The 272,570-nt window shown below is 47.7% G+C and overlaps 22 protein-coding genes, 1 long non-coding RNA gene, 1 other non-coding gene and 1 pseudogene across 67 annotated transcripts in view; 12 read left to right on the top strand and 13 right to left on the bottom strand.

Moving 5' to 3' along the window:
• SDHC (succinate dehydrogenase complex subunit C) overlaps positions 1-17,857 on the bottom strand; it is a 27,834-nt gene extending 9,977 nt beyond the window's left edge. Inside the window, exons 1-4 of the mRNA XM_027095386.1 lie at positions 17,790-17,857; positions 12,490-12,546; positions 10,163-10,264; positions 309-370 (exon numbers count right to left, since the gene is read on the bottom strand). Of these exons, the coding sequence (XP_026951187.1) occupies positions 309-370; positions 10,163-10,264; positions 12,490-12,546; positions 17,790-17,809 (241 nt within the window). The 5' untranslated portion in view covers positions 17,810-17,857. The remainder of the gene's footprint in view (positions 1-308; positions 371-10,162; positions 10,265-12,489; positions 12,547-17,789) is intronic.
• A 69-nt stretch (positions 17,858-17,926) lies between these two features.
• On the top strand, positions 17,927-26,035 carry MPZ (myelin protein zero). The gene is given in 7 exon segments (XM_027095384.1): positions 17,927-18,015; positions 21,075-21,170; positions 23,499-23,665; positions 23,874-24,087; positions 24,330-24,465; positions 24,623-24,683; positions 24,785-26,035. Coding segments are annotated over 6 exon segments (939 nt in total). The 5' UTR covers positions 17,927-18,015; positions 21,075-21,103; the 3' UTR covers positions 25,079-26,035.
• A 9,577-nt stretch (positions 26,036-35,612) lies between these two features.
• Positions 35,613-57,771, bottom strand: PCP4L1 (Purkinje cell protein 4 like 1). Its single transcript, XM_027095114.1, has 3 exons — positions 57,551-57,771; positions 37,344-37,398; positions 35,613-36,726 (listed from the first exon to the last, which is right to left on the bottom strand). Exons 1-3 carry the CDS (start codon positions 57,557-57,559, stop codon positions 36,584-36,586), a joined length of 207 nt encoding a protein of 68 aa, XP_026950915.1. The 5' UTR covers positions 57,560-57,771; the 3' UTR covers positions 35,613-36,583.
• A 10,109-nt stretch (positions 57,772-67,880) lies between these two features.
• LOC113613899 (uncharacterized) lies at positions 67,881-73,577 on the bottom strand. 2 transcript variants are annotated; one of them, XR_003430404.1, is made up of 4 exons: positions 73,136-73,577; positions 72,874-73,049; positions 71,170-71,975; positions 67,881-67,929 (listed from the first exon to the last, which is right to left on the bottom strand). It is a non-coding gene; the product is annotated as an uncharacterized LOC113613899 (long non-coding RNA). The 2 variants fall into 2 exon arrangements; XR_003430403.1 differs by having other exon boundaries at positions 71,170-73,049.
• Positions 69,258-75,085, top strand: NR1I3 (nuclear receptor subfamily 1 group I member 3). The gene is given in 16 exon segments (XM_027095015.1): positions 69,258-69,711; positions 69,714-69,786; positions 71,216-71,277; positions 71,280-71,330; positions 72,502-72,582; positions 72,585-72,669; positions 72,893-72,921; positions 72,924-73,034; positions 73,250-73,307; positions 73,309-73,393; positions 73,657-73,702; positions 73,705-73,754; positions 73,756-73,795; positions 73,975-74,095; positions 74,955-75,039; positions 75,041-75,085. Coding segments are annotated over 16 exon segments (1,053 nt in total). The 5' UTR covers positions 69,258-69,680.
• On the bottom strand, positions 74,271-78,905 carry TOMM40L (translocase of outer mitochondrial membrane 40 like). 2 transcript variants are annotated; one of them, XM_027095013.1, is made up of 10 exons: positions 78,787-78,905; positions 78,316-78,566; positions 77,957-78,024; positions 77,563-77,655; positions 77,190-77,291; positions 76,937-77,042; positions 76,625-76,747; positions 76,384-76,460; positions 76,089-76,191; positions 74,271-75,949 (listed from the first exon to the last, which is right to left on the bottom strand). In XM_027095013.1, the coding sequence occupies exons 2-10, from the start codon at positions 78,428-78,430 to the stop codon at positions 75,810-75,812; spliced, it is 927 nt and encodes a 308-aa protein (XP_026950814.1). In that variant the 5' UTR covers positions 78,431-78,566; positions 78,787-78,905; the 3' UTR covers positions 74,271-75,809. The 2 variants fall into 2 exon arrangements, with proteins under 2 accessions (XP_026950814.1, XP_026950815.1); XM_027095014.1 differs by lacking the exon at positions 76,625-76,747 and having other exon boundaries at positions 74,278-75,949.
• A 1,720-nt stretch (positions 78,906-80,625) lies between these two features.
• On the top strand, positions 80,626-82,998 carry APOA2 (apolipoprotein A2). Its single transcript, XM_027095317.1, has 3 exons — positions 80,626-81,023; positions 81,289-81,421; positions 81,806-82,998. The coding sequence occupies exons 1-3, from the start codon at positions 80,972-80,974 to the stop codon at positions 81,930-81,932; spliced, it is 312 nt and encodes a 103-aa protein (XP_026951118.1). The 5' UTR covers positions 80,626-80,971; the 3' UTR covers positions 81,933-82,998.
• Positions 82,999-84,276: 1,278 nt separating this feature from the next.
• FCER1G (Fc epsilon receptor Ig) lies at positions 84,277-87,743 on the bottom strand. The gene is made up of 5 exons (XM_027095413.1): positions 87,392-87,743; positions 85,444-85,535; positions 85,248-85,283; positions 84,796-84,816; positions 84,277-84,641 (listed from the first exon to the last, which is right to left on the bottom strand). Exons 1-5 carry the CDS (start codon positions 87,729-87,731, stop codon positions 84,579-84,581), a joined length of 552 nt encoding a protein of 183 aa, XP_026951214.1. The 5' UTR covers positions 87,732-87,743; the 3' UTR covers positions 84,277-84,578.
• Positions 87,744-88,075: 332 nt separating this feature from the next.
• NDUFS2 (NADH:ubiquinone oxidoreductase core subunit S2) lies at positions 88,076-97,448 on the bottom strand. Of its 4 annotated transcripts, XM_027095408.1 has the most exons (14): positions 97,132-97,448; positions 96,221-96,327; positions 93,244-93,434; positions 91,596-91,716; positions 91,305-91,417; positions 90,976-91,050; positions 90,728-90,805; positions 90,515-90,600; positions 90,191-90,310; positions 89,348-89,477; positions 88,973-89,068; positions 88,710-88,793; positions 88,509-88,566; positions 88,076-88,317 (listed from the first exon to the last, which is right to left on the bottom strand). In XM_027095408.1, exons 1-14 carry the CDS (start codon positions 97,224-97,226, stop codon positions 88,280-88,282), a joined length of 1,392 nt encoding a protein of 463 aa, XP_026951209.1. In that variant the 5' UTR covers positions 97,227-97,448; the 3' UTR covers positions 88,076-88,279. The 4 variants fall into 4 exon arrangements, with proteins under 4 accessions (XP_026951209.1, XP_026951211.1, XP_026951212.1 ...); XM_027095410.1 differs by lacking the exon at positions 88,509-88,566 and having other exon boundaries at positions 97,132-97,262; XM_027095411.1 differs by lacking the exon at positions 88,710-88,793 and having other exon boundaries at positions 97,132-97,262.
• ADAMTS4 (ADAM metallopeptidase with thrombospondin type 1 motif 4) lies at positions 97,408-108,651 on the top strand. The gene is made up of 9 exons (XM_027095407.1): positions 97,408-101,615; positions 102,720-103,043; positions 103,295-103,427; positions 103,979-104,149; positions 104,860-105,146; positions 105,254-105,440; positions 105,694-105,869; positions 106,795-106,970; positions 107,465-108,651. Exons 1-9 carry the CDS (start codon positions 100,992-100,994, stop codon positions 107,889-107,891), a joined length of 2,505 nt encoding a protein of 834 aa, XP_026951208.1. The 5' UTR covers positions 97,408-100,991; the 3' UTR covers positions 107,892-108,651.
• Positions 108,652-116,041: 7,390 nt separating this feature from the next.
• On the top strand, positions 116,042-122,127 carry B4GALT3 (beta-1,4-galactosyltransferase 3). Of its 4 annotated transcripts, none has more exons than XM_027095232.1 (8): positions 116,042-116,207; positions 117,034-117,179; positions 117,525-117,799; positions 118,331-118,566; positions 119,512-119,702; positions 119,811-119,933; positions 121,122-121,226; positions 121,360-122,124. In XM_027095232.1, exons 3-8 carry the CDS (start codon positions 117,538-117,540, stop codon positions 121,631-121,633), a joined length of 1,191 nt encoding a protein of 396 aa, XP_026951033.1. In that variant the 5' UTR covers positions 116,042-116,207; positions 117,034-117,179; positions 117,525-117,537; the 3' UTR covers positions 121,634-122,124. The 4 variants fall into 4 exon arrangements, with proteins under 4 accessions (XP_026951033.1, XP_026951032.1, XP_026951030.1 ...); XM_027095231.1 differs by having other exon boundaries at positions 116,137-116,207; positions 116,632-117,179; positions 121,360-122,127; XM_027095229.1 differs by lacking the exon at positions 116,042-116,207 and adding an exon at positions 116,215-116,775 and having other exon boundaries at positions 121,360-122,127.
• A 92-nt stretch (positions 122,128-122,219) lies between these two features.
• PPOX (protoporphyrinogen oxidase) lies at positions 122,220-126,203 on the bottom strand. 8 transcript variants are annotated; one of them, XM_027095220.1, is made up of 13 exons: positions 125,984-126,203; positions 125,717-125,811; positions 125,423-125,557; positions 125,174-125,289; positions 124,862-124,994; positions 124,418-124,562; positions 124,118-124,308; positions 123,398-123,458; positions 123,096-123,214; positions 122,908-123,018; positions 122,659-122,808; positions 122,522-122,564; positions 122,220-122,438 (listed from the first exon to the last, which is right to left on the bottom strand). In XM_027095220.1, exons 2-13 carry the CDS (start codon positions 125,801-125,803, stop codon positions 122,296-122,298), a joined length of 1,434 nt encoding a protein of 477 aa, XP_026951021.1. In that variant the 5' UTR covers positions 125,804-125,811; positions 125,984-126,203; the 3' UTR covers positions 122,220-122,295. The 8 variants fall into 8 exon arrangements, with proteins under 8 accessions (XP_026951021.1, XP_026951022.1, XP_026951025.1 ...); XM_027095222.1 differs by having other exon boundaries at positions 122,221-122,438; positions 122,659-122,827; positions 125,984-126,186; XM_027095221.1 differs by having other exon boundaries at positions 125,717-126,200.
• An 843-nt stretch (positions 126,204-127,046) lies between these two features.
• USP21 (ubiquitin specific peptidase 21) lies at positions 127,047-133,713 on the bottom strand. 5 transcript variants are annotated; one of them, XM_027095206.1, is made up of 13 exons: positions 133,007-133,713; positions 131,576-132,195; positions 130,726-130,785; positions 130,447-130,567; positions 130,112-130,223; positions 129,789-129,944; positions 129,218-129,282; positions 128,858-128,961; positions 128,589-128,675; positions 128,225-128,303; positions 127,887-127,994; positions 127,666-127,780; positions 127,047-127,425 (listed from the first exon to the last, which is right to left on the bottom strand). In XM_027095206.1, the coding sequence occupies exons 2-13, from the start codon at positions 132,173-132,175 to the stop codon at positions 127,335-127,337; spliced, it is 1,698 nt and encodes a 565-aa protein (XP_026951007.1). In that variant the 5' UTR covers positions 132,176-132,195; positions 133,007-133,713; the 3' UTR covers positions 127,047-127,334. The 5 variants fall into 5 exon arrangements, with proteins under 5 accessions (XP_026951007.1, XP_026951009.1, XP_026951008.1 ...); XM_027095208.1 differs by lacking the exon at positions 133,007-133,713 and adding an exon at positions 132,521-132,851; XM_027095207.1 differs by lacking the exon at positions 133,007-133,713 and adding an exon at positions 132,525-132,851.
• Positions 133,714-133,827: 114 nt separating this feature from the next.
• Positions 133,828-151,235, bottom strand: UFC1 (ubiquitin-fold modifier conjugating enzyme 1). 3 transcript variants are annotated; one of them, XM_027095249.1, is made up of 7 exons: positions 151,047-151,235; positions 137,193-137,315; positions 135,489-135,556; positions 135,188-135,251; positions 134,818-134,894; positions 134,475-134,565; positions 133,828-134,272 (listed from the first exon to the last, which is right to left on the bottom strand). In XM_027095249.1, the coding sequence occupies exons 2-7, from the start codon at positions 137,313-137,315 to the stop codon at positions 134,192-134,194; spliced, it is 504 nt and encodes a 167-aa protein (XP_026951050.1). In that variant the 5' UTR covers positions 151,047-151,235; the 3' UTR covers positions 133,828-134,191. The 3 variants fall into 3 exon arrangements, with proteins under 3 accessions (XP_026951050.1, XP_026951049.1, XP_026951048.1); XM_027095248.1 differs by lacking the exon at positions 151,047-151,235 and adding an exon at positions 137,473-137,488; XM_027095247.1 differs by lacking the exon at positions 151,047-151,235 and having other exon boundaries at positions 137,193-137,349.
• A 442-nt stretch (positions 151,236-151,677) lies between these two features.
• DEDD (death effector domain containing) lies at positions 151,678-162,784 on the top strand. Of its 6 annotated transcripts, none has more exons than XM_027095237.1 (7): positions 151,678-151,822; positions 153,534-153,566; positions 155,713-155,816; positions 159,874-160,262; positions 160,466-160,573; positions 160,885-161,031; positions 161,587-162,784. In XM_027095237.1, exons 4-7 carry the CDS (start codon positions 159,938-159,940, stop codon positions 161,961-161,963), a joined length of 957 nt encoding a protein of 318 aa, XP_026951038.1. In that variant the 5' UTR covers positions 151,678-151,822; positions 153,534-153,566; positions 155,713-155,816; positions 159,874-159,937; the 3' UTR covers positions 161,964-162,784. The 6 variants fall into 6 exon arrangements, with proteins under 6 accessions (XP_026951038.1, XP_026951040.1, XP_026951043.1 ...); XM_027095238.1 differs by lacking the exon at positions 151,678-151,822 and adding an exon at positions 151,966-151,982; XM_027095239.1 differs by lacking the exon at positions 155,713-155,816.
• Positions 162,785-163,063: 279 nt separating this feature from the next.
• NIT1 (nitrilase 1) lies at positions 163,064-165,981 on the bottom strand. 3 transcript variants are annotated; one of them, XM_027095235.1, is made up of 7 exons: positions 165,881-165,981; positions 165,258-165,353; positions 164,741-164,995; positions 164,526-164,629; positions 164,180-164,313; positions 163,886-164,011; positions 163,064-163,610 (listed from the first exon to the last, which is right to left on the bottom strand). In XM_027095235.1, coding segments are annotated over exons 1-7 (984 nt in total). In that variant the 5' UTR covers positions 165,883-165,981; the 3' UTR covers positions 163,064-163,343. The 3 variants fall into 3 exon arrangements, with proteins under 3 accessions (XP_026951036.1, XP_026951037.1, XP_026951035.1); XM_027095236.1 differs by having other exon boundaries at positions 165,850-165,954; XM_027095234.1 differs by having other exon boundaries at positions 165,564-165,934.
• Positions 165,982-165,988: 7 nt separating this feature from the next.
• Positions 165,989-176,597, top strand: PFDN2 (prefoldin subunit 2). The gene is made up of 4 exons (XM_027095250.1): positions 165,989-166,110; positions 175,356-175,444; positions 175,583-175,706; positions 176,296-176,597. The coding sequence occupies exons 1-4, from the start codon at positions 166,036-166,038 to the stop codon at positions 176,470-176,472; spliced, it is 465 nt and encodes a 154-aa protein (XP_026951051.1). The 5' UTR covers positions 165,989-166,035; the 3' UTR covers positions 176,473-176,597.
• A 413-nt stretch (positions 176,598-177,010) lies between these two features.
• On the bottom strand, positions 177,011-185,534 carry KLHDC9 (kelch domain containing 9). Its single transcript, XM_027095228.1, has 5 exons — positions 185,085-185,534; positions 178,308-179,322; positions 177,865-178,024; positions 177,575-177,773; positions 177,011-177,306 (listed from the first exon to the last, which is right to left on the bottom strand). Exons 2-5 carry the CDS (start codon positions 179,177-179,179, stop codon positions 177,140-177,142), a joined length of 1,398 nt encoding a protein of 465 aa, XP_026951029.1. The 5' UTR covers positions 179,180-179,322; positions 185,085-185,534; the 3' UTR covers positions 177,011-177,139.
• Positions 185,535-189,041: 3,507 nt separating this feature from the next.
• NECTIN4 (nectin cell adhesion molecule 4) lies at positions 189,042-205,706 on the top strand. Of its 8 annotated transcripts, none has more exons than XM_027095213.1 (10): positions 189,117-189,433; positions 195,730-195,767; positions 198,042-198,401; positions 199,677-199,967; positions 201,061-201,181; positions 202,119-202,267; positions 202,513-202,672; positions 203,093-203,168; positions 203,543-203,617; positions 203,875-205,705. In XM_027095213.1, the coding sequence occupies exons 1-10, from the start codon at positions 189,399-189,401 to the stop codon at positions 204,172-204,174; spliced, it is 1,605 nt and encodes a 534-aa protein (XP_026951014.1). In that variant the 5' UTR covers positions 189,117-189,398; the 3' UTR covers positions 204,175-205,705. The 8 variants fall into 8 exon arrangements, with proteins under 8 accessions (XP_026951018.1, XP_026951014.1, XP_026951012.1 ...); XM_027095214.1 differs by lacking the exon at positions 189,117-189,433 and adding an exon at positions 190,090-190,754; XM_027095217.1 differs by lacking the exon at positions 195,730-195,767 and having other exon boundaries at positions 189,042-189,433; positions 202,516-202,672; positions 203,950-205,706.
• Positions 205,707-205,825: 119 nt separating this feature from the next.
• ARHGAP30 (Rho GTPase activating protein 30) lies at positions 205,826-221,276 on the top strand. Of its 5 annotated transcripts, XM_027095204.1 has the most exons (13): positions 206,749-206,855; positions 208,143-208,292; positions 211,845-211,947; positions 213,717-213,857; positions 214,709-214,791; positions 214,962-215,069; positions 215,789-215,916; positions 216,400-216,571; positions 216,651-216,754; positions 216,833-216,910; positions 217,182-217,583; positions 218,514-218,779; positions 218,872-221,276. In XM_027095204.1, exons 6-13 carry the CDS (start codon positions 214,978-214,980, stop codon positions 220,477-220,479), a joined length of 2,850 nt encoding a protein of 949 aa, XP_026951005.1. In that variant the 5' UTR covers positions 206,749-206,855; positions 208,143-208,292; positions 211,845-211,947; positions 213,717-213,857; positions 214,709-214,791; positions 214,962-214,977; the 3' UTR covers positions 220,480-221,276. The 5 variants fall into 5 exon arrangements, with proteins under 5 accessions (XP_026951003.1, XP_026951004.1, XP_026951001.1 ...); XM_027095202.1 differs by lacking the exon at positions 208,143-208,292 and having other exon boundaries at positions 205,826-206,855; positions 213,713-213,857; positions 216,654-216,754; positions 218,872-221,233; XM_027095203.1 differs by lacking the exon at positions 208,143-208,292 and having other exon boundaries at positions 205,826-206,855; positions 213,713-213,857; positions 218,514-218,608; positions 218,872-221,233.
• Positions 221,277-222,172: 896 nt separating this feature from the next.
• Positions 222,173-228,052, top strand: USF1 (upstream transcription factor 1). 4 transcript variants are annotated; one of them, XM_027095245.1, is made up of 11 exons: positions 222,173-222,302; positions 224,395-224,487; positions 224,861-224,910; positions 225,075-225,159; positions 225,449-225,550; positions 225,790-225,985; positions 226,236-226,323; positions 226,460-226,518; positions 226,665-226,759; positions 227,009-227,137; positions 227,295-228,052. In XM_027095245.1, the coding sequence occupies exons 5-11, from the start codon at positions 225,452-225,454 to the stop codon at positions 227,382-227,384; spliced, it is 756 nt and encodes a 251-aa protein (XP_026951046.1). In that variant the 5' UTR covers positions 222,173-222,302; positions 224,395-224,487; positions 224,861-224,910; positions 225,075-225,159; positions 225,449-225,451; the 3' UTR covers positions 227,385-228,052. The 4 variants fall into 4 exon arrangements, with proteins under 4 accessions (XP_026951046.1, XP_026951044.1, XP_026951047.1 ...); XM_027095243.1 differs by having other exon boundaries at positions 225,075-225,190; XM_027095244.1 differs by lacking the exon at positions 222,173-222,302 and adding an exon at positions 222,790-223,070 and having other exon boundaries at positions 225,075-225,190.
• A 169-nt stretch (positions 228,053-228,221) lies between these two features.
• On the top strand, positions 228,222-229,744 carry TSTD1 (thiosulfate sulfurtransferase like domain containing 1). 2 transcript variants are annotated; one of them, XM_027095251.1, is made up of 4 exons: positions 228,222-228,434; positions 228,643-228,765; positions 229,282-229,444; positions 229,548-229,744. In XM_027095251.1, the coding sequence occupies exons 1-4, from the start codon at positions 228,359-228,361 to the stop codon at positions 229,597-229,599; spliced, it is 414 nt and encodes a 137-aa protein (XP_026951052.1). In that variant the 5' UTR covers positions 228,222-228,358; the 3' UTR covers positions 229,600-229,744. The 2 variants fall into 2 exon arrangements, with proteins under 2 accessions (XP_026951052.1, XP_026951053.1); XM_027095252.1 differs by lacking the exon at positions 228,643-228,765 and having other exon boundaries at positions 228,236-228,434.
• Positions 229,745-245,585: 15,841 nt separating this feature from the next.
• Positions 245,586-268,454, top strand: F11R (F11 receptor). Its single transcript, XM_027095387.1, has 10 exons — positions 245,586-245,738; positions 264,006-264,074; positions 264,241-264,348; positions 264,536-264,682; positions 264,975-265,177; positions 265,353-265,455; positions 265,594-265,701; positions 265,931-265,943; positions 266,251-266,299; positions 266,436-268,454. The coding sequence occupies exons 1-10, from the start codon at positions 245,675-245,677 to the stop codon at positions 266,469-266,471; spliced, it is 900 nt and encodes a 299-aa protein (XP_026951188.1). The 5' UTR covers positions 245,586-245,674; the 3' UTR covers positions 266,472-268,454.
• Positions 268,455-271,294: 2,840 nt separating this feature from the next.
• On the bottom strand, positions 271,295-271,425 carry LOC113614128 (small nucleolar RNA SNORA18). Its single transcript, XR_003430458.1, has one exon. It is a non-coding gene; the product is annotated as a small nucleolar RNA SNORA18 (small nucleolar RNA).
• A 130-nt stretch (positions 271,426-271,555) lies between these two features.
• LOC113614090 (small nuclear ribonucleoprotein G pseudogene) lies at positions 271,556-272,020 on the bottom strand (annotated as a pseudogene).
• Positions 272,021-272,570: the final 550 nt, after the last annotated feature.

Here is a 272,570-nt window from a genome sequence, read left to right as displayed (position 1 = left end):
GTTCTCCGTAATGACAATAAACATACTATCAGGACATGCTAGGGATGATTTAAAAATTGGCTAAGAAAAGATAAGAAAAAGAATTAAAAAAAGAAAAAAATTGGCTAAGAAAAGAACCTAAGCATTGTGTGAACTCGTAATTAATTGTTAAAGAAATGAACAAACAATAAGCTTAAATAACTTATCATTTTCTCTAAATCAAGTTTCTGAGGAGGCATTGCCAAGAGCCAAAGAAACAGCAAAGTTTTTCAAAGCAGTATGTGTGTGTGTTTGTGTGTTCACGTGCGCATAAAAACATACATACATACCTGCACTCAAGGCAATACCAGTGCCACGGTGGCAAATGGACATCACCATGGGAAGAGACCATCTGAAAAGAAACACACAAAAGCAATTTAAAAAAAGGAATAGGACTTCCCTGGTGGCGCAGTGGTTGAGAGTCCGCCTGCCGATGCGGGGGACACGGGTCCGTGCCCCGGTCCGGGAAGATCCCACATGCCGCGGAGTGGCTGGGCCCGTGAGCCATGGCCGCTGAGCCTGCGCGTCCGGAGCCTGTGCTCCGCAACGGGAGAGGCCACAACAGTGAGAGGCCCGCGTACCGCAAAAAAAAAAAAAAGGAATAGATGACACCATAGTAGAGAGTCCGTCTTGGCAAAGAGAATATAAACCACTTCGGAAATAGGCAACCATTTATCACAAAATAAAAACAAACAGCTTTCACATTCCTGTGTTTCCACTCTCTAATTTGAAAATAAGAACAATGATTTATTTAAAGAGATGCATTACTCCCTTTTCCAGACTGCATCACTAACAGAGCTGAAAGGAGGAATCAATTAAAACTCAAACTCCTCCTTTCATAAGAAGAAGGAACATGGGTCAAAAACATCAATAAAAGTTGCATACAGTTAGAAAATAAACACTAGATTACAACCACCTGCATCCTTCCATTTCTCCAGTCATAAGACAGAAGTAGAAGAAAACCTGAGTTTTATTTATCCGCTGTTTCATATAACACAGTCATCGTGACCTTTCTTATTATATACCCCAAAATATCCAAATTGAGCATATCAGTCATTCCCTAATAAGTTACCTATCCCAAATTTAAAATCCCATTTTGCTGGATTTAGTATATGTTCTTAATCCACAGTAGTTTTAAAATACTTTGTCATCAAACCACTTTTTAAAGCATGTTCTGGAACCTCCCTGGTGGCGCAGTGGTTAAGAATCCTCCTGCCAATGCAGGGGACACGGGTTCAATCCCTGGTCCAGGAAGATTCCCACATACCGCAGAGCAACTAAGCCCATGGGCCACAGCTACTGAGCCTGCGCTCTAGAGCCTGCGAGCCACAGCTACTGAACCTGTGCACCCAGAGCCCGTGCTCCACAACAAGAGAAGCCACCACAATGAGAAGCCCACGCACCACAACGAAGAGTAGTCCCCACTCGCCGCAGCTAGAGAAAGCCCACGTGCAGCAAAGAGGACCCGACACAGTCAAAAATTAATTAATTAATTAATTAATTAATATAAATAAATAAATCATGTTCTGATTTGTCTGTCTGCCAAAGCATTTCCACTGAAGGACAACCAACACTGCTACATTCTGGACCTAGTGCTCATGCTCAAGAGAGAACTGGTTAGTGAAATGGAAAGAACAGGCATCTTTGGATAAAGTTAACATTCATCCTGGAAAGTCAGCTTAGATAGAGAATGCTGAGCATAATCAGACCACGTACTCCATACTCTAAAGGGAAGCAACTCAAGTAGGTTGAAAGGACCGCAAAAGGAAATTCTATGTATTAAAAATGGTCACAGTAAGAAAGGAGTAATGTCTAAAGAAACCAAAAAAACTGGCTAGACACCACTCTCATTAACTCAGACTAACAAGATAAATATAAAAGGCAGAAGAAGAGCCTCATAACAAAGGAAAAGCAGAGAACAATGGCATAATTTGATTAGAAGAATCAGGAGACTAAAACCCAGAATGAGCTGAGGCTTGCAAAAATGTCAAGGACAACAAGGGGCTTTTAAAATTGTATTCAGGGAAAGACAGCCTCCTAACTGGGGTTGACAATTTTATGTTAATGGATGACACAGTGCAAAGCAGATTGCTCAACTATTTTATTTGTCAAAGAGAATGATTATCAGACTGAAAAAGACAGAACAAATATTGATTTGAAAGAAAAAAAAAAGTCGGGAAATTATAAGACATTGCTTAGCATTCCAAGTGCACTTAGGGCTCCTGGCAAGATCAATTAAATCCCAAGAGCTAACACATGGAATATATGCACTGTTCTAGTAATCTTTTAGACATATTGAAATGGAAAATGGGAGTGATAAAGTCAAATATTACCCTAATTTAAAAAAAATGGTTAGGCTTCCCTGGTGGCGCAGTGGTTAGGAATCCGCCTGCCAGTGCAGGGGACACGGGTTCGAGCCCTGGTCCCGGAAGATCCCACATGCCGCGGAGCAACTAAGCCCGTGCGCCGAGCCCGTGCTCCACAACAAGAGAAGCCACCACAATGAGCAGCCCGCGCACCACAATGAAGAGTAGCCCCCACTCGCTGCAACTAGAGAAAGCCAGCACGCAACAACGAAGATCCAATGCAGCCAAAAATAAATTAATTAATTTAAAAAAAAATTTTTAATTAAAATAAATGGTTAAAACCATAGCCTGGTTAGCCTAGTACTGAGTAGGTAAGGGAGATTTTATTTTCCAAACAACCATGGTATTATTTCCAGTCTCACATGATCTTCCAGAATCTTGTCACTCCTTATCAGGCACTATTTATATTTAGCGCCTTGACTCTGGGCAGGACTTCATGACTGACTGCCTCAAGATATAGAATGCAGCAGAACTGACACTGCAGGAGTTCCAAATCACTTGCCCTCCTTCTATCCCTCCATCCCTTCGTCCATCCCTCTCTTATGCAATACGGAAGCCCAAAATAGCCTCAGCAGAGAGATCATGTAACAAGACCCATGTAGAGAGAAAAACGAAGTCCCCTCTAAGAGCCAGAATCAACCCAAAACATGTAAGTAAACGGATCTTCAAATTATTTCAGTCCCAGCCTTGTGTTCTCTAGTTGAGGCCTCAGATATCATGGAGCAGAGACAGATCATCCCCACTATTTCCTTTCAAACATTAGATAAGAGTCAAGCACAGAAAATCAAGATTGTTTAAATTCACTTACAGAAAAGATGATCACTAGGAGCCAGTATGATTTCCCTTTGGAAAATTTTTTTTCAGGAAATACTGAGATCCTTTTGAACACAGATAATATCTTATTCATCTTTGTATTTCCAACTCCTAAAAAAGTACCAAGCACACTGTGAGCAATTAACAAATATCTACTGATTTAAAGTGTGTTAAATTTTTTTCCTTTTTTGACTGTTAGTAGAATGTTAATCAAGGAAAAGCTAGAGACATAAGATATATGATTTTCAGCAAGTGACCTAACATCACGCTGCAAACAATACCACCAAAAAAGTAAAAAGCAAAGAAGATATATAAATGGCCAGTAAGTATATGAAAAGATGCTCAGCATCACTAATCATTAGAGAAATGCAAATCAAAACCGTAATGAAATACCTCTTCACATCCATTAGGATGGCTATTATTAAAACAACAACAACAAAAACAGCAAATCACAAATGTTGGCAAGGATGTGGAGAAACTGGAACCCTTGTGCACTGCTGGTGGAAAAGTAAACAGTGCAGCCCTTGTGGAAAACAGTATGTTGCTTCCTCAAAAAATTAAATATAGGGACTTCCCTGGTGGTGCAGTGGTTAAGAATCTGCCTGCCAACGCAGGCGACACAGGTTTGAGCCCTGATCTGGGAAGATCCCACGTGCTGCGAAGCAACTAAGCCCATGCGCCACATCTACTGAGCCTGTGCTCTAGAGCCCACAAGCCACAACTACTGAGCCCATGCACCTAGAGCCCATGCTCTGCAACGAGAAGCCACCACAATGAGAAGCTATGCACCGCAACGAAGAGTAGCCCCCGCTCGCCTCAACTAGAGAAAGCCCGCGCACAGCAAAGAAAACCCAACACAGCCAAAAATAAAGAAATAAAATAAAATTATATTAAAAAAATTAAATATACCAGATTACCATATGATCTGGCAATTTCACTTCGAGGATATACCCAAAAGAATTGAAATCAGAGATTCAAAGAGATATTCGTACACCCATGTTCATAGCAGCATTATTCACAAGAGCCAAAAGATAGAAACAACACAAAAATCCATGGATGAATTAATGGATAAGCAAAATGTGGTATATATGTAAAATGGGATATTATTCAGCTTTAAAAAGGAATTAAATTCTGACACATTCTTCAACATGGATGAACCTTGAAGATGTTATGCCAGATGAAATAAGCCAGATACAAAAGGACAAACATTATATGATTCTACCTTATGAGGTACCTAGAGTAGTCAAATTAATAGAGACAGAAACTTGAATGGTGGCTGCCAGGTGCTGGGGGCAGAGGGGAATGGTAATTATTGTACAGTTTCAGTTTGGGAAGATGAGAGGATTCTGGAGATGAACAGTGGTGATGGCTGTACAACAATGTGAATGTACTTAATGCCACTGAACTATACACTTAAAAATGGCTAAACTGGCAAATTTTATGTTATATACATTTTACCACAATTTAAAAAAAGTAAAAAGACAACCCAACTTAAAAATGAGCATATGGGCCTCCCTGGTGGCGCAGTGGTTGGGAGTCCGCCTGCCGATGCAGGGGATACGGGTTCGTGCCCCGGTCTGGGAGGATCCCACGTGCCACGGAGTGGCTGGGCCATGGCCGCTGAGCCATGGCCGCTGGGCCTGCGCGTCCGGAGCCTGTGCTCCATGGCGGGAGAGGCCACAGCAGTGAGAGGCCTGCGTACCGCCAAAAAAAAAAAAAAAAAAAAGAGCATAGGACTTGAATATACATTTCTCCAAAGAAGATATACAAATGGCCAATAAACACATAAAAAGATACTCAACGTCAATAAAGGTTGTCAGAAAAAAAAATGGACTTAGATCTATTTTATATGGTTCAAGGTAGAACTAGAACCACTGTACAGAAGATATAAGTTGTAGTAAGTTCAATAAAATGAGGGTCTTTCTGATAATAAGAGAAATTCCCAAATTGGAAAAGGGTGATAGTTCCTTTTCTCTGGAGGTGTGCAAGCATAGGTAGACATCCTTTTATGAAAATACTGCAGAGGAAATTCACTCATTAGGTACAACAGTGGCTTTTAAACATTTTTATTTTTATTTTTTTATTATTATTATTTTTTTGAGCAGCACTCTTTCTTCAAATGCAAAATCCTTAAAGTCACGTTGCTTTGGTTATCCAGGACTAAGGGCCTACAGTGCAATCTGCATGTTGGCCAGCCCCACACGACTATCCGCAGAAGCTTAATGGAATATCCAAAGCCCCAAGAAGCAGTCTTAAAACCAATGAGGTTGAAGAATAAATTAAAATTTAAGAACGTTTCTAACTCTAAGTTTTTAAACTATTTTCTAACGTCCTTTAGAATGACTTGTTTTCCCAATAATGTAATCCCTCTATATACTTTTGCTTTGATAAACTGACTTAATTTATTAAGAGATAAAGAGTACTTCAGGGACTTCCCTGGTGGCACAGTGGTTAAGAATCCGCCTGCCAATGCAGGGTACATGGGTTCGAGCCCTGGTCCCGGAAGATCCCACATGCCGCAGCGCAACTAAGCCCGTGCGCCACAACTACTGAGCCTGCGCTTTAGAGCCCATGAGCCACAACTACTGAAGCCCGCATGCCTAGAGCCCGTGCTCTGCAATGAAGAGTAGCCCCTGCTCACCACAACTAGAGAAAGCCTGTGTGCAGCAACGAAGCCCCAACGCAGCCAAAAATAGATAATAAATAATTTATTTTTTAAAAAATTTTAAAAAAAGAGTACTTCAGAAAGGGCTAACTTAACCATATACTTCCGTGCTACCTCCAAAAATCTATAAAAGTTAGCAACAGAAAATATATGATTCCAGATATCTCAGAAATCTTTCCCAGACATTTCACCTTGGAAACAGCTCTATGTTTCCTGTCTAGAGTTTCATAACCAAAGAGCAAACAAGGTAGTTTAAGTCTCATCTCATCAGCTTATTACTGTTTGTTATATGAGCTGTGAAAAAAGGCCAGGGCTTTAAATATAGACTCAAAATAATTTGAGAAGTTCTTCATCATTATAATCCTCACCCACATCCTTCAGCTCTTAAAAATACGTTTTACCATAAAGTAGCAAGGACTGAGATCACTTATTAATCTTCTGTTTTAGTAGAATGTCCAATTTCTACTGTTCAATCAGAATTATTTCTGGAATCTGGCTTGGAAAAAATCTGAAGGGTTGTGGTATTTGTGGAGGTGGTTAAAATATGATCAGCCTCCCTGGCAGGAACCCAAGTAAAGACGGTAGCTCAGCTCAAGATGATTTGCTGAGTTAGCTAGAAAGGAGCAGATCTATAGGGGTTTTTGGGGAAGACACCAGCATAACGGCCATCAATGCTACTTCTGAAGACAACAAATTAACAGAAATAGATGTACGTATGCATATGTATATACTCACATATACACATGTACATGTGTGTATTCATACATATATCTCATAGATCTATCTACTGAAACAGCCTAGAAGCAATGATATCCTGGTAGCAATGAGCACATCTAGCGCCCAGATCTTGATTTCACAGGAGCCATCTTGAAAGAACTCCCACTAGCTAAGGCTGGGACAATCTGAACAACAAAATAAATCAGAGTAACAGTGTAACTCTTTGGGCAAAATAGGAATTGTGCAATAATAGGAAAAAAAAAAAATATATATATATATATACATATTTTTTAAATTAATTAATTAATTTTTGGCTTTGTTGGGTCCTCGGTGCTGCTCACGGGCTTTCTCCAGTTGCGGCAAGTGGGGGCTACTCTTCATTGTGGTGCGCGGGCTTCTCATTGTGGTGGCTTCTCTTGTTGTGGAGCACGGGCTCTAGGAGTGTGGGCTTCAGTAGCTGTGGCATGCGGGCTCAGTAGCTGTGGCTCATGGGCTCTAGAGCGCAGGCTCAGTAGTCGTGGCTAATGGGCTCAGTTGCTCCGCAGCACGTGGGATCTTGCCAGACCAGGGCTCGAACCTATATCCCCTGCATTGGCAGGCACCACCAGGGAAGCCCATATATACATAAATATATACATATATATATATATAAAAATATCTGTTCCTAGTTTCTGACACAGTGCTCCTAAAACCCTTATTAATCTCCTGAGTGATAGGGGTGCTAGGAGTATCTTTTTATTTGGTCTTTGACTCTGGTTCCTGACACACAGTTCCTAAATCCCTTGGAATTTCCTGGGTGGTAAGAGCGATCTTTGTTCTAATGAGGTGACTCTGGATGGGGGTTGGTCCCCAGAAAGACCAAACCATGACCAGAAGCTTGGAACTTTCAGCCCCACCCCCACCTCCTTCCGGGAAGGGAAGGGCTAGAGATTAAGTTAATAATTGATCATGCCTACGTGTTGAAGCCTCCATAAAAATCCCCAAAGTACAGGGTTTGGGAAGTTTTCAGGCTGGTAAATACATCCATGACAGGAAGGGAGTGCACCGCAACTCCATGGGGACAGAAGCTCCTGTGCTCAGGATCCTTCCAGACATAGAACTAACTAAAAGGGCACCTGGCTATCCATCTGTATCATTTGTAATATCCTTTATAATAAGCTAGTAAATTTAAGAAAATGTTTCTGCGTTCTTTGAGCCATTCTAACAAATTATTGAATCCACAGAGGGTGTTATGAAAACTCTTGATTTATAGTTGATTAGTCAGAAGTACAGGTGACAACCTGGGACTTGCGATTGGCATCCGAAGTGGCAGGCAGTCTTGTGGGACTGAGCCCCTAACATGGGGGGGTCTGTGCTAACTCCAAGTAGTAAGTGTCATAACTGAATTGTTGGACACCCAGTTGGTGCTGGACAGTTGAAAAATTGGTTGATGTGGGAAAATCCATACACATTTGGTATCAGAAGTATCGAGAGTAGAGAGGAAACATTAGTGTCTTTCCTTTAGTTGGTGTCATAAGAGTAGAGGAGAAGAGTTTTTCCTGTTAGAAATACTGGAGAAAGAAAGAAAGAGAGAGAAAGGGAGAGAGAGAGAGAGAGAGAGAAAGCAAGCTTTACCTTATAGTAATAAACAAGGTATGATGGAATTAGAAAAATCACAATTTGCCAACCATCACAGTAATAACTGATTCAGGCAACTACCATCGAAAGATGCTAATGGATAAACTTCTGATGAGAAGTAGAATATTATACTCTCAAGTACCTCCCCACAAAATAAGAATTAATAAATACAACATCATTTTTCATTAACTTTATAGTGGAGAAACCTAGCAGACACACCTTAATCAGTGATAAAAAGTTACATCACCAACCAGGGACTTCCCTAGTGGTCAAGTGGTAAAGAATCCACCTTACAATGCAGGGGACGTGGGTTCGATCCCTGGTCAGAGAACTAGGATCCCACATGCTGTGGGGCGACTAAGCCCGCACACCACAACTACTGAGCTCGAGTGCCTCAACTAGAGCCTGTGTGCCACAAACTAAAGAGCCCATGTGCTTTGGAAGCCATGCATCACAACTGCAGAGCCCATGCACCCTGGAGTCTGTGCGCCACAACTAGAGAAGAGAAAACTCGCACGCCACAACTAGAGAGCAGCCCGTGCACCACAACGAAGATCCCACGTGCTGCAACTAAAACCCGATGCAGCCAAAGATAAATAAATTAAATAAATAAATAATAAATAAATCTTTAAAAAAAAAGTTACATCACCACCAATGGGATAAATCATCATCCTGTGTCACCCTCTGATAGGATGCACTAAGAAGAACATGGCATCACTTCAGAGGTATTCCTGCCAAAACCGCATAAACACAAGAAAACATCAGATATACCCCAAACTGGGAAACATCCTAAAAATGTCAAGATCATAAAAGATACAGAAAGGCTAAAAAACTGTTCCATACTGAAGGAGATTAAAGAGACAACTAAATGTAATACATGATCCTGAGTTGGCTCTTGGACCTATAAAGGACATTACTGGGACAACTGGCAAAATCTGAATGGGATCTGAGGATTAGTTGGTAACACTGGATCAATGTTAATTTTGACTGTGATGGTTGTAGTATGGAGAGTTTCCTTGAATTTAGGAAATATACACTCAAGTATTAAGCGATTGTGGTAGGCAGAAAGATGTCCACATTCTAATCCCTGAAACCTGTGAGTATTTACCTTAAATGGCGAAGGGGAATTAAGGTTGCATGTGAAATTAAGGTTGCTATAAGCTCACTTTAAGATAAGGAGACTATCTTGGATTAGCTGGATGGGCCCAATATAATCCTTTTAAAGTCCTTAAAAGTGGAAGGGTCTGGCAGAAGGAGGCAGTTAGAGGAGAAATGTGACAATGAAGCAGGTTCAAAGTGACAGGATGGGAGAACTTGACCCACCATTGCTGGTTCTGAAGATGGAGGAAGACCACAAACCAAAGAATTCGGAACAGCCTTCAGAAGCTGGAAAAGGCAAGGAAACAGATTCTCCCCTAGAGTCTCCAGAAACGAATGCAGCCCTGCTAACACCTTAATTTTAGCCCTGTAAGACATGAGCCAGAGTTTGACCTACAGGACTGTAAGATAATAAATGTGCTGTTTTAAGCTACCAAGTTTGTAGTTAACTTGTGACAGCAGCAATAGAAAACTAATACAGGAATAATGGGGTATCATCATCACTGCACTTGTTCTTAAATCATTCAGACATGTTATAACACATTGGGAATCTGCAAAAGGTACAGTGGAACTGTACAGTGTACAGTGTACAGTGTACAGTGGAACACAGTGCACTACTTCTGCAACATTTATGTAAATTTGAAATTGTTTCAAAATAAATTTTTTTAATTAATAGGAATTACATTTTGACTTACCAGAATTTTCCAAATAGTAGTTTTGCAGGCTAGATTACCCTTCTAAGGCCAGAAGAGAGAATTTAGTCATCTTGTTATAAAAAAGGCCTAAGGGAAATAATCAGGGAGGCTATGGGCCAACCTCCAGAACTTTTATCCACTACTACTAAATTCCCTGGTTCCAGAGCCCTTACCTGTAGATAGTGACATGGGGAGACAAAGGACGGTTTGAACCAGTGTTCTTATTCCAGAACCTCTCCATCTCTTCTTTGGCTGTGGTTCCCAAAGGAACAGCACTAAAATAAAACCAAAAGGTTTTAAAATGATTAAAAGTAAACTTGGTTTAAATTTTCACATAACAAAAAGTTAACATATAAAAAGGTAAGCTGGGCTAGATAAACCTATGTATTAGGAAAACATGTTTGTCCACTCACCTTATCTTTCTGCCAAGGTTGACTCAGTTATTAATAACCTCAATCACCCAATGAGGTCATATCAGAGGATAACTCTTCTTTCCAATCCCCCAACACACAGGTCCAGTAACGGAGGCTAAACTTCTTTCTTGTTGGGCGGCAGGGCAAATATAATATTTCAAAACCATTTACATAAATGGATTACCCTTTTCCCAGGCCATGAGTGATATCTCATACATTACCACCTGCTCTCATCTGGCTCTTCAAGAATCCTTTTTAGGTTCTCAAAAATCAAGAACTGGATTCAGCTCAGTACCTCTGAATAGCTTCTTGGTTTTCCTTGTCACTGGGCTAGGCTGAAGCCAACTGTTTTATTCTTTTTCTTTTCTTTTTACTTTTTTTTTTTTTTTGGCCGCACTGTGGGGCATATGGGATCTTAGTTCCCCCATCAGGATCAAACCTGTGCCCCCTGCAGTGGAAGTGCAGAGTCTTAACCACTGGACCGCCAGGGAAGTCCCTGAAGCCAATTGTTAAACAGCTGTGTTCAACAATTTAACTTTCTAGGTGCCTATATTAAACATGATCTATCCCCCTCAAGAAAATATTTCCCCATAGATTACTTATTAATTGCAAAAGTTAAAAACAGTAACTCCATACTGGGAAAAAACTTAGCAGACATTTCTGTATTCAAATGATCAAAGTTAAAATCACTAATGGGACAAATGACATCACATGCCCCTGATGTGATGTACTGAGGATACAACATCATTTATGTATTACACTTGCCAAAAATGGATAACCTGAATCTAGTCATTAGAAAACAATCAGACAAACCTAACTTAAGAGACACTCTACAAAATAACTGACCTGTATTCTTCAAAAATGTCAATGTCATAAAAGACACAGGAAGGCTAAGAAATAGTTCCAGGTTAAAGGATACTACAGAAATATGACAACTAAATACAATATGTGAGCCTAATTAGATCCTGGATGGGGGACAGGTGGACTGTATTTCTATAAAGTACATTATTTGGGACAAATGGAAAATCTGAAAAACAACTGTATATCAGATAAGATTACATCAATGTTAAATTTGCCAAATTTGATAATTGCATTTGTATAATTTTACTGTGCTTTATAACATAATGCTCTTGTTCTTAGAAGAAGTTGTGTTTTTTTTTGGCCACATCACACGGCATGTAGGATCTTAGTTCCCTAACCAGGAATAGAACTGGTAGCCCCTGCAGTAGAAGCTCGGAGTCCCAACCACTGGATCGCCAGGGAATTCCCTTAGGAGAAGTTTTTAGAAGTAAAAGGTCATGATGTCTGCAACTTAATCTCAAAGAATTCAGAGAAAATAATCACAATAATTAAATTGTGCTGAATCACACTAAATTGTCAATACTAGGCCAGTTTTGACCCACAAAAATGGCAATTTCATATAGCACAACCTAAAATATATAGAGTGATAGGTAAACACAGCAAAATGTTAACAACTGATGAATGTAGGTGAAAGGTATACAGAACCTCCTTGTACTATTCTTCCAACTTTTCTGAAAGTACAAATTATCAAAATATTTCTACTATCTCTCTTTTTTTTTTTTCCCGGCAGTACCACACAGCTTGCGGGACCTCAGTTCCCCGACCAGGGATTGAGCCCGGGCCGCGGCAGTGAAAGCACTGAATCCTAACCATTGGACCACTAGGGAACTCCCTGGAAGTACAAAATATTTCTAAAATTAAACGTTAAAAAAAAAAAGAACCACAAAGAGACAATTGTTGAAGTCAGTAGACTAGAAATGAATATAGCAGAAAGAAAGAGAGATAAAGACTAAGGCCTGGGAGCTGCCCAAAATGCAAATCAATAAAGTTATATATAGCAGAAAAGCTTAAAGTGAGGAAAATTGAGAAAAAAAACAAAGATATATTCTTATTCTTCCTTCTTCTACTACCAGCTGAGAAAAATAAGGACCACAATCACTAAATTTTCAGCCAACCATCTACAATTACCTGCTTTCGTACATATCCCCAAAATATCAGTCAACCTACTGCTTTTCCCTGATGAAAAAAAGGTTAAATAATAATAATCTCCATATTTGGAAACTTACTTTCTGATACAGAGCAGAGGACTAAGGTGGGCACGGAGGCAGTGATGGCCAGCACGTCTGAAAGATAAGAGAACCAACAGTCAATACACATTTCGAGATGTACTTCAGTATATCAACTTCTCTATTTTTGTACTGTATTAGACTCTGGGTGGAGGGGAAAATTAGGAATAAGATAAAAACAATGACAGTATCAGGATCTTTGAGATTTTTTCTAGTTGGAAAGCTGCAACTTTAAATAACTTGAGAATAATCACAAATATTACTCACAAATGCAAAATAAGATTTTAGCTGAACACAAATAATATAAGGTAAAAGAATAACCAGAGCTGGTAATGTTCAACAAAGAAATACAGAAAGCAAATTTTTTCAAGCTAGATCTTAAAGGAGGTGATGTTTAAAAGACAGGGGTTTAAAGAAAAGAGAGGGGGACTTCCTTGGCGGTCCAGTGGTTAGCACTCCTCACTTGCACTGCAGGGGGCAAGCGTTCAATCCCTGGTCAGGGAACTAAGATCCTGCATGCCATGAGGCATGGCCAAAAATAAAATAAAAAATAAAATAAAATAAAATTTTAAAAGGGGGGTGGGTACAGAATAAGCCAGTGGCAACACCAAGTACTACACAACTTAGCCAAAGCAGACACCTGATGCAAATGGATGAATTTAGAAGGTTTAAAGAACAAGGGGTTTGAGGAGGCAGGGTCCTCAGTGTTAAGCTGTCATTCTAGGAACTACCAACAAGTTCCAGACAACCTGGATGAACTTTAAGTGAAAAAGGCTGTCATATAATAGTGCAAAAAATATGAGAATGTAGATTTCTTTACTACCCACATGAAAAGGTACTTGAAGTAGGTAACACAAGTTTTCTACTAAAAAGTTACTATTTTTGAAACGTATATATCAATACCGGAACTGCTTTTCAAGTCTGAGACTAAAATGTACCCAGGCATTCTATCTAAAGAGAATTTAACTGATCCAGCATTTACATGGTATTATGAAAAACACATGATCACTACACCCCTTTAACTCACGTTATATCGAATCTTTCCAAAGGTATTTGAGAAAGTTATCAGAGTGAAGCTCTGGGACCAAATACATTGAGATTCTACAAAAGTTTATTGTATATACACTATGTGCAAGACACTGTGGGGATACAAGATCACATTAAGATCCAATGATCTTCTAAAAAAGCTCATGATGTCCCTCATACCATTGATATTAGATGCATAAATATTTCAAGAACCTTACACTCTACACTAGAACACTAGAAGGGCCCACTATTTGAAGGAAAAATAATCCAACCAACACTTCCTTCAGCTCTTCCCTCTTTCCAGCTTTGGAGGCAAGAGATGAATACAGACATTGTGTACCCAAGGCTCCCAGAAAGAAAGAAGTGGGAACAAATCTCTTTAAATCAATTGTGACTCTGAAGTTGCAGGGCATGCATTCCTCACACCAGGCTACGTCCAGTCACTCAGCTACCCAGCAAGAGTTTGCAGATGTGGGTTGGAATCTACAGCACTCTCTGTCTAGTGCTATTGTCTCCCAGACAAATACCAACGTAAACTTTCCACAAGGCCCTAACAGAAACTAGTTGCACAACTGCATAACCTTATTTGAAATATGACAAGAGTAGATATCTAATCTATCCTTGCCTTTCATGTGAAACCAGGAACCCTGAAAAGATTTCTTTTTCCACCCAGGAAGAGTTACATGTTATATGTTATAGCTAGAAAGTAACAGTACTTTATTTTATTTTTAATTAACAAGCCAGAACTGATTTCTAGTTAGGGCCTGTCCCTTTCTAAATGCATTATACATGTCTCCCCCAAAATGTAATCATGGCTTAAATTGTTTTTGAAACTCTTCTCTGTACTGAGGCAACAACAGTAATGAAACAAGAACACTTGACAAAGTAAAACAGCCAGACTGGAGGTCTAGATCTGCATAAGTTGTGTAACTTAGTGAGTCACTGAGCTTCAGCTTTTTCATTTATAAAATAGGATTGATAATACCTACATTATTGGTTGTTGGGAGGACTGCAAGAGAAAATGTATAGGAAAGCACTCTCTAAACTGCAATATACCCCATACATGTAATTTAGTAATATTTCACTGGTCTCCCAAAGGTCTTTAGAATTCATATCACATTCTTTTTAAAACTCTGCAGTGTAAAAATATTCATCTGCTGAAAATGGATTTGACTTTTGGAAGAAAACAAAAGTTATTCAAAGCCAAGTCTATGTGATCAAATTGAATAAGATCCACTTTTGGTCCAAAACAAGATGTGACTATAATATAATGAATTTCTCTTGTATGCCCTCTAAACTTGATCTGATGGCATGTCAAAATTTAGTTTCATAAATGAGGTAACAGGAACATTAAAGTATTTACATAACCTTGAAGGACACAATGAAGAGCAATCATTTATATATAGAATTTCTGATTAATTGTATGAGCACCCAACTAACTCCAAAGATACAATGTTAAGTCATTCTTGATTTCTTTTCTCTTACATCCCCCCATATATATGCAAGGCATCACCCAATCTTACCAATACTATCTAGAAAACTTCAGTCCATTGTTTTAGTCTGTATTCTCTTCATTTCTCACTAGGACTGTAACAGGAGCTCCTGAATTGATCTCCTAGCACCAATCTCTTCCCTATCATTCAATATTAGCAGCGTTAAATTACTGAAAAATAAAGCTGACTTCATCAATCATCTGCCTGCAAGTCTTTAACAGTTCCCCACTACTTATAAGGTTCACACTGCAGTCAAACAAGGCCCTTCTCAACATGACCTGATCCAATTCTCCAGAGCTATTCTCCCACAAGCTCCCTTCAGCCCTCTATACTTCTACCACACTGAATGTTACATTGCCCCCAGACAGAGCATAGTTTCTTTTGACCACATGCCTTTGCTCAGGCTATTCTCTGAGTGGACCTCCCTAGCAGCCTGATAAACTCATCCTTTAAGATCCAACAACTCCCAAATGGCAACTTCACCACTCCTTTAGCCCTATCTGCTGCACCTGTCATGCTCCCACATCACTTGTTCATATCTCTAAATCAACATTCTGTTGCTTATTAATTAATCCATTTATCTCCTTTGCTAAATTTTGAGCTCCTCAAGAATAGAACTGGAATACTTTGCATCTATAGCACCTATAACAATATGACAGAAGAGGCTCAAAAAAAATGATTTGTGAATTAGTATGCTTATTTTAAAAGGCAGTCTTAAGAATTTAGACTTTAAATAAATTAAACCTTGTTTTTGGAGGTGCTTCACATGTAGCATTTAATATGATGAGCAACATTCGGAGGGTTAATGACTTGGTGGCTTTGTGCTTAAACTGCATGAACATTACTAGATAGAAGCCTAGCTGTTCTTAGCTTAGTTCTCTATCTCAGTCTTGGCTTTGGCAAGTCATTCCCTGACTGACTGCCAGTGGAGTCTGTGCTACTTAGCTGGTTACTCCTCCCTAGCTAGCCCATGAACTTTAGGGAGTCTACAAAATATAGAGCACTATTCAAAAGCCATGACATACAATACTGTGATAACTAATAATTTTTAGTTAACCAAGCATTAAAAATGTTTAGCCAATATTTCTCTTAAGTGAGTTCAAGTTATCACTACTTTCATTCACAAGTGAAGAAACCACAATCATGCAATCAATGACCTTGACTTGTCCCAAATAAATGGAATTAGTGACACTACTAGAACTAGAAACTAGCTCCTAGAATTTAAGGTGCCCTTTCCATAAGAGTTTTGTACTACCACTAATGAATCCTAGTGATGACAGTCCTACACAGCTCAAAATGATACAGACTGGACATACTCAATGTGTACAGTGATCCTTGGTTTCTAAGCGCTAATCATGAAACTCCTAAAATGAACTGTTTAGACCCAATATGATCATTACAAGCTAAACGTTAATTCCACCAAAAAGTCTGTGACATCTTCTAAAATATGATATATCAAAGAATTCAAAAGCATTCAATTATGGTCAAACTACTTGTAATAAAGGAGGCAATCTGGCAAGACTAGCCCTGACACGCTTTAGAAAAAAAGACACAATTGTAAATAAGAGTCAGGGAGAAAAACGAAGGATTAAGATAAACCATTCCTGATCTCAGCTCCAAGAGGAATCATTTTGTCACAGAGAAAAACTAAATAAAGTCCGTCTATTTTTACACTGGGTGATTGAAGTGGAAAGAGAAATGAGAAGACATTTGGGGAAATCAGGAATTAAATCTCAACTGCATTAAAACTAACTTTCCATAACAAATAGTTTCCAAAAATAGTGCTGGCAGGAAACTATGCTGGGATTTGTACCAACAGCGTCAAAAATCGCTATGGCTAGAAAGGCTCTGAGCAGAGAACGAGGCCTTGTCGACAATGGACAGTTCATAATGGAAGACAGTCTAGGGTATTTCTCAGGACAAGGAGTTGACACTACAGAGAAAAACTGGGGCATCTATTCCCCTCACCCACCAAGTAAAAAAATAAACAAACTGAAGTTCCTGGCTGCTCTGAGGCAGCAGAGCAACCACTATGGGCGCTATTGCTAATCGTCACCCCGATAGGGGTCTAGGCCTCCTGCACTCTCTACGAGGGGCCCGTTAGGAACTGGGACAGTGCCCACTCATTGCCAGCAGCTGGTGTTTGCAGGAGTAAAACGCAAAGGTAAAGTACACCAAGATCCTTCTCCTCGAGGCCCAAGCCCTAAATAAGAGAAGTTAGACCTACTTATTTTCTTGGAGCTCGGCTCTCGCTGCAGCCACAAGAGCAATCTGGGGAAGAACTATTTTAGAAGTGGGGAAAAACTATTTTAAAAGTGGGAAAGCTGGGCTTCCCTGGTGGCGCAGTGGTTGAGAGTCCACCTGCCGATGCAGGGGACACAGGTTTGTGCCCCGGTCCGGGAAGATCCCACATGCCGCGGAGCGGCTGGGCCCGTGAGCCATGGCCGCTGAGCCTGCGCTCCGCAACGGGAGAGGCCACAGCAGTGAGAGGCCCGCGTACCGCAAAAAAAAAAAGTGGGAAAACAGAAGCGGCGAGAGCCCCGCGACCCATCCGCAAGGAGTAAGGAAAAGATAATCGGCCAGGGACCCCCGAAGCCCTACATGGTGCACAGGAGACGCTAGGGGAGGGGAAGGGTCTCTAGGTTTCCAAAGCGCGTGGCCTCCACCCACAGGTCTTTCCCTGCCGAGGCACGGGGTAAACAGCTGTTAGCAAGACGTGAGGGGCCAGTGCAGCTCTCCCGAGAGCCGCCGGCACCGACTCCCACCCCACACTAAAGTCACCTCAAACAGATCGCAGCCATCTTGGGTTCCGGCCTGGACGGAAGTGACGCCGACGGCCCCACCACCTCTGGGCGAGGGGAGGGGCGGGGCTTCTGTCACGTGACGACACCAGCTCTTTCTGAGGATTGGGAGGCTCTCCGGATCAGCCCTAGTTCCGACTCTTCGCATATCTTCTGTGCGCAGTTAGTCTCTGACCCCTCCTCTTTCAGCTGACTTCTAAAAAGTGGTAAGTTTTCCGCAGAACTGCCGCTGGGTCAAATTCTGCAGTCTACGTTTTACCTTTTTGTTTTCAGAGGTGCTTCACAGGTAGCACCTCTAAAAACACTCATTTTGTTTAGCACCACAAAGCAGAGGGCTTGCCCAGATTCTTCACTGAGGACTTCTCAGTCTAGTTTCACGCCTTCCCCCTCCCAGGTGGGACTAAAAAGTATTATAGGGTGACTGAGACATGCAGGGAAAAAGATACTTTCGGCTTGCAGCAACATGGATGAACCAAAAGATTATCATACTAAAGTAAGTCAGAAAGAAAAAGACAAATAACATATCACATATATGTGGACTCTAAAATATGGTACAACTGAATTTATTTACAGAACAGAAACAGACAATAGAAAACAAACAAACATAGTTACCAAAGGGGAAAGGAGGAGGGATAAGTTAGGAGTTTGGGATTAGCAGATACAAACTACTATGTATAAAACAGGTAACCAACAAGGTCCTACTGTATGGCACGGGGAACTATATTCAGTCTCCTGTAATGAACCATAATGGAAAAGAATATGAAAAAGAATATATATATGACTGAATCACTTTGCTGTACACCAGAAATTAACACAACTTCGTAAATCAACTATACTTCAATTAAAAAAAATTTTTTTTGTAAAGATACTTTGGGCTCCTTCCCATTCTTATGTGAACCGTCTTCACCAGTACAGAGATAGTGCACAAGTTGAGATCCGTGGGGGAGAGAACCTCTCAGAGCACCATCCGAGGATGGGGAGCGTCCTCTAACCACCTCGATTAGCTTTATGTCTCACAATTCCTGGGCTTGAGCCGCTGCATGAGCTAGATGCCCACTAACCAAAGACAACGCTCCCTTGTTTCTTGTTTCAGGGCTATGTGGGTGACACCCACTGCCAGAAGAACCTGGGGTACGGGTGGGGGAGAACTTGCTTTGATTTATATACATAAAAACAGTTTTGAGCAATCACTTCCAGAGCACTTATAAGGGAGAAAACAAGCAAGTGGAAAGGAACGGAAAAGCGCAAAAGTTCTTGAGCCTCTTTTGAGGAGGAAGGGTGAGGAGAAGTGAAGCAGACAGCCAAAGCAACTCCTGTTCAGCAATAAAAACATATTCGTTGCATTAATATTCAGATCTTATTTATATTTAGCGCTTATGTACTTTTCCTTTCAGGACTTAAATAGCACAGATTCATTTATTTCTACATCAAATGAATATACTATTTTGCATTTCTATAATGCTGGCAAAGAAAGCACTATAATAAACTTCTAGACTGGAAGGGACCTTACAGGCTCTCCAGCCCGATTTTCTCTCCAGTGTAGGAATCTCCTCTGTAGCGCTGCTGACAGCTGATTTTCAAGAGTGTGTTCTAACACATTGGCTAATGGGTACCTCAAAAAACAAGTTTCATTTAGTAAACAATTTAGTCATTAGGAAGTTGTTACATTAAAATACAGTTTTCTGCGATTGATCTTCCAGTCATTGATCTTGCTTTGGCCCTCGGAAGCTTCACATTAACAAATCCAATGAATGCCTCTTTCACTTAGTTCTTCCAATGTTTCATGTAACGTGTTTGTCTTAAAACTCAGCTCTGACCATGTAGACACTCCCATTCCTAACCCCAAATACCATCCCAAAACCATCAGCAGAATTCTTATGATGTACCGGATTAAATCCACCCCCTTTGCCCTGTCATTTAAGGCCATCCACAAACTGGCTTCAACTTTCCTGTACAGACTCCTTTCCTCTGATGCCTGTTCAAGATCCCCCAAATAGAGTAAAAATGGAGGACACCAGATCTACCCTGAATATTCCCAAAACTTCACAAACCTACCCACCCCCCCCCCCCCCCCCCCCCCACACACACACATACACACTTTCTTATCTCTTTGTCTTTGCTTTTGTTGTTCTATCTGCCTAGATACCCTCACTAGGTACCTCTCCTTTTCAAAATGGCATGCATCCTTAAAGGTTGGTCCACATCTAATACTGCCTTCTAGACATGACTCCCTCTTCCTCTGAACTTCATTTATTAAATGAAAGTTATTGATATTTTTGTGTTTAATCTCTGTTACATAACTTAATTTTCCTAATGTAGCTCTATGTGCCCTCACTTATACTCTCAGCACTTTGTTCATCAGTCTGCTGCATCATGGTTTATTATATTTCATTGTTAACGGGTTTGTCCTCTGATTCTCCCCTCTGCCTCCCCAAACTAAATTTTGAACTCCTTGAAGGAGGATCTTAATTTTTATTCCTCTTTCTATTACTCACATACCCACATATTCACATACTCATATATGTAGCTGGCTGGCACTCAATATAATTTTGTTGCCTTGCTTTTAACTGAAATGGACTTAAACTGCAGCGTGAGGCAGTGAAGGACTTCCTGAAAAAAAGGGAAAGATCAAGGGATTCTTCCCTGGGTATTTTCCCACGGAAAAAAAGTTTTTTATCTGGAAAGAATCACCCAAGATGCAGAGAGATAGGAAAAAAAAAAAAAAAGACACCCAAAGGACTTAGTCATCTCAAGAAGCCTGTAATGTAGCCCACAGTAGTGAAGATAGCAGGGATATCCTGTTTTGAAAGTTCTCTGGGGGAAACCCACCTCTAACTCCTAGAGCCCTAGGGGAGCCACTCTCAGGCATGGAGGCTAGGGAGGAATCCCTTTTCATAGCCTTAGGATTCAGGTTCCTCCACCCATCTGTCCCTCAGAGAAATGTGTTTGTGTCCCTTTTTCTGTCCCTCTCCCTCCCCCCCCCCCCCCCGACATTCCAGCCTGAGGCAGGGGGAGGCCAGCAGACACAAAGCCCTCAGTGTATGGGGTGGTATGTGTCCCCCCCCACCCCTCTACCCAGAGGACACAATGCCCCTTCTGCTCCCTGTGCTCTGCCCCCCTCCTCACCACCTCTCAACTGCACATGCCAGGCTGCAATTGGCTACTGGCTCAGGACAGCCCCCTCATACCGGGACCCTGGGGGATTTTAAGCGGGTTCCAGGAACCCCCGCTCAGTTCCTTGTCCCCCACTCTCCCAACCCCGCAGACGCTCCGGGCCCTAGCCCTGCCCCAGCTATGGCTCCTGGGGCTCCCTCTTCCAACCCCAGTCCTATCCTGGCTGCGCTACTCTTCTCCTCTTTGGGTAAGTTGAGCCACCCGTCTGGGGGCCCCGGGTCTCAGGTTGTCTCTCAGCAACCTTCCCCCTGCCTTCACTGCGCTCCTCACTGCAATCAAAGAAAGAGGCAGCAACAGCAGGAAGATGCTATTCTATGCAGAGAAAAAATATATATATAGTTTGGAGGGAGGCTGTAAAGGTAAAGGTATTCTGTGAAGGGAAAAGGGAAAAGAGTGTAGAGAGCTTCCCTGAGGTGGACCTGACCGGAACCGGGTTGGAAACCAGTAACATGCCCCCAAAGCAGTGGTGAAGGCCTACTAGGAAGCAGTGTTAGAGCTTGGTAAGGAACATGTTCAGACATCTGGGTTCTGGTCCCTACTCATTCCCTAGTCGTGCAGAAGGTACCTTAACCTTAGTTTCCCTGAAGAGAGAAGTCAGGGAATGTGATCTAAGGAAGGAGCCCAAGGTTTGTGGCCCCAACTCCTCCGATCCTTTGTCTCTTGGTACCTCAGTTTCTCTTTGTGGATCTGTTGTCCATTATGTGGGTGAACAGAGTAGAAGGGAGGTTCTGTGAGATTCTAGGGTCTTGTCTCATCTAAAGCTATCTTCCACATAAGTTGACCAGCCCCTTCCTTGCCCCACGGCAGATGTTGGGTGAGGAAGAGAAGTTCAAAGCAGGGTTATCTGAATGGATTGTTCCCTTCTCCAAACTGCCCTGAAGCCTAGTGCAGTGAGTGAGAAGTAGGGCAAATGAGGGGAGGGGAGGGAGGGCTGGTTAGAATGTCTGAGATTCTCTGCGGTCAGCTCCTTGAGTCCTAAACCTAGCAGCTACACTCTTCTGGACTGTACTGGACTATTCAGAGGTATCCTGAGAAAATGTTAAGGATAGGGAGTTGGAGAAGGGCGTGGTGAGGGAAATGGGGAGAGGGGATCTTGGAGTATAAGAGGGAGAGAAAGTTCTGTCCCACTCATAGCACCATTGAACAGAGCTGAAGGGCAGTGGTTGATATTTGAACAGGAGGAATAGAAGTTAGATCCAATGAATAACCTTCCTTGTTACATTTGGGATACCCAAGAAGGCTCGAAGGCTCAGTCCCAGGAGGTGAGTCATTGGTATTGCATGCTGAGGTGGGAGATTTGGGACTATGGACCACGGGCAGGGGTGCGGGGGGCAGTGAGGGGAGGGGAGGCATGAGCCCCCAACACTGGTCAGTGGTCAGACAATGGGTCTCTATTTATTTGATTGCTTCCTCCCTCTCCCATAGAACAAAAGGGTCTACAGTTGCCCCCAGCCAGGGCCAGCCCACACACATAATCTCCCTGGAATGGCCTTGTGTGGGTGAGTCTTGGGAGTGACCCTGGGCCAAAAGGGCCAAGAGGAGGGTGAGGAGGGTCAAAGCAGAACCACAAGGGGCTCAAATGCAGAGTCATCTGAGCTTTGGGCTTGGGGGTGCTGCTCTGAATCAAGCTTCCCCTGAGAGGGATATGAGGGCCTTCCCTCCGTGACCCCCCCAGTCAAGAGCAGCTGTATGGCAATCAGGGATTCAGCACTGAAGACAGCTGGGTCAGGGAAGAAGACTTACATTCTCTAGTTATCTTCAATTCTTCTGCAAGACATTTGAGTTTGTTGTACTGTGAAATACTATGTAGCTGTTAAAAATAATATTGATCTGTACGCATCAAAGTGGAACACTCCCAACAGATACATATATTCTTTTTATACATATATTCTTAAGCCAAAAAAAAAGACTATAATGCAATGTATGTTAAAAAAGAAAAGAAAGCTCCACAGAAAGAAACTATTTCTTATAAGTATATGTGTATCTTGAGTTTATGTTGAGTCTGACACATAGAAAATGGTTACACATTAAACTGATAACGTTGGTAATATCTGGGAGGGGACTACAGGAAAGGAATTGGTCAAGAGAGACTTTAGCTCTCTTTATCTCTATTGCTTGAATAGTTATAAGAAGAATGCACTATGTGTTACCTGTATAATTTATAATAAGTTTTAAAAATTGTAAAGCCTGCATCTAAGGGATAGCTTAAGAATTAGATACTGATCCAAAGGGAAAGTTAGACTTGGAGACAGAATTCAACTTCTGGAAGTCCTCAGGGGAATTCTGGTACTGCTGATTTCATTTCCTCTATGAACATGCCGAAGAGCTTGAACCAACACAGCATTTCCACTCATCTATTCAATTAGGCAAGAGAGACCTGGACCGCAGAATTCGTCATTTCTGTCCCAGTCTTCGCTTTGGCCTCTGACTCAGGCTTGACTTCCTATTGATCTCACTCCCTCTATATCCCTTTTTGGGCCCACATGTGCATCTGATTCCCCCTCTATGTTTGCAGTGCTCTCCCCAGCCCAGGCCATTGTGGTTTACACGGACAAGGAGGTCCACGGTGCTGTGGGCTCCCGGGTGACCCTGCACTGCTCCTTCTGGTCCAGTGAGTGGGTCTCAGATGACATCTCCTTCACCTGGCGCTACCAGCCAGAAGGAGGCCGTGATGCCATCTCGGTGAGTGCCTGGGGGGAATCCTGAGTGTGCATAACAGAAAGGGTGTTTCAAAGAACCACAGAAAAGAGAACTTGGGCTAAGGAAGGGGAGTAAGTGGCAATCTTTGTCACACTGACTAGGGCTGAACCCCCTCCCCAGCATTACCCTCACCAGCCCAGAATCCCTCACCCTGAAGCTAGAAATACATGCTTCCCCTCATTCCTCATAGATCTTCCACTATGCCAAGGGACAGCCCTACATCGATGAGGTGGGGACCTTCAAAGAGCGCATTCAGTGGGTAGGGGACCCTCTCTGGAAGGATGGCTCCATTGTCATACACAACCTGGACTATAGTGACAACGGCACTTTCACCTGTGACGTCAAAAACCCACCAGACATAGTGGGCAAGACCTCTCAGGTCACGCTCTATGTCTTTGAAAAAGGTGTGAGAGGAGGTGGGATGTGGGCATGGGAGGGAGTTCAGAGAGGGGATCGGGCCTCCCTGAGAGGCTGGGGGAAGGGGCAAAATGCCGGGGCTAATGCCCCTCAGGCTCTGGGAGAGTGGGCAGAAGACAGCCTTGGTTGGGATGTCTTACAACCCAAACCGCAGGGAATAAGTGTGGGGCTAGGAACCAAAGATACTTGTCCCTGCTCATTCCGCCACTTCTTTTCCTTCCCCTTTTAGTGCCTACTAGGTACGGGGTGGTGCTGGGAGCCGTGATCGGGGGTGTTTTGGGGGGTGTTCTATTGCTGCTGCTGCTTTTCTACCTGATTCGGTACTGCTGGCTACGCAGGCAGGCGGCCCTGCAGAGGAGACTCAGGTAAGGCGCGGAGCCGACTCCCCTTCCCCAACCCACTACTCCCCATGTGGGCGGAGACTAATCCAATGGGTGGGAGGGCCAAAGGGAAAAGGAAGCCTTGACCCCTCCGTGAGGGGCTCCAACAGGGCCAAATCCATAGCACCCCCTTTCCCTGCAGTGCCATGGAGAAGGGGAAATTGCACAAGTCTGTGAAGGACTCATCGAAGCGCGGCCGGCAGGTTAGTGGGACTTGGGGTGCCTCCAGGCAGCAGTCGGGGGCAGGATGGGAACAGTCAAGCCCCACCTGACCAGTGACTGATGCGTGCACTCCTCCCCACAGACGCCAGTGCTGTATGCCATGCTGGACCACAGCAGAAGCACCAAAGCTGCCAGTGAGAAGAAGACTAAAGGGTTGGGGGAGTCTCGCAAGGATAAGAAATAGCGGTTAGCGGGCCGGGCGGGGGGTAAGGGGTCAGGGGCGGAGGCTACCAAAGGCTCTCAGATGGTGGTCATAGAGATGGAGCTACGAAAGGATGAGCAGAGCTCGGAGCTCCGGCCTGCTGTCAAGTCCCCCAGCAGAACCAGCCTCAAGAACGCCCTCAAGAACATGATGGGCCTGGACTCAGAAAAGTGATCACCCCCTCCCCCCACCAAGGCCCTGCCAGAAAAGGGGGACCTAGGCTCCTCTATCCCCCGTCTAGGTGCTTTCCTCCTTAGCTCCCCAGCCCTTGCCCTGCCCTCACTTCCCTTTGAGATGTAAGTTTCATTCCAAAATTCATTCCCCAAGCACTTCATATTCTCCCCCACCTTCACCTCCTGGCTTTCTGGAAGCCCAGGGCTCCATCTTACACTCCACCTGCCCCAGGGACTGTGTGTTTGGTGCCCATTCCTCTGGCGCTGAAAAGAAAGGGACCTTGCTACCCCCTGCCTCAACTCCAGGCCACCTGATATTCCCATCCCCTGCACCACCTAGCCTGTCCCTCTGACCCTCTTCTCTCTGACCCTCCCTCCCCTCCATCAGGTGGCCCAGCTGCAGACTCTGCCCTCCCAGCTAACACCCAGGTCACCCAGATCAGATTCTCCTTCAGGTTTTATTTAGGTTGTTAGTTATTTTTTATTTTTTAATCCATTCTTGTTTGTTTGTTTATCTGATCTGTGCCCATGCTCTACCCTCCCCCCATGACTGAGTACCAATGACGTCATGTGGCTTTGGCAATTCCCCACCCCCCATTAAATCCTTAATGGAGAGCCAGCCCAAGCAGAGGGGCCCCCGATCCTCAAACCTCAGCTACAGGAATGGTGCCCCCTGATCACTTTGGAGCACTGTTCTGGGACTCAAGGTCACAGGAAAGGAGAGGGAGAGACAAAGGATCTTCATAGGTGAGGGGGCTGAGGAGGGGACAAATGAGCCTTAAGAAATAGCTTTTAAATAACCAAAGAAAAAGCAGGAAAAACAAATGGGAAACGGGGGAAAGGGAAGAGGCTGCACTCCTAGCCACAGGGGATTCTTAGGATTTTTCTACATTCTGTATATTTCTTCTCAAACCCCCAAATCTCCTTAAATGTTTAATAAACACTGACATTTCCAGAAGCTGTTGCCTCCATCTCCAATTTCCTCATTCTTCTGGGAATAATCCCTGCCCCTTATCCCATCCCCAACCTCCCACCTTCCCCAAACCCTCTCCTCCCCCAACTCCTTCTTCTCCCCAACCGGTTTCAGTTGTTAAGAATTTGATTTCATGGCATGGATTACATAGTATTATGGAAAGAACTCTGAAATAGGCTCATAAGACACATTCATACATTCAACAAATATTCAGTGAGTTTGTACTATAGTACACAGAGTTCGTACTATGTGCTAAACTGTGTGTCAGGCTCTGCGTTTACATGGGTTATAACAGATTCCCTCTTCACCAAGATCTATATTTTTAAAATACCCCAGCCACTCACAAGCTGACCCAGGGCTAGTCACTTGGCTTAGGTAAGCCTGTTTCTGCATTTGTAAACAACTGAGATAATGATACCTGCCCTACTGAATTCCCAGGATTCTTGTAAGAATCACATGATTCCATCCTGTGTATGGAAACCTTTGTAAACTATAAATTGATATACAACTAAGATATTGAGGATCAGTCCTTTAAAGATGTTTCTCAGTCTTGCCTAAAGGATTACACTTTACAAACTAGCACTAATCTCATTCACCCCTACAAACTCATGCACACACAACTTTGTTTTGTTGGTGCATTTTAGGTATAATATTAATAGCTCATTAGCTGGTTTGTTGGTATGCTAATGATACACCATTAATATCCTGGAATCCTTAAATAATTATGGAAAAACATATATATCTTTTTCCCTTGGCAAAAAACCCAAGATTCTCACAAGTCAATTCTTCACCTTGTTAAGAGGTTAAAGATAAGATTTTTTAACAGCAGCTTTGCCAAAACCCAGAGTGCTTCCATTTATTTCAAGGGCTGTCTTCCACTTCTCTGAAAAAAAAAATTAACCCAAATTCATGTTAATAGAAAAGCTAATAGATTCCATTAGGTAAATACAAATGAAAACTACAATGAGATACCACCTCATCATACCCATTAGGATAGCTACTATCAAAAACAAAACAAAGTGTTGACAAGGGTGTGGAGAAGTTGGAACCCTTGTGCACTGTTGGTGGGAAGGTAAAATGGTACAGCCCCTGTGGAAAGTATGGAGGTTCCTCAAAAAAATTAAATACAAAATTACCATATGATACAGCAGTTCCATTTCTGGGAATATATCCCAAAAAAATTAAAATCAGGATCTTGAAAATATATTAGTACACTCATGTTCCTAGCAGCATTATTCACAATAGCTGATATGTGGAAGCAACCCAAAGGTCCCTGGACAATTGATGACTGGATAAGAAAATGTGGTATATCTATACATACAATGGTGTATTACTCAGCTGTAAAAAGAAAGAAAATTGTAACATATGCTACAACATGAATGAACTGAGAACATTACGCTAAGTGAAATAAGCCAGGCATAAAAAGACAAATACTTTGATTCCACTTATATGAGGTACTTAGAGTAGTCACAATCATAGAGACAGAATGTAGAATGGTGGTTGCCAGCCGCTGGGGAAATGGGAGAATGGGCAGTTATTGTTTAATTGGGATAGAGTCTCAGTTTTACTAGATGAAGAGTTACGGAGATGGATAATGGTGATGTTGCAAGACATTATGAATGTACTTAATACCACTGAACTATACATTTAAAAATGGTTGAGAGGTAAATTTTATGTTAATTGTATTTTACCACATTTTTTTAAATTGGAAAATAGAAGCTAATAGAGTCTATATAGCTTTTTCAGGGTGGTAGAGGAAGCTGAGTCACAACTCAATGAAGTTGGGAATATCTAAGCTAAAGAGTCTTTATCAGTAGACCAGAATACGGAGCCCAGAAATGCAAATAAGTGTGGGAACATATTTTATTATAAAAATAACATTCTAGTTCAGTGGTAAATTAATGGATTATTTAACAAAAGGTATTGGTGCAATTGACATATGTATAGAAGAAAACAAGGTAAGATCTTTATCTCATGCCATATATAAAAATAAAATCTAAATATTAAGAAATAAAATACAAGTATCTGAAGGAAATAAGCATATTCATTTAATCCTCAAATGGAAAAGGCCTTTAAACAAGACAGGAAGTCCAGAAATCTTAAAGGAAGTACATAAAATCTTGAACCTCTTTAATGGCAGAATATATTATAAATGAAACCAAAAGACACTTGGTAATTGTGGAGAAAAATACAACACAAATGAAATATCTTCCTACACATAACAATTAAATATCTCCCTTATTCGCATCTTCAACTACTGTCCCAGTTCTCTGCTCCCCTCTATAGCAAAACTTCTTGAACAAGTCTAGGGCACTATCTCCTACCTCCCATTCTCCCTTCAACACACTGTCCCCATCCCTCTACTGAAACTGCTCCTGTCCAAGGGCATTAATGATGTCCATTTCGCCAGATTCGATGGTCATTTTTCAGTCCTCCTCACCCTTTCAGCAGCATTTAACATTAATGGCCACTTCCTCTTTCTGATAACACTTTATCTCTTGGCTTCCTTGAAACACGCTAATGGTTTTTCTCCCACGTATTTGAAAACTGCATGACTTTTTTCTTTTTTTTTTTTTGAGGTACGCGGGCCTCTCACTGTTGTGGCCTCTCCCGTTCCGGAGCACAGGCTCCGGACGCGCAGGCTCAGCGGCCACGGCTCACGGGCCCAGCCGTTCCGTGGCATGTGGGACCTTCCCGGACCGGGGCACTAACCCGTGTCCCCTCCATCGGCAGGAGGACTCTCAACTACTGCGCCACCAGGGAAGCTCTGCATGACTTTTTTAAAGTAGAGATTGAAATAACCAGGAAGACATCTTTTGTTCGTCCCACACGAAGCGTGTTTGTTTATTTAAATTAAGGCTACATTTGAGCGTCACAGGGCAACAATCATCTTGAACTGAATATAGTTTTTTTCCTCTAGATAGGGCCTGAATTCTCACTACTCTCATTTCCTTACCTGCCCAACCACCCTTAACATGAATTTGCTGCTCTGCCTTAAAACATCTAAGAAATTGGACAAATATTTATGTGTGGGAGTGAAGTTGGAGAAGGGAGTTAAAGTCAGACTACAACACAGAGCTTTTCACATTTCCTCAAACAGGCCACCAGTCATCATGTCCATCTCTGGCTATATTAGCTACTCCTTAAACCCAGAGTTCCACTGAATTTTTTGTTACCTAAAGATTAAATTGTGAAGTTCACTTCCAACAACTAGTATAATAACATAAAAATGGGAAGAAAGGGAGAGATGAATAAAATGGTTAACTTAGACAAATACATATCTAAAACAAGCAAACAGAAAATATGCCAAGTTACCACAGTCCTCATTTCTGTAATTGGTCAAGAAGCCATAATTAATATCTATGAACTGCTTCAACTACTCATTCCATATTTCCTATGTCTTCAGCCAGAACTTCAGATAGTCAGGGTTCTTTACCTGGTAGAGTGATCCAAACTTCCATTTCTGACTCAAGGTCTGTCCTGTCTTTTTTTTTTTTTTTTTGGTTGCTATGTTAACATTTACTCTTAGGCAAGGAAGTACTAAGTGATGCCCCAGAGAATCTCCTGGGTTCCAGAAATAGCTCTCCTTGCTCCCATTGTGTAGCAGCATCCCAACTTCCCCTAGGTCATCAGGATATATCACACCAGCCAGCCAAGTAATCATTTTTTTTTTGCCTCTTGGTTCAGTGATGTATAGAGCCCAAAATGACCAGGTGGCAGTCTCCTCTTCTAATTCAATGGAACCATTGTGTCTAATGGTAGAAGCATTCTCCTTTTGGAGACTAAGTCCTCCAAACCAGTCGAGCTCAAAGTTGCCAGGAGAAACAAAAATTCTGTGAGTTGGTTATTAGGTGTCATAGTGAAAAAGCCACCCGCACTTTTACCCCTTGACTCTGGAACCCTTGTATTCAGGTCATAGAGGAGAAAACACCATGTAATGGTCTCTGATTCAAAGCATATATTGCATCCTGTAAGCCAGAACTTCATTCTTTCAGGGTTTTGTCTCCCAATTGCTGCTGTGAATCTTCAGTAAACCATTCCACGTTTCAAATAAGCTTCTGCTTTCAGATGATGGGGTACATGGTAAGACCACTTAATTCCATGAGCACAAGCCCGTTACTAAACTTCCTTTGCTATGAAATAAGCTCCTTGATTAGACATAGTACTATGGGGAATGCCATAACTATGAATAGGCATTCTGTGAATTCCCCCAGTGTTGGTGCTGGCAGGAGCATTATGAGCAAAGAAGGCAAATTCATGTCCAAAACGTCTATTCCAGTGAAGACAAATCTATGCCCCCTCCATGATGAAAGAAATCCAATGTAATTAACTTGACATCAAGTGTCTGGCTGGTCCCCCCAGGGAGTAGTACATATTAGGGACTCAGTGTTGGTCTCTGCTGTTGACATATTAGGCACTCAGCTATGGAGTCATCTAGAAGATTTGTTTGTTTGTTTGTTTAAAGCATTTTAAAATTTTATTTATTTATTTATGGCTGCATTGGGTCTTCGTTGCTGAGCGCAGGCTTTCTCTAGTTGCGGCGAGCGGGGGCTACTCTTCCTTGCGGTGCGCGGGTTTCTCATTGCGGTGGCTTCTCTTGTTGCGGAGCACGGGCTCTAGGCGCGCGGGCTCAGTAGTTGTGGCACTCGGGCTTAGTTGCTCCGCAGCACGTGGGCTCTTCCCGGACCAGGGCTCAAACCCGTGTCCCCTGCACTGGCAGGTGGATTCTTAACCACTGCGCCACCAGGGAAGTCCCTCTTTGCTTATTCCAAAAGAACGAAAAATTAGGAATGGTCTAAAGAAGGAACTCACCCCTGTTTTTGGCAACCTAAAACACGGATCAAACCAGTCCTGCTTTAATTCCTGTTGAAGCTCTCTGTGACCTGGGACAAATCACGTGACTGTGGAAGCTTGAGTTTTGTTAAGTTGATATCTATCCTATGGTGCACTTAAAAGAAGAAATTGAGAATATATGTAAACCATGTCACTAAGTACTTGGCATAGAGTAGAAGCTCCATCCACGTTAGTTCCTAGTCATACTCTTCCTCCCTTTTTTTCCTCTGTTCAGTTGAAGCAAGTGGGGAACCTCTCCCCCAATACATATTCAGGCAGGAGGGCCTAACTTGCCCACAGGTCAGATCTCTATCTACTACTGTCTGCTTCACAATTCAGACATCATCACAACACAGACATGACCCTTTTGTCTTGCAAAGGCTTTTCTTTGTAGGCATTAAGTGTGGCTTCCAGCTGAGTCCCCATTGTTTATCCTGTGGTCCCTCTCTAAGTGTCCAGCTCATGGTAAAGACTTACAGCTTGGCAGTAAGGTTTGGGGGCCTCTTTTAGAGAAAAAAGGGGTGGAGGCAGGGGAAAGATGAATTCCTGAATCTTCAGGCTAGTGCTGGGCATGGCTTTCCAAAAGCTTAGAGCAACAGTTCCCAAAGCCCTCAGACACAGTGCCCGTTTTACTATCCAGGAATGATATTCATATGTAATATAAACTATAAACATAATTTCAAAAAGTAAATATAATACTCTAACCATATATTATAAAGGTGAAATAAAAGATTAATTTATAATAAAATTGTCTGTATTTTAATATGTAATGTTCAGGCATAACTACACTGGAAGCATAAAACATAGTAGAGACTTGAACCTACACGTAGAATCACTGTAAATACAACAGCAACAAATGCAAACTGATAGGGGCATACGTATCAGTGACTCAAATACCATAAGCAGTATTGTCATCGATGACGTGGATTTCTGAAACGGTAAGCAACTCATGATAAAGTTCTGAACAAAACACATTATAAGTTCCTTCAATCTACATGTTAGTTGCATTTCTGAAAATCCAGTGTTTAAAATGGTGCAAAAAGTACTTTGTGTTCGTATGTAAAATGAAGTTAGGTTCCAGGTACCCTCAGATTATAACAGGTTTTTCACATTAATACACAATGGTATTTTTAAAAGACATGAGGGATGTGGGACAATTTTATTTTGTGCAGCACTATTCTGGTCATTGCAGTATGGTTAGCATCTTTCACCCCTGAATGCTCAATACCAGGAAACCCTCCCTCATCCCCACCCCACCCCCTACATATCATGACAACCAAAAAGATACCCCCATGGACTTCCAAAACATCCCCTAGAGGGCAGTACATCCTCCTGTTGAGAACTGGCTTGGGGAATCAGTGAGACCTGGAGCCCTCCCAGGAGTTAGAGAAGAGTTTGGTTTCATTTCCTGATGCCCGCATCTCTTCACCTTTATACCCTAATGTGAGTCTGTTGACCCTTCTTCCTTTTCTGGGCATGCGTATCAGCCCTACCCGCCAAGTTCTGTGCCCCATTTCTCTAGCCATTTCACTTCAAACCACCTTTAATTCCAGAGGGCCTGCCCCTAGGTTCCTTGGAGCGCCAGGGGAGGCAGCTGGATGCGATCAAGCCACTGATAGAATTCTGGGAGGAGTCTAGCGGTACAATCAGGTAAAGCCAGAGCTGGTGGTCCCCTAGAAATATGGGGGACCACAGAGGGTCTAGGTCTTACTTGTGTGGGCCATGAGGGACCAAGTAGATATGCCGGGGCTCAGCTAAGGGAAGCTTGGCCCTCTCTGCCCTCTAAACTAGGCTGAACGACGTCCTCGACAACAAAGCTCTCCACTCTTCAGTCATCCAGTCCCTTATCAAGGTGGTACAAAGAGCACAGATGCTGGAGGCAGACTACCTGAGCTCTGATACTAACTCACCTATTCACTTGCTTTGGGAAGGTTATTTAATCTCTCTGTGTCTCAGTTTCTTCATATGTAAAATGGAAATAATATGTCGTAGGGTTGTAAGAATTAAATGAGTTTACATATGTAAAACTGCTTGGAACGTGGCCTGGCACACAGTACTTTACAAATCTAGATATTACCATTGTCATCACCATTCATGCGCTGCAGGTAGCATAAGCCTAGGGAGTTACCCCAACTTGGGAGATGAACATGATGAAATCTATGTCAACAGAACATTATGTACAGGTAATACTCAAGTGATCTAGGGGATATGACCCTCTTGCTTTATTCTTGAAGATCTAGGTGATTAGGGAATAAGAAAGGCCTATTAGTAGTAGCAGTAGTGTTATACCAAGGGGAGACTAGAATCCTGAGAGCAGGAGGGAGAGCGGTCAATGCCACCCTAACCCAATGGCTGGAGGAGGGAAGAAGTCAGGGAGGGAATGAAGAAGCCTCTGCTGAAGACTTGGGAACAGGCTGACTTTCTGAACATCCGTGGATTGTGAGTTTCTGCCTTTGCAGATCTGGACTCAGGGCTACCAGCCAAACAACCAGAACAGTAGGCACCAGTGATGTCCGTCTTAACAAACCACCGGACCCACAAAGCCTCAGTTTTCAGAGGCACAGACAGCAGAGGATTAAAAGTGGAAGACAGCAGCTCACTGGAGAGTGATTCCAGTGAGAACTTGTTCTCAGGGATGAGTACGGCCCCTGCTCAAAGAAGCTGCCAGGAGTCACTCCCACTGAAAACAACTCCAGAAATAAGGGAAACACAGCAAGGGTAGACAGAGAGAGGCAGAGGTGGACAGGAAGGGAAGCTCCCAAAAAGGACATTAGGACAGGGGTTAAGTGTAAGAGTAAAAGATGGAAGAGATCAAAGTGGAAAAAGATGGCTCTATATTGGGGCAAGTTCAAGGAGAGGTCAAGAGCCCTACCCAGCAATGACACCAAGTCCCTGAAAGTAGGTTGTCCAGGGAAGCAGGATCCTTGTCCTTTTAGCCGCCTGAATTTCTCCCAAGACTTTCACCTCCAAGTTTGGGCTTTGGGAACATATTTCAAAGTATCTCCCGCTCAGATCTCCAGACCTCTTTCACTTTTGACGAGACTCTACTCCCAGCTCTGCCACTCCTACACAGAGAAAAAAGTACCAAAAGAGTTATCAGTGATATAGATGTGACAACTGCATTTGCTTTCTTCCTCGACTGTTTCTAATGCGTGTGTCTTCTGCTAAACCACTTATTATGAGAGTATTCACCGATCCCTCAAAGACCTGTGGTTTTTGCTCCACAGAACAAAGCACTCGGGAATAATTTCTCAGTGATCAGTACTCAAGGATCGTGTCTCTGGCAGAGAGACAGAATTCTAGGGCCCCAAGGAGGAGTTACAGATAGGCCAGAGAGGAAAGGCTCAATCTGAGTGCCCTATGGTAGAAGTAAGTAGCCTGGGCAGAGAGAAACCAGCTTTCAGAACTTTTACTGAGAACTACTACTGGTCCAGCAAAAGATGCCTAAACCTTTCTTTCCAGTTCAAACTATCTTTCCCAAAGCAACAGACTACGTTTTTGCTACCATGCACTTTCTTTAAAATACACATGAGAACAGGAATAATAGCCTGGAGCTAGTAGTAGTGAAGGGGGAAAAAATCATGCTCCAGACCAGTGTGGCAAAAACCAAATCAGCAGGTATCCCCCAAGCAGCAGAGTCTATAGGAGACGGCTGGTGACAGAGAATGCCACTATTGCCCTAGCACCAGCCAACTCTCAGAAGCTCATATCACCAGGAATAGGAAGTACCTGTTTTACTTTAGTGTTAATAGGGGCAGACCAAGGTGCAGTACAGTTAATCCCCATCTTGTGTCCACGGAACCAGAACACAGGGAATCCTCCTGTTCTACCAGGACATACTGGACACACACCTAGTGTGGCAATGAGGTTATCCTTTTATTTGCCCCTGAGTCCAGGACTAAAAGCCACCATCATTACTATACTGCACTCAGAACAGATTTCAAATGTAAAATTTCCTTCTCGTCTCTGGCAACAGGAGAAGAGGGCCTTCCCATGAATTACTGTTTAATCCTCCTGATAGTCTATAGCCATGGCTTGTTAGGCATGGACGAAGTTTGTAATATAGGTTGCTTCCAGGGATATAGTTCCTTGCTTCCTATTCAGAGCTGCTGCATGGTTCCAGCTTCCGTATTCTTAAATCAGTACTAAGAAGTGAGGAGAATGGGGGAGAGAGAGCGTTCCTTGTTCGACCTTCAAGCATTTGGCTTCTGGTTTCAATGTATAGAAATCATTTCTCAGCAATGTAAGCCATCATTTTATTCATGGTTTAAAATCTTCAGCGTGACAGTGGTGCTCTCTATTGACCCAGAGTCATCTGCTTCTTCTCCTGTTTGATAAAACAGTGGGAGGGGAGGAGGGTCGTGGGAGGAAGACAAAGCAGGAGGGACAGCTAACACAGGTCATTTGGGGAGAGGGAGGAAGGGAAGATGGGGTTTGTTTTCAGAGGCAGATCCACCAAGCGTGTGCTCGCTGGAAGGGGAAAGGGAAGGAGATGAGCACCCTTGTAGGGGAGCATCGGGGGTGGAAATAGCAGCAGGTAGAGACAATGTGGGTGGTGAATCAAGGTGAGGACAAGGTCAGGGAAGGAAGGTAGGAGAGGGCTTCGGTCTGTGTTAGTTTCCTGAGCCATCATGTAATCCGCGCAGTTGCTCTACCACCCTCCCTGAGGCCAGCTCAGGCTTATATTCATATTCCTCCCAAGAAAAAACAGAAGTAGAGGTCAAAAGGCCCCACTTGAGGATTTTGTTTATTGTTTTCATAATTATTAAACATGCTAAAATCACATAGAGTGGCTGTTCCACTTCTGCTCTGACTCCACCATGGGGCAGGTGGGAACTACAAGGGTCACTTGGTTTTTGTGGCCTCTGGGGGTGGCTAGGCATGAGGGGTTAGAGGTAGGCAGGTTAACAAAGCCCCAGGAATCCTTCATATGGTACACCTTTACCAGCAGTAACTTGTGTCCTTAGAGATCTCCTCCTCCTTCACTTTTCTTTTCTTCCCAAATCAACTGGCGATTTCCTTCCCAAATCTTCCCATTTCCCTGCCTGCGGCCCCTTGAACCTCTTCCACTTCTGCCCCTTACGGTTCTAGACTAGACGATGAAGGAAACTTGCCCTTGTCTCTACCAGTCCCAGTCGGCCTTCCTTGGAACTAATCTACTCAGCATGCACTAACATGGGAGCAGTTTGATTTAGGTCTGCCCAGGAGAAAGGGAGGCTCCAGTCTCCACTGTGGCTTAGCTCATAGGAGGGAAGTTGAGGTTCTGATGAGAAGGATGTGAAGGTAAAAAATGCTACCTGAAGTGTGAATGCTGTAACCAGTGGAACATATGCCCCACCCTCGGGCACCCTACTCTGAAGGCTTTTCCCTCCCTCCCACATCGTCAGGGGTCCCTCTCTCAACCTCAAATCCTCTTGCTCTTCAGCCTCATAGAGCAGGCACAGGTACTGGTCAAGAAGCTGTATCCCAAGGAGAAAACGTTCCACCCTTAAGCAAGTGGCTGCCTGTTGAATTCTTCATCTTCCCTGTGTTCCTTGTGCCTCTGCGGCTGCGATGGCTTGAGAGGCCAGAGAAAATAATGTATAAGTGTTGAACTTGCCTCAACGAGAAGCTTGAGGGACAAGGAGACAAAGATACATGGGAGTCAGAGCTGTGGAGAAGGGGAGGGAAGGGAGCAAGGTGAAGGGTAAGGCTGGTTATTCAGGAACTGGAATCCTTTTTCTTTTTCTGGAATCGCCGGAACTTGCCCTGAATAGCAAGGGCAGCCTTCTCTGTTTCTGGTGCCGTCAGATCAATGTCAATCTCCTCCTCCTCCTCAGCCTTCTTGGCATTGCCAGCTCTCCCTGCAGATAGTTGAGAGATTCATTAATGAGTAAACCTGAATTGCCCCAGCCCCTTTCCCAGGCCCCAAATACAGTGGTTAAAGTCCACTTTCTACTGGACTCTGTGAGGTCCCCCAATCTTTGCTAGGACCCGGAATGCCTGATGACTCTCCCAGAAGCTTGAGTCAGGGTACCTAGGCTGAGAATTAGTTATAGTAGGTACTCAGAAGCTTTGCAACTCTTGAACCAAGATGACGAATGTCTTCTATCACCACTTATTCCTAAATCCTACAGTTCAGAGTCCCACAGCACACTCACTTTCCCCTGTTTTCCCTAAAGTTCTGATTGAGACAGGGGCTGGGATCATTTGATGAGTTTCTTCCTATCACTGTACCTGTTTCCAAGCATTCCAGAGCCAGTTTCTAAAATCAAAGCGTAAATTCTAGTAGGTTTACTTCTTAGGAAAAACTGGAAGGAAGTTTATAGATATAGTAGTCCTAACCTAGTGCTTTGTTTCACTTATCACATTCTTATTCCTGTTACATCTGACTTTAGGAGCTTCCAGGCTTCCAGCCCTACTTGTCTTCATGTCCCTATATTTACCTGCCCTACAAACTGCTTAGCCCACCCCCACTCACCCTTTTCCTCTGGGCCAGCTGCCTGGTTGGTTGCTGGGGATGTTTTGGTGTTAAGCTGGAAAAGAAAAATCAGAATATTAGATATTCACAGAAGTATTAAGGTGCCATCCCCGTAGACTCACCATCATCATTTTCAAGCCCTCCTACTACCAGGTCCATCCCTTAGTCTTTTTTTTTTTTTTTTTTTTTTTCCGGTATGCGGGCCTCTCACTGCTGTGGCCTCTCCTGTTGCGGAGCACAGGCTCCGGACGCACAGGCTCAGTGGCCGTGTGGCTCACGGGCCCAGCTGCTCCGCGGCATGTGGGATCTTCCCGGACCGGGGCACAAACCCGCGTCCCCTGCATCGGCAGGCGGACTCTCAACCACTGCGCCACCAGGGAAGCCCCATCCCTTAGTCTTTTGAAGAAGTGGGTCTTGAGATCAGAGAGAGGGAGAAGAGTCATCAAAATTTATTCAACAAGTATTGATTGGTGCTAGGGAAATTGTAGAGGACAAAACAGAAAAAACCCTGCCCTCATGGAGTTTACATTCTAGGATATAGATAGACAAATGAATAAAAAAATTATTATTATGTTAAGTGGTGATAAGTGCTATAGAGAAAAGACAGGGAAGGGAGGTAGTGACTGCCAGGTGGGAATGGAGAAATACAGTTTTATACAGAGTGGTCAGGAAAAGCCTCTCTGAAAGGTGGTACCTGAGCCAAGAGCTGAAGGAGATAAGGGAGTAAGGGCTGTAGGTGGTGGGCAAGAGCTCTCAAGGGCCCTGGGGTGGAAGTGTGACTAGCGTGTTTGAGCAATAGCATGAGTCCAACGTAGCTGGAGTGAACGACAGTTGGAGATGAGATCAGAGATAACTGGGAGTTGGGGCAGACTCCGTGGGACCTTGGGAGTCTTTTTAAGCCTTGGGAGTCTTTTTAAGGAGCTTGACTTTTATCGTAAGGGTGATGAGAAGCCATTAGAGACCTTCAATTGGCACATAAGGGGCATTAGGGAGGAAGCTGAAAAATCTGTTAGGCAATTATTGCAGAAAACTAGACAGGAGATAATGGTTGCTTGGATCAAAAAGGTGTCAGTGGAGGTGGTGAGAAGTGATCTGATTCTAGGTATACAATTGTCCCTCAGATTCCGCAGGAGATTGGTTCCAGGACCCACAAGGATACCAAAATCCACAGACGCTCAAATACCTTATATAAAATGGCATTTATTTGTATATTGGCAAGTATTTGCATATAACCTATGCACATACTCCCACATACTTAAAATCTCTAGATTACTTATAATGCCTAATACGATGTAAAGGCTATGTAAATAGTTGTCAATACAATGTAAATGCTATGCAAATAGTTGCTGGCTTGCAGCAAATTCAAGTTTTGCTTTTTGAAACTGTCTGAAATTTAAAAAATTATATACTTTCAATCTTTGGTTCGTTGAATCCACAGATGCAGAACCCTCAGACACAGAGGGCCAACTGTATTTTCAAGCTACGACTATTGGTTAAATGGCATAGTGACACAACTCAAGGATAGCTCCAAAGTTTTGGGGCTGAGGAAATGAAAAAAAAATGAATTGCCATTTCCTGAAATGAAGAAGACAGCAGGAGCAGCAGGTATTAGGGAAAGGATCAGAAGCTTGTTTTTGGACAAGTTTGAGATTGCCTACCTAGTTATCCAGGAGGAGTTTTTTTTTTTTTTTTTTTTTTTTTTTACATCTTTATTGGAGTATAATTGCTTTACGATGTTGTGTTAGTTTCTGCTGTATAACAAAGTGAACCAGCTCTACGTATACATATATCCCCATATCCCCTCCCTCTTGAGCCTCCTGCCCACCCTCCCTATCCCACCCCTTCTAGGAGGTCACAAAGCACTTGATCTCCTTGTGATATGCAGCTGCTTCCTACTAGCTATTTTACATTTGGTAGTGTATATATGTCAATGCTACTCTCTCATTTTGTCTCAGCCTCCCCACCCCGTACCCCCTGGCCCCCGGCCCCCCACCATCCTCAAGTCCACTGTCTACCAGGAGGAGATGTTGTTATAAGCTGTTGGATATTCAAGATGAGTTAAAGAGAAGACTCTTGCCTAGAGATATAAATTAGACAGTTATTAAGATGTGGTTGGCATTTAAGCCATGAGACTGGGTGAGATCACCAAGGGAGTGAGTTCAGATAAAGAGGAGAAAAGGGGCAAATCCTGGGGCATTCCGGTGATTAGAGGTTGTAGAAATGCGGAGAAATCAATAAGAGAAGTTGAGAAGAAGCCAGGAGAAAAGTCAAGAGATTATAGTACTTTAGAAGCCATATGAAGAAACTATTTCAAGGAGACAAGAGTGATTAATTGTGTCAAATTCTGCAGGTAAGGGACTTCCCTGGTGGTCCAGTGGTTAACAATCCGGCTTGCAATGCAGGGGATGCCCGTTTGATCCCTGGTCAGGGAACTAAGATCTCACACGCCATGGGGCAACTAAGCCCGCGCACCACAACCGCTGAGCCCGCGCGCCACAACTACTGAAGCCCGCACGCCCAGAGCCCATGCTCCGCAACAAGAGAAGCCACCGCAGTGAGAAGCCCGAGCACCACAACAAAGAGTAGCCCCCACTCACCGCAACTAGAGAAAGCCAGCCTGCAACAACGAAGACCCAACGCAGCCAAAAATTAAAAAAAAAAATAAAGTAAAACCAGTCAAGATATTGTCCCTATCTTCCAGGCTGAGTGAGGAGATAAGACAAGTATCCAAATAATACTTCCTGAGCATTTATTATGGCCAAACCGTATCCCATTTAATCCTCTGAAATCTCTGAGATGTCATCCTATTTTATAGTTGAGGAAACAGGCTTAGAGATGTTAAAGATCTTGCCCAAGGGCTTCCCTGGTGGCGCAGTGGTTGAGAGTCCGCCTGCCGATGCAGGGGACGCGGGTTCGTGCCCGGGTCTGGGAAGATCCCACATGCCGCGGAGCGGCTGGGCCCGTGAGCCATGGCCACTGAGCCTGCGCGTCCGGAGCCTGTGCTCTGCAACGGGAGAGGCCACAGCGGTGAGAGGCCCGCGTACCGCAAAAAAAAAAGATCTTGCCCAAGGTCAAGCCACACTACTAGAAAACAGTGGAACTGGCTCTGGGACCGAGGCAGACCAACTCCACACTCTTAGCCACTGTGCTATGTCCACAAGATCGAATACCGTCGCATGCTGACACAAATATGCTAATATATTCACAATTACTGAATCTAGCTGGAAAAGATATGGATGTGCATTGAACAACTCTTTCAACTCTGATAAATTTTTCTAACAGAAAGTTAGGGGGAAATAAGAAAATAATAATTTAAAGTAAAATAAAAATTATTAAGATAAAAAACGCTGGGGGCTTCCCTGGTGGTGCAGTGGTTGGGAATACGCCTGCCAATACAGGGGACACGGGTTCGATCCCTGGTCCAGGAAGATCCCACATGCCACGGAGCAACTAAGCCCGTGCGCCACAACTACTCAGCCTATGCTCTAGAGTCTGCGAGCCACAACTACTGAAGCCTGCACACCTTAGAGCCCGTGCTCCACAACAAGAGAAGCCACGGCAATGAGAAGCCTGTGCACCGCAATGAATATAGCCCCCGCTCACCACAACTAGAGAAAGCCCACGCGCAGCAACGAAGACCCAGTGCAGCCAAAAATAATTAAATTTACAAATAAAAGTTGATATGGTCCAATTTTTGTAAAATATATTGATTGCTTATGTATGTATATGTACATTTTTATTTAAAAATCTGAAAGAACTTGCACAAGGGTGTTCCCCAAACCCTATGGAATTCCTGCTAGTCCCCCTTTGACCAAAAAAAAAAAAAAAAGTTTCCATTAGAGGAAGGGTTGTTCCTGAGACTCTTGGGAGACTGGCCACTCATTATTCTTTCTTTTCCCATGATCTTCCTGTAGTCTATCTATATATATATATATATTTGGCACATGATCAATGTAGTGACCCAGTAGTTAGCTAGGTGACGCTTTCCACACTGGCACGCTGTCATCACAAGAGGTCTGTCCACACTGCAAAAGCATGAGATACATGGGGTGTTTAGTAATAGGATAATAGTCAATAGTCCTGACAAGAGGGTCACGGGTCAAGAGGCAAGTTCTATAGTCCTATGATCTCTGACTTCAAACCCTCCTTTTTTTATTGCCAGCAAATCCCTGAATCTGATCCTTGCTTTAACCATTATCCCTCTCTCTCTCTCTAAGCTTGTTCCCTTAATCCACCAATTCTTTTCTTTCATCCCTCCCCTTTGGAGGAAAATCTGGACCCCAGTTCTAAAAATCTTCCCTCGAGTAACTGCCCCTTCCTCTGCCTTCCTTCTCATATCAGCTAACCTTGAGAATCCTCGAAGCAGGAATATTTGCCAGGGCTGAACCACACCCGCCACCCCTTTCCCTCTGCCCTGCCAGCTGTCACCTTCCTGAGTCTCTCCTGAGATTACTGACCCTGGAATGGAGCCATGGCTCAGCTGCTGTCTAGCCACCCAGGGGTTCTCAGCTCCATTTGGCCGAACTTTATGAGAGGTCACTACGGAGACTAGAAAAGGATTCTGTAAAGGAGAAGAAAACCCCTATTACTAACAATGCCCCTTGAAATCTCTCTCACACCTTCTGCTAAAAAGTAATACGCTGGGGCTTCAACCTGCTCCTCCTCCCTGTACCCTCTCCAGCCAGTTCTCAAATAGCTACTCCGAACACTATGGATTTCTGGATTTAGTGGTTAGTGATTTGCTGAGGTGGGAGGTGGGGGCAGTTAGATCACAGGTTGTTAGCTCCCACCCTCTACGTCATACTCAGCCCTTTCCTGGTCCCTGGTCTCTGCCCCAAGCCTCCTGTGTATCTTCCAGAAACTCAGCAATTTTAGATGAATCAAGGTCCTCTGGTGCATCCATCTGACAGCCATCAGATTAACCATATTTCTGGTAAACCAAGGAGGCACGGAGGTCCTCTCTGGATGAACCAGAAACCACATGTGCTGTAAGAGTGTCTCTTACAAAAACTCGCAACTCCAGAGGATCAGTGCTCACCCACAGAGCTGTGACAGGTGAGCGTTTCTCAGCCGCTCTCTCTCAGCCTCTCATTCTAGCCAGGTATGGATTACTGGAAACTCTCAGGTGCTCTTCTACTTCTTTCAACCCTGAGCTCTTCTGACCAGAAATAACAACAGTGAAATGGTTTAGCAAATCCTTCCTTTTCCTTATGGGACCCATCTAGGGGAACTGGAAGAAATCAAGGACTTTAGAATGCCACCCCACCTCATCTTATTAATAATCATATATATTGATATAATACTTACTTTGTGCCAGTCACTGTTCTAAGTACTTTAACATGTTTAATTCTTACAACAGCCCTATAAGATAGGTATTGTTACTAGTCTCACTTTACAGATAAGAAAACTAAGGGCCAGAAGAGGTTAATTAACTTGCCTAAGGTCATATAGCTAAGAAGTAGCAAAGCCAGGATTTGAACCAACGCGGTCTGACTCCAGAGTCCACCCTCTTGAACATTATGCTATGCTGTATCCGTCTCCAGCCAAAGGCGTAAGCACGTGTATGCATGTGGTACATACATACCACATGAGAAGGATGTCCAGTGTGAAACTGATTTAAATAGACAAGTGCTCCCACACAGCAGAGCAATCCCTAGGTAAGAAGGAAAGTCCTAGAGATCATGATTTCCTTCCATTCCCACAGTTAGGCAGCTGTATTCAAGGACCAGTCTCTCAATCCATAGTCCCCAACACTTGCTTGATATATACTCTAGAGGGTCCTGTCCTCCCAATATGGGGAAAGCTTTCTTGTAATTTGAGAACCTGATCCCAGACCTTGCCTACTGACTCAGATTCCTGCTCTGCTAGTTGAGCTGGCCATGCTGATTCTGGCTTTCATCTTGATGTTTGCCCAGTGGGCCTCCTGACACATACCGGGCTGACCCCTGGGGGTTAGCCATAGCCTGTATGTGTGTTTTTCACTCCCAGGGCCAGATGCTAGCCTTTCAGATTCTGAGAATTCCATGTGCAGGATCATCCTATTGGTTTCCATTTCAAATGACTCTCTTGCTTACATTTAAGCCTGTTACTCGAAGTTTCTAGTGAGTTGAAGCTTGGTTCAGTTCAGCCTCACTGCCTACACAGGACTAAATGTTTCTTAATTCTCAACATGTAATTAGCAACTATGAGGCCCATCAACTCTTGCCTTTCCCTAGAGGGCCCTAGTTTCTTTCCCTGCCTACATTCCTGTATTCCTTTTCTCCTCACCTCTGGGCCTGATGTGCTCCAATGTTCCATTCCATCATCTTGGCAGTAGCTGTCAATTCCCCATGAGTATACTTTTGTTTCCTCTGCAGTTCAAAGTTGTGGACTCTCCCTTCCAGTGCGGACGGAGGAAAAGGAGAGGTCTGCTGGCTTAGGGGTCTTCTGTCTTCAAACTTTGAGAGACTGCAGAGAGGGATATGACACAGCAATATCCTCCCTTTCCTGACCCCATACCTCCTTCCAGGGCATTTATCAGCATTCAGATGATGTCTTTTCCTTCCATTTGAGCTTTAGATCCCATTCCCCTTTTCTCCTCCTCAGGGATCTTCACAATCAATTCTCTTGACTTGCTTATAAATAAAACCTCTTCCTTTCTTTAAAACCGAAAAAACAAGAAAAAGCCTTCCTCAATCTGAATTCCTTCTTCAACCACAACTAGAGTGAAAAGAAGCGGGTCTAGGACCAAGCCTTGAGGAACCCCAATATTAAAAGGTTAGGGTGAACAGATGGAGAAATATACTATGTTCTTGGACTGGAAGAATCAATATTGTGAAAATAACTATACTACCCAAAGCAATCTACAGATTCAATGCAATCCCTATCAAACTACCAATGGCATTCTTCACAGAATTAGAACAAAAAATTTTACAATTCGTCTGGAAACACAAAAAACCCAGAATAGTCAAAGCAATCTTGAGAAAGAAAAACGGAGCTGGAGGAATCAGGCTCCACAACTTCAAACTATACTGCAAAGCTATAGTAATCAAGACAGTGTGGTACTGGCACAAAAACAGAAATACAGATAAATGGTACAGGATAGAAAGCCCAGAGATAGACCCATGTGCCTATGGTCACCTAATTTATGACAAAAGAGGCAAGAACATACAATGGAGAAAAGACAGCCTCTTCAATAAGTGGTGCTGGGAAAACTGGACAGCTACATGTAAAATGATATTAGAACACTCCCTAACACCATACACAAAAATAAACTCCAAATGGATTAAAGACCTAAATGTAAGATCAGACACTATAAAACTCTTAGAGGAAAACATAGGAAGAACACTCTTTGACGTAAATCACAGCAAGATCTTTTTTGACCCACCTCCTAGAGTAATGAAAATAAAAACAGAAAAAACCAAATGGGATCTAATTAAACTTAAGATCTTTTGCACAGCAAAGGAAACCATAAATAAGACAAAAACACAATCCTCAGAATGGGAGAAAATATTTGCAAATGAAACAACAGACAAAGGATTAATCTCCAAAATATACAAACAACTCATGGAGCTCAATATCAAAAAACAAACAATCCAATTAAAAAATGGGTGGAAGACCTAAATAGACATTTCACCAAAGAAAACATACAGATGGCCAAGAGGCACATGAAAAGATGCTCAACCTCACTAATTATTAGAGAAATGGAAATCAAAACTACAATGAGGTATCACATCACACCTATCAGAATGGCCATTATCAAAAAAATCTACAAACAGTAAATGCTGGAACGGGTGTGGTGAAAAGGGGACCCTCCTGCACTATTGGTGGGAATATACATTGATAAAATCACTATGGAGAACAGTATGGAGGTTCCTTAAAAACCTAAAATAGAACTACCATACGACACAGCAATCTCACTACTGCGCAGGTACCCTGAGAAAACCATAATTCAAAAAGAGACATGTACCACAATGTTCATTGCAGCACTATTTACAATAGCCAGGACATGGAAGCAACGTAAATGTCCACTGACAGATGAATGGATAAAGATGTGACACATATATACAATGGAATATTACTCAGCCATAAAGAGAAATGAAATTGAGTTATTTGTAGTGAGGTGGATGGACCTAGAGTCTGTCATACAGACTGAAGTAAGTCAGAAACACAAAAACAAATACTGTATGTTAACGCATATATTATGGAATCTAAAAATAAAAAATGGTACTGATGAACCTAGTGGCAGGGCAGGAATAAAGACGTAGACATAGAGAATGGACTTGAGGACATGGGGGGAGACGGAGGGGGAAGCTGGGACGAAGTGAGAGTAGCATCGACGTATATACACTACTAAATGTAAAAATAGATAGCTAGTGGGAGGCAGCAGCATAGCACAGGGAGATCAGCTCGGTGCTTTGCGATGACCTAGAGGGGTGGGTTAGGGAGGGTGGGAGGGAGGCTCAAGAGGGAGGGGATATGGGGATATATGTATGCATATGGCTGATTCACTTTGTTGTACAACAGAAACTAACACAGTATTGTGAAGCAATTATACTCCAATAAAGATCTATAAAAATAAATAAATAAATAAAATGTTAGGGTGGTCCTTTCAAAATAGTGCTGGAACAATTGGATAGTCAAGTGCAAAGAAACCTCAATCTATGTCTTGCACCCTATACAGAAATTAACTTGAAATGGATATAAAACCTAAAACTATAAAACTTCTAGAAGAATCCAGGGAAAAAATATCTTTGCAACCTTGGGGTAGGCAAAGATTTCTTAGATACACCAAAAGCATAATCCATAAAAGAAAAAAATTATAAATTGGACTTCATCAAAATTAAAAACTGCTCTTTGAAAGACACTCCTAAGAGAATGAAGAGACAAACTACAGACTGGAAGAAAATATTTGCAAATCACAAATCTGATAAAGGACTTGTATCCAGTATATATAAAGAACTTTCAAATCTCAATAGTATGAATACAGTTTGTAAAAAGGAGCAAGATATTTGGACACTTCACCAAAGAAGATACATGGATGGCAAATAAGCACATGAAAAAATATATATCATTAGTCATTTGGGAAATTTGAATTAAAACCACAATTAGATATCATTATACAGCTATTAGAATGTTTTGTTGTTGTTGTTTTGGGGTGTGTGTGTGTGTGTGTGTGTGTGTGTGTGTGTGTGTGCATGTGCACGCATGCACGCATGCATGCACACACGTGTTTTTGTTGGTTTTTTTTTAATGACTATACGATGTGCTGGCAAAGATACAGAGTATCTGGAGCTCTCAGACATTGCTGGTGGGAAGGTAAGATGGAACAGCTAGTGTGGAAGTTTCTTAAGTGTCCATTTTTCATACAACCCAGCAATCCTACTCCTAGGTATTTACTCAAGTGAAATTAAAACGTACGTCTACACGTAAACTTGCAGGTGAATGTTTATAACGGCTTTACCTGCAATCACCAAAAACTGGAAACAACCAAATGTCCCTCAACTGAGGAATGGGTAAACACATTGTAATACATCCATAAAATGTAATACTACTCAACAATTAAAGAAGGAATGAACTACTGATACATACAACAACATGGATGAACTTCAAAGGCATTATGCTAAGTGAAAGAAGCCAGACCCGTAAGGATACACGTATACTGTATGATTCCAATTATATGACATTTCTTGTAAAGGCAAAACTATAGGTACAGCAGACAGATCAGTGGCTGCTAAGGGCTGAGGTCATGGGAGGGGTGAGTATAAAGGAAAATGGGGGAATTTGGGGATGATGGAACTGCTGTATATCTTGATTGTGGTGGCAGTTACATGATGTATATGTTTGTCAGAATTCACAGAACTATATCCGGATAAAAGTACATTTTACTGCATGTAAGTTATACCTTATTAAGTTATACAAGTAACGTAATAAGTTATTAAATAATAAGTTATTTTTTTATGGGGAAAGAAGGTTAAGAGAGCTAGAAAAGACTGAGAAGGACCAGTTAGAAAGGTAGAGTAGATAGGTGACTGGGGAAGGGGTGGGGGCCAGGGTCTCTCACATCTCTTTTCTTTTCATAGCTGGACTTCTCAGAACACTTACTATCTCCATTTCCTCACCTCCCACACACTCTCCCACCCACTTCAACCTAGCTTCTACTCCTACTCCACTGAAATGCCTCTTTAGAAAACCAATGTGCTCTATGATAAGAAATCAAATGCAAAAGTTTCAGCTCCACTTGGCTTGACCTCTTGAAGCGTTCAATACTCTTAATCATTTCACCTTTCTTGACACACATTCTTTCCTTGGCTCCTGGGACATCACAGTTTTTCCTGGTTTTTCTCCTATCTTTCTGGACACTTCCGTCAACATTTAAGTATTGGGGGCTCTCGAGGTTTAGGGCTAGGCTCCCTTCTGTTCTCTTTTCCTAGATGATCTTATCTGCACCTATGACTTCAGTTATCATTTATACAGCACCATCCAATAGAACGGTGGTCAGCTATCTACTGCGCACCGCCAAATCTGGTCTACGGCCTGTTTTCCTAAATTAAATTTTACTGGAACACAGCCATGCCCATTGTTTGCATATTGTCTGTGGCTGCTTTTGCACCACAGTAGCAGAGTTGAGTAATTGCAGCAGAGGCCACAGGGCCCACAAAGCCAAAAATACTTGCTACCCGGCCCATTACAGAAAAAGTTTGCAGACCCCTGCAAAAGAACTTTTTGCAATGATGGAAATGTTTTATATCTGTGCTGCCTAATGTATGGCATCCCCTAGGCACATGGGGCTATTGAGCATTTTGAAATGGGGCTAGTGCAACTGAGGAATAAAATTTATAAATTTATTTATAAGTTAATAATTTATTAATAACTAATAAGTTAAATAACTACACGTGGTTAGTGGCTACCATATTGAACCGCACAGAATGCCATTGATGGCTCAAATGTACAGCTTTCCCTTGGTATCCAAGAGGGATTGGTTTTAGGATCCCCAGGGATACCAAAATCCACAGATGCTCAAGTCCCTTACATAAAATGGCACAGTACAGTCTGCCCTCCAGTACCCATGGGTTCTGCATCCTCAGATTCAGAAATTCAATCCGCTGTTGGTGGAACCCGTGGATGCAGAGGGCAGACTGCATACCTCTATCCCAGAAATCTCCTCTGAGCTTTTAAACATCTCCACTTGGGCTTCCCTGGTGGCGCAGTGGTTGAGAGTCCGCCTGCCGATGCAGGGGACACGGGTTCGTGCCCCGGTCCAGGAAGATCCCACATGCCGCGGAGCGGCTGGGCCCGTGAGCCATGGCCGCTGAGCCTGCGCGTCCGGAGCCTGTGCTCCGCAACGGGAGAAGCCACGACAGTGAGAGGCCTGCGTACCACAAAAAAATAAATAAAATAAAATTAAAATTAAAATAAGTAAATAAATAAAACATCTCCACTTGGGTGTTCTGTGGGAACTCCAAACTCTTTGTGTCTCAAACTAAATTCATAATCCTACCTACCCAACCTAGTGCTCTGCAAGGTATTCCCCATTTCATCCAGTTGTACAAGCCACAAACCTAGAAATTGTTCTTGACACCTTTCTTTCCTTCACATTGCATATCCAATTCAATATTAAGTCCTATTAACTTTATCTCCCAAATATCTCTTAATCCATTCACTTCCACCATCCTAACACAGTTGTTTCTTATGTGGACCACGGTAATAGCCCAAGTGGTTACTGATGCTCTTAGGATAAAGAAGAAAATGCTTTTTTTTTTAGAAGAAAATCTTTAACACAGTCTAAAAGATCTTACATTATGCAACCTCTGATTACCTCGGTAACCTCATCTCTGTTGCTTCTCACCTCAGGACCTTGGCACATGGTTCCCTTACCCCTGCTCCCCTTTTACCTAGTTAATTCCTATTTATCCTTCAGAGCTCTACTTAAGGGTTCCTTCTTCCAGGAAGCCCTTCTTAGCTCCCCAGACTAGGCTAGGACCGTCATAAGTTTTCACAGCACCTGGTATTTCTCCTTAGTAGTACTTGTTACTAATGTAATTAAATAATAATTTATTAATTAGTTATTTAATGTCTGTCTCCTCCATTTCTGTGCAAGTTCCTATGAGGAACTCGCTATGAGGGCAGGGGCAGTGTCTATCTTACTCACTCCAGGGTCTAGCATGATACACACTCAGTATATGTTGAACAAATGAAGGGAGCTCCTACTCTGCTGTATTTGCCACCTCACCACGATTTCTGAAGTTTAATTTGCTTTCAGATAGCTGAGGGCCTCACTCTGTAGCTGGCTCAGAGATTGTGAAGCCAGGTCATTGCTTTTCCTCACTTCAGTAGATGTGCCTGAAAAACAGCTGAGGATGAAGGGGAAGAACTTCTCTAGGAGCGTATTTCATGTTACCTGTATTATAGTTATTGTGTATCTGTCTTACCTCCCCTTCCCCAACTTCACCACCCCACCAGAGTCCATTTCCTTGAAAGCACGGTCCATTTATTTGTGTCTCACTTGTAGTAACTGCAACCTATGTCTTGCACATAGTAGATACTCAGTAGATATTTGTTTATGTGAATTAAAATTTTCTCAAGCCTCAAATTCCTGGTGGAAGCAATATGTCATCTTAGGTAGAGGTAGACAGATCTGAGTTCATATCCTGGATCTGCATTGACTATCCCGGCTCTCCCATTCCTAGCTGTGTGACATTGGATAAATCAGTTAGCCTTGCTGTGCTCAGACATCTCATCTGCAGAAGAGAAAACATATCTATCCTAAAAGGTGAAAAGAACTAGAAAAAATATACCTAGCATATATCAAAATAAATTGTTATTATTTTGAAGTAATGTAACTGTGGATTGAATATAAGAATAGGACAAGTTACTGGGGTGTTGCCTGGCTCAAGACCTGGAATCAAAAAGTAGAGCTGCCACAGAGTATATCTTCACTAAGTGGGACTGAAGGAGGAAGGGAATACCTGGGATGGCTCTAAGGGCCCTTGAGGCTTATTCTGCTACCAAAGGAGTTTCATAACTGTTCTCTTTTTATTCTAAACCAACCCTGGAAATCACAATCTCCCTGTATTCCCAATGTCTGTCCCCACAAATGCTGACAATAGCTCTAAACCTTTGGTAAAGGGCCCAACAATAGTCTGCTTGGGCAGAAATTGTATTCTGTATAGCAGCTGCCCATGTCTGGAGCCCTGGAGCCTCCTGGAGCTACTCCCAGGTCATAGGTGTACCAGAGGGGACCTCCAATACAGCACCTCCATTAATGTTCATGTTTCATTGCAAAGAACCCTTAGACAGAAACATACCCTATTTTTTTTTTTTTTTTTTTTTTGTAGACCACAGGGAGAAGATGATTAATCCTCAGGAGCAAATAGACCATATCTCCTCAATCAATCCTTTGTATCAGAAAGATGACTGTGTAAAGCCATTCCTTGCCTCAGAAGGATAGTTTGTTAGTATTGGCAAAGCACCTGAAAATAGTCAAAGTGGTAGCGACTTAGGTGCTTTTTCCCTATAGCTGTCACTATTGGGGAATAGGTACCCTATAACTCTAGGCCCTACTCGCCCTGCCCCCTTCTTGGGCTGCATTTCTTCCTTTCTTTGTCTCTTACATCTTTAATGGTGTTGCCACAGCAACCATTGTCACGCGAAGAGGCAAGATAGTGTCACCCCCTCAGTTCCAAGCAGCAATTTAGAACTAACCATGGGAAAGGTAAACTACCCAGATTTCCCCCTACGCCTCATCCCACTGGGGTCTTTAAAGAGGTATCACAGGTTGTTAACAGCAGCAACAGACAGGAACAAAGGAGCACCTCGTTGCATCTGGATCACATATACTCTGCTTTTGCATGATATATCTTGGATGCTGGGCAAATGAAAACACATCATATACACATTATAGTACTGTTAGGATCACTTAGCTCAGATGAATAAGCACAAGGACTCAGAATCCTGTCCTATAGTCCAGGGCAGGGAAATCTAAAAAGGGCCTGAATCCTAAAAATCCTAAATACGAGCCCCAAAGACCCCTTTCTTGCCTTAGTATTGAAATAAATCCTAGGCCTTGTAAGCTCCCTGCTTGCTATAGAGATGCAGAAAGTGAAGGGAGACAGGAGTTAGTGCATCTGCTTTCAAGTAGTGACAAAGAGGCTTCAGCCCCCCAGGGACCCTTTTATCCCTGCTGACATGTTCTCCCCCAGTGATAAATGAAGTTCACTGCTAAAGACCCTTAGAGAGGCCTTTGGGATCCCCTGGTGCCCCTGAAAGACCCTGGACTGCTGTTTTTGGAGCACTGCTGGAACTGTTTCAATTCTTTCAGGGCAGCAACCAGCTGCAGTCCTCAAACAGCTTCAGAAAGACTTGCTCAAGGTCACCCTCAAGATAAAAACAGAAAAAGAGCTAGGAATCCTTACTCCAGGTTCTACAGACACACATTCTTTTCCTAATGTTTCCTAATGCATGGAATATAACCCAAATACCTTAGAGACAGGAATACAACCTAAGCAGTCCGAGCTCCCAAGCCCCCTGGTCTGTCCTTCCCCGCTCAGCCATCCCACCCCTGTTTCCTGAAATAGCAGTACCCCTCACTGGAGTCAGGCAGAATTCTTTGGCTACGCCAGCTCATGGTATGCGGTGAGTCAACAGCCCCCGCCCGTTTCCCCCCAGCATGGGCTGCCACAATTTAATGAGTAGTTATTTGCGGTGCTCTGCACACAGCTTGGAGCTGTGCCTTCACCCCATACTGGGGGTAGGGGGTGGGGGAGAGAGAGTAGTGCCAAAGCATCATGTATTACTGTAATCTTCAGTGTGCATCCCACCCATGACGTTATTGTCCCAGAATAAACGTATTAATCCCACCACAGCCTACAAGGCAAACGCTCAGCTGGAGGGCTTTGTGGGGGAGGGAGGCAGCACCAAGGACAACAGAAGGGTAAATGGCACCTCTTTTCCTTGGATGGGGGGGTTGGGAAACCTAGGTGGGCCCGCCTTCTGGCATCAGCCTGGACTTAAACAATAATCAGGCTTCAGGGAGGAGAACGTGATAAGATCCAGGCACCTGCAGGGGTGCAGATTTCTTAGAAAAAGTGGTTTGGGATCTGCTTCTGACTTGGCTTACTCTTGCAGGTCAAATAATTCTGGAGCAAGTCACTTTGAGCAGTAGGTCTGGAGTACGGATTTAGAAAATCATGCACTTAGCATTCATCACTTACTTTGCCAGCCTAACGTGTTCTTCTTTCCCTCTTCTAGATTTCTCCTCCCAAAGCCTTGGTACTCTCTTTGGAAGTCAAGTGGCCAAATGAAGGAGGAGTAAATGTTCAGCGTCTGTTTGATTATCAGGTACAGCAATTTTACTTAGATACCTGTTTTCTGCACTGGATCCTCCAAGTCAAATACTTTAGAGTTAAGAGAATTGCTCATTCCTTTCTTTTCTGAAAGAAAACCTCTCCTTCTAGTCCTTGTTTCTTTACAGTGATGATAATCAGTGATGGACACCAGAAACTAAGAATGCATGAAAAGAGGACCTCCAGACTTCCGCCTTCCTACACTCCTATTAACTTACCTACTCCACTTCAGCATATTCGTTGCACTCACTTTTAAGGTGACTAGGCATCTTGCATAAGGAAGAATAGTGCTTACCCTGTCTAGTATTCTACCAAAATTTACCCCGTTGGTACATATCATCCTACGTTGGTCTCTCCTCTCTCTCTATCCTCTTGCTCAGGATTTATTAAATCACACTGCTTAGATCTCCTATAGAAAGTATTTGTAATATATTCCTTCAAAGTTGCATGTAAATTAAACCATTCTATCACTGGAGTCACATGTTAAAAGAGTCTTAGGGAAAGTTCTTTTGGGATAAGAAGGCAGCAGTTCTATGCCCCAGTGTTGGTTCTAATACTGTGTAAACTTAGATAAGGTTTGGGCCTCAGTTTCCTCATCTGTAAAATGAGGAGATTGGACCAGATGATCTTTTTTTTTTTTTTTTTGCGGTACGCGGGCCTCTCACTGTTGTGACCTCTCCCATTGCAGAGCACAGGCTCCGGACGCACAGGCTCAGTAGCCATGGCTCACGGGCCCAGCCGCTCTGCGGCATGTGGGATCTTCCTGGACCGGGGCACGAACCCGTGTGCCCTGCATCGGCAGGCGGACTGTCAACCACTGCGCCACCAGGGAAGCCCTGGACCAGATGATCTTTAGGGTTCCTTGACAAATCTGAAATTATATTGCTAAAATGTTTTGATATATTATTTGAGATTTTTTTGGTAAAAAAAAAAATACCTGTATTTCTTCTAGATAGAAGGATTTTTGCAAAACTAAGCTTATTTTTTCCATGATAACATAGACTCATGAAAGACAATTTGGAACTACAGAAAAACAGAAAGAAAACAGGGGGAAGCATTCATAGAACCAGTACCTTGAAAAGACAAGCTAGTGACTTGTCTTGATCGACCTGATCCTACTTCCTCCTCTGTCTTTGCAGCCCTATCTCCATCACTGTCATCAGTTAAGATTCTCCATGGACAGACATGAAAGACACATGAGGTTTGCATATTCGGACTCCAGCCACAATACTTACGGTGCCTGTCCCTATAGAGACTTGACATTCTAAGGTGTTACTGATAACAGCTGCAGCTGAGGGAGAAGACTATATTCCCAGGTCACGGGATGACAAAGTCATCCACTTTTATCAGCCAGTCTCCTGCTCAAGCAGCTAAAGCCAACAACCTGGATTGGTGACTGAGAAAGGGATGAGCAAGCTCTGGAACCAAATTCTGGTTTCTCTTACTTCAGAAGCCAGATATTTCTAGAGGTGGAAGGCTCTCCAGTATCCAGCTCTTCTGTTTTATACGTCCCACATAATCATCATCATAATAAAATACCAATGAGAGAGAAAGAGAGAAACTTGGATTTCCTCCAAGTCCCTACCAGGTTCCCTAACAAATGGTTCGCAGAAGACATAACAGAATGATGTCACCCTGACCAAACTTCCATTGTGGAGGAGGTTGTAGATTCAGGCAGATATGCACAGGAAGGAGAATGTGATCCCCAAAGTGTGATATCCCATTCCTATTACCTAGGAGGACAGCAAGCAGAATAATAAAGGAGGGAGTACTGGGTCTAGTGAGGTTTCTAGTTGATCTGTCCCTTGCTCCATCCCCTGCCAGCTTGAGGACAGACACTATGGGGCAGACACCATGGAACTAGTTACCAGTCATACATAAGCCCCATTTCAGCAGAATGACGGCTGGACCAAGGGATTCCTCCAGCTGGACTTTTTACAGTTGAGAAGGGCAACAGGATCACAGAAGAACTTGCAAGTGTGCTTTAAGCCGCCAGCTACACCATATGACAAGGGATTATAGGAAAGAGCCCTCATGGACTGAATGCATCTCCCATCCCCATTCTTCACCGAAACTAGCAAAAAGTTATTAAACTATAAGAGATAGACTGTGATTCACAGCAATCAAGTCCTGCCTGCAGCTGTGAATGCAGACAAGCTGGAGACGAGCCCCTGCAGCTCCTCTGCACACGAACACACACACTCACAGGGGAATGCTCTGCTGCAGTACTGAGTGACAGCAGAGCCAGGAAGGGAAAGTATAACCAGAGACCCTCCCCAGCAGCGTCACCAGGATCCTACACTTTTCCTCTAGGTCTGGAGACCCCCTCCCCAATTTTTGTTCTTCATTTGAAATGGAAATCTCTTAAAGAGATCCCAAATTCTCTCATTTCATGCAGTTTCACTGAAGCAAGACAATAAGCAGGTGGGGGAGGTGAAGCTTACATAAGATTCAGAGTGCACAGGGCTTTCCTGGGCTAGGGCTCCAGCCTGAAAGAGGAGACCCCTGGGGCTGGGCTGAGAGAAAGAAGTTTGGAGTCTCCCTAGAGCTTCAGAGCTCTGGGCAACACTTCCACTTTTCTTCATAGCTTTTACAAGAGGAAGAAAACAGGCTGGGTCTTGGCCTCTAGGGAAGCAGAGGCCCTTTGGGTATCTGGTTCAGGGACAGCTGATCTCTGTGTAAGCCCAGGTGGCTGCTTCTGGATTTTATAAATACTCATCCCTGAAGCCAGGCTCAGCTTTGTATCAGGAGGCAGCTTCGATGACTAAACTGCTAGTTAGGACCAGTTCACTCTGACAGCCTGGGAGGTCAGGCAGCCCTGCAGACACTGTCAGTTACTTCCCATCCAAGGATTCCACTCTCTTCATTCTACTGAGTTCCTGATCGAGGCTAGTCAAGTACAGCTGCTAAGTCAAGACTTGACTTTCCCCTCAAACACCAAATTATTTTTCTTGACACTGCTTTGTGACAGCTTTGTCACTCTACCAAATATCACCCTAGATCCCAGCCCCTGTAGTGTATCCTACAGAGAGGCTGTGCACTTCCCCTAAAAAGCACAGGCTAACCACACATCTTCATGTTGGCATAGACTTCAGATCACAGACCTCCAGGGGATGGCTTGAATTGCAACTTTCAGATTTAGAAACACTAGGGGGGCGTTGAACTCTAGACCTCAGTGAAAAGAGGGCAAAGAGGGCCTCCCTGGTGGCGCAGTGGTTGAGAGTCCGCCTGCCGATGCAGGGGACACGGGTTTGTGTCCCGGACAGGGGACACGGGTTTGTGCCCCCGTCCGGGAAGATCTCACATGCTGCAGAGCGGCTGGGCCCATGAGCCATGGCCGCTGAGCCTGCGCGTCCGGAGCCTGTGCTCTGCAACGGGAGAGGGCAAAGAAAACCTCTCTTCTCACATTAGGGCTGGAAGAAGCAAAAGGAAAGAAGATTGAATCTTTTTTTCCTTTTCTTTCTTTCTGAAAGGCTGCTGTGGTCACAGTCACAACTATCTGAGGGACAGGAAACCACTTTAGTTCATCTGCAGCCCCCAGAGTAGCTGAATTTTCCAGGATAAACTTAGTGGACATGGCAACCAAAACATAGTAGTTGGCACTAATTGGCTCCCTGGGTGAGAGCTTTTGGTAGGAGCCAGCAGAGCTCCTACTAAAGATGAAGCTCTAAACTGAGACCTACAGGGTCCTACCCCTTCACTAACCTTGTATCCTTGACACGTCTCATGCTAGTTTTCTGAAATACTCTAAAATAATTTTTTTTTAATTTTAGAAGTGAGATGGAGATAATAACAATATCTAACATACAATGAGTGCCTACTCTCTGCCAGGTACTGTTCTCAGTACTTGGCATATATTATCTCATTTAATCGTTAGAACGACCAGTATTACCCCCATTTTGCTGATAAAACACTGAAGCAGAGAAAGGCTTAGTAAACTTGCCTAAGGCCACATAGCTAGTAAGCAGTAGAGCTGGGATCTGGCATATAGCTGAGATGTTGGATTTAATACAAGATCCTGGGTACTAGGAAAGGGGGTGCAGAGAGCAAGCTTGTGATGTCACTGCCCATACTGACTTCACTTAGAAAGGAAGATCCTTGTCTCTGGATGCCTAAAAATGCAGTCAAACAATGGAAGAGGTCTTTCCCAGTCTCTGCTTTGACCCCCACGGATGGACAGTGTTCTTTGAATAGAGGAAATCACAGTTAATGGACTGGGTCTGGTTCGGATGACCACGGACCCTGTGGAGACTCAGGGTGTAACAAGCACTGCAGAAGGAGGTCTACTCTTGAAGGGGACATCTCCCCAGCAGCCAGACAGGCCCCCACTACAAGTCTTCTGAATATCAGAATGGTCCCTCCAACGGTTGGTTCTTGATTGAATGAGTGGAGGGTAGGATGCCACCTTCCTAATAGGGGCGAAGAGCCACCCCAGGGGGCGAGGGCTGGAGTTCTCCGTTGAATGCTACATAAGGAGTGTAAAAGCAATACAGCCCTAGGAGAGGGAAGACAGAAGCTAATGTTTTTCTCAGAAGTCTGGGGAGTGAAGGGAAGCCCGAGTAACCTTGGAGCAGTAAGACCTATGCAGAGGGCAGTATCCTGAGGATAAAACTTACGATCTGAGACCTCAGCCCTCCCATTCTACAATCGATTCCAGTCCCCCCAAATCTCCACCGACAGTCAGGGAACTTAAAGCCTCCCTCTTCCAATCGCTCCCCAGCACTCCAAGGTGGGAGCTTTCCCAGAGAGGCAGGGGCCGTCCCGGGAGGATTCTCAGCGGCTCTGGGCTGCAGCACCCTCCCTCGCAGCCCTGGGACCCCGAGCCGCGGCCTCCCCGCGCCGCAGCCCTAGTCCGCAGCGGCGGGGCCGGGCAGCGCCTCTCACCTCGCTCATCGCGGCGGCCAGACGGGGCGCGCGGGGCGCGAAACGTGCAGGGGAGACAAGGGGCACTCAGGCTGCACGGGCGACGGCCGCAAGTTGCCGGGCTCTGAGGCAGGGGCCCCGCTGATGAGGCGAGGAGAGTTAGTGCGGAGAGCCGCTGCTCCAGTGCCCGCACCCCAGCTCCAGGCGCTCAGCTCCCCGCCAGGAGTCCCCTTCCGACCCCGTCCTGTCAGAGCCGCTCCGCGAGCCTCCGCCGGCCCCACCTTTTATAGTCAGCTCCCTACCAGCCTCCAGCCCGACCAATAGGAGCTCTTCCTGCCGCAGAGTGACAGCCCCTGGCACCCAATGGTGGCAGGCTCAGAGGTCTGCTGCATTTCCAAACTAGGGTAAGACAGAGAGCGGGAAGGAGGGGGAGACCGTCGGGGGATGAGAAGATGGAAAATGAAGCAGGGGGAGCAAAGGAGGAAGGAGAGGAAGGAGTAGTACACGAAGGAAAGAGAGAGAGAGGCAGGGAAGGAGTGTGTGAGTTTAAGAAAGTGAAGAAAGAAGAGCTGGAAGGATATCAAGAGGGTACATGTGAAGCAGGAAACTGAATGAAAGGGTAAAAGCCAAGAGATTTTACAGATTAAGATTTAGTAATAGGATGGCAGTCTGAATAAGAGAAGGGCAGAAAGGAGGAAGGGAAGGAGAGGGAGAGATAGAGACAGAGAGGGACAGAGAGAGCAAAAGAGAGACAGAGAGATGCAAGGGGACGGTATTCTGTGGCAAAGAACAGGGGAATTTTGAAGTGCCTGTTTGATTTGGAAGATCATAGATCTAAGGAGTTGAAAGACATTTTAGGATTCATCAATTCTACCTCCCACATAATGCGAAAAACCCTTCTCCAACAAAATGATGGTCCCCTAGCGTCTACTTGAATAGGTAATGAGCTCCCCCCAAAAGTTAATTTACGACTGTTTACTCATTCAATCTCAGTCTGACAATGTGCCCTCCACTATGCTCCACTGTGGTGGTGAAGCTATTTAAAAAATGAGAGAGAGAGACACACACACACACACACACACACACACACATTATGACCTTGCACCTATTGTTGCCATTAAAATAGATTTCAATATGCAAGTCCTATCTCTTAGAGTCTAGGTTTTTTCTTCCTGCAATTCAGGTAGGAACCCATTTGGTGGTATATGTTTGAGTACCAAAACTAGCAAGTGGATTCTGCCCAGATGTAGGGAGCAGATGTGAAAGATGAAGCCCACAGTCCAATCTATATAGATTATTTTTCAATAAGATGGAACTTTACTAAATAATCACTATGATGTATAAGTTTTAAGAAAAAAATATGATTAGAGCAAGATGAAAAGAAATAGAACACCTAGGTAAAAGTCAGGAACTTTCTGATAACTTCATCTGCTATTCCTAAATATCTAGCTTTCATTTCTACTTTAAAGAAATCCTTTAAATGCTCTTGCCTGTGATACTTCTAGGCATTGTAAAACCTTTTAGCCTACTTAAAGCTTCAGTCAGCCAAAGCCAAACACTTTCAGCGTTAGCCATTACACCCTTTTGATAGTTTCTATCATGGCCTGTAATAACTGAGTCATTAATAGCTGAGGTTCTCTCAGCCAGCAACCACTGATCCCTTCTCAACAACCAGATTCAGATAAGACCTCAAATACCCTTTCTCTAGCGAGACCCTCTGTGTGTTTACATTTTCTCTGCCACTTCGGAAACAGAGAAGATGGAAAAGAAGATCACATCTTTTCCCCCATCTACCTGGGATCTTCTGACTCTCACTTTCCAATGGGAATCTGGTTGCCTAAGTTACTAAATTCTAAGTAGGCTCGCACCTACTTACTCTATGCAGCCTACCCTCTGGCTTCCCCCACCTGTCTAAGGAACAGCTAATTAGCCTTGAAATGATTGTCTTTAGTGAAGCAGACCTCTCCAAAGTTCTTGAACAGTGATGCAAAGATTATACAGAGAATCCAAGATCCTAGATCAGAGGTTAGCAAGCTTTTTCTGTAACAGCCAGAGAGTAAATATTTTAGGCTTTGTAGGCCCTATAGTTAAACTACTTGGCCTCCCATTATAGCTTGAAAGCAGTCATAGACGATATCTAAACAAAATAGGTGTGGCTATATTCTAATAAAACTTTATTGTGGACACTAACATGTGCATTTCATATCATTTTCATGTGCTGTGAAATATTCTTTTTCTTCTTTTACATTTTTAATGTAAAAACCATTCTTAGTTCACAGACTGTGCAAAAACAGGCAGCAGGCCAGATTTGGCTTACAGGCCATAAACTGCCAATCCCTGTCGTAGATGATTAAACGCCCAAGTATGCTACAACAGTAAGTTGTATAACAGTAAATAGTATAGGTCTAAGAAGAAAGACATTGTCTAGGACTGAAAGAGTCAAAAGCTTCCTGGAGAAAATGGGATTTGGGCTGGATAAAGGAAGGCTAAAATTTAGACAAATGCTAGAAGGAAGGGGGGAAGGAGGAAAAGGTGTCGATCTGACATCTGGGTGATAACAAGAAAGAAATGGTGAAAGAGGTTTACGGTAGGGAAGTGGCAGGAGATGTGTGAGGGCCTTGAATGTCAGAATAAGGAATTTAAACCTTACCCTTGTACAAATGGCATTTTTAGATTATACTTGCAAGGAAAACATAGGACTGATTTGACAAGAGAAAGACCAAGAGCAGGGAGAAAAAGATGGGGATGTCATAATTGTACAAAGTGCAACAGTCTGGGTGACTATAGTGACAGTAACAGAAGAAAAGGGACAACATCAAGAAACCTAAGGCATAAGGAATCAATAACAAGATTTAGGAGAGGATTCAAAGTGACTCTTGGAATCGGGACCAGAAAATTGGGAGTTATTCAATTATTCACTGGCTATTAAACACACATGATGGCCAGGACTTACGCTAGGTGTTGGGAAAAGAAGACCCACATGACATAGAACCTACAGTCTAGAAGGGGAGAGATGGTCATGTGAACGCGAAGGTGCAATATCATTATGGGTGCTGTGGTGGAAGTCTGGGCAAGTGCAGTGAGAGTCCAGAAGAAAGAATAGAATGAGAATAACAATCTGAACAGGCATCATAAGGAGCTACTAAGAATAGCAAGATCCCATGCATGGAACCGGAGTTAATTTGTGAAGACATTCACATACTAGAATGAGGATAAATGAAATCAGGTATGTAAAGGCATTCTGTAAACTGTGATGCTAAAATGTGAGCTATTTTTACATTTTAACAGAGCCTTGTGTTATCTATATTAGGGAAGAACATAGAAGAAGAAAGGTGAGGAGGTTGAAATTGAGACTTAGAGAAAAACCCATAGTTTTCCATAACCAATAGCCTTACGAAAAATGAGAATCCAACAGAGGAGAAAGAAAAAAGAGCTACTAGAAGCACAGGTTGAGAATCAGGAACGCATAACATCATAGAGGCTATAGGGAGAAAAGACATTTCATTTTTTTTTTTTTTTTTTTTAGCGGTACGCGGGCCTCTCACTGCTGTGGCCTCTCCCGTTGCGGAGCACAGGCTCCGGACGCGCAGGCTCAACGGCCATGGCTCACGGGCCCAGCCACTCCGCGGCATGTGGGATCTTCCCGGACCAGGGCATGAACCCGCGTCCCCTGCATCAGTAGGCGGACTCTTGTCAGGGAGTCAAAGCAATGGGGAGGTTGATTGGGAGAAACATAAGAGAAAGCCCATTGAATTCAACAGGTCACCGGAGATCTTTGGTGAATTTAAAGATCAAAACCAGATTACAGGGGCTTCCCTGGTGGCGCAGTGGTTGAGAGTCCGCCTGCCGATGCAGGGGACACGGGTTCGTGCCCCGGTCTGGGGGGATCCCACATGCCGCGGAGCGGCTGGGTCCGTGAGCCATGGCCGCTGAGCCTGCGAGTACGGAGCCTGTGCTCCGCAGCGGGAGAGGCCACAGCGGTGAGAGGCCCGCGTACCGCAAAAAAAAAAAAAAAAAAAAAAAACCAGATTACAGGATACAAAGGAAAGGAGGTAGCCTGAACCCTTCCTATTCAAAGAAGCGTTTGTGCCAAAACTTGGGAGGCCGAATAGGATAAAGCAGGCCGACTGGAAACTTGGCTCAGTGGACACCTGAGTGAGGTTGACCACATGTCAACTGCAAACATGGCAGGTAAGAACAGCAGGCAGCCATTGTTCAGAAGTCAGAAACGAGTCAGGAATCAGACTAAAAGACCAATGAGTATCCTGTCAGAAACTCAGAAGAGCAAAAGATAATCAGCTATGAAAGCAGCGAAGAGGGAAACAGGAATGGACCCAGATGACATGGAATGTACCTTACTAAAAAATGCCTGGAAAAACAGATACCCATTAAGTATTTGTTTAATGAATGAATTCATTCTCAAATAATAACATGATGCCACATAGAATGAGCATGAGTTTCGAATCAGACCTTAATTCACATCCCAGCCCATTTACTCACTCTGTAAACATTTATTATCTGTGCTTGGAGTACTCAAGACCCTAAGGATCCAAAGATAAAAGATGCAGCTCTTGACTTCAACTCACAGTTGATTGACAGTCAGAAAGTGACAGTTGCTCTGCAGTGTGATACGTGCTGTGACAAATGTGTGAGCAGACGTGTAGCTCTAACCCACAGGCTCCCAGAGGTGATCTGCTGTGCTCAGGCCCGAAGGGCCAAAAGGATCAAGGGAACCTGGTGGGGGGGGGGTGGTTTGGAAGTGGGGTGTGTGCGGCAGTTCCAATCAGGCTGAATAATAAGGGCAGATGTTCAGGGGTGGTGAGCATAGCTTGTTCAGGGAACTCTGAGCGCTTAAGCACAAAGTATGATGTGTTAGGTCAGGGGAGGGAAGTGGGATAGATGAAGGCAGAGTGTAAATAGGGACCAGATCACAAAGCACTTCGTGTGGCATGCCAAAGAGATTGGATTTTATCCCAAAGGTGATGAGAAGCAAATGAAGAATTTTAAGCAGGGGAGAGACATGATCAAATTTGCATTTTAGAAATAGCAACAGCATGGAGGATGGGTTGGAAATAGATGAAGCTGGTCTTAAGGAGAATAATTTAATTCCACTACTTGCAGTGATAAGTGGAAAATGATGAGGGCCTGAACTCAGCTAAGAGGTAGTGGGCATGTAGAGGCCAGGAGACAGGAATGACAGGGCATGGAATCTGATCTTTTTTAGGGAGGGAGAGAAAAGGGGCTAGGTGACTCCCCACCTTCTGGCTTGACATCAGGGAGAGGACAGCAGTGGAAAAGAAGGAAAGGAAGAGAGTAAGAGAATGAATATGTATTGACTTCTTTCCATGTTCCAAGCACTGTGTAAGGAAGTTTACATATATCACTTTATTTAATCTTCACAACAAACCCAGCTGGTGGGTGTCATTAAACCCTTTTTTCCAGATACGAAAACCAAAGTTCAGAGAGTTTAACCTACCAGGCTACAACCAACACAGTTGTTTTTCAGAGCCTGGCCTAGGACAGGTATGTTGGAAGAGGGTAAGGACATCAGTTAACCCTGAAAGCCTGTTCATCATGAATGCCAGGGGCATCCTGCAGCACATCCCCCAGTCTCAGTCTGCTCAGTGGGAGAGACCATGAAGCCTGGGGAGCATTTCTGTACATAAGAAGAGCAAGGTCAGAGAGGTGTGTTCCTAAGACAGCCCCATCTCAAAGAACTGCAAGGTGGACTTCTCCAAGAACAGGAAGGCTCAGGGCCAGGGAATTCCCTGGCAGTCCAGCGTTCAGGTCTCTGCACTTTCACTGCCGAGGGCACAGGTTCAATCCCTGGTCAGGAAACAACAACAAAAAAAGAAGGCTCAGGGCAATCCCTGGGCCCCAGGTGAAGGGGCAGCCCTGGGCCAGAGCATCTCTCCTCTAGCCTGAACTTCTCCCTAATTCAGTACTGAGCTAGGAAAAGGAAGTCAGCCTCCCTTCCCCAGTCTGGGAATGGCCCAGCCTGATGATATCTGACTCCCATGGAGCTGGGTCTCAGTGACTTCAAATAATTAGGAAAGGAACCAAAAAAAAAAAAAAAAAGTGATTCAGCTAGCAAGAGCCGGAGTCAAAATTTGAACTTAAGTCTGTATGACTCCAAGCCACATGCTCTTTCTATTGGCTTGGCCAAAAAGTTCATTCGGGTTTTTCCATAACATCTTACAGGAAAACCCAAACGAACTTTTTGGCCAACGCAATACTTCCTCATGTTGGGATAGTCACCAAGTTAGGTTGTGTAGGAGAAATTAGTTTGTGGGAGGTGACAATGATTTCCATTTTGTTTTATTGAGGTACGATTGACATGTAACATTGCGTAAGTTTAAGGTGTACATCATAATGACGTAATATGTATATACTGTCAAATGATTCACCTCACAGCTACAATTTTTTTCCCTGTAATGAGAACTTTTAAGATCTGCTCTCTTAACAACGTTCAAATATACAATATAGTATTGTTAACTATGGTCATCATGTTGTATACTACAACCTCAGAATTTATTTACATCATCACTAGGAGTTTGTGCCTTTCGACCAGCTTCACCTCTCCCCCCACCTCTGCCAACCACCAATCTGATTTAATCTGATCTTTATCTCTACGAGTTTGGGTTTGTTTTTTTTCTTGGCCACACTGCGTGGTATGCGGGATCTTAGTTCCCCCAGGGTTCAAACCGGTGCCCCCTGCAGTGGAAGGGCGGAGTCTTAACCACTGGACCACCAGGAAAGTCCCCGAGTTTGGCTTTTTTTTTTTAGATTCCACATATAAGTGAGATCACACAGTATGTGTCTTTCTCTTATTCCCTTAGCGTAATTCCCTCAAGGTCCATCCATGTTGTCACAAATGGTAGCGTTTCCTTCTTTTTTATGGCTGAATTAAATATATATCATATATTAAATAGATATTATATATATATCATCTTCTTTATCCATTTATCTATTGATGGTCACTTAGGTTGTTTCCATGTCTTGGCTATTATAAAGAATTCTGCAAAGACCATGGAGATACAGATATCCCTTTAGGACAGTGATTTTGTTTCCTTCAGATAGGTACCCAGAAGCGGAATTACTGGATCATATGGTCGTTCTATTTTTAATTTTTTGAGGAACTTCCATACTCTTTTCCACAGTGACTGTACCAATTTACTTTCCCACCAACAGTGCACACAGTTTCCCTTTTCTTCACATCCTCACAAACAATTGTTATTTCTTTTCTTTTTTCGCGTGCACGCGCGTGTGTGTTTATTGAGGTATAGTTGATGAACAGTATTACATAAGTTTCAGATGTACAACTCACATGTACAACTCAGATGTGACTCACAATTTTTATATTTCTCGTCTTTTTGATGATTGTCATTCTAACAGTTGTGAGGTGATATCTCATTGTGGTTTTGATTTGCATTTCCATAAATATTAGCGATGTTGAGCACATTTTCATGTACCTGTTGGCCATCTGAATATCTCCTTTGGAAAAATGTCTACTCAGGTCCTTTGCCCATTTTAAAGTTGGATTATTTGGGTTTTTTGCTATTGAGTTGTATGAGTTCCTTATTTTTTTTGGATATTAACCCCTTTACAGATGTGTGGATTGCAAATATTTTCTCCCATTCTGTAAGTGGTTTTTTCATTTTGTTGATCATTTCTTTTGCTATGCAGAAGTTTTTTAGTTTGATGCAGTACCACTTATTTTTTTATTATGTTGCTTGTGCTTTAGGGATGATAAAGCTTCACTGTAGACATACTGAATTTGAGATGCCTGTGCGACATCCAGGTGAAGTCATCTAATAAACTATTGGGTATAGTAATCCTTGTACAAGTTACTTAAACTCTCTGGCCTCAGTTTTCTCATCTGTAAAGTGGTGATATTACTTATGTTTCAGGGTTAACACTGGTAAGGATTCTTACACAGTACACTGCTCATAATAAGAACAAATTAATGAAGCAATTAATACCTATGATATGATACATGATCTTTACCACACAATTTAGAGTTTGATTATATATTTCCTTGTAAGATCTAGGAGTTCCATTTACTTATGCAATCTCCATAATCAGACAGTAAATTCCTTGATAATAGGAATCCTCTCTTTTATCCCTTTCCATAGTGCCTCACCACAGAGTGGGTACTTAATACCTTATTGCTAGAGTAAATCTGCAACTGTGGAAAAGGATAGGGGCCCAAGTAGGGAGGGCCGTATACTTCTCCTGTAGTCTCTCTCCCAGTTGGTGGTAACACCATCCACTCAATCACCCATGCTAGGAACCTGGAGTCATCTTTACCTCTTCCTCTTTCTCAACCTAGACATTCTAGTACTCACCAGGTTCCAATTATTTCACCTCCCAGGTATTTTTCAAAACCCTCTCCTCCACTATATCCTACCACTATCCTAGATCAGGCTTAATCCCTCACCTACTTTATGGCAAGAGTTTCTAACTGGTTTCTTTGCCTCCAGTCCTGCCCCCTCAAATCTATCTCCCAAACAGCCAGTAGTTGGATATCTAGAATAGATCTGACCATGTCGTTTCCCATCTTACCCTTTAAAAGCTTCCTGATGGACTTCAGCTGCTTTCTCTGGCACACGAGGTCTCCCATGAACTGGCCCTGCCTACATCTCAGCCTCATACCCCATCTCTCTAGACTTTTCTCTTCCCACTCCAGCCTGAAATGTTATGCTCCAGCAAGAAAGACCTGTTCGTGGTTCTACCGTATTTACTTTTTTGTATCTGGCTAACTCCTTCTTATCCTTTAAAAATCAACTCAGCTGTCACTCCTCCAGGAAGACTTTCCTGCCTCCTCCTCAACACCTCTTTGCCAAAGCAGGATTAGGTGCCCCTCTTCTGTAGTCTCAGAATGCTCTGTGCATAGCATCATCACTGATAGGATTATATTTCTTTTCTTTCTTTTTTTTTGGCCGTGCCGCCCGGCATGCTGAATCTTAGTTCACCAACCAGGGATCGAACCTGCACCCCCTGCAGTGGAAGTGCTGAGTCTTAACCCCTGGACCACCAGGGCAGTTCCTGATTATATTTCTTTATAGCATTTAAAGGTCTGTCTCTCCACTAGCACCTTTAAACTCCATGAGGGCAGGAAAGCATCTTATTCACCTTTTCTATCCTTAGTGTCTAATACATAGTAGGTTCTCAGTCAGTATTTGTTGATTGAATGAGTTAGTGTGAATTCTCACAGAGTCTCACTCAAGCAAAGATACCAACAGATGCATATGCATAAATATGCTCACCGACTCCCAAGGACCAGGTGCAAGCACCTGTGTTCTCTGGAGCTCAGCTTACTTCAAATGCAGTAAATTATACATAGTTGGATGTTACACCTACTTGAGATGAAGGGGACCTAAACAAGGCTCTTTTTAACCCAATCTCTCCTCTCTGCCTCTGTCTCTCTAAATGTATTTTTATGGCTCTAGCCTCCACTTGGGCTTTTAACTCACTGTTAGAGCATCATTAATTATAATTTAACCCTTAACTGAAGAAGCAGATGATATGCCAAAAAAAAAAAAAGAAAAAAATGCTGTATTCTAGTGGGAGAAGACTATATTAGTGCAGAAACAGCAAACACCCAGGGAGATGTACAGTGAGAAAGACCTTTCAAAGTGAAAGACTGAGATTTGGACCTTATGCCAGTGTGTGTGGGATCGGAGTTATCCAACATAGATGTATCCAACATGTTACCCATCCCCAAAACATCCAAATAGCTTTTGAAATTACTTCTTCTGTTCATAAACATTGGGAGAGAGAGTGCATGTGTATGTGTATACACACATACCCACTTTTTCTTTTAGAAATTCCCACCTTTTAAATTTTTTTAAATTTTTATTTTATGTTGGACTATAGTTGATTTACAATGTTGTGTTGGTTTCAGGTGTACAGCAAAGTGATTCAGTTATACATATACATATATCAATTCTTTTACAAATTCTTTTCCCATTTAGCTGATTACAGAATACCGAGCAGAGTTCCCTGTGCTATACAGTAGGTCCTTGTTGGTTATTTATTTCAAATATAGTAGAGTGTACCTGTCAATCCCAAACTCCCAATTTATCCTTCCCTCCCATCTTTCCCCTTTGGTAACCGTAAGTTTTCTGTCTGTGAGTCTGTTTCTGTTTTGTAAATAAGTTCATTTGCGTCATTTTTTGGATTCCATGTGGAAGCGTTATCATATTTGTCTTTCTCTGTCTGACTTACTTCACTCAGTATGATAATCTCCAGGTCCATCCATGTTGCTGCAAATGGCATTATTTCATTCTTTTTAATGGCTGAGTAATATTCCATTGTATATATGTACCACATCTTTATCCATTCATCTGTCGATGGACATTTAGGTTGCTTCCATGCCTTGGCTATTGTAAACAGTGCTGCAATAAATAATGGGGTGCATGTATCATTCCAAACTATGGTTTTCTCCAGATATATGCCCAGGAGTTGGATTGCTAGATCATACCGTAGCTCTAGTTTTAGTTTTTTAAAGGAACCTCCATACTGTTCTCCATAGTGGCTGCACAAATTTACATTCCCACCAACAGTGTAGTAGGGTTCCCTTTTCTCCACACCCTCTCCATCATTTATTGTTTGTAGACTTTTTGATGATGGCCATTCTGACTGGTGTGAGGTGATATCTCATGACAGTTTTGATTTGTATTTCTCTAATAATTAGCAATGTTGAGCATATTTTCAACTGCCTCTTGGCCATCTGGACACATACACACTCTTTACACTTGCAAAAATATTCTTCAGTGTCTATTGAGCACTAGACAACCCCAGTGAAGGCTCCTACTTCTGATTCTTAAACTTATTAATTAGATGTCCTTCATCTTGGCTCTATACAAACCAGGTACATAATTTGCAGGGCCCACTGAAAAATGAAAATGCAAATCTCCTTGTTCAAACATCATTAAGAATTTCAAGACAGGACCTCCCTGATGGCACAGTAGTTAAGAATCCACCTGCAAATGCAGGGAACACGGGTTCGAGCCCTGGTCCGGGAAGATCCCACATGCCGCGGAGAAACTAAGCCCGTGTGCCACAACTACTGAGCCCGAGTACCACAACTACTGAAGCCCGAGCGCGTAGAGCCCATGCTCCGCAACAAGAGAAACCACCGCAATGAGAAGCCCACGCACCATGACTAGAGAAAGCCCGTGCACAGCAACGAAGACCCAACACAGCCAAAAATAGATAAATAAATTTATTTAAAAAAAAAGAATTTCAAGACAGTGGCAATATCAGAGCATTAAACCAAGCCCAAGATTCCTCTGAGCACAGAGCCTGTGTGACTGCACAAGGCACACTCCCATGATGCCAGCTCTGGTGCAAGAGGCCCCAGATCAATCCCATATATCTAATGTTTTAGAGGCTATTCTGATTTAATTCTCAGCCCTCCCTTCTCGGGAAGTGGGACCTCTTCTAGCTCTTTACATAAGCCCTTAATTAGCCCCCAGTCTCTTTTGAAGAACTTTCCTTTTGGGAGCTTTGTACAATTGTAATGCCTATTCTGTTTTTCTGTTTTTTTGTGTTTTTTTTTGCGGTAAGTGGGCCTCTCGCTGTTGTGGCCTCTCCTGTTGCAGAGCACAGGCTCCGGACGCGCAGGCTTAGCGGCCATGGCTCACGGGCCCAGCCACTCCACGGCATGTGGAATCTTCCCGGACCGGGGCACAAACCCGTGTCCCCTGCATCGGCAGGCGGACTCTCAACCACTGTGCCACCAGGGAAGCCCATGCCTATTCTTTTACTGTTGACATATGTCATGTGAAAAAGCTTGTTCTCTCCCTCTCTCCTCAGCAATAGGGAACATCTACATGGATCTGATAAGGAGCAGTTTCTATCCTTGTTTTCCAGATACTGAGGGCCGTAATCCCTAACTCTAAACACTAGCAGCTCTTGAGCTCAAGGGGAAAGCAGGGTCAGAGTGGGAAGAGAAGCAGGTAGGAAAACTTTCGGGGTCCAGAGACTAAAAGCAATTAAGTGCAGACAATGCAGGGGGTCAGGCCGAGGGCAGGTTTGGGAAGAGGCTCTGCAGAAGGGGAAGAAGGTCAAGGGTGGTCCAGAGCCGACTGATAACCCCTCTGACATTCAGGGGCCTGTGACAGCCACTGCAACACCTGAAGCCATGGTCCGTGAGGAGGATGAGCAGAGGAATTGTGTGTGTGCAGGAACTGAGCCACAGGCCATCCCTTCCAGGCCCTGACTTCTGAGGACTGCAAGGGTTTCTTCAGGTGAGAACCTCCTCCCCAGCAGAAACGCCCTCCCAAACTGCCTGCCAGGCAGCCTTTAAGCCCTGGCACATGCCCAAGCTTGTCCAGTTACATCACTCCTGCATCTTGAAGCCTGACTACCCTGTGGCTAGCACGCTGCAAACTGCCAACCTCAACACTTGTATAAACATGAGGCAAAATAACAGAGGGAAGGCTGAGTGCTTGTCCTATGGACACAACCCCTTGGTCAAGGGTACTCACTACCTGCAAAGCACCAAACTAGTACAGCACCAACTAGGCTCTCCTGACTGATTCTGTGCCCCCCTGGAAATGCTTGAGATGCGTTGTATCCTCTCTACCCCTAGGGACCTCTGGGCACAGCTCAGAGTAGCCCATGTCACCACAGATTTTTTTTTTTTTTTTTTTGGGCCACTTGCCTTGCGGGATCTTAGTTCCCCAACCAGGGATTGAACCCCAGGCCCTCGGCGGTGAAAGCGCATAGTCCTAACTGAAACGGTGCACCTCAGATTGGGACTCGAACCCAGCCTAGACCCAGATCGGGACTTGAACCCTCTCGGCCAGGACTCGAACCCGGCCAAAACCTACGGTCTTCCAACTGAGATCACATACCTGGTTTCAGGACTTAATGACGCTCAGGTTCTTGATGTCTCATCACAGAAAGAATTCAGTGAGAGACAAAGCGATAGGTAAGAAATGGATTTATTTAGAGAGAAACGCACTCCCCACACAGAGTGTGGGCCACCTCAGAAGGTGAGAAAAGGCACCAGGGTCTGGGGTTGTCAGTTTTTATAGCGGTGGGTATTTTCATATGCTAATGAGTGGGAGGAGTATTCCAGCTATTTCAGGAAGGGGCGGGGATTTCCAGGAATTGGGCCACCGCCCACTTTTTGATCCCAGGTGGGCCTGGGAACTGTCATGGCCCTGTGGGTGTGTCATTTAGCTTGCTGATGTGTTACAGTGAGCGTATACTGAGGCTCAAGGTCTAGTGGAACTCGACTTGTCTGCCATCTTGGACCCATTTGGTTCTAATCAGTTTATGTCATGTCCTTGGGCTACGTCATTCTTTCAAAGGTTGTGCCCTGCCCCCTTCCCTCCTGTTTCATAACCACTGGACTGCCAGGGAATTCTCACCATAGTTTTTTTTTTTTTGCGGTACGCGGGCCTCTCACTGTTGTGGCCTCTCCCGTTGCGGAGCACAGGCTCCAGACGCGCAGGCTCAGCGGCCATGGCTCACGGGCCCAGCCGCTCCGTGGCATGTGGGACCCGGACTGGGGCACGAACCCGTGTCCCCTGCATCGGCAGGCGGACTCTCAACCACTGCGCCACCAGGGAAGCCCCATAGTTTCTTTTTGACCATTTCATTTCAGCCCCTCACATACCTACCTGCTCGCTGCCATCCCCAACCCTCACAATGTCTCTGTCCTCTCAGGCGAACAGTCAGCAAAAGCACCGGTCTCACGTGCCCCTTTGCTGGAAGCTGGAAGGTCAACAAGGCCCAGCCTGCAGGTTGCAGAAGTGCCTAGATGCTGGCATGAAGAAGGACAGTGAGTTGGCCCCTTTCCATCCTGAGAATCCACTACGTCCCTCCACTGACTATGCTTTGCCCTTGTTCCCACAGCGTATTCTCCACAGGGCAGGCAGAGTAAGCTTTGTGAAACAAGTCAGACGATGTCACTATTCTGCTCAAAACCTCCAAGGGCTCCTCCTCTCTCTTATGGTCCATGATCTCATGGGCCAGCTCCTCCATACCACCTCTCAGATTTCACTTCCTACTCTTCCCCTTGCTCAACCCATCCCAGCCACACTGATGTCAATGCCATTCTCAAACACACCAAGCACACTCTTCTCAAGACTGTTGTAACTTATACTTGCACTCGCCATTGCCTCTACCTGGAATGCTCTTCCCCTAGATATTTATATGGCTTTATTTTACTCTTCCATCTCTCAAATATAGTGCCTGTCACTTAGTAGGTACTTGATAATTGTTGAATTATTTAATGTTTTTTTCTCTGTGCCAGGTAATAAGGCTCTGCCCCCAAAAGATAATGTAACTCATACTCAACTTAAAGTAACAGAAATCAACTTGTCCAAGTCCACTCGGCTGAAGAGTTGTAGAGTCAGTATTCACCAGACCCTTGCTTTCTCCATGACGTCACACTGCTTTTCAATATGGAGCAGTGGAAAGGAAACTGTAGAAGTCAAAAAATCTTGAATTCAGTCTACATCACGTTAAGTATTTTGTGACCTTGGACCTGTCACTGGAATGTCAGTCTGTTTCTGAAAAATATGGATAATAACACCTGCCCTCTCCACCCACAGGATTGTTTCATTCAGTGAGACTTAACCTCAGAAGCTTTGAAATTACAAAGCTATGCAAACATAGGGTGATGTTTTTGGTATCACAAGCCCTCCCTCTTCAGTGCTCCCCCAGAAGTCAAACATCTCCTTATACTATTCCCACTTTATTGTCCATCCTTTTTTTCCTTCCCACAGTGCATTGTTTTCTGCTGCAGTGCCTCACAGGGCGGGGAAAGTGTACAGGAATCCCCTACCACCTGGAGCCCCTGGGACTTCAGCCAAGCCCAAGGAGGCCTCAAGAACTCTCCTCCCTCCCCGCGTCCTTCATTACGCAGTGTCCGAGGGCCCCAGACCAGGGGCTGACAGAGGAAGGTGCTCTCTGCTAGTCTCAATAGTTTTGTCACATCCCTTCCCCAGGCACAATGATCGCATCGGCAGAAGCCCGGGCGTTGCGGTAAGCAAGACAGGCCCAGCGGCGGGCACGGCACGCATCGATGCAGCTGAGGAGAAAGAGCTACTCCAGACACTGCTGGGGGCCCAAGTTTGCCACGTGGGCGCCATGTTTGACCAGTTCGTGCAGTTCAGGGAGAGCATTTCCAGGATTCAAGCTGAAATATGACCAAAAGAGTGCCCAAGGAGGCTGGCCTGAGGGAGGGGGCCGTGTGCCACGCACCAATAGAGGACAGGACTTCTCCAGAACCCCAGCCGAGGCAGACTCCTTAGCCCGGAACCCTTCCAAGATAAAGCTGGAGAGGCCTAAAAGAGATCCCTGGGACCGGGGCCTCTCACCCAGGCTCTGATCTCTGCAGCCTCCAGCTCATCTGTTCCTCCATCACCAGCGCTGTCCACCCAGTTCCCTGCACTGCCTCTGCTCACACATTTCGCAGACATCAACACTTTCATGGTACAGCAAATCATCAGGCTCACCAAGGACCTGCCCCTTTCGGTATGTGACCTCCCCTTACCTTTCAGGAAGAAAACACTCCAGTAAATTATAATCCCACCCTCACCACCACCCCCGCCCCCAAAAAAGGTCACTAACCAAACTAACCCATCCCTCAGCCTTTTCAAGTAGCAGGTCTTGAATTCCCAGCTTTTAAGTGTCTCAATCAGAACTGAGAGTTCCTCTCCCTCTCTGAAGTTCAGGCTAGAGTCTAAAGAGCAGGTTTCCTGCTCTGGCCCATGGAGGACCAGATCTCCCTTCTCAAGGAAGCAGTTGTAGAAATGTCACATTGCACTCAATGCCACTTTCTGTCTCCAAACACAAAACTTCCTCTGCGGGCTTCTTTGCTACACAGTAGAAGATGGAGTGCATGGTGAGATGGTGCTAGAACAGTAGAGGACATGCATCCCTTCGCTATGGTATGTGGCGAGGTGACCTGAAGGCTCCTAAGCCTGGTGGTGCAGTGGTTAGGAATCCGCCTGCCAATGCAGGGGACACGGGTTCGAGCCCTGGTCCAGGAAGATCCCACATGCCGCGGAGCAACTCAGCCCGTGCGCCACAACTACTGAGCCTGTGCTCTAGAGCCCGAGAGCCACAACTACAAAGCCCGTGTGACACAACTACTGAAGCCCGTGTCCCTGGAACCCACAGTGGGGTTCCAGGAAGAGTTTTTGGAGTTCTCTTCGGCTTCCATAGGACACTGCGCCAACTGCAGCTCCAGGAGCCTGGAGTATGTGTTCGTGGCTGCCATGGCCCTCTTCTCTCCCGGGAAGCATCCCTCAAAGCCCAGAAGCTTTTGTTCCACCACCTCTGCCCAAACTCCCAGCTCCTTGAATCCATCCATCCAGGCCTTTTAGTCTTCAAACCTGTGGAATGGGTCTATCCCAGTCTTGGCTCCCCGGGGCACCATGCAGGCCACCCGCAACCTCCCACCTTGTCCTTCCCCACTCCCTATCTTACAGACAGGCCTGGGATAACCCAGAGAGAGGGGACTGATCAGTTGCAAGAGGAGATAGCGCTGACTCTGCAGAGCTATATCAAAGGCCAGCAGCAAAATCCCCGGGACCGGTACAGTGGGACTGGACACGTGGAGGCTGCGCCAGGGTGGGAAGGAGTTAGGGAGACACTGAACTCAGGATGAGTGCTTTTACTGTCCTTTCCTTTGGGAAACCAGGGCGCCTGGGGGTCTAGTCCTTCCCTCCCATCTCATAGAGTTCCGGCATTCAAATTGCTCCTACTGCTGTTTCATCTCACTTTTCCCAGATTTTTTTATTCAGGAGAGATGCAAAGTAGTAGCTCACAGGCTCGGTATAATAGCATTCCTGAGATTGATGACATCCATCACCTCACCAATCCAACTCCTCCAGACTAAAACAGACTTTCAAGAATCTTGTTCACTCTCTTTCCTTGGCCCTTCCCCTCCTTCTCCATTGGTCCAATTCCTTTTTCATTCCCCTTGAAGTTACGGTCATTCAGTTTCATGGCCAACGCCAGCCCCTGGTTCAACAGTCCATGATCTAACCAGGCTCTGAAGTACACTCCACTTCTGTCTTGCTTATTCCTCAATGTGCCAGTTTGGCCAGAAGAGGGTTGCTTTATACCATAGAACACACCCACCTTCTAGAACCTGCTCTAGAAGGCCAGATCCTCGGATTCCACACAGCTGAATATCTGGCAAAGTCTGGGGCTTCCTTCACGCTCAGCCCTCTGAGCTCTGGGTTCAAGAAAAACGGCATGGTGAGAGAAGTCGGTGTCAGATAGAGGCCCCACTGGGGACCTTTGGAGCTTCTGATACATTTGTCACATCAGAGCGTATTTTCCCTAATGTTCAGACCTAGCTTCACAGAGAGGCAGTTTAGGGGGTCAGGGCCTCAGGACAAGACTCTCAGCTGCCTATCTCTCTTCTCCTTCCCTGGTGACCCCAAAGGTTTCTATACGCGAAGCTGCTGGGCCGGTTGGCTGATCTCCGAAGCATTAACAATGCATGTTGGTACCAAATTGAGAACATCCAGGGGACTGTCCACCATGGTGCCACTGCTCCAGGAGACCTGCAGCTGAGGCCCAGTTCGCCTCCTTCCCCAGACCACCTGGACACGCTGGACTGGAAAGGGGAGAATGCTCGGACCAGAGGCTGGAGCCAGTAAACAGGGAGCCCACTGGTTGCAGTGAAAGATCAAAGCAATGTCTGCCTCTTCATGCGGTAATGGGGAGAATGAGGGGTGGCCATGGGGACAAAGTTGTTCTCTGGAAGCACAGAAGATGGGGAAGGAGGAAGCCTCAGGGCTAAGAGGTAAAGAAGCTCCGTCTGGGAATAGGTGGGCCCCACTTTCTGGGGTCAAAGATTTAGCCCTTCAGCCCTTCTTTCCCAGCCTTGGGAAACTCTGGGATGGAAAACAGGATGGGAGCTAATGCCATGCAGATTTTTCTGCTCTGAAGAGGAAGAGGCTAGGAGCTTTAATCCATAAGGAAATGAAGGAGGTGGGAGTGAGGGGAGAAAATGCAGCCAGACAGACGCGTTAATTCTTCTCCCTTAGTCCAGAGCCATAAGAGTATGGGAAGATGAAACTGGGGCTGATGGCAGAGGTGGGAGCCTCAAACCACTGCGTCAGCAGCTGCCTCTGTGGCAGCTCCAGTTCTGAGGAGGGCATGTATTGTCCCCACTCTGCTCCTGGGACCTAGAGGTCACCCAGCAAGGTGGGCTCTTGAGAGGGGCCTAGTTCCTGGCCCCAGGGCACCTGACTGAGAGGTTCCAGCTGTTATGGGGGCTGGCTCTGGGACAACCTCAGCCCACAGTGATGCTGAAACCACAGTGGAATCTGTTGCGCCAGTGATTAAGGAAGGCTCCGAGGGCGAGGGTGACGGGCAGCGGGGGCATCTTCTTCTCCAGCACAGCACCCACACACCAGTTACTATCCACCAAGCCTGTTGGGGAAGAGAATATACACTAGGTTATCTAACAGGGCTCGGAGAAAGGGGCCAGCAGAGGAAGGCGGAGCTTCCCTCCCGCTGTCCCCCACCCCGATCCCTCAGCACCTCCGAATGTCATCTGAATAACCCTCACCTCTAAATACCATGTTGGCCTGGGGCAGAGTCAGGTGGTAACCAAAGGAGAAAGTTGTGTCTTGTAGCCTCGTATTTGCCTCAAACTCCACTCCAACCTGAACCTGAGAACCATGGGCAAGGATGGGAGAGGGATCTGTCTCAGTGAAGACTAGAGGAGTCCTGACAGGGGATCAGCAGAATGGAGGTGCGCATGAAACGTATATGTAGCGAGGGTAGGAAGAATAGTGGGTCAGCAGGGCCTGTGGAGGTTGGGAGGGACTCGTTGCGGCAGGGGATGGGATCAGTAGACTCACCTGTTCATTTGCCTTGTGGTAATAACTTGCATGGGCCCCACCTGATCCCACATTCAAGGTAGCTACCCAGTGTACAGCTGTCAAAACCAAAGTACAACAAAAACACACACACACACACACACATACAAAAAAAAAAACCAAAGTACAAGTGAAAAGGAGCGTTACTGTAATAGAACACAGGCCAGGACCCCAGCCAAGTCCAGAATTTCCCTCCCTGTCACTATTCCTCCTCACCCCATACCCGAGTACTTCCCAGCCAGTGTCAAAATGGCCCCCTCTTCGCCTGGCCGCCGGTGATAAACTAGCTCTCCTCCCAACACCAGCCGATGAGTGAGGCTCTGCAGGAAGTGAGCAACCATGATCACTGTGGGGTGGGGAGACATGGAGTCACTCACAGAGACAGGCCCTCTACCTCACCCCCAGCAGCCCCCCACCCCAGCCTGCCCCAGAAAGTTTCTTTTCTAATCCCTGAACTGTACAGACCATGAAGAGGCATAGCCAGCATTAGCAAGTGGGCAGCCAAGACAAAAAGAACCCTGTACCAATTCCTCACCCGATTCCCCAATCAGGTCAGGATTTCCTAGGGTCAGAGTGGCTGTGTAGTCATCTCCCCGATACTCGCCATCAAACTGCCACGTCAGGAACTTGGCCTGCTGCGTCTGGGTAGGGAGAGGGAGAAGTAAAATCTCCCTCCCTCTTTATGATCACTGTTGCCTCTGCTCCTCTCCCTGAGCCCCCAGAGCAGGAAACTCATGGGGCAGAAAGAGGAAATGCTTCAGTAGATGAAGGCAGGAACCATGGGTCACCTGGAAGACAGCCTTGGCTCGGAGCCGCTCTGCCAAAAGGAGCAGGACCTGGGCGTTGAGGCTGCCACTGCTGTCCATGTCCCCGACCACAGTGGGGAACACCTGTTGAAGAGTGTCCAGAGTAAGACTGAGCTGGGTGGCACCACTCAGTCTAAATCCAAATGCAGGATTCCTTTAACGGTACCCGGCGGCCCCTAGTGGAGCCACAAGGACAAACTCCCAGCTCATCACAAATACTTCCCCACCCTCTCCCAAGAAACACAGAGGAGGTGCCCTGCCCATTCTTCCTCATAACACACACATTTCCTCCTCCTCTACACCTGGGTCCTAGCTGGGCTTTTAGGGAGATAACCCAGGTGTGTGGAGCCCTCACCTCAGTTGGGCTAAGTTGCCAGTCCCCTGCATAGGCCGCATGGAGGTGATAGCCCGGCAAGCCCAGAGCACTCATGTGCACAGTGTGAGCCACCTAAGGAAAGAGAGGTTGATGGAGGAGAGAGCATCTCTGCTCTATTTCAATCCCCCATCCCACCCTTCATCCTGTCCCCATCCAGCAGGTCTTTTAAGAAACCCAAACATTACAACATATACAGAGGGTCACCAGATTAAAAGCAACAAGTCCCACAGGCAAAGGAAGTAAAGAGAGCCCCCATATTCTCTCTCTTTTGTCCCATATAGCCTGGCTAAGGCTGGAGCACAAAGGAAAGGAGAAGAGGATCCAGAGACAGGCAGGGAGGAATTGAAAGGAGGGGCCAGAAAAGTGGGAGCACCTGGAAATGGCTGCTCAGAACCTTGTTGACAACGAGCTTCACTCCCTCCATCTGTGCTGGGAATACATCTGAAGTGGGTGGAGGGGAGGGGAAGGGAAGGAATAAGCACAGGCAAGGAACCCCTACCCCATGAAGTAGTCTCCCCTTTCAATCCCATAGAAACTGCTTTGGAGGAATTGACCTCCTTTCAAGTCCTGTAACAGGAAGTGTTCCGCTGCACTGAGCACCTGATCCTCCCTGAGGCTGCCCGCCCCAGCTGTGATCTCCCCTTTTTTGCTCCCATCACTGGACACCCACCATTCAAGACCCTCCCCTTCTCTGCCCCTTCAACTTGAGACACCTAGATGCCAAGTTCTCACCTTTGCATAGCCGGTGCAGCTCATCGAAGCTCCCAGGGTTGGGGAGAGGTTCCTCTCGACGGGGGCTCCGGCGGGGCAAAGCCCCCATCGGTGCCAGGCCCAATGTGTTCCCCATTTCAGTCCAGAGGTCAGGGGAGGGGCCGGGGTTCGCCTGGGAAAGGACGCTATTGCTCCCTCTACCCCGCACGGGCCCCACCCCCCATTATCCGGCTCCCCAGTCCCAGAAACTTCCACATGGTCCGACGCTAGACCTGGAACAGGAAAAGTGGGGGGAGAGGGCACCGGTGGGGAGCTTGAACCCCAGGCACACTCCCACCCCATCTTTAATCCCTCACCCCCACCTGTCACCCCTGTACCCTCCCCCACTTTCTAATCCTAGCCTCCACCACAGACCTCACCCAGCTTCCTAGCCTTTCTGCTCTTCATTCCTATGCCTCAAGGTGAGGTTTGCAATCGAGCAATAACCCTTACCGTCTCATACCATCATGCTGCCCCTTTTCCCCAGGCACACCCCGGTCATCTTGATGGGGGCAGCCATCTTGAATGATGGCAGAACTGCGGCTTCACGTTGCATTCCCAGCGTAGTCATGAACACCATCTTGGAACCGGGCGAAAAAAAAAGGTTTCAGAGACCCAACCCTCCCTTGATTGGGCTCCGCCCAATCGATTAAAAAAAAAAAAAAAAAAAAAAAGGCTGCCTGGCCGCTGAGCATGGGCCAGTGGGAGAGGAGGACGCAAAGGAGTGGCAGACCTCTCATCATGAGAGCTCCAACCCGGCACTGCAGAGACAGACGGGACTTGCTGGTAGCTGCTTAGACTTACTCAAGTAGATGGCCTTAGATCGCCCTGCCTTTCCAAGGTCGGGAAAAACCTTTGAGCGTGCAAGACACTAGAGGGAGCATCTTGGAGCTTGAGCCACTGAAGTTCCCTCCACCATATAGCCTGGAGACGCGTTTTGTGAAGGGTGGCGGAGGGAACGACTGTGAAAACTTCTTTCGAACACTGCTTCGGAACACCCCTAGGCGGCCCCCACCCTCCCAGGCCCTGGGGACTCCCCCTCGCAGTCCTGAACAGTACACAGTACACCTCCAAATGAGTTCGACGCACAGGTACAGCTCTCCGTAGGCAAATGGACCTACACCTCCCTCCTGGAGGTCTGCACCTCTCAAAGTTGGCGCTCTTGTCCTCTTGGTAGAATGGGAATGGGTGTGAGAATTTGGGGTAGAGGAACAGGGGCTTCAGCCTTAATTCTAGCAGAACTATTCCCTGAAACAATTGACCCCTGAAGTTAATCCTTCCTTCCCTGGTTCCTTAGGCAGAGTTGGCAAATAAAATCGAGGAATATGGACTCCTGCCCTCAATGCGCTCCACTCCAAAGCTACAGACAAGTCAATGGAGTGCCCTTCAAGAACCAAGTGCTCCACAGGGGAATAGTTGAAGATAGAATAAGATTTCTTAGGCTCTGGTCGCCTCCCCACTAGCTCTCACATTACCGCTCCCATCTCCCAGGAATGCTCTATGTATACTTTGAGGGCAAAAGGATGAAAGATACAGATACTTCTGATATCTATTTAGCTGGTTTCACCCAGATACCTTGGGCCTGGGGAATGCACCTCTGCCTTCCCTCACAGTCAGGGCTGGGACAAGGGTCAGGGCCTTGGTCAGAGGGCTGCTTTGGCTCCTGCTGACTCATATTGGCTGACCACTGCCTGGAACCGGTAAGGTGATCAAATGCCCAGAGACCTTCAACCTTTATCCTTGGTAGAAGCCTCTCATTCACCTCTTTTCCCGCCAGAGCGCTCCAATTCAGGGGGAGGGCACCGGCTGCTTTCTGGATTTGTTTTATTGGGGGTGGGCTGTGCTCACTGATCGGCTCCAGTGTTTTCTCTCCCATCTCATTCGTTACACATTAACTCAAAAAGGTACAGAGTCAATCACACCTGGCCTCTGGCCCTAACCTTTATTGTCCTAACCTGCATTCCCCTCACCCCGTCTCTGATTTTATGTCCTTTCTTCTGTTCCCCAGTACCTCTCTGCCAAGTTGCAGTGATGGGGGATAGGGTTGGGAGATGAAATATCCCCATAATGGGACAAAGATACCAGGGGCTGAGGGCTTGATATGTCAGAGCTTTCCAGAGAAAAAAAACCTAGGAATCCTGCTTCCTGAAGCATTCAAATCCAAGGACTACTGGGCCCAGGCCCCAAAGGAATGGATCCTGAATAAGCCTAAAGTATACCCCTTGGCATCCATTAAGGCCTGCACCCCCTGCCTCCTACCCCGTCACCATGAGTCCCCCACGTGCTGTCCTCTCCTCCCCCCATTTCTCTAACTTGTTTACTCCAGTATAGCTCCTGCCCCCCTGGACTCCTCCAAAGTACTTGTCACCTGACAGGGGGGTGGGGAAGCATACAGATATATAGCCCCTGCCTCCCTAGCCAGGCCAGGCACAGACGGCAAGGACAGCAACGCTGACTAGGTAAAGTAAGGGAGTAAGAGGTGTGGGCAGCATCCAAAGATTTAACTGTAGAAAGGGAGGGAACCAGGTTGGCGTGGACATGTAGGTAGGGGTCTCTGGGGAGGGGCTGAAGCCCATTCGCTTCAGTGACCTTCCCTGCCCTCACCTGTTCGCAGGCCAATTTCCCTTCCATTAACACCATGAAGCTGCTTCCAATGACTGTGTTGCTCCTTACCATCTGTAGCCTTGAAGGTGGGTGTGTTATGAAGAGGGGTCCCAAGGAGGAAAAGGTGCTTGGGTCCTAGCTGCCCATCTGTCTGTTCTCCTAGGCCCGGGTCTGGCAACCAGAGAGCTTAAAAGAAAAATCATTCCCTCTCTAAAGTCCAGAAAAGTGCATCCAAAAACCTGGAGCTGGATACCTGTTTGGGGAGAGAGCTGAGAGCTGAGGCTGAATACTGGCAGAGATGTGGGACTCATTGTTGGGGACTCAGCTGAGGATGTGTGTGTGTGTGTGCAGGGGCTTTGGTTCGGAGACAGGCAGAGCTGCCGAATCTGCAGAGCCTGTTCTATCAGTACTTCCAGACTGCGACCGACTACGGCAAAGACCTGCTGGAGAAGGCCAAGGGCTCAGAGCTTCCAAACCAGGCCAAGTAAGTCTCAACAAAGGGGGTTCATGGACCAGGGGGCTATGGAGAGAAAGAGGGGAAGCTGGGAGGTCCTACAGAAGACTGAGCTAAGGGGTGGGGGTTAGGGAGGATGAGGTTTAAATTGTAGAGAAAATTCCTTCATCACCCCACAGATCCCATGGACCTCTTGGACAGACAGGGGTAGCGGGAACTGGGCTTTGAATTTCTATCTGTATGGTCTGTTCTATCTCTATCTCTGCCCAGCGGAGGGCTTGCCTCTCCTCCTAGGAGCTTTGCCATGCCAGGATAGACCAGGCACTAGGGTTTGGGGACTTGGGTCTCACCTCCCACTACCAAGAAGGCCCCTACCAGTCCCTCATCCTGACTTCTAATCCCTCACATATCCAGGGCCTACTTTGAGAAGGCACAGGAGCAGCTGACGCCCCTCGTCAAGAAGGCTGGAACTGATCTGGTTAACTTCTTGGACAGTATTTTGGACCTCAAAACACCGCCTGTTGCCAAGTGCGTTGCCTAGACTGTTGTCTTCCATCCCCAGCTGGCCCCTGGAACACCCACTGGCCAGGCCTAGAGCTCCTCTTCCTACCTACTCCTTGTTTTCTATGATAAATATTGAAGGAATCAAGTTGTGAGCCTGGTATGTTTTGGGGACTGGGAAAAGTAGGGGTAGTGGAGGAAGAGGAGGAGGGAGAACAAAGAGAAATCTGCTTCTTACAGGAGAGGGGTTTTGGTGTGAAGGGGTGGAGAAAGGGTTGAAGAGACCAGTGATGGAAATGACAGAGTAGGGGTGCCTGTGACTCTTCTCCAAACCCCAGGGATTTTTCTACAGGCCTGGGAATGGCCCTGCAGGAGAAACTAAAGAGACTTTGCCGTGGACATGGTACCTTGAAAGGCATGAAAAGATTCATGAACTGAATCCCTAGACTCCTGAAGGTCACGGGAAATGAGAGCACCCTTCAGAATTTCCTCTGTCATACTATGAAGAGGAGAAATCTTCCCCAAAATGAGCCCAAAGGTGTCACCCAAGGCCCCTCCCTTCCCTTCTGAGCCAGGGGAACACTGTGCTTCCCCCCATCCTTCAATAAAAGACTCCTCTCCCTGAAGGTGCTCTAATCCTTCCGTTTGAAACCTCTCACCTAGACCCCCTGTCTGGGAACACCCATTCCAAGCCTGTCCCCCACTATTACCTGGGTGCTATTCATGGAATTGGCCCAAGTTGTGGTAGCCGTCTCAGAGCCTGGAGCTAGCAGACGTGGTAGCCAGTTAAAGGCCTAACAGGTCTCCAACTTGATGGACATGTGGGACTTGAGAAATTTTGGTAGCTGTGATACCTGGATTAAATCAAAATGGAATGGAGGTCAGGCTGGACTGATGCAGGAGACTCACAATCCCAAAATGGGAAAATGGGCGTTTTCCAATAAAAGTTTACTTCCACTTTATATTTAAAATAGTTACTTCTCTACCCTGACTCATTCGTCATATCTCATCTGAAATCACCTTTTCCCCAGACACCAGAGATAGCTCCAATTTCTTCTGTATATATATATATATATTTTTTTTAATTTTTATTTTATATTGGAGTTTTGTTGATTAACAGTGTTGTGTTTCAGGTGTACAGCAGAGCGATTCAGTTATACATATACATGTATCTGTTCTATTTCAAATTCTTTTCCCATTTAGGTTATTACAGAGTATTGAACAGAGTTCCCTGTGCTATACAGTAGGTCCTTCTTGGTTATCTGTTTTAACTATAGCAGTGTGTACATGTCAATCCCAAACTCCCAGTCTATCCCTCCCCCGCTCATCTGTATGCTGACCAACCTCTTCAGTCTGGGCTTTAAGACCCTTACCACTCGTGACTACTTTCTTCCCCTTTCTTTCTCAGTATCTATTTATTTTTTCCTCACGTGGCAAAACGTGCAGGGACACAGATCTGTCTGTCACTTGCAAGACGACATTGGACAGGTTAATTAACTTCAAAGAGCCTGAATTTCCTCACAGTGTTAATGAGTGGATCAAATCGTACGACAGGATGGAAAACACATTGAAAAGTGTAAGTCACCATGCAGTACAAAGTATTGCCCAGCATAGGGGGTTGCTAGGGGTAAGCCTGGAGACTCTGGACCCATTGGGACAGGGCTGGGATGGGATTCAGATACTACCAGGGAATCCTGCCTCGAAACAGGACAGGCACTGAGAAGGGGGATTCCTTCACCACTCACCCATGCAGTCGGAGGACCTGGCCTCCCGTCTGGACCTGACTTGTTCCCCTTTGCCTTACCCTCCTCCAACCCAGACCTGGCTCCCTCAGGTCCCTCTTGCCCCAGAATCCACTGAAAACACGGTTCCCATAAAACCTTCCATTGGGAGCATCACACAAGCTTTAGTCGCACCATCCCTTCTGCATGTTTGGCTTTTCAGCTATGCCAATGCCCATATGCATGTATATTGCAAGCTGCGCTCACACGGCTCCCTGAAGCCCACTCTGACCTGGACTGGTGACTATTTGGGGTTGGATAGCCAGGCTTCTCCGCAACCCAACCTCATTTCCGTTGTCAGACACAGAGGGCCAAGCTGGGTGCGGAAGTCACTTGTTGGGTTCAAATGTCTCTGAATGTGCCTAGACCCCCAACACATTACTCCCTGCTCCAGCATCCTGCTAGAGAGCCTGGGGGTCAAGGGTCTCATCCTTCCCCCAGTCACAGTCAGCATTCATCCCCCAATCAAGCAGAACAGCTCTGGTCTATTAGACTATGAGTTATGGAAGGTCAGGAACTAAATTTGCCTTGTGATATTTTCAGTATCCAGCCTAGGCTAGTAGAGGCTGAGGAAATGTATGTTAAATGAATGAATGAATAGAGTCCAGTCTGCGGTAACTTTATTGATGTTAGTGCCTTCCGTTTCCATCGTTTAGTGGGAGTTGGGGACGGGGAAGTGGAGAAGGGTGGCATAAAGAGGTGAGACTAGAATATAAACATTAATGAAGAGCATCTGAGGTCTTTGACAGGGAGGAGGAACCACTGGTGTCTATTAATGGGGGGCATAGCGTCATTACAGGGATAGGGTCAGCTGGCATTAACGGCGGGGAGGCATATGTGATGCCAGCTACGAGGGCTGGGAGGAGAGTGGAAGAAGGAAGTGACCAAGGGCATCTGTTCTAAAGTTATTGTGGCGGTTTCTCATGCTTCAGGGTCTCATAAGTCTCCTGGTTCCGGGTGCTCAGGCCCTGGAGGTGGAAGTCAGAAGACAGTCAGGAGCTTGAGCCCATCACAGGGCCTCCTACCCACCCCCAGAGGCCCTACCCCTTCCAAAGTTCACTCAAAAGCCCACCCTCTTCTGCTGACTTCCTGGGACTGGGGTTGGGAGGCAGGTTCACTCACCGTGTAAATGCCATCTGATTTCTGCAGAGGTAAAAGGGCAAGGCATTAGAGACCCACATCTCCAGGGCCCCTCAGCATCTTCTTCCCTACCCCGGGAGGTATGTGTCCAGGGGTGGCCGCCCCCTTGGGCTAGAGGGCACTCCCATGGATACTCGGGGGAAGAATGCACATTTGCCCATATGGCTACCAACACACATACACACACAACATACAACACTCTCACGTATGCCTTGTCACTCTACACTTGACTCTTCCTCGTCACCTGTTGAATATTTTGTGATTTGGCTAGGTGGCAGGGTGGGTAGGATGAGGTAGGAGGGGGACCTCTGAAGCTTACAGAGATCAGCACCTGAGTCCCATGCCCCCCAGAGACCGCAGATCCCAAGGCTAAAGCCCCAGAAGGGCTGAGAGACTGAAAAATTGTTGATACCCAGTTGAGGAAGGGTCCATACCTCATAGCTGGCTGTAGCTGCCTTTCGCACCTGCAGCTGGAGTAGGGGAAAGGCCATCAGTAAAGGTGGAGTTAGTGGCCCAACCCCACCTCCAAATGTTGTAGGGGAACCCCTTTTATTCCCTCTCTTTGGAGCCATGCTGCCACCACCCTCCCATTTCTCCTTCCAGCCCTCATCCCACGCTGCCCAGCCCTACCTTGAGTCGACAGTAGAGCAGGGTGAGGATAATACCATATAAAAACAGGATCGCATCCAGGATATAGCAGAGCTGAGGTTCTCCCAGGGCCGCTGAGGGGACAGAGGGTACCCATGGGGTCAGGGGCAGCAGGAAAGATCTGGTGCTCAGAGGAGAGAAAGAAAGGGCTCTGGAGGTAGGACGGGACTTGGAGGGGCACCATCCCAGGGAAGAAACTTCATCTTCCTCTCTCAATTCCTATTTCTCTCACCTCTCCCTCTTCTTCCTCACCCTAGGCTAGGGGTAGGACAGGAAGTGTGAACTGTTCTGTTGTGATGGAACTTATAGGTTCTGAGAGTTGAGAGCTTCCCCCTCAGCCCCCAACCCTCTCTTTTTAGCACTGTGGGTTCCTCAGGCACCACTGAGCATTCCATAGCCCTCAAGGGACCCATTTGAGTTCACTGAGCCAAGACCAAAACCTCGGCCCAGGGGGGTCAAGTGAGTGGAGGCAGTGACAAATTTCAGCAAAGAAACCACAGGCGTGTCTCTGCTAAGTCCTGTGACCTGTTGCTAAGGGCTGGACAGGAAGGATGTGAGCTGAGGAAAGGAGGGAAGGCAATCACTCTATTATGGGTCATCTAGCCTCAGCCACATCGCTTTCTGTCCCCCCCACCCCCATCCAACTAAGACACTTAAATATGTAAAAACAAGGTGCCTGCTTTCCTTGGCCTTATAGATACCGATGGCTCTGCACATAAGGCTGAGCGAGTGTCTTAGCCCAGGCTCAAGGGAATGACCACAAGCTGTATGGATTCCGGCTCCGGGTACTCTGCCCTGTTACTCACCCTGGGCCACTGAGAGAGGAAGTTTCGTGCAAGGAAAAAATCAAATAAAGTCTGAGCTCCAGCCTCTATCTGCTCTGACCCCTATCAGAGGGCTCATGGGCATGTGACATATGGGTGAAGTACGTTTTATTCTGTGACACTCTTTCACACACGGTATTACATAAGTCTCAAAACTACCCCGTGACGGAAACATCATCGCCATTTTGTAGATGACGAAACCAAGGCTCAGAAAAGCTAAGTAATTCATTTAGGGTCACAGTGTGAAGTACCAGAGCTGGAATTGAAATTCAGGTTTTCTGCGTTCCAGGTTCGTGCCCTCTCTCTTATGCCTCAGTGTCCCTGCTCCCTCATCCCATGGCAGCAGACTGGCCGCTCACTCAGTCCTTCCATCTTCACAGCTGGGCTGGTGGAACTCCATCCCAGTCCATCCAACTTCCCCATTTTCCCTTAAGTTTCACTAACCTCTTCCTACCCGAACCCCAGCTGTAACTATCCCTCTTCAAAACACAGACGACCCAGACAGAGCGAGGAGAGTTTAGAGAACGCCTGGAGCCTCAGAGCTGCAGAGGACTTCCCATTTCTGCCTCCATTTCTCAGCTGACGTTTAGCTCTCTGGAACTGGGCATTGTACGCTGCCCCCACCCTCACATCAACTGTGCCTTAGTGATGACCCACAGAAGCCGCAATCACGTATCTGACTACCCTTGCCTCACTCCTAAACACAAGGACAGGCCCCTGCCTTCCTGAAGGGGGCTTTATATTATTTAACCAGCTAGAGGTCAGCTCCCAATGGAGAAGACCAAAGGCACCCCACAGAAAATGCTGATCATGAGAAACAGAATTTTCCCCCAGACCAGCTTTTCATGTCATACACCCACTCCCTTCCTCTGCCAAACTGAAGACTTACGTGTGTATCAGTCCTGAAAAAGTAAGAAGGGGACAAGAAAGGAGGGAACTACAAGCCCTGCGCCCTGACAGAGACTGGGCAGGACCAGCCGCAGGGTCTCTGTGCCCATCCTCCCAGTGCCAGCCTCCCTCTGTCTGTCCCTGCCTCAGCCCTCAGACACATGCCCTTGATTCCAACCCTGGAGCCCAGCTCACTGTCCCTCACCAAACCCTCTTACCTGCTTGTTCAACCAAAAGGATTAAGAGCAAGACCACTGCTGGAAACATCTTGGGCAGGGGCTGAAGGGCCGCGAGCTGGGGATCCGACGCTCTGACGGCACCGTGCAGCTGTGCTCTGCGAGCGGCTCCCTGACCACAGCGTTGCCCCCTTCCTGCCACGCCTTCCTCTGAGCTCTGGCCCCTTCCCCTTCCTGCACTAGAGACCGGGCGGCTCCCGGAAGGGCCAACCAAGGGAGCTAGGAGATCCGGTCTCCTACGTCTCCGTCCTTCAGTGACCAAGCCCCTGCTACCGTGGAGAGGCAACACCCATGCTTGGGAAAGGCTATCTAAACCCGCCATCTCACTCTAGCCCTGTTCAGAGACAGAGCTCTGATAACTTGCCCCTCAAAATTCCCTAAGACCCCATGATAGCCCCTTTCTCTCCCCCCTGGAACTCTGTACCCAGTCTTCATTTGAGGAGTTTACCAATTGGTGTGGGCAGCAATGTTTGGGCAGGGAGGAAGTAAGGGAAAAAGAGGAAATGGGCAATGGAGAAGTGGAAAGGACAACGGTCACAAAAGGGGCAGAGATGCACAGGAAAAACTGCTAAGCACTGAGTCTAACAGAGAAGTACAGGGTTAACACTAATGAGTTTCCCATCAAACTGAAAGACAGTAAGATACTGAGAAAGACATATCCACAAGTTTGGGCTTGGGGCCAGAAGGCGGCTAATTTATTATAATTTCTCCTTTTCCAGTACATGCACAGAAAGCCTGACAGCTAAGCATTCATGTACGTGTACACACACACACACACACACACACACACACACACAGTCCCATTCCCAACGATGGACAGGCTCCGCAGATGAAGCAGGTAGGCAGGGAGGTCCAATGCTGTTCCCGTGCTCACCGATCTACTTCTCCAAACACAATATCTTGGGTACCTAGGAGGTCAGGGGGAGGAGAAGAAAAGTGATGTTACCAAGAATCTAGAACTCATTACTGTGCTCAGGAAACTGAGGATTTCAGTCTATGCCCATAGTCTATGTTGAACAGAAGTGTTCAGTTTCTGTCCCCAATCAGAGTCTCAAACTCCCTTGCCTAGAACACCTCTACTACACAACAGGCCTTGTACCTATGATGGCAACGACGTCCGCCAACATGTGTCCCTTAGACATCTTGTCCAAACCAGCCTGCAGAGATTAAGACAGCAATAGTGTTAGGCAAGATTAACAGGGTAGAAGGAGGAGGAGTGAAAGTGCATAAAAATCTCGACCAAGGCCATTAATTACTGGCTTTGTGTATTAGCGTTAGAATCTCTGGGGTTGGTTCTTACCAGGTGGGCAAAACCAGGAGCCTTGATCTTGCATCGATAAGGGCGGCTGCTGCCATCAGACACCAGGTACACCCCAAACTCTCCCTGTCCAAGGAAGAAGGTTGGCTGCCTCCATTAACAGGAAGAACCCTTTCCTCTGCCAACAAAAACCTCTCTATTCACCCTCACGTCCTCTCTCTCACTGATGAACAAGCATTTATCTGAACATCCATCGCCAGTCACCCACTCCACGTACTGTCCTTTCCTTCCCCTTCTTGCCTCACCTTAGGAGCCTCGATGGCAGTGTATGTGGCACCTGGAGGAACTTGGTAGCCCTCAGTATACAACTTAAAGTGATGAATCAGTGACTCCATAGAAGTCTGGAGAGAGGAAAAACGGAGCGTCAACAGGCCAGACCCAAACTGTATGGCAGGTGTACCCACACACAGAAAATAATGCTATCCCCAGCGAGTCTAAAATCCCACATGTAAGCCAATGGGCACAGAAGGTATAGAAAAAGAGAGGAGGCTACGGGAGGTTAAGAATCTTATACAGTGAATTCTTTGAAAAAGGAAAACTGAAAAGTAGGAATTTAGTCCCAAGATCCTCCTCCCCAGCCGCTGCCCCCTTTCCCCCTTTTCCCTCCCCCCATAGCTAACCTTCATCTCCGCTCGTTTTGGTGGAGACACTTTGGCATCGTCAACCTTGATCTCCCCGGGAGGCATCTTGTTCAGACACTGTAAGATGATTCGAAGGGACTGGCGCATCTCCTCCACCCGACACAGGTACCTGAAGTAGATGAGACAGACTCAGATCAAGAGAAGAGCAGCCAGAGGATGAGATGTGAGGCTGGGAGGATGGATGCCCTTGGCCGAACTGCACAGTGCTAGGTAACTTTCCTCATCCTTTCCTCCTAGTACAGCATCTCTGCTTGGCCTGGCCACCCATAGAAAACCTACAGTCTTCTGATTCAAGCACTGAGCCCTCTCCTAGTTTTCTCAGACCAAATCCTCTTCTAGTTTTCTCAGACCATGTCCTGTAGTAGTTCCCTCTTTAATTACCCTCTTAAACATTTTTTGGAGTATAGAACAGGTGAGAGTCAAAGTGACTCAAAAAGAAAACAGTAGCAAATTTTTCTTGGGGTCAGTGAAGAGGAATGGAATTTGAAGCTTAGAATCTAGTGGAAACAGCACTGGATAAGGAGGATTCTAGTCTCAAGCACTACTAACAGAATCATACCCCAGGCTAATCTCTAACTTCTGTGCTTCAGCTTTCTCAGCTATAAGATGCAGCCCAAACTAGTCCCATCTAAGACATAAGAAGAATGTAAGGGTAAAATAAAATGTCCCATATGTGCAAGTACTTTGAAGAGCAACCTAGTTTAACACACACAAGAGCTCCAATAGATACTGGAAAGGATGAGAAAGAAGAAAGCAGTGAAGAGAAAAGTTAGACAGGGGAAACTAGCTGGAAAATGAGCTAAGAAGGGATCTGGGCCTCACCTATCATAGCAGTCCCCTCGAGAGCCAATAGGAACATCAAACTCCACCTGGTCATAAACATCATAGGGCTGGGTCTTCCGCAGGTCCCACTGGATGCCCGAGCCCCGGAGCATTACCCCGCTGTAGAGAGTACAATGGGACCAAGGGTCACTTTCCACAAACCAAGAAAAGAGGCATGCTCTCTTCCCTAGTCTCCCCTCTCCCTCCCGCACACTCTGGGCATGGGATACAAAGACAGCATGGCAAGGAAGGCACCACACCTGAAGCCAAGAGATTAAGCTGGAACCCACCCGCCCCTGAGGAGAGAAGTCTTATTCCTCACACCTAAAGCCATAGTTAAGTGCGTCTTCCGCTGTTACAACCCCAATGTCGACTGTCCGATTCCGCCAGATCCTATTGTTGGTCAGCATCTGTTGAGCAAGAGAGCTGGTGTGTGAACACTCTTCAAATACCTCTGTATTTCTTTATAATTGGGGATTAATCCCATAGATCCTCTTGGGGTAAAAGAGGGATTTTTCCCACGGACTCCTATCTTACCTCCTCCAGCTCATCAATGCGAAGAGAGAAGTTCTTAGAAAACTCATAAATGTCATCCATAAGCCCAAGGGGTAGGTCCTAGAAGACAAACGGAGAATCGATAGGGAGTGCAGGGTCTCCACTGAGGAGAGCCAGCCCTGCCTCAGGGATACAGGGTTAGCGCTTCCATCAGCCAGGGCTGCCCTCCAGTGGCCACAGAGGATACAAGCAAGGACTGGACCTTAAGAGAGGCAGGGGAGCCTGCTCACCTGGTGCACACCTCCTGGCCGGACATAGGCAGCATGCATCCGAGCCCCAGACACTCGCTCGTAGAACTCAAACATCTTGAGAGGACACACTGGGAATTAGTGACAAAGTCCTGGGCCCCTAAGTCCAACACCACGATGGTCTACTCCCCCGCCCTCAGCCTTCTGGTGCCCAAGCAACCCCTCATGACACAGAGCTCCTCAAGATATAACCCAGGTTAAATATACCTTCTCCCCCTAAATGTTCTCTCTCCTTTTACTCCCGTCTCCTTCGTACCTTCTCTACCTCTGGCACCTCCTTCCCTTTTCCTATTCTTTCCTCCTTCTCATACCTTCTCCCTTTCTTCAAACAACCAGAAGAAAGGGGTCATGGCCCCAATGTCCAGGGCATGTGTGGTCACAGCCATGATGTGGTTCAAAAGCCGAGTGATTTCTCCAAACAGCACTGTAGAGGGGTGAAGACAAGAGAAGGATGTAGGAGCCAAGGATCCAGGCTGACAGAGCAGCTCTGGGCAGAGCCTGGGGTCTGCCTACTAAGCTCCGGTTCGGCACTCCTAAGATGCGGGGCAGAGGCACCATGCTGTACTCTCAGTGGGCCACAGGAAGAAGGGGATGGGGCATACCTCGGATCCACTGTGCCCTAGGAGGAGGTTGGATGTTGAGCAACTTCTCTACAGCCAGTGAATAGGCCTGTTCGTTACACATCATGGACACATAGTCTAGCCGGTCAAAGTATGGAAGGGCCTGGGAAGAGGGAGGAATCAGGATCACATCTAACAGGCCAAGGAACCCTCAGTCTGGCTGCTAGAAGCACTGCTCTCAGTGGGCATCAGAGGTCAGTGCTACATAAACCTTCCCAATCTCAGGAGCCTCAGAAAGGCAGGATGAAACACACTGAAGGGGTGAAGGTGGGGAGACCCCGATTTGTCATGTTTGCCCATTTCCATGGTGAAAATACTCCTACGAAGTCCCACTTTAAACTACCAACATTATGTAACTGACCACAGACAGCGCTGGGCCGAGTAGCACACCATTACACAGTATTTCCACGATACAGATACAATGGAAGTAACTACCTAAGGAGCACAGCGTAGAAAAATGTAGTAAAATAATGAAGGCATGGATTTTGATACTTCTTACCTTGATCTTTAATATATTAAATCACAAGCTAGTATAATCTGATTTTTAATAACAGCTGTGTTTAACAACTGGCTCACAAAATTCCTGAAAATTTAACAGTGTTCTTGTGAGCCACTGAGTTAGCTCCAGCACACCACTGCCAACCAAGTCTTCTGGGCCAAGTGACGCCTCTGTCAAAGACGATCGCCTCTCTGAGATACTGCAGGAGAAAGGTAATCTCAGGAGGAAATTAAGAACACCAGGAAGAATGGGATTTGTTTCTGTAGGAAGAGTCAGGTAGAAATGGTTCTTCCCCAGAATACCAAGAAAGCTAAGTCCTAGCTGTATGCTGAACCAGCTTCAGCTTCCAGGAAGGAGGCGGAGCTAAGAAGCTTCTCCTTGGAACAGCCAGTTCTTGCCCTGATGTCACTGTGACGTGGGATAAAGCTACAGGGTTTAACTCCATGGACTCTGGGACCAGAAACCATCATTGCCTGGACTCTTTGGGGGAATCACATTCTAGTCAGCTGGTTCTAAATCCTAACTCCATCGTCCTCTGTTATCAAGAGCTTTCTTCATGATAGTAAGAAAAAAACTTCAGATACCTATCCCAGATCCAGTTTCTTCAAATCTGACCCTACCCTCATTATTTGGGTCACAGAGTTCTCCTAAAAACAGCAAACTCTGTTACAAACTCCCTCCCGGTCACTCTGACTCACTGAGTATTTCGAAAACAAACTTAGAACGCTGGAAGATACAAGAATCAGCTGTTAAACCTGGGGAGTTGACGTCTCTCTCCTCTTTCCCTGACCCCAGGGACACCAGCTCTGACGTACTAGTACGACACAAGAACAGGGAAACTGAGGCACTAGAGTAAGGATAAAGGGGTCAGCCAAAAGTCAGCCAGAGAAGAGCTAGGAGTGTAGCTCCAGCTCCAAAGTACTTCTGCTGGATAAACCAAATCCACATGATTCAAGTCAAGCATCCCCTGCCACATCCCTCCATCCTCCCAGTCAAAACTGTCCTAATAAACTCAACGGGCTACTCCTCTCAACACCCCCCTCCCCTGGGGTTTTGGGGCAGTGAACTGGCAAAGTCCGAGGCTAAAGCATCCCCAGGTCCTGGCAACAGGTCCCCGTTCACCCCCCACACCTGCAGATAGGTCTTGTATTCAATGAGCTTCTCCGTGCCTCGGTGCAGCAGCCCGATGTGAGGGTCACACTTGCGCACCATCTCCCCACTCAATTCCATCACTAGCCGCAGGACTCCATGGGCTGCTGGGTGCTGGGGCCCAAAGTTCAGGGTCAGGTTCGACACCAACGTGTCCTTTGGAGGGTCCTCATCTGAGAAGTGGGAAATAGTTGAGCCAAATGGTAATTCCTTTGAGAACCCCCAAAAGACAGCAAGGAGTTAATATCTCCCTGGAGACTTTCCATCTCACCATTCCATACCGTGCTGATTTCCTAACCTTTATCATAACCAGGAGGAAGACCATTAGATGGGAAAAAGGGAAGGGAGACTAAACTTTCTGATGAGAGGGACCATGAGCCTCACTCTTTCCATGTCTCTCAGGATACCTTTAAAAAACTAATAATGAGGGGCTTCCCTGGTGGCGCAGTGGCTGAGAGTCCGCCTGCCGATGCAGGGGACGTGGGTTCGTGCCCCGGTGCGGGAAGATCCTACATGCCACGGAGCGGCTGGGCCCGTGAGCCATGGCCGCTGAGCCTGCGCGTCCGGAGCTTGTGCTCCGCAACGGGAGAGGCCACGACAGTGAGAGGCCTGCGTACCAGGAAAAAAAAAAAACAAAAAAACTAATAATGATAGATAACACTTATACAGTCCTTACTATGTGCCAGGCACTACTCTAAGCACTTTACTTATTTTAATTAATTTAATTATTTCAACAACCATATGAGTAGTTGATACTATCATTATCCTCATCTCATTGGAGAAGTTGAGGCCAGAAAGACTAAATGAATTGGCAGAGTCAGTAAGTGGCAGAGTCAGGATTTAACTCAGCCTGGTCAGCTCCAGACTCCACACTCTTAACCACGAAGATACACTGCTCTCCAGATGTATCTGCTGAATGGACAACTAATTGGGAAATGTATACTTAATTCTTACTATTACTAATCGACAGTTTTTACCCTCAAGAGGCTTACAATTTAATTCGGGAGATAAGTACATGTGAGAAACTAGTAACACAGGTCAAATTTACAAGTTGCCAAGTAAGTTGCTTAGCCGTTAAATATTTAAAGAAAGGAAAGAACACTGTGAAGACCTCGTGGAGGCAAGATATGAGCTGGTTCTTAAACACAGGGAATGATTCAAATAGGTAGAGAGAAGAGGCATCCCATGCTATGGAATGAACACATGTCAAATCTCAGAAACAAGAAAGTAAATATCTATGGAACTCTTGTTTGCCAAGAGACAGATTAAGTGTTGGCAGGCAGTAGGGGGTAGTGGTTCAATTATCAGTATTATTTATTTATTTAAAATTTATTTATTTTATTTATTTATTTTGGGCTGCACTGGGTCTTCATTGGTGCACACGGGCTTTCTCTAGTTGTGGCGAGCAGGGGCTACTCTTCGTTGCGGTGCGTGGGCTTCTCATTGCGGTGGCTTCTCTTGTTGCAGAGCACGGACTCTAGGCGCACGGGCTTCAGTAGTTGTGGCTCGCAGGCTCAGTAGTTGTGGCTCACGGGCTTAGTTGCTCCGCGGCATGTGGGATCTTCCCGGATCAGGGCTTGAACCCGTGTCCTCTGCATTGGCAGGCAGATTCTTAACCACTGCACCACCAGGGGAGCCCCAATTATCAGTATTATTACTAACACTTAGGAAGGACTTAGCATGAGCCAATCACTACATTACGTGGTTTACGTTACTTGTATCTCATTTAATGCTTACAATAACGCTATGAAGTAGGTACTTTATTCACTGGTAAATGGAGAGTTGAGATCTGAAACCAGAGTCTACCTATGCAACCAAAATTCTTCACCATGGGCTTTGGAGTCAGACAGACCCACGTACAAATCCACCTGTGTCCTCGACCACTTTTTAATCTCTCCACACCACAATTTCCTCAAAATTGGGATAATATTAGTATCACTCTCATAGGTCTGTTGTAACAACTAAGTGAAATAATGCATACAAAAACACTCAGCACATGGTAAGCACTCAGCTGTTGTTACTGTTAAATTTTTGAAAGGTTAACTGGAAGTTCCTTTGAAGGTTTTCGATCAAAAGAATGAATGACATGCTAAAATGATGTTTGGGGAAGATAAAGGCATAGACACTGTATAGGATAGCTGGAGGGAAACTGTATCAGTGGCAATAACCCGTCAAAGAGACTTCCGAAATAATCAAGGTCTAATACAAAATAAATCGAAACAACAAAGGGAGAAATGACCAGATGTGAAACATTATTAAAGAATCTGCATGTTATTGAACATAGACATGGAGGGCAAGAGAGAAAAAAGAGCCAAAAATGACTAAAAATCTTCAATCCTGAGGGATTAGGAGAATGAGGGAGTCACTGATCAAAATTAAAAATCACGGGCTTCCCTGGTGGCGCAGTGGTTGAGAGTCTGCCTGCCAATGCAGGGGACACGGGTTCGAGCCCTGGTCTGGGAAGGTCCCACATGCCGCGGAGCGACTAGGCCCGTGAGCCGCAACTACTGAGCCTGCGCGTCTGGAGCTTGTGCTCCGCAACAAGAGAGGCCGTGACAGTGAGAGGCCCGCGCACCGCGATGAAGAGTGGCCCCCGCTCGCCGCAACTAGAGAAAACCCACGCACAGAAAAGACCCAGCACAGCCAAAAATAAATAAATAAATGAAATTTAAAAAAATATATATATATACTGAATCTCTGGAAAAAGCTGAAGCTAAAGATATAAATTTGGTAGGGATCTCGAGGGTTGACTGGGACCTTCTCTTTCTTTTCTCTTGGAATATTCTACTTGACAAACACCTCCTATTATCACTACAGTCACGTTTGTTGAGTTGCAAGGTTAAAGCAGCAAAAAGAGTTGGCGGCTAAAATTTGCCTCACACGGAGAGCTCAAGAGCACTTAGAAATCAGCTTGGGGCATGGAGGGGTGTAGGTTGGGACAGTGGCACTGGGCACTCACCATTCCAAGGTGGAGGCTTCCAGTGGGCTGTTTCCTTGGTGGGGTACATGACAGCGCCCCCAAACTGCTCTGCCCATTCCACATCTGGCTGCCATTGCCGAGCACCTCTGGGGAGGTAATGACAGATCCTACACAAAGGGCCTGAACAGTGCTTGGTTCCTCTGTTCCCATTCACTTTCAGGTGGGCCCAGGGAAGGGTGTCTTGGATTCTTCAATGTCAAGTCACTGACACAGAGTTGCGTCGCTTTGGCAGAACAAACCGGAGCTCTAGAGGTTCCATCCTTACTAACAACTTATTCCTGAAATCACTTCACCTATCACCCGTACACATGCAAAGCCGGGGATCCCAGCTCCTTTAAATTCTGGTCATATTCATACTCCCATTCTGGTGAATATGAACTCAAAAAGGTGTTTATTCAAGGTCAACCCAAGAGTAAGAAAAGAAAGCGGGGTGGGGCATGCTGGCTCCTTGGCTCTGCTCAAGTACGGCCAGAACAATGCACTGAGGCCAACCCGGGGATTCTTGGTTTATGTTCCTCCTTTAAGTCTATCGGGGTTGCTCTCCTTTTCTTCCACAGCGTTTAAGGAGACTTTTCACCAGTCGCGCCCCACCCATGAAGGGGTTTGGGAAAAGCAGCAGGACATAAAGGGAGGGTGACATTATCACTAACACTGAGGCGCGGAGTCTCCCTCCAACTGATTTCACCTCTGGCAGATCGAGCTCAAACCCTCTTTCCTCCCTCGGCCAAGGCAGGCACCACTGGATCCTGGAACTCGATAGAGCAGGCTTGGACGAGGGGTCACGGGCCTGGGTCATTCTTTCCTAGGGGGGTCACAGGGCCCGTGGAGACCCCGGACTCGAGAAACCCCAGCCCTGGGGACAGCGCATCGAGGGCTGCGCTTGGTCTCACCTGGTGGGCTGAATCGGCAGTCGGGCCCCAGCCCCGGGCCGCAGCACCAGGGCCGCGACGCCCCGGAGGCCGCACAGAGCCCTGAGCGTCGCCATCTTGCCCCGCCACAGACTGCGGGAAGGAGAACCGGGCGGAAGTGCCTCTTGCGCGCCTCCTGTGGGCTTCTCGCCTATTGGCACCACTCAGCCGCCCTCTTGGAAGCTGGCGGGGTCGCCGAGCGCGAACCTGACAACATCCGGGTTCTGCACCCCGGCTTCACTTTCGCTTAAATACCGGAGGCTGAGGCCCTTGCTTCCCACCGCTCCTGGTGGGCTCTTCTAAGGCTGAGCAGGAGAAACTTGCAGTTCCTGCTGCGGGGAGCGGCGCCCTCGTGCACCATCGCCGAGCTGCCTGCGCGCCTTAGAAAGTGCCCTGCCGCCCGGAGCCAGGCGGACGCTCACATGGGGGCCCTTCCCCACTCCTCGCGTGAGCTCACCGCTGCTGTAGCCCTGCTCTCTGGTTGTGTCTGAGCCCTGCCCTTCTGGGGTAGACCCGGGCTTTGCCAATTACCTCCTTGTCCCCGAATCCAAAAGATTCGGAGCCGGGAGAGCTAGCTAATTTCCAGACGGCCTAAATGGGTTAGGGAAAAGGGGCCCAAGTGGGGCTGGGCGGGCCTGAGAGCTCCTGTCAAAGTAAAATGAAAAAAGAGTAGGATGCGAAGGCCACCAGCATTGGAGCGGGCTGCTGCGGTGTGTAGGAGCCACCTCATGAGGATAGGAGGTCCCCTATGGGTGACCCTTATATCTGCCAGGCTTCCAGAGCTCACAGAATTACAGACCCAGGAAGTGCCCTTAGCGATGCCTCGCACCCCACTTCCACCCTGGGTCAATCTCTTTCACCTCATATCTTTCTGACCCGGCCTCTGTACTGGCCAACGGCATAGAACTGTAGCACCATCAGGAGTCTGATCCTAATCCTGTGTGGAGGAGACAAAGAGGAGTTCCAGCCTTGGAGCTAGTTGCTGTTCTCTCTGCCTCCAAGCCCAGCTCCAGCTGGGCCACCCGTTAACTTTGCACATCCCTCCCACTTGGGGCCTGGAAAGAGGCCTTCCCCAGATCTCCTCCAGACAGGGTGCCTGGGCCACGGCTCACCAGCAGGACAGCAGGGTGGGGCAGACAGACCAGGAGAGTGGCAGAGACAGGGAATTCTTAGCTGCAAAGAAAGAGGGGAAAGCCAGACTTCTAGCCTGGGAGTTGACCTAATGGGAACTGTACCAAAGGGTGAGGCCATATCCCTGACTGGGGGAACTGACTGGGACACCTGGGTGGGCTCGGCAGCCCTCACAGAGCCAGGCAGAGGCTGTGCCTCCCTGCTCCCCTCACTCCCCACCGTCTCCCTGGGCCTCCTCTCCCGGTATAGCTGAAACACACAGTGAATGTGGTGATGGTGAGGGAGGACGATGTAGGGACTGCATTTATTTGCCCTAATCCAGCCTAGGAGAAGACAGGATGGACTCCGGGCTGCTTGGCCCTAGGGGCAACTTGAGCTGGAGCTAGGGTGAGGGATCCTGGGGGGCTGCCTAGGACACTGCATCTTTTGTGCCTTCTCCAGGCTGCCAACGCTCCCCACACACACACTGCTGCTGTTACTCTAAGGCCTTTTGTCTCTCACTGCTTACTCGCCCCCTTTGTCCTCGTCTCAGATGCGGGTGCAGAGGGGCAGTAAGAGTCCTCTGGTGACAGCTCCTCTTGCTCCTGCCCCTTCTGGTCTCCCATCCTTTGTCTGACTCCTGCAGCACCAACCCCCTCCCCTTAGGACCAGGGTCAGGGCATGTGGTGGGTCAAGAGGTGGGTCCTGCAATCTGAAGGGAGTGGGTGATACAGGAAGTGATGGTCACCAGGGCAGGTATCTGCAACCTGAGCAGGAAGGGAGGGGAAAAGGAAGTGTTCTGGCGGACGGGTTGTGGAGGACAGGAGGTGACTAGGCCGAGAGTGAATAGAGGAGTGGGGGCAGGGGCAGGTGGTCTGCCTCTGGGAAAGGAAAGTGCTGACGGTACTCTCCTTCCTGGGGATATCCTGGGGAAAGGAGTGGCCATAGCATGGGGTGAGCAGAAATTGCCCTTACTTCTGAGCCCTTTCCTTCCTTGTCTTGAGAATCCACCCCCAAGACTTCTTTGCTGAGTTCTCTCCAGTCCCAAACCAAGGAAATCATTCTGCTTCCTTTCCCTAACATTACCTCTTCCTCCCCAAGCACTCTCTCCATCCCAGGCACTGGGTTCCTGTTTCTCTCAGTTCCCTAATTTTCCTGTACCCACAGTGCTACAACCACCCTCTCCCTGTCCCATGGGGAATGAGAAATAAAAGATTACTAGATATTACAGGAACCACTGGGTTCTTAGGAAAAGGTGGGGCTGAAAATGGGAACCAGGTGGGGATTCCCTCTGATGGACTGACATAGGGTACTTCTGGGTTCCTGAGAGAGCACTTCTTTCTTGTGCTGGGGGCTGGCTGACTTGAGGCTGGGGGAGGGTTTAGGGCAGTTGGGAGTGGGTAGGAGCAGGGCCAAGAGCCTGGGGGAAGCTACTGGGAGCTGGGCCAGGGAAATGGGGAGTCAGGAAGTGGGGAGGGGGAGTTCTGGGGGGAATGGCTGTCTGGGCTTCTGAGGGGGCGGGGAATGGTAATTCAGGAAAGGGGATCCTGAGGGAGAGAAGGTGCCACCCTAGAGCTCCCTTCTGTAGAAGGAAGAGTCGTTAACCCCTCCTGCCTTGTCCTCTGCCGGCCCCATGTGCCCATTCTAAGCAGACTCATCCTACCTTTGGGCAGTACACTCCCTGATCACTGTCTCCTTGCCTGCCCCTTCTCCCTGCCTCCTGTACTCTCTCCAGCTTCTTGGTCCCATCCTGAGCAGTGTCAAGCCACCTCCTTCCTTTGTTCGGCCGTCTTGATGCTTCCTTACCTGTTCCCCACCCTCTTTCCCTGGCAGCTCACTCAGTTCCCTCGGCCCTGGAAACCAGCCTCTAGGGGCAGAGGGCATCATGAGGGATCCCTGAGAAAAGGGAGGATGTGCCAGGTTAGACAGTGGGAGCTAGAATTCTCCTGGGACCGTGGTCCCTTCTCCGCGTGTGGTCCAGGCCCTTTCCCTGACTTCCTACCCCTCCTGGGGCTCTGTCCCACCAAAAGGGGAAAGAGACAGCTGAGAGCTGACTGTGGGGTTTGGGAAAAGACTATGTCATCAGCTGGCCCAGTGCCTATGATCCATCCGGCTGCTAGAGATTCCCCTCCCCTGGGCAAGTCCCATTTTTTTTTAAAGGAAAACAAAAACTAGATTTTTGGGAAGCAATGAAACACCCATCTGAGTCCTACCACCAGAGCTCCTGGCTGAATGGCTTATAGCTCAGCCAATCGTAGTGGCTCAGGATGCTTAAAAGAGCTGGCGCGGAGAAAGGCTGGGAAGAACTCACAGGGAGACCCACAGACTCATAGACACGGGAGAGAGAGGAGGAGAAAGACAGAAACAAAGGCACGGCGGAAGGAGGCAGAGAGAGGACAGGCACAGAAGCGAAGCCAGACAGAGTCTGAGGGAGTGCAAAAGGAGAGGCCAGAGAAGCTGCAGAAGACACAGGCAGGGAGAAACAAAGATCCAGGAGAGGAGGGTGTGGGAGGAGAGTTTGGAGGAAGCAGACCACTAAGGCACCTCTCCTAAGCCTAAGGGCCAAGTTTTCTCCATCTCCTCTGAAGGTCCCCAGACCCTCTGAAAATTCTGCCTCTGACCCTGGCTGGGGTCCGAGCCCCGAGGCTGCAGAGAGGAGTTTTCCAAAGCCAGGGCAGGGAGGACTTGGTGCCCAGACGGCCTCAGTCCCTCCCAGCTTCAGCACCAGTGCCATGTCCCGGACGGACTCGCATCCCGGGAGGGGCTTGGCGGAGTGCTGCCTCTGGGGAATCCAACCCCGCCTGCTGCTCCCCAGCGTGCCCGTCTCCGAGCTGCTTCTGCTGCTGCTGGCCTCCCTCCTGCCCTCAGCCTGGCCGGCCAGCCCCCTCCCCCGGGAGGAGGAGATCGTGTTTCCAGAGAAGCTCAACGACAGCGTCCTGCCTGGTTTGGGCACCCCTGCCAGGCTGTCCTACCGCTTGCCAGCCTTTGGGGAGACGCTGCTACTAGAGCTGGAGCAGGACCCCGGCGTGCGGGTGGAGGGGCTGACGGTGCAATACCTGGGCCGGGCGCCTGAGCTCCTGGGCGGGGCAGAGCCGGGCACCTACTTCACTGGCACCATCAACGGAGATCCGGAGTCGGTGGCATCTCTGCACTGGGATGGGGGAGCCCTGTTAGGGGTGCTGCAGTATCGAGGGACCGAACTCCACATCCAGCCCCTGGAAGGAGGCACCCCTAACTCTGCTGGTGGGCCTGGGGCTCACATCCTACGCCGGAAGAGTCCAGCCAGCGGCCAGGGCCCCATTTGCAACGTCCAGGCTCCTCCCGGGAGCCCTAGTTCCAGCCCACGAAGAGCCAAGGTAGGCAGCCCTGGAGTCTGTGTCCTGCAGTGTCCTGCCATGTCTGTCCTACTGACCCCTATTCACCTTCTCTCCACCCACTTCCACTTCTGGCCAGCCTGCTGCTTCCCTCCCTTCTGTCTGCCTTTTCTCTTTCCACTGGCCTCCTTTCCTGGGAAGGCTCTGGTTTTTCCCTGCCCCAACCCTTCTCCTAGCCAGACCGCTGATCCCAAGGGGGTTCCCAGGGTTGGGTCAGAGACGCTATGCTGGGAATGACCGCTCTCTCTCTCCACCCCGACCTTGCCTGGCCATGGCATCCTACTGGCACAGTCCCCAACAAGGAGGCCCTCCTGATAGCCCCTTGGCCTTGACTCTTTTCTGGGCCCCAAATTTGATTTTCACCACCAGCTAAAGGAGTGAGGTTTGAGGCCCAAGAGACTGGCCTCTGGCTTCTGATGCTGTCTTCAAAATTGTTCTGGCAAACTGCAAACTAGGGCAGGAGTGGACCGGGGAGGAAAGGCATCCTGAACCCCCTTCTGGTCCGTCCCCTTCCCACATTGTGGACTGACTGCAAGGCTGCCTGAGGCTCCATCCTTTCCTCCCTCCCACTCCCAGTCTCCCCCCTTCTTCCCGTCCTTCCTCCCTCCCCCTCTAGCTTTAATCCAGACCAGACGCTCCCTCCACACCCGCCACGCTGAAATCTGGCCCTGGCCCTAGCTGCTGACTGAATTGTTCCTCCAACCACACAGGGAAGACACGTTGCAGCCCAGCCCTCTAGCCCCAGTCCTGCAGCCCCAGACACACTCAGGCATGGGGGACCCCAAAGTCCCTCCCAGAGGCAGTCCCAGCTGCTTTTCACCTCTTGGGCCCACATAGCCCTGGGACGTGGCATCCCCATCCCCTCCCCTTCTCAGAACCAGCAGATGATTTCTCAGCGTTACCACAAAAGCCCTGGGATTTGGAGTTGGGGGGGAGGCCCCACCGAGACCCATCAGGAATCCCGTGGGATGTATGTGGCCCAGCTGGCTCTGCTGAGTTCCAGACCCAGGAAGTAAGGGAGGGGAGAAGCGATCCATGGGTCTGGGAGGCTATTTCAGGATCCTCCTCCCCTTTTTTCCTCTCCAGCGCTTTGCTTCAGTGAGTAGATTTGTGGAGACCCTGGTGGTGGCAGATGACAAGATGGCGGCGTTTCACGGTGCTGGGCTAAAGCGCTACCTGCTGACGGTCATGGCAGCGGCGGCCAAGGCCTTCAAGCACCCAAGCATCCGCAACCCTGTCAGCTTGGTGGTGACTCGGCTGGTGATTCTGGGGCCAGGTGAGGAAGGGCCCCAAGTAGGGCCCAGTGCCGCCCAGACCCTGCGCAGCTTCTGTGCCTGGCAGCGAGGACTCAACACCCCCGAGGACTCGGACCCTGACCACTTTGACACGGCCATTCTGTTTACCCGTCAGGTGAGGCCCCGATCAGCACCTCAGGCCATGCACTGCACAACTCCAAGAAGCACCACTGCACAGACCGTGATGTCAGTGGTGCCCCTGGAGTTGTTCAACATGGTGCCTGGCCCCAGCCACACTGCCAGTGCTATCTGGGCCCTGACAGTGCTGGATACGCAGTGCCCAGGTCTCCACTAATCTGGATCTCAGCTCAGTGGATGCTGGTGTCTTGGTTCCTCATGTATTGTCTCTGATCTCCCTCTCCACAGGACCTGTGTGGGGTCTCTACTTGTGACACTCTAGGCATGGCTGATGTGGGCACTGTGTGTGACCCAGCTCGGAGCTGTGCTATCGTGGAGGATGACGGGCTCCAGTCAGCCTTCACTGCTGCCCATGAACTGGGTAAGTCAGGGGTGGGGTCATGGGGCACCTGTGATGAGTGAGAGAGCTATCAGGGGTGAGGTGAGGGGACAGTGAGCTCACCAGGGTACAAATGCAAGTCACAAGGTGTTTCTTCCTTTTCCCCAGGCCTAGGTCCAGGGCCATTACCCTTCTCTGCTCCGGATGTAGACAAGCATTTAGATTTTTCTATTAAATGAGATAGTGTGTAGAAATCTACTGTGAACTGTGTTTGGAGGGGAGGTGGCACAGTACTGAGAGAGATTATTCACAAGAGTCAGTGATAGAGTGGATGGAATCAGGGTTGGGAATGTAGGCTATAAGGAAAAGTGGGTAAGGAGGGGCCCTGAGTGTATCATGGGGAGAGGGGAGACAGAGCAAGGGGGGCTACATATTGAGAAGCCCTTGGAGCACCAGAAAGACATTGGGGGCAGGTTGGGATGGGGAACGGATCTGACCATCCATACCTGCAACCAGGTTTCTGATGGGCCTGCAACCCCCTGAGGGCACAGGGATGAGACCCTTGGACCCTAACAGGGCCTCTGCTCCCACAGGCCATGTCTTCAACATGCTCCATGACAACTCAAAGCCATGTGTTGGTCTGAATGGGCCTGGGAGTACCTCCCGCCATGTCATGGCTCCTGTGATGGCTCACGTGGACCCCGAGGAGCCCTGGTCCCCCTGCAGTGCCCGCTTCATCACTGACTTCCTGGACAATGGCTATGGTAAGCAGATGGCCCTCCCCTTTCCCTGTGCAGGACCCAGTTCCTGCCCCCCGCTGTACTTTCTCTTCTGCCGCATTTCACATGGGCCAAACTGACTCCTTCCAACGTGCCTCCTCTGCAGTGTGGGATGGAGTGAGAAATGCTGCTGCCTTTGTGTGGTTCCCACTTCCTCTCAAAATAAATAGCACAGCTACAGGAGGCAAGTTTTGGCTCAATAGGATTAGAACTGACCTTCTAAGGGCCACAGCTGTCCAACACTGCAAGGGGCTAGTTGTGAAAGAGGTGACTGCCTTGTCACTTGAGGTGTGCGTGCCTAGCAGTATGACTGTGGTTGGGCAGCGCTGTTGAGGAGAAGCAGACTCCAGAATTCTGTAGCTGGTTGGAATAGGTGGGAAGATCTAGTGCTTTGAGTTCCTATCCTGATCCTGTTCTTTAGATGTGTGTAGACGTGTGACTGTAAGTTACCATCTGTAAGATACGCATAATAACGGTAACCACCGCATAGGCTTTGGCCACGATTAAACACGATACTGTTGGTCAAGCATCCAGCCGATGTTCATCACATAATAAGCATTGAATACATTTGGCTGCTACTTAAAGCTTCTTCCAGCCCTAGAATTTGGATCTTAGGATCTGTCAGGCCCTGGGGAGCCCAAGGCTGGCACCCCTTCAACCTATTGGTGACGTCCTACCCCTGCCTCTTTTCCCAGGGCACTGTCTCTTAGACAAGCCAGAGGCTCCCCTGCATCTGCCTGTGACTTTCCCCGGCAAGGACTACGATGCTGACCGCCAGTGCCAGCTGACCTTTGGGCCTGACTCACGCCATTGTCCGCAGCTGCCGCCGCCCTGTGCTGCCCTCTGGTGCTCTGGCCATCTCAATGGCCACTCCATGTGCCAGACCAAGCATTCACCCTGGGCTGATGGTACCCCCTGTGGGCCCGCACAGGCCTGTATGGGTGGCCGCTGCCTCCACGTGGACCAGCTCCAGGACTTCAATGTGAGATCCCAAGGGCAGGGGAGGGGCAGAGGGCCTGGGGGAGGAGGGAGTGGCCCGTAGCCCAAGAGAGTGTATTCATCCCACTCTTCCATTCTGTCCTTCTGCAGATCCCACAGGCTGGTGGCTGGGGCCCCTGGGGATCGTGGGGTGACTGCTCTCGGAGCTGTGGAGGTGGTGTCCAGTTCTCTTCCCGGGACTGCACACGGCCCATCCCCCGGAATGGTGGCAAGTACTGTGAGGGCCGCCATACCCGCTTTCGTTCCTGCAATACCCAGGACTGCCCAACTGGCTCAGGTGAGGAGTGGGGGGGATGGGAGCCTTGGGAGGGATGGCTAGGACGGAAAGGACTGTCCCTTGAGTTCAGGGACCAAGGAGGTGTTGACTGTCCCTGCTGTTGGGGGGAGTGGCTTTACCCTTCAGGAAAGTGACAGGTAGTCTGTGGGGGAGAGAGCTGCCGTACTGTCTGGAGGTCTGAGAGGCTCGGTGGAGGGGCTGGTGGGGCAGCGTGAGGAGAGAGGGGCTCTGACTGTCCATTTTAACCCTACAGCACTGACCTTCCGTGAAGAGCAGTGTGCTGCCTACAACCACCGCACTGACCTCTTCAAGAACTTCCCAGGGCCCATGGACTGGGTTCCTCGCTACACAGGTGTGGCGCCCCGGGACCAGTGCAAACTCACCTGCCAGGCCCGGGCACTGGGCTACTACTATGTGCTGGAGCCACGGGTGAGAACCAGGATGCCCCAGGGCCCGGTCTAAGCTCACACACTACCCAACCCGCCCTCTACTTTCTGGTGGCAGAGATCCCAAACAGCACTACTGCTGGCGTTCCCACAGCCATGCCCGGGGCCCACTCAGACTTCTCCGGCCAGGGGTATTTAGAAAAGTAGCCCTGGACTCTGGATAAGTTGCCAGTCAGGCAGCTCTAGCCTGTCCCATTTCCCTTGGTTTCTTTCCCTCTCCCTCCCCCTTCTTCCAGTGCTCCGTTTTGTGAGAATGGAAGTGTGTGGACTTTTGGGCCCTTCTCTGACCCCCTTCCCATGGGCTCCTCTGGCAAATTACAGTGGTGGCCTCATTGAGCTCATGGATGGCCAGTCCCTCACTGGACAGGCCTCCTGGAGACAGCAATGTCCCCGCACCCCCCCTCTGTGATAGGGCCCTGGGTTGAGGCTGAAGAAAGAACAAGCCTAGCAGGTTTGCATCCTTCACCCCTGTTCTGGGGAGAAAGCCTGCGCGTTGACTGCCCTCTAGTGTCCAGCTGGGACGGTACCACCAAGATTTAGGGCTTGGGGTTGGGACTCAGACCTGCAATTCCCGTGTTGGCTTCTCTGCTTGCCAGCTGTGTAACCTTTGGGCAAGCTCCTAATCTTTCTAAACCTCAGCGTGCCATCTCTACAAACCTCAAACAGTGGTTTTGGGATTTATCTAGCTCTTAGCACCGTGCCTAATTCATAGTGAGTGCTCTGAAAATGGTGGCTTTTATGATTATCATCCCTTACAGTGGCTGGGGTTCCCTCCACACTCCATCCACATCCCCTCCCTGACCCAACTTTTCTGGCATCCCCTCCCTGATGGGATATGGGTCTTGTTCGACTTACCAACCCGTTTTGACTAAGGAAGACCCTTTCATCACTCCCTCTCTTCTCCTCAGGTGGTAGATGGGACCCCCTGTTCTCCAGACAGCTCCTCAGTCTGTGTCCAGGGTCGCTGCATCCATGCCGGCTGTGACCGCGTCATTGGCTCCAAAAAGAAATTTGACAAGTGCATGGTGTGCGGTGGGGATGGTTCTAGCTGCAGCAAGCAGTCTGGCTCCTTCAGAAAATTCAGGTTCGTTCACTATTTATTTCCTCCTCCCACCTTCCTGGATGCTGTCCTGGGCCCTGGGGATACAGAGGTGAACTCAACACTGCTTCTCCTTTCAAAGAGCTGACGTACAGTCTAGTAGCGGAGACAGACGAGTTCGCAGTTACAGCGCAGTGTCCCACCTGCTCAAAGGTGTCAGCCTGGGCTGCTGTGAGGGCACTTGTGGGCATCAGGGAAGGCTTCCCAGGAGGTGACCTCCCTTCTGGAGGAAGAATAGGAATTGGACAGGCACCAAGGAGGCGGGGCTTAGATGGGCACCTCAGTAAGGGGGCAGCCGGTGTAAAGGCCCAGAGAGGAGGAAGGAGGGCACATTTGCATGTAGCTCAGATCTAGGCTGGACAGCTCACGTAGGTCTGGGGAGACAACCTTCTATACACATACAATCATAACAAACACAGCTCAGAAAGGCTGAGAGGATTCAGGGAGATGCTGAGTACTCCTCTACTCCTTGCACACAGGTACGGATACAACGATGTGGTCACCATCCCCGCAGGGGCCACCCACATCCTGGTCCGGCAGCAGGGTACCCCTGGTGTCCGGAGCCTCTACCTGGCCCTGAAGCTCCCCGATGGCTCCTATGCCCTCAATGGTGAATACACGCTGATACCCTCCCCCACAGACGTGGTCCTGCCCGGGGCAGTCAGCTTGCGCTACAGCGGGGCCACTGCAGCCTCGGAGACACTGTCCGGCCACGGGCCCCTGGCTCAGCCTTTGACGCTGCAGGTCCTGGTGGCTGGCAACCCCCAGAACGTACGCCTCCGCTACAGCTTCTTCGTGCCCTGGCCAAGCCCTTCAACGCCACGCCCCCCTCCCCAGGACTGGGTGCACCGCAAGGCACAGATTCTGGAGATCCTCCGGCGGCGCTCCTGGGCGGGCAGGAAATAACCTCACCGTCCCGGCTGCCCTTTCTGGGCACCGGGGCCTCGGACTTGGCTGGGAGAATGAGGGGGTTCGGCAGCTGCCTCGGACCGAGACACAGTTGGGGAGGGGCTGTGAGGTGAGCCCGCCCCTCCTCTCTGCCTTACCGAGCAGGCTGGCCCTGCCCGGGTTTCCTGCCCTGGATGGCTGGTGGATGGAAGGGGCTGGGAGATAGTCCCCTATCTAAACTGCCCCCTCTGCCCTGCTGGTCACAGGAGGGAGGGGGAAGGCAGGGTAGACCCCGGTTGTATTTATTTAGTATTTATTCACTTTTATTTAGCACCAGGGAAGGGGATGAGGGCTAGGGTCCTGGGGAAACTGACCCCCTGCCCTCGTAGCCCTCACCCTGTCTAGGAAATCCAGGGTGGTGGTGATAGGTGTAAGTGATCTGTGTGTGTGTGTGTGTGTGTGTGTGTGTGTGTGTGTGTGAGGTTCCTCCTGCCTAGCTTTCCTCTCCCTGAATTTTCTTTTCTGGGAGAGGAAGAGTCAAGGGTAGGATAGGCCTTCAGGGAGTAAGGGATTATCATATTTTTAAATATAAATTGAATTCTGCTATTTATGTGCTCCTTTTGGAGTCAGACAGATGTGGGTTGCACCCTGGCTCCACATCTCTGAACACTAGTTTCCTCATTTGACGATAATAATACCTCCCTTGGAAATCTGTTGTAAGGATTAATGTAAATAAAGAACTAGCATAATGCCTAGCACTTGGTAAGTGCCCAACAAATGTCAGCTGCTGTCAGTTATTATTATCACCACCTTACCGTCCTCGGCTCCACTGTCCATGGAGTCCGCGGTGCATTTGAGGGTGGCAAGGATCTGCGTCAGCGGTGCCTGCCCTTGTCCCCCAGGCCCAATTCCTTTGGTTGGCAGAACCCTAGCCTGGATTTTGAAGGATTGTCAGAGAAAGGACAATTCTGTCCCTGATCTCTGGAGGCTCCCAAACACATGGAGGCGTAATAAACACTCGGCTACAAGCACAATTGACAAGAACACGAATGTGAAAGGTAACTAGAACACTGCCGTCAAAACAAACAAGCGCTTAGTAATGAGAGTGCTAGTTGAGGGCGTTGGGGGAAGCTGTTATAGAAAGAGCACTGGAGCAGGAACCGATGGGTCTGAATCTCAGCTGGGGTTCAGCATCTTCCCAGCTGGTAGTGGTGGGTAAGTCACAGATGCTTAGCCTTAGGTTGCTCATGTGTGTAATGGGGCTAAAACATACCTGTTCCCACAGGGTTGTTCTGAACAAATGTTACAGTATTTTCAAAATAGTGTAGGCTGTACCCGTGTGAGAAAATAGTGAAGGATGCACCCATAAGAAGTTATCCTTATGACTACTGAGTGACTGGTACAGGATCCCCAGAATCAACCAGCGTAAACCCAGCAGACTTCTTTGAAGATGTGATGTTAGAATGGATTTAATAAGAGGAGTAGGGGATAATCCGGAGGGAAAAAAAAAAAAAGCATGGAGAGGGAGCTGAGGCGAGGGGGAGCCAGGTGTTCAGTGGTGGCGGAAATCAGTTCTACTTTTCCGTCTGAGCAGGTGACTCTGCTTAAGGGAACAGGGTTGGGAAAGGGCAGCAGGTGGACCCTGCAAGAATTTAGAGTCTTGACTGGTAGTAGCAGGACTGCTAGGGATTGGAGAGGGGCTGAATGTGGAGGTGAAGGAGGAGCTATAGGTAAAGAAGACCCTGAGGAGGGAGTGGAAGAGGGGGAAATGGGGGAACTAGGGGTGCTTCACTCTGCCGTAGTAGCTCTTAGCTGGGCTGCCCAGCACTGCTCGGGATATAGTGCTGGGACTAGGGGATTAAGGCAAGCCGTGGAGAGTGTAGCAGTTGTGTACACTCTGCTCACTGGGGCTGGGCTTCGCTGCTCAACTTCTGTACGAGGCAACGCCTTACACGGTGCCCTGGACTTTAAGCCATGGAGAGTGTAGCAGTTGTGTACACTCTGCTCACTGGGGCTGGGCTTCGCTGCTCAACTTCTGTACGAGGCAGCGCCTTACACGGTGCCCTGGACTTTGTACCACCAAGTATGGCATTTACTCCCTTGGCAGCACTGGGAACAGGGCAGCCCCCTACTCTGCTCGGCCTCCTTTCTTCCGTATGCATGGCCCCCACTGCTGTGCTTGGGCCCAGGCCCTTCCTCCTGTCCTCCTACCAACCAGGCTAGAGGAGGGAGAAACAGGAGAGTGGGACAAGGCCAGAGCGATCTTCAACTATTTCATCTGATTAGCAGAATTGGACCACCAATAACATGTTTATAGACAGACCTTAATACTATGAGCTGATGGTACAATAAGCAGAGTTCTGTGCTAAGTAGATGTAAAGTACAAACGCCAACAATACACACATAAGATGCTCACTGCAATCTGGGGGAAGGTTCTGTACTATGCCTCCACAAAGAGAAATATTGGATGGTACAAAGAACTGTATGATAAGGGCAAATGGAACCGTACAGAGATTGATGCCTGGGCTTAATGGGCTATGAGGGTTAAGGAGGGTGAGTCTTGGGCTGGACCTTGAGGAACAGGTAACCATGGTAGCCCTTCTTACATTTCTTTAGTGCCTACGGTAATAAATCACTTATACAAATTACTTTAAGAGAAAGCCCTTTACTCACTGAGTAAGCTTCTGACTGCCATGAAGCCGTTTTTCCCAGAAAGTTACTGAGTTTAGAGGACATCTGTGTGATTGGATGGGTGGGGGCGGGGGGGAGGCATACAGTGAAAGAGAAGAGAAGACAGAGCTGCTCCTCAAAGAGAATTGATGGGTATCCTGGCCCTAAATCCCTAGCAAGGCCTCACCCCTTCCTGGAATGTTCTCGCCCATACCACCCTTCCCAGACCCAGGCTGTAGACTGCCTAATATCCCGATGTCAGAGGTCCAACAAGTTCTTGCTATGGATGTGGGGAGAGCATTATTGCCTTCATGGGTCTGAGCTGGGATGTGGGTGTACAAGCAGGAGGAGAAACAGGAATAACAGGAAGGAAGAAGGCATGGAGACAGTTCAAGTATCTGGTCCTTAAGGGAAAAAGAATGGTGATGAGCTGGAGGAAGAAGAGTCAGTGACTGCTGAGAGAACCCCGTCCCTGCAGAAGTTCAAGGAGAGATGGACAACTATTTTATGGGATGGCAAGTGTGCCTGTGTGTTCAAGGTGGGGGAAGAGGTCGAAACAGTAACTGTGAGTTGGGCCAATTTCTCTAAGTCCTTTCTGTCCCTGAGATTCTCGACTTCAGTGATTAGAGCGGAGGAAATCTGGGCATTTGTCCAACCCCTATCTGTGTGGTGGGGGTGAGAGAGCCAGCATTCCTGAGGGGTGCCGTGGGACCAGCTACTCGGTTACATTTCTACTCCATCTCTGGCTCCACTTGTTTAATCTCCATACGGTATTACAGTGTTTGGTTTTCTGAAATACCAGATTGATAGTAATTGACAAAACCAGCATCCCATTGGTCAGGACTTGTGGGGGAGGAAGGGGGAAGAAAGTAGAACTTAACGTAGTAACATTTTATTGGCTCAGACGATGCCTCTGAACAAGTTGAACACCTTCCCCGTTGACTGTCGCTGGGGGCAAGCTAAAATCATTGGCAGCAAGAGTAACCAGCTGACAGCTGCAGGAAACCACCACTTCTAAAAATGCTCAGAAAGAGGCAGATGAGGGGAGGGGGGGAACAACAATTCCAAACAACTTCCTCAGATAGGACCTTATATGGGGACAGGCCCAGAGTACTTAAGTAGCTTTAGGAAGGAAAGGGAGGGGAGGAAGTATAGATTGAAGGCATCCCTCACAGTCTTTGAGCAATCAATAACAGGCCCTACAAACCCAGTAATAGACAAATACACAGTGACACACATTGACATACACACGTCCAACTCCATAGAGATACGTTAGCACATTCTCTTGATAATGTAGATGCAAATAAGCATTGAGAAGCTGAAAATGTGAGAACTGGGGCCTGAAAACGGGTCAGAGGAAATATATTAACTGACCTAATTCCCCAGTGAGAATGAATTGTTCATCCCACTTATTGGTTCAATAAATAAGCCATTTTGTTATAAACTAGAATCAAATCATTCTCTCACAGTGTCTGGAAAGGACACAGATTTTTGGAGTCAGACTGAATCTAAGCTTCGCAAGAGCCAGGATGTCATGGCATGATCTTAAATTACTTGATCTCTGTGAGCCTCAGTTTCTTTATCTGTAAAATGGGTATATTACCACCTGCGTTATGGAGAGGTTGTCAGAACTTAAGAACATAATGATGTAAATGCTTGGCCCTGTGTGTGGCTTCTAGTAAGTGTCAATACATGCTGATTCTCTTCCCCTCAAATCTCTTCCGTTCCCTGTTCCCTTCCCACTCCTGCATTGGCCTGAGAAAATAAGTATACCAAGGAACTTTCTAGGTCAGATCTAAAATGGGCTATTTTGTAGAATTTGTGCCAAAAGTTGTAGGTTACTTTCAGGGGATAATAAAGAGGAAGACATGGTCTCTGTCCTCAGAGAGTTCATAGTCTGGTGGCTAAGACAGTCAGGTAAGACAAAGATTCCAGACCTGTGTGATAGGTGCCATGATAGAAGAGGCGCAATAGAATATGGGGTCAAGGAAGTGTTCCTGGAGGAGGTGTCTGTCTCCCCTTCTAGAAGTAAGCTATAAGGGCTTTTGGAGAGTAGGGTAGTGGTGGAAGGTGTGCTTGCTAGTTCAGCTCCCAGGCTCTGCTCTGCTCTGCAAAATCAAAGTAAAGTGAACAGACTTGAAGCTGGTGGATAATACTGTAAAGCAACTGAGTCGAGTTGGAAGGGGTAGTTTTGGGGAGAAGTTACCATCTCGGTAGAAAATGTTAAGTGGGGGAGAGAGGATTTTAAAGACATTGAGCTGTGTATTAAAATGTGCTCCTGCTTCACTCTCCCCTCCCCCATCCTCTGATGTTTCCTTGAGAAACTAAGTAAAGATTTAAATTATGTTAAATTAGTTTTTTTTATTACTAGACTGCGTTTCTTCTGTTATGTTGTGTGTCATGACTGGGCCTCTAGAGGCCCCAGGATTTATTCAGAATACAGAAAGATCGGATGTTGTGGTGGAAACCAGCATACCAGAATTTAAGGTTTCAGAAACTAGCAATTCTAGGGGATGACTAAGCCCAGGATGCGGCCAGGGTGAAAAAGAGTAGAGATGAAGGTTCTTGAAAACGGGGAGCTTGCAAATGAATGTAGAGGAGTTATCAGAAGATGGTAGATAGGAGGGATAAGAAGGTGAAGTCAGTTTTACAAGAGTAGAACACCGTGGAGGAGCAGAGGCTGAGGAAGGGTCCTCTAGAAGAACTACATTTCAAGTTTCTGTATGTCTGTCTTTTCCACTACACAGTGAGATCTTTAAAAAAAATAAAAAACAAAAAATGAGGGCTTTTACTTGGCTCTTACTTTGTGCTCAAAATCAGATGTATTGAATATCTGCTGTCTGCTGGCCCTTTTCCATAATTCTCACTAATTATCACAAAACCACTTAAGATGGGTTCACTGTGTGGATGAAACCCAGAGAGTGTATTGCTCAACATCACACAGCCAGTGGGTTTCAAAGCTGCCATTGTATTCAAATCCAGTATTATCTAATTCTGAGCCTCCATAGGCACTCAAACTCATGAGGTCCAAAGTTGAACTTGTCATCTCTACTGTTTCCCCCAAATGTGCCTCTTCTAAGTTTTTCTTTTGCAGTACGCAGGCCTCTCACTGTTGTGGCCTCTCCCGTTGCGGAGCACAGGCTCCGGACGCGCAGGCTCAGCGGCCATGGCTCACGGGCCCAGCCGCTCCGCGGCATGTGGGATCTTCCCGGACCGGGGCACAAACCCGTGCCCCCTGCATCAGCAGGCGGACTCCCAACCACTGCGCCACCAGGGAAGCCCACCTCTTCTAAGTTTTGTTTCTCATTAAATGTCGCCACCATCCACCCAGTGATCCACATTAGAAATCTGGGAGTCGAGACCTCCCTGGTGGTCCAATGGTTAAGACTCTGTGGTCGCAATGCAGGGGGCCCAGGTTCTATCCCTGGTCAGGGAACTAGATCCCACATGCCACAACTAAGACCAGGCACAGCCAAATAAATTACTTACTTACTTAATTCATTAATTAAAAAAAAGAAATCTGGGAGTCCTCTTGGAGTCTTCTAACTCCCTGACTTGACACATCCAGCCAATCACCAAGTCCTATTTGCCTCCTAAAAGTTCTCAAAGGTGTCCTCTTCCTTCCAGTCCCACTGATATTACCTTGTTTTGCATGAGTTTCATCTCACTCCTGGATTGCTGCAGTAACCTCCTTGATAGGTCTCTGCTTCCAGTCTTGACCACTCCAATCATGCTCCTCGTTTCCACCGGAGTAAAATTCCTAGTTCTGATCGTAGCACCCTCTGTTTAGAGCACTTTAAGGCCTTCTTCTTGCCCACAGGATAAAACTCAATCTCTTTCAATGTGGTTTATGGAGTCTTTCATTATCTGTCACCTATTTACCTCTTCAGTTTCATCTTTCACCATTCCCCTGACTCTATCGTTTAGCCTATTGATCCATTTTTTAATTTCCCCAGCTCCCTAATTTCTTCCTCATTTCCAGACTTTTGCACTGTGGTTTCCTGTGTCTAGAACGCTATTCACCTGTTAAAAGATAATTTTCAGAAAAGGGTAAAATTATGACTCTCACACTGTTAAAGAAAAAATTATTCTGACACTTGTTAAAATGGTAAGAAAGACTTTATTCAGGACTATTGCAGTAGGTGCCAAGGCTATCCCAATCAGAGAGAGATTGGGTTCAACTCTGAATACAGTTAAGGACAGATGGATAGTTATAGCCAATGAGCAGAATGAGTCAGTAGACGGAAAATTACATCAAGAGTAGGGAGACTCTTGCTCAACCAACTTAGAATTCTTGCTAAAGGCAGGCCAGGGTGATCAGAAATTAAGGGTGAGGGGATTCTTGCTAAAGTGACTTAGCAGGATTCTTGATAAAAATGGCTATAGGCCCAAGGATGAGGTCTATTAGAAAAGAGGGCTCAGGGGAGCCTGTCTAAAATTTGGTCAAGGAGAGAGTTTTTGTCAATACACGTATAAAAATGAACACCTGTTAAAGATTTTATTTAACTCATAAGGAAACCAGCAGATGTTATAACTCGTTAAAAAAAAAATCTAAAGAACAGACACATTTACAGATCAGAAATAAAGAAATATGAAAATGGAGGCAAAATTGTTTTGTTTTGTTTTGTTTTTCCCACAATGTGGGGGGGCGGGGTGAGGAGGGGAGTAGGGGGTTAATTGAACCTCTCTCAGACAGGACAGAATTTGCATGTGGATCAGTTAACCTACACAGAATTGTAAAATAGCTCCATGGAGACTGAATCTTTTAAAACAGAAGGACATGCTATAGACAAGTCCTTCAGGTTTCCCATTAGTCATCATTTCTTCTGGGAAACCTTTTCCAAACTTCAACTTGTGAATGAGGTGCAATTTTTAGGCTATCATATTTATCACACTATATTGTGTACAACTACCCTGACCCCCTTCACCCCCACCCCGACCCCGCACAAAAGAACATGAGCTTTTTGAGGCAGACACTGCGAGTTATTTAAGTTTCCTCAGTGTGATGATCTGCTTCTAAGTAGAAGCCACAAGATAAAACATATTGCATATTAACGAAGCGTCCATCTGCCCTTCCCTCCACACTCAACGTTTCCTTGTTTTATTAACCATTTCTATTTCAAGGCCTGCGGGATACCTTGGGGATACAAAAATGCGCCAGAGGAGTCTGCAACGATGTACCCTGAGCAAGAAATAATTTTGATAATAAGTGGCACTAGATTAAAGGGGGCGCCGCTGACACACTGGGAAAGGGGCTCAGGTCAACTTCGGGCGATAGTGAGGTCTTCCGATGCACCGGCCTCTCAGTACGTCTTGGCCCCGAGAAAGGTCCTGGTTTGACTTGATGTTTTCACAAGTCTGAGGGGTGAGGGGTGAGGGGTGAGGGGTGGGTGGTGGAATCCCGTTGGAAGTCGGTCCGGTGGGGATGAGCCCCCGCGCCTTCTCCCGAGGGATCGAGCCCCGAGAAGCCCGCACGATACCTTCAACCGTGCCCCACAGGCCGCGCGGGGCTCAGACCCCGCGCTTCGCGGGCCGGGGCGGCTCCACCCTAGGCCCCGCCCCGTGACGCGAGGCCCCGCCCCCGAAGCTCCCGCTTCCAAGATGGCGGCAGCGGTTTCTTTCCGGCTGTCGGGGTGATGGTGAAGACTGGCTGCAGAAGGTCAGGTGTGTGGTCTGGGGCTGGTGGGGTGAGAGGCACGGGAGAAAGGTTCGGGAAATTGGGAAGGTGAGAAGTTTTGGGTAAAGGCTGGAGACAGCCTTGAGCAGGGAGGGGGACGTAAGTGCAAGTATGGACAGAGGCCGGTGGGCTCACATTGCAAGGCAGAGCAAACGCAGGAGGAGATTGGGGTGGGATGAGGGTGCTCCGAAACAACTGGGCTGTAAGCCCCTGCAGAGCACTGACCACGCCCCTCTAGGTGAGCTAGCCCAGGTATCTCTGACAGGTTCTGCCCAGCCCTCCATCTCCCTATCTCATTTCACCAATAACCCCTGATCCCCACCTCCGATAGGACCGGGGAAAGGTAGAAAAAGGTAGGGGATGCTACCCCCATCCTATTCCCCGCCGCGCTGCAAGGTTGTTTGCATGCAGCTCCCAGGTGGTCACGCTCCCTGCACCTGCAGAGCTAGCTCCCAGAAACGTGAAGAACGGAAAGGAGCCAGTTTTTTCCGCCTCCCTGGGTTCTCTTGAGGCCACTCCACAGTCCTGTTAAGACTGCCTCACCCCCTGGCGAAAGTAAGATCTCCGATAGCTTCCCTTTCCCCATTCTCCAAACAGGTTGGTCCTGCTGGGGTGGAGGATGGTTAAGTACAGAGTGAATCTGACACGCTAGAGGGTTACGGGGGAGAGGCCAGGGACCTACCATCTACTGCTGCACCCCTTTTCTCTCCAACCACTTTCCTTCCCTTCCCCAACTGGGAAACCGGCTTCACCCTGATCCTCGTGTCTGCCCCTCTGCGGGTGGCTGGCTATCCTTGACCACTTCTGTTTCAGCTGGTCCTAAGATTGCTGTTGGAGTGCTGGATGGAGCCTTTCTCTGTCCTCTGTGACATTTCCAATTTTATATAATGCCTCACATCTCTGCTCCCCCGGGACCCCGTGGAGTCCCCGTGACCCTGAAGAAGACAGCTTGAACCTAGGTGAGTCTATCTCTACCCCCTCTAAAATTGGAAGGGAGGTTCTCCAGAGAATGCTCTGAAATGGCCTTGGGACATGAATGATGTAAGCATTCTTGGGGACTGATAGTAGGTGATAGGAGTGGTTTGAGGGAGGGGTGGAGGAGAGTGAAACTTGGGCTGGAAGTGACAGGTGGTAGGTCTGATAGTGGTAGCATTCTATTTCTTTCCATTCATCTGTGTGCTCCCTTCTGTGACTTTGTTCTTTTCCTCTTTACCCCTTTACCCCTTCATCCATGCCCAATGATCTCTTTCTGCTGGCTTGCTCTCTTCCTGCCTGCCCCAGCACTCTCCTCTCTCCCTCTCCAGACTACACCCCAGGATGCTGCGGAGGCTGCTGGAGCGACCCTGCACTCTGGCCCTGCTTGTGGGCTCCCAGCTGGCTGTCATGATGTACCTGTCGCTGGGGGGTTTCCGAAGCCTCAGCGCTCTATTTGGCCGAGAGCAGGAGCCGACATTTGACTACTCTCATCCCCATGATGTCTACAGTAACCTCAGTCACCTGCCTGGGGCCCCTGTTGCCCCAGGGGGCCCCCCAGCTCCTCAAGGTCTGCCCTACTGTCCAGAACGATCTCCTCTCTTAGGTGAGTGCAGAAGGAAGGCAGAAGTGAAGGCGAGGCCAAGGTGTGGGGACAGGGAGGCTTGGACAGGCATAGGATGGCAGGAGTGGGTCTTAGAACAGGAGGCTCACGTAACTGGAAGGGAGGCTGAGGTTGAGATAGAATGGACTCTAAATTTGGAGTTTCGACTGGGCTCTTGGGTTGAGCCACAGCCCACTTAAGGGCTCTTCTTGCCTTGGGCTAGGACTTGCTTCTTTTGTAGATCACTCCTAGTTTAGTGAGTTAGTTGGAAGTCCATCTGTTCTCTCCATCCCCTAACTGTAAGCTTCTAACCTTGTGAGGCAGGGGGAAGTTATGGAACCCTCAAATAAGAAGGTAGTCTAGGTAAGGAGCCTTCACCTTCCAGACTTTGCAAAGCTGTCCCAGTGATGGGGAACTCAAGGTCTTGTGAGGTTTCTGAGCAAGCCCTTGGGGGAGCTGAGCCCCAGAATAAGACTGCCAGGGACAGTTCTTCTTGCCCTTCTAATCCCTGACCTTGCCATTCCCTCCCAACAGTGGGTCCCGTGTCCGTGTCCTTTAGCCCAGTGCCGTCACTGGCAGAGATTGTGGAGAGGAATCCCCGGGTGGAACCGGGGGGCCGGTACCGCCCTGCAGGGTGTGAGCCCCGGTCCCGAACAGCCATCATTGTGCCCCATCGTGCCCGGGAGCACCACCTGCGCCTGCTGCTCTACCACCTGCACCCGTTCCTGCAACGTCAACAGCTTGCTTATGGCATCTATGTCATCCACCAGGTACCCCCAATTCCCATACCCTTCTGATTTTCTTTCTTATAAGGAAGCCTCAAACAAATTCCACTCCACTCTCATATAATGGATCCCTAAAATAATTTTAAGAGGGGCAGACAAAAAAAAAAAAGAGGGTCAGACTGTTGAATGTGAGAAAGCAGGGGGCTTCCCTGGTGGGGCAGTGGTTAAGAATCCGCCTGCCGATGCAGGGGACACAGGTTCAAGCCCTGTCCGGGAAGATCCCACATGCCACGGAGCAGCTAAGTCCATGCACCACAACTACTGAGCCTGCACTCTAGAGCCCATGAGCCACAACTACTGAGCCCGCGCGCCTAGAGCCCATGCTCCGCAACAAAAGAAGCCACCGCGACAAAGAGTAGCCCCCGCTCACCGCAACTAGAGAAAGCCTGCGTGCAGCAACAAAGACCCAATGCAGCCCTAAAAAAAAAAAAAAAAAAAAATACATACACACACACACACACACACACATATATAAAAAGAAAGCAGCAGCTGGCACTGCTCTGCCAACGTGTTAGTCGCATACTTCTCCTTAAGGATATTCCCACTGTCCTATAATCTTCCATGATTTTTCCGTTCTTGAATTTGGAAGTGGATAGATTTGGGCTAAAATTCTGGGTTCTGCCACTTGTTCCATATGTCACCTTGAGCAGGATCCCCAACCTGCTAAAATGAGGCAAAGAGTGATAACTAATGTACCACCTGTTCCACATGGCTGGTTTGCTGTCGGGATTAAATGCTAAATAGCAGCATGTAAGTGTCAGGCACATACTGATGCTCAAAAAATTTTTTGTTGAATGAAAAAACAAAGACGTTGTCTTTCTCTTCATTCTCCTTGTCCCATATCCCACTTTGATTTCCCTCTTTTCACTTTTATGCTTCTTTTCCATGCTACCTATAGACCTAGTTTGGTCCTCCGCCATTATCTTCCAGGCTGGAAATGGAACATTTAACAGGGCAAAGCTGCTGAATGTTGGGGTGCGGGAGGCCCTGCGTGATGAAGAATGGGACTGCTTGTTCTTGCATGATGTGGACCTCTTGCCAGAGAACGACCACAATCTGTATGTGTGTGACCCCCGAGGACCCCGGCATGTTGCTGTTGCCATGAACAAGTTTGGATACAGGTAGAGGGCATGAGAGGGTACTGGAAGCAGGAATTCCACCACCCAGTGGAAGAAGGGGGGATGGCCCCCCAGAAGACTTGTGGAATCCAAGGATGTTTCTCTCCCCAGCCTCCCGTACCCTCAGTACTTTGGAGGGGTCTCGGCGCTCACTCCTGACCAGTATCTGAAGATGAATGGCTTCCCCAATGAATACTGGGGCTGGGGTGGTGAGGATGATGACATTGCTACCAGGTCAGACTCCTGCCACCACCTCCCTCCCTAACCCCAGCCTGGATCACTGTCCTGTGAGACCACCCCTAGCCATAGTCCTTTACCACTAACTTTTAGCTCCCTGGTGCTGCACTGTGCCCATTCCTCTCCCTTAGTCTTTTCAGTCTACCCAGGTCAGGCTTTGCATGCTGCTCCCCATTCTTTTATCCTTCAGTCTCTTAGATCTGGTTAGTAATGTCCCTGGGAGAGATCAGATCAGTAGACTATAGTATCATGGGATTCCAGAGCTGGAAAGGGGCCTAGAGACAGTTTAGTCCTGCCTCTGCTAGGGTTGCAGCCAAACCACACTTCCTTTCAGGGCTGGGAGAGGAGAGGCTCAGCTCCACATAGCCCAGAACCACTTTTTTTTTAAAAAAAAAAAAAAAAAAGCCTGGGCCATTGGCATGATGCCAACTTATTTTTAGCATGTGAAACATTTTGACCTTCAGCCTCAGCTGACCCAATTTCCTGTCATTTGACTATTTGACCTTGATATGCTGGACCCACTGCTTCTCCTCCCCCTTTGTCCTCGGGCATGACATCTCTATGAATTCTTGTCTTCTGTATGTGTGTAAAGCACCCAGCAATTTCTAAATGTATGTATTCTTTCAGTACCTTCCCAGGCTATCTTCACTTCTTGCTTCTGTGGGTCAGAGTGGGAGTTTGTTTCTTTCCAGGTCCTGATTACTTGGTTCCACTCTTTTCTTAACGTGGGTGGGGGGTAGGGGATGTGGCAGAGTACTCGTCTAAATAAGAATCGCTGAGCTTGGGTCTGTGACTCCCAGTCTTGCCCTCCCTTTCTGAGAAAATGGCTCCTCTCCCGGTCCTTTCCAGACTGCAGGGGCAGCTCCTGGGAGCCATTTAGGAAGCAAAGGTGGGAGGTGCAAATCTACCTCTGCCAATTGTTTAAAGGCCCCAGGGTGCCTGGCAGTAGGCCCTGAGGATCTGGATACATCCAGGCTTTTACATTCTCTTCAGCCATTTCTTTCTTTGTGTTTGACTTTCTCTCCCCTTCCAGTACTTGGCACTTCTTCTGCCTAGTTAGCAATAGCTGTTCTTTGTGTAAAGAAACGTGCAATTCCGTCCTTGCTAGCCTTAGCTCTTCTTGCTCACCTGTCAGCAGCTTTCTTCTGCTCTGGGTCCTCCAAGTTGCCCTCACTTTTCCCACAGGGTACGCCTGGCTGGGATGAAGATCTCTCGGCCCCCCACATCTGTGGGACACTATAAGATGGTGAAGCACCGAGGAGATAAGGGCAACGAGGAAAATCCCCACAGGTAGGATGGGAGGGCTGCCTGGGAATTATTACTGGATCCTCAGGATTCTGCACCCTAGCCAGGCAGTTCCTGAAGGTTCCTAGATTCCTGGCTGTTCCTTTCCAGGTCTTAGTCTCCAATCTCTAATCCTCAGATTTGACCTCCTGGTCCGAACCCGGAATTCCTGGACGCAAGATGGGATGAACTCACTGACATACCGATTGCTGGCTCGAGAGCTGGGCCCTCTCTATACCAACATCACAGCAGACATTGGAACTGACCCTCGGGGTCCTCAGACTCCCTCTGGTCCCCGTTACCCACCTGGTTCCTCCCAGGCCTTCCGTCAGGAGATGCTGCAGCGCCGGCCCCCAGCCAGGCCCGACCCTCTGCCTGCTGCCAACCACACAGCTCCCCATGGTTCACACTGACTCCTCCTTAATCATGAAACTGAATCAGAAGAGTTGTGTTCTCCCCACCCTCAGCTCCTCACTGCTCTTAGAGGGGATGTGGGGGAAATGAACTCTACTGCCGTGCTGGGGGCAGGGGCCTCTCCTCACTGCTGGACTGGAGCTGGGCTCCTCTAGCCCTGGGGGTCCCTCTTTCTAGGGTCACCAGCCAGGGCTTATGACTGTGAATCCTTGATGTCATGATTTTCTGTGATGACTCCTAGGAGTCCCCTGCCCAGGGCGTAAGAGCAGGGCTGGACCCCAAATCCCTTCCTCTTCCATGGAGAGAAGAGTGTTCTGACTTCTCCCGGGACCTCTGTGAATATTTATTCTATTTATGGTTCCCAGGAAGTGTGTTTGAAGGAAGCCCCTCCCAGGGTACTTTCTGCCAGTGCTGGAGTAGCTCCCTCTTCTGGACCTTGCTCAGGGGGCTGGGATTTTGATATATTTTCTAATAAAGGACTTTGTCTTGCCTCTGCTCCTGCTTTCTGTATCCTAAGCACCCTTTACCTACCTTTGCTCACCCACCCCACCCACGCCCACAGGAGACAGAACAGCCAGACCAAGCCACGCTCCAGCATCTTTTATTTTCATGGGTGAGAGAATCCCTGTGAGCAGGGGCAGGAAGAAGTGGGGTTTGAGGATCAACTGTTAGGTTCTGTGCCCAGGACACGGGCTGCTGCCTGGCGCCCACTCTCTATACAATCATTGACAGCAACCCCCTCATACGAGGCTCCAGCCAGAGTCAAAGGCAGCTTCTGAGCAGCCAGGAATTGGGTAGCTGACTCTGGGAAGAAAAGATAAAAGGAATGTTACAGCTGGGGGTCTATTTTCACAGCTCTTCTCAGCCCAGCTGCTTTCCCAACTTACCCAGTTTTTGCCAGTGGCCTAAAGTATACTGGGGGATACAGTTCTGGGGAGAGAAGAGGGGATACAGGGAAAGATTATCACTGATGTCCCAGGCCTGGGTAGACAATGCCTCCAGTGGGTAGCTGAGGAGTGTTTACCTTGTGTAGATGGACCAAGCAGTGACTTGGTGGCTCCTTCAGTCCTAACTGAGTGGCAGCTGCTTTCTCTGCCTCCTTTTGGAACAGCTCCTGAGATAAGACACTGCCCCTGGCTTCTAATGTCCGTAACCAGGAACCTCCCAACATCACCTAAAGAGGGAATACGGCACTGACCAGCCTGGCCTTACTACGCTGGGGCACAGAGGAGCTCTTGGGAAACTCCCACTAAGCAAAGCTGCCTTCTCTCACAGTCACTCTGAGGCCAGGGGGACTCCCATCCTGCTCAGGGAAAGCAACTGAGTCATACACGATTCCCAGGATGCCTGGGTCTTCTGAGGATGGCACCAAATGTCCAAATCCCTGGAGAAAAGGAAGAGACTGTGTCAGGAGGGAAGAGTTCCAGTTGAGCCCACATCTCCCCTTCTTCTGTGTCACACCTGGACAGGCAGACGAGCTCCTCGGTACTGCAGATTCACCACAGCCACAGACACAGCAGTGATGGTACTCAGAGCGCGAGCCAGCGGTGCCGCCTCAGCAGGGAGCAGCTTGCTGAGCACTGGAGGAGAGCAGGCAGAGGCCTGCCTCAGGAGGCATTCACACTTCAATTTTACCAACCCTCCTTGGGATTAGACTCCCACAGGGTTGACCAGTTCAGGGACATGGCATGGTCCTGCTGGCCCAGAAAGAAGCTACGTTGCCTCAACCTGGTTGGAGAAGGGGAGGGTGACCACCACATTACCTGAAGCTGGAATGGCACTAATAATGTGGTCAGCTTCCAGGTTGCTGTCCCCTAGAGACACCTGAGAGGAAGAAAACATTTAAAAGACACAGAGGGCTTCCCTGGCGGCGCAGTGGTTGAGAGTCTGCCTGCCGATGCGGGGGACGCGGGTTCATGCCCCGGTCCGGGAAGATCCCACATGCTGCGGAGCGGCTGGGCCCATGAGCCATGGCCGCTGAGCCTGCGCGTCCGGAGCCTGTGCTCCGCAGCAGGAGAGGCCACAACAGTGAGAGGCCCGCGTACCGCAAAAAAAATAAATAAATAAAATAAAATAAAAGACACAGAGATCATGGGAATTTTGCCTTAGTTTCCCAGGCAGGAGAGAGACTGGGTGCTGACTCAGGATGAACAGACTAAGTAGTCAGCACAAAAATCATCCCCCCATTACTCCAGGAAGTGGGCCAGACAAAAGCCAGTGGGCTACTCTGAAATGTTTAGTGGAGCTCAGTGGTTCTTGCCCCTAGCTGGGAGCCACTGATATATATTCTATCCACAGGTTTGGATCAAACAGGTCTTGGAGGAAGGTCCACAAATAAGGCCTAGGAATGTGGAGTAGCCCATATTTAAATAGCTTCTAGGACAGGAGAACAAGGAGAAACTCCAGTCCTGCCGGCTAAAGCATTTAGACAAAGTTGGAAACTCTAACAGACAGGTTCATTACACTCCAGGGGGCTCTCCTACCTTCCAGCACCCTTCTGCTTCGAGGCTGAGCCCACAGACTGGCTGGCCTCTGAGAACACTGACACCGCTACTAGTCAGGTGGGTGTTAAGGGCCTGAGGCAATGTCTCCAGCCCTCCACGGAGTGACCACTGGCTCCAGCGCTCAGCCCGAGCCTGGCGAATAAGTGCTGAGTCTGGCTGTGGGCCCCGCCCTGCAGAGGAGGAAGTAGAGAAGAATCATTAAAATAACACACCTTGCTTCCAGTCCCTCACTCTGGCAGTCCTTAATATCTTCAACCCTTGAACCAACTCCCCCCTCACCTGCCCCCAGCAGCAGCCCCAATAATATGGATCGATGGGTTTGCTCAGCTTGGAAGAGACTGGGAAAGCAGGACCTGATGCTGAGCTCACGGCTGTTGCCTGCAAACACTCCACGGCAAAGACTGTCCATGGCTAGAGACGCCACCTTAAGGGTGAGACTGGGATTGAGAGGCCAAGGAATAAGTTGCACTAATTTCCACTGTCCCTGCTTGGCAGAGAATAGGGGTGGGGTGGGGTTTGGTTGGAAAGCAGTCCCACTATTACAGAAGGATGGAAAGGAAATGAAGGCATTCACCCCCAACACTGAGTTTGGGGGGCTACTGGGTATGAAGAGAAGAGGGCGTTTTCAGATGATACAGAAGAGGCCCTAGTGGAAGGTTTGAGTATGGGGATCTGCAGCTGGTTTAGGAGGGGAGGGATTTGGGGGCTTCCGGGCGGTGTTACCTCAGGACCAAGGCGGCGCTGGGCGAAACTGTGCACAGTCTCATCAGGGTCTTTGCCCCGGGGCGTAGTCAACTCCTTCAGCCCAGCCCAAAACAGAGGTTTGGAGAAGGGAGGTGAAGGGCGGAGTAGCCCCCTGCATGGAGGAAGGCACAGTGAAGAGGGAGCTCTGATTTAACCCCCCAGCTCCAGGGGGTCATTTCCATTCATTTGGCCCCTTTTGCTGGGAGGGCTGACAAACTGGAAGATGAGGAAATGGAAAGGATGTGAGGATGGAAGCAGAGAAGGATGGCAGTAAAGAGGTGATAGCATTACCTGATGCCAGAGGGCAGGGCGTGCAGGGCGCCACCTACATACAGGAACCTATTCTGGGCAGCTGCATGGTCTCCCCGGACAGGCAACACTTCTGAGTCCAAGCCAAGCTCGGAAACCTGCTCCACACGTCCTCAGAAAGAGCATAAACTAAGGAAAGGACTGACCACCAAATCTACTTGCTCCCCTTCACTCTGTTCTCCAGTGAAGGTCCCTCCACAACCTCTCCTAGGCATTCCACAAGCCGCTCACCATGAGCAGGGTCCGGGCTCCCAGGACTCCCGCCGGCCGAATTCCTCGAGGTCCAAGTTCAAAGACAGCACCATCTGGCCCTCGTACCGAGCGGATCCAGCCTCCCAGGCGCTCGCTGCCCTCCACCAATACCACCTGGGGACAAGAGGGAGACACTGCGGCCTATAGCCGCGGCCGCGGCCGCGGCGGCGTAAAGGGTCAGGAGGGGAATGGGGCGGCGCATTCCCTCTTGCTGGAAATGGGAGAGGAGTATTAAAGGAGGCTCCCTCTGGCACGGAGGTGGGGGGCACTCACCTTGGGGGGACAAGGGGCCCGGCTCAGGTGGTAACTAGCGGCCAAGCCGCTGATCCCTCCGCCCAGCACGACCACGGTCCGGCCCATGGTGAAGCCTGCGGGTGTGGAGGCGATGCGGACAGGCTGACCAGAAGCACCCTGCTCTCCAGAAGACCTGCAGGTTCCGCGTTCCACCCCCGGCCATTCGCTGCTTTAGGGGAAACTAAGGCCGAGCCCGCGGATGGGGTGGTGGAACTGTGAGGTCCCCGCCCAGGGCCTAGGACTCACCCACGAGAGGAACGAGAAAAATGAGGGGAAAGGAGGAGACAGAGGTCTCAACACATCATGCCGCCGGCGTCCCAGGGGCGGGGGCTGGGAGGTGGATAAGGGCCACACCCACGCTATCTGCTAGCGCAGGGCTCTGGGCTCCGACCTGCCGCCAGTCTTCTGAAGCGCTTTCCGTCCCGCCCGCCCCCACTAGGCCTAGAGTTTCAGTCCGCTGCCTCCACCGCCCGCCCCCCTCCCAGTTTTTCGGTCTCTCCGACTCTCCGTCCACTCTATTCTCGCGGCACACTCCCGACCTTACCTTCCTGCTCCTGGATTGGTGGGTCCTGGAAGGCCCCGATCACACTCACCAATGAAAACACTGAACCGGCAGCGGCTCCTCCTCCCGCAAAGGCGGAGGGTTGGCCCCTGTAGAAGGTTGCTCTGTGGAGCTGGAGGTTAGTTAACTGTTTCGATGCCAGGTTGGAGAGAGTAGCCGTATCCATCACTGACTTCCCCTCAAGGCTGGAGCGGCGAGAGCTGCGTGCTGGTTAGCATTCCCCAGCTCGAGCTTCCCAGGCCCAGCTAGGCTGAGAACCCTGGAGGGAGGGCCTCATGAGCTTTGGTTGTAGGGAGAGTAGATAGGGACACTGGAGGCTGGTCCGTGGGGAGGTGGCTCCATAAACAGCTCCTTGATGGTAGCAACAGCCTGGACCTACGGGAGTTAGGGCGGCCCGGCAACGTACCGTGTTTATCAACAGGGGTCCTTGGGCACCTCGCTCTCGAGGGGGCAGCCCCCTACGCCGGCAAAACCCGTCTACCTAGTGCCTGCGCTCTAGCTCCAGGCTTCCCTACAGCTTCACGAGTCTCAAACTCGCCTTCCCTTTTCCTCCCAATGTAAACCTTCATTGCGTGGTCAAACCTTGGCATCAACGGGTCCTGGTCCGGCACCTCTATCCCCACTCCCACCCCCACGGCTTTGAGCGCGCCCCCATCTGTTCAGAGAGGGAACTGAGTCCCAGGAAGACTCCAATTCGGCCTAGTTCTGTATCTCCACCCCCTTTAAGCACAAATACAAATAAGGACATCATTTTTTCTTAATAAATTTATTCACAAAAAAAAAGTGAGACTGTAGAGGGTCTGGGGGCTGTACACGGGCAGGGGCCTGGGGAGCTCTGTACATGGGGCTGGGAGACAGGGGAGCCTCCAGGTAGAAGGGTATTTTTTAATAAAAAAAATAATGGGAGGTACAACCACCCCCTCCCCCCTCCCCGATTAAAAAGACACAAAAATAGACGTCTCTGAGGTAAATGGGGAGCCTGGGGGCTTGAGGGTGTTGAAAGGGTTTCACAGGTGCCAGGGCTTAAAGGGGATGTCACAGGCACCGGGGTGGCTCCTGCATCAGTTGGTAGAACAGCACGTAGCCCTCACTGGATGCCACCTGGTTTTCACTAACAGGGGAGACACTAGGAAGAAGGGAGATGGGGAAGGAGGTGTGATCATTCCTGCATATTCCCCCCTCCCCACATGATCAACCTCACAGCATCCCGGTAGTGATCAGGAAAGACGCCCCCCATACCCACACACACACCCACCCACCGCCTGCCTTTTACCAGGCACTGTGCTCTCCTGGGGCTCCGTATTAGGGAAAGGTGTCAGGGCTGCAGCGGGAATGGGGCAGGAGTTGAATAGGAGGCTATTCTCACCGAGAGTCATTGTAGACATGCCAACCAGTCTGGCACCGGCACAGGGCTGTGTAGTGGCCATAGTGGACACTGCCCGAGTGGTTGCAAAGGGCATACAGCTGATATACGGGGCTTCCTTCGGGGTTAGAGAAGACCAAATTCTATAGTCAGAGCTGTGCCCCACTCCCACTCTCTCCCTCCCCTTCATGGGAGCTCCTCAGGACCTTCCCTACAAGACTCACCGGCTTTGTCACTGGCAAAGTCCCCTAGGCTCAGTCGCTGCAGCGGGAAGTCTACACCTACTGAACTTTTCTTGATGGAGCCCCGGGAGGCTGAAAATCGATTAAGATCTAAGCTCTGGTTAAGGAGAATTTGGGAGGCAGAGGGCCTCTGAGGGGGGCTGAGGAATTGAATGTTGTCCACTCCCCTCCCTGAACACACATGGGGAGCTTGGTAGGGAAAGGTGGAGTGGCAGGCTTTTCCTAAGGAAAACTGAATTCCCAAATGTCCAACCTCTGCAAACATGGGGAATGAGGAAAAAGAATGAATGGGAGAAATAAGAATTTGAAGATTAGGATACGGAGCACGAGGATTCGGGGGAATCTTTGTACTGTCAACTTTTTGGTACTTCGTGTTTTCTGCCGACATTGGTCACACACCTGAGTAAATGTCAAATAATATAAGGTTAACGTGCTCCTCACCTCCGTTGGCTTTTCTGACACCCTGACTCACATACAAATTTACTATGCTCCCTATTACTTCTGTATCCTCTGGGCCACTGCCCTCTGCCCTGGGAATCCCAGGACATATCTGAAACTCCTACACAAACCCAGACATATATAAGTGTTATTTTTCATACTAAGGCATCATGCAACCACTTTTACCCTTATGGAGCCCCCCCAGGTCTCCCACCCGTACTATATCCCTCGTGAACCCACACATACTGGGGCATTCTCCGATTCTAGCTCTTCTTCCTTGGTGAAAAGGCTGAAACAATCCCGCAGAGACACCTTGCCCCCGGCAAATCCTTTCTGGGGGGAAAGGAGAGTGAAGGGTCAGCATGTTCTGAATTTCCTTTTCCAACGCTTCTCAATTAATCCAAGCTTCATTTCTGCTCCAGAGACCCACAGGGTTCCCTCCCACACTGGGGGTGGGTAGGGTTGGGTCACAGAACCCATGTCCCATCCACCCCTGGAATCTTCTGGAATCCCACCTTGGGGATGGGCAGGGACAGGTCACAAAAAACCTCGAAGGTCGTGGAGCGATACCCACAGGACTGGCACTTGAGACAACTTTTCAACTGGCCCACAAATAGGTCTAGATAGAAGCAAAGGGGCAGGAGAAACAGTCATTGTGGGATGCCTGAGATGCTTCCTTGGATTCCCATCTCTTCCCACCTGTTTGCCTGACGCTTCCTTTCCCACCACCGACACTCCTCACAAACCCCTCACAACTTCTCCACATTTTCGTCATCCAGTCTTATTCCCACACCCCTAGATAGGATTGATTTTTTTCTGCCAAGCCCGCATCCCCCACACACTAACTTTCCCCATCACTTTGTCTCGTTCCATACCCACAATCTTGCTGTCCTCTCGCTCCAGGTAACGCTTCCACATTAGGTTGGCTCGGTCGTCATCGCTAGGACAGATCAAGGGAAGTGGGGAGCACCCATGAGACAGCAGGAACACCGGGCACCCCCAACACCACTGAAATGATCCACAGAGCCCTGTACCCCACCCATACCCCAGCTCCTTCTCTAAATTTCAAGAAACAGACAAAGGAGTAATGCTTCAGAAGACTTTCCAGGGAAATCCAAGGTGAGAGGAAAAGAAAGGAATGTCGACAAGGGAAGAACATGCCGTCTTCCTCCACCTGGCTTCAGACCCCTTAGGTACCTTGTAAATTAATTATCCCCTCCTCCGTCAATATGGTGACAGCCATAGCACTATCTTCTGCCTCCATCTGTGCCCCTCAGCCTCCCTCCTCCTCCTGCCTTCTTCCTACTTCTGCACTGCTTCTCAAACCATTTTCTGAGCTAAGTATTTCCTTGGACACTACATCCTCAATCTTGACTAGCTTACTTCTGTGAAGGATGAATGCTGCTGATAAACTACTGCGGAAGAGAAGGAGGGGAGCAACCTTACCTTAACTCAGGTTCTTCTAGCAAAGCCCCTCCACGGCGGGGTTGGGAGGGAGCTGGACTATTGGCCAGGACTGGCGGAGCCCGGCGGTCTCGTCGGTTGATTTCGAGGTGCAGCCGCTCCATGAGGAGCTTCAGAAACTCTTGGGCATCCTGCTGGCTGCAGTCAGACAAAGAACATGGGCAACTGACCCCTGCCTAGTCCACAGTCACTAACCCCTGTCCCCACTTCCTGGATGAAGAGCGTCTCAAGGCTCAGAATGATGCTGCTTGGCCCTACCCCCAGACAAGGCCAGAGAGAAATCCCATACCCTCCAGCTCTCCCACCTGTATCCAGAGAAGGAGGGAACGTATTTCTGGAAGACAGCTCGGAATCGAGTAGGATTCACAGCTTCACAGGAGTCAGGGTGCCACAGGGCACCAATCACATCTGCAAAGGCTATTAGGGTGGGAGTGGGGAAGGGAAACAGTGGTTAATGACTAGAAGAGGGAAGCAAGAGGAGGCTTAGAAGGTAGAAAACAACCTCTAGGAAATCAGGCACTGGGAAAAACAGATACACCTGCCAGCTTTCAGGGTTGGGGCCACTGGCACTGGCAGATGGACCTACAAGGGTTTGGGGAAAAGAGGACTTGAAAGAAGGGAGCAGGAGTTGTCGCCCCACCTTCAGTGAGCTCTTGGGCTCGGCCCCCTCCAGGCACCTCTTGCCGGAAGTCCCTTCGCAGACAGAAGTCCCGAAGAGGCCGAGTGCTGCTCAAACACTGTAGCACAGCATTCAGGAAGCACTGGGGAGCAGTAAAGACAGTGCCATTACCTCCCCAGACCAGTGCCTAGGAAGCCTTAGGAGAACTTCAGTGCTGTCCTTCCCCAAGTTTCCCTCCCCATGCCTGCCTCCAACACCAGTTCACATTCCTGTTAGAAAAGACAGGAGAATGGCTCTCACCGTGTTCCCCAGGTTTCGGAGGCCAACATGACCAGAGCCCAGAAGCAGTGTGTGATGAGCCTGGAAGGTCAGAGTACAGTCAGCACGTTCCCATATATCCCACCTGGCGCTTTAACCTTTCAACAGCATGCTGCCCACTGCCTTCCCCACCCCATCCTTCACCCTCAAACTCTACACTTTTTCCGTCACTGGGTATTAGGGTCTCCCTACCTCAATGGCCATGAGCAGTAAGCCTAACACAGCTGAGTGTACCACGGACTCAGCCATGGCTGTCCCACCTATTCCCCACTTACTCCTCTGCCCAGCTAGCCGGCGATGCAGCTCCTGGGGCAACTCCCCAAGCACTGGCATGGTTGCCCAGCTGCTCCCCACCCCCACCTTGCTACCCCCAAGGCCCCCTCCTGCACCCGTGGCCCCTTCCTGCACCCTCTCCTGACGGCTCCAATTGCAATCAGCCTAGCTCACTTAGCTCAGGAAATGGGCAACCGCACGAGCTCAGATGTTCTGAGCCTGCCCCTCTTCAGCTCCAGAGATTAATTAGGCCTAGGCAGCATCCTAGGAGACAAGGTACAGCAAGGGAAGGTAAGGGCCTGGGGACCCAAAGAATTCCAAATGGTTTATTCCTTGGGGACTGAAATGGCACACCATTCTGGGGAGTCACAGACAACCCTGGAAAGGGTCTATGAGGCTTAAAGTTACTTAAATAAGGGAGAGGAGAGTCCAAACTACTGAAATGAAGGGGGTGAAAAAGGAACTTGGCAAAAAGGGGAAAGGAAAGCCATATGATGGCAAGAAAGCTGGAGGCATGGAGGAACATGGGCATGGAAGGCGTGTGCTGGCAAGTCCTCACCATCTTGTCATCGGAGTAGAAAGGTTCAGAGGGCCGGGCAGATATCACGTGGAAGGAGCCATGGGAAGTAGGGGGCTCTGTCCGTATGCTGAACAAGGTGGGTGGCCCAGAAAAGCCCCCAAGGCGGCGGAGAGAGGTGCTACGTCTCAAAGTGGGTGGCTCAGGTCGGAGAGCCAAGCGGCTCAGTGCAGCCCCTAGCTCTCCAGTGCCGCGGTGCCCTCCCAAGGCAATCCCCATTGGACGCAAGTCCCCACTGCTCACAGACTTGGAACGGGCTAGGTTGGTCCTTGATGGGAGAGGCAGAGCCACAGTTGGGGGTGGTGAGCCAGGCAGGGGAACTCCATGATCTGCCCGAAGCGGGCCTCTGGGACGAGGGCCTGAGGTCCGTCCCCGTCCCAGCTCCAGTTTCTTGAGCCGTTCCTCAGGGGGACCTGGCCTAGGAGGCAGAGGTCGTAACACAGGGTTCGGCCCAGGGCCTGGGTTTCGGCGCTCCTTGCTCCGGGCCCTGGGAGCAAATGGTAGCTTGGATCCCACTCGGGGCTGGACATTAAGAGGTTGCTCTCGGGTCCGTCCCAGGCGGTGCTCAGAAGCCTGGGGCATTGTGGACACTCAGGCTGGACCTGAGAGGAGAAGAGACGATCAGCGTTTGAATATGGAGGGAGGTGGGAACCTAGGCTGCCATACTAGCTACATGCATGGAGGGCAGGAACCATGTCTAGTGTATCAATCATTGTATCCCCTGTGCCTAGTATAGTGTTTGGTACAAAGTAAACACTTAGTATCCATTGAGTAAATGAATGAATGAATGATAGCAGGCAGGGCTTTGACTCTTTCTACATTCCTCACGCCCTTCCTGCAGAATCTGCTTTACTGGAGAGCCAATGATAAAGAGTTCCTATCTCGGCTGTCTTTATAATCTAGGTGCTCATGAAGGTTCCCCCATACCTGCCTAGTCAAGTGGGATGTGCTCTGGGTCACTTGGGACCTCTGGTCAAATAGCGGTGTGGATGCAAGTATAACAGCCCCAAGGACAGCATTCCATTCTCAAACCCCTGCCCCTCCTGGCTGCAAATGAAGCACACTAAAAAGGTTACTCCCTCCCCCACCTCTGAGCTCCAAAGTGGTGTTGGGGCTCACGGGCTGTGGCGGGGAGGGAGGACGAACTAACTCCCTGACCCCTAATCTCTGCACATCTCCCACCACAGGAGGTTTCAACCGGGTCCGCCCCCCTCGAGGGCAGAAAGGCCGAGGCTGCTGATTGGCTACGGGGTCCAGCGGCATATTCTACACGATCCATGGATGCTGGTCCCTCCAGCCCAGTTCTCGCAGGCCTGCCGGGCCCCCAGCACCTCTGCTTTTGGGGTGGGCGATCTCTCGGGTCTGGAACAGTCTTCCCTCGGCACCCCCACACCATAACGCCCCGGACCGTACCTGTCCCCGGGTGAGGCGGCGGGGTAGGCCAGCCGGGGCCAGGCCCCAGCTCAGGGCCACCCCCTACTACCCTCGTGCAGCGCCCCCGCGGGCCCGGCTGCAGCTTTAGCCGCAGCTAGTGCCCAGATCTCTCCCACCGCAGGGGCCGCCGCCATCTTTGTTGGTCCCGCCCGGCCACCGGCCGCCGGCTTCACTGTCTCTCAGAGCGCCTGCGCACCCACACTCAGACTCCGCCCACCGGCTTCCTCGGCGCTTGCGTGAACCCGCCCCCTAGGCTCCGCTGCCGACACCATGGAAACACAGCCAACTTTAGGACCGCCAGTTCCCAGCTTTGGCAAGAATTGTCTTTAAACCATCGCTCCAAAGCAAGTCCCTAAAGTAGAGTCCCATCTCCCCACCCCGTGGCTCTAAAGGATATAGATCTGACAATCGTAGTATGGCCCCCCGGCTTGCAGCACAGATCCTTCCCAGGGAGCAGGGGTGCGAATGCAGGGCCTGGGTCCAGCCCACAGACCAGTGAAGTATCCACATAGGGTTGGGAAGATCCCTGGAGGGCAGGGAATACTGGCCCTGCAAAACCAGTCGTCAAGCATCTTGCAGGCCAAAGCGGTAGGCTCCCTGCTAAAGGACAAAAGCAGATCTCAGCAGCAGGGAGAGCAGTCAGGATTTCCTCTCATTCCCCAGCTCCAGAACAGAGCATCCTCCATTTCCCCTTCCCTCCCGAACTAGTATAGTTGTACATGTGCCTTGGGTCTTAGCCTGCTGACCCTAAGCCTGCTCACCCTCTATTAACAGCCACCAATGAGAACCACAAGCCAAGCCACAGGAGAAAGCAGCTTTTATTGATGAGTTATCTCCAGAAACCAAAAAGACTATGTACCCACTTTCAGTCACCCCCTATCCCTCCAGGACCTCACACTGCTCCACCTGGACAAGGGATATAAATTGCCTTTTGGTTTTTCAAGGCCCTAGTCTTTCTTCTTCCTGTGTAGCCCAACTTAGAAATTCAGCAGCAATACCGTTGTTTTTTTCAGCAGTGTCTGCTGCAACTGTTGATACTTAGTAACAATTATGGGTGAAGGGGTGTAGGGGGAAGTGGTTAGATGAGTAAAAAGAATGATGCACAGGAAAACAGGAACGTAGCCTATGGAAGGTCCCTCTGTCCTGCCTCAGTGGATTGATCCTTCATTGGCTGCATTTCTCTTTATGCTGAATCACTCCCTTCTGAATCAGATCGGGGATTTCCACTGCCAGCCACGGACCCAGCTGCAATACAAGGGAGATCCTGTGAGATTACTACCACCCAATCAATGCCTCTTATTCCATCAGAAGCTCCTTCCTAGAGATATTCTAGGAGAGCACGCCCAAAGGAAAACACTGTTATTCCTTGTTTACTCTCAGTTACTTTTCTTATACCACTCAGGACCTAACCCCTTCTCCCCTTATATACCAAATACTCCAAACTTACCCCCAGAGCCATGAGATGAGCTAGTCCAAACTTAGGCACATTCCTGGCCCACAAAGGCTTAAAGTGATCAGTCAGGCATATTTTGCCACCCCTATGAGAGGGACAAGATGATCAGAAGGTGTTGACATGCAAGGTATACCATAAAGCACAGCAGGCTCTTGAGAGCACAGGAAGACTACTGGTGATCGGAATTGAGAACAAGGTCAGCTAAGTGCTTTGCCCAGGCTTGGCAGAGGGAGACCTGGAGTCTCTCTAGGCCTGCAGACTCTGGGAAAACTCCTGCCTCAAAGAGTTCTTCCCCAAGGCCTTCTTTGACCTTTTCCCATCTCCTATTCGGTCCTACCTGTACATCTTTGCTGTTTTTCCATCCAGTTCAGGGACTGCGATTTCTGGAGCAGTAGTGGGATATGTGATAGGAATCTGGAAGAATTATAAAGCTTTAATAAAACAGAATCAGAATAGAAAGGAACTAATCTAATCAGATATACACATTTCTTGGTTGAACTGAAATGTTCTATAAACTCATCAAGCAGCAGTCACACACCAGGATTCTGGACATGGAGATGAACAACTATAACCTATGCTTGTTTCAAACCTCAGCTTTTCCCTCCCATTTAAAAAGTTATCTTTGGTCCCTCCTGGTTAGCTTGTTAACAATCACCTAATCCCTCCTGTTCTACTAACCTCCATAATTCCCACTCCATCATACTCACATCAAACTCGATGTCAAACTCATATTTGAGGAGGTCATGGATGTACCAGCATTTTCCAAACCACCTGTAACACAGACCAAACCTCAGTGCAATTTTCCCATTCTTCTAATACTCAGATGACATCTTCTTGGCTTAGGTCACCAGCCTGGGAGACTCGTGGGTTGGGAATTGGGGAACTCTGGAGTTGTGGGAGTGGAGACCAGAAAGGGGCAGGAAAGGCCTAGCAGTGGGCTCTGGGACACCAAAATGCTCAAGCTATGTGGCATCCCCACCCTCACACCTCCCAAGAGGGTCTGCCTACCGAGTCCCTTCCTTGTTGGACTCCAGTCGGAACCAATCATTGTCTGCATTCTTGTTGTTCTCCACGTACTAAAAGTAAGAGAGTGAGGTCTTTGAGGGGAGTGTTGAGGTCAAGGGCAGTCCCCCTTCCCTCAAAAGAAAAGTGTGTGATTACTTCCTCTCTTAAGCACCCATATGCTGATGACTTTTAAATCTTTATCTTTAATCTAGAGCTTTTCTCAAAGCTTCAACTCCATTATCCAACTGTGTATTGAAATTTCTACCTTCATTCCACAGGTACCTCAAACTTGGCAGTCCGTTTCCCTCTAGTCTTTCAGACTTGTTTCTCCACTGCACCAATCTCAGTTGGCAGTATTAGCATTCAGTCACCCAAGCTAAAGACCTGGGAATCATCCTTGACCCTCCTTCTCCTTTACTCTACAAACCAATCTTTTACAACGTCCTGCTGATTTTACCTTCTGAATATTCTTTAAAATCTACCTCTCCTCTCTATCTTCACCATAACTCCCAAGTTTAGAGATCATCATCTTTCTTTTGCCTAGATTAATGACAGCCTCCTAACTTCAATCTTATCCCTGTCAATTCTATTTTTCTCTCTACTGCCAGTGACTGATCTAAACCCAAATCTCATCGTGTCACTCCTCCGCTTAACATCCTTTAAAGGTATCCCAATGCCTCCAAGATAAAATTCAAGTGCTCAAATCTATTTGTCAAGCCTTATCTACCACTCCCTGCCACACTTTGATGCTCTAACAACTCTGATCTACTTGTGTTTCTTCATATATGTCATGGTGTTTCTAGCTTCTATGACTGCTCATGCTGTTCCTTTTGCCTTGAATGTTCTTCTCTTACCTTCATGTTTTATCAGGCCAACTTATGTTCACCCTTTAAGCCTCAGCTCAAGCATTGCCTCTTCTAGGAAACCTTCCCTGACCAGACCCAAGCTGGATTTCGGTATCTCACCTCCTGCTTCAAAACATCTTAGCAATTTCTCAGACTCCTTCTCCCTGTTTCTCCACATAATGTATTATCATGATATGTTTCTGTCCACCTCCGTAGGCTCAATTTTATTCGGCTTTGGATGCCCTTCCTAGGTACTTGGCGTACAATAAATGTTTTTTAGTGAATGAATACATGCATCAGGAAAGCTGCTAGCCTTTGAAACAGAGACCACCGCAAGAAAGTCAAATTTTCTTCTCCTTCCACAGAAGGGAGATTAGCTCAGAAGATGGCTCGTTCCTAACCCTGAGCTCAGCTCCTTGTCTCTCTGCAACTAGTATCTACCTGAATTTTCAGCTCTAACGTGGATTCCTCCCTCAGGACAAGTGAAAGAGGGAGCGGAGAGACGCGGACTGGGACTTAGGGTTCCAGGAATTCCTTTTGACCACCTCCCCTACATCCAGGAGAGCAATCACCTGGGGCCAGGAGGACACGTCATTCTCCGGGGCGGCATATCCCCCAAATAACTGCTGCTTTCAGTCAGAAAGTCTGGCGCCACCGTGGCTCCTAACCTGAGTCTCTTGGGAGGCACCTCCTCCCCACCGCGCTTCCCTAAGTCCCCCAGCCCCGCAGTCGTCCAATATCTATGAATTCGTAAAGTTAAACTTTAAAACCGGAAGCGGCTTCCACACGGAGCCTATTCTTAAGGACACCAGATTACCCGCAACCCTTTTGCGACGCGGTTGGCAGTAGAAGCACAACTGACCCGGATAAGAGACTGATATTCCTCCTTGAGTCTCTGCACCCACAACTCCCGATCTCGAGGTCCGGCATTGGTCTTCAGCACCGGGATCTCAGACACAACACGCCGGGTGGCCTCATCCGCCATCTTGGACCAGGGCGCAAGAGAAACACGGAAGTGGTATTACCTGCAGTTTACATTCAGGGCGCCTCCATCTTTACTACTGGACGATGGGGAGTTGGGCTGCCTTGAAACTTCTTTGAATACGATCTTTATTTTATAGTAACGAAGAGAAATTTGTCACCTGATCACTTGCTTATGGGTGCAACGAGAAGAAAAGAATGGAAACGGATGTCTCTGTCCTGAATATAATTAAACCGCAGATTGCTCAAAGGGTGACTTCCGCTCATGCTCAGAGACGTAATCTCAGAAAACGCTTCCGGACACTTGAAGAGTTGTTACAATTTCAGGCAGTTCTAGGCGCTCTTCTGGACGCTGTCATCCTAAAACGCGCGATTCACATGTTTCGGCTTCGAATAAACTTCTTTAACTTATTGTAGTTCAGCTGAGATAGCGGGGGGCCAATGCAGTGATCCATTAGGAGGGTAGTAAACGCCTGAGAATTGTTGGGAACCGTGGAGAATCAAAGTATATACAGTCTCAGCCCTGAACCGTTAACACAATTGAATTAGAAAATTCTTAATAAATGCCAAAGGAGTTTAGAGGTCACGGGAAGACTTGCCTTAGTGTAGCTGAGGTATTTGGGTCTGGAATGAACTCATCTAGGAAGGAATCATGTCTCTTATCTCTAGTGCATGGCACACAGTAGGTACCCAGTAATCCTTTCGCGAAATTTGTATCTTCCAGTTGATTTTCAAACCTAAGCACATTATTTTTGGCCTTAACTTACATATCTTGTTGCAGTGTTAATCGTTCCAACCCATGGCAGTAATTTTGGATCAAATCCCATTAATCATCATTTCTATAGTCTATCTACAACTTTAATTTCTAATGGCTGAAAACTCCAGTACAGTGTTGAGATGAGACAACCTTGTCTTGTTCTGATTTTAGAAGGGAAAGCATTGTCTCTTCCTTAAGTGTGATGTTACCTGTAGGCTTTTCGTGGATGCCCTTTATCAAGTTAAGGAAGTTCCCTTCTCTTCCTAGTGTTGAAGGTTTTTATCATGAATGGATATGGATTTTTTTCCCAAACGCTTTTTGTTTATTCACTGAGATGATGATGTGGTTTTTGTCTTTTATTTGCATGCTATATATTTCTTTCTTTGAAATATTGGATATTGGATAAGGGTAAGGCAAAGCTTGTAATATCTCACTAGAGTTCTTTCTCCTAGAGAAATAAAGATTTATTCCATTTAGGGTGTAGGCCCTGTGGTGTGGTAGAGTGCAGAGATTCGGAATGAGGCTTGCAATTTAATTGTCATAAGACTTTAGAGACGGGGGAGAGAGAAATGGGGAAACGTAGGTCAAAGGATACGAACTCTCAGTTATAAAAAGAATAGATTCTGAGGATTTAATGTACAGCATGGTGACTATAATTAATAAAATGGTATCGTATGTTTGAAAGTTGCTGAGAGTAGATCTTAAGCATTCTTAACCACACATGTGTAAACTATGTGAAGTAAAACTGCGGGGGGGAAAAGACTTTGGAGAGTTACTCTGTGAACTGCATTTTCTCCCCTATAAAAGGAGGACAGTAATGCTTATAGGGTGATTGTAACTATATATGCAGTGTCTCTTCATTCATTCACATAATAGATTTTCAGAATGAAATTCACATTAAATATATGGCAGGGCTTCCCTGGTGGCTAAGTGGTTAAGAATCCGCCTGCCAATGCAGGGGACACGGGTTCAAGCCCTGGTCCGGGAAGATCCCACATGCCGCGGAGCAACTAAGCCCGTGAGCCACAACTATTGAGCCCATGCGCCACAACAACTGAGCCTGCGCTCTAGAGCCCGTGAGCCACAACTACTGAGCCTGCATGCCACAACTACTGAAGCCTGCGTGCCTAGAGTCCGTGCTCCGCAACAAGAGAAGCCACTGCAATGAGATGCCCACGCACTGCAACGAAGAGTAGGCCCTGCTCGCCGCAACTAGAGAAAGCCTGTGCACAGCAACAAAGACCCAATGCAGTCACAAATAAATAAGTAAAAATAAATAAATTTATATATATATATGTATGTGTATATATATACATATATATATATATATGGCAGTAATTTTCAAACTTTTTGTAATACTGGAGCCAGGTTAACAACAACAACAACAAATCTCACTTGGAATCTCAAAATATAAAAATGATCAGTGCAGAGCTGCTCTTGTTCAAGTGCAGGCAGAAGACCTCTAGCCTTAGAATACTTCCCCTATGGTAACAACACATCACACTTTATTGTTTAATTGTCTTGAAAGACTGTAAGCTCACAGTAGAGACTGTGTGTCAGTCTTGTTCATACAATAATACTGTAATGCCTGGCACAAAGTAAGTGCTCAATCAATATTTTTAAAATAAAGGAATATCTTGATGAGTTAGGTAAGCATCAGACAAGCTGTCACCTTAAATCTGCATCTTACCTTTTATTTTTGAAAATCACCTTATTAGACCACTTTGTAAAGCAGAGTTCATAATGCACGACAGCTGTCTTTATTGTAAGCATAGTTGCATCTCTGGAGAGAGAACCTTCTTTAGAGAAGTTTCTTTTTAAATTATCAATTTAGCTGATTCTTGCTTTAAGTAATTCTCACAAGAGATCAGAAGCTAAGGTTGAGAAGACTGAAAGAAGAGTGTGTAGGCCTGAGCTTCATCGTTTTTCAAAGGAAGGGCTCATTCATACACAATTCATGTGTTTATGGAGTTCTTACTACATTCAGGCATTGGAAATACCGTAGTGCACAAGGCAGGCAGAGTCCTTGCCCTCATGGAAATTGTCCTAAAACAGCTATAAAAAGGAACCTGACAGAATTGATCGGAAAACTCAATTCTGGGAAACACACTAACGTCAGACCATGGTTTTGATGGGATAGTACTGTTGAGTACATGAGGGAGCCTCTGAAAGTAGTTGAAAATCCCATTGTCAGTCATCATGGAGAAAGGTAGCTCCTGGGACAAAAGGAGAAATAAATATTGTATTAGGAAAATAAACCTTGGATTAGGAAATGAATTAAAAATTTTCCTCCTTCTGGTCTTTAAGGGGTTAGTCTGGACTCTGATATTCTGGAATATTACTCAGAATGGTGAGGGAAATACTGGTTCTCCTACAGGGAGGGAGCCACCCTATAGAGCAGGGGTCCCTAAGCCCCTGGGGCCGTGGACCGGCACCGGTCCGCACCCTGTTAGGAACTGGGCCGCACAGCAGATGAGCAGCGAGTGAGCAAAGCTTCATCTGCCGCTCCCCGTCGCTCGCACTACCGCCTGAACCCCTCCCCACCCCACCCCGCACCGGTCCGTAGAAAAATCGTCTTCCATGAAACCGGTCCCTGGTGCCAAAAAGGTTGGGGACTGCTGCTATAGAGGATCAGTGTAGATGAGTGGCCACTTTTGTAAAATTTTCTCCTTTATGATTGCCTTTAATTATTCTGGAGACTTCAGCAAAGAATTCTTGTAAACTGTAACCTGATCTCTGTTATGACGTGGGGAATTAGTTTCACACTTAGAGAACTTGGTAAAGTGAATGATAAAAACTAACATTTATACAATGCTTACTGTGTGCTAGGCACTGTCCTAAACGTTTTTAAAAATGAGATCCTTTAATTCTGGCAACAACCTTAAGATAATTACTTTCATTAGCCTCATTTACATTTGAGGAAACTGAGGAAGTCAGGTTCAATGAAAGAAAGCCCTATATCACACAGACACTAAATGGTAGAATTGGAATTCAAGCCCAAGCACAGTCTGGCTCTAGAAATCACATCCTTAACCAGCTTTCTACCATTTCCAGGCCAATGTGAAATTAGCACCAGTGATCTGAGGGGATGGAGGTGGTGGCAGGGGCTATTCACGGCCCTAAAAGGGAAGACAGCTATCAGTAATGAACCAGTGTTTCTGAAAACACCAAGAGAGACTGCAGGAACAAACAGTAGGGCTGCAGGGACATAAATGAGATAACAAACCCACTCCCTGGAATGGGCTGATGTGTGCACAGGACACTCTGAGGTGTTGGTATCATCCCTAGAGATTTTGCAACTATGGACTTTAACTGCAACCTACTAGCTAGTAAGATCTTGGCAAGGGTTGGGAGTGTCAGAGGATTTGGTTAACAAAGATGAAAAGACGTATTCTTTGGGGAGGAAAAACTAATAAGCAGTCAATTACCATAAAATAAAAAATCTCTATTCTGGAGGTATACAAAGTACTGTCTGAGTAAGTATTCCTGAGAATCAGGTAAGGCTGTTAGTATTTGAACTGGAACTGTTAGGATGAGCACATTGAATGTGCGGGCAAGGAGAGAGCAGGGTAAGTATGGCATTCTAAGCAGAAAGAAGAACATGTGTAAGGCAGGAAGGCATGAGGGAATATAGTATTATATTAATGACACAAAATATCTAGATCATTATTTATAACAGAAGAGGGAAGAAAGCTCCTAGAAACTGTTAATGTTATATTAACTATATGGAATATGCTATAGAGAAATATTTATAAAATAAGTGTAAAATCAGAACACAAAATTGTACATAGATATGGTTTTAAAATATTTACTTTTGAATAGGTAATACATACACCTGCTCAAAATTCAAAAGATACAAAAGGATATAGAGTGAAACGTTGTCTCCCTCTTATCTCATTCCTTGGCTAGTTCCCTTCCCCAGGGGCCTCTCCCCTCCAACTAGTTTTTTGTATATCCTTCCAGATATACTCTATGCACTTACCAATATGTACACACACACATTCTTTTAAAACATTTTATAAAAATCATAGCATACTATTCACATTTCTGCACATTGCTTTTTTCACTGAATAATATATCTTGGAGGCTGTTCTATATTAATACATACAAAACTACCTCATTCTTCCCCCCCTCCCCCTCTTTCTTCTTTTGTAGATGCATCCCATTGTATGGATCTACCATAATTTATTCAACAAGACCCTCAGGATGTTTATTTAGGTTGTCTTTTGCTATTACGAACAGTGCTGCAGTTAATAGCCTTGCCTACTCATCATTTTGTACATATGTAATAAATACTTAGATATGGAACTGTTGCCTCAAAAGATTTGTGTATTTTAAATTTTGTTAAATATTGCCAATTTGCCTCTAGAAAGATTAAACCAATTTGTATTACTATTAGCAATATATAAAATGACAAGTTTCCCCACCGCTCGCCCTCAAAAAATCAGAGTTGTTTTTGCCAATTTCATGATTGAAATGGAATCTCAAGACAATTTTAATGTCCATTTCTCTTATTATGAGTAAGGCTGAATATCTTTTCATATGTTTAGGATCCATTTGTATTTCCTTTTCTGTAAATTCTTATATCCTTTGCTCCTTTTTAATTGTCATTCATTTTTTCTTACTGATTTGTATGAGTTTAAAAAATATATATATTAAAGATGTTAGCCGTTTGTGATGAGTTGTAAATATTTTCCCCAGTTAGTCATCTGTCTTTGCTTTTGTTCAAAGTATTTTTAACCATGTGGAAAATTTTCATACATGAGGTCAAGTCTACCAGTCTTTTTTGCTTATAACTTCTGGTGTTGAGTCACCACAACAGTTTATATTATTTTAAAAAAATTATCCCATGTTTTCCTCTAGTACTTTTTCTCTTAAAATGAAAATGACTTTGTTTGTTCCAGCTTATTTAAACAATACGGAAAAATAAAATTAATTCAAAATCCTACCCCAAGAGACAAAAACTTCTATCATTTTAAGTATACATCCTTCCAGACATCTCTATGTGCACATTTTCTTTCTTCTGCTTTCTTTGGGTTTAATTTACTGTTATATAGGTTCTTTTTTTTAAATTAATTTTTACTGGAGTATAGTTGCTTTGTGTTATATAGGTTCTTGAAATGGATGCAAAGCTTATGAACTTTCAGCTTTTCTTTTTTCTTAATATGTGCACTTAAGACTATACATTTTCCTGTAAGCACAGCTTTAGTTACATCTAAGTTTTGGTATGTAATATTTTTATTATCATTCAGTTCAAATTATTTTCTAACTCCAATTGTGATTTTTTGGGGGGTTACTTAGAAGTAGTGTATTTCACAACTTCTAGTTACTTTTTTGTTACTGATTTGTAGCTTAACTACAAATCAAGAAACACACTTTGTATAATTTTAATACTTTGAAATTTGTTAAAATTTGCCTTATAGCACACTATGGTCAGTTTTAAAAATGTTTCAAGTGTGCTTGAAAATAATTTGTAATTTAAAGTTTTGGAGTACAGTGACTATATATCTGCTTGTTGAGTCAAATTTGCTGCTCATGTTATTTTTTATATCCTTACTAATTTTTTTGGGGGGTGTCTACTGGTTCTGAAAGAGGTATCCTCTATCAGTGGATGACAGCAGTATATTAAATCTCCTATTATGATAATGAATTTGTCTATTTTTTTCCTTGTAGCTCTGTTGCTCTATATAATATGAAGTTAAGTGCATACAAATTTAAAACTTCCTGGTAAATTGGACTTGCTGATATGAAGTGCCCTTGTTTATTTCTAGTAATGCTTTTGCTTTCAAGTCTACTGTATCTGTTATTATATAATTTCCTTTGGGTTTATATTTGCACAGTATATCTTTTCCAATTCTTTTACTTTCAACCTTTTTGAACCATTATGTTTTATTTATTTTTTTAATAAAATTTTTAAAATTAATTAATTTTTGGTTGCATTGGGTCTTCGTTGCTGCATGTGGGCTTTCTCTAGTTGCGGCAAGCGGGGGCTACTCGTCGTTGTGGTGTGCGGGCTTCTCATTGTGGTGGCTTCTCTTGTTGTGGAGCACGTGCTCTAGGTGCGCGAGCTTCAGTAGTTGTGGCACACGGGCTTTGTTGCTCCATGGCATTTGGGATCTTCCCGGACCAGGGCTTGAACCCGTGTCCCCTACGTGGGCAGGCGGATTCTTAACCATTGCACCACCAGGGAAGTCCCTGTACCGTTACGTTTTAGATAGTTTCTAGTATTTTATATTAATTACGATTGGCTATTAATACATGTGAAAGTAATTTTAAAGGGTATGTATAATCTTTCCACTGATCTAAGGTGACACCTTTATCAATACAAAATTTCCTCACGTATTTGGGTCTATCCAAGAACATGATATTATTTTCCGTTTGATCAAGTTCTCTTTTATGTGGGTAGCATTTTATTTAATTTAATTTATTTATACATTTATTTATTTAGTTTTGCTGCATTGGGTCTTCGTTGCTGCGCATGTGCTACTCTTTGTTGCAGTGCGCAGGCTTCTCATTGTGGTGGCTTCTTTTGTTGTGCAGCATGGGGGCTCTAGGCACGTGGGCTTCAGTAGCTGTGGCTCGTGGGCTCTAGAGCACAGTCTCAGTAGTTGTGGCGCACGGTCTTAGTTGCTCCATGGTGTGTGGGATCTTCCTGGCCCAGGGCTCGAACCCGTGTCCCCTGCATCGGCAGGCGGATTCTTAACCACTGCACCACGAGGGAAGCCCGTGGGTAGCATTTTAAAATTTCATTCATACTGGGAATTCCCTGGCTGCCTAGTGGTTAGAGCTCTGTGCTTTCACTGCCAAGGACACAGGTTCAATCCCTGGTCAGGGAACTAAGATCCTGCAAGCTATGCGGCACGGGGAAAAATTTTTTCTTTTCATTCATACAGATCTTGCCCATTCTTGTTAATTATTCCTAGGTATTTTATCTGACTTGTCACTATTGGGTCTTTTTTTGATTATACCTTTAACTTATTGTTTATATATAAGGGATATTTATTTCTGCATGTTACTTCCCCTCCCAACCACCACTTTACTAAATTCTAGTAATAATTTTAAAGTTGATTCTCATGATTATATCTATGTAAATAAGCTATCATCTGCAATAATAATTACATTATTATTTTAGCTATATAAAATGTTTACAAATAGCTAAGGCTTGGAAGAAAACATTAAGAAATGAGGTAAAATGAGTTAGGAAAAGTCTTTTTGTTAGTTATAAGTTCATTAATGATTAGCTAAAATGGTAACAGGATTCTTAGCATTTTAAATGAGTTCAGGGCCTGGACACATGGTATTCTAGAAATGAGAAATATTTGTAAGTGAAATTGTTTTCTGTCTAGGTCATCTGAGGAACACACAATATAGCAAATGTCCACATTTTCAAAGAGGGAAATTCTAGATGGTGAATTCTGGAAACTAAAAAACTTAAGATTATTGATTCTTAGTCAAACTGTATAAGTTATTAAAGAGTATTTTATGAATAGAAAAGAAAGCAGCGATCCCCAGATGCCTACAGTGGTTCATGGCGATGTGATTCAGTCTCCCAAGGTGTCGGCTCTTCCTTGCCTTTGGGCCTTTAGCAGGTATCCTCTCAGCCTGGGATATTCCTCCCTTTTCTTCAAGAAGGCTGGCTCCTTTGGGTCCTTTGGGTCTCAGCTTCCACGTAACCTCCTCAAAGAGAGCTTTCCCTGATCATTCATTTTTCTGTCACAGCATTCTGTTCTTTTCCTTCATAGCACCTATCTCAAGTTAAAATGATGTATTTGCTATTTTCTTCCTTAGTGTCAGCCTACCCATGTAAACTGTAAACTCCATGAAGACATGGACCATGTCTGCTTTGTTCACCACTCTGTATCCTATCCTATATGCCTATCACAGTACTTGACATTAGTAAATGCCTAACGTATATTTATTAAGTAAATGACTGAATGACTTTCCTTGTCAGTGTTACTAGATTAACAGACTAGAACATCATAGAGACAGTACATCTTGACTTCAGGAAAACATAAGTTTCCTGATATGTTCTTTGAAAAAGATAGTGAATTTGCTAGAATATAGAATCATTTTTATTTGACTGAACCAACCAAAGAGAATTAATTCTCTAATTAGCTGGTGGGGTTGGTAAAACAGGGCTGTTTTTGTCATGGCCTACCTGTGGGATAACCAATGACTTGGAAAAATCATCCCAATGGGGGCAGCAGAGAGCATTAACAAAGAACCTCCTGAATTTCTGAAACCTGGTGAAAATTGTTATATATAAATATTAGGTAACATTTATCCGCTGCTTACAATGAGCTAGGCCCTGTGTTGACACTGCACATATATTATTTAATATAATCATTAAAACAGGGACCTATGACATGGATGTTATTTTATATTTGCCCTTTTTACAGATGAGAAAAAAAGCTCAGAGAAGGAACTTGCCCAAAGTCATATTAGTGAGGGTCAGAGCTGGCAAATGAAGGGAACAGGCTAAGGAGAATTTTGGACAGCAGATCATTAGGATTCAGTGACTGATTGTGGTCCCTACTCTTCTATTCAGGAGCCAGGAGACACTGGAATTCTAGCTAAGGGCTTACAGCTAGGTTTGAAGTACAACTGAAATTAGGAGCAAGTATGATGCTTGGGTGAAAATGAGTAGCTAGAGCAGCTTGGAGTTAATGGGAAACCAAGACCTAGAGAGGACTGTCAGGTCATCAAGTCATTGTAGGATAAAGTTCAAGAGGAAAGCCCAGGCAGGGACATGGGGATCAGAGTGGGCCTGGAAGAGTCAAGAGGATACTTGTGACAACAGGTTGCTAACAGGGTATAGAATTCCTTAAGGGGATGTCTGGTTTAAAAAGATTTTAATTCTGGCAGAGCTGAGGAACAGCATGGACTGGGACCAGCAGCCTCAAAAGAGTATTCAGATTAAAAAAGATAAGAGATCTACTGTAATTTGAATTGGTAGTACCATTGACTGGGAAAAAAATATTTAGTAGGGACATAGTAGCTATCTGAAGGGCTGACATTTAGCTCTGATGTGTTGATCCAGAGGAAAAAAAAATAGGACCAATAAATGGAAGTTACAAAGAGATTTTTCTAAGTACAGGGAAAAAAAAGGCGTTTCTAACCACTGAAAATTAGAGTGAATTGAGAATTAAGTGCAGGACATACTGGAAATGGGAGCATGTGAAAGGTAGCTGAAGGATGTCAGTTTAATGATTCTAGTGAAGGAAGAGATAATTGTGGGAAGAGAGTGTATTGAGAAGCAGAAAAGAATGGGATTCAGAGTCCAGTTGGAGGGGCCCGTCTTTGAAAGCTGGAGGGATGTTATCTCAGCTGAGGCTCCAAGGAAGAGACAGGAACTGATATAAAGGAAGAGACATGAAAGGCGGAGGAACAGGAGAATCCTACATAGGGTTCTCAATCTTCTGAGAGTTTTCTCGAGTTTTTAGTTGAAGGAGAGGGTGGAAAAAGAACATCAGGCAAGAGATGAAGTTTTTGCTTTAACTGCAGAGATGATGTACAGTTTAAGCCAAAGGGGAACAGCTGCTTAGCTACACCTAACAAAAAATCTTAGTGTTTGAAATATTTTTTCTCAGTGCTGGGCATGAGAGTGCCCGTCTCCTTGGTTTAGTTAGTATTTATCCCATTTCACCTCAGGAAATCTGCTCAGCTCTCTTTATTGGCATTATGATCTCTTCAGCACCTATTATATCTCAAGGCTTCACGTTTTTTGTCTGTCTGTCTTTTGTTTTGGCCACGCAGCGTGGCATGCGGGATCTTAGTTCCCTGACCACGGATCAAACCTGTGCCCCCTGCAATGGAAGCACGGAGTTCTAACCACTGGATTGCCAGGGAATTCCCAAAGGCTTCACGTTTTAAGAGTGAATTTCCAGGGCCCCCCCAAAGCAGAAAACTTTCCTACAAATGCAGTCATGAATGGACTAACTTAGGAACAGCTGGCCAGGCAACTGTCCCAATGTCTGGAATTTGTAAAATTTAGTTAAGGTTTGGCCCCAGGGAAAAGGATTAGGTCCTTCCAGTCCTATAAAGGAAGAGGGATTACTTTGAAGGCCTAATGAAGAAAAATCCCAGTCCTTCCTTTAGCTTTCCATTCTGAGTGAAGAAGGCAATCTATCTTTTCCCCAGAGGCTGCAAAGAGCAGACAGGACACCATACTATTAGAGAAGGGAGTCCTCAGCATGGACTCTCCTCTCTAATCCTCTAAATGGGGTTGGGTTAAGTTTAGGAGACGGGCTCATGGAAAGGAATTACTACCATGATGTCAAGATTGCTAAGTATCAAACCACTTCCGGACATGGGTAGGGAGAGAACATGATTCTATTTTAAGAAGTAGTGCCTGCATCTGCCTCTTTTGTGGGCTTATGTGGGTGGGGCACATCCCCCTTCCATATATCACAGCTAGCTACCTCTGTCCTGATGACTCGTCCACTAGGAAAAGTTAGCAAGTAATCTGTGAAGAAAATGAGAATATAGGGGAGGCTGTTTACAACAGAACAGAGTTCCAGTATGGGGTGGTGGTGAAGCGGGGGTAGACATTTTTGGCTTTTTCTAATGGATATCTCTTCCCTTCAACTGTGTAAAGTAGAGGTTGTTCATTCTTCTACTCCTGTAGGAAAGGGTGGCAGGGTATCATCCTTCTCTTTGCAATCCACTGCTACTTTCAGATGATTGTGCTCTCATCCTCTTGTAAAAACTCTTCCTTCTTTAAAGCCTATGCCATTTGGCTCTACTACTCTTTATCCCTCATGCTTACTAAGAACTCCAGTGCCTATTAAATAACCTCTCTGTGCCAACTCTTCCTATCTGGGTGGTTTTAGGAAAATCTACGTGATCATTAGCTAGTTTTTGACCTTCTCAACTCCAACTTATACTCCTACTTTCTTTTTTGTTTTTAATTAATTAATTTATTTTATTATTTTTTATTTTTTGGCTGTGTCAGGTCTTCGTTGCGGCATATGTCATCTTTCATTGCAGTGCGCGTGGGCTTCTCTCTAGTTGCGGCATGCGCGTTTTCTCTCTCTGTAGTTGTGGCGCACAGGCTCTGTAGTTTGCAGCATGAGGGCTCTCTAGTTGAGGCGTGCAAGCTTAGCTGCCCCACAGCACGTGGGAATCTTAGTTCTCCGACTAGGGATCGAGCCCGTGTCCCCTGCGTTGGAAGGCAGATTCTTTACCACTGGACGACCAGGGAAGCCCCTATTCCTACTTTCAATTCCTTAACTTTACCATTTCTGGCAACACAAGTTTTTCTTTCTGGCAGCTTAAGGGCCATAGTAAAGAATAGGAGAGGAAGCATTCTTGACTGTGGAATATTAGTGGTGCCAGAACTGGCTGGTGTTGACTTCAAGACCCACTGAAAGACTGGAACTGGCAACCATGATATATAAGGATGGAACAGCATGGGGGTTGAATTCCACGTGATATTTGGTGATGGTTCAAGATCTGGATTTGACCTTTATGCCAAGTTCCCAAGAAACCTGGGTCTGGAGCTAGCTTTTAACCTTTCTTGTTAGCTGCCTTTCTGGGGACATCTGACACTTTTAATAACTTCCATCCTCTTGAAACACTCTCTTCCTTCTGATTCTGTGACAATTAGGATCCAGTGTTTTTCTTCCTCACTGGTTGTTCCTTTTCAAAGATTCTCCAAGGGCTCTCCTACTTGTGCCTTAAATGTTAGAATTCACCAAGGCACTCTTCTTAGCCCTCTGCTGTTCTCTGGGGAGCTTATCCAAATCTATGGCTTCAGCTACCACTGAAATGTTCATGATCCCGAAATTCTGGCCTATACATCATTGGAGTTTTTAAAAAGCAGCTTTCTATAAAAGTAATATATGTTATGTATACAGTAAAACAAATTCAAACAGTAAAGATGAATCTAAAATAAAAAGCATAAGTTTCATCCCTCCCAGGCCCACTCTTCATAGGTAATTTTTTAACGCTTGTGTAAATATGTAAGTATTCTTCTGCACTTGCTTTTTTTCCATTTAATATAATTTTCTCCCATGTGTTAGATTTGTACCTTCAACTGCCATTTGGACATCTCCATCTGGCTGTCCCACAGATATCTAAAACTCCTTCCCTTTCTTTGTAATTCTCCCTTATGCTATACCCTACTGCTAGTCTCTTTCTACCGTCAACACCGTGAAGAAATTGTCTTTACACACTGTGCCTTTCCAGTCACGCAATTTACCTCAATGTTGTTTCTACCCCCACTGTATCTCTGAAACAGCTTTCTCCAAAATTACTAAACGACTTACTTGTTGCAAAATCCAATGGACACATTTTAGTCCACACCTTACCTGATCTGTTATGTTTGACACTGACCAGTTTCCTTGATACTTCTCTCCTGGTTTCTTCTTTCCTTTCCTTCTCAATGTCCTCTTTTCCTCTCTCTTCCCTTATGTCATCTCAAATTCCTCTTTCTAGGCCATCTTAGTCACTTCCATGGCTTCAACAACTTTTTATATTCACACGCTAGGGCGCGCCCTCCCCCGTCCCCCAAACTTTCCTTTTGGACTCCCAACCCACCTTATCTAATATTCTATTGTCTAATGGATATCCCACAGGCACCTAAAGCTCACTCTTCCCCCACCCCAAACAACAATGAAAATGGCATTATTCCCCAGGTGCCCAAGCCAGAACACTGGGAAATACCTTGGATTCCTCCCTCAGCCTCATACCCGTTTCCGATCAATTTTTCCCCATCTGCACTCCCCACTTCTAGAGGACAGACCGCTGTAGTCTCTTACCAGGGTAAGAGCTTCCCAATTGTTCTTGCCTCTAACTTCACGCCCTCCAATTCATTCTCCTCATTGCAACCAGTGATCCTTCTAAAACGCAAATATATTTGTTCACACCTCTGCTAAGACTCTTCAAAACCTATTCATTACCCTTAGGATAAAATAAACTAATTTACAAGGCCTTGCGTAATCAGGCCCCTCCCAACCTCCGGGACTCATCTATTACCTCTCTTTTAACCAAACCAGGCTGCTGGCAGCTCCAGAAGGTACCTAGCCCCCCACCCTCAATTCCCAACAGTCCAGTATTCAGCTCAGGCGACACTTCCTTCAGGAAGTGGGTGCTCAAAAACCAAATGCTCAAAAAGTGAAATCCGAGAGGGTATCTGAAAAGCACTTTCTGTTCCGGACCCAAGTTTACGGAACGTCCGGGTTACCAGGAAGCTCAGAGCAAAGGTCAAACCCAGATCATGAACCTTCCCCCAAGTTCGCGGGGCAATCCGACCCCCGTAATATTCCGCCCTTATGCGTCATGGCTGCCAGTCGCAGTCTTTCAATGGATCCTGAAGTCGACACCAGACAGCTCCCACCCCACCAACGTTTCCACACTCAAGAACGCAACCCTCTCTCATGCCTTACTACGGCCCTGAAGCCGTACTGAAGAAAAACTTGCGTTGCCAGCTTGCCCCAAAGCAAGATGGCTGCCAATCTCTATTCTCCGCTACCGAAATGAAGCTATCCACTTCCCGTTTAATGCCGCTGCCAGGCTGCCCTCAACTAGCATGGCTACTCCGGCTCATGCCTCACTATGGTCTCGAAGCCGCCACTAACCGGCCAGGTTCCGGGAGGCGCTGTTCAGGATGCAGCCACCCCCGCCCGCCTCTCCCCTCCCCCACGCCCGCGGCGGCGGCGGCGGCGGCTGGAGCCCGGATGCGGCGCCGTGAGACAGGCCCGGGAGAGCGGCGCGGATGGATCCAACATGGCGGCGCCGAGCCTGAGCCGAGAGTGAGGCGGCGGGGCGGCCGGAGTGGGGAGGGGGAGTCGAGCGGGACGGGGCGGGGCCGGGCGGGGCCGCAAAGGGCTTGGGGAAGGAAAGTGGAGGGGGAGGCGGTGGCGACGTCTAGCCTGAGAACCTGAAGAGAGGGAGGTGACGGGACGCTGCAAGGTGGGGGAGGGGAGCGGCCGAGGGGGGCGTGCGGGGGAGGTGGCAACTGTGGGAGAGGGCAGGGTCGAGGCGGAGGAGTGGGGCAGGGGAGGGGCGTAAACAAGGGCCGAGGCTGGGCCAGGCTAGGGGTATTAGAGAGGCCGAGGTGGGGAGTGGGGCTGCGGTCCCGCCGGGCTGAGGGGGTAGGAACGGGAAGGAGGGGCCGAGGGTGTGAAGGGGAAGGGGGCTTGTGGCATGTGGTTGGAAGAAGGACTGGACTCTTGTAAGGGGTGTTGTGGAGAGGTGGGAAAAGGTGAAGATTGGATTTGAGACGTTTGGGGGGAGGTTCTGAAAGTGTTAAATTGGAGGTGGGAGGGGGAAGGGCCTAGGGGAGAATTTGGGTGGAAAAGGAGAGGACGGAGGTTTGGGGAATGGAGAGCGTGTCGGTGTGACGAGGTAATGGAGAAAGTGAGAGACTAGGAAGAAAGTTTGGGAGGAAGGGGAATGGGATGGGAGATAGGACAGTGTAGCTGCACGAGTGATAGAGGTTCAGGGGTTTCCTTTTCCCCTGTAGAAAGGAAGAGAGAGCAGAGTTAAGCAGCATCAGTTACAGCCAATTCTAATTGCCAGGCCTTTAGCTTTTACTAGGGTGGGAAGGGCAGAAGGGAATGGTCATGTGGATTTGGAGAATTGGGGTTGGATGAGGGTTCAACTGGATTTCCAGAAGCTGCCTAGCTTACTGCTCCCTTGTTTTTCCTGGTTACAAAAAGAAGAGAAAATGGGGAGCCTGGTATCGCTGGAGTGTGGAAGGAGTAAAGGACTTTTCTAGTTTTAAACAATTAGCAATGCCAGAATGGGGAAACAGCCATGCTATGTTGGAACGCTGTTTGCAGGGAACAGAAAACACAGGGTGGTGTCTAGGCAGCCATGCTAATTAAATGAGTGCTTTCGTTTCCAGACCCTTCTTTTGCTGTTTAAGTGCTAGGAGCGGGGGTCAGTATTCATACATAAAAAATGTTCCCTGGTGAAATGTAGATGTTTGACTGGATGCTGCCTCAGTGGATATTTTGTTCTCACAGTGTGTGAGAATTTGGAGGATAGTTCTGGTCTCATAAGTGAAGTAACGGAAAGAAAGTGCCTTCTTTGGCTGTAACCACTTTCCTCCTAGTTCATCTAAAGATGAAAGTCAATGTTAATACTGGAACAAAGTAGGTGGGCCTCATAAGGAATTGAGGAGTCAGGTGAGGTGTCAGAGGATAATTGGTTTCCCCACAAGTTGTTGAATTTGGGACCTTTCTTGCCCTAAGCCACTGAGACTGGAAATTCTTGGAGTTGGTTTTGTGTTGTGAATTGGGTAACAGAAGGTTAGGGAAGCCTGGGGACTTTGATGGGAGTGAGTTCTCTCATTTAGCTTGGAGTGGATCATTTCAATTGAAATGGCTTTAGGCTTGTCTGTATATCTTTGCAGCTGAGATTGACTACCTCTTTGAGGTTTCAAAATAAAGCTTGAAAATTGACACTTCCCCCTCTTATTTGTTTTTGCTTTGCTGCTGGCTTTGAACCTTGTGCTAGGAAGAGACCTGGGAAATTAAGTTTCTTGCAGAGGTAAGTCTGGAACTTTTTATTGTTTTCAAACAATGGAAGGGAATGGAAATGGCATGAAATGGAAATGGCATATTGGGAGTTGAGCTCAGTAATGGGGTAGCTGACAGGGAAAATGGGTTTTCAGTGGGTAAGATCTGTTGCAGTCGTTGTCCCTTTGGGTCACTGGAGATTGGTAGGAGGGAAGGGAGAACAGAAATTAGGTGTCTTAGGGCAAGACTCCAGCCTTGTTTTGTTATTATCTAGCCTTCGTGGTCAGCTCTGAGAGAAACATTTTTAAACATATGGAACTTTGTACTCTAGTACAGTGTCTACTAAATGTTGGCCTTGGAGGGTTGCGGAGGCACCTGCCCTGGGAAGGCTTTTCCTCTAGCTTACTCTTTATCCTAGTTGTTCTGGAATCTTCATTTTGAAAACACAGTTTGTAATTCTGACTTCCAGATATTTGGTTACATTTTCTTGGTCCTACCAGCAAGAAAGCTCTTTATGTAGTCGTCTTAGTCATCTTTAAGGTTTTCCATGTCCTTTACATTTCAAGTTTCAAGACATCACTCTTTTTTAGATTTTCCACATGACTTTCCCTCTCACAGGGCTTCTGAGAGAGTCAAATACCTCTAGTTCTTTTGGGTTGAAACTAGACTGTTGTTTTCATTTCGAGACATCACTCTTTTTATTTCTTCCACGTGACTTCTAAGGGCTTCTGAGAGAATCAAGTACCTCAAAAAATACAGATCTCATCCCTGGTTGGGATGAGACTAGACTTTGCATGGAAGTAGAAATCTAATAGATAACGATTAGTCAAGAGGAAGTCCTGTAGATACATATAGATTGTTTGTTGGCCCTTGGCTGGCTTGGACCTCCTCCCAAAAGAAAGCGAACAACAAAAAGCCCTGCAGCTCCAGGAAATGCAGCAATTCATCAGAATAAAGAATGAGTCTTGGGAACCTATTAAGGGTGATCCATACGTTAGGCTCTCAAATAGACCCAAATCAGCCAGCAGGATCAGGACTGTTGTTTACTGGAGTGTTTGTCTCTTGGTATCTGGCGATGTTTCAGGCACCAAGATTCTGAAGTTCTTTCTAATCTTCATTTTTAGAGGGGGTATATTCTCCTCACTGCCCTGATACTTTTCATCTAGGATCTCTGTATAATTTAAGCTGAGTTCCTTCGATTCACTGCCACAGAAAGCTGAGTATATTTTGGTTTAAGGGTAAGTTGGCCACGTTCTTTTAGTGCTGAAGTTAGATAGATTCTTGGAACCCCCATCTGGATTGCTGAGTGAGTGAACTCACCATCCTAGATGATAATTAAGTGGGGAGGGCTGCCTATTAGTCTGCATGCCAGCCTCCTGACATTTCTCCCAAGGACAAGCATGGCCTTGGGAAACTTCTGCCTCTTTTTGCTTCATTGCATAAGCAGTATAAGTCTGATCAGCAGCCTAACAAGGAAGGGTCTGCTTTTGGTCTAGTTTTGGGACTTTAAAGATGGCTGCAAGGTTTAAGTGCAGGATCCTTTCTGTCTGTCTTGCAGAGGATGGCATTTCTCTGATCTGCACAGAAATTTAGATTGAACTAGGTCAAATTAGACCTCCTGGGATGGGGCGGAAGGGAGTGTAGTCCTGTCACCTGCTGTTCACCTAAATGGCAACAGCAGGTGATAGAGAAGCCAAGGTTGGAGTGGGATGGAACTCCTTAGTTAAGTTAAATGAGTCTTTGTCTGACTGGCTTTTCTTCTGGAATATTGTTTGATGGGTTTGGGTTGGAGGGACCAAATCACTTCCTTTTCCAGATATAGGATGGAAGCGACATGCTGTCTCTCCTTTTGACCCTCCATCTAGAATAGGCTTTCTCATCTTTAGCATTATTGACATTTTGGACCAGATAATTCTTTGTTGTAAGAGGCCGTCCTGTGCATTATAGGATGTTTAGCATCATCCATCGCATTTACTCACTGCACGCCAGTAGCACCCTCCCTTACCACCCTCCCAGTCATGACAATCTAAAATGACTCCAGACATTGCTGAATTCCCCTGGAGGGCAAAATCGCTCCTAGTTGAGAACCACTGACCTAGAAGCTCTGATAATTCCTGTCACTTTGATCCAGCCTAGGATCTACGACTTAAAGGTGGCTGTTTTTTCCTCAAATCTAGGGAGTTAACCCTCAGGATTGAGACCTATTGTAGAATTGCATCCATTGATACACAATTAGGACCACAGTGCTTCCCTGTATTCTGCTTCATTTTCCAGTGACCAGGTATGTGGGGACAATATTTCCTAATTTCCTGGGGTTTATAGTCAGGACACTTGGAATTAGGGAGCTCTGAAGCAGGCTGCTCTTCTGATTGGTTGAATGTGAAACCTGCCCATCTGTTTTTTATGGGATCCACATAATGAACAGCTGGCCAAGGGGAACAGGTGGGATAGGGAACAAGGAGAAGTTGTAGGGGCTCTAAGGAGACTCAGTTTTCTCATGTTACCTGCTATGAGCAAGAAGTTGTTTTCCTTCAGTCCCCTCTATTTGTAGCCAGTGACTGCAGCAGGTGAAACGAGAGGAAGAGACGAGGAAAACCAGTCAATAGTTGAATCGCTATTTTCCCTGTTGTTTCCCATGCTTTGGGTGGGACATCTGGGCTCTCATAACTAGATATGGGCTATATTTCCTGTCCACCTATCTGAACCCATGGTATGGGGCTAGGTGATTACAGGGTGGCCCTCCCTTTTTCTTTTCTTATTTGTTTATTTATTTATTTTTGGCTGTGTTGGGTCTTCATTGCTGCGCATGGGCTTTCTTTAGTTGCGTCAGGCGGGGGCTGCTCGTTGTGGCAGTGTGCGGGCTTCTCACTGCAGCGGCTTCTCTTGTTGGGGAGCATGGGCTCTAGGCATGTGGGCTCAGTAGTTGTGGCTCGCGGGCTCTAGAGCGCAGGCTCAGTAGTTGAGGCGCACGGGCTTAGATGCTCCGCAGCATGTGGGATCTTCCCGGACCAGGGCTCGAACCCATGTCTCCTGCATTGGCAGGCGGATTCTTAACCACTGTGCCACCAGGGAAGCCCTCCCCTTTTCTTAAGGGTATGAGTCTCTCTGCTTTCGTTTCAGGATTAAAAGAGAGAACCAGGTCCTACTTGCTCTTCAATTTTTCTGAGTCCCCAACAGCTTGACTTTTCTGAAGTAGTTTATAATTTCATTCTCTTTCTAACCTAGCCTCAGTTTCTTGGAGTATAAAATGGACAGAATGGCCTGTCTTGCTGTTGAGTAGGGTGCTATGGTATGGGTAGTTTTGCAGTGTGGGGGAGGCTATAGCCAGTTAGAGTATATGCATGATACCTGAGTTGCATGTACTTTTAATTGGGTCCTCTCTCTCTTGGATTTTTGTTGAGTTTTTTTCTTAATTGGTGTCGCTTGTGGTAATCTCTTGGAGATTCATTTCAGTTCAACAACAGGTTACTCCTACTATATGCCAGCCTCCATCTATTGCTAGGCACTAGACACATAAAGATGAAAATGACCTAGGCCCTCTACATGAGTTGCTTAAGATCTAATAGGATAATAAATACACAAATGATTTTAGTACACTTCGATAAATGGTTTAAGGGAAATATGTACAGTGTTCCATAGGAGCACAGAAAAGGACTACTTATACCAGCATGGGGGTGTAGAGAATGAATTTGAAGATGGCATCTGAGCTGATTCTTAAAGGATGAGTAGGAGTTAACCATCTGAAAAAGGGTGGTAATGGGGGGTGTGGAAGAGAAGGGAGAGGGGCATTCAGGCAAGGAGAATAGTCTGAAGAAAGTTACAGAGAAATGAATTGTATGACGTATATGAACTATAAACAAACGGATAATGTTAGAGAATAAAAAGTGAGTTACGAGGTTGGCAAAGTAGGCAAGGCCTGATCTTGGAAGGTTTGGTGTGTTGGGTAAGGAGTTTGGAGCGTTCTTACTGGTAAGGAGGGGACTGTAGCGAGGTCTTAAGCCGAAAAGTGATGTGGTCAGTTGTGCGTTTTAGATAATTCAGCTGGACGTGGGGGATTGATGTAGGCAGGTTAGGGTTAGTGGCTGCAACAGCCTTAGAGTGGCTGTTGCAGTAATCCAGGTGAGAGATTGCTGGGGCCTGAACCAGCATGGTAGAGGTGGAAGGGTGAGGCAGATTTAAGTAGTAGAAAGTAGCATCAACAGGAATTTATAATTGATTGGGTGATTGGAGGCTGTGGTCAGATGGTGGAGCAGTATTGGGTGGTACTCTCTGCCAGGGCAGTAAATAGTAGTGGCTAGAGAGGAGGTGAAAGTTGTTGGACTTGAGGATTGGTTATTGGCTGGGTCACTGATATTACCCAGGATGATGGAGGAACTTTGTGAATTAAATGCCAAAATATATAATAAATGTAGGACTGTGATTGGTCATTGACAGGGGATTGGTAAATGACAACCATGAGGAAAGGTTAGAAGGTGACATATCCAAACGGTGTGTGAACATCAGGCGAGTACAGGTGGCATAGGAGACTTACAACAATGCTCAACCTAGGAGCTTAGTGATGTTTATTGTTTTAAATCCATGAGTTTTGGTGGATATTTAATTAACTTTCTTAGCATTTATTCTCCTGGACTTGGTTTGATTGTTGGAAAAATGAGGTTAGGTTTGTGGAGGGATGAGTCTGGCTGCAGAGGCTAGGATGCTTATCTCTTTGAAATCTCTTAACCATTTAGATAAGTTTTACAGTGATTTCACATGCATCTTCTCATTGGATTCTTAACTCGAGGAGTAATTTCTTTCATCCCTGTTTTGTAGACGGGGACAGTGAGACTTTGAAATTAAGTGACTTAAGGTCACACAGCTACACAGTTTGTTAATGACATAGGCAGAATTTTTTTTTTTTAAGTCCCATTTTTCTTTTTTCTCTTTAGTTATTTATGGCTGCGCTGGGTCTTCGTTGCTGCACATGGTCTTTTTCTCTAGTTGCGGCGAGCAGGGGCTACTGTTGTGGTGCGCAGACTTCATTTTGGTGGCTTCTCTTGTTATGGAACACGGGCTCTAGATGTGTGGGCTTCAGTAGTTGGAGCTCACAGGCTTAGTTGCTCCATGGCATGTGGGATCTTCCTGGACCAGGGATCGAACCCGTTTCCCTTGCATTGGCAGGCGGATTCTTAACCACTGTGCCACCAGGGAAGTCCTGAAATAGGCAGAATTAAAACTAGTTCTAGGGCTTCCCTGGTAGCGCAGCAGTTGAAAGTCTGCCTGCCAGTGCAGGGGACACAGGTTCAAGCCCTGGTCTGGGAAGATCCCACATGCCGCGGAGCAGCTAGGCCCGTGAGCCACAATTACTGAGCCTGCGCGTCTGGAGCCTGTGCTCCGCAACGGGAGAGGCTGCGATAGTGAGAGGCCTGCGCACCGCGATGAAGAGTGGCCCCCGCTTGCCGCAACTAGAGAAAGCCCTTGCACAGAAACGAAGACCCAACACAGCCTTAAATAAATAAAATAAAATAAATAAATAAATAAAAAACACTAGTACTAACCCTAAAGGCTTTCAGTTTCCCTGTTGTCGGCCCCTAAGTTCATCTGATGCAGCTTCTATATTAGAATTTAGAGTGAATTCTCTACTTCTCCTCATTTCACCTACATTTAAGGGATGAATTGATTGGGGGTGCTGGCAGGGAGAGCACAAGGGACCAAAAGCAGTATTTTGGAGGCCAGAGGAACAATTGGGGTAATATTTAATAGAAAATTCTGCTGAATATGTAGCGCTAAAATTGCAGTTAACAAGTCTTACTTAGCAGAAGTTACTATCTATCTCCAGTAAGATCTGGACTTAGGGCAGCATCTGTTGGATATACAGAGCTCTAGGCTGTATTCTTTTTTTTTTTTTTTTTTTTTTTGCTGTACGCAGGCCTCTCACCGCTGCGGCCTCTCCCGTTGTGGAGCACAGGCTCCGGACGCGCAGGCTCAGTGGCCATGGCTCACGGGCCCAGCCGCTCCGCGGGCACGAACCCGCGTCCCCTGCAACGGCAGGCGGACTTCCAACTACTGCGCCACCAGGGAAGCCCTAGGCTGTATTTTTTAATAAGTACTTTGTAGGGACTTCCCTGGCAGTCCAGCAGTTAAGACTCCGTGCTTCCAATGCAAGGGTCGGGGAACTAAGATCCCACATGCCGTGTGGTGCAGTCAAAAAAATAAATAAATAAATACTTTGTAAAAGTTAGTAAATGCTTATTAAGCACTACACTGTGCCAGGCATTGTGATGGGCTCTGGGAATATAGGAATGGATGACTAATTCCTGACATTGAGTGGTTCACAGGTTCTTTCCTTTTCCTTATAGTATAGTGGGGATTGCAGCTGCTGAGCAGGGATTCTGGAAAGCATTGTGCACCTGAGCCCCCAGCATGGCGGGCCTAAAGCGGAGGGCAAGCCAGGTGTGGCCCGAAGAGCATGGTGAGCAAGAGCATGGGCTGTATAGCCTGCATCGCATGTTTGACATCGTGGGCACCCACCTGACACACAGAGACGTACGAGTTCTTTCCTTCCTCTTTGTTGATGTCATTGATGACCACGAGCGTGGCCTCATCCGAAATGGACGTGACTTCTTATTGGCGCTGGAGCGCCAGGGCCGCTGTGATGAGAGTAACTTTCGCCAGGTGCTGCAACTGCTGCGCATCATCACTCGCCATGACCTGCTGCCCTACGTCACCCTCAAGAGGAGACGGGCTGGTGAGGGTGCATTGGGGGCTGGGGACACTGGAATCAGGGAAGAGCTGTGGGCGGCCCTGTGTGAGCACCATGGGAGTCCAAGCAGAAGGAGGCATTGACGCTGGGGAGTACTGAGGAGAATAAGTTATGAGGCCCATTGGAGGGTTGGACTAGGAGAAGGGAAGGGTGTATCTTTTCCTGAGTGAACCCCTCTCCCCCTACAGTGTGCCCTGATCTTGTAGACAAATATCTGGAAGAGACATCAATTCGCTATGTGACACCCAGAGCCCTCAGCGATCCAGAACCGAGGCCTCCCCACCCCCCTAAAACAGGTGAGACAATATTAACTCCCCCTAATTTCCATAATCAAGAAAGAGGACACTGGACCCATCTTTTCCCAGTTTTGCCAGCCTAAATGAAAGGACAGTGTCCCCCCCCACCCATATCTGGCCCCCAAAAAATCAGATGAGGTGTTAATGCTTCATCTGGGTCCTGTAATTGTTCCCACATTGTGTCCACCTTTCAGGTCACATCATTGATACTGTTTTTAGTGCTAAGTCTAAATGATCCTTCCTCATTCCAAGTGAACTGTTTGAATTTCTGCTTTTACCCTACTATGTCTCCCTTTTTACCCTCTGGTCAGTGCCTCCCCACTATCCTGTGGTGTGCTGCCCCACTTCGGGCCCTCAGATGTGTAGCAAGCGGCCAGCTCGAGGGAGAGCCACACTTGGGAGCCAGCGAAAACGCCGGAAGTCAGTGACACCAGATCCCAAGGAAAAGCAGACATGCGGTGAGGAAGTTCAAGGGTTCTAGAGGTAGAGTAGACTTGAAGGGAAATACAAAGAACTGCTGGAATACTGGGCAGTTATTCTATTCAGTGTAAGGCTCCGTTTGATTGCTGTTGCAAAGTGAGATTGAATGGTATAGTCTCTGGGAGGAGAACTCCTCTACCTTTGTGGCAGAGTACATTTCAACTCTTTCTAGGTAATACTAGATGAAAGGGATGCTGTTATGACATCCTTATTGTAGGATGACCCAAGTCATGATAGAGTATTAAAGTGAAATTCTGTGTCTGTTAATTAGGAAAATATCTCCTAGAATCAAGGTGCTACTTGTGAGTGATGGAAGTAATCTGACCTGGGCATGGCCCATTTAAGGGAACCTCTTGAGTTCAGGCAAGGATTTCAGAGGTACACAGAAAAGAACTAGTCCTGGGAAGAGGTAGAGAAGCTGTCAGGTGATGTTCCCAACTTTGCTACTCTGCTGTTCTGTTCTATTGCTGTTCAAGCCTTTCAGACTTGGCTGTAAACTGCAACCTCTTCTGCATATCTTCTTTTCCCCACAGACATCAGACTGCGGGTTCGGGCTGAATACTGCCAGCATGAGACTGCTCTGCAGGGCAACGTCTTCTCTAACAAGCAGGACCCACTTGAGCGCCAGTTTGAGCGCTTTAACCAGGCCAACACCATCCTCAAGTCCCGGGACCTGGGTTCCATCATCTGTGACATCAAGTTCTCTGAGCTCACCTACCTCGATGCATTCTGGCGCGACTATATCAATGGCTCATTACTAGAGGCACTTAAAGGTGTCTTCATCACAGACTCCCTCAAGCAGGCTGTGGGCCACGAGGCCATCAAGCTGCTGGTGAATGTGGACGAGGAGGACTATGAGCTGGGCCGACAGAAACTCCTGAGGAACTTGATGCTGCAAGCATTGCCCTGACCTTTTTCCCCTTCTCACTTCTCGGGGGACTTCTTACCACCCACCTCTGGAGCTTACATACCGTTCTGGGGTTTGTCCTCTACCCTTCCAACCAATCACACCCCTGCCTTTTTTTTTTTTTTAAAAGGAAAAGACAAATGAAAAATGGAAGTGGTGTTCCCCACCCCTCCCTGCACCCATGTGCCTGGGCTTCCCTTTGTTTCCCTTTTCCACCTACACCCCTCATGTGTGTCTCTACAGCCACCTTGCCATTGAGCCATAAGACAAATGTATAGGGAGAAGCAAAGTCTATAGAACATAGTCTTTGTAAGGGATTGAAGTGATCACTGCTTTTGGGTGCATTGAGGGGTTATCAGTACTTCTGGCTTTATGAGGGCTCTTAAATTTTGTCTGAGAAACCAAAGGGCTGTCAGTAGGGAGCTGTGTGGAAGGTGGGACTCTGAAGTGTATTTTGGAAATTAATCACCACCCTCTCCCAAATTATAGAATTTTTAAAAAACAAAGAAGCTGTGGCCCTTTCCACTCTCTTCTGGCCCTTGGTGCTGCTCCTCTCTGCCTCGTTTCCTCCATTCCATGGCTTGAAACCTCGGCCTGGTGTGGCTCCTTCCTTTTCCCTCTTTGTCAAACCCTCTTCAAAGGAGTAATAGGTAAGCGGACTAGGTCAGCCTAGTCGCCCTCCCAGCTGTGTTGTGTGTGTACACACATACACAGGGTGGATGGAGAAGAGGTTGCTGATTAAAATACACTCCCCCTAAAAAGGGGAAGGGGGAGTGTGACACTTCCTTTCCATGTTCAAGTGAAAATAAATAATGTACCCTGCAGCCCTTTTCCCCTTTGCTTTCTTCTGGCTTGGGCAAAGGGCATCATAGGTGAAAGTGAAATGATTCAATATCAATTCCTTTCTTCTTTTTCTTTCCCCATCCTCTATCCCCACTCCCACCCCCAAGCTTGGGAGCATGGGGTTGGGACATGCACTGAGTGTCGCACTTTTATTTAGATAGGGAGGCATGTTGAATGAGTCAGGAGGCCTAGAACTGGAGTCTAGTCCAGCTGGTACAATACCACCTCCCCTTTCAGCTCCCAAAAGAGATATCCAGACACAGACTTTATGATTATTATATTTTTTTCATTGCCAGTGCTGCTCAGCCCTCAGCATAACTTCAGTTTTCATGAAATAAACAGTGACTATATAAAATTCCACCTTTCTGAAACTGAAATCTGAGCTCAGGTGAAAGTTTCTTCTTTCCCAAGAAGCTGAGCCTGTGTTGCAGCAAGAGAGACAAGGTTCTCCAAGTGAGGGGAGCTGCACCTGGGTCCTGCCTACAAGTCATAGCAACACCAGCTCACAATGGGGGTCTCAACGGACAGAAGTCAAAAGTCTTAAGACAGTGGGTGACCCAGATGGCCATAGAGTTCAGGCCTACGATGCTGGAACACAGGCAGGTGTTGGCGCAACCGTCGCAGATAATTGAGGTCAATTCGGGCAAGGCAGAGGCCTGGTCCTTCAGAGCAGCGGGCCACCACTGTTCCCCAGGGATCTACCACCATGCTATGGCCATAACTTGCTCTCTTCTCATGGTGGCGTCCACACTGTGCTGCTGCCACTACGTAGCACTGGCTTTCAATGGCACGGGCCCGCAGCAACACCTGGGGATGGAGGAGATAGGCGTTCACTTAAATACAGGTAGCAGCTAGTAGGGAAGTGATAGGCCATGGACATTACAGGCCAATCTACCCACTGTGACCATTCTGATAATTGCCTATGAACGATTTACTATGTTAACTATTCTGAGAGGCAACAATCTGGGGAAATGAATTTTCCCACTAGGTGGGAAGGAGAAGAAAATCTTTTAACTGGTAGAGCCAAGGGAGGAGAATGAGGTAAGAGAAGGCCCTTATGTTCTAAAGAGGTGTCCTCTTACCTCCCAATGGGCTGGGCCTGTAACAGATCCAAACGCTGAAGGGTAGGTAAGTATTTCTGCTCCAGCCTGAACCAATGCCAGAGAGAGTTCAGGGAACCGCATGTCATAGCAGATAGCTAGACCAATCTGGAATGAAAACAGCCTATTTAGTCTCCCGCCCTGTTTGTCACAGCATCTGGCCATAACCCCGCTACTGCACTCCTTAGGGCTTTCTATCCTCTACTACCACTTCAAAATATTCCTATTCCCCTCCCTCTTGTTCCTCTCCCACCCTCATCCTTTCACAACTCCCACCTTGCCTGCTGGTGTGCTGATAGGAGACTCAAGACTGGGCCCAGGTATGGTAGAGTTGCTTTCATGCATAGGCCCCTGCCCTGGAATCTCTACGTCACACAGATGCGTCTTCCTATACGTGGCCACTACTGACCCTTGAGTAAGAGGGAGAAAGAGTGCTCAGTGCTGGTGCTCTAGAAGCCCAGCTTAGTTCCTCTCCTCCCAAAGAGGAGGTAGCTTATAGGCTAGGAACAGAAATACAAACGCCCCTAAAACCCTTGGCCAAGGAAACAGTTGAGAAACAACACAGAATTCTGGAGAATCTTAGGTAGAAGAGCCTGAGAAGAGGCAGGCTGAAGAGTCTCACCCTTGTTGTTCAGAATCACATGACAATTGTAGATTTTCTGAGTCTGCTCCCAGTCTTGGCCACGCTCATGGAAACCACCCAAGGACAGCCAGAGTCCACATTCCCTGAGGGGGAGGGGACACTGACAACTCTTCTCAAGGCTCTACCCTCATATCTGGCAATCCTGGGACATTACCCAGAAAGAAACTACTTCTCCCTCCCCCTTTCCCTGATACCTGGCAAGCTGGGTATATTCTCCCAAAAGGTTCCCACCCAGTGGCTCAGACAGGTGAAGCGTCTCTTCAGGGTTCCGTGCAATGAAGTCAAATGCCTCAGGCAGGAAAGCCAGGCAAGCGCCCAGTCTGGCAGCCTCCCGAATCAGCTCAGCACATGTTATAAAGTTCTGCTCCTTGTCTGGTGTCGATGTTACCTGGCACACAGCCACCAGGGGTAGTTCCCAGGAGGAAGAGGAGACAGCCATGGCTCTGAGTCTGTAAATGGCACAGGCAGGACTCAGACTGACTAGCATGGGGAAACCCAAGTTTAATGATAAGAGGCTAAAATGGGGAGGCAGGAAGGCTGGACTTTCCTTTGAATCTGCTCTTACAGGGCACAGTGACCCATGGTACAATGACCCACTGATCAAATGTTCTGTGATAGTTGGCACCCCAGTGTTTCCCACCATCCATACATTTAACATTTATTGAGCATCTACTACATGCCAGGCACTGAGAACACAACAAAACATGTTACCTGGGCTGAGCACAAAGTACTGAGAGTCGAGGTATCCGGAGTCCAGGACACAAAAGGGACAGGAGCTGGTGAGGAGGCCTGATGATGAAGCCCAACCTGAAGAAGGTGAGAAATCAGGACACCAACCCCACTCTCAAGCAATAAATTTCTAAGATCCTCTGACTTCTCTCTTCATACTGTGAAGCTGAATCAGGGCCCCGCCTGTAAAACCCCCCAAGTCTTCAAAACACTCTGTACCATAAGTAATTATGGGCTACCGGAAGAGCTCATAAAGTGGGAAGATGGAGGAAAGGGCTTTGATCTCACATTAAATTGAAGCCTCTTTCCTCAAATGTTTCCGCAGTTCACAAGTCATCTCCAAGATCCTTCTTTGGTTTTCCCAGCCTCTGTTCTTGACTGTGCACCTGCACAGTTTTATTGACGCAAAGCATATTTCCCCCACCAGAGTCTCTGAGGGGAAGTTCACCCTCCCTCGTTCCTCATCACCCAGGGCCCAACCCGCGCCCCACTCTCCAGTTAACCCGTTCTTCCCCGCCTCTCCCAGGGGCAGCGTCTCTGTTGCACAAGTTAAAGCATGGCAGGTGAGAGTCACCGCAGCGGTTGTGATAGGTAGTAGGTCCTACATGAAGATACGACCAAAACGATTCGCAGGATCCGAACCGAAGAGCGGCCGGGAGGTGGGGTCGCCGGGGGCGAGAGGGCGGTAACTCCGAGACCGGACGTGACGCAGGGCGGGTGGGCTGAGCTACGCAGGCCGGAAGCCCAGCAGGCGGTGAAGATGGCGGAGAACAGCGGTCGCACTGGCAAGAACAGCGGGAGCGGCGCGGGGAAGGGGACGGTGTCAGCAGACCAGGTGGGGAGCAGGGAACGCGAAGGAGGGCAACCCGGCTGGGTCCGGAGTCGATGTGAGAACGAGGGAAGCCTGTGGCTGGTGCAGACCTTTACTCCAGTCCCACATTTGCGTGGCCACCCAGAGAGGGGCGGGTCCTTGGAGAAGCTAGCCGAGCCCCCGGGGAGAGAGTAGGCGGATTGGTAGGTGAAAGCCACGCCCCCTCGGGGTGTTGAGTGAGCCAGGGGGATAGAAAAGCTCTGAGAAGCAGGGTCTGGGAGGATGCGCAAGTCTGAGGAAAGATGGGTGGTCACTTTCCCTATTTTCCTCCGCACCTTCAAACAGGGTATGGCTGGGCAAGGCAGCTTCTAACGAATCCCAGGGGATTAGTCAACGGCTGGGAGTGTAGTCTGTTACTGGACCCTGAAACCACGTTGAAAATCGTCATCGCTCTGCAGAGACACGTGACTCACATACTCGAACAGTCTAGTGTTTCATACTATTTTGATTCGGGAGTCATTACTAGATTGAATTTTTTTTAGAGACCAGAAATCCTTTACTAAGAATCCGAGCATGCATTTCCCCTAGTGCCTTGCCTAGCACCGGGAAACGTTTGATAAATTAATCAGAAAAGCCCCTTGTGGCTTGGGAACCATGGTTTGCTAATAGTGGGGCTAGTGTTTACTAGGGGTGGGAAGAAATCTGCGTAATAGGGAAACGTAGTCAAAACAACAGCTTTTTATTTTTTTTTTATTTTTATTTTTTTAAAAAACTTTTTAAAAGTGCTTTATTTGCAGAGAGACTATGATTTGTGGCCTCTCCCGTTGCGGAGCACAGGCTCCGGACGCGCAGGCTCAGCGGCCATGGCTCATGGGCCCAGCCGCTCCGCGGCATGTGGGATCTTCCCGGACCGGGGCACGAACCCGTGTCCTCTGCATCGGCAGGCGGACTCTCAACCACTGGGCCACCAGGGAAGCCCCACCAACAGCTTTTTAAATTATAGTTTCATTTATCAGTTATTTGTTGAACAGTTACTATAGGCAGAGGTATTTGCATAAAGATCTTTAAAACTGACCCCTACAGTCAAAGAGCTTATAGTCTGGTGGGAAAAATATGACATACAAAATGTTAATGTGAGGCAGAAATATATCTAAGGGAGATATAAAGTGCTATGGAATTTTGGGGAGGAAAGAAGAGATAGTTTCTGACTTAGGGGGAAAAAGGCAAGGGAGAAGGAACTTAATACTTTTTGAGGGTCTGCCATGTGTCAGACATTCTGCTGGGTACAGGGAAAAAGATAAATGAAATAGACCTTGTTTTCAAGTTAACACAGACTCATTTGAGAAAAGACAAAGCAAACAGGTTTTTTTTTTGAATTTTACATTATTTTTTATACAGCAGGTTCTTATTAGTTATCTATTTTATACATATTAGTGTATATATGTCAATCCCAATCTCCCAATTCATCCCACCACCACCCCTCTCCCGCCACTTTCCCCCCTTGGTGTGCATACATTTGTTTCTCTACATCTGTGTCTTTATTTCTGCCCTGCAAACCGGTTCATCTGTACCATTTTTCTAGGTTCCACATATATGCGTTAATATACGATACTTGTTTTTCTCTTTCTGACTTACTTCACTCTGTATGACAGTCTCTATATCCATCCACGTCTCAACAAATGGCCCAGTTTCGTTTCTTTTTATGGCTGAGTAATATTCCATTGTATATATGTACTAAATCTTTATCCATTCGTCTGTTGATGGGCATTTAGTTTGCTTCCATGACCTGGCTATTGTAAATAGTGCTGCAATGAACATTGGGGTGCATGTGTCTTTTTGAATTATGGTTTTCTCAGAGTATATGCCCAGTAGTGGGATTGCTGGGTGGTATGGTAGTTCTATTTTTAGTTTTTTAAGGAACCTCCATACTGTTCTCCATAGTGGCTGTATCAGTTTACATTCCTACCAACAGTGCAAGAGGGTTCCCTTTTCTCCACACCTTCTCCAGCATTTGCTGTTTGTAGATTTTCTGATGATGCCCATTCTAACTGGTGTGAGGTGATACCTCATTGTAGTTTTGATTTGCATTTCTCTAATAATTAGTGATGTTGAGCAGCTTTTCATGTGCTTCTTGGCAATCTGTATGTCTTCTTTGGAGAAATGTCTATTTAGGCCTCTGCCCATTTTTTGATTAGGTTGCCAAAAAGTAAGTTTTATAATGTTCCTCACGGGCCTTCTTAATGGCAGCTAGAGGAGGGACCTCTAACTAAGCAGGAGATTATGAGATTGGGGGGTGGGTGGGAAAGGGAAGTGTGGTATAGTGGGGTGGCTAAGAGTGTAATGAGTGCACTGGGTTCAGATAGATCTGTATTTGAATCACATTTCTACCTTTTACTACCTATATATGACCTCCCATGAGTTACTTCTTTTGGTCTTCTTCTGTGGAAACGTAATGGTGCTTACCTCACTGTATTTCAATTATTAGGCTAGACAACGCATACAAAGTGTTTTGCACAGTGATTGGAATATACTACGTGCTTAATAAGTGTTAATTACTTTGTTTTGTAAAAATGATAATCCTTCAGCTCAATTCTAAAGGATGAGAGAAGTTAGTCAAGCAAAGAAGGAAATTTTCTAGGTAGAGGGAATAATGTGTTTAAAAACACTGTGGCATGAAACTGCCTGACATGTTTGGGATGCAGGTGGACTTAAAGTTTGGGATGGACTGCAAGACTTGGACGTGGAGAAAAAGAGATAAAAGAGGAATCTAGGATGTCCCTCAGGTTTCTGTTTTTGATGGTGCCACAGGGAATGTAGGAAGATGGACAGGTTTGGGGAGAAAATAAGTTTGAATTTGGGTTTCTTGTGGGATATCCAGGTAGAGACATTTAGCAGGTTGTTTGATTTATAATCTTGAGTTACAGAAAGAAATCTGAGTTGGAGATACAGATTAGAGAATTATAAGTTTATAGATGGTAGACAAAGCCATGGCTGTGGATGAAATCACCTACAGTTTGTACAGAAAGTGAACAAAGAAGTAGAACAGGAGTGAAACTAATAGTTAAGGGGTGGTAGAGAAAAAGAAGCCCTCGAAAGAGACTGAAGAATTGTGGTAACTGAGTTCTGAGGCTTTCCTTGCTTAACATTCTCTGGCCTTTGTTTGTGTTCTAGAGAGAACACTGGGTAAAAAATATTATACTTATCACTGGTGAAAATTTGAGCCATATAGACAAGATGGAGGCAAGTGGCACATTGAGCTAGGCACTTTACTTGTTTTATCTTCTGTTACTTAATTACTGCCATTTGAAGTAGCAGTATTGTCCTCAGGATGTTTGAATTTCGGAGGCTTTAGCTAACTTACTCAGTGTCAGTAACTGGGAGAGCAGGGCTTTTAATTGAGGGCCTTGAGCATCAGACAGACCTATTTTTTATACCATAATCCTATTAGAGATATTTGGGCTGAGCCGGAAGGATTGGATAAATTTGAACAGGTGACAGTAGAAATAGAATATAGGGAATAGGGTAAGAAGAGATCTTACCCTATGAGGAAAGCATACATTGACATGAAGTGCAGTGACTAGTTTAGCTAAATCATGAGTTATAAGTTAGAAAGATGTAGTCCTTAAAGCAAGCTGAGTCTTTGCATGACAAAGAATTCAGGACTTTTTAATGTAAGCAGTGAGGGAGACATAGAAGGGTATATGTTATACTATTAATTTTTTTTTATTACATAAAATTATACACATTCATTTTAGAAATTGTAGAAAACACAAGAAGTACAAAATAAGAAATAAATTACCCATGATCCTACTTTACCTATGATCCTACTATCCAGAGGTAACTATTCTTACCATTTTGAAATATATCCTTTGAGAGGTTCCCCCCTCCTTTATGTTTTTGTATATGTGTGTGTAGATGGAAAGGGAGGGCCTGTATATTTTACATATTTAATTTTATAAAATTAGTATTATACACTATTTGCTGTTTGGTAATCTGCTTTTTTCTCTTAAAAAGATTTATTTATTATTTATTTATTTTAGGCTGCATCGGGTCTTAGTTGCGGCACGCGGGCTTCTCTCTAGTTGTGGCATGTGGGTTTTCTCTTCTCTAGTTGTGGCATGCAGCCTCCAGGGTGTGTGGGCTGTGTAGTTTGCCGCACGTGGGCCCTAGCTGAAGCGCATGAGCTCAGTAGTTGTGGTGTGCAGGCTTAGTTGCCCCTTGGCATGTGGGATCTCAGTTCCCCGACCAGGGATCAAACCCCCGGCCCCTGCATTGTAAGGCGGATTCTTTACCACTGGACCACCAGGAAAGTCCCCGTAATCTGCTTTTTAAGCCTAATAATATATCACGAATATTTTTCTATGTCACCCAAGTGCTAAAAGAATTAAATTAGCAACAATGTATAGGATGGATTTGGAGAGTCCAAAAATGGGGAGATAATTTAGAAGACTGTTGCAGTAGTTCAGACAAGAGGTAATGAAGGCCTCAACTAGGGTGATGTCAGTAAGCCTAAGAAAAATTGCTGAGGTAGAGGCAATAAATTTGGCAGTTGATGGGATAAGGGTGTGTCCAAAGATGAAACCAGGGTTTCCTACCAGGCTAGAGTCATGTCACTAGCAGAAATAGGGGAGACAAGAAGAAGAGCAGTTTAAAATGGAGTAAAAGAAAATTCAGCTTTGAATGACCTGAGTTTAAGGTATCCATAGGACATTTAGGGGGAGGTGTTTTATAATAATAGCAGGCACTGTTTATTGACAATCTGTTGTATGCTGGATATTGTCCTAAGTCCTTGATGTAATTAATGAATCCTCTCAACATCCTATGAGGCAGATATCTCCATTTTTTTTGAAAAAACTTAGATTAAAAAGAGAAGTAACAACAACAAAAAAGTAACTTGGGAATTCCCTGGCGGTCCAGTGGTTAGGACTCGGTGCTTTCACTGCCATGGCCCAGGTTCAGTCCCTGGTTGGGGAACTAAGATCCTGCAAGCCTCATGGCCTGACCAAAAAAATAAATAAATAAAATGAATTGGGAGGTGAGGAAGTGGAGGCAGTGCATGTAGACTAGTCCTAAAATATTTGATGAAGAGAAGGGATGAGAATCATCATTTGACGATGGTCAAATCATCATTTGATAAGGTCGGAGAAATTTTTAGAGTTGAGTATGTTTGTCAGAAAAGGGGGCACTGAACTGAAAAGAAGATATTTAGTGCAGCAATAGCCCAGAAAATGCTTTTCCAGATGCATCCAGTCATAATTCTCTACCTCTTTTATTGTTCCATTGAACCCAATAAGAGTAAATATCATGTAGATGAGAAGACCAAAGGACCTTTTGGGGATAAATGTAATGATTGTAGATTTTCCCCAAAGTTATCAAAATGATATGGTATCAATTAAACAAAAAAGAAAGAAAAGAAAACCAAAATAAATCAAGTGGAAATAGTTTGACTTTTTTTTTTTACAGTTGTGTGTGTGAACTTTTTTTTTTTAACTTGTTTATCTTATTTATTTTATTTTTGGCTGCACTGGGTCTTCGTTGCTGCAGGCGGGCTTTCTCTAGTTGCAGTGAGCGGGGGCTACTCTGTTGTGGTGCACAGGCTTCTCATTGCGGTGGCTTCTCGTTGCGGAGCATGGGCTCTAGGCACGTGGGCTTCCGTAGTTGTGGCACTCGGGCTCAGTAGTTGTGGCTCGCAGGCTCTAGAGTGCAGGCTCAGTAGTTGCGGCACACGGGCTTAGTTGCTCTGTGGCATGTGGGATCTTCCCAGAACAGGGCTTGAACCCGTGTCCCATGCATTGGCAAGTGGATTCTTTTTTTTTTTAAACATCTTTATTGGAGTATAATTGCTTTACATTGTTGTGTTAGTTTCTGCTGTATAACAAAGTGAATCAGCTATACATATACATATATTCCCATATTCCCTTTCTCTTGAGCCTCCCTCCCACCCTCCCTATATCACACCTCTAGGTGGTCACAAAGCACAGAGCTGATCTCCCGGTGCTATGCAGCTGCTTCCCACTAGCTATCTATTTTACATTTGGTAGTGTATATATGTCAGTGGCACTCTCTCACTTCGTCCCAGCTTACCCTTCCCCCTCCCCGTGTCCTCAAGTCCATTCTCTATGTCTGGCAGGTGGATTCTTAATCACTGGGAACAACAAAAAAAAGATGATTGTGTCCTGTGTAAAATTATTTGTACATGCCAAATATGAAAATGTAAAGAGCTCTGCATGGTTGTAAGGCTTGAAGTTACTTTAGAATAGGAAAAATAGGGAATTCCCTGGCGGTCCAGTGGTTAGGACTCCGTGCTTCCACTGCAGGGGTCACAGGTTCCATCCCTGGTCGGGGAAACTAAGATCCCGCATGCTGTGCCGCACTGCCAAAAGAAAAAAAAAGGAAAAATAGTTGGTATTTTAATTGGATTCTTTTTCAGCAGGGATGTTTATATGTTAGATGATTTAATAGGGTTGAGAGAGTCAACAGTGACCTGGCCATCCCTACTCATGCCAGACTGCTTTAGGAGAACACGAAATAAGGGAAAGGGAAGGAAAATTAGGTCAAGCCATAGGGGAGAAAACCACTAGTAAGTTGTATTTTAGGAGGAAGAATGTGGGAATAGAGCATAGCCTCTCTGTCTTCATTACCTGGCAGACCTCAGAGATGGCAGGTTAATATCAGCTTATTTTGCGTTTAACTAAAAGTTAGTTGTCAGTTAGCTGCTAAGAGATTTCATTTTCTTCAAGTGCATCAGTGGCTGAAATTTTCCATAACAACTGTGGATAACTCATACACTTAGATATATTTACTTTAGTTTGGTGTTGTAATAAACTCTATAACTGGACCAAGAGGAAATAGGGGTTGTTAATTAGCAAAAGTATTTGAAGAAAAGTTGGAATTAAAATCTTTTTGCCTATAGTGTTAAATTGGTGGTTGAAAAGTAGATTCCTACTAATTACTAAGGAAAATAAGTTCAGGCCTCAGAAATTTTAGACATTTAAGCTGCGTTCATTAGTGTGTGTTAAATACGACATACATGCAGAAGAGTGGATGTCATTTGGGTGCTAGGAGAACATCTAGAGTCTAGTTTAGTTGTGGAATTTTCTTAGAGGAAAGTATTTTGATCTGTAACATTGACAGTGGAGAAAATGCTAATTATAAATGGAATAGTTTTGATATAGGCAATGAAGGTGAAGGAAAAACAGCTTGTAGATGAGTGAGATTTCCAAGGCGTTTGCTGAAATGAGTGGATGAAGCGGATTGAGATGAAAGGATGATGGATGGGAGAAGGAAACAAGTTGCTCTAATGACAAGTTCCTAGTCAAATTTATTCCTTCATTTATTGGGCAGTAGAAAGGCTGTAGGGGTGGTACAGGACAGTCATTTGGATTATCTTAGCTGTATATGAATCTTGCGGAGAGAAAGAGCTAGAGATAAGGGACCCTAGCAAAGATGAGGTGGTTAGTTAGTGATGGCAGTGAGACTAGAGATGATGTAAATGAGAGTGAGAGATTTGGCAGTGGTTTGAATGAATGGGCTCACTGCTCTCAGTGGACCAGGAGGGTCCAAGGTACACTTTGGGTTTGGAGAGAAGGTCATAATAGTAATTAATGCACTTCACTGCTTACAAAGCCGTTTCACATTAATTCATTCACGTGATACAACAGCCCTATGAAGTAGGTATCATCCCCTTTTACAGGTTAGGAAACTAAGGCTCAGAGACATTAACCCAGTGGTTCTCAGTTCTGGCTGCACATGAGAATTTCATGGGACATCTTTTTTTAAATACTGAGGCCTGGGCCTCACTCCCAGTGATTGTGTAATTGTTCTGAGGCTCCACTATTCACATTTTAAAAATGGTCCCCTGGTGATTCTAATGTGTAGCCAGGGTTGAATGAACAGGGCTAAAAGTCTGTCAGAGTTCATAAAGCCAAAATGTGGCAGAGGCAAAACTTGAAACCTGGTCTTTTGTCTTTCCAAATACAGCCCTCAGAGCCCATACTAGAAGTGATGCTGGTGGTGGTGGTAGTACCCTGTCTGATTTTCACACTGTTCAATTCTCTGCTCAGTTTCTGGGGAACAGGAAGCTGGTGGTAATCACTTCTTTGGGTCTTTATGTGTGTTATTATGCTTCTTTTGTACCACTACCCCCACCCCCACCCCCAGGTTCTCATCCTTCAGGCTTCAGTTAAGGCATTATCTCTCAGGAAGCCTGTATCAGTTAGGGTTTAGAGGCTACAGATGCAGGCTTTGGGCAACTTATTTATTTATTTTTTTTAAAGAGTGTTTTAGAAGGACGGTGGTAGGTCACAGAATTGAACACAGTGAAAAGGAACATTAAACAACTAGGCCACACAGAGTTCAATAACTAGGGCAGCTTTGGGGATTTTAGGAATAGGAATGGAGGACCATCTTTATAGGACAACTATAGGTGTCTTAGCTCCAGCTGCCTTCTGTACCTGTTTGTCTCTACCCCAAATTCAATTCCTATAGTATAGAATATAGGTCACTGCCCCTGTGGTCAAAGAGCAAGGGCCCTGTGATTAGTAGCCTCACAAGAACCCCAGTGAATTAGGAGGGGCACTTGCCTAATGGGAGGGCTGCTGGGCGGACCCAAACAAGAGTTACTCGTTACATGGGACTTCCCTGGTGGCGCAGTGGTTAAGAATCCGCCTGCCAATGCAAGGGACACGGGTTCGGGCCCTAGTCCGGGAAGATCCCACATGCTATGGAGCAACTAAGCCCATGTGCCATAACTACTGAAGCCTGCGCGCCTAGAGCCCGTGCTCCACAACAAGAGAAGCCACTTCTCTTCGTTGCGGTGCGCAATGAGAAGCCCGCGCACCGCAACGAAGAGTAGCGCCCGCTCACCGCAACTAGAGAAAGCCCGCGTGCAGCAACAAAGACCCAACACAGCCAAAAATAAAATTAAAAAAAGTTACTCGTTACAAAGCCTTTCCTGACATCCCTCTTTACCTGCAAGTTTAAGCTCCACTGTAGGTGCTCCAGTAGCTCTCCGCCCCCATTCCTATGTAACAAATGCCTAATCCTCACCGAACTAAGCTGCAAGATGGCCTAGCAAGTATCTCACCCCTCGTAGGCACTCAGTGTTGGGTGAATGGAATTCCAGACTTAATTTAGAAACTGCAATGTTCTACTCCTTTTCCAAGATAGGTGTCTACTACTGCATCTTTGTAAAGCCTGCTATCCTATGCTGACCCTCTGCCATTTCCACTGTCCCCTCTCTCACCTTTATCTCTTTCTCACCTTCTTAGGTAATCGCTGGCTTCAACCGCCTTCGGCAGGAACAGCGTGGCCTGGCATCCAAAGCAGCTGAGCTGGAGATGGAGTTGAATGAGCACAGGTGAGGAAGCCGGGAGAAGCAAACAACAGGAGAGTCGGATGGGCCCCTTTTTTGGGGGGGGGATGGGCCGTTTTGTAAGAGAGGGTTGCAGCAGAGTGGGACTGAATTCTCAGATCCTGCCTTGTCCTCCTACCTCAGCCTAGTGATCGATACTCTGAAGGAGGTAGATGAGACCCGCAAGTGCTACCGCATGGTTGGAGGGGTACTGGTGGAGCGGACTGTCAAAGAGGTGCTGCCTGCCTTGGAGAACAACAAGGAGCAGGTGAGCAAGAATCCCTGCGTAGATGCTCTGGGCAACCAAGGAGTAAGGAAAGGGAGGCCAGGGCTTTAGGGAATGTGGGGGAGGAAAGTGTGGGTAGGAACTCGTGTTGAAGGCAGCATAAATAGCCTATCAGCCTATGCTCTTTAGTTATGCTACGGCTAACTCCTTAGACAAAGGAGTTGCTGACTATGCCTCTTTTCTGGCTGAATTGGGGGAGGGGAGGTGGTTAGAGTGGAGTTTCTCACAGTGTAGTCCATGGCTACGTATATCCAAATCACCTGGAAGACTAATTTAAAATGCAGCTTCCCGGACCCTCTCCTGTACCCACTGATTCAGAACCTTTGGGGATGGGAGCCATGAAGTGGCATTTTAAAAATAAGCAGCCCAGGTGATTCTTACGTATACTACAGCTTATAAACCTTGTTTTAAAGAAAGGAATACTTTTTGTGTCTGGGCTCTACTATTAATACTTGGTTAAAGTTGAGGTTAGAGGTATCATCACTCCTTCACTTCCCCCAACCATAGTCTGTAACAGATGGGGGAAGGGAGTCCTGAAATCCTTACATAATCCCTGTCGTTTGCCCTCTAGATACAGAAGATCATTGAGACACTGACACAGCAGCTTCAGGCAAAGGGAAAAGAACTAAATGAATTCCGGGAAAAGCACAATATTCGTCTCATGGGGGAAGACGAGAAGCCAGGAGCCAAGGAGAACTCAGATGGGGCTGGGGCTAAGTCCAGCTCAGCTGGAGTGTTGGTCTCCTAGAGACCGAGGCCTTTGCATTTTTTTCTAACCTGATTCCCACTTCTTCTAATTTCTCTTTATTGTTATTATTTTCTCTGCTATTGTAATTTTTTTTTGTTAATTAAATGTTTTGTTCAGAATGCTTAGCTCTAGCCTGAAGCTTTCACCCAGTATTAGGGGTAGAGTTTGCACGGGGCATGGGCAAGCATATGATTTGTGGTTTGGGGTCCATCTGGTTAATGGCTCACAATATCAAACTAGGTCCCATATTTTATCCTTTACCTTGCAAATAAAGATGCACCTCCTTATTTACTTCCCTCCCCGCCAAAAGATTCAGAAACAAACGTTAACTCTCAGGTTGAAATTTAATCAGCATTTGACATGAGGCAGATAGCTCTGGTGATAACTAAAGATTATGAGTCTGCAACAAAACAGAGGCTTGGTGCTTCCCTGGTGGTGCAGTGGTTGAGAGTCTGCCTGCCGATGCAGGGAACAAGGGTTCGTGCCCCGGTCCGGGAAGATCCCACATGCCACGGAGCGGCTAGGCCTGTGAGCCATGGCCGCTGAGCCTGCGCGTCCGGAGCCTGTGCTCCGCAACGGGAGAGGCCACAACAGTGAGAGGCCCGCGTACCGCAAAAAACAAAAACAAAACAAACAGAGGCTTGGTGGTGTATCTTGGCACTATTCTTCAGATAAAGAGGTCCAGAATGCAAACCTGTGGACTAGCTGTCCTGCCATCCTCACCAAAACCCCCAACCAGGTAGAGCTGATCATTCCAAAGGCAGGTCCGATGGCCCACGCGTTTTAGTCCATGGTCTGCACAGGGGAAGTGGAACCACAGAGAAGGAGACTTTCCTGTTGGGTAAGGGCAGAGAGTGGTTATTGAGGCAGTAGCGCTTTGGCTCCCATGGGGCTCTTAACAAGACCAAAGATTTGCTCATTATTTTTCTCCTCACTGGATTTGTGGGCCTCTTCAAAATTTAGCATTCTGTGTATTCCTTTAATTTGTCGACTAAATCTTCCTTCTCCCTACCCCATTACTCCATCCTCTTTCTTTCTGTAGTCTGCAGGTTCTCCTATCTTCCCACCTTTTCCCCTTCTCAACCATTAAGCCCCTTCTCACGGGTATCATAGATGTAGAGGTCATTGCAGATGGTGTCTCGGGCTCTAGTCAGAGTTTCTCCACCAAACAGCACAGCAAAGGGCCCAACCACAGAACACGAGTGATGCCGGAGTCCTCGAGGCCCCTGCTGGGACCCCTGCCCACTGCTCACGAGACTTGCAAGCTGTTCCGTCAGACGGGGGGCAGCAGGTGGTTCCTCCTTGGGGGGGAGAGAAGGGACTGTCTGCAGAGATTTGGGCAGCCCCATTTTAGCCCCCTTCCACCCTTAGCAAGATGTGAGCAGATAATACCTTAATCTTCCCATGACTCCAATGCCCAGCTACTTCTGCTTCAGCTGAGTTGCAGCCCCCAAAGAGCAATAGCTGGTGACCTGGGTGGGGCCCAGGACTTCGGAGTAGGGCAGCGCAGTGACCTGAACGTGAGACTGTGTGGTAGCCTTCTTCCTTATAGCTGTGAAAGTCAGGCCTGAGTTGGGTTTTCTTTAAAATATAAGCGCTGTACTGCCTTTTCCCCAACCCCCTTGCCAAGGATAGGAAGGAGACGTGGGACAGTGCCATATGTAGTTCGGTTGAGAGGGAGGGTAATGTTGATGAGAGTTCAGCTATCTTAGACATGGAAGATTCCCGGGGAAGGAGGGTTCTAGGGTGAGGATATTAGATAAATTGCCTGCGAAGCTGTTTTTCCAGAGTGTAAGTGAGGGAGCATGAAAGGTTTTGGGCAAGGGGTGTCATACCAATAGGTGCGGGCGCCAGGGTCCAGCCTTAACGTGTAGATGCTTCCATAACGACGCTGAGTGCGAGTCCCGCCCTCCCTGCCTGCCACCCGCAGCTCTCGGTCGGAGAGGCGGGTACAGGTGTGACTACTGAGGCCGGCAGGGGAGCAGCTGCCGGGGGCGGCGGTCCACGCCTCCCACACACCGCGCTCGGTGTCCAGGGCGCTTACTGTGGCCAGGCGGCGCGACCCATCCCAGCCGCCCACTACACAGAGCCAGCGCCCGCCCACCGGCGCCGCGTCGTGGTGGCTGCGCCTCGGGCCGCCCCGGGCTCCCACCCGCACGGCCTGGCCCTCAGCCGGATCGAAGACCACCATATCACTGCTCGGCTCTCTCGCTCCTCCGGCTAGGAGACCCCCCACCAGATAGAACCGTCCCCGCAGTTCGGTGCATGAATGAAAGGCCCGCGCCAGCAGCGGATCCCGCGCCACCGGCCGCCAAGTCCAGCCTGAGCCCCCTGTCCCACCCACCGCCCCGGCCATGGGCCCGGGGAGGGGCGGGCTGCGGGGCCGGCGGCCCGGAGCACCCCTACCTGGGGGCGCAGGCTTCCCCGGAACCGCCTCTACACCCCTACCGGAAGCCTGTCCGGGTCCCCACCTCAAACCACCTGCTTCGCTCCGCCGTCGCCCAGCAACCACTGCAGCGGCTGCAGCACGACCGCTGCAAACTGAAGGTCGCAAAGCACCGGTTACCGTGGAGACAGGAGACCTGGGTAGCCACCATGAATTAGTGTTGTCACCATGGCGACAGGAGCTGTGCGAGGTCAGTAAAAATCTTGAAAGTCTGTTAAATTCGGAAAGTCCGAGGACAGCCAGTTCCTCAGAAGGACCCATGTTATCCAAGATGTGAATTCACTTGGGACTATGACGTTTCAGGTGCAGGCGTTGCTCTGCAAGGGTTGAGGAGGAACCATGTCCTTTTTGGCTTTGGCGTTTGGGGCGTTTTTCTGATTCGTTCTGACCTCCCCAGGGATAAGCTAGGAAGGGGAGACAAAAGTCAGAGGGGAGGCAGTGAAACTGGATTAAGCACTGACCTGGGAGTCAGGAGACTTGAGTTCCGGTCCCAACTATACCCTGACTCTCAAAGTGATTATTTTCCTCTAGGCCTCTTCTTTCTCATTTATTAAATGTGCTGTTGGGGCTTCCCTGGTGGCGCAGTGGTTGAGAGTCCGCCTGCCGATGCAGGGGACACGGGTTCACGGGTTCCGGGAAGATCCCACATGCCACGGAGCGGCTGCGCCCGTGAGCCATGGCCGCTGAGCCTGCCCGTCCGGAGCCTGTGCTCCGCAACGGGAGAGGCCACAACAGTGAGCCCGCGTACCGCAAAAAAAAAAAAAAAAAGTGCTGTTGGCTTATCCCCTAGGTGTCTTCCAGACCAAAGACCGTGGTAAAGTCTTGAAGGTCTTGATCGACGGGGTGGGACAGCCCTTTCCTCTCTGGCCACTAGAGGGTAGTAGAACCCAGTCTCTCAGGGCCCATTGTAGAGTGAGGGACTGAGTGAGTGAGTGAGTGTGTGTGTGTGTGTGTGTGTGTGTGTGTGTGAGAGAGAGAGAGAGAGAGAGAGAGATATTGGGTTGAGGGTGACGGAAAATACCTTAGGCATTGGAGAACTTTTCACTATTGAGTCCTAGGAAGAGTAACTCCTTATTTCCTTTTGTCTCATATGCTCATAGAGCAGGAGGAAATTGAGGTACCGTGGCATCTGGAACTCAGAATTAAGGTCAGGGAGTTTCTCCTGATAAGATCCAGGGCAGAAGCTGCCTAGTCTTAGAAGCTGGATGGGGGTGAAGCAGGCGAGGAGTGAGAAAAACAAACTCCTGCCCCTCCCTGGTATCTTCCATTTATTCAAGCCAGGTCCTTGAGCTGCTTCTTGACTCTATCCCTTCAAGACCCAGTGAAGAATGAAGAGGCCCAGATCCAAGCTGACTAGTTTTAGCTACTGGTGAAAATGCAGACAGATTTCTACTCCCAGCATAGCTGGGGTGGGACAGAAACAGGACTTGTGTCCCCCAGGGCTGGTCTGTAAATGAGAGTGATGACTGCTTACTTTTACCTTTGGTTTCTATTCATCAACTTGATCCCCATCAGGCCCAAGAAATGGAGGCCATAGAGAGTGGCTAGAGCTGCAGTGAGGCTGGACATGTAATTCAGGGCAGGGCTCTTCCCATTCCAGATCCTAACTCTTGGTCCTTAGAGAAAATAGCATGAGGAGGGTATGGGCAGGAAGGCACATTTAGAGAGACTGGTAGATACCAGGACCTGTTCCCCACCTATACCTTAAAGCCGAGACCCAGTAGTAGCTTTGAAAGTCTCTGCCCACCCAACTATAGCTTTCCCAGATTTTGACAAAGAGGATCCTCAGTTTTCCAGACCATGGTAAAAAAAAAAAAAAAAAAAAAAAATCACTAACTTCTAACATCCTTGGCTGAAATCTGAAAGCCAGCCTTTTCCCTAAATCTTCTGACTGGCTAACCTCCCAACTGCTAGATTCAGATCTGTCATACTCCTAGGATTTCAGCGAGGAGCTGCCCGGTGGGTGGTGTCATTTTGCTTTAACCGTACTGGCCTATATGCCCATTTTAGGCTCTTGCTTTTGCTTAAGTCTTTGACTGTCGTGCCAGTCTCCTGGATAGAACGGGGAACTCCCCACCCCAGGGGCCTTTCCAGTTCCTCTCTCCCAGCTTTGTTTTCCTTCTCCTCCCAGCTGCCACTCCGACTCTGAGTCCTCAGCAGTTGTCATCTCACCCGAACATGGAGCCTGAACCTCACATTGCTCCTTGGCTGTCCCCTCCCAGTTCTGCACCTCCTCCAGTTCCACCTAGTAGCTAGAGGTGTCCATCCATTGCTGCTCCAAACATAGACCTGGGGGAGGAATACTACCTCCCCTGTTTAGTCTGAAGTCAGCCCATATTTTGGAGGAGGCAGAAAAGAAACTGGGGGAGGAGAAGGGGAAGAAGAAGAAGGAGAAGAAAAGAGAGGAAGAAAATAAGCCAATTTGTACTTGTCTGACAAACACTTGACACCCCAGGGCAGCATCATAAGTGGTGTATAATGACCCCGTCAATGATAAAAAACTGAAAGGCACAGGGACAACCTCTGTCCAGGAGTGGAAGTGGGGGCTGATCATTCTGAAAGTCTCAGAATCCTGATGTGATCCTATGAGTTTGGTTTCCTCAGTTGGCTGTTTCTGGCAAGCAAGGATCCCTGAAGCTCAGCTTCTTAGTCTTAGATGTCTGTCCCAGCCCCAAATCTACACACCCTTGTCTCAAACCTTCATAAAACTTTTAGTCTAGGGGCTTCCCTGGTGGCGCAGTGGTTGAGAGTCTGCCTGCTGATGCAGGGGACGCGGGTTCGTGCCCTGGTCCGGGAAGATCCCACATGCGGCGGAGCGGCTGGGCCCGTGAGCCATGGCCGCTGAGCCTGCGCGTCCGGAGCCTGTGCTCCGCAACGGGAGAGGCCACAGCAGTGAGAGGCCCGCGTACCGCAACAAAAAAAAATTTAGTCTAACTTCTCCTCCCCTTAACCTCATTTTCTGACCCTGGAACCATCCCTGGTTCACAGCATTGTTCAGTACACACAAAAAGCCAACAATTGGACCCTAGGGGTCTTAGTCACACTCTCAAGACTCTCTCAATTGCCTCTGCCTACATCTCCCAGGCTGTCCCATCCTTCAGGCGGTCTCTGCGGCTCTTCCTTTATTGTCCTCTGGCCTTTCTACATTTTTCCCACAGTTCATTCTGCCTATAGCTGATTTCCTGGCCCCATGTCTTCTTGGTCCCAATTCTGGCTTTTTGCTCTCAGCTCAGCCAGAATAAGGACGTGGGCAAACAGGAGGACAGAGGAATGACCAGGAAAAGAGATTTCAAGAGGCCAGATCTTGAGACGTGATTGAGACGTGAGCTGAAAGTAGTTGGTGAGAGAAGTGGAACTGTGAGCAGCCTTGGGGTGGAGGGGAGTGGGAATCAGATGAGTTAGAGAATGATGGAGAGGGGGGGTAAGGATGGGGGAAAACTTGAGTTTTTGAGGGACATGGCGATATTGAGTAGGAAAGTATCAATGGGTCATTGTTGAGTGGTGGAAATTGAGGGTGGAAGAGGGAAGTACCTGAGTGATCCCAGCAGTGGGCAAGTAGGCGTCCAGAAATTTCTCTTTAGGTATTTCTCTCTCTGTTTCAGATTTTGTCTCAGCTTCTTATCTCTTTGAATTACCCCCCTTCAATAACTCGTGTGTGTGTGTGTGTGTGTGTGTGTATCTGTGTGTCTGTGTGTTTCTCCCTCTCTGTATCTATCTCTAGGTTTCGACCTGTCTCACGGTGCCTTGAGATCTCTCTCACCATATCTACTTTGTGTTTTTCTCTCTGGGTCTCTGCCCTTCTGTCGCCCCTGCCCTCTCTCTCCTGCTGGACGGAGCCAACCATCTGACTTTTCTGCAAGGAGCTTTGGAACCTTCTAGGAGTGGCCAGGATTCTCCCCCTTTGGCTGTATGCTAGAACTGTAGAACCAGTTTGGGGTCCCTGGGCACAGTCATAGGGTATTGATTACTGATGAGGTCCTGAGTGAGCTTCAACAAAAGGGGCCTTTTCAGGGAGTAGGATTTCCCCACTGAGGACCTTAGAGCATGGAGGCCTGGGCCCAGGGAGAGAAGCAGGCTGGCACGGGGAGATGAGACTCCGGTCTTTGTTCCTCTACCTTTCCTTATAGCCAATGCTTCCTGATCTCGCTAGTTTTCATGAGCAAGGGACTAGTTAGTTATCACTAGTTAGTTATCTCACTAGTTATCATTAGCAAGGGACTCTTGCTCTGTCTTGATCCCTAGCCCTTCTTCTTTTATGCTACTTCTAGAATTGATGGAAAAATTGAGGTTCAGGAAGGCTTCAGGGTGAGGCTGGAGGGCAGTTGCCAGGGGTTCCTGCAAGGAAAGCATGAAGTCCATCTGGGGATGTATGGGGAAGATGCTCAGAAGGGACTCAGGGGCACGCTCTACTCGGCTTCCATCCCTGCTTCTCCCGCAGCCTGGGACCTACCTCCTCCATCCTCAGCTCAAAGGCTCCCAACTTTGCTATCTCTAGGACTGAAAACAGAGGCAGGACAGGGTCCGAGTCTCTTAGTGCAGTGAGACCAAGGCCAAGAACTAGTCCTGCAGCACTGGGGCTTTGGGGGTGTCTCAGAACCTGAAGACCCAGCCCCTGCTTTCCAGGATGAGGCAGAGAAAGCCCAGGGCACTGAGACTAGGGCTCCTCTACAGCTGCACCACATCCTGGCCTCGACCAGGGCAGCTACACCTGCCTGCTGAGTGCTGAGCACTGATAATGGAAACAGGGGGAGCTGCAGGTTTGAGGTAACTTTGGGTTCTGGTGTGGAGAGAAAGGAGGGAATTAGAGTTGACGTGATGGAAAGGTGAATACTCCTGGGCCATACAGAAGGAGGACTCTGCTAACAAATTTCAAAAGAAAATCTACTCTCTAATTACAAGAATCCCCAGGTCTTATTGGTTCCCCCGATTCCCAACTGCTGCTCATGTCCTCTCAGCTTCCACCCCTCTCCTCTAACGTCTTCCCTCAGAGTCCTTTCAACACTGGCCCTCTCCCCTTGGGGTCTTCTGTGCTCTTCCCCCTAAGATCCCACCTCTTCCAGGCTTCCACAGCTCTTGGGTCTCATGGTGTCTTTCTCCATCCGCGGCCCCATATTCTGCTCCGCAGCTGTCTTGCCTCCCCCAGGGCCTGTTCCAAGGGTGATGTTTGATCGCAGGGCCTCAGGAGGCTTTCCCCTAGGGAAGCCAAGTTGGGCGGTGGCAGGAGCCCAAGCTGATGGCCAGGAAGTGGCAGTCTTTGGTTTAGAGAGGAACCACACCCTCAGCATCTAAGCTGGATACCTGGAGATGAGTGTGAGAAACTACAGAGGCCAGGTGTTACCTGAAAATGCCCTGGTGGTGCAGGCTCTGCAGGCTGGGCTGGCCCTTGGGGGCTGCCTACATGCATGTTCCTCAACAGGTGAGCTCCCTGGGAGGAGCCTGGCTCTTTCTGTGGTCAGGGGTGGGGATAGGGATGGGGAGAATGCAGAGGAGCACAGCTTGGGGTCCTCACTAGAATCCATTCTCCCATCAAATTCTTAGGACCCCACTTAAACTTTGCTCTTACCTCCTCCTAACCACTGCATCTTCTGCTGCTTTTGTTAGCACTTGGAAGATTCTGATTTCCACGAGAGCTCCTACTCTTGTCCTGGGCCAGCCAGGACCTATTTCTAGAGCCTTCTAAAAGTGCTAGCCTACCCAGAGACCACAGGGTCAAAGAATAAGGCATCTCTCTCTTTACCCATGCCCTGGTCCCTGATTCTACGACCATGTGTTTACAGAAGTTTGGAGAGTCCATGGGGTGAGAGCAAGGAGGAGGGGGCTCTGCACACAGTGGCCTACTGAGATACAGGGCCCAAATGTGCCGTATGTTCAGCTACTTCCTCACTCTAGCTTCAGGACTCTTTAGGAACAAGCAAATCCAGCCTCCTGAACTGTAAGTGATGTTGTTAGGCAACCAGGAAGTGTGGTTGTCACTAAGGGATGGGGCTGGGTACTGGGGATCAGTGGGCCTGCAGGATAGGCAGATAGGAACAGCACAGCACATGGCAATGTTTAGATGGAATCTCTTGGAAAGCAGGATGCCACCATCCTAATACTGAGCACAGTGAAGCTCCAGCTGGGGGGGGAGCAAAGGCGATTTGCAGTGGAGGAAAAGCTGCAGGAGTACCTGTTTTCTGTGTGGGGATCGCTTCCCAGTCCTCTGTGGGTGAGGAGAGTCCTAGGGAGGAGCAGGAAGAAGGACCTTGAAGCTTCTACCTGCAATAGCCTTGGTCCTGGGGGATGGAATCAAGTCCCCTATCAGTAATCTTCCACTACAACGTCAGTCAACCTCCCAACACTTCTCTGTACAAAGAAGCCAAGGCAATGAGCAGATCAAGAATAGCTTAATATCACACAGAGAAACAAAGCTGTATAGAAATGGATTACAGACATTTGGTCCACATCCATGCTTGCAACGAGTTCCACTCTGATTTATTAACCACTCTTATCTCTCCCAAAGCCCGAGGGTCTCCCTGCCAGCCTCTGACTCTTTGACCTGGGATCCCACTGCAGACAAATAGGATATTACTCACTAAGAAACCCTCTCATCTGCTCCTTCCCCCAACCCATCCTCCTGATACCCCGCCCCCAGCCCTTCCCACCTTGACCCACTCCCTCCTTCCCCCACTCACTCACTCTGACCCTCACTCTCACTCTTCTTCTCCCCCACACCACCCCACCCATCCTTGTCCCTCCCTGACTCACCTCCAAGTCCCATTGACACAAACAAAAATTTCAGCACAACCCACTCCAACCGGTTTGGCTGAGGTGTGCAGCCTGCCATGGGGACAGACACAGGTTACAAGCGGATCATCAGATACACGCAGGTGATGAACATCTGCGGTTACGCACATAGAGACAGCCCCGGGTATGGACACGGCATATATACAAACAGAGACGTATAGGCAACACATGATGGAGGGACATAGCACGTTATAGTTGTTTATGTGTCTGCCTGTCCTAACTGCGGACTCCTTGAAGGCAGGGACCATGTATTAGGTGTCTCTGTCCTCTCCCTGGAGCCTGGCACGAAGAGGTGCTTACCTAATGTCTGTCGAATGAACTCAGGTATGCAGGCCTTGCGTGCAGTGGTGCCGCTCAGACAATTTACATGCTAAGGATTCTGTCTTGACTTGAATTGTTCCCATTCTTAGGGCCCAGAATGCAGGTAGGAGGAGGGTAGGTAGTGAGGCATGAGGGGAATGGGGGTTCACTGAGGAAGAAAGAACAGAACCTAAGAGACCAGGCACTGGTCTGGAAAGTCTTCCCCAGCCAGTATTTCCTTCTAGCCCCAACCCTGGCATTTGCCTTCTGCAAGCTTCATCCCAGAAGAGTGAAGGCAAGGCTGAAGGATGAGGGCGTATTCCCCAAGAGCATGGCCCTTGTGAGATGTGCGGGACTGAGGGCACGGGGGCAGGGGGACTTGGAGACCGATATCTGTTAGATAAGGGGGAGGAAGATCCCTACCTCGAGCAGAGGGCTGGAATCACTGCCTGGCCCAAGCGCTCCCTTTCAGGCCCAGTGATACACGTAGCCCTCCCTCCAAGGCCACCTCTGGGATCTAATAGGACCTGAACATACCCATGAAAAGATGTTTGGCTCAGCCTGGACTTAACACCTCTGGAACGTCCAGCCTCCATGCCCCACATGGCTGGAGTTGGGGGTGGGTGACTGAGGGTCCCAGCCAGAGGCTCACTGACTTCCTGACTGGCAGTACTGGGGTGTATTGTGAGCTAAAAGGCTGAAGGAGATAGAGGGACAGGATACCCACCTTTTGATCTAACTGCTTTCCTACCACCGTGCGTCAGTTTCTCCTGTGGCTTCCTGGACCAGAAGGGGTGAATCTGTGGGAAGGAAGGGAGTTCCTCTGAAATCACGCAATAGGATCCAAGGTTTGATGATTATAATTATAACACGGGACGCTCCTCCCTCCCATTCCCCCCTGCTCTACCCCACCCCTGCCACCGTGCATCTCAAAGCAGCACAGGGGTGGGGCTGCTTCCCCGGCACAGGTGGGATGTGAGTCCCGAAGAGGGGAAGGGGGTCACCAAAGTGGAGGCGGAGAGAAACAGGAGCTTTGGCATTCGGCCTGGCCCCGACCTGTGGGAAACAGCCCTCCAGGAAGAGGTCGCTACCATGGACACTGCTCAGATTTGGGATCTAGAGAGAGAGAGTTGGGGTCACGGTCCAGAGGCAGGGTTAAAGTCTGGGTCTCTAACCAGATTCAGGAGAGTCAGGATCTCCACTCCTCTGCCTGACCGCCTTTTCCGTTCATAACATCATGCCTTCAACAAAAATGTTTTCAGTCTCCATTAAGTGCTGTGGACTGTCCTAGCATGGATGACTGAGACAAGATTATAAAACAAGCCTGACTTTCCAGGAGTTCACAGACTACAGCGCTCGTCCTGTCCCTCCATTTAACACATTTACTGAATCCTTGGCACATAGCAGGCTTCAACTGTTGCTTCTTGAAGTGAAGCTTACAATTTAGTTAAGGAGATAAGATGTGCACAAATTATGAGTACACAGACTATAATAAAGGGACTAGCAGAGGCTGAGGAAGAACAGAAGGGAGAAAGATTAATTTTAGGTGGGAGGAGCTGAGAAGGCTTCATGGAAGATGTGGCACTTGAGGTCAGTTTTGAAAGATGAGTAAGATTTTGACAGATAGAGGCGGGGGTGCGTGTGTGTGTGTGGAAAATATTCTACCTGAAATGACCTCCCACCTTGCTGGTCCTGGCCCCTCCTTCCTGCCCCTCTCCAGACAAAAGGATCCCACTGCAAGATTTTAACCCGTATGTATCTTCTCTTCTCTCCTGTCTACCTGTATATATATTTTTAGCTCCAGTATGTCAGCAATCTTGCCCCTCCCCATCCCTCAATTTTCAGGGAGTTCAGAGTCTGCCCCCTCCTCTGGCTATCCCAGCTAGGCCAATAAGTTTTTGTGTAACTTGGTGGTTACATTATATGCATCCAACACGGAAACGTGTGGTCTTACAGGTCTGAGTACACCTATAGGGACATAAGGATAGAGTATTTGGAATCAAGATTGTCCTTGCGGGCTTCCCTGGTGGCACAGTGGTTGGGAGTCCGCCTGCCGATGCAGGGGACACGGGTTCGTGCCCCGGTCCGGGAAGATCCCACATGCCGCGGAGCGGCTGGGCCTGTGAGCCATGGCCGCTGAGCCTGCGCGTCCGGAGCCTGTGCTCCGCAACGGGAGAGGCCACAGCAGTGAGAGGCCCGCGTACCGCAAAAAAAAAAAAAAAGATTGTCCTTGCAAAGTCCGGACATGTGGCTTGTCCAATGACCATGGGATAAATGGATAAAATGACCATGGAGATGGTGGAAAGGAACCCCTTTCCACTCAGGTAGTGCTGACTCACTTTGGGGACTTCTGGCCAGTAATGAGAAGGTGTTGATGCTGATAGAGGGTCCTGCTAGGGAGGCCAGGAATCTGTGGGGTTAATTCCTCGGTCAATTCCTTGGCTTATCCTCTGTGGGATAGAAGTGAAGCGGAGGGGGTCGCTTAAGTTCCATCTGAGGGGTCTTTGAACTAACTCCCTGCCTCAGGGATAGGGATGTAGGGATACCACCTAAGTTGTGTGTCCTCCAGCAAGCCCCTTCCTCACTCTGGGCCTCTGTTTTCTCATCTGATGGATGAGGTATTTGGGCCAGTACTGTCCTCAGTTCTGGCTTTCTCTGATTCTGGCTCCCAAGCTGAACCCCTCTGGGAGACTGGGGAACTCGGCAAGGCCGGGGGGAAGGCAGCAAGGCTGGCTGGGGTGTGGGATGCTTGGGTTCCTTTCCACCCACAAGGGCCTTGCCCCTGTTCCTCCTGGCCAGGCGCCTCCCTCTTTGAGCCACACCAGGCCTTCTCCTACCCAGCCCCTATCCCCCCCCCCCCCCCCCCCCAAGCCTTTCCTCTCCGGTCACAGCCCCTTCCACACACTGCCAGGTAAAGCCTGGAGCTGACGATGGGATCCCACCTCTCAGGTCCTTCCCTCCTTCCCTCCCTCTCTGGCACCCATTAGCCAGCGCAGGCTGTGGGGGTGGCGGCTGCCGTGTCTCCGCGCCAGGCCCAGCCCCCAAAGACGCACCTGTTCTGACCTGCTGAGCAGGTTCCCAAGTTTCTGCTGTCGTTGTTGGCCACGGCGTGGGAAGCAGATCTGGGGGAGCTCGGAGATCCCAATCACGGCTACTTGCGGGTAGCTACGGTTGGGTGGGTGGAACGGGGCCGGGTCCCCGAGTGGAGATCCTAGTGGGACAGGCAAGTGCGGCAGTGCCTGAGGACTCCGTGACTTCCTGTCTTCTGGGTCGGTGCCCGATCCAGCTCTAGAGCCGGCTCCCAGGGAGAACTCAGTGGAACTTCAGAAACACCAGGCAGCTCTGCCTTTTGACCGATGCCTCTGTCCCTGGGAGCCGAGATGTGCGGGCCTGAGGCATGGCTGCCACTACTGCTCCTGGCATCGTTTACAGGTAGGACTTGCTTCAGGATCCTTGCTTCTGAGCCCAAGCCAACACACACACACACACACACACACACACACACACACACACACACACGCACTCCCTTTCCTTTTACTCTGAACTGAGGAATCAATCTCTCTCTCCCACCTCCAGCGGATAGTAGTGCCCCCAAAAGAGCCACTGTAGCTCTCCTGCTTCATGTCCCCTTCCAGCCCCAGGCCAGGTCATTGGGTCTGGGGTCCCTGACCACCTCAGCCAAAGGGCTGGAGCTGTCTCTTGGGGAAGAGACATGGTGACCCATTGCAGGTGGCCAGGGAGGTAGAACTGGTGGGGACCCTTTCACCCCAGGTTTTCCTGGAGGTTCCCTCGCCTACACCCTGGGCTTCAGAATTGCTGACTGGGGCTGCAGCTGGTTTCCCCAGTCATCAAGGTGAGGGAAGCCTGATGCCCAGAGAGCAGACAGGGTCTTTCTATCTCCTTCTCCTCTGTTCACGATATCCTAGAATACTGTTGGGTGACTACAGGGGAGCTGGAAGCTCTTCTCTCTCTGGCCCCCTCTGTCCCTGAGCACACTATGAGGTACCAGGGTGGGAATCAGGCGGTTACTCAGAAGAGTGGGGGTCTAGGGTAGGGCACCTTCTAGAGTGTCCTATTTTCTCAACTAGATGCCTTGTATCGCTCTCGTGTAATGTATATACAGAAGATATAAATTATAGGAATTTATAATCTTCAGAGTGGGGGAGAGTATATGTGTGTGTGTGCGTGCGTGAACATAATGAGTCCACGGTAGGTGGGATTCTGTAGGCTGTTCCCAGGATAATGGGCAACTGAGAAATCTTTCTCCTTGGAAAGACAAGGCCTTATCTATATGGGACAGTTGGACTCCCAGTCCCAGGATCAGTAGTGACGGAGCCTCAGTTGTCCAGCAGGGCCTAGCAGTGATGTCCCCCAACCTCCATCCCCAGCTAAGGCTGTGTGGAGGAGAGTGAGGTCTAGACGTGTGGATGGGTAGGGGCTGCTTCTGCTCTGCTCTTATAATGGAAAGGCTGTTGGCCCAGCCTCCAATCGCAGGTTACTGAAACTCCAAGCCCTGCCATCCCCCCTACCCCCTACATCTTAATTCCCATCTTCCAGACAACCTTCTCACTCGCTTAGGCCAAGAGGGCGGGGCCTGTTTGCTGGGGCCAGGGAACTCGGCAGTCATTCTCCTGTAGGATCTACCCACGCCTAAAGAATGGAGCCATGATGTCTCAGGAGTCAGAAGTTACCAAAGAGATCATCGATTCAACTCCCTCATTTTACAGATGGGAAAACTGAAAGAAACAGATAGGCAAGTGAGCTAACAATATTACTCAGTGTTAGAAATGTAACCAGGGTTAGCGTCTTGGTCTCCCAGTTCCTAGTTCATTAAAGCATAGTGCCTGAGTGCACACTAGGGATAGCCAGGGTGCTGGATGCTGGAGATGCAGCAGTGAACAAGACAAAGTCCCCAGAGAAGCCAGGGAAGGGTAGAGGACACCCCTTCTAGTTGGGGCGTCACCCCAACCTTGCCCAGTGCCTGGACAGGTGCTGTGGCTACCCGGCTCCAGGGAAGCTGGTGCCCAGTGAGCCATGATCTACCGCTATAACCTGCACGGAGCCGGAGGGTGCTCTGAAGGCTGGAACTCAGACTCCAGGTTCCTAGCCCGAGGATCAGATGTGCCCACCTAACTGCCACCCCTATTCTGGCTCCTCTGTAGGCATCTCCTCAATGGCCCCCAGGAAACTAGAGTGTTTCTTGTCTCTGAAAAAGCCTTGGACTGGGAAGTCAGGAGTCTTGGGTTCTGGTCCCTTTCCTGCAATTAATTTGCTACACGACCTTGGGCAACTAAGAAACTAGACTTCAGCAGACCAAGAGGTAGAACCAGATGATCCCTATAGGCCTTCCAGCTCTGAAAGCCTGTGGCTGCGTAAATACGCAGCCCCGAACTGAAGGTGGGTGCTGGGTGCTGGAAGAGGCGGTGAGTCTGGCTGTGGTGACAGAAGGGGGAAATGTCCTGACCCCATTTCTCAGTGGGGACCAAGGGTAGCTTTACCCTGGATATTGCCTTCTGCCCCTGCACTGCTGCAAATTAGTGCCCCCACCAAGTCCTGGGCCATTAGAGCTCTGAGCCCCAGGGCCTTGCCCCACCCCTGACAGGGAAAGGAGCCCAGGCTAGGGAGGCACCTCGACACCACAGCTCTTTGTCTCTCCTTAATAGGATGAGTTTCCAGGTGAGGTCCCCTCCCTTCTCCCTCCCCATCTCCTGCCCTGGGCCTGAGGGACCTAAATCTACAGATATCCCTCCAATAGGATCCTAGTTCCTAGATCTATTTTGGGGCCCAACTGAGCCCTGCACGGGGTTCTCTGAATTCTGAGGTCTCTCCTCTGAGGGTTAGGACCAGCTTTCTGTCTGAAGTTAGTTTCCTAGAAAGGGAAGGGCCCCATCCCTGCTTTTCTACTCCTGTTTACGGAGGGGGGCAGGCCCTTTCCTGTAGGATCTACCCAAAGCTGGGGAAGCCAGAAAGGCAGGCTAGCTTCCCTGCCCAAGGTGGGGAGAACTAGGGGGAATCCCAGGGAAGCCCTGTGGCCCCATTGACCTTGGTCCCACCCCAGTGTTTCAGGGAGCTGGGCTAAGGGGACCCCAGCCACAGAGATGGCAGTGAGGGGCTCATAGTAGAGTCCACAGTCCCAGCCTCTAGACCCCAGCCTCGGGATCCTGGGGTCCTCCAGGCAAAGTGAAGGGGGGTCAGCCACCGTGGGGAGCCAGCCTAGTGAGGAGAGAACGCCTGGGCTTCCCGGCCTTCCAAACTTGCCCTGGTGCTAACCAAAGTCTGGACAGAGAGAAGGGATGGGGGTGGGGTGGGGAGCTGAGTCAGGAGTGAAGGGAGGAGAGAAGCCTAGGGGTTGGATCTGGGAACAGAATCTAAAATGCGAAGGTCAAGTTCAGAACTGGGGGCAAGCCACCAAGCCCCCTGGAGCAGGGCTGTGCAGGAGGGGGTCGGGGTCACTCTTTCACTGAGGCAGGGAGCCTCTGGCCTCAGAAGTTTACCCACAGTTCTCAGGCCACCCTCCTCCCCTCTAGCCTTTAAAACTGGCTGGCATGTCCTGAGAAATGGGTTGAGGTTGTGATTTGGGGCGGGGCAGAGCTGGCCACACTTGCAGAGATGTGGGAGGGGGGTGGTTGGCTGGCAGGACTGGGGAGGGGTTTAGGATCTCAGGAGTTTGGGAGAAGCGGAATTCTGGGTCTCCCACCCACGGTGTGGCTGTTTTGGTGACTCAGCCGGGCTCAGACTCTGGCTCCCTGGGGGTTTAGGGGACTTACCTGTGCTGGAAGCTGTGTCTGGGCCAGAGCCGGGGCTGCCTCAAGGCCTGTCCTCCCCCATTGTTCTCACCTCCCTTTGTGATTGGTGTGGCCCCCCTCCCCATCCACTAATCTGTGGTGGGCGTTTTGCCCGGGTTGGGAAGCTCTCACTAAGCTGGGGGGCTTAGGACAATGTGGGGTAAATGAGGGAGGTGGATGAATGCAGAGGCAGAATCTTGCTGGTTTTCAAATTAGCATGCCAAAGCCAAGGCTATGGGGGGAAGGATGGAAGAAAAAAAGTGCTGGGTTGTGTATATCACCTGTCCTGAATGGGGGGCTTCAGGGCTCCCCTCCCACGTCCTTTCTTATCCCAAACTCACCCACACATTCCACCTGTCTCTGGTGGAGGCTGCTTCTGTGGGGTGAGGGGAGGCAAGAGTTAACAAAGGAGAGTGAGACCCTAGACAGCTTGGACCCCTCCCCCTAGCCCCAGGCAGGGTCTCCCCCCACCACTTCCCACCAAACCTACACCAGACAACCCTCACCCCAGGCCTGGAGCTAGAGCTGGTTTTTCTGGTGGTGGCAGCAGCAGAGGCCTGACGGAGATTCCCAGGGAGAGGCCTCCTTGGGGGGCCAGAGGTGCTGGAGGGCCTGGGGGCGTGGCTGGGGGGTGAGAAGGGTGGGGGTCCTTCTAGTAGGAACCTGAGGAGCAAGGGTAGAGAGAGCTTTTGTTTTGTTCTGTTGGGGAGTCCTTGATGGTTATTTCCCATCACCCTGGAGGGACAGTGACCTCATCTCTGGGTCCCCCCACCTGAGATGCATCTGCCCTCAGGTCTGGGGTGGGGTGGGGAGGGCTGCCTGGGCGACACTCCAAACGGGTGCAGAGGCGAAGGCGCCGAGCGACACACCACTGACCTAGGGCAGCTGAGACAGACAGACAGCCGTGCAGAAGCCAAGAGAAACCGACATGAAAATATTTACTGTGTGTGCACATTCACACACACACGCATTTCATAGCCCCCTCTGGATGCAGACAAGCACACACGCTTTCCTGAAATGTGCAAAATGCCCCCAAGTTCATGCAAAGAGACAGCCTCTCCTGCACGTTAACCAGCACTGAGACTCCCCAGACCCTCACCCAAAGATGTACGTTCAGACGCAAAAGGCTCACACTTATTCCCTTCTTCCTACTCACAGGCCCATCTCTAGGACCCCACTGCGTACCCCTAGATATACTAGCAGGGGATGCTGAAGGAGACAGTCTCCTCAGAAAGAAAAGCCTCCTTCCCCAGAGATGCTGTCATCTGCAGCTGCCAGCCTGTTGCCCCTCTGGAGATCAGAGGCCGGGCCTCACACAGATAGGAAAGTCGGGACCCAGGCACAGGGTGGGGAACAGGCAGCCAGCCCAAGCCAGGAATGGAGGGCCTGTCTGGGAGCAGGCAGGGTACACAGAGGGCAGGGCCCCAGAGAGGCCCGTGGGGGCTTGGCCCTGGGTGGGGGAGGCTGAGGGCAGGGATCCCGTCTGGCCAGTTGGGCCTGTTCTCTCCCTTGCGCAAGGTGGTGGCTGGTGGTGACTGAGGCTAGGCCTGCTGTGCAGCAGTGGCTGAATCACCCAGGCTCCTGATGAGCATCCTGGTACTCCCAGAAGCAGGGGGGGGGGGGGGGGGGGAGGGGGGGGGAGGGTCAGAGGGAGGAGTGCCCAGCCAGCAGAGTCCACCAGGCTCAGGAAACAATTTGCAGCAGAAGGGTCCGTGGGCCTGGCCTGGCTACTACATGCCCGCAGGGTGACCTCACCAGGCAGGCGGAGTGTCTCCTTTGCTCTGGTGACATCGTCATGCTGATGCTGGGTGGGCACTGGGTGGGGGAGAGAAGTGGGAGGCAGTCCTGGCCTACCTTACCCTGGGAGTATGAGCTTCTGGGTCCACTGAGCCCAGGACGGGGATTCTAAAGCCCAAGTTCTCTTTTCCTTCTCTTGCAGCGTGCGTGTGTGTGTGTGTGTGTGTGTGTGTGTGTGTGTGTGTGTGCGTGTGTGTGTGTGCATGTGTGTGTAAGTGAAGGAAGGCGTTGCTCAAGCTGATATGCTCCCACTAAACAGTGGATTTAGGACAATGGGGAGCTCACCCAGAAGGGACTTTCTGGTTTTACTGGGTTCCTCAACCTGCAAAGCTTGGGCTTATCACTTGGGTTCATGGGGATCTCGGACCCACAGGTAGGGATGTGGAAGATTGGACTCGGACGTGTGCTGGGGACTTGATGCATGTTGTACCCTAAGAGGGTATTTTTGGGAATTCCCTGGCAATTCGGTGGTTAGGACTCTGAGCTTCCACTGCAGGGGGCATGAGTTCGATCCCTGGTTGGGGAACTAAGATCCAGCATGCCGCTGTGTGGCAAAAAAAAAAAAAAAAAAAAAAAAAGGTATTTTTTGGTGGGGGAAATGTGAGTGATTCGTGTTGGGGAGGGGCCAGCTGGTTAGCAAGTGTAGGGATGGGGATGGAATATATGCCATCTGACATTGTCCTAGAAATAGTCTTTGAAATGGTTTGAGTGTCCCAGTGGAGCAGGCCTTGGACTCCCTGTGACCTGCATGGACACCAGTGTTCAAAGCAGAGGAAGTACTGGGAAGCCCCTATCTCAAGCCCACCTCCAGCCCTTCCTTGGCAGCCCTGCTCCCTCTGGCGCCAGGAGGAGGTGTCTGGGAGAGGTGCAGATGGTTAGCTGGACTCCCAGGCTGGGCTGGGTGGGACCAACATCAGCTTAGGCAGGTCAGGGCCCTGGTATCTGGCCCTGCAGGTCTGTCCTGTCCCGTTTGGGACCTCCCAGCTCCCAAGAGTATCCTCCCTTCCTCCTCCCTTGCAAGCAGGGCCATGGGACCCCCTTCCTCTGTCCCACGCTCTGCCTCACTGGAACCCTCTGGTCCACTCTAGCGGGGCTTCACTTTCTCCCTCCATGCCTGACGCCCTGCATCCCCTTCCTTCTCCCTAGGTCCAGTCTGGAGGTGTTTCCTTTGGCAGAGAACCCAGGTAGCCAGCCTATCCTGTCTCTAATGTTGTCTCTAAGGCAAGCCTAAGGTTGCCATGCCAACCCCCTCCCTGCCCAGCCCAACCAAAGACTGCACATTCCTCCTCATTCTCCCCTTTCCTTCTTCCGCCTGTCTCTCGCATTCATTCATTCACACACCCATTCACTCAGTCAGTCAGTCAATAAACATTAACTGAGCACAAATTATGTGCCAGGAATGCAGACCACTGAGCACTAAATCAGAAACCGTGTTTCCATATGTGATGTGAGACCGAGTTTATACTCTTGAGGTTCTCAATCTGGTGGAAGAGGCAGACAAGAAAATAGCAAATACAATCTGTGGTATAGAGTACTACGATGGGTCAAAGCAGGGTGCTAGAGGAGAACAGAGGAAGGGCACCTCACTCTGCCTGAGGTGGGGGTGGGGGGAGGGAGGACTCCAGGAGCAAGTGATGTCTAAGCAGAGTCTTCAAGGATGAGTAGGAGTTACCCAGACAGTGATGACTAGGAGCTGCCAGACATAGGGAGGAGGGCGTTCCAGCAGGAGCTCCAGGTGGAAGCAAGGTGAGGGCCAGCAGGGTGTGTGAAGTGCTGGTCAGAGGCAGGAGCTTTGAACTTTTGGGAATTGCTGCATATGCATTCCAATGCAAGGAGCTCTTGCCATCCCAGAGAGCCTTCACTCTGTCTGCAGCCTCAGCCCCCGGCACTGTGTTTCACACGCTTTATTCCACAACTCCAAATTTCTTTCTTCCCCGCCATGAGATTCCCCGGCCATGCCTCCCTCATAAATTACTTATCCTAGAAACCCAGGAGTTGTCTTTGAGACTCTTCTCTCTCTTTCTGATCAGTGACCAAATCCTGCCAAACTTCCCCTGGAACTGTCCCGTCCTCTCAGCGGCACGGTGCAGGATGGCAGCTGGAGGGTCCTAGTGGGTCTCCTGTCCCCAGTCTCCCTACTTTCTAGTCTGAGGGCACACGCCCATTGGCTTCATGCTTTAGGGACTCCCTGTGTCGTCTTGGCCAAATCTGAATTCCTTTGCCTGGTATGGAAGGTCCTGGGTGATTTTTCTCTGACCAGATGTCCCACTTCCTGCTCTGCCTTAGTTCTGTCCTCTCCTCTCTGCTTCCTGAACCAGCCAGCCTCTCCACCTCCTTGGGGTTCGCCCACCTTGGTCCCTTACCTGGGACCCCTTTCCAGGTCTCATCCCCTCCTGATTCTACCCAACTCATGCATGAGCCCCTCCCATGTGACTCGGGACCACTGTGACTGTCCCATCCCACGACTAACCTGCAACACACCACTAAGCACTAAATCAGAAACCATCACAAGTGTTTCCATAGCTGTCTCCAAACGTATCTCCTCTTCCAGAATAAAGCTCAGGTTCTGTGAGTGCAGGAAATGCATCCTTCTTTGCAGATAAGGCTACATGATAGATACCCCTGACTGCTTCATACTGCTCCTCGTCGATGCGCAAAACACTTGCCTTTTGTCACTGGCCCCTATCTCTGGTCCTCCGATTCTGGCTCACGGTTCTGACCCTGTCATGTGTGTCTGTGCTGACCTCGTATCTCTGGGCCTCTGACCTAGGGCCTTTCTGTCTTCGGTGACTTTCTCATTCCTGTCTCTGAGCCTTGGTTCGTGCCCTTCCTCCCACATAGAATACCTTCTTCTCTCTGGGAATCCAGGTCTCTCATCTTAAAGCCATGAAAAGACTGTTCCGAAGGGCCTGCTGGTTTGGACCCTTCCTACACTACATGCCCCATCCCAGACACCAACTGTTCTCCACCCTTGCCTTGGTTCCTGGCCACACTTTCTGAAAGCATTCACTTTTCCTCCCCCCCTTGGTAGGTTGAGCCTTCTGTGAAAGTTTGTCCATGGCTTCCCATCTTTGTGTGCACAAAACCCATTTCCCGGAGCTCCCTGAGGGCAGAGGCTGGGTCTCTCCTCTTGTTATAGCCCCCACCTTACAATTGCTCAGGATACAATCCTGGGCTGAGAGAGGGTATGACTCTTCCACATACCACCTGTGTGGCCTTAGGCAAGTCACTTCCTGTCTCTGGGTCTCAGTTTTCTCATCTGTTAAACGGCGATAATAACACCTGCCTCTTGGGAATGTTTTGTGAATCTAATGAGGTAATGGACTGAACGTGCTTTGCAAGCATAAAGTGCTCCAGGAGTTCCGGGCTGCCTTTGCGGACATTATCATTGTGGTTAAGTGTTCCCCCGGCTCTGGCAGCGCCCCTAATCCTGGCTGCTTCTGTCTGCCCCCCTGCAGGTCGGTGCCCGGCGGGCGAGCTGGAGACCTCGGACTTGGTGACCGTGGTGCTGGGCCAGGACGCAAAACTGCCCTGCTTCTACCGAGGGGACCCGGGCGAGCAGGTGGAGCAAGTGGCATGGGCTCGTGTGCATGAGGGCGAGGGCGGCCAGGAGCTGGCACTTCTGAACTCTAAATACGGGCTGTACGTGAGCTCAGCCTACGAGGGCCGCGTGGAACAGCCGCCTCCCCCAAGGAACCCCCTGGACGGTGCGGTGCTTCTGCGCAACGCGGTGCAGGCGGACGAGGGCGAGTACGAGTGTCGCGTCAGTACCTTCCCTGCCGGCAGCTTCCAGGCGCAGCTTCGGCTCCGCGTGCTGGGTAAGTGGGGCCCATTGGGCATGGGGGCGGGTGCTGTGTGTGCAGAAGCACCAGGTCCTCAGGCCCCGGGTCTTGGAGGGCAGAAGCTGGAGGCGGGGGGATGCAGAGATGGAGCGGGCAGAAGCGGAACAGGAAGAAGAGGTGGGGCCCTGTAGAGATGAGGGAGCTTCATTTAGCCACCCCCCCTCACTCCAATCCAGAAATTCTCTCCAAGTGACCCCAAAAGCTTGATACTGCTTGGTCAGGCTTGGGGAAGAATCCACGTATTAGGCTGTTCTTCCTTCTGCTGATCTGAAATCTCCCTCTCGGTTGCTTTCACCCACCCCAGCAAGATGACACAGGCTTATTCTCCCTTCTGCACGACAGCCTTTCCACCAGCTGAGGACCTCTGTCATGCCCCACCCAAGCCTCTTCTTCTTCAAGCTAAACTTACAGGTTTCTGCAACAGTTCTACTAAAGACACTCATTCAGAGCTTCCCTCACCACCTTGGGCTCCATGGTTTTAGAATGTGGTGTCTAGATGTGGACATGCAGACCCAGCTATGACCAGTGTGGCTGTGCATGACCAGTGGGGCTGAGACCTTTCCTGATCTGGACCTTCAGTGAATGTGGTTGGAGACCACAATCACCTTTTAAACCACCACTTTGCACGGATGCCCTAGACTTATGGTCAAGTTAAGTCTTTTCCATTCTGTGCTTGGACTGTTAATGTTATGAAGATAAAAATAAATAAAGGCCTTTATAGTTTCCCTTTATCTACATGGAAGTTAGTAATACCAGCCTTGGTAGAAAAATCTGGGTGTGGATCTTGGCTTCACCACCTAATAGCTACTGATCTGGAATAAATCATTTAACCTCCCTGGGCTTCAGTTTCTTCAGCTGTAAAATACAGATAGTAACACCTACTTCGTGTCTGTTGACAGGATTAAAAGAGACAACGTTTGTAAAGTGTTTAGCACAATTCTGGGCACATAGTAAGTGCTTAATAAATGATGGCTATTATTATTATTATAGAGATGTTATCTGGTTAGTTTTTTAATTACTTCATTATTTTTATTTGAAAAATGACCCGTACTCATTGTAAAAAATTCAAGCATTGGAGAAAGGTACAAAGTCCGCTGAAATGCTGCCACTCACCTGGCATCTTTGTTGATGAAATAAAAGAAGAAAAAGGGGCCTGAAACTTTGCACCTGTGCAAGACTGAACCGGGATGGGGCGGGGCCTCCTGACAGGGGTTGTGAAGGTTGTGATTTCTGCCTCCCCCCCATCTGCAGTGCCTCCCCTGCCCTCGCTGAATCCTGGTCCAGCACTAGAAGAGGGCCAGGGCCTGACACTGGCAGCTTCCTGCACAGCAGAGGGTAGCCCAGCCCCCAGCGTGACCTGGGACACAGAGGTCAAGGGTACAACATCCGGCCGCTCTTTCACGCACTCTCGCTCAGCTGCTGTCACTTCAGAATTCCATCTGGTGCCCAGCCGCAGCATGAATGGACAGCCACTTACCTGCGTGGTGTCGCACCCTGGCCTGCTCCAGGACCAAAGGATCACCCACATCCTCCAAGTGGCCTGTGAGTACCTGGATCTTGGGTAGGGCGCCCCCATGGGCTCCAAGAGGATTGGTGAGATAGTGAGAGACCCTAAGCCACACCAGTCTGGCCAGCCTGGGTCCTGGAGGCCACCTTGTATGGCTGAGAGAGCACCAGTCCAAGGTAGGAGACCTGGAGCCCATCCCAGGTGACCTTGGCAAATCACTCTGACCTTGTGTCCTTCTGTTTACAAAGGAGCTGGCCCTGCTTCAGGGGTTGTTGGGAGAATCAGATATAAACATGGAATTAAAAGCATTTTGGAAAATAGTTTAGGATTTGAAGACAAATAGACTTGGGATGAGCCCTAGTTCTGCTGTTTACCAGCTATTATTCAATCTTATTAAGGTTCATTTTCTTCATCAGCAGAAGGAGTATTATTATGTCAACTTCACAGGGTTCTGAACGAATGCAGAGCCTCTCGCATAGCGCTTAGTGCATAGAAGGTGCTCGGTCGACAGTCGATATTGTTTTCCTGGCATTAGACTTTGAACCTCTCTGGAGGATAGCACTGTTTTCTACTCATACTAACCCAGCATTTGGCACTAAGTAGGTCCTCAACAAATGTCTGTGAAAGAAGTGAATGAACCGGAATTCCCTGGTGATCCAGTGGTTAGGACTCCATGCTTTTGCTGCCAAAGGCCCGGGTTCGATCTCTGGTCGGGGAATTAAGATCGCACAAGCTGCGCCACACGGCCAAGAAAAAAAAAAAGGAATGAATGAACTAGTAGGATGGTTAACCCTTTGATGGATCAGGGAGTGTTTGCTGAGCACCTGTTCTGTGACTAGCGCTATGCTACGGACCACGGGGGATTCAGAAAAGGTGTGCCACATTGCTGTGCAGAGGGACTTATAGGCTCATTGCACAGGTAAACCCATGTGGACTCTCTGAACTTCGAGAGGGGAGGGAGCTGTCAGTAAGGCGGGGCTGGGCTAGCTTTGGCCGCAGATGAGTAAGATGGAGAAGGGCAGGGGGAGGCTATTCCAGGCAAAGTGGGGCCTGGGGCGGGGGCCCTTTGAGGAAGAGCACGATCAAAGGTATCATTTCCATTCTTTCTCCTCCAACTTTTCATTCCAGTCCTTGCTGAGGCCTCTGTGAGGGGCCTTGAAGACCAAAAGCTGTGGCAGGTTGGCAGAGAAGGAGCTATGCTCAAGTGCCTGAGTGAAGGGCAGCCTCCTCCCTCGTACAACTGGACACGGTAAGGGCCTAGCTTGGGACCAGGGTCTTTCCCTCAGGACCAGCACATACTCACCGTGGGCTGGGACAATATATTCTGAACCCCAGATAAATTAGGGCACGTGTTCAAACCAATACAAGAATATGCATGGTCACCAAACATTGTTGTTGCCTTGCACCTAGGAGTGTAGGATACATGGTAATTGGCAGGAAATTAGCTGATAAGTCCTTGGCTTTTTTTCCCTTAACTTTAAAATTGTGAAATATAATACAGCATTTCAATGTTAATACTTTATATATTTATGTAAGTGCCTAAAATGAAAAAGACAAAAAGATACAGCTGACTGTGACTGTTGTGAAACTAACACTCTTCGAGTCACTACCAGGTTGCTAGCACCTCAGAAGCACCCACCCATCTCTGCCAGTTCTTTGACTTTTTTTCAGGGTCTGAGATGTCCAGACAATCAGGGAGGGGTCAGGGACACATGTGTGTGAGCCCATGACAGGCTCACATGTGAGCAGATGAGCCATGCATGTGGCCTTGTGCCTGGGGCTGTGTTCATGTATCCTGCCATGAAACATCGTGGGTGCTGGAGCATGCAGTCACACTGTCCAAGTACATCTGAGCCCCGATAGGAAGGAACAGTCCTGTTGTGTGGACTTTATATACCGTGTGGACCTGGTACCTAGCGCGGGATGACGTGATGCCTATGGAGCTTGTGGGACGGCACGCGTGTGGATCTTCCCCAAGTGTGTGTGTGGGTGCCTGGGTCAGGCTGGGCGGCAGGGAGAAGGGACCTCTGCCTAGACCTGCCTAGGGGAAGGAGGGGCACCGTGGGAACAGCCGGTGGCTCTGGGTGACGTCATGGGGGAGGGAGGTGGAGAGCTGCCCGGGCACGTTGGGTCGTGGCAGTCTCAGCCCTCCCCAGCCAGCACCCATCAGCTTCCCTGTCCTCCAGGCTGGACGGGCCTCTGCCCAGTGGGGTACAAGCAGAAGGAGATACCCTGACCTTCCCCCCGCTGACCACTGAGCACAGTGGCACCTACGTCTGCCACGTCAGCAATGAGCTCTCCTCAAGGGATTCTCAGGTGGATGTGGATGTTCTTGGTAAGCACTGGGGCAGAGGCTGGGACCTGGGCCAAGGGCCTGGTCGGGGGACAGGGAGCAAGACAGAGAGAATGAACTGGGAGAGGATTGATTTGGAGGGGGCTGGACTGCATGTATTTTGCAGAGGGCCAGGCTGAGGGGGTGGTCCTAGGACGTGTTTTGTGAGGACAGTGTGTGGGGGGCTGTGGAGTCCGGGGGCCGGTCAGGGATCTGGGCATCGGCCTCAGACAGTGGCCTGTCTCCAGCAGACCCCCAGGATACCACGGGGAAGCAGGTGGATCTGGTGTCGGCCTCCGTGGTGGTGGTGGGTGTGATCGCTGCACTCTTGTTCTGCCTTCTGGTGGTGGTGGTGGTGCTCATGTCCCGATACCATCGGCGCAAGGCCCAGCAGATGACCCAGAAATAGTGAGTACTGGCCACTCATGGGCGGGTAGAGGTAAGCAGGGAACAAAGGGGAGGCAAGCAGGAGGTGGGCCAGGACCGAGGAGCGAGAGGAGACTGGGCGGCCTGACATCTGAGGAGCTTGTGGACCAGAGGTAGGCAGAGCCAGTCTTCTGGGAGGTGAGAAGGGCCTTGGGGCCTGGGTCGCAGCTGGATGAGGGGAGCCACACTGCCTGAGTGAGGGTCAGATCCACATGCACGTGTATCACAGGGGCACACACACGCTCTGCAGCCGCACCGCCACCTACAGCCACTCACTCGCACTTGCAGGGACAACCCAGCGCCCACACCCTCCAGCCCCGGCTCACATAGGCTTGGCCAGGCTAGGTTCACCTTGGGAGGCTACCACTACCCTCAGCTCCTGACCAGGGGGTGTCTTCCCAGTGAGGAGGAGCTGACCCTGACCAGGGAGAACTCCATCCGGAGGCTGCATTCCCATCACTCGGACCCCAGGAACCAGGTGTGTGCCAAGGTTGGATGCATTCTTGGGGCCGGGGCCCCTCTGCGGACCAGAAGCGCAGCCCGCCCCCAGGTCTGGCCGCCGCTGACTCAGCCCCGGCAGGTCTGGAGCTGCTCTGGGTTTGCTGGGCTCCTTCAGAGGGCCCCCTTCAGCAACCCCCTTCGAGGCTGCTGTGGGAAGCCACCCTCAGCACTGGTTTCAGGGCGGGATGAGGGTGGGATGAGGGTAGGGGTGGGGGAAGTGAGGATGTTTGCATCGAGGAGAGAATGGACAGGTCAGGCTGGGGGGAAGGTGATTGGGGGGAGGCTGGGGGAGGACAGAGGTGAAGAGGCTGAGCGCTGTTCTGACTCCTCCCCCATGTGCGGGCCTTGCAGCCGGAGGAGAGTGTAGGGCTGAGAGCCGAGGGCCACCCTGATGGTCTCAAGGACAACAGTAGCTGCTCTGTGATGGTGAGGCCCCCGGCCCCACCGGCGTCCCTCCCACTCTCCTCAGGCCCCTCTCCGGGTCCCAGATGTGGTGCGTCAGCTGCCCCTTCACCGGTCCCTGATACCTCAGACTCATGCTGCCCCATCCCATCCCCTCCCCGCCCCGCTATGCCTTTGCTCTCTAGTCTCCCCTTCCCCAGGCCTAACATTCATTCCTGGCCCCCCATCTCTGAGCCGTTGAGCAACCATAACCCCTGCTTGTGCCTTACCTCTGACCCCAGCGTGCCCCAGCCGACCCCCTCACGTCTGGCTGCCCTGCCTTGGTTCCTGACTTGCCCTCCGCCCTTGGTCTCCAGAGCGAAGAGGCAGAGGGCCGCAGTTACTCCACGCTGACCACAGTGCGGGAGATTGAAACACAGACTGAACTGTTGTCTCCAGGCTCTGGGCGGACAGAGGAGGAGGAAGATCAGGATGAAGGCATCAAACAGGCCATGAACCATTTTGTTCAGGAGAACGGGACCCTGCGGGCCAAGCCCACGGGCAATGGCATCTACATCAATGGGCGGGGGCACCTGGTCTGACCCAGGCTTGCCTCCGTCCCCTAAGCCTGGCTCCCTCTGCTGACATGGAAGATTTCAGCTCATCCCCAGGGAGCCTCCCTACACACCTCATTTCCTGAGGAAGATGCTCCCCACCCCACTGACTGCTCGACCTTTTCCTCCGGTCCTTCTGTTGGATGACGGAAGGGCTCTGCTTGTTGAGTCCCTCCCACAGTGTGTGCAGGTCACTGTGTGTGCATTAGTGCTTGTCTGAGTGTGCACTGTGTGTGCGCGGAGGGGTGACCGTGCCCACGGTGTGCGTTGTGTTGTCACGTCAGAGTCCAAGTGAACCATGGTGTGTGTGCCACAGGGTTCAGTGGCTGCATGGGGAACGCCACAGGGGATCGGTGCATGTGTCGTGTGGCTGTGTGACCTTTGCCTGTAAAACGCAGGTGTTTTCCTCAGACCCCAGAGCAGTATTAATGATGCAGAGGTTGGAGGCGGGAGGTGGAGACTGTGGGCCAGGTCCAGGTGTGCGGGCATAGCTGGAGCTGGAATCTGGCCTCCTGAGTGCGGGAGCCGGGCTCCCACCACTTGGGAGCTGTCAGGGCAAGTGTAAAGCAGTGGGCCTAGGGGTGGGCCAGAGGCTCAAACTGTTACAGAAGAAACCCTCTGCCCTCTGGTGGCCTCTGGGCCTGCTGCATGTACGTATTTGTTGTACGTAAACCTGCACAGTGGAGCATCTTTGAGGACTACTGCCCCAAATGCATTCATAAGACAAAAGACTTTTTATAAACTTTTGATTCACCTGGACATTTATTACTGCAAGGACTGCTTAAAGTGACATCAGCCTACACAAGAATTCAGCAAAGCTAGACCTTGCTCAGGTCCTACCCCAGGGGGTTAGTTCCTGTGGTTCTGAAAGGTGCTCCGTCTAAGGCATCTTAATCTAGGCAGGCTCTTGGGAGGGAGCCGAAGAGCTGATAGAGTTTGAAGGAGGGGTGTGCGCCCCTCCGTTACTGGCTATGGGAGGGTAGGTAGGGTCCTTGGCCCTAGGGGCTCCTGAGCTCTTCCCCTAGCCTCATGTTTTCTTAGTTGTATCCACAGTTGTTTGTGATCCCTTGGTGGGGGGCTGCTAGGACTTGGTGACAAGGGCTTCTGGTTTGGTTGTGGTGTAGGGGGGAGAGAAGAGTGATTATAGACCAAGGGAGGTGAAGGAGCTGCTGGGAGCAAGAATGTCTCCTTTTCCCCAGGGGTCTCAGGGTTACTAACTTGGGTCACTAACTTCCAGCCGTTTCTCTGGTTGGGATTAGATAAGGTCCATTTTTGCCTGCCCCACCCAAATACATTCAGCCAGAATATCTAGATTTAGTGCCCAAACCCTGCTCAGCCCGAACTCTGCTGGATTTCTGGACCAAAGGAGAGACTCTCATCCCCTGCTCTCCAGCCAGCCCAGGACTTTGGAGGTGGAACCTGAAGATATGGAACTCTAGTATGTATATTTTGTGTAAATATGTTCATATTTGTACATAAAAAAGATATTCTGTTTTTAAATAAACAGATAAAACCTGTTCTTTCCGGTTCCTGTCTTGCTCCCTGGACTGTGTAAGTCCTGAACCTCAGTGCTGTCTCAGCACCATCTTCCTTGTGGTCCCAAGTAGGGGAGAAGTTAGTTTGCCTGGAACTAGGGGGGACGGGGGAAAAGAAGCGGCCTCCACAAGACCTTCAGCCGTCTCTGAGAGTCGAGGTCGGACAGTGGAACTATAAGCCCTTCCAGGATAGGCAGTGCCTTAGCTGTCAGTATTTTATATCCTGTATTGTATTGGAGTCTCACTACAACAGGCCTGGAAAGTAGACAACAGTGTAAACTTTTTACAGTCAAAGAACCCAAAATTCAAATAAGTTCCACAGAATGTTAGAGTTGGAAAGATTTAAAGATCATCTAGTCCACTCTCTTCATTTTTTTTATATGTGTTGAAACTGAGGCCCAGTAAAGTAATGTGACTTGACTGAGACTACAGGCCGGTCAGGGCCAAAGCCTGGCCGTCCTCCCTCCTGGGTATGCCTTGCACAGCCCTGTGTTGCTCTGCTCCTAGGCAAGTCTCGGGTCTCCACCTCAGACCCCAGAATTCTGGTCTCCGAGGGTGTCAGTCACCTGCTCACACCCCAGGCGCTACCACCCACCCCAGGGCTCTGACATCATCTCCTGTTGACCAATGAGTGGAGGCCCAGCAATGGGTGAGGATGTGAATGTCAGCTACCTCCCCCACCCCAGCTCTGTGGTTGCAAAGATGCTCTAACAGGAAGCGGGTTTAAGGAGCTGCACAGCTTCCTGCCCCCCGGGGCTGAGCAGGGCGAGAAGGGCGAGTGCCAGGCCCAGCCACGAGACACAACTTCTTGCCGGGGTCCTGGCAGCTTCCTCTTCCACAGCCACTTCCGTGTGGCCGGGGCCCCAGAGGCAGGAGCTGCTGCCTGTTGCCCAGGCCACCCTCCACCCCCAGTTCTGAGCCCTGCCCCTCTGGGGCCAGGCCAAGCCCAGAGGCTGGCTTGGGATCCCATGGGGGACTAGTAGGGCAAAGGTCTTAGGGGACAGAGGTGGCTGGGCCAGAGCCCTGGGGCTCCGGCCATGAAGTCTCGGCAGAAAGGGAAGAAGAAGGGCAGCTCGAAGGAGCGGGTGTTTGGGTGCGACCTGCAGGAGCACCTTCAGCACTCAGGCCAGGAGGGTAAGGAGGCCAGCCCGGAGCTGCTGTTGGGCGGAGGGGGAGGCGTGGAGCTTCTCCAGCCTGATCTAGGCTGAGGGTACAGAAGCAGCTTCCAGGAGCTCATGGAGAACGGGCAGTGGCTTGGGGTCACCCCCAGGCAGGGCAGGAAATGTGGCTCAGTGACTGCCTGGGGGTGAAGAGACTGGTGATGAGAATGGGGGCACCGAGGGAGCACTGAGAGGAGAGGAGGGAGAGACTGGAGACCCAGGAGAGGTAGAAGAAGCAGAGGTGAGGAGATGACAGCTGGGGGACAGGAGAGGAAGGCTGAAGGGACAGGGTCAGGAGATGAGTGGCTGAAGGGGCATGGATGGTCCTTAGGTCTGAATGAAAAAGGACAGGAGAAGGGCCCCTGGAGAGCCTGCGGATGGCACATGGGGAGGATGGGTGTTTCCTGGTTGGAGGAGACGAGGTTATGGGGCTCTGATCCCTCTGCAGCCTTGCTGGGCCACAGGTGAAGATGCAGGGTGGGGACGGTCCCCTCCCCCAGTCTCTCTGATTCTCCGGTTTTCCCTGTGCAAAGGAGAAACGGGTTCAAAGTGGAAGGTGAGGGGAGAAGCTGCTAAAATGGGAACACCAGAACAGTAAGAGAGATGGCCTGAGGCCTGGTGTGAAGATGGGGGTAGAGGGTACAAAGGAGGATGGGGGTGAGGACTGTCTGTGGAAAGCATCCTCCCTGAGTTACCTTGGAGGACGCTTGGAAACGAGCAGGACCAGGGACAACATTGGCTCCCCACTGTGCTTGGTGTGCAGTAGACACTCAGAAACATTTCTTGATTTGATTTGGAATTGAACGCAGGTATCCTGACGGCCCAGCCCAGCTTGTTTTTTGGTACTTCGACCTCCTCCCAAAGAAGGGCATGATTTCTCCCCCCCTCCACCCCAATCTGTCATTTCCTCTTTGTTCTCTGCTCTGGGCTGCTGCTCCGTGTGCCTGCAGTGGAGGGAGGGTGATGGTGGTTCCCAGCTCATTTCCTGCTCTTAGCCCCGCCCCTGTGTCCCCAGACACCTCCTTCCCCTTTTCTCCTCCCCCAGAGGCCCCCATCCCACTGGCCTCAGTTAAGGGAAAGCCCAGGCCCCAAGGAAGGGTGTTAAACAGCCGAAGTGGCTTCTCTGTGCCTTTCTTTCTTTTCTAACAGGGCACAGCCCAGCCGCCAGTGTGGGGTTGACTCCTTTACAAGGGATGCCTCTTGAGAATGATGGCTCTTGGGTGAGGGCCACATGATTTAATTGGGGCTGATGTTCTTCCAGTTCTCTGCAAACCCTCAGTTCAGCATCCTCATCCTGGCGCTGTCCTTCCCTGTGGACCCCCTGCCAACCTCCTGTTGAAACACTGAACTCACAGCCAGCCCAGATCCCACTCCTGTATCCCTTCCTGGCCTCTGTCAGCATTCCCGGAAGGTGAGGGGCATGTTCTCTGGAAGGGATAGGCATCTGGTTGCTGGGTCCTGATCCTAGTGAATCCCAGAGAGAGAGAGAAGCCCCTCCTGCCCTTCACAAGAACCTCACCTGAGTCCAAGGGGGGAGGGATATCTTGGGCACCAGAGCAGCAGTGGCAGCCTTCTCCCCTTCTCCCAGCTCCTCCCAGCATAGACAGGTGGAAAGTGGAAGGACAGAGAGAGGCCAGTGATGGCTTCTCTCTTTAAGCCAAGATCCAGCAAAAATGAAAGCCCAGGCCAGGACAGCTGTGTTTGTGGTTAACTCATCCTCCCTGCTTATCCTGGTTTCCCCCATCCTTGCAGCTTCGCTCCATCTCAGCACCCTCTCTCAGCTCTTTGCCCTAGGTGGGTCTCTTCCTTCCCGAGCCCTTATATCAATTGAGTTCTTCCTTTTTCCTAGTATTTATCTCTTTGAGATCTCGTTCAGGTTTCTGATTCTCCCGTTTCCTAAGCTTCAGGCCCTCCTCCCTGACCCACCCTTTGACTCTACCACCCCAACTATGTCTCTAACTTTTATCTCTGACCCCATTTCTCTTATCTCTGTCTCCTTGACTCCTCCATCCCTCTGATCCTCTTATCTCTTCCCCCATCTCCTTGACCCATTTCCTCTATGGCTCTGACTCCTTAGGCTCTCGAATGCCTTCTTTAAAGGTATGTCTTCGGGCTTCCCTGGTGGCGCAGTGGTTGAGATTCCGCCTGCCAATGCAGGGGACACGGGTTCGTGCCCTGGTCCGGGAAGATCCCACATGCTGCGGAGCGGCTAGGCCCGTGGGCCTGTGCGTCCGGAGCCTGGCAATGGGAGAGGCCACAATAGTGAGAGGCCCGCGTACCGCAAAAAAAAAAGGTATGCCTTCTTCAAAGGCCTCCCGTGGAGACTCAAAATCAACAGAGAAGGATGGGATGGAGAAGACCTGGACTGATTGCAGTTACTGTGAAAACAACCTGGGGTTTAGGTGACAGCCAACTATTTATGAGTCAACAGAGTGACGGCCGGAAGAGTTGGGGTAGCATTATTCACCCAAGAGTAGAGAAACAGCTTGAACCAGGAGGGTCTGCCTCATCTCTGCATTCAGTGCTGGGAACCTGAGGTCAGGGGACCCTGGCAAATGGGCAGAGGTCCTGAAGGGATGGATGGTGAACTGTAGAGCCTGGACTAAGGTGAGGCAAGAGAGGTGACTAGGGTGCAAAATGTAAGGAAACTCCCACTCTCAGGGCCAGGCAAGTGAAGCCCTAGGTGATTCTTTCTTAAGGAGGCATTCACTCTCAAGATCGTGCATGTGCACAGTTGACACTTGCACAACCCTAAGAGTGAGTGCTTAAATTTTGCAGCCTTGATGCTGTCCTTGTCTCACCCAAATCCTGGCTCTGGGGTGCAGGAGCGTAAAGGGTGTGGACTCCGGGTCACATAAAGAGGGTTTAAAATAGTGTTTGATGGATTTATTGATTTTCTTCAGTCTGTATTTCTAACTTACTTAATTCCACAAAGAGCTTGAGATGGATGACTTCCAAAACCCAAAACTTTACAAAAAGAATAAATGACTGAAGGAATTGAGTTGAAAGGAAAACAGGAGGGGTAAAATCAGTACCTAGAAATGCATTTCAGGTGGTTCTATATGGTTCCAAGATATGGGCTCTGAGCTTCCTGGTAGTTAAAGAGGTAAACGTAATCAGGTATGAAATTCATAAAGCCCATAAGAAAAGAATAGGTGGCTTAGGAGAAGCACAGCTTTTTCTGACACTAACACATGACAGGAATTTCTCTGGTGAGTCTCAGTTAATTGGACTCAATGTTTTGTCTTAGGCAATATTCTCTATTAAAGCTCCAATTCATTGACTAATTCATTGAGTAATTTAATAAACATCTGTTGAGCGCCTGCTCTGTTTCAACACTGTGCTAGACGCTGGGGAGGATGTTACTACTTGTCAGAAGGTATAGATACAAAATATACCAATCATAACAAAGTACAATAAGTGCTATGGACAGATATAAACAAAGGACCTTGGTAAGTGTAATACGGATGTAAGCAAAGGGTTCAGAATTGGAAGTGATGTCTGAAGTGTGTTTTGAGGAATGCACAGGGGCTCACCAGGCAGACACAGAGAGGAGGGCATTTCCAGGCAAGGGAAAACATGAGTGATAGTACCAAGGCTTGTTCAGGGGGTAGGAAAGTGCTGGATCATAGGATTTATTGGGGGAGCTGGCTGGAGCTAAGGCTGGAATGGCAGCTGGACCTGGTTTGTGAAAGGTCTCATACAGTATACCAGGTTGAGGAGTTTCTATTTTATTCTGTGTTTGTAAGCTAAGCATTGAAGATCGGGGTGGAGCAGAGTGTGTATGTAGCAAAGGATTTAAAGCATGGAGGTGCTTAAAAAAAAAAAAGTAAAGCATGGAAGTGCTTTAGAGAGGTAACTATGTGGCCTTGTGGAGATGAATTCAACACATGGTTTCTGAGGATTTCCCATGACTGAGACACCATGACAGATAAGGTGAGGAACGGCAGGATGGGTCACACTTAGATCTTGTCCTTGAGGAGCTTACGGTCTAGTAACTGGGAAGGGCTCCGAAGAAGGGAGAGAGAATACAGCTTTTTGCACTCTTGGGTTTGAATCCTGGCTCTAGCTGGATGATACTGCACACTCATTACTCCTATGATCCTCAGTTTTCATGTCTAATGCATAGTGCTTGGCATATCGGTGCTTCTCTCCTGAATTGACCTGTCTGAAGGTCTGTTGCAACTTCACGTACCTTCCTATGGCAGATCTAAGATCCATGCATTCACTAACCAGAGGAGGTGCTTCACAATAATGCCCATCAGCTCTGTTCCATTTTGGTTGCAAGAGCTAATGTTCCTTTATCTTATGTAGGGTGTTATGTAAACGCACTTTCAAGACCAGTCCTTCACCCTGAGTCCTCTTCCAATCACATTGCTGTCCCTTAAAAATTTCTGTAATAGCAACTAGTAATTACAGAGAGAGAGAATTTCAGGTCAACAAAGGCAGAACTTTCTAACAGGAATGAGCAGTCTGGAGAGGCAGTGAGCTCCCCCTTACTGGGGGAGTTTATGCCGAGACTCTAGGCCCAATGGGCAGAGAGATTGTAACGGGTTGGCAGGCTGGAGCTGATGTCCTGCAAGAATCTTTCTGACAAGTTTTTGTTTTGTTTTGTTTTGTTTTTTTGTTGCGGTACGCGGACCTCTCACTGTTGTAGCCTCTCTCGCTGCGGAGCACAGGCTCCGGGCGTGCAGGCTCAGCGGCCATGGCTCACGGGCCTAGCCACTCCATGGCATGTGGGATCTTCCCAGACCGGGGATCGAACCTGTGTCCCCTGCATCGGCAGGCGGACTCTCAACCACTGCGCCACCAGGGAAGCCCCCTGACAAGTTTTTATTCCACGAGCTTTGCCTTCAGTCTCCCCAAGCCCCCTTCCCTGCTGCATCCATTTCTCAGACCCCCTGTAGTCTCTGACCTCCCAGACCTTCTGATTTCTCTTTCTCTGCCCCATCTGTGTTCCCAGTGCCCCAGGTGCTAAGGAGCTGTGCAGAGTTTGTGGAGGAGTATGGAGTGGTGGATGGGATCTACCGCCTCTCAGGGGTCTCTTCCAACATCCAGAAGCTCCGGTGAGTCAGGCAGTGAGGGGAGAGCTCTGTGGCCAGGAGGCCAGGAATCACAGGGGTGAGGGGATGTGGGGAGAAGATAGATGATAGATACTGTCCAAGGGAGGAGCTCTAGTCTCCTCGGGAAAGGTTGACACCATGCCCCGCACTCCCCACAGGCTAGCCTGCACACACGCATGTGTGTGCGCACACAAATGTACACACACACACATGCACACACACACACACCCCTCCCCTCCCACATGCACCCACCCAGCTTTAGAAACAAATTTAGATACAATTCACATGCCATAAAATTCACCATTTAAAAATGTGTAATTCAAAAAAAATGTATAATTCAGTGGTTTTTAGTACATTTACAAGGTTGTGCAACCAGCGCTGTCTAATTCCAGAGCATTTCATCAACCCCAAAAGAAACCCTATACCCATTAGCATCATTCCACATTGCCCTTCTCCCCCAGCCTCTGGCAACCGCTAGTCTACTTTCTGTCTCTATGGAGTTGCCTATTCTGGACATGTCACATAAGTGGAATCATATAATTGTACATTTCTGTGTCTGGCTTTTTTTACTTAGCATGTTTTCAGGGTTCATGCATACTGTTGCATGTACCAGTACTTCACTTCTTTTTAGGGCTGAATAGTATTCCATTGTGTGGCGTTATCACATTTGTTTACCCATTCATCCGTTGACGGCTACTTGGGTTGTTTCCACCTTTCGGCTGTTGTGATTAATGCTGCTATAAACATTTGTGTACAAGTATTTGTGTAGACATATCGTTTCAGTTCTCTTGAGTATATACCTAAGAGTGGAACTTCGGAGTCGTACGGTAACTCTATGTCCAAACTGTTTTCTATAGGAGTTGCATCATTTTACATTCCTATCAGCAATGTGTGAGGGTTCCAATTTCTCCACATCCCAGCCAACACTTGTTACTGTGTGTCTTTTTGATTATAACCACCCTAATGTGTATGAGGTGATATTTCATCTATATTTGCATTTCCCTGATACCTAATTATGTCGAACACCTTCTGTGTGCTTATTAGCCATTTGTGTATCTTTGGAGAAATGTCTATTCAAATCTTTGCTCATTTAATAATTAGGTTATTTGTGTCTTTTGAGTTGTAAGAGTCCTTTATGTATTCTGGATATCAGATCCTTATTAAATCTATGATTTGCAAATATGTTCTCCCATTCTGTGCGTTGTCTTCATTTCCTTGATAGCATCTTTTGGTACACAACAGTTTGTAATTTTGATGTCAAATTTATCTATTTTTTTCTTTGGTTGCGTGTGCTTTTGGTGTCATATCCAAGGAACTGTTGCCTAATCCAAGGTCCTGAAGATTTACACTTATGTTTCCTTCTGAAAGTTACACTCCTCCATCCTTACACATACCCAGAAACACACATTTAGGCTCGTCCGCCCACTTCTACCGACTCCTACATACCCCTACATTGCTACTCACACCGACTCTACATCCTGATATGTACCCCTGTTCATGCATACACCCATTTACCTATCCACTTACCCATCTCAACATCCACTCTGCACGTTGACAGATACAACGCCTTATACTTGCTGCCTCACGTATATACACGCCCCAACCTCTTCCTTCCAAGATTCATACGTGTTGACCCTCGACCCTGCCTGGAGCTCATCTCTACAGCTCTGCCTAGGTGAGGGTCCCTCAAATCATAGATTTACTGTAGGTGAGGGTCCCTACATTTCCTCAGACTGTCACCACTCCTGACCACTCTGCACCTCCCCAGGCAGGAGTTTGAGGCTGAGCGGAAGCCAGACCTGCGGCGAGATGTTTACCTTCAGGACATTCACTGCGTCTCCTCCCTGTGCAAGGCCTATTTCAGAGAGCTGCCAGACCCCCTGCTCACTTACCGGCTCTATGACAAGTTTGCTGTGAGTTGAGTGACAGCGGGGTGGGGGGAGAAGAGAAGGCTGAGGGTGACCTCTAAGGATCCTGCGTGATGACCAGAGACCACATGAAAATGAAAAGCCCCGTCCCTTACAAATCTCCTAGCTCTGCTACCTCTGCTCTCCCCTGTCCCTCTGCTCTTCATTGTCTCTCCTTTCCCTGCAAACTGCACACCGTGCAGGGTGAGACTGGGGGAGAGTAGAGGTCAGAGAGAGAGCAGAAGCTGGAAAGCCCTTGGAAATCACCTAGACCGGAGCTTCCCTACGTTTAAGAGAATGAGAACCCTTTTAGGAAGTCAATTGTTTTTCAAGCGTGCCCTTCCATGAACTGCGATCGTGTGCTGAACATCGTTTGAATAAGAAAATACATGACAAAAGTGCTCTCTTGAATTGAGTAACACTTCTAAGTTAAGTTGCATTTTATTGAGCATGACATCATTTAGAGATCCTGAATACCAGGGCATGACATTCAGCCCATACAGGCCAGAAGGGGTGGGCATGGGCCTTCCTGGACACCTTGAAATCAACTCCGTGGCCCCTGGGGCGCCCACAGGGTGGAACCTGATGTGTTCCAGAACCAGAGCACTACTGATGAGGACGCTAAGGCAGAGAGTGGCTGTGAGTTGCTCAAGGTCACAAAGCTAGTAAGTGGCATGGCCAAGATTCATCTGCAGGTCCCGGGGCACCCAGATTCTACGTCAGTGTGCTTTGAAGATTCAACCTGGGGGACGGAGTGGGGTACAGCACAGGCTGTTTCTGAGAGTTTGGCTCAGAACTCTGGGGAGGAAGCAGGGGCAGCGCTGGGTCAGTGACTCCTGCTCCTTGATTTCAACCAGGAGGCTGTGGCAGTGCAACTGGAACCTGAGCGCTTGGTCAAGATCCTAGAGGTGCTTCGAGAACTCCCTGTCCCAAACTACAGGTGTGTGGGCCTCCTCCCCACCCAGAGTCCCGACTCCCCCCGCTCAGCCCAGGCTCTTTGTCCACCTGGGGTCTTGACTGCTCACTTCTCCTCTTGCACCACCCCTCAATCCTGCCTCTGCCTGAGCGCTCCCTTTGTGAGCTCTACCCCACAACGCCCCCTTTCTGCAGGACCCTGGAGTTCCTCATGCGGCACCTGGTGCACATGGCCTCATTGAGTGCCCAGACCAACATGCACGCCCGCAACCTGGCCATCGTGTGGGCCCCCAACCTGCTGAGGTGGGTGCATGTGTGGGGATCCTGGCAGAGCCTAGCCCCTGGGAAGCTGCTCGAGGAGGGGGTGTGGCTGTGTGGGTGCACTGGAGAGGGGTCTCACCCAGTGAGAACAGGAAGTTTCAGGATCACATTGAGTGCGATGGAGCTCACCCACGTGAGCCCCTTCTCTGAGCTTGAGTAAAGTCCCTAAGGACAGGGCCTTTGTGTTTTCTTTTTCTTTTTTGTCCACACTGAGGGGCATGCGGGATCTTAGTTCCCTGACCAAAGATCGAACCCGTGCCCCCTGCAGTGGAAGGACAGAGTCCTAACCACTGGACTGCCAGGGAATTCCCAGACCTTTGTGTTTTCTTACACTGCATCACTTAGCTCAGGGACTGGAGCAGGAAGGGGTTGGGGGGATCTTTGTCAAACGTTTGTTGAGCAAATGTCTTGGAGAAGTGGGTTGCACGTCACTCCCTGTGGTGCAAGGCAGACTATGAGAAGTCCTGAGATTCGTTTATATACAAGGCGCCCTGCAGAGGAGGTAGAGATTAATCCTGAGGAGGGTGTCCAAGAAGGCTTCCTGGAGGAAGTGGCCATTTGAGACTTGAATCATGCATGTAGATTAAGAGGTGGAGATGGGGTTAATGGCATTCAGGGGAAAGGGTGTAAGATCTTTTTAGGGAGAATGCGAATGGGGAAGTGTGGTGGGGCTGGGGGAGAATAACTCCACACCTCCACAGGTCTAAGGACATAGAGGCCTCAGGCTTCAATGGGACAGCAGCCTTCATGGAGGTGCGGGTGCAGTCCATTGTCGTCGAGTTCATCCTCACACATGTGGACCAGCTCTTTGAGGGTGCTGCTCTCTCTGGTCAGTGCCCTTCCAACTCACCAAATCACCATTCTCTGTCTGGGAGTCATGTCAGAGTTATAGAGAGCCTCCAAGATCATCTAGTTCAGTTTCCCTGCTTCGTGGATGACAGAACTGAGTCTCATAAAGTATTGTTGCTTATGCACGTGGAGAAGACCCTGCAGAGAGAATGGTGCCGTCAGGACTTGAGGAGGCCTCTTCTGTTCTCCGTCCAGGGCATAACTTGGCCTCTTAATCACCATCCATCCTGGTTCTCGAGGCTAGTGAAGGATCATTCCCACCCCCGGCCCACTGGGCCAATGTCCTGGGATCTCCTGGCCCCCTTTGTCCCTGAGGACTCCCTCTTGAGGAGCTAGACACAGAGGGTCTGCCTCCAGGTATATCCCTAGCATGGTAGTTGGTGAGTGGGAGGGTGCAGTGAGGAGCTCCGTACCCAAAGCCCTCTCTCTGTTCCTGGCTGGCCAATTCCTCTTCTTTTCCTAGGTGGTGAGGTGGAAAGTGGATGGCGATCACTTCCAGGGGTCCGGGTGTCAGGCAGCCCCGAGGACCTTATGCCCCGATCCCTGCCCTACCACCTGCCTAGCATCCTGCAGTCTGGTGATGGACCCCCACAGATGCGGCCTTATCACACTATCATAGAGATTGCAGAGCACAAGTAAGGCCTTCTTCCTGGGCCCTCCTCCCCTGCACTGGCCACCAGGCTCCAACTGCAGTGATTTCTCCATCCCCTCCAGGAGGAAGGGGTCTTTGAAAGTCAGGAAGTGGAGATCTATCTTCAATCTGGGTCGCTCTGGCCATGAGACCAAGCGTAAACTTCCACGGGGAGCTGAGGACAGGGGTAAGTCTGGGGAGATGTAGGGGGAGCTCTGCTGAGGGTGTGCCAGGCCCTGGCTCTACGCACATCCCTGTCTTGCAGAGGACAAATCCGATAAGGTGACTCTGCGGCCAGCCAAGAGCATGGACTCACTGAGTGCTGTGGCTGGGGTCAGTGATGGTGAGTATAGGTGTGCACTCTTGTGTGTGTGTCGGGGTGGGGCGAGGGTAGTGATGGCTAGTGACTGTACCTCCAGGGAGGGAAGGGGGTTCCTAAGTAGGTGTTGGTGGGGTGACGTCTGACCTGCTGACTGTAAGGTTCGCAGTAGCGGCTAAGGGAAGATGGGCCGGGTGTATTCCAGGCTAGAGAAAACAGGGGGCACTCTCTGGAGACTTTCTGAGGTGTCCAGGACCCTTGCAGAGGCTGTTGCCTACCTCTCTCTCCTCCACAGAGCCAGAGGGGCTGGTGGGACGCAGCAGTCCTCGGCCATGCCCACTGTTGCTGGCGAGCTTGGAGAATGATTCTGTGGAAGCAGCAGAGGGTGAACAGGAGCCCGAGGCAGAAGCACTGGCTGGCACGAGCTCTGAGCCCGGCACACCACGACCTGGGCGGTCAGCAATCCGTGCTGGGGGCAGCAGCCATGCAGAGCGCCGTGCTGGCGTCCACATCTCAGAGCCCTACGATGTCAACCTCCCACCACACATCAGTTCTATGCTCAACATATCCCCGAACATCATCTCTAACGTCTCCTTGGCCGGGTTTGCCCGTGGTCTTGAGTACCCCACCCTTCAGTCCCGGCCAAGCCCTGCCTCTGGCCCTGGCTCTGGCCCTGGCCTTGGCCCTGGTCCCCCAGGTGAGGATTCGAGGATTTCCCGGGGCTGGGAGAGGGGACTAGAACTCTAGGCTGAGGCTCCGATGCTGGGGATCTGCTCTGGGCTTTGGCAGGTTATCTTTAGCTGCCTCCCCGGATTCAAGATGGGGGGAATCCAGTAATATTATCAGGTTGTGTGAAATTCTTGCAGAGAGGATCTCTGGCAGCCTTAGATCACTGATATACCCAAGAATGGGGATCTGTGTCATATATATACAGCAGGGATTACTAAGTACAAAGTGGGACTATATCATAGATGATGGTAATAATAATAATATTAATACTAATAGCTAACATTTGTCGAGAGTTTATGATGTGCTTTGTTAAGGACTTTGAAGGCATTAGCTCATTTCATTTTCTCATAATGTTGACACAGGTATTGTTTTTATCCTTATATTACAGCAGTGGAACCTGAGACTTAGGTTAAGCAATTTGGTAGGAGGTGGCAGAGCTGGGATTTGATCTTTGCTCTGACTCCAGTTCCTGAAGTGTCAATAATGAGAAGTACTGAGGCAGCACTAGGTACTGGGTAAGGATAAGGGCTACAGAGTTAAGTAGTCTTGGATTCAAATTCTGGCTGTGCCACTCGTTGTTTGTGTGACCGTGGACAAATCTCTCTGAGTCTCACTTTCCTCATATATAAAATGGGGATAAATACCCTACATTATAGGGTTGTTTTATGGAGAAAATAAGATAATGCATTATAAAATGTATAGCACAGTGCTTGGTACCCGGTAGGAGCTCAATAAAGGTGGCTCTAAGCCAATGGTTAGGAATATTGGTCTGAGAGGATCGGCCACATGGAGGATCTATGCTGGGAATGTTGGGCCCATACTGTAGGAAGACTCACATTGGAAAGGGTCAGGGCTGGTCTTGACCTTTGTATTCCTGGGACTACCTTTCTCCCAACAGACGAGAAGTTGGAGGCAAGTCCAGCCCCAGGTCCCCTGGCTGACTCAGGCCCAGCGGACATGACCCCTGCCCTGGAGGACTGCCTGTCCCAGGAGGTGCAGGATTCCTTCTCCTTCCTAGAGGACTCAAGCAGCTCAGAGCCCGAGTGGGTGGGGGTGGTGGATGGGGAGGTGGCCAAGGCAGGACCAGCAGGAGCAGCCTTCTCCCCTGGGGAGGACGACCCTGGGATGGGCTACCTGGAGGAGCTCCTGGGAGTTGGGCCTCAGGTAAGGAGGCGCTGTGCTGGGTTTGGGGGTGCTAAGGAATCCAGAGGGTGGACAGGGCCACCTGGTCCTGAGCCACGATGCTGTGCTTACAGGTGGAGGAGTTCTCTGTGGAGCCACCCCTGGATGACCTGTCTCTGGATGAGGCTCAGTTTGTCCTGGCCCCCAGCTGCTGTTCCCTGGACTCTCCTGGCTCCGGGCCTGAAGCAGAGGAGGAAAGTGGGGAGGAAGTCTTCCTGAGTGCCTATGATGACCTAAGTCCCCTTCTGGGGCCCAAACTCCCGACCTGGGAGGGTTCAGGCAGTCTAGAGGAGGAAAAGGGAACAGGGTCTGGAAGACAGGAGGCTCCAGGACAGGCGGAGGGAGAACAGGTATTCTGGGAAGTTGAGGAGGGCAAGGAGGCTGAGCCTGGAATTAGACGGGACATCAGGGAGGAGGCTGAGGGGAGTCCAGAGAGTGGAGTGGAGGGTGGAGAGGCCAGTGAGGAAGGAGTGGAGGCTGAGGGAAGCCAAAAGGTGATTGACAGTTTGAACGAAAGATGTGGGGAAGAGAGAGAGGAGACAGAGGCCAAGGGAGAGGAGTCCAAAGGTCAGCAGGAGGATGAGAGTACAGAGGAAGCTAAGGGTGTGGAGGAAACAGGAGGGGAGCAGGGGAAGGAAAGAAAGACCGAGCGAGAAGAAGAGGAGGAAGGAGATGAAGCCCAGGGAGAAGCCGGGAGGGACCCAGAGGATGGGGCCCAGGAAAACCAAATTGCTGAAGAGAGCTGGGAAGTTGTACACAAACAAGAGGCTGAAGGAGGCAGAGAAGATGAGGTCAAAGGGCAGAGGGGGGATGAGAACCAAGAGGCAAGAGAAGACCAAGGAGATGGTGAAGATAGCAGAATCCCAGAAGCAGCAGCTGAAGGAGGAGCAGGGAAGGTCAGCAAGGAACGTGAGTGTGGAGACGGAGAAGATGAGGGAGACCAGAGGGCTGGAGGTGACCATGTAGAAGAGGGCTCCCTCCCTGAAATGCCACATGTAGAGTCCCTGGAGGTTGACAGTGCCAAGGAGGGCAATGCCCAGCCCTCTGAGACAGAACACGCAGCCCCACAGCCACCCCGGCCAGAGGAGATGGATCCGGAGGGGCAGCCCAGTCCCCTTGGCTCAGCTGGTGGTGTGAGCATGCGCCTGGCTTCCACCCTGGTTCAGGTCCAACAGGTCCGCTCTGTGCCTGTGGTGCCCCCCAAACCACAGTTTGCCAAGATGCCCAGTGCAATGTGTGGCAAGATCCATGTGGCACCAGCAAACCCATGCCCAAGGCCTGGCCGGCTTGATGGAACTCCTGGGGAACGGGCCTGGGGGTCCCGAGCCTCCCGCTCCTCTTGGAGGAATGGGGGCAGTCTTTCCTTTGATGCTGCTGTGGCCCTGGCCCGGGACCGCCAGAGGACTGAAGCTCAGGCAGTTCGGCGGACCCAGACCTGTACTGGGGCTGGGGACTACAGCCTCATCCCCAAAACCTCCCCCTATAGCATGATCTCTGCCTATTGTCCTCGGCCCCTTAGCTGCCTGGAGCTCCCAGCTGAAGGCACAGAAGGGTCTGGACCCCGGAGTCGGTTTAGTCTGCCCCCGAGAGAACCCCAGCTCCCTGACCCCGTTGAGTCGCCCCAGCGCCGATCGTATGCATTTGAAACACAGGCTAACTCTGGGAAAGGTGAGGGACTGTGATTCGGACCAGAGCACAGGGCACAGGGGACAGTAGCTGTCTCCAGGGTCTCTCTGCTGTCTCTTCGGCAGCCTGAGTAGCTTTAGTGCCCAACTTTATAGGTTTTGGCCCTCCAGCTTCTCTTTATGACTGTGGAAGGCACGTCTTGGTCCGTTTACCTGAGGTTGTCTCAGACACAAAGCACTTATCCCTTACAAGATTCCAGAGAAAGTCACCGAGATCCGGTTCCCAGAGAGTGGGGTCACTGGCCAAAGGGAACAAAGAGTAGGCGGCAAACTTAACGATTTCTCAATGTGAAGAATGAAGGCAGAACTCCAGCCAAGTTCCGGCCCTCTTAGGCAATGAACTTCTCTTCATGGAAGTCCAGAGTACAGCCAGGGGTCAGGGCCAGATCAGAGCCTATTACATACAAACACTTTTAGAGTTACCCATCCTTGTTCTACTCTTGGGCCCTGGGACACCTCTTGCTCCTCTTAACTCCAGATTAGGAGGAAAATGTGCAGGAAACTTTGAATGCGGAGTATTTGTTGGAGGGACTGGCTCCCTTCCCAGCTCCCCCACCCTCTGCCTCCCTGCATCTCAAGGAAGAGAGGTCTTGTATAGATCTCTCTGGCCTCTCCTTTCTGCTTTGGAATAACTTCCTATTTTAGGGAAGGGGAACGGCGTCACTCAGGCCCTGGGACTGCTCCCGACAGGCTGGGGCCACACGTCCCAAGGGGCAATGTCTCAGAATAAACGTTGTATTTTTACACATAAGTAGTGTGGTGTCTCATTATTCTTATTAAAGTCTTGAGTGATACGTTTGGCCAAACGTTGTTTTTTTCTGTTTTTATTGTTTGGGCGCTCTTCCTCAGTTGTTGTCGTGAAGACCTGTAGCTAGAAACTAGAGCTGGGTTCATGGTGGTCAGGAAATGGGGAAGAGAAACTTATATTTACATAATGCTCATTATATGCCAGTAAAGGCTAGGTATTCTATGTGCACAGAATCTATGCTCTTGATTTTATTTGGTCCACCTAATAATTCTATAAGGTTGGTATTTGTAATCTCCATTTACAGATGAGGAAACCAATGTTAAGTCAAACGTTGCCAAAAGTCTCAGAACTAAGAAGTGGCAGAGGTTAGATCTGAGACCCGAGTTTGTCTGGCTCCAGAGTGTGAACTCTTCCTATCACACCACACTACTCCAAATCCATTAAGGGTAGGTCTTGACTGAAACGAATGGGAATCAAGATACCTCTCACAGAAACTCTGAGCCTCACAAAAACCATAAGCCTTGGGGGGTCTTTGGGTGACCGCTAACGCTAATACAAATTCTATGTATGCCCAGATATGTCCTAATCTCCAATAGAGAGTTTCTCCAATATAAAACTTAAAAAAGATGTCCTTTGTTAAAGATGGCGCCTCCATCCGATGTCCCTCTCTTGATCTAAGCTGGCCTCTCTCACTCCCTTCTCCTGGAACTAAAAAGGCACTGTCCAGCAGAAAAATGGTAGCACCGAGTTAGTCGTCCTTCTCCCGTTCTTGGACTAGGACGAAAGAGACTACGACTTCAGAGCCATTCTCCCGAGATCCCTGAGCATTGCTTCTTCCCCGCCCCAGCAACACCCACAACACGCCCCCCTCCCAGCCCTCATCAAGATGGAGCGAACGGAAGTGGGGCGATCAGAGGCTGAGTAGGCTGGGCGGGTCCAGAGACACACTTCCGCCCCTCACCAACATGGGCGCGGGCCGGCAGTGCGCATGATCAGCTGTCTTTGGAGATACCCTAGTCGGGAGAGGGAGAACACGGTTGGGGGAGATCGGCGGCTGAAGCTGCCTTGGCCGGTGAGTGCAGGACACGGCGGGAGTCTGGAGACTGGGTGCGCCGGCGAGGCAGAGCAGCCTCGATTTTGTTTCCGTTTTTTAGGTTCAGGAACTCCTGGGGCGGAAGCCTTTGTTTTGAGGGAGGGGGCCGTGCCTGTTTCGTTATCTCCCCTTTTTGTGGGCCGAACTCACTCCCCGCCCCCGGGCGCACAAGTCCCCGCCCTCCCGCGCTGCTATCCGCGAGCCGATGGGCCGGACACTGCGGGACCCGCTGAGCTCCCGGTGTCCTTTCCTACCTCTGCGGATCAGCGGAGGCTGGGGGTGAGCCCGGCCGGGCTGGCCAGGTCACCGCGCGGGCTCTTGGTCGCGCGCCTGGCCGGCGCTCAGCTGCTGAGCGCCTACTGGTTGGTGGGCCTGCAGGGAGACGCCGCATTCTCAGGCAAGGTCTAGGCGCTTGACTTCTTTGCGAACTTGATTCTTTTTTCCCTTTGTGTCGAGACTTAGGGCTCTTGCAGGGCCCTCGTTCCCTGAGCGTGCACGCCACAACATCCTAGCCCGCTTTCCGTGTCGCATACCCCTAATGCTCAGGAAATGCTTCCCGATGTCCAAATAAGATTTGAATAAGTAGCCTGATCCCGTTGCTGGGTGTCCTCAGAGGCTGCCTCTGTCTGACAGCTGTGGGCCATAGAGACGCCTCCCGTGCCCTGGCCTCTGTTTCATTGCTTCCTTCTGCTGTCAGCGCTGCAAGCCTCAGAGGGGCACTTCCTCCGCAGGTTTGAGGATGGAGAGGTAGGTGGTCTCGAAACTCTGGTGCTACTTCTCCCTTAGGGACTGGGATCTTCTTGCAGCGCTACTTCCTCCGGACAGTTTCACTTTCGGTTCCTTTTTTTTTTTTTTTCTGGTTAACACTGGATACAAGCTTTCCATGGCTAATTCGCTGAAGATAAAGGTCTGGGGGACCTTATGGGTAGAGAACTTACAAAAGTCTTACCCCTTTCCTGTCGGGATTATTTTATTGCTTTGTACAATGTAGCTGTTTTTTTCCTGGAGGCATCTGTCTGCTCAGCCCTTTGTTTTCCCTGCCCGCCTCCCCAGTCCGCGCCCCCCCCCCGCCCCACGGGTGTCAACGGTCGTTAAGGCAGGCACCTCGTAGATGGATTCCTCCCCCATTGTCTCTTCTCTTTCCGAACCCCGAACCTGGAGTTTCGCCCCTTTTTGCTGAGGCTCAGTTGATTTGGAGTTGTCATGGCAACATTTTAGCAACTGTGTTGCTCTACAGGAAGGCTTGGTGAATAAAATTGTAGCAGCTTGAAGATGATACACTTGGGCTTTAGGGTCTTTAATGAATGACATAAAGCTGGACTCCCCAAAACAAGAGCCCTGTCAGTAGAAAGGGGCCCGAGGGCCAAGTCTGGTCTTTATGGTTCCGGAGGTTTTTCCAATGGGTTTCAGGTTTCCCTTTCCTAGATTTGAGGACGGGAATTTTTCGGCGTAGAGTATGTGCCTGAGAGGCTGGAAGAAGCGTCAGCATCCATGGCCCTGTGTTTTTTTTTTTCTTTTCTGGCGGTACACGGGCCTCTCACTGTTGTGGCCTCTTCCGTTGCGGACCACAGGCTCCGGACGCGCAGGCCCAGCGGCCATGGCTCACGGGCCCAGCCGCTCCGCGGCATGTGGGATCCTCCCGGACCGGGGCACGAACCCGTGTCCCCTGCATGGGCAGGCGGACTCTCAACCACTGCGCCACCAGGGAAGCCCGGCCCTGTGTTTTTTGATAGCTGTGGTCTAAACATGGCCCTTCCTAATCCTCATGTCATGGCAGATCGTAATAGCTTTAATAATAATCCATCCAGAAATACGTTGTTTCTCAGTCTTGCAGTATAATTATTCCCTCTCCATCAGGAGATGGAGTGATAATTGGAGAGACGCGGAGCACTATTTGTAGAGTTGCTTTTTCAATCACTGTAGCCAGCCCTCAGTATCAGAATGGAGAAAGCTGATTGTCGCCTGCAGATGACTGGTTTATGTTCCTGGATGTGTCTTCAGGGAGCCTAGGTTCTAGAAACAGGGGAGCTTTCAGTTTCCTAGACTCACTAGACTCCCTGATTCCTACCAGGACTTAGCACTCAGGCCTGTGAGGCAGGAGATACGAAGACTTCCAAAGAAGGACCAATTCCTCGGATGTGCCCCCTCACAGAGAGATGAAGGGGTGAGTGAAGAAGAGGTAGGGTCTGGGATGGGAGATGGGAGGCCTGGGAGAACGCAAAATGGCTAAGAGCACTGGCTCTGGAGTCGGGCAGACCTAGATTTAGGTCCCAGCTACATCACCCTGCTGTGTGATCTGGTTTCCAGTTTATAAAATGCAAGTAGTGCTACCTACTCATAGTGCTGTTCTTAGTATTGAGTAAGATATTGCCTGTTAAGTGCTTAGCTCAGTGCTAAGTAAATACTAGCTCTTGTTATTCTAACCTAACCTAGCACCTGTTGGGAATGCCAGTGAGTTTGGGAGCCATATGTTACTGGGCCAGTGAGCTTTTAATTCACTTCTTCCCTTATTCTTCCTCTTGTCCCTTCACAAACAGGCAGCAGAAAACAGCTGAAACGGAAGAGGGGACAGTGCAGATTCAGGAAGGTGAGTGGGAGAAACGGAACTGAGCTGAGACCAAGAGCCCATCGTGGCCTCTCCCCCTACCCCATGGGCCTATCACCTGTGCAAGCTACTTCTTTTAAATGACATGCAAGTGCAACAGAGGGAGAAAAGCAGTAACTCACAGACTTGTCCTTTTCCTAATTCAGGTGCAGTGGCAACTGGGGAGGACCCAACCAGTGTGGCTATCGCCAGCATCCAGTCAGCTGCCACTTTCCCTGACCCCAACGTCAAGTACGTCTTCCGAACTGAAAATGGGGGCCAGGTAAGGGAGGGGGCCAGGTGGCTGCAGGTGTTACCTGGGGTTGGGATTGAGGGAGGTAATTGAACCTGTCATGGGTAGAACCTGGTTTGGAGGATGAGGTGAAGATGTGGACTGTTTGGGGGGAAGGGGATGGGGGTCTCTGAAGGATTCTCGTTTGGGGGCCCTAACCAAGAGAAGCTTTATGAGGGACGCTGGAATCCCTAGCACTTACTCTCTTGTTCCCTCTTCCCCTCCTTCCCCTTTCCTCCCTGCCTCTAGGTGATGTACAGGGTGATCCAGGTGTCTGAGGGGCAGCTGGATGGCCAGACTGAGGGGACTGGCGCCATCAGTGGCTACCCTGCCACTCAATCCATGACCCAGGTACAGGGGTATGGGCTGCAGAGGGGACTAGAGCTCTGAGTAGTAACATGAAGAAGGGAACCAATAGGATAGGTGTGGCTAGGGATAGGGAAGCATCTAGGGCTGCCTTGACCCAAAGCACTAGACTCTCCCTTTCTGGATGTTTCTCCCTCCCTCCTCCCAAGGGATAGAAGCTGCAGAGTAGCTCATGGGAAGTATTTAACTGTCACTTGTCTCTGTTCTCTTGCTCCCCTTCCCAGGCTGTGATCCAGGGTGCGTTCACGAGTGATGATGCAGTTGACACAGAAGGGACAGCTGCTGAGACGCACTATACTTACTTCCCCAGCACTGCAGTGGGAGATGGGGCAGGGGGTACCACATCGGGGAGTACAGCAGCTGTTGTTACCACCCAGGGCTCAGAGGCACTACTGGGGCAGGCGACCCCTCCTGGCACTGGTGAGATATTATGTGAGGATGCTGGCTGGAGGGGCTAGGATAGGCTGTGGGACATGGCTGGTGGGCAGTGGGCCTTTACTCGTGATCCCTTAAGTGATCACAAAGACGTGGGCAGGCAGTGAGTCTGGGGCTGCCCTTCCAGCAGGAGGCAGTATGTCCTTTTTAGAGGAGGGTCCCAAGGCCTTGGCCTTAGCGCTTGGTGAGGTTCCTAGGCCTATGTCCTGACAGAACCTACCGTGCATCTTCATAGGTCAGTTCTTTGTGATGATGTCACCACAAGAAGTGTTGCAAGGAGGAAGCCAGCGCTCTATTGCCCCCAGGACCCACCCTTATTCCCCGTGAGTAACCCGGTTTCTTTTCAGTTACCAGAAATGGTCTTGATTCCTTCCAGATTTGGTGTAATTCCTCACCCCAAACTCCAATCTCATTTTTTGACCCTCCCTTCACTCTGGCCACTCTGGGCTCTGTTGCTAGGAAGTCAGAAGCTCCCCGGACAACTCGGGATGAGAAACGCAGGGCTCAGCATAATGAAGGTAGGTATGATCTGCATCTGAAGCTTGGAGCTCTCTGGTGGGATTGGGGGATAGCTGTGATGTTGAGGGGAGAGGTTAGGTAATTTTACCCTGGGGCCTTTGGTGAGTTCTCCCTGAGTCACCTTGTCCTCTACTTTGCCCCACAGTGGAGCGCCGCCGCCGAGACAAGATTAACAACTGGATTGTACAGCTGTCCAAGATCATCCCAGACTGCTCCATGGAGAGCACCAAGTCTGGCCAGGTCATGGAAAGACCCTGGTAGTGGGCAAGATGCCTGAATTCTGTCTCCTGGTATTGTTTCCAGAAATGGTAGAGAGTGGGCACACATGGCAGTAGTCTTTTCCTATCTCTCTCTGAAGTTCCTGAATCCCTGGGAGATGTTATTTCACCATCCTTAAGGGAAAATGAGGTCCAAAATGTAAACATGCTTTTGGAAAGCAAGCCAGGTATCTTATGTCCTAGTCCTCATTTTGTTGGCTTTTTCTTACAGAGTAAAGGTGGAATTCTATCCAAAGCCTGTGATTATATCCAGGAACTTCGGCAGAGTAACCACAGGTTGTCTGAAGAACTGCAGGGGCTTGACCAGCTGCAGTTGGACAATGATGTGCTTCGACAGCAGGTCAGACCCCCGCACCCTCAGTATAGCTGTCCTCAGCCTCCCTAACCACTAACCCAGCTTGGGCCTCCTCCTCACTGGTGGGTGTCCCGGTAAGTTCAGGGACTTGGCTGTGCCAACTTTTCTACCTATTTCCCTTACTGCCTCCTTCCCGTGGTAGGTGGAAGATCTTAAAAACAAGAATCTGCTGCTACGAGCTCAGTTGAGGCACCACGGGGTCGAGGTCGTCATCAAGAGTGATAGCAACTAATTCTGGGGATCCAGAGGCTTTGGGCCCTACAGCCCCTTTCAGAGAACTGCAGATAGCCCAGGAGCAACAGGCTAACCCCATGCCCTTTCCTTCACTGCCCACTTCTGGCATGGGACTGGGGGGAGTTCAGAAGGCGTGTCTTTGAACTGAGGCCCTGTGATATAGCAGCCTGCAGTGGTGTGAAACACACACGTGGATGTGTACTGACCTCCTCGCCCAACCCCACCGTGCAGCCCCTGGGCCCTTGTGCTCCTCTTGCACAATGCATGTGCTGTCTCCATGCTGGACACTGGACACACTGAACTGGGGGGCTTGCCCTGTGCTTGCTTAGAGTGCCAGCAGAGGGTCTGCTGACAAGCAAAGCTCTGGCTTGCCCCAGGACACTGGCGCTTCCACTGGTTCTTCCTTTCCCTGGAGCTCAGATGTGCACCTGAGGACTCTGGGGAACAGGCTTCAGCAAGAAGTGGGGAAAGGATGCTTAGCAGTGGCTGCTGCCCCAGGAAGAGGAGATTGACCGGCAAGCAGCTAAGGCCTATGCAGAAGTCTCTGAAGCCAGGGAGAACAACAGGCAGGGCCCACTGGGGGCCTTACCCCCTTGTGGGGACGTTTCCCCCCCCCTTTTCTTTCTTTCCTTTTTTTTTTTTAAGATAAAATATTAAGAGCCACAACTGTCTCCGTTTTTTCTCCTTTTGCGGGCCCCAGGGCGGGAGGGCGGGGGCACATTGTGCTTTGACCAGTAAGGGTTGGGCCAAGGTTAGGGTGGGGTGCTGCTCCTGGACTCTGAGTCCTACTACCTGGGCCAGACCGGTGTGTCGTTGCCCGCCCACGCCCGGCAATCGCGAGGATTTCTCTAGCGGGCGTGTGTTAGGGCCACTGGGAACCGGTGCTGCAGGGGGCTGTGCGAGAGGCGGTGCCTTCGCTTCCGGTTCCGGTCTCGGCTTGGCTCCTGCTCCGGCTCTGGGAGGGCGGGGGAGATGCTGCGGGCGCCCAGAGGGCTGGCCGGGGCCGCATTCCTGAAACTCGCGTTTGCGGCGCGCACGATGGCTGGAGGTACCTGCAGGGGAGACCTGGAATCTCGTATAGGCTGCGCGTGGAGACCCCCGGTGGAGGTGCACGCGGAGGGAGGCGCAAAGGGGCGTGGCGGAGGGCGTCCTCGCTCATCCCCCGCCGGGTAGGGGCGCGGCCAGGTGAGGGGGTGCCGCGGCAGCCGGGCCTTGCAGTCCTGCTCCCCTCAAGGCTCTCGTGCCCCCTGCCTCAGAGCCCACGGTCTTGCTCCCTGAACTCCGTTCGCTCCTGGCCTCGGGCCGGGCCCGGCTCATCGACGTGAGATCTCGGGAGGAGGCGGCAGCTGGCACCATCCCTGGGGCGCTCAACATCCCGGGTATGGGATTGAGAGGGGAAGCCCTGGTGGTGGAGTAGAGAGGCCGTCCAGGAGAGTCGCAGCCCATGGGACCTCACTTAGGATGGTGTGGGGAAGGCACTGGTTACAGGGCTTCAGTATTCCGGTAGCTCCCCAAACTTCCCTTAAGAAAGGTTGATTGGAGGCGGATCCTGGCCGCGGAACTGGCCCTTCAAGTTTGAGGGGATAACAGGCGACATGGAAGTGGCAGGCCAGCTTCTGTACACGCTCGATCTCCCCAAGGCTGAATGCCTGAGTTTGCCCGCTCCTCACAAACTAGGGAAGTGGCTTCCCTTCAAAGGTTGTGTGGCTGACTTCCTGTGCAGGTAGGCTGTATCTTGTCCTTGAGGTTGGGGGGGGGGGTGGTCACCGTGTGTCGTTTTGGGGCCCCCTGGAGATTTGTTCGACCGCAGGACCAGTCCTTCCAGGCCCAGCCTCAGAGCCTGAGGTTGCCAAACTGCCGGCTTTCCATTCTGTCCTCTCGACTCCTCCTGCCAGTGTCAGAGTTGGAAACTGCCCTGAAGATGGAGCCAGCTGCTTTCAAGGCTTTGTACTCCACCGAGAAACCAAAGCTGGAAGATGAGAACCTCATTTTCTTCTGTCAGAAGGGCAGGCGGGGCTTTCAGGCCACACAGTTGGCCCGGGGCCTTGGATACAAAGGGTATGGGGATGGTGTGAATTGCTAGCTGGGGCGTGACTGGGGACTGCCTCCTGGGCACTGCTTCCTGGGCTTGTCCTTCCCTCACCCCTCTTTCTCTCCACAGGGCTCGGAACTACGAAGGGGCCTATAGTGAATGGTTCCAGAAGGAAGGTTAGGTAGAAGGTGGCTTATTGAATGCTCCCTCCACCCACCCATGGCCTCCTTCACTAAGAGTGATGAAGGGGCTGACTTGCTGGGTTGGGCAACTTCTTACAGTGCTGTGCACCAAAAGCAACAAATAAAGAGCAGTTCATTAAAGTATTGGAAGCAATTTGTCAGGTGGACTGAAAACAGTTCTAATCTTCATCTAGACTTCATTTCAGCCCTAGGTTCTTCTTCCAGCATTCATCTGCTCCTGCACCCTCACACACCAAAACCAAAACAAAAATGAAAACACCCAGCAGTTTGCTGAGAGACTATAGTTCAGAACCACCTGGCAGTTTGTTTATTTATTTATTGGCCGCGTTGGGTCTTGGCTGCTGCGCGCCGGCTTTTCTCTAGTTGCCATGAGTGGGGGCTACTCTTCATTGTGGTGCGTGGGCTTCTTACTGCAGTGGCTTCTCTTGTTGCGGAGCGCGGGATTTAGGCGCGTGAGCCCAGTAGTTGTGGCACATGGGCTTAGTAGCTCCGCAGCATGTGGGATCTTCCTGGACCAGGGCTCGAACCGGTGTCCCCTGCATTGGCAGGTGGATTCTTAACCACTGCACCACCAGGGAAGTCCCCACCCGGTAGTTAAAAAAAAAAAAAAGTCTTGGGCCCCATCTCAGATTTGGAGTCTCGGCAGTGGGACCTGGGCATTAGTGGTTTTACAAGCCCCTCAAATGATTCTGATGTGAAGTCAGGAGCCAGAACCACTGCTCTAGACCAGAGATCAGCAAACTATGGCCCCATTTCGTCTTGCTGCCATGACCATTGGCTTACATATTGTCTATGGCTACTTCTGGCTAAAATGGCAGAATAGTTGTAACAGAGACTGTATGTTCTTCGAAGCCTAACATTTTTTTTTTTTTTTTTTTTTTGCTGTACGCGGGCCTCTCACCGCTGTGGCCTCTCCCGTTGCGGAGCACAGGCTCCGGACGCGCAGGCCCAGCGGCCATGGCTCACGGGCCCAGCCACTCTGCGGCATGTGGGATCTTCCCGGACCGGGGCACGAACCCGCGTCCCCCGCATCGGCAGGCGGACCCTCCACCACTGCGCCACCAGGGAAGCCCGAAGCCTAACATTTTTACTATCTAGTCCTTTATAGAAAAAATTTGCCCACGCTTGCTCTAGATCTTCAGGTCCCCAGCCCCAACCTCACTTCTCTCAGACTTTGTCACTGGATTGAGAAAATGAAAGGGCTCTCCCAGGCAGTCGCGTGAAGGAATGGATGCCACTCTTAAATCCTACACTTGTGTCAAACACAGATTACAGGTATGAGGAGTTCCTCCTGTGCCAGCAGAAAGAGGTCCCAGTTTTTAGCAACACTGTTCTCTGATCCCACAGTGGATTTAACAAAATTTAACTGGTAAAAAAAGAAAAGAAAAAGCACATGTTTACTGAGATAAAATGCAACACTATACAGTAGGTATGTAACTTCCCTCTAGCATAGTTCATGGTTTAAAGCAGCAGTTCCCAACCTTTTTGGCACTAGGGACTGGTTTCGTGGAAGACAGTTTTTCCACGGACCAGGGGCGGGGCTGAGATGATTTTGGGATAATTTACGCACATTACATTTATTGTGCACTTTGTTTCTATCATTGTTACATTGTAATATATAATGAAATAATTCTGCAACTCACCATAATGCTGACAGGGGGCGGCGCTCAGGCGGTGATGCGAGTGACGGTGAGCGGCTGTAAATACAGATGATCTTCACTCACTTGCTCGCCTGCCGCTCACCTCCTGCTGTGTGGCCTGGTTCCTAACAGGCTACGGACCGGTATTGGTCCGTGGTCCGGGGGTTGGGGACCGCTGGTTTAATGCATATGGTTCCAGACCTTTTAAATATATATATATATTTTTTTGCGGTACGCGGGCCTCTCACTGTTGTGGCGTCTCCCGTTGCGGAGCACAGGCTCCGGACGCGCAGGCTCAGCGGCCATGGCTCACGGGCTCGGCCGCTCCGCCGCATGTGGGATCTTCCCGGTCCCGGGCACGAACCCGTGTTCCCTGCATCGGCAGGCGGACTCTCAACCACTGCGCCACCAGGGAAGCCCCCCCCTTCTAAATATTTTAATGGCAGAGTTTTGACTTCTTAAATTTGATTTACAAAAGTTTTATTCCTTTTTTTGTGGAAGAAAAGGTTGAATCAGAGATGGACCCAATTTTCTGATTTTTCAAGTTTCTGGAGAAATTCCTTCAGACATTTCCTGTATTCCTTGCCTTTCTCTCACCTTTTCCCCTTCTGCCTTTCGGGGGACTGAACCCAGCCCTCATACATCTTTTATCTCACAGTCTACACTGCACACTGTACAAAATCTTCCATTCGTCTGAGCTCTCCACCTCCTTTCACAGACCTATTTCACTCTCTCCCTGAAATAGTCACAATACTGTTAAAATACCGAGCTTAGATGGACATTGTTGGATCGGAGATGAAGTTGAAATATGTGAAAGAGTGTAGTCTAGGGTCTGGCAAATAATAGGTATCAGTTACTCTTTCCCCAAATACCCAAATTCTTTTGGTTCTCAGACTAGTTGGGAAATTTTTCATGGGATCTAATTTCCTTCTTTGAGTCTTTTTTTTTTTTTTAACATCTTTATTGGAGTATAATTGCTTTACAATGGTGTGTTAGTTTCTGCTTTTTAACAAAGTGAATCAGTTATACATATGTTCCCATATCTCTTCCCTCTTGCGTCTCCCTCCCTCCCACCCTCCCTATCCCACCCCTCCAGGTGGTCACAAAGCACCGAGCTGATATCCCTGTGCTATGCAGCTGCTTCCCACTAGCTATCTACCTTACGTTTGGTAGTGTATATATGTCCATGCCTCTCTCTCGCTTTGTCACAGCTTCTCCTTCCCCTTCCCCATATCCTCAAGTCCATTCCCTCTTTGAGTCTTAACTTTCTTTTTTCCCTCCTCAAGTTTTGTAATTTGATTTCTTTTTTTATTGAGGCATAATTTACCTACAATAAAATGCACTGGTTTTTTGTTTTTTGGTCACACGGCATGTGGGATATTAGTTCCCCGACCAGGGATTGAACCCATGCCCCTTGTAGTGGAAGCATAGAGTCCCAACCACTGCACCGCCAGAGAATTCCCTAAAATGCACTGTTCTTAAGTGTTCTGTTCATTGAGTTTTGACAATCGTATGCTTACAGGTAACAAGCATCTTAAGCAAGATACAGAACACCAAAATCCCCCAAATTTCTCTAGGGTGCTTTTCCGGTCAATTCCATTCCTAATCTCTTTCTAGGCAACCATTTTCTATCTTCTAACTAGAAAACTAGTTTTCTAGCTTCCTTCCTGGCCTGCTAACCTACGCTACTTGCTTTCTTCAGTTTAGCTGATGAGGGTTAGAGAGGATCCTGGAAGTAAACTGAGCTGGCCCACTACATGACCACGCCCTCTGGCTTGATCATTGTTAAGAGAACATTCCTCTTTCTCCCTCATTGACTATATGGTTCATAATCTTGATAGGCTGTGCCAAGCCATTACCTTGCCCTTTAACATTCTCTTTCCCTTTCCTCATAGCTAACTATTTCAGCAGGTGAGGCTGCAGAGCTAGAGCTTACCAGCTCTATGTCTTTCCCCTGCCTTCTCTCTTTCCATGCTACATCAGACTCCTCTCTTTCACCATATTTTATCTACCGTAGGTTTGTGTTGACTGTGTCATCATATCTAGTACATTATGTTTTTTGTTGTTTATCTCTCTCAGTTGATTGTGGACTCCTCAAAGGAAGAAACTGGCTTTCATTTCCTCACCTCCAGTGCCTGGGATCTGAGTTCTCAGTAGGTGTTTGTTGAGCATAACTGGCCTCCCCACTTTCAGAATCTTCTAATGTCAGTCTTTCTGAAACATCGCTGCCTGCGCAATCTTAAAATAACATTTTAATCTTATCAGTCAGAGTTGATAATTTACAATAGGTCCTTGTTGCCTAGTGGCTCAAGCACACGTCCTGGCCTGGCATTTCGAGCAGTCTCTAGTCTGGGTCTGGCAACACCCTGCCTTTTCAAACATATCTTTCAGTGCCAGCTCCCATCAGGCTAGTTTCTTTAGTGGCCCCAAAGTAGACCCTACTCCTTTCTGACCCTGCCTTTACTCAACATTTACCCTGTTTGGGAAGCTGCCAGCCTCTTTTGTGCCACACTCAATTTCACAAAAATTAGAAGAATGTATTTGGCAGGATGCTTGCGGTCTTCATCTAGAGGGCTTGTAAACTGAAGGAAAAGGGAGAAAAATAACCAGATGAGATGGTATAACTGATCCATGAAGGACAGAAGAAACAGGAGAATGGTGGATAAGGCACACACCTCTATGTAGCACTTAACACACTGTATTATAAATTATGTCGTTCTTCCCCTTTGGACTGAACTCTTTAAGGGGAGGGACTGTTTATCTTATTTTTGTATGGCCAACAATGAAACCAGAACCTGGCATAAAGGAGGTACTCAATAGATGTTGAATTTTTATTGCGGTGTTTAATAATTCCCAGGGGGGAAAATGCAAGGGGAGAAAGTTGGGAATAATACTCACGAATGGTATCATGGCATGTTATTATGTAAAGAGCAAAGGCTATGAATCAGAGTTCTGAGTTCCAGTTCTGACTCAGCACTACTTAGTGGTCACTGCAAGTTACTTTTTAACTATTCCACTTTTCACTTTCCTTATCTATAAAATGGGGGTTAAAAGACTATCTCTTTGGATGGTTGTGAAAGTTTACTGGGATAACATATGTAAAGTGCCTGTCATTTAAAACATGTGGATTTAGAGATGTACATATGAGTAAACACAAGAAGATAAATAATAGATATCATTGAAACTTGATGGAAGGGAACTTATGACTGGTAGTGGAAAAGTGGTTTTTTAAAAATATTATTTATGTTAACTTACAAGGGGGTTGTTTTGTTTATTTATTAGGCCGCGTCAGGTCTTAGTTGCAGCATGTGGGCTCTTTCATGGTGGCATGCTGGCTCTTTGTTGCAGTGCACGGGCTTCTCTCTAGTTGTGGTGCACGGGCCCCAGAGAGCGTGGGTTCAGTAGTTGCGGCATGCAGGCTTAGTTGCCCTGTGGCATGTGGGAACTTAGTTCCCCTACCAGGGATCCAACCCGTGTCGCCTGCATTGGAAGGCGGATTCTTAACCACTGGACCACCAGGGAAGTCCCCAAAACTGTTTTTTTTTTTTTTTTTTTTTAAAGAAAATATATTTAATAGAACAGTCAGACAATATAAGTGTTCAGCTTGATGATTTTTTACACACTCATTTAAACACTGCTGTGGTCAGAAAACATACACTGTGATTTGAATCATTTAAACCACGTTGAGACTTGCTTTATAGCCAAGTGTATGGTCAATTTTTGTATATGTTCCATGAACACTTGAAAAGAGGGTATATTCTGTAGTTTTAGGGTGTAGTGTTCTATATATGTCAGTTTGGGCCAGTTTATTATTTTGTTCAAATCTATAGCTCTACTGACTTTTTTTGTCTGCTTATTCTATTAGCTACTTATAGAGGTATGTTTAAATCTTTCATCATGATTTGAATTTGTCTTTTCTGGCATTTTTACTTATATATGTGGAGACTATGTTATTACATGTTACAGATTTAGAATTGCTACGCTTCCTCCGGAGTGGATCCTTTTCTCACTATGTCCTTCTTTATTTCTGGCGATGCTTCCTACCTTAAACTCTATTTTGTTTGCTGTTATTACAACTACACCAGCTTCATTTAGGTTAGTGTTTACATGGTAATAACAGACCATGTCTCCTGGAATTCATATTAACCAAAGAAGAAAACACTAAGCACACTTAGACACAAGAAAAGCAGATTTTTTTAATTAAAAGAAAATATCAGTTAAGCTCATAGCCAGAGACTCTAAGGAGAATATGCGTCAACAGAGTTGAGAGTCTTCAGAACCTAGACTTGATAGTATTTCCCAGTAGGAAGCCCTTCCAGCTCATTTATTCCACTAGTTTTCCCCATCCTAATCATATTCCTTAACCTATCAAGTCCTCCAATTAATTGACCTTACCCAAATTTCACTATTATTTTCCTCATGATTTTATTTTCCTCCTAATCTAGTTGATTCCATGCATGGCTCGTCATTATCGTCATTCCTTTGCATAACTGGGACTAAACTTATCAAGAAAATTCAAAACCAATATGAAGAAAATGTTAAAACATGATGAAGAGACCTTAAAAGAAGACTTGCACAAAAGAAAAGACTTAAAACGTTCTTGGATAGGAAGACTCAGTTCCATAAATATATCAGTTTAGTTGAAATGAAGAATAGCCAGAAAAATCTAGAAAAAGAACATCAGTAAGGGGGAGCAAGCCCTACCAGCTATTAAAATATATTAGTTAGCAATTAGATGAGTTCCAAACCCCACACTGTATACCAAGATAAATTTCAAAGATTTAAAGTAAAAATGGAAACTATCAAGAAGAATTATTTTATTATCTAAAAGTGGGGGAGATATCTCTAACTTTAAGTCAAAATTCAGAAGCCATGAAAGAAAAGACGGAGAAAATACAAAACAAGCAAGCCTCTGTGTGGTAAAGACAAACATCACACAAGTCAAGTCAAAAGACAAACAGCAGGGGACTTCCCCGGTGGTCCAATGGTTAAGATTCCATGCAGGGGGCACAGGTTCAATCCCTGGTCGGGGAACTAAGATCCCACATGCTGCGGGGCCAAAAACAAAGAAAACAAAGACAAACAGCAAACTAGGGGAAAAATTCAACTCATAGCATACGCAAAGGGCTAATTCCTTGAATATAAAGAGCCCTTATAAATAGATAAGAAAAAGACAACTATCCCAATAAGAAAGTGAGCAAAACAAATGAAGAGACAGTTAACAGAATACACATGACTCTTAAACCTACAGGGATGCTCAGCTTACTCCTAAGAGATACAAATTAAAACTAAACTGAAGTTTCAATTTGCATTTATCATTTTAGCAAAAATTTAGATGTTTGATAAAACACTTTTAGCAAGACTGTGGGAAAATAGATATGCTAATAGATTATGTAAATATAAATTGGTACAACCTCTATGGAAGGCAATTTGTCAATATCAATAAAAATAATTGTAAGGTCGGATTTTAACAAACGGCACCGTGAAACAGAGGAAAGCTTCAAGTGAGCTTTATTAGGGAGCGCTCCCGGGCGAGGTTCACTGGTCCAAGAGAAAGGGGCCAGAGAAGTCGCACCCGGGCGAGGGTTGGACAAGATTTTATAGGGGAAGAAGGGAAAGGGGTGTGGTGAATCTGGGAGGGCGCAGGGTATCCCTTATTTGGTGGTCTTTTCAGGTATCCTGGGGGACCGTTTGTCCTGCCCCTCGAAAGGCGGGAAGGCTGGGCCGGGTTCAAAGTCCCCAGGTCAGTTCCTGGAACTGGGTGGTCCGGAGAATTTCGGTCTGATGCAACCTGTGAATCTGATTGTGTTCCCCTGCCTCGGGCCAGTTGGCCTTACAATAATAACCGCGGGCTTCCCTGGTGGCGCAGTGGTTGAGAGTCTGCCTGCTAATGCAGGGGACACGGGTTCGAGCCCTGGTCTGGGAGGATCCCACATGCCGCGGAGCAACTAGGCCCGTGAGCCACAACTACTGAGTCTGCGCATCTGGAGCCTGTGCTCCGCAACAAGAGAGGCCGAGATAGTGAGAGGCCCGCGCACCGCGATGAAGAGTGGCCCCCGCTTGCCACAGCTAGAGAAAGCCCTCGCACAGAAACGAAGCCCCGACACAGCAAAAGTAAATAAAAAATAAATTAATAAACTCCTACCCCCAACATCTTCTTAAAAAATAAAATAAACGCTGATTAATGACAATGACCTGAAAAAACATATTAAAAATAATAATAATAACCGCATATATCCTTGGACCCAGCATTCACACTTCTGGAGATTTATCGGACAAATAACCTTGCATCCGTGTGAAATGATATATGTATGTGTTTATTCATTACCTTATTTTTTTAATTAATTAATTTATTTTTTTGGCCGCAGCACACAGGGATCTTAGTTCCCGACCAGGGATCGAACCTCTGCCCCCTGCAGTTGAAGCACAGAATCTTAGCCACTGGACCACCAGGGAAGGCCCTCATTACCTTATTTATACTAGCAAAAGACTGGAAGCAATCCAGGTATCTATAAGTTAAAACTGGCTAAATAAACAACATTATAAGCGTACAATAGAATATTATGTAGCTGTAAAAAAGAATGAGGAAACAGTGCACTTGCGAAGGATCTCCAAGACATGTTTCAAGTGAAAAAAAAAATGTAGTGTAAAAAAAAAAGTACGATAATATGAATACGTGTTTATAATTGCTTATATTAGCAGAAAGAAACTCTGGAATGACATAGAGAGAATTAGTAAAATGCCACTCCCTTGAACACCTCGTTAACATCCCTGCTGCTTTCTCCATCCACTTATTAGGAAAATCCCAACTGTGGTCCCACCCAACTAACTACTTACACTTTTCCTGCAGTCAAACAGCTGGAGTAAAATTCATACCAGCTTGACTGGTCTCTCTTTAAATTTATGTCCAAAATATCTAGTAAGCACTTGATACTGCTCACCAGGCCTAATACACTTCCCTAGTATGTTCAGTTTCTGTCTCTGCTTCTCCCCACTCTTCAATCTCCTAAACTTCCTTTTTTCCTCTGTACTTTTAGCTGATGGCTTTACCTCACGCTCCAGAGAACAGAAGGCAGACCAAATTTTTATCATCCTCCCACCAACAAATATACCAACTGTACCATATACTTCCCTCTTGTCATGGTGGATGGTTGTCTCTGCTCCCTTTTGACCCTCAACTTGGGCTCTGGATCCCATCTCCTCTCTCCTCAAGAACTTGGTACCGCAACTAACCCCTCTTGTTTCATACAGCATTAATTTTTTCCTTTATACTGGGTCATTGTCATTAGCAAACAATCATTTCCATGTAAACCAAATACCTGCTCTACCTTCATCCAGCACCCTTCCAGCTGCCGCTCCTTTTTTCTGCTGCCGTTCTCAGCAAAATCTCTCTTGAAGTGTCTGTAGCCATAGTCTATATTTCTTCGATTTACATTCTCTCCTCAGCCTACTCCATACAGGTTTTATTGCTTACTCCACTATTCCCCTGACACTTCTTTCAAGGTGACCCATGAACAATTTACAGGGATTAGACATTAGATATATGTCTAATTCCTGTACATATCTAATCTCTTCCCCTGGGAAGGTGAGGGGGCATGTCTTTGGCCTAGGTGCCTCTCTTTGGTGGAGGCAATTCCCAAAGAGACCAACAGCTGGGGAAATTGTTCTTCATTTCTGAAAGGGAGTCTGGGTAGCACATCACAGCATTACTACAGTATGTTTGTATGTACAGAAAACCCTACGTTCCAAAAAGGAAAATAGAAAAAAAAAAGTCAGGGCTAAGGGAAGATTGAATAGCATAGTCAGGTGAAGTCAGGATAAAGTCAGGTGAAATGAATGCATGTCAAATTTGGGCTTGGTCTTCCTAGAGAGTAAAGCAAAATGACTAACCAGATTGATTATAAAATGTAAGGTATCCATATGACCAGCATATGACAGAAGCGCACCATCTCTCGACAGGAACCTCTGGAAATATCAATACCTAGAGTGCTATTAGTGTACTATGCCAGGTCGGAAAGAGGTCACTTAAGGATTCTGTTTTCAACTCTGTCCTTCTTCAATATTTTTATTAACTTATTGAATTGGGTCATAGATAGCATGTGTATGAAATTTGCATATAACACAGATTCCGGTGCAACTACTAATATACTGGATGACAGAATCAAGATTTATATTTAATAGTCCCTTCCAGAATTTTCTACGTTGCGGACAAACTCACCAGTCTGAAGTTTACAAAATCTGGCTTTCAAAAAAAGACTACAGAAAACAAATGTCAATGATAATGAAATTTTAAAATTTATTATTTATTTAATCAACTTTATGGGAAAAGGAACCTGGTGAATATCAAATTATTTGCATGCCCCAAAATTACTTTCATGCTTTGTAAATATTAATATATACATAAATGTTTTATATGGAAATAACTGGAATACATGTTATTTGTATTTACTTTAATCATTAATATTATTACATGTATAATTTTCTGTATATTAATTCATTTTCAAAACAAAAAATATGAAATTGAGTGGGTATAAATGCAAAATGTACTTTGGTTAAAAACAATAGTATAGGGACTTCCGTGGTGGCGCACTGGTTAAGACTCTGTGCTCCCAACGCAGGGGGCCCGGGTTCGCTCCCTGGTCAGGGAACTAGATCCCACATGCATGCTGCAACTAAGAGTTTGCACGCCATAACTAAGGACCCTGCCTGCCGCAACCAAGACCTTGTGCAACCAAATAAATAAGTAAATAAATATTAAAACAAAACAAAAAAACCCCCAGTAGTATAGATATAGTATGTGAGAGACCTGATTTAATAGTAGTCCAAGTGAAAATAAAAGGCTTATGGGTTTTGGTTTGCGGCAAATTGACTATAAATAACTTAGTAGTTATAATAATATTAATGTTATTAGTTATCTATAATATTAATAATCATATCTACAAAAGCATTAAAAAATTGAAGTATAGTTGATTTATAATATTATATTAATTTTAGATATACAGCATAGCGATTCAATATTTTTATAGATTATACTCCATTTAAAGTTATTACAAGATAAAGGCTATATTTCCTGGTGCCATACAATATATTTTTGTTGCTTGTCTATTTGATACATAATAGTTTGTATCTCTTAATCCCATACCCCTATCTTGTCCTCCTTCCCTCTCCCCACTAGTACCCACTAGTTTGTTTTCTATCTGTGAGTCTGTTTCGTTATATACATCTGTTTGTTTTATTTTTCAGATTCCACATATAATGATAACATACAATATTTGTCTTTCTCTGTCTGAGTTATTTCACTAAGCATAATACTCTCCATGTCCATCCAAGTTGTTGCAAATGGCAGAATTTCATTCTTTTTCATGGCTGAGTTGTATTCCATTGTGTGTGTGTGTGTGAGTGTGTGTATCAATCACATCCTCTTTATCCATTCACCTGCTGGTGGACACTTAGGTTGCTTACATATGTTGGCTATTGTAAATAATGCTGATATGAATATTGGGACGCATCATGTATATTTTCAAATTAGCATTTTTGTTTTCTTCGGCTATACACCCAGGAGTGGAATTGCTGGATCGTATGATAGTTCTAATTTTAGTTTTTTGAGGAACTTTCATACTGGCTGCACCAATTTACATTACCACCAATAGTCTACAAGGGTTCCCTTTTCTTCACATCCTTGCCAACATTTGTTATTTGTAGATGTTTTGATAATAACCATTCTGACAGGTGTGAGGTGATATCTCATTGTGCTTTTGATTTGCATTTCTCTAATAACTAGTGATGTCGGGCATCTTCTCATGGGCCTGTTAGCCATTTGTATGTCTTCATTGGAAAACTGTCTATCTGGGCTGTTTTAAAATTGGGGGTTTTTTTTGATATTAAGTTGTATGAGCTGTTTATATATTTTGGATATTAACACCTTATTGATCATATCATCTGCAAATAGTATTTTCTCCCATTCAGCAGATTGTCTTTTCCTTTTGTTGATGGTTTCCTTTGCTGTGCAAAAGCTTTTAAGTTTAGTTAAGTCCCATTTGTTTATTTTTACTTTTGTTTATTTTTACTTTTATTTCTTTTGCCTTAGGAGACAGATCCAAAAAAATATTGCTACGATTTATGTCAAAGAGCGTTCTGCCTATGTTCTCTTCTAGGTCTTTAATCCATTTTTTTTTTTTTTTTGCGGTACGTGGGCCTCTCACTGCTGTGGCCTCTCCCGCTGCAGAGCACAGGCTGCGGACGCGCAGGCTCGGCAGCCATGGCTCAGGGGCCCAGCCGCTCCGCGGCATGCGGGATCTTCCCGGACCGGGGCACGAACCCGTGTCCCCTGCATCGGCAGGCGGACCCCCAACCGCTGCGCCACCAGGGAAGGCTCCCATTTTGAGTTTTTAAAAAAAGTTTATTTATTTTATTTTATTTTTGGCTGCGTTGGGTCTTCGTTGCTGCACACAGGCTTTCTTTAGTTGTGGTGAGCGGGGGCCACTCGTCGTTGCGGTGCGTGGGCTTCTCATTGCGGTGGCTTCTCTTGTTGGGGAGCACGGACTCTAGGCACGCAGGCTCAGTAGTTGTGGCTCGCGGGCTCTAGAGCGCAGGCTGAATAGTTGTGGCGCATGGGCTTAGTTGCTCCACAGCATGTGGGATCTTCCCGGACCAGCTCGAACCCGTGTCCCCTGCATTGGCAGGTGGATTATTAACTACTGTGCCAACAGGGAAGCCCTTGAGTTTACTTTTGAATATGGTGTGAGGAAATGTTCTAATCTCATTCTTTTACGTGTAGCTGTCCAGTTTTCCCAACACCACTTATTGAAGAGGTTGTGTTCTCGCCACTGTAGATTCTTGCCTTCTTTGTCATAGATTAATTGACCATAAGTGTGTGGGTTGCAAATGCATTCTTAGACGGTAAATAATAAGAGTGATGGAAATAGCTACCATTTCAGTACTTAAAATGTACCAGGCCCTGTGCTAAGCATAGTACATCAATTATATTATTTAATTCTTATTTTGCCATAAGGTAAGTCATATTACCATCATCGTAACTACCTTCTGGTTGGAGAAAGTTTCAGACAGATGTGAGCTGGCCAAGGTAGCTAGATTGGGGAACTCAGTTTGAACTGAGACCTGTCCATCCCATAGAGATGGTTTCTCCAGTGCCTGGTTCAGTTCTTGGTACAGTAATAAACAAGGGGTTATCCAGAGGAGTGAGAGTAATTGGGGGGTGGCATGTAAATCTGTGCTATTTTGTAAGCAGATAAGTTAGGGGGTCCCAGGAGAAAGAGACCAGGAATGCCTTTCTTGACATAAGAGAAGCCATTTTGGCCTAAGCCATTTTGTGATCTAAGCCTGGCCACAATTCTTGCCCCTTGAACAGGTCTCAGTAATTAATGATATTAAGGGAACAAAGGAATGCGAATGCAAGAACAGAGAAAAGGCCGTCAAACAGTAGTGCAGTGATAAAGCGGAGTCCTAGTTCCTCCTCAAGGGATATACATAATAATATATCCTTGAGTTCTGTAAGAACTAAGGCCCCCAACCAGGTGGAGGATGGAATGATGATGTTGACCCTCCCGACTTCAATCAGCTAAAGCTTGGACTCTGTTGACCTTTGCCCCAGTTCTGTGCTGAGTTCTCTGCTCAAGCCCCTTTATGAATATGCGTGTACCCTTAGCTTAAAAGTTCCCCAGTTTTGCTGTTCAGGGAGATGCTGCTTTGGGAAAGATCCCCGCTGTTCTCCCTACTTGCTGCTAGTAATAATAAATTCTTGCTTTTCCCTATCTTTGGCTTGGTTGTGTCTGTTGGCTCGACACCCACCAAGAGGTGAAACCAGTTTTTGGGTAGCAATATGAAGACTATTTGAAGGATAGTTTAGCTTGGAGAAGGAAAGGAGGCTCATAATAAGAATCTTAAAATGCTTAAAGGAAGGGCTGTCATTGGTAAAGAATAATGATACATTTTGTGTAACTCCAGAGAGCAGTGTTTGGAAGCAGGAGACATATTCCAGTTTTGTTGAAAGAATATTTTTTTTTTTTTAAACTCAGTCTTTTTTTTTTTTTTTATTATTTATTTATTTATTTTATTTTTGGCTGTGTTGGGTCTTCGTTTCTGTGCGAGGGCTTTCTCTAGCTGTGGCAAGCGGGGGCCACTCTTCATCGCGGTGCGCGGGCCTCTCACTATCGCGGCCTCTCTTGTTGCGGAGCCCAGGCTCCAGACGCGCAAGCTCAGTAGTTGTGGCTCACGGGCCTAGTTGCTCCGCGGCATGTGGGATCTTCCCAGACCAGGGCTCGAACCCGTGTCCCCTGCATTAGCAGGCAGATTCTCAACCACTGCGCCACCAGGGAAGCCCTGAAAGAATATTTTAACAATTAAAGAAAAGGGAGTTTCCTGGTGGTCTAGTGGTTAGGATTTAGCACTTTCACTGCTGTGCCCCAGGTTCAATCCCTGATCAGGGAACTGAGATCCCGCAAGCGTGTGACATAGACAAAAAAAAAAAAAAAAAAAGAGAGAGAGAGAGAGTTATTCAAAGAGTTTAACCAGGGCTTCCCTGGTGGCGCAGTGGTTGACAGTCCGTCTGCCGATGCAGGGGACGTGGGTTCGTGCCCCGGTCCAGGAGGATCCCGCATGCCGCGGAGCGGCTGGGCCCCTGAGCCATGGCTGCCGAGCCTGCGCGTCCGGAGCCTGTGCTCCGCAACGGGAGAGGCCACAATAGTGAGAGGCCCGCGTACCGTAGGAAAAAAAAAAAAAAAGAGTTTAGCCAGAGGATGTTTAAACTCTTGGTGGTTGTATTGGCCTTTCTGTGAAGGGTGAGAGGATGACTTAAATGACCTCTAAGATGACCCTTCTACCCTTCTAAGACTGATCTCAGAGTTCTTTAAACCCCTGCTCAAGTTCCCCGGTCATAAAATTTTCTCTGACAATCACAGCCCAGAGTGACTCTCTAAGCTCTTCTCTCTGCTCCTCTTTACTCTCTGACTTAATTTCATGTATCTGTCTCTCTCTCCAAGAGTTTAAATTCCCTTGAGGGTAAAGAACAGAGCTTTCCAAGTGGCAGGCACCCAAATATTTGTTTCAATTTAGTAATACAAAGTTTCTCTTTTGGTTACATATTGTCCTGTTTCCTGTATTAGTCTTGGAAGTAGATTGTAAGCCATTTGAAGTCAGGGACTGCGGTTTATATTTATTTGTATTCCCCCACAGTACCCAATAGGTGCTTGATAAACATTGCTTTAAGTTGGGTGAAACCAGAAGTAGACTTTTGGCCCAAAGGAATGAGAACAAAGGTGAAAGAAGCAAAAGGTCAAAGAATACCACTGTTTTGGATACAAGTGTGGACCTCTTACTTGCAGTGAGATAAGACTCAGGAAGTTTTCCCACAGGCAACGTGGATATACTAAGATTACAAAATAAAATCATTATAACATAGAAACTAGAAATAGTAAAGGTGTTGAGCACGAGTTTCAATTAAAAATGATGTAACAGTATAAATATTAACAGAAAGCTTGAGTATCAACATAGCCTATAGAAAGAGGGTTTAGTCAGCACCCAACTGTTAGTGAGAAGATAAGTAATTCTGAAATGCAGAGCTCTGCTGACTGATTAAACAAATGTAAAGGACATATCCACAGTCACTCAGTGATGTTTATAGAGCGTCTGTAGGTCAGTTTGTATTATCTGGGTTTGTTTGGTAATGTGATTCTGCTTTTCCCACTATTGAATTGAGCGCTCCTTTTCCCTTTTCTCCTCTCAGCGCAGCCTTGAATGCTGCGAATGGAGTGGACAGAGGAAACACAGTTTGGGGGGTAGTGTCAACATATCATTCCCCACCTGTCTCCTGGTCTTCTCCCCCAACCCTTGCATATTAATACATGTGGTTTTCACTTGCCAAAGGACGGGACCAAGGTTTCTGCAGCACCCAGCAATTTACATTCGAACAAACAAACAAAAGAACTCAGGTCTGTCTCTCTCGAGTCCCACAGTACGACTACCTTCCCTACCACCTCCTTTAAAGTATTCCTCTAATCTTCCAGCTCCAACTCAAAACCTAGCCAGTCAGAAAGTCCCTACTTCAGGAACGCCGCCCAATCACAGTGTCCTCACCTGCAGAAGGTGAGGTCTGGGTCTCCTTACGCGACAGTGTCCTGGCCCAATCAGGGGCGGCTTGGTCTTGGAAAGGCGCCAGTCAGCCCTAGAGGGGAGTAGTGGGCGGAGTTGCACCTGGCGACGGTGAATCACTCAGTGGAGCGGCGGCTTCTTCCACCAATCGGAATGTGCAGAGGCGGGGCGTCGACCAATCGGGCGTGAAGGGAAGGGCTGGGCTGGGTTCAACCTGGCGGCTGGAGTTTAGTCCCCGCGCTCCTGTTGGGCGAAGCTGTGTCTGTTCCCGGGCTCCGGCGACTACTGTCGTATCGGGATCTTGATCATGTTGGGGACAAAGGCGAAAGTCGGGAGGAAACAGTTGCTTCTCTTCACATCGATGATCCTGTGTAAGTTCCTGGAGCTTTTGGAGGAATCTGTGGGTCTGGTCAGAGGTTGGAGGGAGGCGCTCCCCACACCTCTTGTCCGCGGGAGGGGAGGGGTTCAGAAACCAGTCCGCCTCACCCTCCTAGTCCTCTTTCCGCCCCTGGCTCGTCCCTCTTCTTTCCCGTCCCCCTTACCCTGGTGAGTGGCTGGCTCCCCTCCCCCACACTGGTGAATAATGACCCCTCCTCTTACATCCGGAGCTGCCTTTCCGCACGTTCACCAGAAATAACGGGGAGAGATTGGTCCCCCTTTCCTTCATCCTCACTTACTGGTGAGGGCCGGTGGGCGCGAGGGCCCTGCCCAGCCGGGATTACACACCTGGGAAGGGGGCCATCCTGCCCCTCCAACACGCATCCAACATCCGAGAACAACCCGAGAGAAGTCGGAAGCCTCTCGTACCCTGACTCCCTTGGCCCCTGGATGCTCTGCTACTTAAGGGTCCTCAGAGAAAATCTAATGGAGGTGGGGTGGGGCGGAAGTTTCTTTCCCTGGCTGTTGCTGAAGGGTTTCTTTAGCTTTCCCCGGATTTTGGGGTTGCCATTGTTGCTCTGGGAAAAGTGTCTAGGTGCAAAATCTGGAGAAAAAAAAAAGAAATAAAATTGAAACCTAAAATTTCTCAGAACACAGCATTCGAAGTTCCTTTCTAGAATAACTACTTCCAGAGTCCTTAATAAATGTTGTTGACTGAGTGACTATTCGCAGGGGGAGGTCCTGGCTTTTGGTTGGCTGGTTCCTTCTCAGAGCCAGAACTCTGCCCTCCCCCCTGGCCTTGTTTGAGAGTTTTTGTTTCCTTTGTAAACTCCCTTTCCTGTGGAACAATGAGACTCACTTGTTGGGGCAGGCCTCCGTCTATAGATATGCTTGTGCCCGGCCGAGTGTGTGGTTTGTGCCTTAGTCTACCTGTGTCAGCACCTGCACACTTATCTGTCTGATTCTTGAGTGTCTGTGTGTGTGCTTCTGTAGATAGTTGTGTCAGTAGGGGATCTGTAAGATTCTCCATTTCCCCCTCAACATCCATGTTTTAGGAAATAAAAGAAATGAACAATTATGATCAGTATTAGCAGTTATAAGGTAATTCACTTTGCTTAGTTTGAAGGGTGTCTTAAGGCAGATGAATTGACTACTCCTTTGTCCCTTATTACAAAAACATTAACATTTGGGGTGGACTGGACCAGTGACAAGTCGAATCCTCTCCCTATTGTACAGATAAGGAAACAGGTACAAAGAGGGGAAATGACTTTTCCAGATTGACAAAAGGACCTGGGACTGGAACCAAAGTCTCCTGACTGACTTCTCCTTTTCCCACTCCTGGCTCCAGCGTCTCAGGCACCCTGTGGCACAGGAACCAGGATATCAAAACATCAGTTTGGGATACTGCTCCAGAGTCCACTATCTTACCTACCTTTTTCAATTTTTCTTTCCCACTAGATTCTTTCTTTTCTCACTTCTCCCTTTCATTCTATTCCTCCATTTCCCCCTTTTCTTCAGTTTCCATTCTTTTCCTCCCCTTCTTCCCCATTTACTTGTGTCTGTATCTTAGAACTGCTAGTGACACCCATGGTCATTTTTTGGTTCTGTGTGGTAGTCAGTACTAAACACTTTGCCAACACTTGTGCTGTACCAGTACTCCCCACCCCCAACCTAGAAGTTTCTGAGTCAGTAACTATTTGTGACAGTATTTGTCAGGCTTATAAGCTTCCTAGAGCTGCATCCTTCTCCCCTTTCCTTTTTCTTTTCTCTCCCCCTCATTTTCTATAATAATCACATACTGACACTGAAAGAGTTGTGGTATCACCCTTCTGAGCTTGGGAGTGTCCTCTAGTCTGTTCAGGGAATCAAGAAACAGTGGTTTAGAGGGAGCTTGAGATGATGTTGTATTAGCTTGATAGGACAGTGGATCCTAGAAAGTAACAAGTCCAGGAGATGGAGGAACTGACCTTGTCACATGTAAATAGGGCTAGACCTGGGGGGAGCAATTTGGTTAGTACAATGAGGTTGGGGATAGCAGCCAGGTCATCCCACCTGGGTTCTGGCTTGGCTTTCTGCCTTATTTGTGATCTTAGGCTAGTAACTCAGTCTTTTCATCTGTAAAACGGGAGTAATAATACTTGTCCTAATCTTGTCCTGAGGATCAACTGGGATAATGGCTACATTACATATACATGAAATGATTATTGTCGGGCAGCTTTTATCCCCTTTGGATTTTGTGAGGATGAAAGGAGGCTGCCTATAGTAGAGCAGGTCAAAGGAAGCAGGGAGAGACCCTGCTAGATTCCAAAAGGCGAGAGTGAAAAAGTAGGGGCTTTCTTGGGCGTCTAGTCTGTCCTCTGCCCTTGGGATACTGGAAGCATATATAGGGTTCCTGCATGTTCTCCCTCCTCCCTCCAGGGTTGCTCCTCATGTGGGCTCTGCCATCTGGGAGGAAGAAGAAAGGATCAAGCAAAGGTCCAACCCCAGCCTGGGGAACCTAGTGGAGAGGAAGGCCTGAGCCTACTGAGACAGGGCTGGAGACTAAACACTGGGAGAACTGGGCCTGGGAAAAGTAAAACTGGTGACAGAGAGTACTAGTCTCCCTCCCCGTAGAGAGCCTGTGCTTAGAAAAGTTTCCAGCTATCTCCCAGGCAGGAAGAGGCATTTCTGCTTAGCAGGGTGGTGTGTGCATAGGATGACTTTTTGGTGTAACTGCAGACGAGAAAGAAGAAACCTAGGCTGGAATCCTGGTGTTTGCACGCACACCTCTTACTTCATGTAGTGTCCCCACTGAAACATTCCAGAAGGGAGGAACTGCTGCCCTGTGTCTGGGTCAGTCTGTGAGTCCCGGTGTTTCTTTTGTATTGATGTTTCTGCCTTTCTAGTTTTGCTGTTCAGGGTTAGATTTACCTCAAACTGTAGGTTGGTGAGTCACTCCTCCTTTCCCCTCTCTCTACTGGGGGGTTGAAATTACTCCCAGGAAAGAATCGTTCCCTCGAAACCAGAACCTAGAAACTAGTGACACAGCAAGTTGGAACTAGGAAGTGAGTGGTAGTGGAATTCCAGTGTCTTAGTCTTTCCCTCCTGGCTCTGGAACACTTTTCACTCTATGATATTTCTCTTCAGTTTCTTTGTGATCTGGGCTTGCCTGGAGTCTCCAACCTAGTTTTAGCTTAGGGTGGAGCTGCTGTAATTAAAAAAACAAAGTTTATTTATTTATTTTTTTTGCGGTATGCGGGCCTCTCACTGTCGTGGCCTCTCCCGTTGCGGAGCACAGGCTCAGCGGCCATCGCTCACCGGCCCAGCCGCTCCGCGGCATGTGGGATTCCCAGACCGGGGCACGAACCCATGTCCCCTGCATCGGCAGGCGGACTGTCAACCACTGCGCCACCAGGGAAGCCCCAAAGTTTATTTATTTAGAAGAGGTTAATGTGGTACGAGAATCAAAATGACATAAAAGAGTGGGGTTATCACTCCCACCCTGTTCCTGTTGACTCCATATCTCCCCTAGTTTCCTATACATCTTTCCAGTGTTTTGTTATACAAATATCAGTATATATAAATATATATTTCTTTCTTTTCCCTTTTCTTACACAAAAAGAGGCACACTATATTCATTGTATTCCATCCTGTATCTTGTTTATTTCATTTAATATACCCTGGAGATCTTTTCATATTGGTGGTGTGGCCTTGGCCATTAGAATATTCCACCCCTCCCCCGCCCTCCTCCCCAAGTCCTCTGGGTCAAGGGGCGTCTGTTCTGCCGACTCAGAAGTGGCAGACACTCCTGATTAAAGACAGATTTAAAAGCTATATACATTTTATGTGAGAGATTAGGAAACGAGGGGGCTTGTTTTTCACATCTGTTAGCATTGAGGAAAGACCTTGGGGAATCTCTAAACTCAGACCTGCTTCCTATAGAGGTTCAGGGAAGATCTGGATGCCACTTGTCAAACGTAATTGTGGAAGAGGTTTCAGTGCTGTCAGGGGGTTGTGAGAGGTAATGTGAGTGGATACATACTGGAGTTTTCCAGGCATTGAAAACTCAGAGTTCATCTGCCTGGGACTCCCTGATAAGCAGAGTTTCTGTCTAAAGTCTGCCTGGTGTCATTTGTTTTACAATGTGTAGGACAGGAGGAAGCAGCTGGTTGGCAGGAAGTTTGATGCCAGGCCCCCTGGAGTGAGCCCTGGGCAGGCAGGCAGAGCCTTCCTTTGTAATGGGGAGATGGGTGGGGGAGGAGAGCTGAGCAGGTAGAACTGGAAATTCTGCTGAGAGAGGGCAGGAGGGAGCAATGGTGTGAAAGCTCTCCTGTCCTACACTGCCATCACCACTTTCCACCATCCTCAGAGGGCCTTGCCAGTTGAACGACGTTACTGAAAGTACAGCCAAGCCTGGCTGTTTAGACCTAGCGCAGCCTGTTGTTGGGCTCACAGAGCCTTCCTCTTGCCCACGCATTCCTTATCTGTCCCACCCCAAACCCCAAGAGTGACTTCAGTCTCTACAGGGTGAGCGGTGGGAAGGAAAGTGCAAACCGGGGGTGGTAGCCCTGGGTCCGGGTTCTAATTGTATTACAATGTCAAATTCATTTGTTAATCCAATAAACATTGGTGTTTACTATGTTATGAGCACTGTGCTAGAGATTAGGGATAAAAAGTGAATAACATCTGCTATCAAGAAGCTCTGAGGGGAGTCAGGTATTGTAACAATTAGCCCACGTTGTGAACACACTGTAGCTGGGGGCTTTCTAAGGCTTTGGCTTATCTTCCCTATTCCGAGGCTCTAGCTCCCTTACAGTGGGAGTGTCCTATGAGGCTCATCTGCGTAGAGGGGAAATTTGGATGAATTCGTAGAGAAAACCAGAGACTAGCTTGGCTGGCTGGCTGGCTACCCTCCTTTTCCTTCCTTTGTTTGTTTGTTTTTAAATGGATCAAAACAAACTCATTGCACGAAAACAACTTAAGGAAAATTCTAATAATTAACAGGATGCATAGAGAAAACAAAGATTTCTTAGTAAAGCAGCAGAAGGAAGTAGCTTTTCTGTTGTGGGTTTGACCTGCGTGTACAAGGGAGGGTTGTTGGTGGGTTCTGTCAGATGTCTGGATGCCTCCACCCTCTGTGACCACCTTCTCATCACAGCATTGCTTCAAAGCGGCAAAACACAGTGCTAGGAACGGGGGAGGATACAAACATAATTTGGTTTCTCTGTTCTCAAGGAACTACAGACATATAATGACTAAGTAGAATACAGAGCACCGTGCGTCAGGGGCTGTCATCGAAGCACGAAATGTTTGGGGAGCATAGAAGGAAATAGTTACTTTTTAAAATGATAAATTTTTTATTAAGAAATAATAGATGTTCAATGTGGAATAATGGGAAAACAGAGGGATATAGAGAAAGTAAAATCACATGTCATCCTATTATCTAGAGATAAACACTGATTGCTGGTTTTATTCTAGTCTTTCCACTATGAATAAATGTGTGGTAGAGATGACCTGTGCAAAATATATCAGAAAAAATAAAATGGCCGTTTGGTGTCACTGACTTTTCCTTAAGTCTTGGCTCTGTGGGCAGAAAGGGTCACACCAGCTCAACAGAAATCCATAGACATCAATGTTTAAACCAAACCGTGTACTAATGCTACTTGGAGCTGTGGCCGGTTTGTCAGATTATGTAGGAATTACAGTGGGAAAAAACAAAACTGTGTTATAGATCCCTTCTCATTTAGATTATTAGTTAATGACTGAATACTAGTTTTAAATGAGGTAGGTGACTACGTTCTATGACAGAGAGGATAGGAACATCTATATGCCCTGGTATGGTGGTAACATGTCCTGACTGTATTTTTTTTTTTTTTTTGAGCAAAGTACACTTTAAACAAAATTCCTTCTGTAGTATTCTACTGTATGGCTATCCTGTAATTAACTGTTCACCTTTTGTTGAGGGTTTAGGGTTTTTTTTTCTTTGCTGTACGAAATACATTAAATTGTCCTTGAACATACATCTTTAAGCTTACCTTTAACTATTTTATTTTCTTAGGCTATATTCCTAGAAGTGGAGAGAGATTAATTTTGATTGGGGGAAGGCATTATGCATCAAGGCACACTGGAACAGGATCTTGAAGTATGAATGGTGTTTCCTTGCTGCTCTGCTGAAGATGCTGTGTAGTGCAGTAGTTTTGGAGACTCAGAGTTAGGCAGACTTGGGTTAAGATTCCCACCTTGTTGTTTGCAGCTGTGTGATTTGGGGCAACTGTGCTAAGCCTCAATGTTCTCATCTATAAAACGGGATGATAACAATAGTACTTGTCTTCCCAGGGTTTTTTTTTCTTTTCTTTTTTTTCCCTCCTCACAGGGTTTTTAATGAGACAATGCATGTGCTCTCATTTCTTCCTGCCTTTTTCTCTCCTTGAAATTTATCAGACTCACATACAGAATCTTGATAGTGTAATAGTCTATTTCTTACTCATCTGTTACTTCATTTCACCTTTAAAGTCTTATTTAATCGTTCTGTGCTTCCTGGTGTGTCAGTATTTGGGTATTTCCTGTTATTCTTTATCATCCTTCCTTTCTTTTTGCCTTTGTTTTTGCCTCTCCTTTCTTGCTTTGTTTTATTTTTCTTTGCCTCTTGTGATCTTTATTATTTTTTTCCCTTTTTATTCCCCTTCCCACTCTTTTTTCTTTAAATTAAAACATTTAATACATACTTGTTTATTACACAAATGTAGAACATAGAAGAGAAAAGCTGCCTGTATTCTCATCTCTCAGATAATATGCACTGTCCAGTGTTTGGAGTCTATTCTTCGAGATTCCTTTATGTGTATATTCGGGTTATTTTTATTATTTGTAAAAATAGGGTCATGTTCTACATATTGTTTTTACATTTTGGACATATTTCTATGCCTGAACAAATTGATTTACCTTGACCTTTGCGATGGCAATATGGTTATTTTTATTTGTTTTTGTTTTACATAGTTGTGTAATGTATCATACCATGGAGCCAGATTACCTGGGTTAGAATCCTAGCTCTACCTCCTACTAGCTTTGTGAACTTGAGCAAACTACTTCAGTTCTGTGCCCCGATTAACTCACATGTGAGATGGGAGCAATAATAATATTTATTTCATAGCATTATTACAAGGATTACATGAATTAAACCTGTAAAGGGCTCAGAAGAGTATCTGGTACATAGTATTCAAGAAATGTTAGCTGATGGGGCTTCCCTGGTGGCGCAGTGGTTGAGAGTCTGCCTGCCGATGCAGGAGACACGGGTTCGTGCCCCGGTCCGGGAGGATCCCACATGCCGCGGAGCGGCTGGGCCCGTGAGCCATGCATGGCCGCTGAGCCTGCGCGTTCAGAGCCTGTGGTCCGCAACGGGAGAGACCACAACAGTGAGAGGCCTGCGTACCGCAAAAAAAAAAAAAAAAAAGAAATGTTAGCTGCTATTATTTTATTCATTTGGTCATGCTCAGTAACATGTGTCTAGAATTTGGATATAATTAATTAAAAGTATAGGACAAACCTTGCAGAAGTCTTCAAGAATTCTGTTGATTTTTTAAAAAATTATTTTATTGAGGTATATTTTGCATACAACATTATTTTAGTTTCGTATACAACATAATAATATATATTTATAGTTATTGAAGAATGATCACCACAGTAAATGTACATCTATCACCATACATGATTACAGAATTTTTTTCCTTGTGATGAGAACTTTTTTTTTTTTTTTGTGATGAGAACTTTTAAGGTCTACTCTCTTAGCAACTTTTAAATATGCAATATATGCAATACAGTATTATTCACTATAGTCACCACGCTGCCCGTTATATCTCCATGACTTATCAATTTTTTGTTTTGTTTTGTTTTGTTTCTGCGGTACGCGGGCCTCTCACTGCTGTGGCCTCTCCCGTTGCAGAGCACAGGCTCCAGATGCACAGGCTCAGCGGCCATGGCTCATGGGCCCAGCGGCTCCGCGGCATGTGGGATCTTCCCGGACCGGGGCACGAACCCGTGTCCCCTGCATCGGCAGGCAGACTCTCAACCACTGCGCCACCAGGGAAGCCCCGACTTATCTATTTTATAACTGGAAGTTAGTACTTTTTGATCCTCTTCACCCATTTTGCCTCCCAACCCCCCACTCCTCACCTCTGGCAATCACCCAATCTGTTTTCTGTATCTGTAAGCTTGGGGTTTTTTTGTTTGTTTGTTTTTGATCCCACATATAAGTGAGATCCTGTGGTATTGGACTTCCTCTGTTTGACTTAATTCACTTAGCATAATGCCCTTAAGGTCCATCCCTGTTGTCACAAATGGCAAGATTTCATTCTTCTTTATGGCTGAATGATATTCCATCGTATATGTGTGTGTGTGTGTATATATATATATATATATACACCACATCTTTATCCATTCATCCATTGATGGACACTCAAGATATTTCCCTATTTTGGCTGTTGTAAGTAATACTGCAGTGAACAGGGGGCTGCATGTAGCATTTTGAGTTAGTGTTTTCATTTTCTTTGGATAAATATCACCCATAAGTGGAATTGCTGGATCATATGATAGTTCTATATTTAACTTTGTAAGGACCCTCCATACTGTTTTCTACAGTGGTTGTATCCATTTACATTCCCACCAACATGAGCTTTGCATGAGGGTTCCCTTTTCTCCACATCCTCACCAACAATTATTATTTCTTGTCTTTTTTTTTTTTGGCCGTGCTGCGCATCATGGGATCTTAGTTCTCTGACCAGGGATCGAAGCCGTGCCCCCTGCGGTGGAAGCATGGAGCGCTAACCATGGACCACCAGGGAATTCCCTATTTCTTGTCTTTTTGATAATAGCCATTCTAACAGGTGTGAGGTGATATCTCATTGTGGTTTTGATTTGCGTTTCCCTGATAATTAATGATGTTGAGCATCTTTTCATGTACCTATTGGCCATCTGTATGTCTTCTTTGGAAAAATGCCTATGCAGATCCTCTGACAATTTTTAAATCAGATTGTTTAGGTTTTTTTGCTATTGAATTGTATGAGTTCTTTACACATTTTGGATATTAACCCTTTGTCAGATAAGTTAGTTGCAAATATTTTTTCCTATTCTCTAGGTTACCTTTTCATTTTGTTGGTGATTTCCTTTTCTGTGCAGAATATTGATTCTTTCACTGTGCATACTTGAGTCAAGATTCAACCAGAATGTCCACAGCTGATGCCCAATTTAAACCTTTGTGTTGGTCTGCTTGGGATGCCATGACAAAATACCAAAGACTGGGTGGCTTGAACAACACTAATTTATTTTCTCACGGTTCTGGAGCCCAGAAGTCCAAGATCATGGTGCTGGAGGGATGGTTTCCTCTGAAGCCTCTCCTTGGCTTACAATGGCAGCCTGTTCACATGGTCATCCCCCCTATGCATGAGCACCCTTGGTGTCTCTTTGCTGCCTGTTCACATGGTCATCCCCCCTATGCATGAGCACCCTTGGTGTCTCTTTGTAGAAGGACACCAATCAGATTGGATTAGGACATGTCCTAAGGTCCTCACTGTAACTTAATTACATCATTAAAAGGCTTGTCTCCAAATGCAGTCTCTCTCAGAAGTACTGGGGGTTAGGGCTTTCATATATGAATTTTGAGGGAATACAATTCAATCTGTAAAAACCATGAACCATTTTGAAGATTCTGCAGAAAGAGCAGTGATCTAGCCAGGTGTCTCCTTGGGTTGCTCTTGTGATCATAAAAGAAATGGGGGTGTTGTAAATGGATTCACATCTTTTCCCCATTTCCCCCCTCCTCCCATTTTAGACCTTGCATTAGAAGGTCTCAAATGTGTGCAGACCTTGCATTGCATTGGCTCTGCACACTTCTACTGGTTGTGAGAAACCAGCCTCTACTGTTGTGCATGCAGACACCTACAGACACACTGCAGCCCAGGTGCAGAAATGAGGCCCTTTTGCAAAATGGCAGGTGGAAAGCACTCCTGTGCAGAGAACTTTAATTCTGTTTCATGACTATGAAGCAAATTAAAAACACTTAATTCTTAAATTGTGAAGCTAAATTAAAAGAAAGATTAATAGAACGCTCTTTTTTTTCTTCTGAGAACTAAACATTAAAAAAAAAACACTGTTGCTAGTATTAAAATTTTTTAAAGATTGGGTTTGAATCAAGTTTGTTTTTTCTTCTTTTTAAAAATATTTATTTATTTTGGTTGTGCCGAGGCTTAGTTGTGGCGTGCAGACTTCTTGCTTGTGGCGTGCAGACTTCTTAGTTGCAGCATGCAGACTCTCAGCAGCGGCATGCATGCAAGGTCTAGTTCCCCGACCAGGGATCGAACCCAGGCCCCCTGCATTGGGAGCGTGGAGTCTTACCCACTGGACCACCAGGGAAGTCCCAAGTTTATTTTTTCTTTATTTGGGTGTGCCCCATCTGCCAATTTGAAAAATGGGCTTATCTTTGTAGATAAACCTTAACAAGTAGATGTTATAGCGAATGGTCTGCTCTGACCTAATTTGTTAAGGTTCTATGTTGTTCAGTGTCAGTTTGTACCAGGCATTGTGCTAAGTGCTGAGAACTCAGAATGGTAGATTAACACATTATCCCTGCTCCTTTGGTTGTTTACTGCCTGATAAGGGAGAGATATAGGCGCATAGATGATGTCATTATAATGTGGGAAGTGCTTTGACAGTGTTTTGCATGGGGTAGTGGAAGCCAAGGAAAGAGACCTTAACTTGTCTGTGGTGAGGATTGGGGGTGGGGTAAGTCATTTCCCGCAAAGTAATGTGTTTGAATACCTGCTGACCAGGTGGAGAAAGAGGGGACAGGGTGTTCCGTATAACAGGAATAGCATAAGCAAAGGCAGAGGTTGTGAAACTGCACGTCTTTGCTGGGAATTGTAAGTAGTTTTGTATTGCTGGAGGGTAAATTGCAAGAATAGGGAGTGTGGTGAAGATGATAAACTTATCACCAGGTCGGTTGGTGCTAGAACTCTTGCCTGGCTGAAGAATTTGGATTTTATCTTACAGGTAATGTGGAATCGTTGGAAGCTTGAAGCAAGCGTTAGATTTGCACTTTTTAGAAGGCTGTATAGTGTAGCCCAGTCTCTGGAATTGGACTGCCTTGATTTGAAGCTGTACCACCACTTAACTGCTCTGGGCCTCAGTTTCCCCATGTAGAAAACAGAGGTGATAATAACAGTATCACCCAACTCCTAAGGTTGTTGTAGGAATTAAATCCATGTGATGTGCTTATAGCAGTGCCTGGCATATAATATAGTAAGTGCTCAATAAATGTCAACTCTTTCTCTAGCAGTGAGGTGGAGGAGGGATGTGAGTGGGTCAAAATTAAACAAGGCAGAGAAACCTATTGAGAGACCAAATGCAATTCTTCAGATGACGATGGTACTAAAAAGTGGCAGTGGGTCTGTGGAGAGGAGGGACCAAATTTGAGGGAGATTTGGGAGATGACATTGTAATGCTTGGTGTTGGACTAGAGTGAAGGAAAGATGGTGATGGCTTAAAAGGTTCTAGAGTGAGTGACCAAGTAAATGGTGATACCACCAACCTGGAGAGAGGAGGGGAAGCGAGAGGTAGTGGGAAATGATGAGCAGTGTGAGATTGCAGGAGGGGGTGTGTGAAGTGCAAGTAGAACTGTCAGAAGGCACAGCAATAGGAGTCTGCAGCTCAGGCAAGAGGTAGTATCTGGAGCTGGCCATACATTGGTGTAGAGGAATGTTGTGTATTTGAGATTTCCTAGAGAGAATATGGAGAGGAGAAAGGGCACAACATGGAATGCTGTTGATTACTAATATTAAGGGATGGACAGAGGAAGCAAAGTTCAAGAAGGCGAATAAGATAACCCTGAGGTGGGGGGAGAACCAGAAGGGCTGAACGCAGAAACCAAGGGGGTGGAGTGGCTTGAGGAGGCAAGTGGTTAGTATGGTCAAACATCTCACAAAGGCCACAGGAGGTAAATGAAAAAGCAAATACTGGATATCTTTAATTATAAGACTACTTTAATGTTTTGGAAATTGGGATGTGACTTACAGCCCATGTACATATTTAATAGGATGTTTCCCCAAGAAGCTATTATTAAATTGATGTTATATCTTATAATCAGGGTATCTTAGAATTGAGGAATACGATTGGTGACCTTAGTAAGATCCATTTTAATTTCAAAGTGAGAGCCAAAGACGTATTGCAGTAGGTTGAGCAGTGAATGTGTATGTTGGGCTGGAAACAGTGTGTGTAGACTACTTCTTTAAGAAGTTGAGAGAGAAAGGGAGGAAAGGATTGTCACTAGAGAGGGGTGTAAGATTGAGTGAAGGTTTTCTGTACATGAAAGGGCCAAAAAGTCTATTTTTTTTTGTCTTTGTGTACAGTCTTTATTTGTTGAAATACCATTAGATTTTTCCTCAGGACAAGAGCAAAGATCATCCCCTGCAGAAACTTTGGAACTATGTACAGAACTTTACAGAACAGAGGACAACACGTTAGCTGAAGCCTGCCTGCTGACCAGAGAAGGGTGTTCTGAGTGGACTCAGCAAAGAAAAGGAAATCAAGCAGGGAAAGCCCATCTGAATCAAACTTCAGCTGCCATCAGGGCAAGTCTTGTGATGGTCACAGATTGGAGGCTCTGTTTATGGAAGGTTCGAGTACAGCACAGGGGTTCCATGTATCTTTACGGCTACACCCCAGGCTGAGGTGCCATTAAGTCAATGTCACTCAAATTCCTGGCCAGCCAAACTCCGGCAGCAAAGAGTCCCAAATTAAGGATCAAGTTCCTCTGGAAGAGGCTTCCCTGGTGGCACAGTGGTTAAGAATCCGCCTGCCAATGCACGGGACACAGGTTCAAACCCTGGTCCAGGAAGATCCCACTTGCTGTGGAGCAACTAAGCCCGTGTGCCACAGCTACTGAGCCTGTGCTCTAGAGCCCACGAGCCACAACTACTGAGCCCACGTGCCACAACTACTGAAGCCTGTGCACCTGGAGCCCGTGCTCCACAACAAGAGAAGTCACCGCAGTAAGAAACCAGCACTCACCACAACTAGAGAAAGCCCATGTGCAGCAGCGAAAACCCAACACAGCCAAAAATAAAATAAATACATTAATTAATTAAAAAAAAAAAAAGTTCCTCCAGAAGTCATTTCTATCGGTGGCAAAGCGGTAGACTCCCCGAAGCCAGTCTCCCACGTTGTCTGGAATTTCAGGAGCTTCATTTGCCAAGCCCACAGTGGTCATGCCAGCCCCACTGGAAGCGATAGCAGCACCTTCGCGCTCCACAAGGCCTCTCACCACGCACCTTCCAAAAAATCTATTGATGCCTTTGACTTTGTAGTTTTTCTTGTTGTGAACATGGAGTAAATTAAACATCACAATGGAAAAGGTGAAATTTCCTTCTGTTTTGGTTTACCATGTTAACTAGTAGGACATTTGTATGTACAGTATGCCAAGTATAGGTCCAAGGTTAAGTGCAAAAGGGAGGTCGTGATGAGGTAAGGGAACATATAAAATAGATGAGGAGAATGGATGGGGAAATTGTGGGTGTTGTGAGAGAAAACCCTCAGCTCTGCTGCTCTATACATGATGGTTCTAGAAAAGAGTCTTTTTTTAAAAAATAAATTATTTATTTATGTATTTTGGCTGCATTGGGTCTTCGTTGCTGCACTCGGGCTTTCTTTAGTTGTGGCGAGAGGGGTCTACTCTTCCTTGCGGTGCGCAGGTGGCTTCTCTTGTTGCAGAGCACGGGCTCTAGAGCGCAGGCTCAGTAGTTGTGGCGCATGGGCTTAGTTTCTCTGCGGCATGTGGGATCTTCCCGGCGTAGAGCTCGAGCCCAGGTCGTCTGCATTAGCAGGCGGATTCTTTTTTTTTTTTTTTTTTTGCGGTACGCGGGCCTCTCACTGCCGCGGCCTCTCCCATTGCGGAGCACAGGCTCTGGACGCGCAGGCCCAGCGGCCGTGGCTCACGGGCCCAGCCGCTCCGCGGCACGTGGGATCTTCCCAGACCGGGGCACGAACCCGCGTACCCTGCATCGGCAGGCGGACTTTCAACCACTGCACCACCAGGGAAGCTCTAGAAAAGAGTTAGTCTTTCCAAGGCAATTACAGTGATAGAGGAGAGATGGTTTAGTGGGCTGGAATGTAAGCATTTTTCCGGCAGTATTTATATATATTTATATGTATTACTGAAGAAAACTTTGAAGTCAGAAAAAGAAGTATATACAGAAAGACCTATGGGCAGATGATGAGAATAATAACACATAATACTTATTTGGTGCTTCCTGTTGGTCAGACACTCTTGTAAGCACTTTATTTGTATTAGCTTGTTTAACTCTCAACAACAGCCCTTTGACATAGAAATTCTTATTATCCCCATTATACAAGTGGGCAAACTGAGGTTCAAAGTGACTAAGTGGCTTGCCTGGGTCACACAGATTATAAGTAACAGAGCTGGGATTTGAATGCAGGCAGTCTGGATCCAGAGGCTTGTTCAGGAACAAGAAGGGGAACGTGGATCAGGATGTCTGAGGTGTCCTGGGGTCACTAGGAAGGAAGGACATGGTGCAGAGGCTGAACTTAACTCATGGTGTGAGACGCAGCCACAGGAGAGTTTTGAGTATTGCAGTCAGGCCACAGGCAGACATCAACAGTCCTGCATCAGAGGAAGGTGAGAAGGCCCTGAGGTGAAGGGCCCTGTATTTTAAGCAAGAGGAGAGAAGCCTGGACTAGGTAATAGCAGTCAGAATTAATGAGAAGGGGAAGATGCCAGTTGCCCAATATGTTTGTGTATATATGTGGTGATGTCATTCCTGCACATGTTTTAGATCTGATAATCTGAGAGGACTCAAAAAAGAACTTCAGGGCTTCCGTGGTGGCGCAGTGGTTGAGAATCTGCCTGCCAATGCAGGGGACACGGGTTCGAGCCCTGGTCTGGGAAGGTCCCACATGCCACGGAGCAACTAGGCCCGTGAGCCACAACTACTGAGGCTGCGCGTCTGGAGCCTGTGCTCCACAACAAGAGAGCCCGCGATAGTGAGAGGCCCGCGCACCGCGATGAAGAGTGGCCCCCGCTTGCCACAGCTAGAGAAAGCCCCCGCACAGAAATGAAGACCCAACACAGCCAAAATAAATAAATTAATTAATAAACTCCTACCCCCGACATCTTCTTTAAAAAAAAAAAAAAAAAAAAGAACTTCAGCTGAAGTTAGAAGTGAGGCAGAAACAATCATCAAATTCATATGCTGTGATTTATTTATTTATTTTCTTTTGGGCAGCCCTTTATTTCAAAGGCTAGTTTTTAGTTTAATTACAAGCTGTTCTTCGTTTGGGTGGTGTCATAGGTTGGGTTCTTGGGAAACTGACTCTGAGATGTCAATTATTGTACCAAGACATTTATTAGGGAGTGTTCTTGGGATCCACACCTATGGAAGCAGGACCGGGCAGAGGGAAAAGTTGAGTTGCATTGTAGTCCCAACAAGGCCTCAGCTTACTGCACAGGGACCTTTGAAGCAGAAATAGCCCTTCAGTGTTGTCCCAAGGTGGGGAGTTGGGGAGATAGAGATGGGACTTTTTTTTTTTTTTTGAGATGGGACTTTATATGTGTCCTCCCTCCCTTTTTTCTTGTCCCACGTGGCACATTGGATCTTAGTTCCCCAACCAGGGATCGAACCCGAGCCCCCAGCAGTAGAAGCACGCATGGAGTCTTAACCACCGAACCACCAGGGAAGTTTCCAAAAGTCAGTTCTTGCTGGTTCCTTTTTTTTTTTTGGCCGTGGAACTTACTCAATCTCAGTTCCCTGGCCAGGTTTGAACCTTGGCCATGGCAATGAAAGCCCAGAATCCTAACCACTAGGTCACCAGGGAACGACCCCCCCTCTCATTGATCAGGCATTGGATGCCGGTGCCCTGACCCTGTTGCCGCCTGGTAGGAGGCATGGCCCTGGGCAAGGCAGTGTTCTGGGTATCCTCAGAGAGGGCTGATGGCTGCAGGCCTTCTTCTGGCATCAGTCCCAGCAGCTGAGACAAAAAGTCCTTCATTCCTGAAGAGAGATCTGGTTTGCACATCTCGGTGTACATCACAGGTAGCAAATTGTAAAATTCGAGAATCTTAAAAAAACAAAGTTCCCATCATCAAAGCAGAGAAAGTTGACTTGGGCAAAAAATCAAAGCATTTAATTGTCAGCATTCTTGATGAGACCTAGAGACTTCCATGTCCTCAGTTTTCAATTTAGTGAAGACTATTTGGGTTAATTTCTGTATCTGTTATTACATCTGATTATAGATTTGACTTTGAAATATAATGCCAAATATACAAAGTAATATGATTAGAAATAATTTCTAGATAAAATGGACCTGACTTTTAAAAGAATCATATTTTAGTACATAGTTTGCCTCCATTACACTAGTGGCTTTTCTGAAAAGCAGCATGGTGTATAAAAGTATGGTATAATAAGGGAAAAAAAGAGGTATAGGAGAGACCTGTATGCTAATCTCAGCTCTGCCATTTCCTAGCTATGAAAACTTGGATCAGCCACTTAATCTTTTATTTTTTCTATTTATTTATTTATGTATGTAAGTATGTATGTATGTACGGCTGTGTTGGGTCTTCACTGCTGCCTGCGGGCTTTTCTCTAATTGCAGCGAGCTGGGGCTGGTCTTTGTTGCGGTGCGGGGGCTTCTCTTCTTGCGGAGTACAGGCTGTAGGCGCACGGGCTTCAGTAGTTGTGGCACGCAGGCTCTAGAACGCAGGCTCAGTAGTTGTGGCTCGTGGGCTTAGTTGCTGCACGGCATGTGGGATCTTCGCACACCAGGGCTCAAACCCGTGTCCCCTGTATTGGCAGGTGGATTCTTAACCACTGCGCCACCAGGGAAGCCCCCCACTTAATCTTTCAGGTTTTAAAAAAAAAAAGAAAGAAAGAAAGAAAAGAAAGAAACAAGAAAAAGATAATGAACCTAAAGGATTTCAGAGAACATCTAGTTCAAACCCATCATGTTTCAGATAAGAAAAGGGAGGTTCAGGGTCAAGAGACCATATTCAGTTACTTGGGTAATTTAATAATGAAAAAGTACACTTGCATTTATCTAAAGAAGACAGGACTTTGACTTAAAGCTATGAATAAAGCAGCCTTCATGAGTTTGAGCTTTGAAAACATGAATGAGAGTAATTGTGTACGTGCAGGTTGGTAACTATATCACACCATCCTAGAATCCTCTGGCACTGGTGCTTATTTTGGGATGTGTGGGCCCCTCCTGTGAGCCCAGCTGCCTCTCTCCCACCATGTTATTTAATTAGCCTTGCCTCTCCTCACCTCCTCTCTCCACCTCCACCACACACCACATTTTCCTTCTCTTCTCCATTGGGCAGAAGGAGATTCTAATGAGATGATCTGAGCCCACTTCTGGTCCAGAACCCGCTGTGTGATCTTAGGCACATTTCTTTACTTTAGTTCCTCATGTAACACTGGGATGATAATGTTTGTCCTGCTGATCTGTCATGCTTGTTTCAAGGATCAAATGATATAATTGTATGTGAAAACACTTTAAAAAGCACAAAAGGCCCTACAAATGTATTATTATTATCCTATTATGGCTCCTCCCTTTCTTCCCTCCCTTGCCTCCAGCTTTGCTGGCTTCCTGCCAGGATTGTCTGACAAGTGACTGTAATTATTTGCTGAGAAGCTTTCTCTGAACCATGAAATGTCATTTAGAAAGCTGCTCTTGGACTAGGAGGAATCTGATTAGATTATTGGGAGTCACAGAGGGAAATTTTTTTTTTTTTTTTTTTTTGCGGTACGCGGGCCTCTCACTGTTGTGGCCTCTCCCGTTGCGGACCACAGGCTCCAGACGCGCAGGCTCAGCGGCCATGGCTCACGGGCCCAGCCGCTCCGCGGCTTGTGGGATCTTCCCGGACCAGGGCACGAACCCGCGTCCCCGGCATCGGCAGGCGGACTCTCACCCACTGCGCCACCAGGGAAGCCCAGGGAAAAATTTTTTTAAATAAAGAAATTGCATTAGAAGGAAATCTTTTATTTCCATTGATTAAAACAAGTATTAGCCTGCAATTGTAGCAAAAAACATTTTTAAAAGATATTTAGAATATTGGTGAGAAAGTGTGAGATCCGAGAGGCACGTGAACCTCTTGAATCCCTTGACCTTGGAATCTCAGCATGGAGAGTCCCAGCCCTAGATGCCCATCAGCTGGGACTGCTCTTCCCTCTCCACAGCATTCCTCTGTCCACTCCTGATGGACCCACCTCTCTTCTTCTTCTCAGGCTCACTGGCATTGGGCAGGGGTGCAGTGCAAACTTCTGAACCAGTAGTCCGAGTTGCTGAGAATAAACGTGAGTTGGGAGGGGCTGTGGAGGGTGGCGGGAGTTGGAGGGAAGGGAGGTGAGCAGGTGCAGACCCCTGGGGAACATCCAGCCCAGACTGTGGTTTGGGGCCATTTCCCCAGCTTCTCCATTTACTGCTGTTTCTTCCTCCCACTCACTTTGATCCTGTCTGTAGCTGCCAAGTTGTCCTGCTCCTACTCCGGCTTCTCCTCTCCCCGCGTGGAGTGGAAGTTTGCCCATGGCGACATCACCAGCCTCGTTTGCTATAACAACAAGATCACAGGTGAATCGCTCCACCTCCTTGCTGACTGCCTAGGTGGCAGGGGGCTCACCCTGGGGCTGAAGTCCCCAGGGCCTTCCTGTCGCCTTTCCTGGGGGAAGAAGAGAGCCCCCTGTGCCTTGGGTGCCACCGTCACCAGCTTCTCTTAGCTTTCCAGCTCACTCTGCCCCTGCTTCCTCTGTCCTGGTAGCTTCCTATGAGGACCGAGTTACTTTTTCGGACAGTGGCATCACCTTCCATTCTGTGACCCGGAAAGACACGGGGATGTACACTTGTATGGTCTCTGACGAAGGCGGCAACACCTATGGGGAAGTCACTGTCGAGCTCATTGTGCTTGGTACGTGCCACAGGTCTTCTGTGTGGGCTTGCAATCAATTGCTTCCCTAAACCCTTAGCAGGCTCTGCTAAGCTTTGGAGCTCGCTGATGGTGAAAATACTCGTGGCGGTGGGGCTGGGGAGGGGGGTGTTCAGAGTCCTGGTGCTGTCAGAGAAGAACGAGCCCCTGGTTAGGGGGAAACTAAGGGCATAGTAAGGAAGGAAGGCTAGAGCTGATGGATGGGAGTGTCATGCTACTTGGCCTTCAGGCAGCCGTCCTGCTCTTGTGACAAGTACCTTCTCTCCCTCCCCAGTGCCTCCATCCAAGCCTACAATCAGTGTCCCCGCCTCTGCTACCATCGGGACCCGAACAGTGCTGACCTGCTCAGAGACAGATGGTTCCCCACCTTCTGAATACTTTTGGTTCAAGGATGGGGTACTGATGCCTACGGAACCCAAGAACAACCGTGCTTTCAGCAACTCTTCCTATACCCTGAACCATAAGACAGGGGAGCTGGTACGGACGGGGTCAGGGTAAAAGATGTATATGAGGGGGTCGCAGGGTTATAGAACCCCCGAAAGTGGGGAAGAAGGGCGAGCAACAAGGTAACCTTGGCATTAGGATCAGGAGACATAAAAGACAGGTACTTGGCTTCTTCAAGCAGGAAGCCAATTCGTCTTCTGCCCTCCAGATCTTTGACCCCGTGTCGGCCTCTGATGCTGGAGATTACACTTGTGAGGCGCAGAATGGGTTCGGGCCACCCATGAAGTCAGACACTGTGCACATGGATGCTGGTGAGTGAGGGCGTGGCTGGGGCTTGGGCTCAGACCCCAGGGTGGGGTTTGGGGTCTGCTCTCCGTCCTGGCTTTGGCAATGTTGGCAATACCATGAACGAGCTTTCGGGTGCCTGACCTCTCATTTGTGTCCCATAGTGGAGCTGAATGTAGGGGGCATCGTGGCAGCTGTCCTTGTAACACTCATTCTCCTTGGAGTCTTGATTTTTGGCATCTGGTTCGCCTATAACCGAGGCTACTTTGACAGTAAGTATTTGACCTCAAAGGCTCTCCTTTGTATCATCCCCATTTCAGGGCCTGGTTCTTGGGTGCCACCTGAGTACTGACCTGATACTGAGCCCCGTGTGTGTTGGGGTTACCTCCCAGGGAGCACCGGTCACCCGTATCTCAGGGCCACACGCTAGGTCCCCCATCTTCCTGCGCCATGCTGTCTTCTACCCTGCTGACACTCATGGTCCCATTTCTTGTCTTTCAGGAGCAAAGAAAGGGTGAGTGAGCTGCTGTCCTAGAGCTCTCTAAGGTTGAGTACATGGATGTATACGGTTTGAAGCTGAGATGTTCCCCGGGGGAAGGGGTTGGAGGGGAAGGCAACGAGCCTGGTAGGGAAAAAACATCTGGATTTCTAGCCCTATCCACTATGGTCCTGTGCTTGTCCTTTCTCCCTGCACCCAAACCTCCCTACCGAGAACTCTGTGCTTCCGTTAAGTTCTCAGTCCCGGCCTCTAAAGTTAACAAGCAGAGGTTAAGGAGAGGGACTAGGGGACTGAGCGTCTCCATCTTCTGACTTGTCCGCAGGACCTCGAATAAGAAGGTGATTTACAGCCAGCCCACTGCTCGAAGAGATGTGAGTATGCCTGCCCTGGGATGGGGAGGTCCTCCTGGCTGGAGTGAGGGGTTTCCAGACTGTGTTTATATGTATTCAGGGGATTATCAGCTAAAGAAGACTGTAGAGAGTTGACGCGAATGTTTTATTTCTCCAGGGGGAATTCAGACAGACCTCATCATTCTTGGTGTGACCCTGGTCCAGCTCATCTCCCGTCCTCTGTGCTTGCCTTACTCAGGTGCTACCAGACTCTGGCCCCTGATGTCTGTAGTTTCACGGGATGCCTTATTTGTCTTCTAGCCCCCACAGGGGCCCTCACTTTTATCTTAGTTAGGATGTGTTTTTTAAATAATGTCTGCCATGTGCACCTTCTACCTTCCTGCCTCCCTTCCTTTCCCACCACTGCTGAGTGGCCTGGGACTTGTTTAACGCTCTTTCCCCCCATCCCCCGTCCCTACGAGGGATCAGACAGAGGTCCTGACTGATGCCTGCTGAGTTCCCTTCCAAGTAGACTGCAAGGGTGGCGGGGCACTCACTGCCCCCTGCGCGCAGCGGTCCTCACATAGGGAGGGATCTGGAGCTTGGTTCCTTGGTGCTTTCTTGCCGTACTGAGGACCGGTACCAGCTGTTCTAGAGTGGGGACTGGAGACTGGAGCAGCTGAAATGGTTGTGTGGTGACGACGTCAAGTCTCTTCTGCCTCTGCAGCCCACTTTCTTCTGTCTTCCCGCCGGAAGCGCCATGGGGTCCTCCTGCACCGTCCTCTTTCTGAACACAAGCAGACTGACAGCAACTATGTCTGTGGAGAAAACAAGAGCTTTGGTTGTGGAGATCATAGTAAGCTTTCAGGGCACACGGAGCAGAAGAGTTTTTAAACCACTGATCTACAGAAAAGAAAGCTGGAGCTGGTAGCTCAAGCCATCACCCTTCCCTTGGCTGGAACAACTGGACCCACACTTTTAAGACGTGTCTGCAGGGTTGTGGGAATTTGTGTAGTAGTCATCTCTGCTGAGCACGTGTGTGTGTCTGTGTGTGTGTGGTATCAATTCTATACTGAAATTGAGTGTGTGTTGGAGGGCTTCTTAGCTCTTTGGTGAGATTGTACTGTGGGAATGGGAGAAATGAAATACCTAGGCTCCTTCTTAGTACAAACAAGAAAATCCCCAAAGCCCTGCTTCCTAGCAACCTGGGCTGGTCCCTAGCTCACTGTCCTACCCCTTCCTGGTTCCTGCCTTCAAGGCAGACGTTGGACCCTCATTTCCAGAGTCCTCTTGTGGCAGGAGAAGGGCACCCCGGGTGAAGTGATGGTGTACTCTGGGTTCTACTTGGTCTGATCCACTCAGTGAGAGGAGAAATGCCCACCCTGCCACCTCTGTCAGCCAGATGCACTAATATACTTCCCTGAGGCTACAGGAAAAGCAGCTCCAGAGCCTGAGGCAGGATTTCTCAAATCATTCTCAGAATCACTCCTTTAGTAGTAGTTTAAAGTAGTCCTACTTCTCTATTTAGGGGGTAGGTGTAAGGAGAGCAGGAGCCAGCAGGGTAGTCCTGCCCACCATCTTGACCCTTCTTTGCCCTTACATCTGTTTCTCCCTCTACCCCAGCAGCCTCAGTCTATTTATTAACTAGCAAGAGGGCAAATAAGGGGTCTCCTAGGACTGATTTTGCTAATTTCTGTGGAGGATACTGAACACCACTTTGCCATGTTCTGTTCCCTCATCTGACAGTCCATCACAGAACTGAGTTTTCTTTTCATCAAGGATCCAGAAGGAAAAACAAAAACCAAATCGTATCGTCACGCACCAATAAAAAATAAGCTTTCCAGTTGGAAATAGAATCTAATTAGGCAATAAAAGTAGAGATTGCGAAACGGTTCAGTAAGAATGAGGTTTTTGAAGTACGTTTCAGTTTTGTATCATTGCTGGGGGACAGGGTGGGAGGGATGTAGAGAAAAGGCCACAGGGAAGCAGAGGTGAATCATTGTGCCTGCAAGCCTGAAGCAAATGGCTCTTCACTCCCTAGGTCACGACTTGTGAGGAGTATAAGTCAGTTATTTACCAGCCTTGGACTTTACCGCTCCAGCTTACAACAGTCCCTTGAGTTGGAAAACACCTCGTCTGCTTTCATTTTAGAATGTTACAACTAATTTTTGTAATAAATGTTTATTTTTCACATTGAGTTTAAGTCCTGAAGTTTTAGCTTAAAAGAATTGGGACCCCCAAAGTGACTTGAACATTCAAAAATCTTACCTGTAGTCTTTTTTTTTTTTTTTTCCCCCTGTAGTCTTTTTAAGAAAGAGATTAGGGATATCCTTCTAAATAGTCTGGTAGTTCGATTTCAGTTTAACTTACCACCATTGGCCTGTACTCGAATGGGAATGCTTCAAATGGACATTTCCTACATTAAAAGGAGACTTAGGGCTTGAGGAACAGGGTAATCCCTAGAGATTAGTGTTTTAGACATGAAGCCACCCTGATTAGGGATAAAATGATTGGACATGAAGGATGTATTTGTTGTCCCTGTCTCAACAGGATCTGCAGATCAAGGCCAGGGAAGGGGAAAGTGGGAAATGGGGTTGGTCCATTTCTGAATGACAGGACAGTATGTTCTATGGGGGCATGGGGACAGCTTAGTAAAGGAGATAAATGAAGAAAAAGTACAACTTGCACTTTAAGAAAAAAAAATCTCGAATTTTGTAGCTCTTCCAATTTATTATCCCTTCTTTGGTACTAGCTGTAAAAATCTAATATGAAATGGAACTATTTTTGACGGAAGTAATTTTTTTTTTTTCCTTTTGGCCGCGCTGCACAGCTTGTGGGATCTTAGTTTCCCAACCAGAGATTGGGCCCATGGCAGTGAAAACCCCGAGTCCTAACTACTGGACCACCAGGGAATTGCCCAGTAACTTGCTGAATAATTACTAGCATCCACTAACTTCCTTACTGGGTATTACTACTATCCCCATTTCACAGATGGGGAAAAGAGGCACAGAAATGCTCAGGAACCTGCCCATGTTCACACAACCAGTACTAGGCAAGTAGTAGATCTGGGATTCAAGACAGCTGGGGAGAGACTGGATAGCATATGTCCTGCTCACAGTGACCCTGCTGGAGGAGGAGCTGGAGATAGAAGTTAACTTTCCCTGTAGAGGTAGGTATGTGGGAATTAGGAGAGGACGTTGAAAGTAGTGATGTCCACCTGGGGTTTTCTCTGAACTGTGACTACCCCAACAGTATCTATAGGACAATGAGACAAGCAATTATGAAGCTTTTGGTAAAATGGAGGGCCTATGAGCGCCACCTTCTGGAATGAAGGATAACATCGCTGCATTTTTGCCAGTGACCTAAATGAAAAACAAGGCATGCATATTTGTGGATGGCAAGGAGATAGAACAACAACTTCATCAGCTTGCAAAATGAGAAGTCAAAAAGATCTCAGTAGGCAGGAATGATAAACTCCATTTAAGAAGGTGAAGTTCAGTGGTAATAAGTGTTAAGATTCTGCCTTTGGGCTCCCACAACCAATTCTTCATGTATAAATTTGGAAGGATGTAGAATGTCTAGAACCAGAGGGATACTCTTTGCTGATGGTACTAAACCCCTGTATCAAGATCTATTTTAGATGTCAAACTTTAAGATGATTATAGACAAACTAGAATATGTTCATAGAAAGTGATCTGGGTGGTGAAGGGACTTAAAACTAGAAGCCATCTAGAAGCTTAATAAAAGAATGTCAAGCCCAGAGAATCAAAGACTCAGACAAGATAAAATTAGATATTTGAAGATTACTGGGTGGATGGTCCCAAGGCAGAAAATTAGGACCAATGGATGATGTCTAAGAAGACTGGTTATAATTCAGAATGTGCCCTTCAGAGCTTCAAGGAGGAGGTGCTGTATGGAAGAAAGAATAGCAGTTTTGGAGTCAGGCAGACCTTGTTTGATTCCACCTTCTGCGATGTTGGCAAATTTTTCTCTCTGGGTCTCAGTTTTGTCATCTAAAAAATTGGTGATAATACCCACCCTATGAAATTTTTAGAATTAAATGAGACAAGATCTGTAAAGCACTTTACAGTACCTCACATTATAAGAGCTGTCCATAACTGCTTCCAAACTGGATATTCTAGGCCAGGAGTTGACAAACTTCAAATAAATGGCTAGATAATTTTTTTTTTTTTGACTTACAAATTTTTTTTTTTTTTTTTGGCTGTCTTGGGTCTTCGTGGCTGCACGTGGGCTTTCTCTAGTTGTGGCGAGCGGGGGCTACTCTTTGTTGTGGTGTGTGGGCTTCTCATTGCAGTGCCTTCTTGCGGAGCATGGGCTCTAGGCACGTGAGCTTCAGGAGTTGTGGTGCACAGGCTCAGTAGTTGTGGCTCGTGGGTTCTAGAGCACAGGCTCAGTAGTTGTGGCACACGGGCTTTGTTGCTCCATGGCATTTGGGATCTTCCCGGACCAGGGCTTGAACCCGTGTCCCCTGCATGGGCAGGCGGATTCTTAACCACTGCACCACCAGGGAAGTCCCCTACTAAGGTGTTTTTATTTTTTATTTATTTTTTTAAAGTTTTTTTTAAAAAATTATGTGTAACATAGACAAAGTTATTTGTCAATAAATTTTTAAGGAATTTCACATGGTCTGATTCTTTCCACTGCCAATCACCTTAGTTCCTCCAAACTCATAATCTTCACGATAAAATAGCCCTTTCAAAAAGAAGTTGTCATGTGAGTCAGCTCACAGTTCTTTTTGTTAGGCTTCTTTGATCTCCCGTGGAATATGGACACACTTCAAAATTCCCCACCTGTAATCTTTGGGATCCAATTTCCTCAAGCGATTTACTTTAGGACCATGTTTAGAGTCAGGAGATGGATCTGCCTGGTTCTGAATTTGACATCCTCTAAAAATGTATTGGTTTCAAATCATATTCACTCCTAAGCCATCACACCCTAGAATAGTACAGACCATTGGGATATGCCAACACCTAAGATTAAAAACGTTTGTTAGGTTTTTCATAGTTTACTTGGAAGCTCTGTCTTGTAGTTCTTTCCCACAGATCTAACAGGTAGTTCTATGAGTAAAGGAAACCACACCATTCCTCTATGAGGCGTTTCCAACGGTGTAGGTTTACAGAAAAAGCCCCGTCAGGATAGACCTCAACACGAAGGTGTTTTTAAAAAGAAAGTTTGATAAGAAAATATACACAACCCGATTTTTATATCAGGACAACAGTTGCTCTGGATAGGAGATGTGCAGAAGCCATTGATTCCTCTGGTGAACACAGCCTTTGGTTATAAATGCTGGAAGTCTTCTAACATGATGATACTATTCGTATTACCACCATTCTGGTATTTTTCTGTTGCCCGCTAGTTACCATCTCCACACATTCATCTACCACAGGGCTCATAAAGGGATCAGATCTCCACAGTATTCCTCGGACATGTCTGCCACAGTTTAATTTCAATGACAACTTCTTTTCTATAAATTTTTTTCTTTTTTTTTGGCCGTGCAGTGCGGCTTGCAGGATCTTAGTTCTCCTACCAGGGATTGAACCCCTGCCCCCTACAGTGGAAGCACAGAGCCCTAACCACTGGACCACCAGGGAATTCCCCATAAATTTTTTTTCAAATAGGGAGGGTGAGCTTGGCTCATGGTATCTGCCCAGCAGCTCAAAATTGCCTCTACAGGATAACTTTTTAGGTTTTGTGAGCCACACAGTCTCTACACAACTTTGCAGTTGTAGCAAGGAAGCATCCATAGACAATGAATGAGTGTGGCTGTGTTCAACTAAAACTCCATTTGTCGACACTGAAATGTGAATTTCACGATTTTCACATGTTGTGACACGAGTAACAGATCTTTTGTAAAGACTATACTCCATTTGGAAATGAGTCTGTACCAAACAATGGCCAGAGAAGAATCATCCACTCTATGCCTTCTCTTTTGTCTGGTTACTCAGAAATATGTTATCAGTTATAACTGTTGTTGCTTGTCACCTCACATTATTTTTATCCATGTATTCACCATAGTCTACTTTCCCTTCCACATAAATTCGAGACCACGTTTTCACATACTGATAGGGCCGTTGGTATTTTATTCATAGTTGAAGTAAAGAAAGCAACTAACCCCCTTTAAAAAAAATTTATTTATGGCCGTGTTGGGTCTTCGTTGCTGCGCGGGCTTTGTCTAGTTGCAGCGAGCTGGGGCTACTCTTTGTCGCAGTGTGCGGGCTTCTCACTGCGGTGGCTTCTCTTGTTGCAGAGCATGGGCTCTAGGTGCGTGGGCTTCAGTAGTTGTGGCACATGG

Source organism: Aethalodelphis obliquidens, unplaced genomic scaffold (assembly GCF_003676395.1).
Source record: "Aethalodelphis obliquidens isolate GAN/ISIS:26980383/991018 unplaced genomic scaffold, ASM367639v1 scaffold90, whole genome shotgun sequence".
NCBI lineage: Eukaryota > Metazoa > Chordata > Mammalia > Artiodactyla > Delphinidae > Aethalodelphis > Aethalodelphis obliquidens.
This window is presented reverse-complemented; position numbering and strand designations above follow the sequence as displayed.

What these genes read in the sequence shown, in the direction of transcription:
- PCP4L1 (XM_027095114.1), bottom strand. An exon ending in AGCTGGCCCAGAGGAAAAGG is followed by an intron (nt 36,727 to 37,343) that starts GTGAGTGGGGGT and finishes AACTATCTGCAG; the next exon opens with GGAGAGCTGGCAATGCCAAG.
- TOMM40L (XM_027095013.1), bottom strand. Translation starts at nt 78,430, where the DNA reads ATGGGGAACACATTGGGCCTGGCACCGATGGGGGCTTTGCCCCGCCGG. An exon ending in GCTGCACCGGCTATGCAAAG is followed by an intron (nt 78,025 to 78,315) that starts GTGAGAACTTGG and finishes CACCCACTTCAG; the next exon opens with ATGTATTCCCAGCACAGATG. An exon ending in GGCCAACATGGTATTTAGAG is followed by an intron (nt 75,950 to 76,088) that starts GTGAGGGTTATT and finishes CTTCCCCAACAG; the next exon opens with GCTTGGTGGATAGTAACTGG.
- APOA2 (XM_027095317.1), top strand. Translation starts at nt 80,972, where the DNA reads ATGAAGCTGCTTCCAATGACTGTGTTGCTCCTTACCATCTGTAGCCTT. An exon ending in TACCATCTGTAGCCTTGAAG is followed by an intron (nt 81,024 to 81,288) that starts GTGGGTGTGTTA and finishes GTGTGTGTGCAG; the next exon opens with GGGCTTTGGTTCGGAGACAG. An exon ending in GAGCTTCCAAACCAGGCCAA is followed by an intron (nt 81,422 to 81,805) that starts GTAAGTCTCAAC and finishes TCACATATCCAG; the next exon opens with GGCCTACTTTGAGAAGGCAC.
- FCER1G (XM_027095413.1), bottom strand. Translation starts at nt 87,731, where the DNA reads ATGGCGGGTTTAGATAGCCTTTCCCAAGCATGGGTGTTGCCTCTCCAC. An exon ending in CCTTTTGGTTGAACAAGCAG is followed by an intron (nt 85,536 to 87,391) that starts GTAAGAGGGTTT and finishes CTGTCCCCTCAG; the next exon opens with CGGCCCTGGGAGAACCTCAG. An exon ending in AATCAGATGGCATTTACACG is followed by an intron (nt 84,642 to 84,795) that starts GTGAGTGAACCT and finishes TTCCACCTCCAG; the next exon opens with GGCCTGAGCACCCGGAACCA.
- NDUFS2 (XM_027095408.1), bottom strand. Translation starts at nt 97,226, where the DNA reads ATGGCGACGCTCAGGGCTCTGTGCGGCCTCCGGGGCGTCGCGGCCCTG. An exon ending in CTGCCGATTCAGCCCACCAG is followed by an intron (nt 96,328 to 97,131) that starts GTGAGACCAAGC and finishes TTACCTCCCCAG; the next exon opens with AGGTGCTCGGCAATGGCAGC. An exon ending in GCATTGATGAGCTGGAGGAG is followed by an intron (nt 90,601 to 90,727) that starts GTAAGATAGGAG and finishes CTTGCTCAACAG; the next exon opens with ATGCTGACCAACAATAGGAT.
- ADAMTS4 (XM_027095407.1), top strand. Translation starts at nt 100,992, where the DNA reads ATGTCCCGGACGGACTCGCATCCCGGGAGGGGCTTGGCGGAGTGCTGC. An exon ending in CTTCCTGGACAATGGCTATG is followed by an intron (nt 104,150 to 104,859) that starts GTAAGCAGATGG and finishes CTCTTTTCCCAG; the next exon opens with GGCACTGTCTCTTAGACAAG. An exon ending in GGCTCCTTCAGAAAATTCAG is followed by an intron (nt 106,971 to 107,464) that starts GTTCGTTCACTA and finishes CCTTGCACACAG; the next exon opens with GTACGGATACAACGATGTGG.
- B4GALT3 (XM_027095231.1), top strand. Translation starts at nt 117,538, where the DNA reads ATGCTGCGGAGGCTGCTGGAGCGACCCTGCACTCTGGCCCTGCTTGTG. An exon ending in GCATCTATGTCATCCACCAG is followed by an intron (nt 118,567 to 119,511) that starts GTACCCCCAATT and finishes ATTATCTTCCAG; the next exon opens with GCTGGAAATGGAACATTTAA. An exon ending in GATGATGACATTGCTACCAG is followed by an intron (nt 119,934 to 121,121) that starts GTCAGACTCCTG and finishes CTTTTCCCACAG; the next exon opens with GGTACGCCTGGCTGGGATGA.
- PPOX (XM_027095220.1), bottom strand. Translation starts at nt 125,803, where the DNA reads ATGGGCCGGACCGTGGTCGTGCTGGGCGGAGGGATCAGCGGCTTGGCC. An exon ending in GAGCCCGGACCCTGCTCATG is followed by an intron (nt 125,290 to 125,422) that starts GTGAGCGGCTTG and finishes CGTGTGGAGCAG; the next exon opens with GTTTCCGAGCTTGGCTTGGA. An exon ending in AGCGCCGCCTTGGTCCTGAG is followed by an intron (nt 124,563 to 124,861) that starts GTAACACCGCCC and finishes CTCACCCTTAAG; the next exon opens with GTGGCGTCTCTAGCCATGGA.
- USP21 (XM_027095206.1), bottom strand. Translation starts at nt 132,175, where the DNA reads ATGCCCCAGGCTTCTGAGCACCGCCTGGGACGGACCCGAGAGCAACCT. An exon ending in AGAGGACAGCAAGATTGTGG is followed by an intron (nt 128,962 to 129,217) that starts GTATGGAACGAG and finishes GCTTCTATCTAG; the next exon opens with ACCTATTTGTGGGCCAGTTG. An exon ending in TAGAATCGGAGAATGCCCCA is followed by an intron (nt 128,304 to 128,588) that starts GTATGTGTGGGT and finishes ACATTTACTCAG; the next exon opens with GTGTGTGACCAATGTCGGCA.
- UFC1 (XM_027095249.1), bottom strand. Translation starts at nt 137,315, where the DNA reads ATGGCGGATGAGGCCACCCGGCGTGTTGTGTCTGAGATCCCGGTGCTG. An exon ending in AATATCAGTCTCTTATCCGG is followed by an intron (nt 135,557 to 137,192) that starts GTCAGTTGTGCT and finishes TCTTACTTTTAG; the next exon opens with TACGTGGAGAACAACAAGAA. An exon ending in TCCAACAAGGAAGGGACTCG is followed by an intron (nt 135,252 to 135,488) that starts GTAGGCAGACCC and finishes TCTGTGTTACAG; the next exon opens with GTGGTTTGGAAAATGCTGGT.
- DEDD (XM_027095242.1), top strand. Translation starts at nt 159,938, where the DNA reads ATGGCGGGCCTAAAGCGGAGGGCAAGCCAGGTGTGGCCCGAAGAGCAT. An exon ending in CCTCAAGAGGAGACGGGCTG is followed by an intron (nt 160,263 to 160,465) that starts GTGAGGGTGCAT and finishes CTCCCCCTACAG; the next exon opens with TGTGCCCTGATCTTGTAGAC. An exon ending in TCCCCACCCCCCTAAAACAG is followed by an intron (nt 160,574 to 160,884) that starts GTGAGACAATAT and finishes CCCTCTGGTCAG; the next exon opens with TGCCTCCCCACTATCCTGTG.
- NIT1 (XM_027095235.1), bottom strand. An exon ending in GAATATACCCAGCTTGCCAG is followed by an intron (nt 164,630 to 164,740) that starts GTATCAGGGAAA and finishes CCTCCCCCTCAG; the next exon opens with GGAATGTGGACTCTGGCTGT. An exon ending in CAGGCCCAGCCCATTGGGAG is followed by an intron (nt 163,611 to 163,885) that starts GTAAGAGGACAC and finishes CTCCATCCCCAG; the next exon opens with GTGTTGCTGCGGGCCCGTGC.
- PFDN2 (XM_027095250.1), top strand. Translation starts at nt 166,036, where the DNA reads ATGGCGGAGAACAGCGGTCGCACTGGCAAGAACAGCGGGAGCGGCGCG. An exon ending in GGACGGTGTCAGCAGACCAG is followed by an intron (nt 166,111 to 175,355) that starts GTGGGGAGCAGG and finishes TCACCTTCTTAG; the next exon opens with GTAATCGCTGGCTTCAACCG. An exon ending in TGGAGAACAACAAGGAGCAG is followed by an intron (nt 175,707 to 176,295) that starts GTGAGCAAGAAT and finishes TTTGCCCTCTAG; the next exon opens with ATACAGAAGATCATTGAGAC.
- KLHDC9 (XM_027095228.1), bottom strand. Translation starts at nt 179,179, where the DNA reads ATGGGTCCTTCTGAGGAACTGGCTGTCCTCGGACTTTCCGAATTTAAC. An exon ending in CCTGGCGCCCGCACCTATTG is followed by an intron (nt 178,025 to 178,307) that starts GTATGACACCCC and finishes TGACTTTCACAG; the next exon opens with CTATAAGGAAGAAGGCTACC. An exon ending in CCTCTACATCTATGATACCC is followed by an intron (nt 177,307 to 177,574) that starts GTGAGAAGGGGC and finishes CTTACCCAACAG; the next exon opens with GAAAGTCTCCTTCTCTGTGG.
- NECTIN4 (XM_027095211.1), top strand. Translation starts at nt 189,358, where the DNA reads ATGCCTCTGTCCCTGGGAGCCGAGATGTGCGGGCCTGAGGCATGGCTG. An exon ending in CCACATCCTCCAAGTGGCCT is followed by an intron (nt 199,968 to 201,060) that starts GTGAGTACCTGG and finishes TTTTCATTCCAG; the next exon opens with TCCTTGCTGAGGCCTCTGTG. An exon ending in ACAGTAGCTGCTCTGTGATG is followed by an intron (nt 203,618 to 203,874) that starts GTGAGGCCCCCG and finishes CTCTGACCCCAG; the next exon opens with CGTGCCCCAGCCGACCCCCT.
- ARHGAP30 (XM_027095200.1), top strand. Translation starts at nt 206,759, where the DNA reads ATGAAGTCTCGGCAGAAAGGGAAGAAGAAGGGCAGCTCGAAGGAGCGG. An exon ending in TCCAACATCCAGAAGCTCCG is followed by an intron (nt 211,948 to 213,712) that starts GTGAGTCAGGCA and finishes GCACCTCCCCAG; the next exon opens with GCAGGAGTTTGAGGCTGAGC. An exon ending in TGGGCCCCCAACCTGCTGAG is followed by an intron (nt 215,070 to 215,788) that starts GTGGGTGCATGT and finishes ACACCTCCACAG; the next exon opens with GTCTAAGGACATAGAGGCCT.
- USF1 (XM_027095243.1), top strand. An exon ending in CCACTCAATCCATGACCCAG is followed by an intron (nt 225,551 to 225,789) that starts GTACAGGGGTAT and finishes TCCCCTTCCCAG; the next exon opens with GCTGTGATCCAGGGTGCGTT. An exon ending in AGAGCACCAAGTCTGGCCAG is followed by an intron (nt 226,760 to 227,008) that starts GTCATGGAAAGA and finishes TTTTTCTTACAG; the next exon opens with AGTAAAGGTGGAATTCTATC.
- TSTD1 (XM_027095251.1), top strand. Translation starts at nt 228,359, where the DNA reads ATGCTGCGGGCGCCCAGAGGGCTGGCCGGGGCCGCATTCCTGAAACTC. An exon ending in GGCGCGCACGATGGCTGGAG is followed by an intron (nt 228,435 to 228,642) that starts GTACCTGCAGGG and finishes CCCCTGCCTCAG; the next exon opens with AGCCCACGGTCTTGCTCCCT. An exon ending in TGGGGCGCTCAACATCCCGG is followed by an intron (nt 228,766 to 229,281) that starts GTATGGGATTGA and finishes TCCTCCTGCCAG; the next exon opens with TGTCAGAGTTGGAAACTGCC.
- F11R (XM_027095387.1), top strand. Translation starts at nt 245,675, where the DNA reads ATGTTGGGGACAAAGGCGAAAGTCGGGAGGAAACAGTTGCTTCTCTTC. An exon ending in CTTCACATCGATGATCCTGT is followed by an intron (nt 245,739 to 264,005) that starts GTAAGTTCCTGG and finishes TCTTCTTCTCAG; the next exon opens with GCTCACTGGCATTGGGCAGG. An exon ending in AGCCCACTGCTCGAAGAGAT is followed by an intron (nt 266,300 to 266,435) that starts GTGAGTATGCCT and finishes TTATTTCTCCAG; the next exon opens with GGGGAATTCAGACAGACCTC.